General features: G+C 37.9%; 7 protein-coding genes and 1 long non-coding RNA gene across 9 annotated transcripts in view; 5 read left to right on the forward strand and 3 right to left on the reverse strand.

Annotated features, from left to right (window-relative positions):
* Positions 1 to 12,177: 12,177 nt before the first annotated feature.
* Positions 12,178 to 12,753, reverse strand: LOC115919995 (allatostatin-A receptor-like). Its single transcript, XM_030974801.1, has one exon. The coding sequence runs from the start codon at positions 12,751 to 12,753 to the stop codon at positions 12,178 to 12,180; it is 576 nt and encodes a 191-aa protein (XP_030830661.1).
* Positions 12,754 to 36,272: 23,519 nt separating this feature from the next.
* On the forward strand, positions 36,273 to 122,197 carry LOC585218 (dynein heavy chain 10, axonemal). The gene is made up of 71 exons (XM_030975036.1): positions 36,273 to 36,628; positions 37,501 to 37,626; positions 38,567 to 38,721; positions 39,444 to 39,668; positions 40,255 to 41,096; positions 41,595 to 41,793; positions 42,529 to 42,645; positions 43,438 to 43,686; positions 44,623 to 44,799; positions 45,678 to 45,882; positions 46,809 to 46,936; positions 47,408 to 47,494; positions 47,969 to 48,082; positions 49,247 to 49,390; positions 50,130 to 50,318; positions 51,745 to 51,905; positions 52,562 to 52,756; positions 53,803 to 53,929; positions 54,694 to 54,858; positions 55,579 to 55,854; positions 56,322 to 56,424; positions 57,207 to 57,385; positions 58,262 to 58,473; positions 59,130 to 59,286; positions 59,558 to 59,791; positions 61,200 to 61,556; positions 62,041 to 62,264; positions 62,890 to 63,058; positions 64,007 to 64,107; positions 64,562 to 64,745; positions 66,175 to 66,309; positions 67,275 to 67,427; positions 68,075 to 68,263; positions 69,445 to 69,591; positions 70,419 to 70,610; positions 71,308 to 71,426; positions 71,758 to 72,052; positions 72,964 to 73,221; positions 74,510 to 74,776; positions 85,736 to 85,951; positions 88,238 to 88,525; positions 89,417 to 89,608; positions 90,266 to 90,472; positions 91,385 to 91,549; positions 92,008 to 92,137; positions 93,601 to 93,792; positions 94,662 to 94,750; positions 95,825 to 96,067; positions 96,591 to 96,788; positions 97,873 to 98,106; positions 98,708 to 98,805; positions 99,306 to 99,471; positions 100,275 to 100,427; positions 101,495 to 101,712; positions 102,811 to 103,032; positions 104,422 to 104,569; positions 105,236 to 105,371; positions 106,466 to 106,620; positions 107,713 to 107,931; positions 108,160 to 108,433; positions 109,586 to 109,842; positions 110,444 to 110,782; positions 111,459 to 111,659; positions 113,749 to 114,054; positions 114,873 to 115,044; positions 116,235 to 116,366; positions 117,811 to 118,022; positions 119,390 to 119,557; positions 120,465 to 120,645; positions 121,066 to 121,211; positions 121,998 to 122,197. The coding sequence occupies exons 1-71, from the start codon at positions 36,412 to 36,414 to the stop codon at positions 122,142 to 122,144; spliced, it is 13,977 nt and encodes a 4,658-aa protein (XP_030830896.1). The 5' UTR covers positions 36,273 to 36,411; the 3' UTR covers positions 122,145 to 122,197.
* Positions 76,479 to 79,390, forward strand: LOC105438968. Its single transcript, XM_030975040.1, has 3 exons — positions 76,479 to 76,804; positions 77,552 to 77,761; positions 78,178 to 79,390. Exons 1-3 carry the CDS (start codon positions 76,481 to 76,483, stop codon positions 78,490 to 78,492), a joined length of 849 nt encoding a protein of 282 aa, XP_030830900.1. The 5' UTR covers positions 76,479 to 76,480; the 3' UTR covers positions 78,493 to 79,390.
* Positions 81,059 to 84,877, reverse strand: LOC115918359 (protein ANTAGONIST OF LIKE HETEROCHROMATIN PROTEIN 1-like). Its single transcript, XM_030975039.1, has 2 exons — positions 84,121 to 84,877; positions 81,059 to 83,113 (listed from the first exon to the last, which is right to left on the reverse strand). Exons 1-2 carry the CDS (start codon positions 84,628 to 84,630, stop codon positions 82,343 to 82,345), a joined length of 1,281 nt encoding a protein of 426 aa, XP_030830899.1. The 5' UTR covers positions 84,631 to 84,877; the 3' UTR covers positions 81,059 to 82,342.
* A 17,158-nt stretch (positions 122,198 to 139,355) lies between the features above and the next one.
* Positions 139,356 to 143,212, forward strand: LOC594741 (gastrin/cholecystokinin type B receptor-like). Its single transcript, XM_011667142.2, has 3 exons — positions 139,356 to 139,979; positions 142,028 to 142,154; positions 142,797 to 143,212. Exons 1-3 carry the CDS (start codon positions 139,356 to 139,358, stop codon positions 143,210 to 143,212), a joined length of 1,167 nt encoding a protein of 388 aa, XP_011665444.2.
* An 8,014-nt stretch (positions 143,213 to 151,226) lies between these two features.
* Positions 151,227 to 190,074, forward strand: LOC753271 (E3 ubiquitin-protein ligase DTX1). 2 transcript variants are annotated; one of them, XM_030975041.1, is made up of 10 exons: positions 151,227 to 151,560; positions 178,666 to 179,452; positions 180,120 to 180,296; positions 181,800 to 181,876; positions 184,490 to 184,636; positions 185,761 to 185,822; positions 186,606 to 186,752; positions 188,178 to 188,339; positions 188,840 to 188,929; positions 189,666 to 190,074. In XM_030975041.1, exons 1-10 carry the CDS (start codon positions 151,266 to 151,268, stop codon positions 189,891 to 189,893), a joined length of 2,172 nt encoding a protein of 723 aa, XP_030830901.1. In that variant the 5' UTR covers positions 151,227 to 151,265; the 3' UTR covers positions 189,894 to 190,074. The 2 variants fall into 2 exon arrangements, with proteins under 2 accessions (XP_030830901.1, XP_030830903.1); XM_030975043.1 differs by having other exon boundaries at positions 184,517 to 184,636.
* LOC115920125 lies at positions 158,492 to 160,996 on the reverse strand. The gene is made up of 3 exons (XR_004062183.1): positions 160,721 to 160,996; positions 159,173 to 159,266; positions 158,492 to 158,729 (listed from the first exon to the last, which is right to left on the reverse strand). It is a non-coding gene; the product is annotated as an uncharacterized LOC115920125 (long non-coding RNA).
* A 5,696-nt stretch (positions 190,075 to 195,770) lies between the features above and the next one.
* The window catches only part of LOC583276 (neuronal acetylcholine receptor subunit beta-3), a 34,810-nt gene continuing 25,580 nt past the window's right edge, over positions 195,771 to 205,000 (forward strand). Inside the window, exon 1 of the mRNA XM_030975046.1 lies at positions 195,771 to 196,438. Within this exon, the coding sequence (XP_030830906.1) occupies positions 196,375 to 196,438 (64 nt within the window). The 5' untranslated portion in view covers positions 195,771 to 196,374. The remainder of the gene's footprint in view (positions 196,439 to 205,000) is intronic.

The following is a 205,000-nucleotide window of genomic DNA, read 5'->3' on the forward strand; positions in this document are numbered from 1 at the left end:
TTCTGAAGTGCAAACACATACAAAAACAAATACATTGTATGAACAAATGTACATGGCATACAAACTTAATGTCACTCAATCATAGTCAAGCATCATGAACATAGCAAAAATTAGTACGAGAAATACTTTCGGAATAAACTTAGAAATGATAATGCAATTTCAAAGTGTAATACCTTGCTTGTGTTGAGCTGTCGGTGTGTTTATTCAGTTGATGTGATATATATAAACGTGTAATAAGGGATGTGCGGTCAAGTGTGGATTACTGACCTGTGACACGGATGTTACTGATCTATGACACAGCCGGTGTCATGACCTGTTTTTTAGGGAGGGGAGAGGGAGGAGGATAGAAGGCTTCATTCAAATGCATTATATATATAAAATAACGAACTTAATATTTCTATAATATATTATTATGAATTTAGAGTATTATACTAACTATCTGTAGAAATTATTACGTGTTGGTAAGTAATGAAAAAACATCATTTCAGCAAGGTAAGAAGAGATAGATTTTGTGATTAATTCGTGAACATTACAGCAGAGATTAAATTGATGAGAAAAAAGAAGCCAAATGGCGTGTTTTTGTTATCGAAGGAGATGCATGTACTCTACGCCCAGCAAAAAAACTATTAATAAAATAAGCGTGCTGCCCGATTGTGAATGCTCTCGATTTCCTTCCATGCCTTTAGCAGAGAGAACAGCAAATACGTCAACATGAAATATACGATTGAGACTAGCATTCTCGCATCTTTACAGCTTTCTCTTCAGAAATGAAAATCAATTTTTCAAGAATAACAATCGACGTTTAGACGATAAATGGTAACTATTGCTATCCCTCTGCCAGAACAGCAAATACGTCAACATGAAATATACGATTGAGACGAGAAGTCTCGCATCTTTACAGCTTTCTTTTCAGAAAAGAAAATCAATTTTACAAGAATAACAATCGAGGTTTAGACGATAAATGATAACCATTGATACCGCTCTGCCAGACCGCTTGGTTAGTCACAAATAAGCATGACAAGTAAATTTAATATTTGCCTTCAGTCCCTATTTCCCTGTAAGAAATATCAGATATCCACCACTATTAAAGATCTTCCCTGAACGCCTGTTTGTATTGATTTTTAAAATTAGTTTTCATGTTTTTCTCATGATATACAAGGATTTAATTGTCACTATGAATAGATTGGACTGTAAAGGGAGGAATGAATGCATGTGTAAATGAAATAGAAACAACGTACAAACTCAATCACACAAATAATAATAACTAAAATAAGTCAGAGATAAAGCGGGAGTATTTGCCGATAAAAAGGGAACGGGTTCGCCTCTACTCTGGGCACGTGTTTTGTCTTTCTGTTCTATTCTTTGCTTGCTTTTAGTTTTTACTGTAACTATCACCTCCATCATTCACTGAATCGATTTCAGTGGATTTATGAATCTTTGAATCTTTTTAATGGTTTATCCGCTGATTGTTATTCCAATTTCTTTCATGAATTAAAGATAAACTTGAGTTCTGGTAAAAAAAAAAGAAAATGAATTCTCACAGAATCTAAAGAAACTTACACTGAATGTTCAAGATTACAACTAAATGTCATGTGCCAAACAATTTTGGAAGAAAATGTATACTGGCTGAGTAGTGAGCATAGAAAGATAAGGAAATCAGAGTAGTACTAGCCCCGACACCATGTGTGTTGTCCCATACACATCTTTCTGTGTAAGTGATTGTTACTTTACCAAGACTCTGCCAAATTTATGATGATTCTGATGACTCCAGAACCTTACATTACACACCATTACTTACATGCTATATGATCAACTTTTCTGATCCATTCCACACCTTTTCTTTCACAATGCAAGCGCATTACCAGAACTCAAGTTTATCTTTATGTGAAGTCCGTAATTAGAATACAAGACAATCTCTTAGACGTGATCTTGTAATCCCCGAATGCCACACTAAGCATCAAAAGCATTCAGTACGCTACAACAGTCATTTATTATGGAATAATTTACCAGTTTTAGCATGAACTACCAAACCAAAAACACTTGACTCATTCTTACCTACCTTAAGAATGTATTTCTATGTTCATATTGCATAGACAACTGTAACTTAACCTTTAATTTCTATTGACATTTTAATTTCGATTTTATGTTGATGTGATTTTCAATTGACTTCAACTGACTGGCTATTTTTTTTTGGTAAAATTATTGCACACCGCTCCTTAATATTTGTCATCATATCATGCTTATAATTACACCTCTTTATAATTTGAAAATCTGTCTCCCATTTATCAAATTTAGCTACTGTAACAGCTAGTCCATGAAACCGACAATGTCGATCGGGAGGCCTGCTGATAAATTTCTCGATGGTTTATTACAGGGGCGGCGATTTCTTTTCATCACCGGGGGGGGGGGGAGAAATGAGAGGGACAGGGGAGCACTTCATTCTTTTTTTTACAATATTTAATTGTTAACCTTGAAGAATAGTTTGTGACGGAGCGTATAGCTACCGAGCGAGAAGATTTTTGCATTTTCAATCAATAAAAGGAACTCGATTAACTTACCTTATGAAGAAGAAGGGTCGGGAGAGGAATGTAAACACCTAGCCCATCAACGATGCCGCAGATGACGAAATACAACGATGCGGCTGAGAGGGTTATGATCCGGCAGACGACTACGACAGCGATGGGGACTTTCGTCGTAACTTCAAACTTGTAATGCAACGGCCGTAGGCCAGCAAAACACCTTTCGACTGTAATAGCTACAGGTTGCAGAGTGAAACATGTACATTGAAAGAACCAATTGACAGAAGAATCGCCTCGAGAAGCCGGAGCAATCAGAACGGAAAGAAGGGAATTGATGGACTGGTATATGGCGCGGACGGATGTCACATTTCGGCGTTAATACTGCAAATTGAATTCCGATGTGTGCGGATAAATCTTAATTTAAAAGAATTTGCCAAAGATTTCAAGTCAAAAAAGCAATCCACCAAAGATTGCTCGACTTGCAGTATACCGTTTTTCGCTTGTATGTAATTTCCAAATAAAAACACAATGAGCTGAATGGTATTAGCCTACCCAAGGGCCGTTATAACACTCTGAGAGCATTATTAAGTTCAGTTGTCATGGTTTTATCTAAGAAAAATAGTATAAGTTTAGGTATGCCCTTAAAACTGACTTATTCCATATGTGAAACAAATGCTAGCAACTCAGTAACATGTTTTTTTTTTCTTGCTTTCTTTTCTTTTTCTTCCCATGCGATTTGGAATGATGTATTATGAGCTATAGAAAAATGGCTTATCGTCATTATTATTAGAAGTACAAATAATAATAGTAGTAGTAGTAGTAGTAGTAGTAGTAGTAGTAGTAGAAGTAGTAGTAGTAGTAGTAGTATTAGTAGTAGTAGAAGTAGTAGTAGTAGTAGCAGTAGTAGTAGTAGAAGTAGTAGTAGTAGTTGTAGTAGTAGTAGTAACAGTATTTTCTCATTATTTTGATTGTTTCTATTATTATTTGTATTGTTATCATAATTGTTATCCTTATTAGTATTAGCCTACCCAAGGGCCGTTATAACACTCTGAGAGCATTATTAAGTTCAGTTGTCATGGTTTTATCTAAGAAAAATAGTATAAGTTTAGGTATGCCCTTAAAACTGACTTATTCCATATGTGAAACAAATGCTAGCAACTCAGTAACATGTTTTTTTTTTCTTGCTTTCTTTTCTTTTTCTTCCCATGCGATTTGGAATGATGTATTATGAGCTATAGAAAAATGGCTTATCGTCATTATTATTAGAAGTACAAATAATAATAGTAGTAGTAGTAGTAGTAGTAGTAGTAGAAGTAGTAGTAGTAGTAGTAGTATTAGTAGTAGTAGAAGTAGTAGTAGTAGTAGCAGTAGTAGTAGTAGAAGTAGTAGTAGTAGTTGTAGTAGTAGTAGTAACAGTATTTTCTCATTATTTTGATTGTTTCTATTATTATTTGTATTGTTATCATAATTGTTATCCTTATTATTATTATCATCACCGTCATCATTTTTATTATTATAAAAATAATGTAAGACCTAACTGCAGCACCACCTTCGAATATCAACGGTACAGGGACTTTTGAATATTAAGTCCCTAAACAGACCGTTTCTGAGTTTGTAAACATACTGGGTACGTGACTAATTGGGTGTATTATGTTATTAATATATTTATTTACTAGTTTCTGCACGGTTCATCGCATTACATGGTATGATCAACATGAGATTTAACAAACAATATCAGCAGACTTTAAAAAGGCAGTTAAAATCATAATACATTTACAGTAATACTGCAAGTATTTGACTTGATTTTTTATTTCTGAATTTTTCCAAATATAATAACTGAATACCAAAGAACATTAAAACGTAAGGTATAATACAAAATATACAAACAATAATAACTTCATGTCAAAATGATTTTTTTTTTTTACATATATACATATAATAACGAAACTTAATATTTCTATTACATATTATTATAGATTTAAAGTATTATCCGAAGTATCTGTGGAAAAAGTGCAAGAGACCGCAATCATAAGCGATGCTTGACTAGGAGGGCGGCCTTTAGAAAAAAATCTTAAGATAAATTTGAAAACATAATTTTATTTAAACGATCTTTGTGTATGAGTTTGTGAGTGTGTTGTGTGCGTGTATACTGTGTGTGCGTGGGTGTGTGTGGGTGCAAGTGCGCGCGAGCGTGGGTGTGTGTACGTGTGTGTGGCGAATAGTGGATGTGCACGTAGCTCTGTGTTGTATAGTGGAGTGGAAACTCTAAACGTTGGACGTTTGAAACGTTGTCGCACCTATATCATTCAATTTAATATATATTCTTCAAGTTATATAAAACAAACATTTTAAACATTCTAAAGGCTAATTTCTAAGGCCCCTAGAGCCTAAATATTGGGAGCCCCAATTCGCCAACAATTTGATGGCAAAACTTCACTTAAATTGTATCATAATGTGAAAGAGGATGTCATTTAAGACACACTTCTCCGAAGAGTTCCCTCGAAAAATGTGTCAGAAGACAAATATTGATAAAAGAACATAATTCGGATTTTCTGTTGTATGCAGAAAACCTAATTTGTTTATCCTTTCATTAATATTCGACTTCAAACACATTTGCTTTAAAAATCCTTGCAAAAATGTCTCTTAAATGACATCCTCTTACACATTGTGATATAATTTGAGTGAAATTTTGCCATCAAATTGTTGAGACTACCAAAACTTTAGAGGGGCTTTAATACTTAATACTAATGACAGTAGCTAAAAATCACGAATTAACTAGCTAGAACATGTGTAAGGACCAACATATTTAAAACAGTTTTGAAAAGGAGAATATAATTAAAGGAATAGAGTAGCCCTTAGCTGTTTAAAACTCATGTATAGCATACGATTCCATATTCGTACCCTCATTTTCCCTAGTGTATGTGTAAAATGAGAGCTATTCTCCGAAAGGATTATAAAAATATAAATTCAAGATAATGTTGAGTTCTGGTCACGCGATTGTATTGTGAAAGAAAAGGTGTTAGATGGATCAGAAAAGGTTGATCATCTAGCATACAATTATTGGTGTGTACTGCAAGGTTCTGGAGTCATCAAAATCATAATAAATTCGGCCCAGTCTTGGTAAAGTAACAAACACTGTACACAGAAAGATGCATATGGGACTACACAAATCGTGTCGGGGCTACCTACCTTTATTTCCTTATCTTTATATGCTCATTACTCAGCCAGTATACATTTTCTACCGAAATTGTTTGGCAAATGACATTTATTTATAATCTTGAACGTTCAGTATAAGTTATGTTTGATTCTGTGAGAATTAACTTTTTTTTTATAAAACCAGAACTCAAGTTTATCTTTAAAGGTAATACAAAGTTTTGGTAAATTTTGAAAATTGGGTGGATAGTGATTCTTTACAATTTTGATATATTTGGATGCCCCTGTGGATGTATTATAAGCACTAGAAAAAAAATTTCGAGAAAAATTTAATCTAAAAATTTACCGGTGTTCCCGGTAAATTTTGATAAATTTGAATAGCGTCTACGGCTGTACAATGGTAGCTGCGACCATGAAAATCTCAGAATATGTATTTGTGATATGTAATTTTCAAATGGGAATAGCTAATCGGTCGATTTTAGTAAAAAAAAAAAACATTGTTTAATAGCTTAATTAATATCTTGACCTTGAGAGGGAGCTATACAACATAAAGAGTTTAATATTTACAATTTCATAACATTAGACTCGATTTCGACCGCGACAAATATCACTTAATATTGTAGGATCGCATTTGCTTCCAATATGTTTATTTGAACCAAATCCATGACCCCATACCAACACTTTGTATTACCTTTCATAAAGGAAAAGAGAGTACATTATATTTCTATCCAAGGGAATCTGTATTCCACCTCCATTTTGTTTCACATACCTTAAGCATATACTTTCTCTGTATGTTTTCTTCTCTCTTACTCTCTCTCTCTCTCTCTCTCTTTAATATTATTTGATATATGTTACAATTTGTGGTACATTCGGGGATATGATGTACGATTCCATGATATGAATTACGACATGATATTAAATCAAAAACTGAAACTGTTGAATAGCTAGTCATTAAGACGCAGAGTTTTCGCGACGTAACAATGGAATAACAAACCTAATCATAATAATGACCAAGGTCTTATTAGTGGCCAAATAACTGCATTAGAATCTGTACTAATTGGTTTTCAGGGATCGAGTCGGCAATAATTATGTGACCGCCAGGCATTAACAAACATTATAATCCATCGCTCTAAGTTGTCTGCTTGTGACGTGTTATACGTGCCTGTACGCATTTTAATAGGTCTGACAAATACGTCAAACGCGATATGAAAACTGATCAGAAATGCCTGGTATGTCTGCAATTAGTAGCTCTATTCTTTCCCTGGTGATGTATGAAAAAACAAGTTTAACCGTATTATAGACCTCAAATGGTTCTTGGACCAGCACTACAAATGCGACTATGAAACCAAAACATTTTATGTTAGTTTTTTTTATTATTAATTTTTAATGAAATTGTGGACAATCAACTTTTTCTTAGTACACCTACAGTATACACACAAAAATTGAAACAGCAAGTAATTTCCTTCAAAAATGCCTCGCGAAGCGGCTCACATATTTATACAATTCGACTTCATTCCCAACATAGCCTGTGAATTTCATTACAAGTAACACTGACGAAAACATGTATGGCGGGCTTGTTCATTGAAATGAGAGAGCTTCGATTGTTATACAATGCTTTTAATTTAAAAAGGAAAGAAAAAAGTTTTATGATGATGATGATTCAAAGTACTGCTAAACTGAGTGGTGCTGCTACGTTAATCCATCTTGATGTAAACTCATGTATTGCCATGCCAGACGATCAATTGCAGAAATGTCAAAATATAAAACATCCAAAGATCGCATTCACTTCCCAAAGGATATTGTTTTTATTTCCAACATTCATTGAACGTACGAATGTCGCAAACTGATGATTATTCTCATACACCAAATCGTGTATTAAGATATTGAACAATGTGATCTTGTTTATTTGTCAGGTTTTGAACATCACGCACATCTGCAGCAGGGAGAAATTGAAGCAATAAATTGGTATTTTGTTCAGTATTGCATCCGACAGGCACAGACACACGTTATGTGATTCTACCACTGGACATGAATGTGCAACGTACTTTAAGAACCTTATTTTAACAAGACGTGCTTTTTATTGGGTTTGTTTTTTCCCCCACAAATTTGGGGTTGCCGTTGAATGTTATTTCAAGTTTTGCCGCCAAACTAAAATACTGCAGTTCTTTTGTGGCTTGCATCATACTTTTGATGTAAATCCTTAAAATTATTTTTCAAAAGCATAACATTTTACCTTTTTACAGCAAATTTTAGATTTTTTTTTTTTTTTTTTTTTTTTTTTGGGGGGGGGGGGGGAGATGATAAATAAGCTCATTCAATCTAAAAGTCTTTGAGGGGCGTTCACGATTGTCCGAATTTGTGTTTATCTCAGAATAATCGTGTACCACTATTTTAGTTTAAATTCATGTATTTTCATCGTTTAAAAAATTGCACACAAACAAAACGAAATTCAAAAAAAGATTAAAGAATGAAATCAAAGCTAGAAAAAAAAGTGTCTAAATCATGGTTTATTACCAGCTGATAAACCTAAATTACAATACCTGTTAATACGGCTACGGCATGAGATAGAACTTGTGTATTGTTGTTCAGATCACTTGGTAATACAATTGTTATTGGTCGAGGCTGAAAACAGCAACACACAAAGATTGATTCTAGGAAAAAACATGTTTCAAGAAATTGCTGTTTTTAAATTCAATTAATAAAATACGGTCCTGAAGACTTTCGAAAATACAACGTCAAGCCAATTTCAGTTAACTATTGTATTATAAATTATCATGTTCGGGTTCATGTCATTGAAATGTTCGGACATATGACAAAGTGGTCGACATAGCTAATGAAACTATCTGACTTTCATTTTCTGAAATAAAAGCCTTTGTTAGCGTATTCGTATTCGTATCTTCGCGAACTTATAATAAAATTTGGACACAGCTGAATGCCATTGAAATTTTGCATTTTTTTTCTAGCTTTTCATTAAGTGTTTCAGTCCGACATGAAATATAACATTCGACTTTGTGAAACAGATAGCAAGCCTTAAGAAAGGTGTCTCATCTAGTGCAATCAGAACATGATTCCTTCTACCCGTGGTCATTCCAACAACATCAACAACAACAACAGCAACTACAAGTCTACAACTACTAATAATTTATGTGAAAAGGTCCTTATTTTTCACTCTTCTACTTACAGATTTTTTTTAAATTGTACTTTTCACCTTTAAAATGTACAAGTGACAAGAAAATAAGAGTTTTAAACAGCTCCAAGTTATATAAACGTATAAAAACAATAATTCTTAAACTCATTAGTTTGTGCACATTCGATGGTTTTCTAATGGTGTTTACATACTTCTACGCCGTTGTATGTCTGACTGCCCTTGATAGAATGGACTTTTAGATTTACACGTCGACATAGTGGGCTGCTACGTGTGACGTCCTTTTAAGGCAATGGCAGTGCCTTAAAATGACATCACACGTAGCAGTCCACTATGACGACGTGCAAATATAAAAGTCCCTATTGGCGCAGCAGAGGTTTAAGCCTCGTGTGTAGTCTAGATCTATGTGACAATCCTACTTACACCTGACGCGTTGATCACTGACGCAGGAGCGCATCAGAGACTGGTCTTTGCTTCGCCATGTTGTGAAAAGGAAAGCGTACTAAAAGCCTTCCTGATGATAGAAGGAAAAATAAGGAATTAACATAAGGAAAGACAAAAAGAGAAGATAACCCCCCAAAATGTAAAGATAAAGAGTAAGGAAAAAAAGATAGTAGAGAAGTGGAAAGAACGAAAAATTCAAATAAAATGAGAAAGGTTGAAAGGGGATGTGACAGAAGTGTAGTAAAGAGTAACAAAAGAAAGATAGATGAGAAGATGATAAAATGATGAAATTAAAGAATAACAAATTAAAAGAGAAAGAAAATGACAGAAGGATAACAAAAAATGTCAATAACAGAAGATAAAAGGATGAAATAATAGGAAAATAAAAAAGATGACATAAGAAAAATAGAAAGAAAAGATTATGAGAGGATAAAGATATAGAAAAAAGATGAAAAAAAAGAGAAGGTGAAAGGTGAAAACAAGAAATATCAATAAAAAAATAGAAAGAAAAACACGTAGGATAAAAAGAATAAAAATGACAAGTGCTGTCATAGCAAAAGCTCCCTGTTGCTATGGCATCACGTGTCTCATCAGGGTAAAAATTGCGAATTTGGTGATAGTCTCAGTTTTGTAATTAAGTCAATGGAAATAACAACTCGTATGCACCAGGCTAAAAGGCACATTATCAGGTTACAGATACTGTTGTATGCTGATCAGATCTTTTCTGCTGCCTAACGGAAATGGACAGTGGCTGTACGCTGTTCTCCGACTGTCTGAATGACGCCTCGGTCGACTCACTATTACCGCAACGAAAAGCCTTAAAGATACCACGCCGGAACAACTTGTTCTTGAAGACGTATATAAAGGGATTGACGCAAGAGTTGCAAACCGCTAAGATGACGGAGAAGTGGTAGTAGGTCTTGGTGAAGTCGACAGGTGCGCCAAGAGAGTAGGAGAGAAAGAGGAATTGGTTAGGTGCCCAGCAGACCATGAAGACCATGATGACGACGAAGAAAGTCTTCTGCATGTCGTTGGCTACCTTGAGATGCCACCGGTTGTTGTTGTTGACGATATTGACCCCTACGGATGTACCGTTACTCTCATTCCGTCTGACAATGTTATTATTTCTCTGAGCTCGCTCTGAAATTGAGAACAACAACAAATTGCGCAAAGTGTAAATATATATCAAGGAGGTCCGAACTAAATTTTATTTAACACAATAATATTCATTACTTCCTTCGGCTGTGTCTTTGATGTCCATTTTTCATCTAAATCTTTTAAGAGTTAGGTGACATTATCAGAGCGTATAAGCGATTTCTTTCAATACCCTAAGGGGAGACAAAATGCGAGGGATGAGGGAGCATATTGAACGAGAGGGGCAAAGCTGACAGAAGTGGCCACCCCCTCAAGGTTTTTGAGGTTTTGTTGTATTAAAAAATTACATTCCTTAGCAAAACTATAGTATAAAAACAAGCAATATAATTTTGTTCACACTTCACTTTTCCTTTACCAGTAACGAGTGTGCAGTCCGAATGTTTGTTAATATTTAGTAGGTAAATTTTAGTAAGTAGGAAGCTAGGACATGGATGGGATTTCTATTACCCACTATTTATCTGTATATTTTGGAGGATATTATGCGAGGGAGCGTAGCAACCGAGCGAGAAGATTTTTGCATTGTTATTAGTCTAAACGCTTCGCTCATGGGCCCTCCAGAGCCTAAAAGAGTGTTGCAGTCTTTCGTCAGTATTTGCTATACATTTTCTTTTGGCACTTTTCAAGTTTTCCGGTGGGACGTGTCCCCCACCGCCCCCTCCCCTGGATCACCGCCTATGATTGATATAGTATATTGTGGTATCTCGCGCGTTGTGAATATAACACTCATTTAACGTGTCGGGATGGGGCGATATTACTGGGTAGACAAAACAAGGCCATCGAGTGGGAAGGGTTTAATAGTAACATTTATTCCACCCCAATCTCTTTTTATCTCAAGTTTGGGCTATCTAGCATGTTATTAGTGTCATGTCCCCCACAGTTTAGTGGGTGGCGAACACCGTATCCGGACAACTAACCCTTAGGGCAACCACCCTCTAGGACGACTACCCCCGAGACAACTACCCCCGGACAACCACCCCCAGACAACTACCCCCTAGGACAACAACCCCTTAGACCAACTACCCCCCGGATAACTGCACCCGGATAACCACCCCTAGGATGACATCGCCCTGGGTTAGTATCTTGAAAGTCTTCGGGATTGAAGGAATATTATCCTCACCAATTGGTCCATGTTCTGCGATGTTGGCGGCCAGGGTATTGGCTTGACGTCTCAGGGATCTGATGATCTTACCATGCCACACCAGAAGGATAACGATGGGTATGCCGTAGATTACAGTGAAAATGAACACCCCAACAACCTGTGCAATTCAAAGATAAGGTTGACTTGTGAAGTTGTGATAAAGGTCAAATAAAATTTGTGAGCTTTATCATTTTTTATTATTCTTAAAGACGCCCCTTGAACAGGAGTGCAATAGTCAGTATTCTGCGAATCAGAGTACACATACGAAAAAGCAGTGACTTACTAAAATCTTTTGCAATGTTTTATATAATTTATGTTTTGGGGCATATTCGATTCAGTTAAGGTACTCGCATCATCGTGAATCTGTAATAGACTTTTAAAGTGTTTATCCTCTTATGTGGATTCATTTTTGTTTTCTTAATTCACATAAGCATGAAGACTTTCATCAACAAAAGTAAAGAAACTCTGAAAGTGTCTAATAAAATAAACAAATTTGACCGTTGTGTTTTATGTAACAGAGACTGGCCATTAGTATATAAATCTTTGTAAAGTTCTTGAATATGCATCAAATTAGATTATTTTTGTTTTCTTTACTCTTGAGACCCCTATGAACTACCTTAAAATTACACTAATTGAAATACCATTTGGTGAGCCCGGCTTGGGTAGGGCAAGAAGACACAGACTCCATCGCGAACATCGTAGATGAAGAAGAAAAATATTGGCGACAGGATGCCGATCAACCAGCAACATGCGGAAACGAGCAAGGTGAACTTTGTTGTGAAAACCCGCTTATACTTCAATGGATGCACCACGGCAACGTAGCGTTCCAAAGTCACGGCCACCAAGAAATAAATGGACATGACAGCCGACACCCACAGGATGTATTTCGAGATGTAAAGGCGACACATTAATTCGCCTGACAGTCCCTTTGTTAAGGGCGGTGCACGTGGAAACATGTGAAAGGGTATTAGCCAAAATGAGGTGAGAAAATCGGCAATGGCGAGGTTGATGATGAACTGGCTCGTGCGTGTACGAAGCGAAGGAACGCGTATGAGAACGAAGCAGACGAGCGCGTTTCCAGCCATTCCGCTGAAACCGATTACTCCGTAGACCGTGCGGACCACGGCGCTGTTGTCGATCCCGCTTACAGACCAACCCTGATCGTCGGCGTCATCGACGGTTTCGACGTCTGTGGTCATTGATATTGTTGAGTTTGGCAACGAATGGCTTTCCAACAGATTCAGCCCCATTGGCCTAGCAATTCTGATCCCGTATGAAACTATCAGTCAGTGCACATTTAGAAGCACACTTATAATTTCAAGTTATGCGTATCCAGTCACTTCCCTCTCCTCGAAACACAATTCTGGAGACTATCCTGTTATAGTATTTCTTAAATCTTTGTTGTTATTTAAAGTGTTTCAACAAGCGTCATTATATGGTAATCCCTATTTAATACAGATGAAGTAGTTAACAAGAAGTAAAAATCAATATTTAAAAACGAACACCAGCTTGGAAAATGATGCTTACAAAGGGTCATCATCTGGAACTGAAGCGTTTAGCTTCTGATCTTGCATCACCTCGGAGCGTTACTTAATCAATGAAGTTTTGAAGACGCAAAACGGATTTCTAAATACAATATCACGAAAGGTTAGCTCATTCTTGTTTCAGATGCCATCTCGAAAAAATAGGAAATTATTGGGCAAACTTCATTCGTGTCATTTGCAGAGAGCTGTCCGTAGTTCAAGATAATGACGCACGTAAAGCTGAGGAATGTGATCCGCATCTCAATCAGACTGTTCTGTGCATTTGAATTTCCTATCTTCAAAAATCCCTCAGCTCCTCAAGGGTGATAAGTGATAACAAATCAAAGCTGTGATTTCATCTACCTCTGAACAATGGACTGGACGCGACTGTAATCAGTAGGGTCATTAAATATCACGTTAATTTGTCTGTGGAATTGTTTTTTACACAACGAATCCTTCGGAATGCCGGGAGATGATTGGTTGATTTGGGTTGTGCGTATATAAGAAAACGGACCACTCGGTTCTAACATCGCTATTGTCAGTGACTGATCCTTGAGGCACTCCGTAAGTAAGGCATCATACATTAATATAACATGAAAACTGAACAGAGCAACATGGCGTTAATTAAAGGAATGCATGTACGCAGTATTATCTAATGGTTATTGAATATTTGTTACCCCGTTGGCGAGTACCGTATTTCAAAAACTCATCTTGATATGATTTCCGTTTCATAAAATATTTACTTCTCAAAATCAAGCCAAATTCGTCGTATTGATAAATCAAATCAAGCTAGGGGGTGTTTCACGAGAGAAAGAGAGAGAGAGAGAGGGAGAGAGTGAGAAATAATTGAATGTTTCATGACTTTAGAAGGCTAAATTGTGTCGACGGATGTGAAATCAAGGAAATATTCGGACCACATTTTTTCTATCATGTATTCTCTTAAGAAAATAAATGACAACCTATCTTCCAATCCGCCGAATGCAATATCTATTGACGTGGTTCTATCGCCCCTTGATACCTGCTCTCAAACTGGTACAATACACAGATATTCAATGATACCTATTAACTAATATTTTCATCTGCTAGACATGTCTGAGGCTTTGAATACCTCCAAGGTAACCAGCGAATCAATGGAAAACCTTTCAATAATCAGACTTTGGCCACTCTGCTTTATACAAACAGCTTCCGCAAGGCTAAAATTTCGCCATTAATTTCACATAATGCGCGTTCTTATCAAAAGCGAATTCCACTTTTGACTTCTTTCGCTTCATTAAAAAGAAGAAGGTGGAGCATCTTCTCTCGTGTTAATCTGACCTCGAGTTGTTCTAAGTTTCAGTTCCATACATCCAAGCTCTTTATAGGCAGTGTTTCAGGTTACACGTCGACGTCTGACAGTGGCTGTTGCTAGGTAACGGACAAAGCACTGCGGCTTATCCACCGACAAGTCTAATAGGTATCTCGACGTCCAATTTACAAATTGAAAAGATGGTTCCACTCTTGGGTATTTTGCTCTGCGATGTCAAATCCGGTTCGCCTCCACGTTCCAGTGAATATACTCCTATTTGCTTAAAAATCGTGGACACTCTCTCACTTTCATCTGCAAAAGAAGGAGAAAAAAAAGGAAATAGAGTCGATACTCTGTGTCAATACTTCTGTTAAAGGAGATGTCCACCCTTATAATTAGCTGATATTAATTAAAGCAGATAAACGGAAGAAAGAAATTATTGAAAGTTTGAGCAATATCCGATTAAAAGTAGACAAATTATGATTTTTTGTTTTGTTTATTATGAATAAAGTTATCATCAGTGAAACACAAATTGGCAACATTGTGATGTATTTTGCGAGGCCCTCTCTAATTTGCTCTGTACATAAATGTTATAAACTTTAATTTTCTTAGTTATTGATAACGGGAAAAATATTTCATACAGGGGTTGTATATAAAAAGAAAACATATTTGCAATAATTATAATTAGGATTCATGCCAGAATGAACGTTTTGTTTAGGGGACATTTTTTTCTGATTTTGTTAAGTGCCAATCGAATGGGAGGGAACATCGCAAGATACGTCGCAGAGTTGCAATTTTTGTGTTTGATTAATCACAACTTTCTTATTTTTAATCAGATTTGCTCAAACTTTCTCGGACATGTTCCTCTCAATTTTCTGTTTCTATTAAAAGACATTTGATATCTTAGTAGACTTCTCCTTTAAACAATGCGACTATGGACGTTGCAAAGTCACATAACTGCTTTCTGCAAACGTGTATGAATTCATGCTTGAAGCAAACATGCACTAAAAGTGTCCACCTAGACGGTTTCTTGAGAGTATTTGCTGATCTTATCACAGTTAAAGCTTATAGTATGCAACGAAATTCGTATCCTGATGAGTGTAGACTTTACAGTGTGCTACGGCTTAACGGAAGAGGCACACAAGGGGACTCGAGGATGGGTGGGAGAATTTTGTCTCTTCTTTCCTTGTCTGCCAAAGTCATGCGGTAGAATCAAGAGGATTTGAAAGTGTGCTAGCTAGTATAAAAAAAATCTTAAAGTCAAGATATATGTATATTTTATACTGGTTGAATAAATGAAATGAAATGAAATGAAATGAAATGAATGAAAAGGCACTTCCCAGAAATTTTGAAAACTAATGGCTTTTTTTTTTTCTATATGTTTTTCTTGTAAGATTTTGTTTGGTCGTAATTTTCAGCAAATTTGGTCTGAAATTCCCCATTCGAGACTATCAAGTAAGGCCCCTATCCAGGCGCGTACGCAGGGGGGGGGGGGTATTTTTTTTGAAAAAAATTAGTACCCTCACTCCCTCCCCCCTCCCCCCAACACTGAGCGAAATTTTGGTGGGCGCGATTTTCAAATTTTCAAACACCCTCCTTGAAAAAATCCTGCGTACGCCACTGCCCCTATCGATACATATCTGATTGTGTGAAATGCATTGTACGAGAAAATATTATTATAAATTTGCTGTTATTTGAAGAGGCGAAAAAAGGGGGAAAAATGTTGCTCACTACCCCCCCCCCCCCCCCCCACCGACTGAAATTTTGGTGGGCGCGATTTCCAAATTTTCAAACACCCTTCTTAAAAAAATCCTGCGTACGCCACTACCCCTATCGATACATATCTGACTGTGTGAAATGCATTGTACGAGAAAATATTATGATAAATTTGCTGCTATTTAAAGAGGCGATGTGCTTTTTAATTTTTTCACGTTCGAAATCCATGCTTTTTAAATATGCATGCTACCTGGATCAGGTAAATACAATGGGCAATCACTCATTCTTTAGTCCTCATAATTTCACTGTTACTACTAACGATATTGTATTTTGTTGCACAATAACACTGAATTGTTTATAGTTACTGTACCAATACTCATATAAAAACTATCCAACGTAAATCAATACAATAATTATTATATCCTGCATCAAAAATGTATTGGTTTTTGATTGGTTAAGAGCTCTCAACGTGACCCCAAATATTTGAACCATTTAAAAGTTGCCCTGAAAAAGTACATTTCGGGAGTACCTTTTGGGAGGTGATTTTTTTAATATAAATATATCAAAAATATATTACGATTTTTTTTTTAATTATTCTAATTTTAATTTTTGTAATTTTTTTCTTTAAAATAAAATGCGGATACAGGATACCTCACAAATATACCCTGCCTTCTTTTCGAGTTCATTAGTTTGATTACTGGTTATAAATATCGGCCTCGGTAACTCCAATAGTCCTATTGGAGTCACTGTTGCCCATAGTTTTAACCAGAACCTCTAAAGACCGTGTATATTTGTATACTATTTTCTCATTACCTTATACATGCATAGTGTCACTTTCCTCATTTTGTTGCTTTTGTTAATATCATTGAATTACAAACTGTTTATGTCGATGAACATTTTTATAAACATAATTCTTATATTTTTTTGCGAATACGTGGGGAAATTAATACCTGATGTAGTTAGGTCTAGGCCCTTTGCACACGAGACGTCCTCGTGTACACATTATCACCTGCGCTAATAAAACCTATGAAGTCAAATACACATGAGGCGTCTCCGTGTTTACATTATCACCTGCGCTAATAAAACCTATGTAGTCAAGTACACATGAGGCGTCTCCGTGTTTACATTATCACCTGCGCTAATAAAACCTATGAAGTCAAATACACATGAGGCGTCTCCGTGTTTACATTATCACCTAAGCTAATAAAACCTATGAAGTCAAATACACATGAGGCGTCTCCGTGATTACATTATCACCTGCGCTAATAAAACCTATGAAGTCAAATACACTCCGTACATGCATTCCTGTAATTAACGCTATGTTGCTCTATTCATATGTCATGTTATACTTGTATGATGCCTTAATGCCTAATTTACATTTGCCCCCGGGTGCCGCACGATAAATTGGTTTACGATTTTTCGTGCGATTTTTTTTTTTTTTTTGGGGGGGGGGGGGGCATCGTAGGAGGCTACAGGCTACGACGTTTGTGTTTATATTATCTACGAGCATCGTGCCATTTCTTATATTGGCCTTCGGTTGCAGGCCGGGGCTAATCCGCACAGAGGCTGCTTGGAGATTGTACGGAAATCGTGCAATTGCAGGGCAGTAGCCGTGTTGCTACGTAGGCTCCGCACGGAAATCATACGGAGCCGGTGCAGCTTCCATGCAGAGGGCGCGCGAGAAGGCGCGGTGACCATGCAGCCGCCGTGCCGTTTTAGAGCGTTTTTTGGTCCAATGTTCACCGAAAAATCGTGCGTTTGCTGCACGATCCGCGCGATGCCCGTGCGGGTATCGTGCAATGCCACATACGACATGTCTCCGGGCTACGGGCTTACGATTTTCAAATTTGTATAACTTCCCGCGAAACAAAATCGTAGAGGCCGCGGAGCCCGTGAATCCGTACGAATATATCACGGCCGCCTCCTGCCTCCGCACGGAGGTCGTACGGAAAAGGGAATACGGGCAGGATTCGGGCTCCGTACACCAATCGCAGGCCAAATGTAATCAAGGCATTACGTAGTGCGTCAAAGATCAGTCACTGACGTCTTTTACGTCAGGAAAAGGTTACACAGCGTGCGAGGTAGGACAGTGCTGCCATAAAGGACGTGGTTAAGGTTGGAAACAGGGGATCGTGCTCCCCAATCTAATGGCTAAATGAAAGGAGAAGAAGGAAAAAAGAGAGTGAAGGGGAAAGGGAGAGGGGAAGGCATATATATTCCTATTCAGGTACCCGGTGCATTCCTTTTACTACGTTAAGGCCCGGTCACACAGAGGGGACGCATGGGGGACGTTGTCGTACGCTAGGCGTGCGTCATCATTCGTTACTCGTTCGTCGAGCGCGCTGGACCCACGCTATGCATGCGTCGTCATTCGCTGTGTGCGTCGGGATTTTTTGAGCATGCTCAAAAGTGTGCGCGGAGCTCGACGCATGAATGTACACGCCAGAGGCACGCCAGATATATGCGTGGAGCGCGCTAGACCAGCGCCAGACATACGCTGAGCACACGCCCTGTATACGCACAGCGTGCTAGCTACACGCTGTGCATTTTGTGTCAGCTCGCTAGCTTTTCCAAAATCATGACAAAAGTTAGGCACACGGCCTTTTCCGATTTCCAATGCGCGGGCCGTACTTCGTAGAACGCGGTGCATGCGTTGACCATTCGTCCAGCGCGCCAGCAACACGCTGTGCATTCGTGGAAGTTGTTATCATGTAAGCTCTGTGTACGGTCTGTATGCGCACTGTATGCGCCCTGTATGCGCTCAGCGCGCTAGCAACACGCTATGCATTTGGTGTCAGCTCGCTGTAGCTTCGACAAAAGTTGGGCGCACGACAACGCACTGGCCAAAATTGCAAATATCCAATGCGCTGGCCGTGCGTTTCCCCATGCATCCCCTCTGTGTGACCGGGCCTTTAAGGCTACACCATGGTAAACAGAAGCAAAGTCAGATGAAATATCTACAGACATTTATCACTGGCAGGTATATCTCCTAGCTGTCAACCTTATGGGTGACAATAGGTTAATTGTTGAAATACCAAAAAACGTACCATACCGTAAAATATTGCTCTCATTAATGTTCTTTAAGTGTCCAAATAATTAATCTTATTATATGAGCAAATTAGAATTCCGAATCAAGACTTTCGGAAGGTGCCCGTCTGAGCAGAAAACCATCAAGCCTGATGAGTGATGTGAATTAAACACCCGACCGTATGGGATGCGAGCTATATAGGCCATTTTCGTAACGTAATCAAATTTAATGCATATGTCTTTGTGAATTTCCTCAATATACACTATTTCATTCAACAGTAGGCTATCAATAGTCAGAATGCGGATTGCATGCATTAGTTGTTGCTACGTAGGACAAACATTATGGCTTGTCAGCCTTGTCCTACCCAACACACGTAATATATGCAATTTGTAGTCTGATTAACAGAAGTATATTTATTCGTGATGAGTGGAATCGTACGTATCGATTTGATTTGATTTATTAAATTTTCCACTCAAATATCCAAAATCAAAATAATATATACAAACCATATAGTATCGCAATATATAATGGAACTAGTGGATTATGCAAGCAGCGAATACTGATAAGTATCTACGAAAAAAAAAATTACAGTGTATATTGCTTGATTTATAAACTAAAAGGGAAAATAGGGAAATCTCAGAAAAGAAAGGTTCGTTGAGCGAGATTCCCAAGAGGCACTTCACAAAGACGTATGCATTACATTTGGCTGCAAATGGCTTATTCGGCTGATGTGCGCGTAAACAGCGGACAAGGGCTCTTGAACAATTCAGAATACCAATCACCCAAAATAGTTTTGTTTTGTTTGTTACGGGTTCCATTCGGTTATACTCTATCAAACATGTAAGCTTCTGATATTCCTTAAAGAGATACTACACGTTTAAAGATAAACTCCAGTACTGGTAAAAAAAAAAATTAATTCTCACAGAATCAAACGAAACTTACACTGAATGTTCAAGATTACAAATAAATGACATGTGCCAAACAATTTTGGAAGAAAATGTATACTGGCTGAGTAATGAGCATAGAAAGACAAGGAAATCAAGGTAGTACTAGCCCCGACACCATGTGTGTTGTCCCATATATAGCTTTCTATGTGAGTGCTTGTTACTTTACCAAGACTCTGTCAAATTTATTATGATTTTGATGACTCCAGAACCTTGCAGTGCACACCAATACTTACATGCTACATGATCAACTGTTTCTGATCCTTTCCACACCTTTTCTTTCATAATGCAATCGCATTACCAGTACTAAAGTTTATCTTTAAATACACTCTTGATTTTCGTAAATGAATAGACTACTCGACGTCTTTTGGATGGTTACGTTAAAGTAGACTTTCATTCAAAATTACAAGTGGGTCAATAAGTTAGCACTGGAAACCAGGGAGCTCACAGATAACAAGTTCTAGGTCAACGGATGTCGGACAATCAACATAGATATAAATAAAGCTCCACTCAGGACCTGGAATATACGACCAGAAAATCTAGCGATGTTTGATGACGTCACATCAGAGATCATACTGTGTAAGCGGTCGGCATCCTATAATGAACCTATTTATAGTGCGACTTTTTCTCAATTATAAGAGTGAAACTTATTATGCAGTATGTTTAGTTGTCATATATTCTACACTTTAGCCATATATGTCTAAATTGCAAATTTGTGTAAGAGTTACATGTTTAAGAAAAACTCAAACGAAAAGAACACTCAGCTGTGCTGGTGTTGTGTTACTTAAATTGATTTTAAAAAATGCAGTTCATGGATAAGCATGAGCAGGTTGAGACGGTACTCTGTTTTGGAAGTTTTTTCTTGTTGGTGTTTAGCATTATGTACATTGCATCTCTGTTTTGTGGGGAAAAGCTATCATTTGGGGTGCAAGTGACAGTGTATGCAGTGTTCGTTATTCTTACAGTATACATTTTTTTTAGTACTGATGGTATCTTGCGCAGGCAAGCGAACAGAATGTATAGATGTACCCTGGACTCAAAATAGAAACAGCCGATAGCGATCACAGCATATTAAGAGAACTGGTGGTCGTATGTGTTATCTGTACGCTTGACTGCAATATTGTTGCTTCACGTGTATGTTTCGTTCGAGATTTGGCTTGTGTTATAAGCAGTTTGGAAACGTTAAAATAATATAAAAAAACCACGGAGGGTATTTTTGGTGGGGGACAGTATAGGGACTGTTATCGTCAACCGATACCGATAAGATCGTGATCGGGAGTTGTAAAAATGCTGATAGTTGTTTCGGAGGCCGTTGTCGCCTGATTAAAGGTGTTTTAATCTCCAATTCCTGTCTGATCTCTGGTAATTCCTGTTTTTACTTTATAGTGAATCCCTACAAACTGATGCTGACGAATATAATATTTTGCTTTATATCATTCAGGGTAATAAAAAAAAAATTCGATTAAAAAACACAACACTGAAATATCAGCCACTTTCGAATAGGAAAGCCTGCCGAGCAATAGAATGGACGGTGTTCGATCGTTCCTGATTGAAACGCTGCATATACATCGGTGTATGCAGCTGGATGTACAATGGCGCCTTTATTAATACGAGCCATAGTGAAGCTACAATTACTGATTCCTTTATTTTGTATAACGCTGCATTTTTCTCCAAAATAAAACCATGGCCGAAATTTAGAGTAAGATAACGCGTCAGTTATACAATGACGCCGGTGAAGTTAGGGAAATTAGTCAAAAAGAGACGACGAAACATGCAGGCACTGACCGTGTATGCAACTTCAAATATCTTCAGGAATATCTCATGAAAATCATGTTCTGACTACGTATACGTCATTGTATGATGTATTCACATGTCTAACGGTGGAGGACAAGGCCATTGAAATTAGCATAAATTGATTTTTTTTTCTCAGAAAGTTTCAAAAGGCTTTGCTATACCACCAATGGGAAGTACAGCCCCCTACAATGTACCCCTAGGATAACCATCCGCCTAACTTGGTTCAAAATGTTGAGAGGGCAGCAGTGGCATCACGCCGGCGAAGGGGAAGGGGGTGTTCTTGTCTCATTGCCATTGGGTGTAAGACATCCGAATCACCAAAAGCCACCAAATAGGGGAGGAGTATGAGGGGTCCTTTAATTCCCTTCCCACGTCCGTCTTCCTCTTATAAAAATGATAACGATGATGACGATGGTAGTGATAAGGATATTAATCAATAATAATGATGATAATAATATCGATGATAATAATAATTTTAATAGCAATCATAACAATGATAATGATAATAGTAACCATATTCTGAATTAATGTAGCGCTGTGTTTATCAACAAAATCTCTGGCGCTGTACATACCCAGGTCACCAGATTCAGGCTTGCCTGTACACAAAATGTATGTGCATTCTCCACTCCCTGTAGCATTCCAGCCAGGCGTCATATATAGACGCTCACAATGCGGAGCAAACTACAACGAGTTTCGCATCCTATCTTTGTGGAGAGTGGCTTTAATATGCGGATTGAAGTGAATTAACATCTTACCCTCGACTCCTTCGATTTGATGTGAGAAATTGAAATGAATATACCTCTCCCCTATAAGTAGTGGATACCAGAATCTATATGTGGTTGCCTATCTTTATCAAAGAATACCTGATTATTCCCAGCGAGTCACTGTTTTTCTTTTGTTATCATCTTCCTAACGAAATCTCCATGAAGACGTCATAGGAATTCAAACTGCATGTGTTCATTGAACTAAAATTAAACGGACGTTATCAAGAATATCATGAATTGTAAATCGATTTTATGATATCTGAAAGAAAAACAGCTAGATAAAGATCGTTGAAAGACATGAATAGTTATTTGCTTATCCTATATCCCTTCAGTGCCATAAAAAGCATTTATCTCCAAACAAAAATGAGAGAGAGCGAGAGTGAGAAAGAGAGAGAGAGAGAGAGAGAGAGAGAAAGAGAGAAACGCAAAGGAACAGTGAGAGAGGGATGCATAATTATCCGCTCAGTACTATAAAAATGTTTATCTGTCAGCCAGTTAGCTGTCAAATACTACGTGCTTTATGGTACATCAATTTCCATTTCTAACATTGAAAAATCAGAATAGATTGATTATAACACTCGGCATTTAGCAAGCATGAAAGCTTTATGATGGGCAGAATTTGTTCGAGATTGGGAGTCACCGTGGGTGTGAAAATTAAATAGCAGATGCCACATGAAAAATTCTGAATTACGACTCAAAAGATGCGCGTGTGTGTTTCTTGTATAGGGATTATGTAAACAGAGACATCAATCACATAATATCTCAGTCACGCCGGCTAAAAAACTCCACATCGTAGAGGCGTAGTCAAGCATTATAAGCACTTGACTTGAAATGCAAAGGTCGTGGGTTCGATCTCCGACTCAGCACTTATGTCGTTTGGCAGAACATTAATCTACGGTAGCCACTTAATGCCGCAGAGAGCAATGGGGACCCGGTAGGATGACGAAAGCATTTGCGTTGGTAATTGCCTATGCCCTGACGGTTACTTATGGTAGTAATACTCCCCAGGGTATGGAGATGGTGCACATTGTGCGTGAATAAATCTGATGACCGGGGTAATAATATATGTAAAGTGCTTAGAGACGGTATTCCGTATTATTATAAGCGCTATATAAATCCTCATTATTTTCGACTCCAAACCGACCGATTAGCCATTTGAGGTAATTTAATCTTCGTTTCGGTCTGGTGTCCGTCTGGTGTCGATTTCGTCGGTGTGACCTGGGAAATCCACCGTTGTTTTCACTTCTCTCTCTCTCTCTCTCTCTCTCTCTCTCTCTTTTCCTATTCTATAGTTCTATGTATATGCTCATTATTTATAATGGGAAAAATAATTAAATTCTCTATAAATGATGTAAAGAAAAATCGCATTAGTATATAAAGATAATAAAGATTAATTTCCTTTAAAGAAAACGGGCTTTCTTTTACAACCCTCCGGGCATTTACTCAGGTCTGCTATCTCTAATGACGACTTCTCCGCGCTACTACCACCTCGACAATTAATCCCTACGAATATATTGATCGATGAGAAAGCCATCTTCTTTTTTGTTCTTTTAAAGCAGACGGGTTTTGATCTCATAATGTTATATAACCACGAAAACTCCGGTCAAATCCGTGAAAGGGCAACCTCCCCAGTACAACTACCACTCGGACAACTATACTTCCAATTATTCCCCCCAAAACAAGGACAATTGATTCACATTAATTCATGAAAAGAAAAAGAAATTCCATCTGACAATGCTACGAACCGAACCCCCCCCCCCCACCCCCACACCCTACACCCACACCCACTCCATCCACCGGACATCCAACGCGGACAAGTACTCCCAGGTTCAACTTTACCCTATAATTCCCCGCTCGGACAAACCACCCGAGAAAAGCAATTATTTTTGGAAAAAAATTATACCCCGACAGTACACCCAAAACCCAATAAAACAATTAGGACAGAACAGATATCCCTGGACAACTACACTATACAAAATTACCCCAATAACATCAGATAAAATAAGAACGTACATAGATGAATTAAATTAGGAGCTTGTTGTCATTGGTAGTGGTGAATTCTAGGGTAAATAACTTTCATAACCATACATTTTGTCATAAAATTAAGTCAGTTTGTTCATATCCTGGTTGCTTAAATCTTTCATTTGCTCTACTCTTTTTTTTCTCCATTTCATTTGTTGTTCAGAATAGTGGTGAAATCTAGGGTAAATAACTTTCATAACCATATGTTATTCTGTCATAAAATTAGGTCAATTTTTGTCATATCCTGATTGCTTAAATCTTTTATTTGCTCTCCTTTTTGTTCCCCTTTTCATTTCTCTTATTTCTCTTATAAAATGTCATAGTAGGGTAATTACATGACCCAACATTTTTCTTTCCCCAACTTGATGAATATTTTGCCCACTTTTAAATATTTATTCAATGTGTTGACCCTAATTGAACAATGATTACTTAAGTTGGGTAAAGACAAAGTTGGTTGAAAATATCATTCCCTCATGCTTGGCAGATTTTAACCTAATGATGCCATAGTTATGTGTGTTTTAAGGCAGACTACAGCCCCAAAAAATCATCAAACTATTGTCTTTTCCACTGCAGAAAAAGGGTTACAAAATAATATTCGGCATTTTTGTTATGCTTTTTTTTTAATGTGAGTATTTTTACAACTTCCGAGTGCATATATCTATAGCAATGAAGTTGTCAATGTTTTGATGATACTTTTTTTTCGTACGCAGCTGTTAATGTATTATTTTTAAATAAAATGTAAAGCGCATAGAGCATTCTGCGAAATATTATGCGGTTTATATAAGCACTTTCCATTATCATTATTATCAGACAACAAAATTGTATCGTGGTTTTAATTGATTCCTGGTGGATTAAGACCATTTCCGATGCAAGGCTCCTCTCCTCTTTACTATCTCAATTTGCCATCACTTCTCGTCTACTTTTGTCTCTCTCTTCCGCTTTGCCAATTCCCCAAAGGCGTGTAATTCGCCGAGTGGATTATAATTGGCTGGTTTTTATTGTAAAACAAATCAATCATGCAACTCCGAAGCTGAGACTGTTCAATTTACAAAGAAAATGTCATGAATGTAGAAATCGCCATAGTATTTATTTTATTTCATTTTTTAGTTAAACAGGGATGCCTCTTCAGTTAAAAAGGTGCCCTTCGGAGACCTAGATAAAATCAATAGAAACGATATATACACAATGAACGAAGGTATTATACAAAATAAGCCTATACATGATAGACAATCGTAATGTAGAACTTACAGCAGAATTAAGAATATTTACAATAAATTAAAGCCCACATTTTGTCAATATGCAAGAAAGTTAATTCGGAATTACGTATACTTATGAAGTGAAATCGCGAGAGAAGCTGGCAGAAATAGAAACATAATTTTTTTCTTTTTTTTAGAAGAAGACAAGAAAAAAAGGAGAAAAAAAAGGAAGAACTATAAAACACAAGGAAAAAGGTTAAGGCAGTCGAAAAATGGGTGCAACCTGAAAAGGGTAACAGTATTGATTAAAACATGCAATATATTTTAGATACAAATTGAAAAATCACATTTTTAATTGATAATATATATTTCGTTGAACTGACATTCTTAAAAGAAAATGGAGAATATTGTTTATAAGAGCAAATTATGTATTGCTCAAAATGAAAAATTCAAGTGAGCCACATGTTATGTGAAAGTTGCACATAATTATGGTATTTTAAATTTAACCGAATTATGTAGATATTACGAACATAAATATATTATCATTATTATTATCGTCATTATTGACATTTTATTAATGTTATCATTATTATTATTATACTCTATTATTCATTTACGAAATAATTGATATACATAATTAACTAATACTTAAAATCGCACAAAACACATAACATGCATTATTTGATTAAAGCCTTATGTTATGATATTTCTAATTTCTAGAAAGCATATTCGCTTGCTTTAGTAACTTTCTGCGGGTTTCTCAAGATGATCAAGTCGGTCTCCGAAAAATCGATTTCCTCGATCGCTTCAGTTGCATTTAGATAAGAGATGACAATGAATATGCCATTTTGTGATGGAAACAGGGGAAAACGCCCATGAAATATGATTTCAACGCCACCGCGAGACAATAATACCCGTAATTGAGTTTCTTAATGGTTCTATTCATCCAGATGCTTTTCCAGCTTTTCCTTGTATTTTCTTAGCTCACAAATAACAATATAAAATGCCTTGATCAAGGGCGTTAATTTGAAATAGTCCTATATCAATTCAATGCAATTCTTCTACGCCTACTCCCCATAGCGCTGCTCTTCGAGCGAGAGGGAGCGGTTACTCGAACCTGCACGACAAATTCGACTAAAATATATTGACTACTATGAAAGAAGGTCTCTTTGCCCGCCCCCCTCTCTCTCTCTCTCTCTTTTTTCTTTTCTTTCTCTTTATCTATTTCTCTTTCTATTTCTCTCTCTCCTTCTCTCTCTCTCCTCCTCTCTCTCTTTCTCCCTCTCTGTTTCTTTTTTGCTCTCCCTATTTTAGTCTTCCTCGCTCCCTCTCCCACACCTTCTTTCTTTTTCTAAAATGCTTTTAACATTAATGTGTGAGTACTTTCTACTTGTATGCTGGCGATGTCTAGCTAGCTCTACATGATGCGTATTCATGCATGCACGTCCTTGAACCATGTTTTTACATTAATTTTTATTTGAGGTTTCCAATGAGAGCCAGCAGGGCGTTAACTCATGTATTTTTTACACAGAGTTAACGCCGTTCTGACTCTCAACAGACACCAAGAAAGCTTCCATCATTCTTACACAAAAAACGTAAAGTTGTGTTATTTTCATCCCTGATTTTAGTCTTTTTAACAGAGAAAGAAAAAAAAGAGGATTTATATTTCCCAGAGTGCCTTTTTGTACGGTATGGGCGTAATATTTTGCGGATAAAGAATGGCGTTCGAAATATTAATGTTTAAAAAATGCACTGAAAATATGAACGTTGCATTTATTGTGGGAACAAAATGGAGTTCAAATTTCAGTTTTCGTCACTTTTCTATTATAAGAACTTCTAATTACTCCATATAGCTCGAGCTCACCCCCGATGTACATTTTTTGTATCAAAATAATGTACCCCACTCATACTTGTACCATGACAACGATAACATCGGCATGTAATTTCGACGTTCGTTTGGCAAGGTCATTATGTCAAGTTCAGAGGTGAGGTCGTTTAAGGTTACAAGTCAACAGGTGCAGTGCAATGCCAGTGTCAACTGTATGTGAGATATATGTGATGTGAGATAACAGTATCACATAACCTCCTGTACGAAACTCTAAAAGACAACTCAACGTTCTCCCTTCCACTACAAATAATATGGTTACACATAATGTGCGAAGATGGGGGGGGGGGGGGGGGGGGCTCCAAAGTCGTGTATATACACAAACTCATAACAATAATAATGATAATTAATTGTAATTTTAGAGCATGCCATTGCACAACTACTAAATTTAAAAAATTGACCCCTGTCACAAATGCCCGGCCTATGAAAAGGATTGCTCTCAAAAGTCCTCAAAGTTAAAATAGGAGTTATCGGTCGATGAGTAGCTGAAAGTTTGCCAGTTTCATGCCAAGTGTGTGTGTATGAATACCAATCTTTGTGGTGCAAGCGAAGTTCAGGAAGATTACGTTTTGGCCATTGAAAATCCTTACATGCAGCGTTCAACAAATTGTTAATTTGTTATGTACTACATAATCAGCCGTACATCATTTCAGTTCCTTTTACACAAGTGATCAGTACTCAACTGTATCTGTCATATGCAAGAAAATGCATATGAATTTTTGTTAAAAGTATTTATTTGTTCTTTGCCGCCAGCAAACGCGCCTAAAGGGCACGAAGTATGAATTTAATTGATGGAGATGCCATTCATTGCTATATAGGCTCAAACGAATCGCATGTCTACCTTGAAAATCTCGAAAGTGAATGAAATGTCAAAGTTATTTCAACGTTCACTAGCTTGCTAATATCCATGGCAATAGTTTATAATTGCGGCAAGAAAAAGAAAAGCACGGCTTCAGAGTTTTTGAATGCAGAGAGTTGATGTGCAATGCACTACACATTTCTAAGCTTATGGCGGGTAAAAGACGTGCCCGTTTGTCGAGATGTAAACAAAAAACGGCTAGGTTTTGTTAAAGCATCAAATCTTAGACTTTCGCTGCATAAGGTTCAAGGTGGGCTGTGCATAATAATTATGCTTACAGCATGATATTTGAAATTAACTGCATGGAATTTATGAAGGCAAGAAAGGTTGTCAACGTTCATAATTAAGATAATGAAGCGGATCCTAATGAAATGATTGGATACGAGCGTACACGTGACAGGGCATTTATTTGCCTAACACGTAATTTTACTAATGACCGGTCATTAGTAAATACTTATGACCGGTAATTAGTAAAATCATGTTATAAAACATCATTATATAACACAAATAAAACATCATTATATAACACAAAAATAAAACATCACTATATAACACAAAAAATAAAACATCTTATAAAACAAATAATACACATCATTTTGTTCGGGCATTAGTACAATTACCAACACTAACTAATGCCCTCATTGATGTGTACTATTAATGAGGTCACAAAATATTCTCTTCTTTACTGTATATACGAAGTCAGACATTGTAAAATCAAATTATAGAGAAAAAAATCAAATGGACGAAATACAACGCACGGTAGGCTACGCTTGTAAAGCAATCTGTACCAACTATGCATTCTAGATCAAACTGGAATAAAAAATAAATAATGTAATAAAATGATACTAGGTCAACAAGAATTAATCAATTCTTCAGAAAACAAAGAGTCATAAGATCACAGTGATTTTTTCGAACTATCAACTCAAGGGTAATTTCTATTCCACATGGAAATCACGTTCGGGTTACGTGATATCGTATTAATTGTCATGTTCCATATTTGAACAAGCGACAGGCAAAGCTATTGAAATCTCCTTAGGTTGATTTTTTTTTCGAAAACATAATTCTTATTCGCAAGTAGTTGTGATCGTGTTTAGAAAGCATTACAACTTGTTTTAAAGTCATAATAACATGACCATGCAATTTAAATGTCCGTTTGATATGAATAACTAATCGAATCATTTTGGAACGCCAGTATTTTCTTTTTAATGAGATCATGCACATAATTGATGTTTACTTAGCGATGCGAAGCTCTTGCCGCACTCGGCCTTTTACGCTTCATGGAAAAATAGAGATTGGCTATATATAGAGAGGACAGACAAATTGTGAAGAGATGCGTTCACTTTCGCAATGTTAACACGCCTACTAACCCGGCCCCCCCACTCAGTGTTATTTAGGGTACGCATATGCTCGTACCCTTTTTTTGAAAGCACCCCCTATCTGAGGACTGCCAACATTTCTGAACCCCCCTTTCGCGGGCTTTTAGCGTGCTTTTCCTGCCTTGGAGACCCCCCAAAATCAGGAAAAATGCTCAATGTACCCCCCTAAATTCAGAATAATTTCTCAGGAGTCCAAAGAGATGAGAGAAAAAAAGAAAAACACCCCCTTTTTAAAGAAATCTCCGGGTGAAAAGTCAAATACTCCCCTTTTTTTACAATTCTCGGGCCGGACTTTGTCGCACGAAAAGTACCCCTTTACCGGACATTTTGGCAACACGCATGCGGTCATTCCGACCTCTGAGTGGGGGGGCCGGGCCTACTAAGAACCACAAGGACGTTGTTATCATCTTGTAAAAGAGTTAATGACTTTCTGGCTCTCAAGAGACAACAGTACATGTTACGAGCTGAGAGATCTGACGCTCTGCTGAGGCATAAACCCCGGCATAAACCGGATGGACTTTATAAGAGGAAAAAACGGTCTCCTCTGCCCCTCTCCCCCTATAAAAAAAACTACATATACATCTTTAGTGTACCCTTCTACCCTATGATTTTTTGTGTTCAACACCCCCCCCCCCCCCCCCCCAGCATTGCTGAAACCCGCTTACTTGCTACAAGATGGAGTGTTTTCCTATTCTTTCCGCAATGATACTGTATTCTACTGACTGGGGCGGCGTCGATTTTAGGGGCGTCAGCAGGGGGAATTCCCCTATATTAGATAAAGATAATATATAAGTTACCACTATGGTGGTGGCGGTGGTGTTTATTTTACCTGACTGCTAAGAAAGCATAAATGCCTGTTTGTAAGCAACCAAACGGCCGACGGCTTTAGGTCCTCTCCGAGGGGCTTGGTAATGAGGATTAATGCCTTACCAAAGGGCACTAGCGCATCGACTTGATTTCGAACCCGGGTCAGACGGATTACGAGACCACTGCTCTACCGACTGAGCTATTGCGAGTACATAAATACAGGTACATCATAACAGGAAAATCAATGCTTGGTACTCTGCGCCTAATCCAAATCCACATTAAAACCAATTCAGCATTATAGTACAACTCCAAAAAAGAGGGAATTTAGGGGTGTAAGTTAAGGCACGTCGAATAACAACCACAACGGTGTGTAACGTCAACTTACATGTATAAGCAAAAATACGCTGTAGAAAACGAGATTATACAATCATGACGGATTATACTACAAACGTTTGACCCAATGACCTGAAAAAAGGGGGGTGCGTCCATTTTGCTTTCCTTGTGAATAAATAAACACTATTGTATATCTATTTAGTTTAACCCATTTTAGGGATGCTGGACAGTAATCCCGAAGGAGAAGAAGAAAAAGAAGCAGAAGAAGACGATCCGGCCCCCTCACCCCCATGTTTAAATACTGTTATATTTGTTTGACATCGAGAATCATAATTTATCGTTTTTTGGAACGTGTAGGCGATTTAAAGGTGGATTTTATCAAGATGCATTCCCAAAGACAAAAACAAAAACATTCTACTTCAGCGATATACAACTTCACCAAGCTAAACTGAAATGGAAGAAACATCCCCTAAGTCATTTGATAGTATACATTCTAAAAACTGAAATGTTAAATGTCAATTTAAAAGGGCCAAGGAGTGACCACTCTTTCAAAATGTCAGACTGTTTCTTTTAACCTGCTAGATTAAACCTTTATAGTGTTGGATCCAGCAAGAAGTTACTTGGATCCAGCATGTTCAAAGTGATAATCTACTATTTTGAAAGAGTGGTCACTCCTCGGCCCTTTTAAATGGTGATTTAACATTTCAGTCTTTAGAGTGTACCAAAATCGTCAAAATACGTTAAAATGTTGTCAAGTTTCTTACCCCTCTATGTTCATCCACATTCAATGCATTTTCTGTCGTACGTGTGGTAACCGTCTACGAAATATATTTGAAGAAAGAGTATCTTCGAGATTGAAAAACCACGGTTGTGTGAAGAAGAAATGAAGAGAAAAAAAATAGACTCACGTCGACTCACGTATACTGGTTCGGCGCATCGCTTAAAGGCAACCTGTCCGTTCTGATTTGAGCGGTCAATGAGACACTATATTGTCAGCACAACGTAGGTATACAGCTGTTGATCTTCTTTCCGGCGTATATACGTGTTAAAGACCCATTGATTTTATTCATTTATGTATTTCATTTATTCTATTTTCGCAGAGATCAGTTTGTAAACCCTCCGCCCAAGCAACTATGTCTAAATCGATGTATGCAAAGCTCTGATCATCAAGATTGATTCCCCAAATCAGTGGCGTATCTCGAGATAGATCAACAGGGGGAGGGGCAGCTTGAATCGTCTCTATAGAGTACGGAGCCTGAAAGTTGAAAGTAGCATTGATTTTGTTTATGCAGAGCTGGCTTTACTACGACTCATGCTATACATTGCATTATTATTTAATTTGTTCTCAATTGTATGGTACAAAATACATACTTCTTTATCTATAAATGTGTTTTTGGAAACAACTGACACATGAGCGAATGCAGTGAAGAGGCGCTATGTAATTAATAAATTTGTTATAGTTAAAAACTGGAATGGACGGGCCCATACCGGATATAACCCCTCTTGTCTGAATGTCACCACTCAACAACCAATTTGGAGGCGTGATGGCTCAGTAGTAGAGCAGTGGTCTGGTAACCGGGAGGTCGCGGGTTCGAAACCAAGTCGATGCGGCATTTGGTAAGACATTAATCCTCATTACCAAGTCCCTCGGAGAGGACTTGAAGCCGTCGGTCCCCCGTGTTGCTTACTAACAAGCACTCGCATGTCACTTTCTCGAATGCGCCCCCCCCCAAAAAAAAAAGTCGCCGCCCGACTCACAAGAATGACTGTGTATGCAATGGCGTTGAGCGATTCAACACGACTTTAACAACAACATATCAATTCAATTCAATTCAGAACTTTATTTCAGACTCAGCTGCACAAGGCAGGGGTCCATAAAACGTATCGATTGGTTAAAATGCTTATTTTCACCCGATTTGCAAACGTTTCTTGCCTCATAAATTTGCAGGGGCAGGGGGAGGGGGTACGAGTTCGAACGAATTTTTGGCAAGCATACAAAATAGCTGTATGCCCTATTCACATCCATTTTGATAACAAAATCTCTGTTTAACAAAACAAAATCGTTGGACGCATTTCAAGGCGCGCAGTCCCAATCGTGTATGCCCCATATCCCCCTCCCTCTACGTCATGTAACTATTCGTACAGATTAATGAGAGCAGAACTAGTGGCCATACTAATGGCACTAGAGTGGATTAATACATTTATTGAATCCTCTTCGGTGGTAATTTTTAGCGACGCTTTGTCAGCTTTACAAATGATCGATTCATACTTTATTAGATGTGCTATTGTAAATGAAATTTTATCCATAATTAATATTTTGCAGTTTAAGGATGTTTGTGTTGCTTTTGAATGGATTCCGTCACATTGCGATATTAGGGGCAATGAGATCGTAGATCGGGCTGCCAAAAAAGGAGCCATGAAAAGGTGTATAGACATAGTTATACCAAATACAAGAAGTGAATTGGCAGCCTCTCGTTTGATCCATTATAACAAATTATGGCAAGCAGAATGGGACAATGCAGAACACGGTAGATTTTTATATGCTTTGCATAGCGACGTGTCAAAGCCCATACATAGACAAGGCCTATCTCGCAGAGAAGAATGCTTGATACAACAACTAAGAGTAGGTAACTGTAGTTTAAATTATTACCTTTTTCAAATTAACCAACACGATACTGGTCTTTGTGAAGTTTGTCAAGAAGATGAAACAATTAAATAGTTGAAATAGTTGAAATATAGTTGAAATATTTATTGGTTACTGAATCATCATAGGTTATAACAATAATGTGACAATGTCTTTACATGAGTATAAAACATAAGTTAAATTACATTTCCACATTCAGTAAATCATAGATACATACGCTCGAAGAGGTGATGATACAGAAGGGCTACAGCCTAAGCGTGACAGCTTGATACGCTTGCAGCCCAGAAACATTTAAAATCATAACGATTGTAAAGTAAAGTAAATTACAGAACATAATTGGGGGAAAATAACAAAAAATAAACAGTGACTTGCAACCAAAAAAAAATGGGATAGAGGGTGCATGGGAGGGGGATTTTCCTGCTATATCAAGGAAATGCTGACAAACATATATGATATCATGTGTTAATTTAAGAGATTTGTCAATATTTGCTCAATAAAATTGATTTCACACTTTTCTTGAAAGTATATACTGACTTCAAGTTACGGATGTCAACGGACAGTGAGTTCCAAATATCCGGACCAGAATGTCTTATAGATTTCATAGCCATTGTTGTTTTAGGATTACATAAATGGTATTTATTTGATTGTCTGGTTGGGTATGTATGAATATTTCTATTCAAACAAAACATTGGTGGGAAGTGGGAAGGTAGGGAATCATTATGTAGACGGAACATGAACAGTGCTTTTTGTAAAAAGTTAATATCAGTTACTTTCAGAATTTTTAACCTCGCGAATAGGGGATCAGTGTGATCGCGATATCCAGCATTGGTACACACACGAATCGCTTTCTTTTGTAAAAGTAGCATTTTATCAGTATATACTTTTGAGTCTGCCCACAGTATATTGCAATAAGACATGTAAGGAAGAATCAAGGAATTGTATAGCATATATAGAATATTCAAAGGCACATAATGTTTTAACTTATACATTTTATTTTCGATTGTACAAAATACGACAAAGATAGACGTCTCTTAAAAGAAAGGATTAAATTGAACAACCCCAATCTGAAACAATTATTGATGTCTAACCCAATTTTTACTCGTGAATTATTGGGTTACATATACGATACTAATCGTTTTAGATAGCTTTTAAAGCTATCAGGGATCCCCTTAACTTATGTCGATCCTGTAATAATATATAAAATGAAGTATTTGCGGTTTTTCCATGAACAATTGCAACTTACTCCCATCTCGCCTTTTATGTGCATTTTATGCAATTTTAATATTGCAGCTTTTTTTTTTTTTTTTTTTTTTATAAAACCATATCACTATTAATTTCATTTCACCAAGGAAAGTCGCTCGTGGGCTTGATTTCCGAAGCCCACGCCAAAGCTATACACGAAATTGACTGGCGCAAATAATCTTTGAGATTGAAGAGCGCCATCTAAACGAAGAACCAACCAACATTAATATCTCTTGAATATCTTTTTCCGTGTTTCACCCTTCGCTGTCAAATCGATCTTCAGCATGAGTGCTACTTGCGAAGAGGAAAAGTACATGGCAGCACAAAGCCAAATTTGATGTTGTGTCCTTCCTCATTTTGCAATGATTAATTAAACTTTGCAATTCGTAACGACGTACTGAAAGACAACACCCCCCCCCCCCCCCTCATCAGTAAAATTAATGAATTGGAACATGTATCCTCGTCTGGATTAGGCCCACCTATATATCCCCGTTATTATTCGTTATCCACTCCCCCTCCCCATCGACATTGTGCCCCTTCCTCAATAATAATAATAATAATAATAATAGCTAGTTCTTATATAGCGCTTTTCAGGACCGAAGGCCCGCTCAAAGCGCTTTACAGATATATATATTATTACCCCGGTCAAAGGATTTAGGCTTACCCGCACACAATGTATGCATATTCTCCACTCCCTGGGGAGCATTCAAGCCAGGCGTCTTTTTTACAATCTAACCACATTAGTGCTGCTAGCGCGGTGTGACATGCATAACAACTTTTTTGTTTTGTTAATGCGCCTGTTTATGTAGACTATGCTGTCGACGTTACGATCTGTTACAGGTGTTTCGCATTGGTAGGCAAATCCTGAGCAAACCAATCTTGACTCTTGTTTTGTATCCTTTTTGTGGTGCAGGTAATGCAGAGACACACACAAACAGTACGAACAAATAATATTTTACACCATGTTTTCCCAAACCATGAATTTTAAAAGCCTCTATCTGTCTCAAATTAACCAAAATATTGCAACTTCGACTCCCTAGCAACCCTTTCCTGTCTGTAGTCATGAACGCTTGAGGTGGCTGTGTTGAACGCGGAATGATACATAGTAATGGAATAGGATATTACAATCCCGGTTTTATCTCAATTTCCTTCCGAATGCTAAAAAAATACTCAAATAATTGTATTAGAAATCTCCTCAATGTTATAGATAATTTGAATAATATACTATTTTCAGTACTTTAATGAGAATATATAGACCTCTTTTATCAATCAATCATTGCGCGAATGTGTACAACTGCTGAAATGCGTAAATAGGACACATTCGATAGTTGTGTGATTTGAATTGAGGTGAATTCGGGACCGAAACGTAAGTTAAAATATGTTGAAAACAACGACATAATAACATTTTTTTGAAGAATTACAGAAGGACAGCTGAAGCCATGGATGATATTCGTTTCGAATGGCTGAGAGACAAGGTCTATCATGCCTTGAACATTTCTGATCCCGAAGTTTTTGAGGAGTTGATGAATCGAGATGACGGCGAATATGAGATGGGCCTTGCCAAATTTCTAAATGAAACTCCAGAGGAAGGCAAATCAGCTGCCATATTTTACAAAAGAGTTCAACAAGAGGAAAGAGAGGTTGAAATTGAAATTGGTAAGTTAACAAGCTACATGGAAAATTAGCAAAAAATCCCAAAATCTGTTTGATAAAACAGAAAAAACACATCGAAGACGGTCGAGACGGTAGACACTACCGATTTAGCCGTCTTAGCTGCGTCGCCTGTAACTCCAGGGAGCTCCCCCGCGGTTTGGGGGAGGAGCTCCCTGGAGTTACGTCGCCTGCTGGCCTGACTCGCCTGACTTGGCGTGTGAGCGCACAATTCGGGCAGTCAACATGGTCAAGAAGGACAGGGATTCTGGCGACGAGAATTTTACAGCATACTATGTATGGTGAGGTGTCCAAAGTTCGTGGACATTTAACAAATAATTAGGAATGTGACATTTGATCCGCGATTTCTCATATCCTAGTTCCTCCACCGATTTATTTAGATCGGAAAGACATTCCTAATCCTATCCTATTTCTAATCCAGATTCCAGGTAGATCTAAATGTGCTTGTCAGAAGCGACTGTGGTCTGCTATGGCATCGCCAAGAGAGCAAAGTGGTAGTGTTATAATAAAGGTTGTATTAGCAGCCCCCAACGGCACATTAGTGCTAGAATTAATTTCATTTCTACTGCAAACATGCATTGCCAAGGCCCAAGCCCAGGGAACGACCAGGGTCGGTTATCAATTTGTCAATAAAAACTGACTCTTTGCAGTTTTGTTGACATGGGCTCAGTTTGCAGCTATGCAGCAGCCCCATTAGCTCTGACTCACATATTTAAATAAAGATTCTTTTTCCCAAGCTCAAAATTATCAGAACTCACTTCAAATTAGACTAGTCTATATGACAAGCCATCGAAACCTGCTATAGAATGTGAAAGAGGTCCAGGATTGTGTTTTGATTCTCTATCTTCCATTTCTAGAACCCTCCGAGACAGATGGCCTCCTTGAAATCATGGATGATAACTTGTTGGGTGCCACACCCGTCGAAGAGACTCCGCCTACTCCTGCTGAGCTGGCCGAAACACCCACGGAAGAGAAGGGAAAAAGTAAGTTCTCCTTGCGAAGGAATTGAACGTTATGTACAGGAATCTCAAAACTCTTTTTTGCATTTTTAGTCTTTGATTGAGATGATATCAATGTCGGCTTAATTGTGGAAAAGAAACGAGCCATTGTAAAATCAACAAACATCCAAATGCAAGAGAAGCAAGGGAATAATATATTTTCATTGAAAAGGGTGATTCTCTACTAGGCAAAACTGATAGTTGAGCTTAAATATATATCAGATAAATAGTGCAGAGGTGTCGTGGTCGAGTGGAATTGTCACTGGACTGTAGATCACAAGGTCCGCGGGTTGAGTCCCGCCGTGGCACTAATATCCTTAGGCAAGACATTTATCTACATTTGCCACACTCGACCCAGGTGAGGTCAATGGGTACCTGGTAGGATTATTCCTTGAAATGCACTGCACTGATAACGGCTGCCAGTGCCAGAGCTAAAGCTAGGGTAATAATTTCCAAAGCTCTTTGGAAGCGCATAGGGACGTATGTGATCTGCGTTATACAAGAACAAAATACAATAATTATTATTATATACATGTACATGTATTACTTAAAAATAATTTACACAGTTATATACCACTGTTCCTGTGCACTGTTTACTATCCATATAAAGGGTAAATATTTGTCCGTAACAAAAGCGTATATAATATAGCTTGAACAGGAGATGAAAGAGAATTTCAGGAGAATCTTTAATTGCATCTTTGTTGTAAATTTTGTAGGTTCATTCAATAAAGAGACCATTGAAAAATGGCTTTGATTGACTGGGCCAAATTTCTTATCATTTTGATGATTCCAGAACCTTGCAGTACACACCAATACTTATATGCTAGATGATCAACCTTTTCTGATCGATTCCACAACGTTTCTTTCACAATGCAATCGCGTGACCAGAACTCAACTTTATCTTTAATTCTACATAATTTTACAGAGAAAAAGAAGAAGAAGGGAAAGAGGAATCAATCGGCAAGGACAGACGCTCAGCCAGAGCCAGAGACACCCCGTGAAGAACCTAAACCACCTGAACCTGAACCTGTGGAAGATATAGATCTAGATGCTCCATCCCCAGATAAACAACCTACAACAGTATGTAGCCACCTCACTTACAGTACCCTTGACACAATAAAATCATTCATCATTAAACTAAAACAGTCCATGGTGGAATCTTTGAGTGAGAGACTCAGATACCCCAATTGGTGACCTGGGACCTGTTTCACAAAGCCTTTTTTCAATGACAAATGACAAAAATCAGTGACAAATCTTAGTAGCATATATCAAAAATGTCATTTGTCACTGATCATGATGACAAGTTTTGTGAAATGGGGCTCTGATGCTTGCTCTGTGATTTTCTGTTATGGTGTAGAAAATGTGGGATGTAGTTTGACGTTGCAGTTGGATATAAGGTTGGGTTAAGGGTGGAGCGTGTGTTGCAGTCTTGTAGAACCCCAGATTAGAGAGGAAAACTGTTTGTTTGAAATACTTGTTATAATTTACAAATGATCGAATGTTTGTCATCATTGGATAATATCCTTTCTTCTACTACAAATTATTTTAGCTTTGATCACATAACCTTGTCTGGAGAATCAGATGGGTATGAACATTTACATTTTTACAGAGAGTTGACGTTCTTCTGGCCCTTAATGGACAAAGTGATGCATTGTGCTCCTATGTTTACAACCATGGATAAATGAATTTTGCTTGTAAATGAGAAGTCTGTGTTGAAATACTTCCATGTCAGTCAAAAGTATGTTTACAACCAAGATTGAAAAGTAAATTATCTATATTACATTTCTACCTGTTATCTTCAGAAAATTGTGCGAGAGACCTTCATGCGCACGCTGCTGTACATGTGCCATGGACACGTACCGGAACAGGTTGCGGAGGAAGACTGCATCTACTTCATCCGCAATACACCGGGTATGGTGGACCTACCCAACACCATGGACGAGGCGCAAAACATGCTACCAAAGTTCTTTGAGTACGGTATCCTTAATGGTCACTCTTTGGTCATGCTGGAACAGATTATCACACAGGTAAGAATCAGAATTCAAAAGGTTGTTTAATATTCAGTGTATTATAGTCTGGAAAAATATATGAGAAAATTGATTGTGACAGAAAGAAACATTCAACTGGATCTTGATGTTCATATTTCGTGAATGAATTTGGTATTGTTTTGTTGAGACAGTACAGGGTGTAGATACAAAATGAAAGGCTTCAGTTGTTGGTCTTTTTCAGCGTTGCAGAATATATTTTCTTAGTTCATTCCACCGTGCTACAGGAGATTGTAATTTTAAGTGACCAAAATTTCTATTCCATCTGCAGAGCAATAGCAAGTTCTGGGCCCCGTCTTACAATGTCTTACGATTGATCTAAGTCAATCGCAAGTCCTCCAATCAATCGCAAGTCTGCAGTTTCCTATCTCTAATGTACATAGTCGGGATTGATATCAGTCGCAAATAAGTTGCGATTGATATCAACTCTTTGTAAGACGGGCCCTGAGATACATTGTATAGCCTTATTGTATACCCAGCCATATTGTATACCCACCATTCTGTTTGGATGGAAAAGTTATGTCCAACTATGAAATGACATTTTTTTTTGCATTTGATTCCCATCCAGGTGTACATTCCCCTGCTGTCTTTTAGCGCTCACAAGAACGGCGATGCTCCAACCGAAGCAGAGCAGAAAGCAGCTGCCCTCTCGTCGTCCTCCAAGGACAGCCTCGGCATCCACCCGGATGATTCCGACGAGGAACAAGAAGAGGTCAACGTGGCTGAACTCCAGAAGCACGCTCTCTTGAGGGACGATTTCCTCATCAACATGGAGAAGTTCGCCAAGCACATCGAGCGCACCATCCAGCAGATCGAAGGGGAGGTGCGGCTGGACATTCCGGAGCTCGGCACCGACGGAGACCCGAGCGAACTGGCCCAGAACGACGTCCTCATTCATGAGATCGAGAACGCAACATTGGAGTGGACCAAGCAGATTGCAAGTGCAGTGGAGGTTCAGTTGAAGAAGACTCCTCATGGTAACGGCCCGCTCGCTGAGATTGATTTCTGGCGAGAGCGGAATGCAGCGTTGAGTGCTCTCAGCGAGCAGATTAAGATGCCAAAGGTCAAGAAGATGCTGGACATCCTGGCCAAGAAGGACGCCATGGGTGACCATGCCATCCTGCAGAGCTTTGATCTCAACAGGGCGGAGCTGAACAAGTACTACGTGGAGGCAAAGGACAATGTCCGCTTCCTCAGTACCCTGGAGAGGCACTTCAAGAACTTGACGCATGGCGCAGGGTTCCAGATTGTCCTGGACACCATCCCGTCCATGATGAATGCCTTGCGTATGGTGTGGATCATCTCTAGGCATTACAATACAGATGAGCGTATGATTCCTCTGATGGAACGCATTGCGTGGGAACTGGCTGAGAGAGTTGAGAAGGTCATTAACATCAGGACCATATTCAAGTAAGACCCCAAACCATTTAGAACTGATAACTTAACACATTTCACGTATGGATCCGTCTTATAAAGATATATGTGATTGACTAAAAGAGATCACAACCGAACTAGAGTTAGATGTCAATCACAACTCTGTATCTGACAGATAGGCGATTGTAAACTTGCAATTGTTTGAAAGGCCTTGAGATCATTTTGGATCAATCATAACTCTTTATTAGACAGGGTCCTGACCTAAAGCTGTACATGTGCTCGATGAAAGAAATTTGATCTTAACATACTTCTTGAGTCAATTTCATGTAATGTTGCAAAGTAATCAAGACACAATTTGTGAGAACATTTGTAAAAAACACTTTCTGTTCACTTAACCACTCTTTCACCAATCTTTTACCACTCCCTTGTATACTATGCTCCTCTAGAAAAGAAATGGTGCTAAGAATTAAGTGATTATCAGTTTTGTGCAAGTATCATTTGAAAAAGATAACTCATTTATATGTATATTTTCAGGGATTCACCTGTGCAAGTGAAAGCCAAGACTGCAGAGGCCAAGAAGACCTTGGAGATGTGGAAGGAATGTTACCTTGAGGTCAGGGCCAAGATTGAAGCCTCCGGACGTGATGCCCGCTGGGAGTTTGACCGCAAGAAGCTCTTTGAACGGACAGACTACATGGCCACCATCTGCCAGAACATCTATGATGTTGCACAGGTACGATGATTCTCTCACTGATAATTATTTCGCTTGGACTTAGTACAGATCCTTGTGGTATGCCACAGTTTACGGCAACTCCCTCTGAGATGTGTCCCTCAAGCACTACCACGAACAAGGTGGATCAAGAAAATTCTTGATTCACCTTTTTTTTCTTTCCCCATGACTCCATGGTGGTCTAGCTTGTAGAAAAGGTGTCCATGTCTCTAGTGAGTCTTTATTGTGGCTGTGGTTTAGGGTAATTATTCAGCAGCTGCTACTAGCTGCAAGTCTACCTTGCAAGTTCAGGATTGGATGGGGAAATGAAACCAGATGAATCCTACAGATTGGGGATGAGTGATGGTGGGCAATACAACCCAGTACTTACATAAAAACCAACAACCATTTGTAATTTATGCAAATTAGAAATTGTTCCACAACCTTGATTTTGTTCTTACATAATGTGGACAATTATGTAATTTGTTTTGGGGTAATTATATAATTGGGTTATTAGTCTCAGATACAGAGATCAGACAAAGCAATGCTTGAATGACAGCCAGTTTTCTATTCTTTGCAAATTAGTACATTGTTCCACAGCTCCAATATTCCTTAATTACTAGTACGTTGTTATGGGAGATATTCTGAACAAATGCTGCTAATATAGACATTTATCTAATTTGTGTTAGGTAATTTTTGTATACTTAGGTTCAATTTTGATACATACATTTTGTGATTTTTGAAATTCTTTTCATGCAGGTCCTGGAGGAATTCTACAACATCTTTGGACCTGAGCTGAAGTCCGTAACGGGTGATCCACAGCGCATTGAAGATGTGCTCAAGAGAGTGGATGGTCTTGTAGAACCTATACAAGATGTAAGTTGTCATTTCAAAGTTAATCAAATGTCAACCATGTTGCATATCATGAGCAGTGCATTTCATATTGGGTATAGAGAACTGCCTTTCATACAAATAGTTCTTTTGTGTTTTTAAAGTATTTTCTATTTTATGAAAAGAGTCCTATCTTGAAGGGAAGTATTCCCCAGTTTTTAAGAGTTATTCTCTTAAACATAGCTGAAGAAAATGGCATAATATGATTTGGTAAGGTACCCATAATTGAAAATAAATGTAATGATAATAATAAAGTCATTTTTATATAGCGCATAATAATAAATTCTCTATGCGCTTTACAACAATCAATTATACAATAAATTACATGAATAATCTAAAGATTTAAATATGCATGAATTAACAGAAATACAATGTTGACAAAATCAGATATAATATAAATGATATAGACTTATGAACACAATTATGATAGTAAAATAATTACAATCTTTTATTGTAGTAAGGAAATAACATTACATGACATAAACTAGCATAAAATTACAGACTATTGGATGAACATAAATGTCTTCAGAAGTGATTTGAATGGATCGACCGTCGGGGCATTACAAATATAATAACATGTATCACAGAAAGAAAACATTTTAATTGCCTTTCTCTAATTTTGTCATTTATTATTTAGATATAATGAGGAATGAAAAAAAAAACACCTTTTAATGTGGTTAGTAGGGGTAGAGACAATGATTACTTCTTTTTTTTTGTACAGTCTTTATAGTATGCTTGATATGTGTTAAATGAATGTTGTGTTTTCTATACATTTAGGTGACCTTTGAACCCTTCAGCCTGAAGCACCAGCTCCAATGGCGTAAGGTTATGGAGTGGTTCAACAAGGAGGTCGCTGCCATAGAAGACGAGGCCAAGCATTTCATTGACGAGTCCTTCAAGACGCTACGCTCGGCAGAGGGCGCTTTTGACATGCTGCTCAAGTTCAGACACATCCGTTCCCGCGAGGCCATCAACTCACAGATGATGAAGAAGTTCAATGACATCCTCCTGCAGTATGGCAAAGAGGTCAGATCATAGCCCTACACGATTATGTTTTTTTAAAAGTATAAGGGGTAGATATTAATTTACTTTGATAGCGAAATACTTGTTGAACAAAGCTCATTGAGTTCTTGGCCATTAAGCTCAGCGAGTTGAAGGTGGCGAATTACTATATGGGGAGCAAAGGGTCTCTACACACAGACAAAATATTATAAACATGTTTGTGTGAGATGCATTTTATTCATATTATCAGTATGAGCAACAGAAAGAAGGAGGATGGTTTGTAATTGTTGATAATTTTATTATTTAATGTAGATTATTTAACAATCAATTACTTCCTCAATTTTCCTGTATGGCGTTTTTCCCATACATGGTTGGAGAGTTTTATTTCATTTCCAGTTCATTATTTTGACCACAAATTCAGATTAAAGCCAGAAGTATCTAAAGTCTTTTTGAAATTATATGAGTTAATGCCCTTACAGCATATGAAATAATAAAATTGGCAATAAAATTTGGTGTATTTTCCAAATAGGTCGACACAGTACACGCCCTGTTCAAGCAACACCAGCACAACCTTCCTGTCTCTAAAAACCACCCTCCAGAAGAATTATATATCTCTTTGTTGGATTACAAAGCATATTTTATTTATAACTCCAAATACCTGTACAGGTCGACACGGTACAAGCTCTGTACAAGCAGTACCAGCACAACCCTCCCGTGTCTAAGAACCAGCCTCCAGGAGAATTATATTTCTCTTTGTTGTATTACAAATCATATATTTTGTTTCTTCTTCCAAATACGTACACAGGTGGACACGGTACAAGCCCTGTTCAAGCAGTACCAGCACAACCCTCCCATCTCTAAGAATCAGCCTCCAAGAGTCTTTTTTTCTTTAGAAAATAATATTTCTCTTTGTTGGATTACAAATCATATTATATTTTTATTTCTGTATACCATACACAGGTCGACACGGTACAAGCTCTGTTCAAGCAGTACCAGCACAACCCTCCCGTCTCTAAGAACCAGCCTCCCGTAGCCGGAGCTATTGCTTGGGAGCGATCTCTCTTCCATCGTATCAAGCACACCATCATCAGGTTCCAGAGCATGGAGGACATGCTCACCAGTGAATACGGCAAAGCTGTAAGTGTTTGGTTATTCAATAATATTTCTGCTTATATAGCGCTTAATACATCAGCAATGTCCAAGTTTCTAAGCGCCTTATAGATCAGATTCTGGCTTGCCCGCACACAATGTATGCACTTTCTCTACTCCCTGGGGAGCATTCCAGCAAAAGCTATGAGGCTCAAATTGCTAAGCATACTACGTTGACTTATGTATCCTTCCGGGTACCCAGTTAACACCTGGGTGGAGAGTGGCAAATGTAGATTTATGTCTTGTCAAAGGACATTAGTGCTGCGGCGAGACGTTGTGATTGACAGTCCGGTCACCTATCCACTCGACCACGACATCCCTATTCAATGTTTGCCTCTTTTATTTATAGATTTAATTCATTATTCATCGTTTATTTATTTAAATGGATCGATGTGCACCTGTTTCATAATACCCAGAAGGCTTGTTAAAGTCTTCCTCTTTATTTTGAAGGAAAAAAAATGCCTTTGTATGCGCCTTGAGCATCTCTAGAGATGGATATGTTGCGCTTTATAAATATTGTTATTATTATTATTATTAAATACCATTTAAAGATAAGGAAAATACTTTTAAGGACACAAAGTCAGACACATCTCATATCATGAAATTTAAAAAATGGGAAATTAATTTGGTCGTTCTGAAAAGTTCTCATCTATCTATCTAGTGTAGCAAGAGTTATTATTTTACCTCTTAAATGATTTTCCTGGACATGGACACGGTAGAAATGCTTACTAGCAATCGTTTTTGCTTTCTCAGCAGTCAGGTAAAATAACCACCACTACTATCATGTTCTATTAGTCAAATTACAAACTTATTTAGTATAGTTTTCAATTGAGCTTTATCAATTTGTGTATACATGATTCTTGTAGGCAAGAAACAAGTACCTAGGTGTAGCCAGGCAGATGAAAGAATACGAGGACAGGAAATACAAGGTGTGGCGCGAACACGTTGAGTTGATTCTACCGGGCTTACTCAAGCGTAACCTCCTGACCCGACCCCAAGATCAGATGCCTTCAGGAAAGACCCATGAACACGCAGGGGGTGACGATGGTGATGATACACACAGGTCGATGGGTAAGTAAGGTCAAAGTTCGAATATCAACAGTATAAAGAAAAGTTTTACCATTTGGGCCAGAATATTGTACACAAACAGACAATGCGTAGATGGGAACTCCTCACCATTCTATTATTTTTTTCGTATCGTGTTAATAATTTAATATATATTGAATTATATTGATTTAGATGAAAAGAAGTTACATGCACACTGTACATTGTCATGTGACATGATTGATGGTAAAGAAATTGGATATGATACTTTATGTGCAGATGTAATAGCAAAAAATTGGTTTAAAAAGAAAATGCAATTATTTTGATAAAATTCAAGCAGTGTCATTATGTTAAATGTTGTAGGAATTGCCCACTTAGATGAGACATTATCTTCATGCATGTTTCTGTTCGTCCTGAGCAAATTCTCAATATTTATTTGACTTGAATAACATCATGCTTTCCCATTCTTTGTGTACCTGTATAACCTTTGTCCTTCGAATAGGACGTTAAATGAAGGCCCTGTGTACAGGAAAGTCACCACATTTGCACGTTAAGAACCCACTGCACTATTCATATAAGAGTAGGGGGAATGCTTGGTGTAGTGGTACAGCTGCACAATCCCACTCGGTTATTCTGTAAGGAGGGACCTGATGGTTACAGTGATTGCTTTTCCCCTCCCAGGCTCAGGCAACGCCAAATACATAATAGTAGAGGTGTTGTGGTCTAGTGGATAAGTCACCCAACTGCAGATCACAAGGTACACGGTTCAAGTCCTGCTGCGGCACTAATGTCCTTTGGCAAGACGTTAAGCTACATTTGCCACTCTCCACCCAGGGTTTAAACGGGTACCTGATATGCTTGAGCGTTAGTTACTTTGGCAGCTCGGCTATAACCAGGGTAATATGTGTAAAGCGCCATAACCTTACTGTTTCTTTTGTTTTGTATCATTTTAGGTCTTGGCACAGATACCAAGTATGTAGTAGACTTTGCTCCAGACCTGTCAGAGATCATCACTGAGACCAAGTACATGGAGCAGCTAGGATTCTCCATCCCTGAGCTTGCTCGTAATGTAGCCCTTCAGGTAAGTCATATACAGTGAAACCTGTCTATAAAGACCACCCAAGCCAAGGGAGACAAGAAAAGTGGTCTTTATAGGCAGGTGGTCTTTATGTACAGGTGCCTTTTATAGTACGTGTTTCAATGAAAAAAATGTTTAAAGGGAGACAAAAAAATTTGGTTTTTGTAGACAGGTGGTCACTAAAGCAGGTTTGGCTCTATATACTAAAACAATTAGAACCTTTTCAATTCAGTTATTAATAAACCTAGAAACTGTTTTATGAATCGTTGCACTCCTCCATTTGATTGCCAAGTTGTAATAGACTTTTAGGAGTTCCTGTGGAACAATGGACCTTGTACTCAATTACAACACACTGCACTAGGCAATTGAATAATGTAACTATGTAATCAATCTAAATAAGAGATAATCTGCGTTAAGTATGTGCAGCACCTGTTAACACTAACCATCTTTAATTTTGACCTTTGACCTCTACAGGAAGACAAGTATCTCAGATGGAAGGATGGTCTGAATCACATGTTACAGAGATACCATGGTGTGATTGCTTCCATCGACTCTGCCGAGGTAGTTATTCATTCAATTTAGCATTCTGTTTTAAAAAATTGAGACAGCTCCCCTGTTGGTGCCTCTTCCCCTCTCTCAACTAGTCGATGAATAAAATATTGAAAACGTGTAGGTCGGTTTTCACTTATGGGCCTTTACTATGGTACTACATGTATGTATTTTATCATATATTTTACCTGTTATCTGAGGTATAATGATTGTAATTTGTTTTCACTAAAAATCAATTGTATTGAACTAGAGTTTGTCTTGTGGTGCTACAGGATAAAACTCTTTTGTTTCCATCAAGAAGTTAATGAAGTATTTAGAACTAATGTTTGTAAATCGTCATTTGACTTTCAGGACAAAATTTTATTAAAAATACAACCTGCTTTTGTATATGTCTGAGTTATTTTGTGTTTGAATGTTTGAATATTACTATGATTTTTTTTATTTAGTTTTTTTATCTGATATTTTTTTTGGTTCTGTTTGCTGTAGACTCAACTCCTTGATGAGCACCTGAGAGAGCTGAGACGTACCCTCAAACCAGGACACAAACGTCTCAACTGGAACTCTCTCGGTATCGCTGATTATAACACCAGATGTGAACAGGTATGAAATCACTTCTATTCATTTATCCTCATCTATATTACTCACATTAAAAACTTTATTGTGATATGATTTGGTTAAATTTGAAATCTTGGTCCATGATTGGTCAAAGCGGTTCCATGAAACATGCTTTAGCGAGAAATGCTCGGCGGGCAATTTCTTACTCTAAACAAATTCCTTACTTCAACTGTAGATATAACACTAACAATAAGCTTGATCTCAAATCTGTATCATGACCTACATGTAGGCATCTTAAACTCTGATGGTCAGAACTGCAAGCAAAATTAATTTTGACTGCTACGTTGCAGTTATAGGGTAGTCGTTAAAAATGAGCCCATGGTTATTTTAAGACTGTACTGTGATCTGAAACTTTGCCTGAGAACAGCTGCACTGATTACCTTAGGGCTATAGTTTGACCTTTGACCCTCAAAGTAATCAATATTTATGTCAATAGTCACACCCATTTAAAGAGAGTTCAATCAGAGAAAATTAGGAATAGAAACACAATCAGTTTAGAGAAATAAATGCTAAACTTCCCTACAGAGACGGTCTGAATGTAGGAAAGTGTATCTTGTATCTTGGGGAGATCAGCTAGAGTCATGCTGGTGGTTTTTCTGCTTGTACCTGTTGTATGGTGTACTTAAAAATAATGATTGGATAGCTTCTTCTTTAATCCCGGGTCTCGCTAAACATTCCGACTGCGATCAGATTCTTGAAGAAATAACAATTATATTGTTTATGGAAATCTTAACAAAGAACGGTTTGATTTAGATTCTATAATATGATAAGGAAACTAATAATTTTAGTACTTTTAAGCCTTGTAGTCAGAATAAGTGCTAAATCAGTCTCAAATTCTAGCCATTCATACTACTGATCTGACATTACAACGATTCTGAGCCAATTTAGCTCTTTCCTCCTTCAGGAAGCTTTGAATCCCCTTAAAATTTCGATTTTATTGATCGAATGACTATGATTAGATCCTTGATCATTAAGGTTTTACATGTGTGAATGTTCATATAAATTACTGTTGTGTATTTTTCCAAAGTAAGATCACAGTTGGATCATGAGGTGTGCTTTGGGCCTTAGATTTCGGCTAAAATAAAGATACATGTACTAAACCAACTTTATTTAAATAACTATGCATGCTTTTTGTTTCTTTAATTGCAGGCAATCTCCAAATTTGAGTCCCTGGTGAACCAGATCCAGAAGAACGCCAAGGACATCGATGCTCGCCTGAGAGCCATGGAGCTAGCTGAACTCTTCAAGGGTCCCCCTCCTCAGGTCAAAGAAGATATCCTACCAAGCTGTAAGGTAAGGATCTGATTATGAGGATGATGATGATGATGATGATGATGATGAACAGTGATAACAATTTACTCTTACAACATTATACTGCATACGTTGTTGTTATAGAGGAAGTAGGAATGTTATATTTTGGTTGTTCAAGCTGATAACTGATTACTCCTACATGCAGACATTTTGTGATTATCCGGGAAGAAGCTCTAAACAGCATAACAAGACAATAGGAATGTCAAAGGGGTCATGCTTAATGCTTAGGTTTATCATTACGGTTTCTACAAACTTGTATCATTTGTTCTAATTCTTTCAACAAAACTGGAATGCTGTTACCCACGGCAGACATGAACACCAATAAAGAACCCAATATTATTACTTCTATTCAAAGAATTTCTTTCTACCAGGGGGGTGTTTCACAAAGAACCTGAGTTGAACTTATCTTTAAGTTGGACTTAAAAATTATGGAAAGCCGTTAGCATCAATGAAATTATTTTGTAAAAGTTTTTAACATGCATACAATGTTGATTCAAAATCATTCATATTTTCTATTATCAAGAAGTTTTCATGTTCTTGATGTGTAATTTATCAAACGTCTAAAATACTTGAATTTTCGCCTTCATATATGGTTTATTTTAAAGCTACAAATGGCTCTCAATGATGTTTAAGTCTAATTTAGAGTTAAGTTCGACTTAAGATCTTTGTGAAACACCCCCTGGAATTTTATTTCTCTGATATGCCATTCTACATGTACTAGGAATTCTATGACCACATTGAGAGGGAGAGGCTTCACATGTACGAGACTCTGTCCAGGAAGTACCGAGCCATAGGACCCCTCCTCACCAAGATGGAGGGTCTGGTGGTCCATACTAACACTGGAAAGTCTCCACGTCTCAATGCATACTATGCCTTCTGGGAGAGGAGAGTCTATGAGACTCTCAAAAGGGTAAGATACAGATTTGTATATATTTTTTTTTATTGCAATATATTTAATCGGGATAAGATGAATCAGTTTATACATTGTAGATACAAAATCTAATAAAAATGTAAAAATGTAATACACAGAAATATGTATAATTTAAATCACCAAAGCTCACGAGCATAGATAAAAACAGTATAAAACTAACATAAAACTAACATATAAGAATAATTCACATTAGAAGTAGTAAATAAGCACCAAAAAACTAAACAAACTACGATGTAATAATTCAAATTTACAGCGGAAAAACATAAAATCACTTAAAATATCACCAAAAAGATTAGAAGAGGAGAAAAGATATCAGGAAATTGGTAGAAAGTTGAGAAGGAAAAAGAGAAAGAAAGAAAGAGTAAGAGAGAGGGAGGGGAAAAGGGAGAATGAATAAGATTGCTATTTTGTAGAAATTGGTGGAGTGGAATCATTCTTATCACTGGTTATAACTGGTGGATGATGAGGGCGGGCAAAGACAGAGATTTTTAGATGGAGACAGCTATTTGTTTGTATTAGGAGTAGCTTGCAAGACTACATCTACTTTTTTAACAGTGGAAATTGCATTAGTCCATTGAACATCTGTTACTTCAGTTTTGAAGTATGAACCCATCGTGAAGTTGATATTTTTTTTCTGTATGGATGTTCACTGTTCAGTTTTTAGTCTTTTTAGTAATGATTTTAAAGCTGGTGGTTCAGTTAATGGAGAGAAATTCGGAAGGGTTGTAAACTGAGATAACTTTATTAGTGTTTTAAAATGTTATTTCAAACATAACAGTTATCATTGTAATAATTTATTTATATATAACATAAAATGATAGCTGTTTAACCCCTATTCATATTTACAATAACTTAATACACATCTGTTGATGTATTAACTGGCAATGATACTATTTATTTCCCATCTTATACCAGTACAATTTGGTACAGATATTTAAATGTTAATGACGTTAAAGGGATCCGGTAACTTTATCTCAGATTCTGAAACAAAATCCAGGATTTAGCTCATGTTGCAATGATAATTATAAATCTTTAGGTCAGTCAGGATGCCCGTCTGATTATCAAGATATTGATGATTGGAAATCAAAACCAAATTTTGCGTTTTCCTAACGGCTTTCATAACACTACAGTCTATTCAGGAAAACGAGTATGGTAAAACTGGTCACTCAAAGATTTTTACTTTTTTGAGGCCCTTTAAAACTCAAATTTGTTAGGGCTTCAATATTACACCATATCACAGACACTGATAACACGTAAGGCCGTGCATCTCAGATTTAACTTTGTTAAATGATGTCTTTAATATTATTCATTTTCCATCATGATATCCTATTACGTGAAGCTCTCGAAGCAAACTGGCCTCATCAATGTCATCTAAATCAGATTCTTTCCTTTCTTGCTTTATCAGATGGTGATCAGGAATCTGAGTGAGTTCAACCGAGACACGGTGACCAACAAGCCTCTATTCCAGATAGAAGCCATGCTATCTGCCCCAGAGATCATCCTAGCCCCAGCGGCTAATGAGATCTACAAGCTCACCATGCAGTGTGTGAGAGACCTGGTGGAAGGGTTAGTGATATGCTATTGAAAGTTATCTGGGATATTATTGTACTTTTGTAGCAAACCTCAGTGAACTTTGTATGTGTGGGTGCAAAGCAACGTGACAGTACTTCCAGACTACACATCAATCAGTTATACCAGAAGGGGGACCAAAGGTTTACAATGATTTAGTTCGCTTTTTGCCTCCCAGGCACAGGTGACGCCAAGTACTTAATACTAATAATAATGTTATTAAGTTGACATCAGCTAATAAATTGTACTAATAATTTAGATAAAACAAGCCTATTGCTACTTTCTGCAAATTTCTGAATGTGGGGAGCAATATGTAACACAAAATATTAAGATTCTACTTAAATTACAAAGATTGACAAGTTTGCATGAAATTTTTTGTAATTTCTTTCAGTTTTTCTTAAATTTAGGACTTGTGAATAAAGATACAGTGAACTGAAATACAGAAATGTTCATGCGCTTGAATACAACAATATGATACTCTTTGGGCAAAGAAGAAAAATGGCAAATTTTGATTTAGTGGAGGTTTAGTACAAACTCATCATTCATACGTCACTTGTCTCCTAACCAGAATTAAAAACTGTGTGCTCGATGCATAATATCTGCCTCTTTAATGCCAACTTATTTTTTACAATCTTTGTTTGTCTTGTTAACAGAACCAAGAACTTTGTGCGTTGGATGCACGGCACCTGCATCGAGACTCCGCCACAGAACGTGGATGGCGAGGATGAGCCGTACATCTTCAGTTTCTTCTCGGACATCTCAGCTGACCCTGCGGTCATTGAGCTGGTCCAGACCACCTCAACGTCCATGCAGAAGTCACTGACCAATCTCACCAAGTATCTCAACAGGTCAGTTTCTAAGTCAGTGACCGAGTTCTTGCTTGCCCTCCCTTTTCATGATCAATCTTTTGAAGAGGCCCAATACCCCAAACTGTTTTGCTGGAGTTCTGTGGTTACATCCTATATTCAGTATATATTTAGCCATAAACATAAATTCTCTAAAAATATGATTTAAAGATAAACTTTAGTACTGGTAATGCGATTGCATTGTGAAAGAAAAGGTGTGGAAAGGATCAGAAACAGTTGATCATGTAGCATGTATGTATTGGTGTGCACTGCAAGGTTCTGGAGTCATCAAAATCATAATAAATTTGACCGAGTCTTGGTAAAGTAACAAGCACTGTACACAGAAAGCTATATATGGGACGACACACATGGTCTCGGGGCTAGTACTACCTTGATTTCCTTGTCTTTCTATGCTCATTACTCAGCCAGTAAACATTTTCTTCCAAAATTGTTTGGCACATGTCATTTATTTGTAATCTTGAACATTCAGTGTAAGTTTCGTTTGATTCTGTGAGAATTAATTTTCTTTTTTTACCAGATCTGGAGTTTATCTTTAAGGTTAATACCAAAATCAAACTGTAGGAAGAGTGAGCAGTGATGTTTAAACAAACTAGTTGAAGCATTCGATTGTGTTTGCAAGTAAACTCATGTGTAAGCCTTGCTATGAATATACCTCTATATTAATTGTTAACCATCTGAATGTGTCATATACTGTTTTAGATTTGATGTCTTCAACTTTTTCTTGGTATATATTAAACAGGGTGCCGCACCAACTCTTTTGGAAGAGGGTCTAGATTTAAGTTTTTAGAGTCTCTATCCATGAGCCCTACTTATGGTGGGAAAAAAATGATATCTTGGGGTTCCAGACCTAGATTTTGGGCGCCCTTGTGTCCCCAGCGTCTGTTAGTGTCGAGCTCTGTTTTATAACTATGTACAGTGTATGTTTACATTCAAAATGATTATGACTTAGAAAGTGAAGCACCTTTAAAACATGGGATTGGTATGAATGATGTTTATATCAAGTGATTTGAATTTCTTTTTCGCCTCAGATGGAAGAGATACAGACCTCTGTGGAAGTTGGATAAGACCATCATGCTCGAGAAGTTTGCTAGCAAGAATCCAACCTGTGTGGCGTATGATGACAAACTACAGTTCTACTCCAAGCTAGCTACTGAGGTACTATTATATTCAGATACAGTCATTTAAAATGAGGGTTTCGAGTGTGCATTCGGCCAGGTTTTTATACAAGACTGCCTAGGAATTGTGTTGCCTTGGAATTCCATCAAAATTTGGACTTCACGCATTGATCTCTCAATCAAAAGCCATGACATATTAATTAAAAATAGTTCATAATTTATATTCATTGTGTTTATTCAGCTTTGAGTTTTCCAATTCATGACACAATTGCATTGCTTCAATCTTATTTGAATCTGAGTTTTGTTCTTTGCACGTTTTTAATTAATCATTGTAACATTTGAAGATTATTTTCATTAATTCAATGTTTTACGTAGATACTGGTGTTCAAACACGTTGCTTGAAATGTGTATGGGAAGCACTTTAGAAAAATTGAGCGGAAGATGCAGCCATACAAATAGTAACATTCAGTTCTTGTATAGTGCATATCACATTAAATAACATCTCTATGCGCTTCCAAAGAGCTTTGGAAATTATTACCCTAGCTTTAGCTTCGGCAGCCATGATCAGCGCACAGTGCATTTCAAGGAATAATCCTACCAGGTACCCATTTACTTCACCTGGGTCAAGTGAGGCAAATATAGATTAATATCTTGCCAAAGCACATACATGTAAGTGCCGCAGCGTGACTTGAACCTTGGACCTTGTGATCCGCGGACCACAACACCTCTACAATACAATACAAACACAGTTGTTTCTATTTTTTAAACCTGTTTCATCTTTGTTTCATATTTGATCGCATGTAGGTCGGGAACCAGCCCAAGATCAAGGATGAGGACTGTGTCCGTCTCCACATGAAGCTCCTTGCTGACACAGTCCGAGACCACGCCCGCAAGTGGGTGGAGTCCCTCGGCCAGCTCCTGCAGGATGCTGTCAAGGAAGATCTGATGGGACTCAAGACTGAACTCACGGTTAGTTCCTCTTCACTTCTTTGCTTAAATTTATATATTGTTAGCTGCTTGCAAGGCCTTAAAGCCTATCTGCACTAGTTTGGCATGGAGGAATTAGACCGCCCTGCAAGGTCACTGGCAGGTGGTTATATCATCAAATCAGCTCTCAAAGAAAAAGGGCATCATGGGGGATCAACGGGCAGTGCTTAGGCATTGATGGCTGGATAGAGGGCGCAAGTAGCTATAAGTAGTGCAGTCCTGCTTTAAGAGTTATGTTTTGTCAATGGCAGTAATATCCTTCTTTTGATCAGCCGAAGGTATACATATATTTTTCCATTCTTGTTGTGTTATCCTACTTCCCATGTGTGTGTTCTTTTGTGATGGTTGCTTATCAGAATGAGCATTCCTCTTCACGCTGCACAATCTCAATCAAACTTCTTTTTCATGGAAAATCAATAGCGAGACTTTTTGGACTAGTAATAAATAATATCTGCCTTGCATCATAGTACGATTTGTCCTGACCATTGAACAAAAATTGCCAATGCAATATGGTAAACTTGTTCTGAACTAGTTCATTTGTGTACTCTTTTAATATTTTGTCTTTTAAATAATATCACATGGAGAAATTACATTCACATACATATATCTCTTGTAACTATTCAATAACTTTTTACATCAGTGATCATGCAATCCCAAAACAGTACATCTAATGTTTTTTTCTCTCTTGTTTTCTATGTTCAGGGCTTAGCCTCTGATTTGAAGAGAGCTCCAGACACGCTGGAAGATCTCAAGTTCGTGCTGCGCGTCATCTCTGACATCCGCGACATGTCTCTGACCGTTGACATGCGCATTGCCGACATCCTGGAACGCTACCGCACCCTGGCCATGTACAACCTACCCGTGACGGCGGAAGAGACGGAGACCTGTCTCAATATCAAGCAGATGTGGGATGATCTCGCCATGGAGTCGAAGCACGTTGATGCGAGTCTGGTGGTGGTCAAGAAGAAGTTCACTGAGGTATGTATGCCATATCTATACTTGCACATGCTGTATCCCTTTAATAGGGGAGGCGCGATGGCTCAATGGTAGAGCAGTGGTCTCGTAACCGGGAGGTCCTGGGTTGTCAACCAAATCGATGCGCTTGTGCCCTTTGGTAAGGCATCGATCCTCAATACCAACTCCCTCAGAGAGGACATAGAACTGGTTGCTTACTTCCAAGTATACAAGCATACAGATGCCTTCTTAGCAGTCAGGTAAAACAAACAAACAATTATTTAATATTAATATGAAAAATGGTCGCCACCTTGTTAATTGCAGCAGTGGAGATGCTCTCTGACATAGGTATTCCATTATAGATAGAATAGATCATTTCTATGTCTTGATTTAAAAATTTCAAAGTACTTATTGAAATGACATTGATATGATTCTTTGCTGTGAGCCAGGGTGCTCTCATGTTGTGGTATTGTTTGACTTTGTTCTTGCAGATCACCCAAGTACAAATAGGTGGTTTCAGCAAGGAGCTGAACAGCTTCCAAGATCGCTTCAAGATGGGTGGTCCTGGAGCAGTAGGCAATGATCTAGACAAAGGTAGGCATTGATCCCTGTATCATCTGTTCAGAGACAGAAGGGCATTAATCATACATGATCATATACTTTTTACACAGAGTTTAGGCCCTTCATACTCTCAAGAGACAATAACCCTGTCCTCATCAGCCCGAGTTTGCCAAATATCCTGCTATTATCAGACTCGGGATACTTCCCAAAACTCGAAATTGCGTCTTCACCAGACCGATATGCTCATCACAAATTAGCTCACTATTTCCCAAATGCAGGATATTTTGGAAACAAGACCAAGAATTCTCTGGATATTTTCTCGACCAAATATCCCCCTAATTGCAACTGCGGGCTGATGAAGACGCCAATTATCTAGATCATTTGCGATCAGGATAGTTTCAGTAGCGGATTATTTGGCAAACTCGAGCTGATGAAGACAGGCCTAACAAGTACTTATAATTATATCAATTCCTGAATGCCGAAGGGTTCAGTCAGATGTCAAAGAAAATCTCAAGTTCTTGGAGGAAGGGAATTTCATTTTGGGAGGAACGTAAATGGAGCTAATCTGAATTATTTATTGTGCTGTAGATGTGCTGTTTGAACCAACAGAATATGAAGAAAAGCTTGATGGAAATTATATTCAGTGTATTTGCAACTGATATCAGACCATGTGTTATGCTTTCAGATGAGGAATTCCGGCAAAATATCAGCCACTCCTTTTGGTTATATTACATGTATATGGTTTTTTCAATTGTATCAACGTCAAACAGAGCATGCATGACAAATTTCTTTCCCCTCCTCTTGCTTAAATTTAGGTGTGGAACTGCTGGAGCAGTTCAAGAAGGAAATGGCCAACTACGAGAGAGACAGACAAGAGTTAGCCAACGCTGAGAAACTGTTTGATCTGCCTATCACAATGTATCCTGAACTGGTCCAGGTCCAGAAGGAAATGAACGGTCTGGATAAGACATATGAAATCTACAAATCTCAAAAGGTAAGTAAACAATTTCAAGAATTTTACTCTCTTTCAACAATTTCTTGAAATCCCCACTGTACTATTTGTAGCTACTTGCTCCCTCTATATAGAAAACTTCCCCAATCGGTGCCCGTTGGTCCCCCATGATCCTCTTTTTCTTATGTTAATTAAGAGCTGACTTGACGAGAAAGCCACTTGTCAGTGACCTCGCTGGGTGGTCTAATCCTCTCTGGCCGAACTAATACAGACGGCCTCTAAATGTTTTACAGTTTTGGAAAGCATCACTTGACTTTCGTGATTGAAATTTTTATTCCTCAAATAATACAGACTTCCTTATCTTCTCGTTTAGTTTTTCGACTGAGGAGGGTTGAATTGAATTGAATTGATATGGTTTATTTATTAGAAAGAATTGACATGCAGCTTATTTGTGATATTGTCAGTTTTACAAGGTTATTGACTGACATTAATTCCATCGTAATAACAGCATCAGAATACAAAATTAATATGACAATGATGACATCACTTATTCATAGAAGATTAAAATAATAATGATGAGATGTCAATAAATGTTCGAGAGTATATGCAATTCTTTTGAGCGTATACAGGAACAGAGATTTTTGTAATAAATCTGTATGACTATATAATATCCTATATTAAAACAAACTTAAAAACCATGCAAGTTCCAAAAGAATGAGTTTTAATCTATAGGAGGCGCAGTTGTCTATTGAATTAATGCATGTACGTGTACATAGAAAAAAACTGGGATCACAGTAAAAGGTGTTTGAAGAAAAGAATCAATATACAGAGATACCAACCAGTACGATAATAAGAGTGAAATACGATATCGCCTTGGCATCTCTGAATATAACAATGATATTTGTTATTTTGTTTTAGGCTGCTCGTGAAGAGTGGGCTCAGACTCTTTGGGCAAACCTAAACGTGAACCACCTGGTGGATGGTATCGAGGGCTTCATCAAGACCCTCAAGAAGCTCCCCCGGGACATCAAGGGCTCCCGCACCGCTCAGATGGTGGAAGGGCGCATGAAAGAGTTCAGGGATTCTATCCCACTCTTTGTGGACCTCAAGAACGAGGCTCTCAGAGAGCGGTGAGTCAAGCACAGATTAAGTAATCCGACATTTGCTCCAGGCTGTATTGTATCAAAGAATCTGCTGGGTTACATTGTAGTAAACTACTCTAATAGGTACACTGTATTTCAGAGATATTATGGTGATTGGGTTCATACAGGCATACATGTACTCTAGCTCTACTCTTTGAAGAATATTCCCACCAAACATTTTCATTCACAATGACTTTAGAACATTACCATGTTCTTATTTCTCTCCTGGGTATGGAATTTGCAAATTCCATTCCCAAGCTATTGTCCTTCGCATCAAAAACCACGGTTAAGATTTTAGTATATATCTGATGATTGGATTAAGTTAATAGCCATACCAACCAAATATATGAAATTTGATGTCAAGATATGTTTCAAACTCTACAATATTTTGCGACGTATGGGACAGCAAATCACCAATACACTTGCCCTGTAGTAGTAGTAGTAATAGTCGCTCTATACAGAGCGAATTTATTTTGATTTCTTTCCACATAATATAAACAATGACAGACAATAATAAACATAGTGATATAACAGAAATTTTGCATTGAAATATCTTTGACAATGTTTTTTAATCTTGTAATGCAAAATTATTAATATTATCATTATTATTATTTAATCTTTTACTGTCTTGTTTTCCCTCTCAGTCATTGGAAGGAGTTGATGGTCAAGACTGGGCAGTCCTTTGACATGAACCCCGATACCTTCACACTGGACAACCTCTTTGCCATGGAGCTTCATAACTTCAAGGAAGTGATTGCGGACATTGTTACCAGTGCTTCTAAAGAGTTGAGCATTGAAAAGGCAAGTACACCATTGTTTTTATAAAGAACAATCAACTACAATGTACATATATAGTTGCTGTAGAGAAGTACGATGTACTGCAGTTGTAACTTTAATGAATTGACGTTGTTACCAGTATTCTTGTTTGAGCAGAAAAATACAAATAAGTACATGTACCTTTCTCTGTACCTCCAGAAAGTAAAGTTATTTGATCAGTAGATTTTTTTTAATATAATGTGCTATATAAGAATCTAATTATGATTATTATCATCATCTTGCTTTGATGATACAGGGTATCAAGGAAGTGACTGAGGTATGGGAAGGCATGAAGTTCAACGTCATCAAGTACATGAAGGGCACCCAGGAGCGAGGTCACATCGTAGGAGCGGTGGATGAGGTCATGCAGATACTGGACGACAACTCCATGAATCTTCAGAGCATGTCCGCTTCACGCTTCATCGGTCCTTTCCTAAACCAGGTCCAGAGCTGGGAGAAGAGTCTGTCCCTGATCGGGGAGGTCCTAGAGGTAAGCTATCCTTGTTGAACAGACCAGGGGGGTGTTTCACAAAGATCCTAAGTTGAACTTATCTCTAAGTTGGACTTAACAATTATGGAAAGCCGTTAGCATCTTTAAAAGTATTTTGTAAAAGTTATTTTAAAAGGCATAAGATGTTGATTCAAATTAGTCCTATTTTACATTATCAAGGAGATTTCATGTTCTTGATGTGGAATTTATAAAAAGTCTAATATATTTTCACTATTGAATATATTTTATTTGAAGGCTACAAATGGCTCTCCATAATTTTTAAGTCCAACTTAGAGTTAAGTTCGACTTAGGATCTTTGTAAAACACCCCCAGTTCCTAGTTACCTCATATTAGTCCTACAAATGACCCCATATCTACAGATCTTCTACACATGGAGAAGTCCCACTTGGCACATTTTAGAATAATCACTGCCAATGTCATGGATGTGCTTCATGAATACTTTTTGTTTGCCCTCTTGAAAAGAACACCTCCACATGTATTTCATAATAATAATAATAATAATAATAGCTCGTTCTTATATAGCGCTTTTCAGGACCGGAGGCCCTCACAAAGCGCTTTACAGATAAGTATATTATTACCCCGGTCATTGGACTCAGGCTTACCCGCACACAATTGCACATTCTCCACTCCCTGGGGAGCATTCCAGCCAGGCGTCATTTTTACATGCGCACACTTGCTAATCTATCCACATTAGCTTTCGCATCCTACCGGGTACCCATTTAACACCTGGGTGGAGAGTGGCAAATGTAGATCAATGTCTTGCCAAAGGACATTAGTGTTGCGGCGGGACTTGAACCACGGACCTTGTGATCCACAGTCCGGTGACTTATCCACTCGTCCACAACACCTCTACCTCATCTATGTAGCATTGATGCGTAATTGAATGATAACTTTCATGAGCACTTATCAAGTATTTGTCTTGGTAGGTTTTACAATTTTGGTACAGATGACCTTCATCACCCCATGCGCATATTGTATCTACAAACTTGCTTATTAAAATTAACAGTATCTCCGTAGTGAGGTTAGGCAGAAAGTCTTACGCAAGGCAGAAGGGTCCAAACACCATATGGTCATCGTGAGGGCATAGGCAATTACTAACTCAAATGCTTTTGTCATCCTACCGGGTCCCCATTTATCTCTTGGGTATTGAGTGGAAAATGTAGATTGATGCCTTGCCAAAGGGCATTAGTGACGCCTAGGGATAGAACTGCGACCTTTGCTTAAACCACTAGACTATGACACATGTATTGAAGAAAGGAAAAACAAATTGTAAGAGTTGATACTAGTAACCATAGTGGAGTTTTTATTGAAAACTTTTAGCTGTATTGGTTCAAGTAGTATTGAGATTAACTTTTCACTGATTGTTTTTGTTCTGTGTCACCTCTAGGTTTGGTTGGTGGTGCAGCGGAAGTGGATGTACCTTGAGAGTATCTTCATCGGTGGTGACATCAGATCACAGCTTCCAGAGGAGGCCAAGAAGTTTGATGCCATCGACAAAACTTTCAAGAAGATCATGCATGATACAGTTGCAAACCCCAAGATCAAGGATGCCTGCCACGCCCCGAACCGTCTGCAAGATCTAGAGATGATCAGCACCGGTCTGGAGAAGTGCCAGAAGAGTCTCAACGACTACCTGGACTCCAAGAGAAACGCCTTCCCGCGCTTCTTCTTCATCTCTGACGATGAGCTGCTCTCCATCCTGGGAAGCAGCGAGGCTACCTGTGTCCAGGAACATATGATCAAGGTAAGAATCGGACAAAGCTAATCAAATGTAGATCCATTACTTTCTAAAGAGGGGGGGGGGGCAACATTTAGAAATCTGAAAAAAATCAAGGTAATGTTTTTTAATACGGATGTTGTGGCTGATCATTAAGAGAACAGTGTTCTTAAACCTCACCTCAGTTCGTACCCGAAAGTGGGGTGCATTTGGTGGTAAGCTCACCACAGAGCAAGAGAGTCCCTAATCTGCACAAACTTTGCCAGCACTTGGCCATGCAGCCCCATGGACCCTACTGGTAATTCCTTTATCAGTTGTCAGTGCTCCATCTGTCTCCCTTTCAGACCATGGTAGCACCAGGAAAAGTGGTGAACTGGTGAGCTGAGCTCAAATGAGATGTTTTCCTAATGTTCAAGCCCCCCTTCAGGTATTACATACTGTCTTCCCAAGGTTTTTGGGGGGCACAAATTGACAGGCACTGAATCAATTCTTTCTTGTTTTTTGCCATCAGATGTTCGACAACATCGCGTCGCTGAAATTCCAAGAGGGCAACAACAAGGAGACGACCGCCCTGGCGATGGTGTCTGCGGAGGGAGAGATGATGAACTACCGACAGGTGGTGACCGCTGAGGGCAGGGTAGAGGATTGGATGACCTGCGTCCTGGAGGAGATGAGAAGGACCAATCGACTCATCACCAAAGAAGCCATCTTTACCTACTGTGAAACCAAATCTAGGTGAGCATGCACTGGCAGGCATATGGTTTCATATGTAGATGTTGAGCTGCTCTGCGTTATATTCACGTATTTAATGCGATGCGTTAATTGTTGTGAATTAATAATAATAATAATAAACCATTCTTATATAGCGCATATCACAAACATAAATTTAAGTCCCTGTGCGCTCAGACAAAAGAAAAGAAAGGATAATAGCAGACATGAGGAAAGAGAAGAGAAAGAATAACTGCTTTGTCATAACATTGTACTAATTTAACAAACCAAGAAATGTGTCTTTAAGAGACATTTTCTACTTAATTAATTAATTTGGATTGACCGTGTGACATTGCAATACCTATCGGTTAGTATTTTGCTTTTAAGTTGGCTTGGTGAAGTAAAGTAATCAGGTGTGATCTGAATGCAAGTTAAGACATATTACTTTATAGCCAAGCAAACTGCTAAGTATAAATACTCTTAATTCCCATACTAAATTGAATACGGCCCTGGGCTTTTCTTTAATCTCTACTGCTGATTTTGTCAAAACGTGATTTTCCTTTTTTCTCTGCTCCTTTATTGTTGAGTTATCAATAATGTAATGTACCGGCAGTAATGTAATGTACCGGCAATCCCATCTTTATTTCTACAGGGTTGAGTGGATGTTCATCTACCAAGGTATGGTTGTCCTGGCAACCAATCAGATCTGGTGGACGTGGGAGGTGGAGGACGTCTTCCAGAAGGTCAGGCAAGGTGACAAGGTCGCCATGAAGACTTATGCCAAGAAGATGCACAAACAGATCGATGACCTTGTAGTCCAGGTAATTCGTCAAATCCAAAACATTTCTTGATATCCCGGTTCAGTCAGATCCAGGACAGATCGAGAACCTGATCTGTTCATTTTCTTCTCATGGAAATATATTACATTAAAAAACTTTTTTTACATTTCTCTATAATAAAAAAATTGCAAAAATAGGTTCGGAGGTCCATATCTGTCATTGAACATGAAAACAAAACAAACAAACAAAAATTCCCCAAATGTTCATGATTTAATGATAAATGTTTTGCAATTGATTGACAATTGATTTTGTTTCTATCATGATTTGATATTGATTAATTGTGGAGTGCCAGGAGTGTCCAGTTCAACAGACCTGAGCGCTATACAAGAACCCACTATTAGTACTATTTTCACAAGGGATATTTAATCTGTTTGATGCAATTAGATCTTTTATGTAACACATATTTTCCATAGACTCCAGCAAAAGTTAGAATTTATCAAGAGCTAAGTATTTAATCGGATAAGGTACAAGTACCTGTGATGTTTAAAGGTCATGACCAGTTCTGGTCATGCGTTTGCATTGTGAAAGAAACGTTGTAGAATCGATCAGAAAAGGTAGATTATCTATCATATAAGTATTTGGTATATACTGCAATGTTCTGGAATCATCAAAATGATAAGAAATTTGGCCCAGTCTTGGTAAAGTTACAAGCTCTGTACACAGAAAGATTTATATGGGACTATGGGATATCTATCCAGACCAGATTGATATGATAATTTACCAAATATATTGATCAGTAGGCGGTTTCCCGGCAAAATTAGTATCATCACGTATTAGTCAAAACATATTCTTTCACATGTTTGGTAATAAAACTTTCCATTTTATTTTTTGAGATGGGGGCGTTTTCAAAACTGGTCTATACCTTTAAAGAGATGCAACTCCAAATGAAATGCAATTGTTATATGTATGCCTGTCTTTGTATTCCACCAGGTTCGATCACCTCTGACAAAGAATGAAAGGTTGAAGTTCAACTCTGTTCTCATCATTGATGTACATGCCAGAGATATCATTGATGGATTCGTGAGAGACAGGTAATAAATTGATGATATAGTGGGGAGTGATTCAGGTCAAAGGTCACCCTATGATGAAGGAAAGACTCATTTTATGATAATTTGTAGAAGTTGCTTACATAATAGTTGGATCAAAGTTTAATTGTTGAAACAATGAAATATCTGTCGTTTAAATTAAGCGATGTGTGCAATGAGAATTAAACATATTTAGTATTGTTCATGTCTGACATCAGACTCATTGGTACAGTCAAACCTGCTTTAGCAACTACCTGTCTATAAAGAACACACATTCTATTTCCCTTGAAAATGGTGTCTCGTTGAAACATGTACTGAGGGAAACCTTTACATAAAGAACTTTTTTCTTGTCTCCCTTGAGCGGTCTTTATATACAGGCTTCACTGTATTACCGATTATAAGGCTCATGGAATTGATGGAAGAGATCAATTGACATGAAATTCTTCTGTTTCTTTTCTAGTATCCTAGATGCCAAGGAGTTTGAATGGGAGAGTCAGCTACGGTTCTACTGGGACCGTGATTCAGATGAGCTCAATGTACGTCAGTGTACAGGAACCTTCGGCTATGGTTACGAGTATATGGGACTGAACGGTAGACTGGTTATCACTCCTCTCACAGACAGAATCTATCTCACCCTCACACAGGTAGGTGCTCTAAACTTGCATAATTCTGTACCAGTCTGTAAAAAATCTGCCATGCATACCAGGGTCCTAATTAAGTGATCCTCTAGTTAACAGGTAGTTGAAAACAAATGGTGTTTCAGATTATATGACACTTTGCGCAATAATACTCCATTTTAATAATTAAAGCCTATCTCCACTAGTTTGGCCGGGAGGGATTAGACCTCCCTGCGTGGTCACTGGAAGGTGGTTATCTCATCAAAGTAGCTCTCAATTAACATAAGAAAAAGGGGAACATGGGGGATCAATGGGTACCGCTTAGGCATTGTTAGCTGTGTAGAGGGCGCTAGTAGCTGCAAGTGATGCAGTCCCGCTTTAAATCTTCAAAATTGCTTCTGGTCTGCCCTCTTGAGTGCTTTTGACCTTGACCTTCTTTCACTAACCATCTCTTTTTTATATGAAATAAACAGTCCTTCCTATGAAATCACTGTAGGGCAAAGCTATGATTTCAAACATTGATTTCATCGGCCAATAAAATGTAGACATAATGACCTGAATTCACGAAAGAGGTTTGAATTTAACCCATGGTGTAAAATTAGCGCAAAATAAGTGCGAAACAGTCAGATGTCCAATATTAGACCTACGCAAGGCAAGGTACGCTTATTTTGCGCTAATTTTAGACCATGGGTTATGTACATGTAAATGATGGGTTAAATTAAAACCTCCTTTGTAAAATTTGGGCCAATAAGTTCATTGAGACATTTCAGAGTAGTTTGAAATTGGATTAAAAACCTCAACATCAGTAATGCACACAAAATTGAATAAATAAATGCTAAAATGTTCAGAGCTGTTTGTTCTGTGTTACCAAAGGTAGAACGGATCTCTTTTCCATATTTCTTTGAAATTTTAGCTTTTTAGGAAGGGTTAGAAATTAAGTTTGAATACATGAACATGCATGGCTCATGTGTATTTTCTGAAAGCGTTGCTTGTCAAAGTAAACTTTAGTTTGTATTTATTTATATGTAAATTTGTTTCATCTTAAAGTGACTCGGTAACATTGCCTCAGATTCTGCTACAAAATTCTGGATTTAGCTCATGCTGCAATCATAATTATAAACCTTTAGGTCAGTCAGGTATCCCATGACTTTTTCAAGCCGATCGTTTGCCTGATTATCAAGATATTTATGATTGGAAATCAAAATTCAATTTTTCATTTTCCTAACGGTTTTTATAACACTACAGTCTATAGGGGAAAATGATTATGGTAAAACAGGTCACTCACAGATTTTTTCCTTTTTTGAGGCACTTTATGATCATTTTGAAGCACATTTTTTTTAGGGCTTCAATATTATACCATATCACAGACACTGATAACACGTAGAGCCATGGATCTCAGATTTAACATTGTTAAACGATGCCTTTAATATATGTTGATGTGTTTTCTTGTTGACAGGCATTGTCCATGCAGCTGGGAGGTGCTCCAGCCGGCCCAGCTGGTACAGGCAAGACCGAGACCACCAAGGATCTGGCCAAGGCTCTAGGTCTACTCTGTGTGGTTACCAACTGTGGTGAAGGCATGGATTACAAGGTCAGTCATCACATTAGGCCTGTCTTCATCATCTCGAGTTTGCCATATAACTATCCTGATCGCAACTGATCCAGCTAACTTGCGTTTTCATCAGCCCGCAGTTGCAATTAGCAGGATATTTGGTCGAGAAAATTTCCCAAGACATCTTGGTCTTGTTTCCAAAATATCCTGCTATTTGGGAAATAGTAAGCTAATTTGTGCCAGTCCGAGCTAGTTTGTGATGAGCGTAACGGTCTGGTGAAGACGCAATTTCGAGCTTCAAGATTATATCCCAGGTCTGAAAATAGTGGGTTATTTTGCAAACTTGAGCTGATGAAGACAGGCATATTTAGCATTTTAAACATGAAGAATATTCTTGTGTCCAGCCCCAACTGAAGCAAGCTGTAATCAAAGTCATAGATTTTTAAAGCTGACCCATAGAACTGAAGAACGGTTTAATATTAGTCACATTCTAAAGGTCTTGTTTAATGTGAATAAAATGGAACAGATAGAGGACCTTACATTAAAAGCCTCCCTTAAGTCTCTTTCCTGAATGTAAGTCTAGTTCTCTTTGGATATCATCACATGTGAAAACTTTAGTTTAGTGTTGTCTTTGAAAACTTCACAAATCTGTATTTTGTTGAAAGTGTGTTTTGCTGATTATCTGACATTTTCTATGACAAGGTTTGATCTTGGCTTTGTTTTAGGCCCGGAGATAGAAATTGTCCATAAAACAATAATGTCTCCAGAGTATATACTGAATTCATTAATTCATAAAACTATTAGATGTGCGCATAGCTTCTGTGTGCTGTGTACAAGTAATTTTATCATGTGTTAATATTTTGATAAAGATAATTATATCCTTGCTTATTTATTCTCATTTTCTATCCTATTTGTTTTCCTGTAGGAATTGAATCTTAGATCAGCAATTAGATACTGCTATATGAATGCCAGATTAACTGAAAATACATTTTATTTCTTTGCAGGCTGTTGGCAAGATTTTCTCGGGTCTGGCTCAGTGTGGTGCTTGGGGTTGCTTTGACGAGTTCAACCGAATCGACGTCTCCGTACTGTCTGTCATCTCATCTCAGATTCAGACCATTAGGAATGCTCTCATCCATAACCTCAAGAGATTCCAGGTAAGGAATATTCAGTTGAGATATTAATCAAACCAGTGCTGTAGATCAAATAAAGGCCATGGAGATTTGAGGGAGATTTTAGTGAGAGAGACAGAGACACAGAGAGAGGGGGGGGGGGTATTTAAAATAGTCTCTTAAAGCCTGTCTGTACTAGTTTGGCCAGGATGGATTAGACCGACCAGCAAGGTCACTGACAGGTAGCTATCACATCAACTCAGCTCTCAATTACCATAAGAAAAAGAGGATAATGGGGGAGCAAGTAGCTGCAATTAGTATAGTGGGGCTTTAAGTTAAGAATCATGATTTATATTCTTCTGTGATATGGTATCAAAAACATTGACAACCGCAAAACTGATATATTCTTTTTCCAATCATTAAGAATAAAGTTTTAGAAAGCAAAATAACATGTGAGATAACAATTTGATCCAGTAATGGGGACCAGGTAGTTTGGTTTGATAAAATACAGAGTATAAATAAAAATGGTAAATGTTTTAAACCAAAGTTAATCCGGTAAATTATTGTCAGTGGTACGATAAAAATAGACATTAGATTACAGCATTGTGGCTTATCTCCCCCCCCCCCCCCCCACCCCACCCCCTCATGTAAAGATAACCAAATTACAAGACACAACTGTTTTATTTGTACAGTTTGAGGGCATGGAGATTGCAATGGACAACCGTATGGGTATCTTCATCACCATGAACCCTGGGTACGCCGGTCGTACCGAGCTTCCTGAGAGTGTCAAGGCCCTCTTCAGACCGGTAGTGGTCATCGTGCCTGATCTACAGCAGATCTGTGAGATCATGTTGTTCTCTGAAGGTTTTCTCTTCGCAAAGGTAAGCTCACCATTCTCTTTAATACGTCAAGACCTGTTTCCTGAAACATAAAGGGAAAAAGAGGAAAAATATAAAGCATGGAAGAGATTGTCTGTTATAATAATAATATAGAGTATTTGTAATGCGCCAACTCCACATGACTAATGTGTTCGAGGCGCATGGAGAAGAAAAGTTAAAAGTACACAAAAATGAACAACAGCATTGTGAAAGTAAATCTAAATCTACTGGAAAGCCACTTTGAACAAATGAGTTTTGAGGGCATGTTTAAAGCAATCTACACTTGAAATATAACAAATATGTTGTGGCAATTGATTCCATAGGTGAGGTCCAGCGGGTGTAAATGACCGATCCCCCCATGATTTCTTAGTTTTCGGAACAACAAAAGCAATTGGGAATCAGATGATCTTAATCGTCTGGGAGGATTATAAGGCATCAACAACTTAATTAATTACCCACTTAGTGATAAAGAATCACAGATTGACGCAGATATAGTAGATATGGAAGATTTTAGTTGAGTCTACGTAATTTTGTTACACATTTGAAATAATCCAAAATTCTTTTCTTGTTACAGGGTAAATGCTTGTAGTCTTGCATGATTTTAGTTATGGGCCCCATTTCACAAAGCTTGTCATCAGTAAAAAATGACACTTTTTGTTATAAGCTAGTGAAATCCTTGTTTCTGATTGGTAATATCAGCAGATTTGTCACTGATTTTTGTCATTTGTCATTGAAAAAAGGCTTTGTGAAACAGGTCCCTGACCAGTAGCCTGTAGGCAAATCATTTATATATGCCATGTGATGATGGTGATGATGATGATGATGATGATGATGAAGATGATGATGATGATGATGATGATGATGATGATGATGATGATGATGATGATGATGATGATGATGATGATGATGATGATGAAGATGATGGTGATGATGATGATGAAGATGATGACGATGATGACGATGATGAAAATGATGGTGATGATGATGATAATATGATGATGATGATAATGATGGTGGTGTTGATACACCACATGTATTTGCCTTTATTCTTCTGTGAAAAGTACAAGCTCCTCCGATAAACCGTCAATATTTACACATCTGTTGAAGTATGAACATTTTGAGGCATAGTTAAAAGTGTTCTCGGCAGTTTAGACAATTCTTTTTCTTGTCCTTTCATCTCACAGGTGCTGGCAAAGAAGATGACTGTGCTCTACAAACTAGCCAAGGAGCAGCTGTCCAAGCAGTACCATTATGACTTTGGTTTGAGGGCTCTCAAATCTGTGCTTGTCATGGCTGGTGAACTCAAAAGAGGCTCTGCAGAATTGCCAGAGGTAAACCTGACTTTTAAAAAATTATTGTTCAGTCTTCCATTTATCGATTTATTGAATGAATGTGTCAGTGATGCTACTGCACAGCTTTTTATGCAGTGATCGTAACACTGATAATTTTTCTAAAACAATGTGTCTGTATGTCTGTACTAAAGATACAATTAACAATATTCAATACTCCAAATAAATCCTTCAAATTGAAGGAAATGCTGAGTTTAAATCTTGGATCATTCATCAGAAATACAATTGCCATTTTGAACTCTTATCAGCAGTGTTTCCATAAATTTATAAACACTGGGATAGTGTATGAAGCATACTTCTAGCAGCCCTGCATGCTGTAGACTCCTTGTAATATTGCAATATGTATCCAAAATTTTCCTGAATTTTTTTTCTGAAATAGGTAGTGAAGGCCAACTCCGCCTAATACGGGATGTGTCGTTGCTTACATTGATTCATGTTTACTAGTTGTATTGAAGAAAACAAGTTCAAGTAATTGTCAAATGAAGTATGTGGGGTGTTAAAGGGAGAGTTTAGCCTGACGAGACTATGTGTCTTTCCCCTGGCCTGACTCGGGGGCCAATCAGGTATAATACAACTACAGACGACGCGATCCCAGCAATCACGTGCCTGCAACATATGCGAAACCGAAGCATGAGGAAAACTTTGGTCTGTTTGGCAAACGCTGACCATGCAGAGATTAAGTCGCTGACTACTGTTAATCAAGTCCATTCGTTTATGTGCAGTTGTCCGAAAGAAAACGTAGATGGCGTAAACCAGTATTTGTCAAGCTACACTCCCTTTAACCCTGCTTTCATTCCTTCCTCTCTCAGGATGTTGTGCTGATGAGAGCTCTCCGTGACATGAACCTGCCCAAGTTTGTCTTTGAGGATGTGCCTCTCTTCTTGGGTCTCATCTCTGATCTCTTCCCTGGTCTGGACTGTCCTCGTGTCAGGTATCCCAACTTCAACGATGCCGTCGAGCAGGCCCTGGAGGAGAACAACTACGTTCTCCTAGAACACCAGGTATTTGATTTGATTTGATTTGATTTGATTTGATTTGATTTATTCTATATCATATTTTAAACATACATAATGTCCATCAGTGTGATATAATTTACGTTTCAAAGTACAATACATGATACTCATACTGTATAGAACATACATAGACAATACATAGGAGAATATTACTCGTTTTTACAATTAACATGATATAGGAGGGATACAGCGTAAGCATGAAGCTTCAAATGATTGCAGCCCTGGATTAAACTAAACTATCAAAGAAGGATGGTTAAAAGTTTACAATTAATTTGGAAACTGAAAGAGATTGATTATTTTTTTAGTCTGAAACAAGGATTTCAAAAAAGGTGATGAGATAAGAAGAGAATGAAAAAGAATGTGTAATACAATGTTTCTTCATTGCTATTTTGTCATTACATTTGCTATTCCTGTTTGGAAATTATCAGAACTGCATATTCTGAGATTTTCATGGTCGCAACTACCATGGAATGGCCTTAGGCGCTGTTTGAAATTTACCGGGAGTACAGGTAAATTTATTTATTAATCAATTTCTTGAAAGCAAAAGTGTTTAAGGGGCTTAATTTTCTAGTGTTTATATTACATCCACAGGGAAATCCAAATTACTATCCATCCAATTTTCAAAATTTTCAAAAACTTTGCATTACCTTTAAGTTCTTTCCTATTGATTGGATCCATCCCCTAGGTTGATAAAGTAGTCCAGATGTATGAGACCATGTTGACCCGTCACACCACCATGGTAGTAGGACCTACAGGAGGAGGCAAGACAGTGGTCATCAACACCCTATGTCAGTCTCAGACCAAGTAAGTAGCTTCTCATATTCAGTTGGATCATAAATATGAGGTGTTGTGGTCTTGTGGATAAGTCACCCGACTGCAGATCACAAGATACAGGGTTTAAGTCCTGCTGCGACACTGATGACCTTTGGCAAGACGTTAATCTATATTTGCCACTCTCCACCAAGGTGTAAATGGGTACCTGATATGGTCAAATAGCTATAGGCCATATAACATGTATGCACTAGGAATCTATACCAAGATGTACATGTATGTATGAAATGTAAACTCAAGAATGGAATGTATTTTTTTAAGCTGAAGACTAGATAACCAATAACTTTTTATCTTTCACTTTTAGGCTAGGAATCCATACCAAGCTCTTTGTGATGAACCCCAAGGCCATGAGCGTCATCGAACTCTATGGCATCCTGGACCCCATCACCCGTGACTGGACCGACGGTCTCCTCTCCAACATCTTCCGAGAGATCAACAGACCCACGGACAAGACCGATCGCAAGTACATCCTCTTCGATGGTGACGTCGACGCCCTGTGGGTGGAGAACATGAACTCAGTGATGGACGACAACAGGCTTCTTACCCTGGCTAATGGAGAGAGGATCCGTCTTCAGAAGCACTGCGCTCTGCTCTTTGAGGTTAGTCTTGTGTGTGTGTGTGATTGGGTTTTAACTGACGCATATCAATCAGATATGATGATTTACGTCTGGGGACCGACCTTTAACGTCACCATTCGAAAGACGTGACTCAGTTTCAAACTGGGGTCGGTTGAGTCAGTTTTTAGGCCAAGACAGAGAGCTGACCAAGTCGTGCCGCTAGACAAGCTCACATCTCCCTTAAAGCTGAAAGCCAGCATTTTCATATCATATCTATTTCTTTTTACAGTTTTAACATTCACTCTTCCTATGTAGGATTGAATGCAGACATTGATTGTTATGCTCGATAATCAAGATGCTTAGGAACATGTATGGTGGCCTAGAAACAAATGATAGTGTATGATGATCAAAATACTGATGATCATGGTACTTCAGATGTTGTATCAGATCTGGTATTTGGGGTAATGCTTTCGTATTATGCGCATAATGACAGATCTTTCTCGTGCTATGAGATATGGCCATAGGAGCTATGCAAAAGAAATGTTAGGATTCATAAGTTAAAGAAAGATGGAAAAGAATTAATACTGATATTTTTGAGTGGTGATGCAAATGAAGGAAACAGAGGCATTGGAAGACTGGAACTGAATTACGAGTGAACCAGTTGGTATTATCTATTCATTGATTAATCGAGAAACCACCCAGTTTTTGTAAACAAGGGATTAGAACGATCATATTACAGTGAAACCTGTCTAAAAACCACCCAAGGGAGACCAGAAAAGTGGTCTTTGTAGGCAGGTGGTCTTTATGTACAGGTTCCTTTAGTACATGTTTCAATGAAAAACCATTTTCAAGGGAAACCAAAAATGGGGTCTTTGTAGACAAATGGTCTTTCTATACAGGTGGTCACTAAAGCAGGTTTGACTGTATTTACCATATTGATACCCCTCCTTCAGGTGTCGGATCTCCAGTATGCTTCACCGGCCACCGTCTCCCGCTGTGGTATGGTGTACGTGGATCCCAAGAACCTTGGCTACCATCCGTACTGGCAGCGCTGGGTCGGTGGTCGCACCAACAAGGCTGAGCAGACAGACCTGACGAGGCTGTTTGACAAGTACGTCCCCGGCTGTCTGGAGATGATAATGGAAGGTGTCATCGATGGCAAGCAAGGCGATAAGCTGCAGATGATCGTTCCTCTCACTGCTCTCAATATGGTAAGTCAAGCATCTCCCGGTGGAGTGTTTCACATAGACTAAGATCAACTTTAAGTTGGACTTAACTATGGCAGGCCATTCATGCCACTGGTTGGTCTCTCAATTATGATCTTTAGATGATATTTTTCCTTAATGAACTCTCAAAAAATGTAGATTCTGTAGATTTGTGACCCTGATTTGTACGTCCCTTGAGAGACCAATACCAGTGAATGGTGAGAGCAAACAGTGGCATGAACAGCTTGCCATAGTTAAGTCCAACTTAAAGTCCATCTTAGTCTTTGTGAAACACTCTCCACCTGTACTAAGCAGTAGTGATAACAGTAATGGTATTTTTTGGGTATTGGGCATATCACATCATATAACATCCATTTAGGCTTCCAAAGTGCTTTGGATATATAACAAGCCTAGATAATTTATTGATTAACCTTGACCTACCTTGACCTACCTTGACCTAAGCCTTCCACACCATCTGGGAGATGTGTGACGGCTTCTGCTTCATGACCTCAAGCCAGATCTTCCTATCTTGTGACTATCTGGGGGGTGTTTCCCAAAGATCCTAAGTTGAACTTATCTCTAAGTAAGACTTAAAATTATGGAGAGCCATTTGTAGCCTTATAATGAAATACATTCAAAAGCAAAATTCAAGTATTTTAGACTTTTCATAAATTCCATATCAAGAACATGAAATTTCCTAAGATAATAGAAAACATAATTGATTAGAATCAACATTTTATGCCTTTTAAAATAATTTTTACAAAATATTTTCAATGATGCTTACAGCTTTCCATAAATGTTAAGTCCAATTTAGAGTTAAGTTTGACGTGGGATCTTTGTGGAACACCCCCCCCCCCCCCCCCCCCCCCCCCCCCGGTTGCTTCTGTGAGGGATCCTGGACATCTAGCATAATCAGCCTTTACACTTTTCTTGGCTGGTCTGTCCCGGTGTCTATCACCATAAATTGATAGATTATTGATTAACACGATAGCAAATATACATCTCAATCCATTACCCTTGGACAATATTGCCTGAGTGTAAAATCCTATTTCTCGAGTCAAGCAGAAGGTCATTATCAGTGGTATAAATCTGTTCAAGATATATTGTAAAACATTATCTTAGGAACTAACACTTCAACAAGCTCTGTTTCTAGTTAGTTCCTCTTTTTATTATATTTGTCAATCCATTGTATATTTTTTTGTAATATACTTATTCATTGTATTATGTTTTGCATGAGAAATAAAGTCATTTGAATAAATGAATCATTGGATCATTTGAATCGTTCTTTCTACAGGTGAACCAACTGAGCAGGATGCTTGATGCCCTCCTGATCAAGGAACTTGGTGAGTCGGACGTCCTGGAGTGTTACTTCCTGGAGGCCCTGTACTGGTCCCTTGGTGCCGCCCTGGTGGAGGACGGGCGCCTCAAGTTTGACAGCTACATCAAGAACATTGCTTCCATGCCAAGTATCTCTGATGAGAGCGTGGACGCAGGACCCGGAGAGTTGCCTGGTGTCTTGGAGACGGTCTATCAATACTTCTTTGACAAGCAGACGAATAAGGTTAGAAAATTGATATTTTTGGCATTTTTCTAACAAGTTGTTTGCCTGTAACGTTTTGACTACAGGATCCTGTTATTCCCCTAGGCTTTAATACAGGAACCGTCTTGCTCCTTCGCGCAATGGGTCAATACTTAGTTTCGATTTGGCTTTAATAAAAAATGTCACACCAAAGGTCATTGAACCTATTGAACATTGAACATGTATCATCCCGGAAACATTGTTATTCATATCAAAAGTGAAAAGGGTTGTGCACATGATGCACCACGCGTTACCCCGGGGTACCGTAGTACCCCGGGGTACCGCGTTGTGTAGCACCATCTCGCGTCCACTCAAGTACAATGTATGGAGTGCGTGTACATAGTTCCGTGGTTCTCTATGGTGTATACTATGCATGGTGTGCATGCATGCACTGCTCGCGCTATAGCGCTCGCTCACGATCACAAGCGCACTACGGTGGCTATCGCACACTATAGTGCTAGCTAGCTCCGGCGTCCGGTCCCTATTTTAGAACTTGATGTTATTGCACGTACGTACCTGTATACTCTTTCGAAAAAAAAACAACAAACAAACATCGCATCATCGACATAGTTAACGCACGCGTTACTGTCAAACTTTCAAACTTTGAAAATGCCATGGGTGGAAGGTGATGGTGGATACGGGGATTTACTGAAAGGGAAAGGACGTAAAAGACGGAAGATTACAAGGGCCGAGAAAGTTGAAAGAGCTCGATCACGTGCTGTAGAGAAGTTGGGGGTGGAGAAGGCCGCTGATGTGGTAGCGGTGTTTAGGAGGGCGAGTGACGGGGGAGACAAGGCGCAGGCTGATGGTGTTATTTTGACCCTGCTGGCCCAAGCCCTCTCGCAAATCGAAGTCGTAGCCCTACTTCATGTTGGGGGCTATAGAGTTGCTAGACTTGCAAGGTATTACTCATAACAACAATGAATTTTAGAAATACAGGACTGATACCCTTTTCACATCTACCAAATATTGCTTAACCCCGGGAAATAGGTGGGGCTAAGGGGCTCTTAGCCCCACCAATTACCCGGGGTAATTTTAGCCGGCTTTCTGTTCACATTACGTTTTGCCAAAGTGGGCTAACCCCACAAATAGTACGGGACTATCTGGCCCTGCAAAATAGCAGGGTTAGCCGGGCAATTGCGGGGTTAGCCGGGCAATTGTGGTGCTAAGCTGCGTAGTGTGAATCCGAACCGGGCTAAGGAGAAGCGGGGCTAAGCAACAGCCAATCACAGACAGCGTGGTCGTGTGGTCGTGAATTTGCATTTATCGCGCGCTATGCATGCAGTTCACGTTACGCATGCATGCTCTCTGTATTGACGTTTAGTCTTTTACGAGGCAGAGGTCATTATGAAAAAATCTTTATTATAAAATTGATTTAAAAAAATAGTGAAAGAACATGTAGCTCATAATTTTTTATTGCATTTATCATTATCAGTCATATTTACGTAGGTAAATTTATCAAGTGAATTGGATGAAAAATGGGTAATTGATTTGTATCGGTAAAATAATAAAGGGAAAACGCTTTGCGCAAGGCTGGATAACACAACACGAGCGAGCTAAAATTATTACGTACCGTACTGTATATTGTTGGTCTTTTTACCACAAGCAAAGAGTTCGTTGACCGATATTGATTAGGTCTATAGTTCAATTGTTGCATGCCATTGATTGTCTCCTGAATACACCGGAATGACGGCTTTACCCATCAGAAGGACCAATTGGGAAGATGTTGAAATCAGGTTTTTCCTGAGTCTGTGGGCAGAGGGGGAGGTCCAGCAGCAGCTGGATGGCACGGTCAGGAACAAGAAAGTTTTCGACGATATGGCAAGGAAGATGGCAGACGCGGGGTATAACCGGTCACCAAATCAGCTCCGAGACAAGTTAAAAAAACTGAAGAAGGACTATAAAGATGCCAGATCAAATAATGCTACAAGTGGGGCTGCAAGACAACAGTGCCCATTTTATGACTTACTGCATCCAATCATGGGTAATCGACCTGCCATAGAGCCCCAGGTAAAAAGATAATTTGGTAGATACAAGTTACGTAACTGCACTGTAGATCTAGATCTAGGCCCTACTAGATCTAACTTTTCTAGTCCAGATTAAGATTTATATTCAACTTTCAAAAAGAAGAAGGAGGGTCGACGGGAAGGAGGAGGAACTCTATACCATATTCATATACCATGTCTACCATTAGAAATCATGGCCTAATATTGCCTATTGGTTTTGGAGTTACTTTAATTGGCTCATTTCACAAATTATAAATATTGCCATTTAAATTCTAGATGATGGATCTAACGGGCGATCACGTCGAATAGGGGACCAGCCGGCAAACATACCCTACGGCTACACTCCACCCTACACCCTAACCCTAGTCGGCGGCCTAACGCTTAAACCCTATCCCTTCTCGTGTTATTTTTGCCAGTCCCCTATTCGACGTGATTGCCAGTATATACAAATTACAATGTAGATCCCTGTAGCTTTGTTGGATCTTTAGATCTTAAACGTTAGATCTAAGTTGGATCAACATGCGATGTGACAGACTATATTATTATATAGACTATGATAAATTTTTGGCTTGATCTATAGTCAAGGGGCTATTAAAATATTAATTTTAAAGGTTTGGGGGCAAGATGCCCTTTGCCCCATGTATTTTTGGCTGATGAGCGCTTTTTTTTATAATGCACTTTCATATCAAGCCCGCATGCCCAGTTATTGCAAACAAATTTTGTCATGAAACATTACATACTCCCTTTTCAGGTGCTGGTTGACACAGCAGATGATAGAGCTGAAGGTGCGGACGTTCCTGCTCATGCCGATGGTGCAGACTTAAGTGATGGTGATGACGACACGAGTGGCAGTGTCATCGAGGATGTTTTGGAACTGGAAGGTGGTGCGCGTGCTGAAGACAATACTGTGATTGCTCCAAAAGCAGAAGACCAACCATCAACGTCTACTCCCAAGACCAATGTAGGTTATCTTCTGTTTGACATGTTTTCTATTAATATTTTCCCATAAATTTCAATTTTGGGGTAATCCATGACATGTTCAGTTTTTAAATAAAATAAAATTACCATAATTTGTTAGTGTTCATTTGTGGAATAATGAGCCTAATTTTTTTTTTTTTTTGGGGGGGGGGGGGGGGGGGGGGAGTGGAAGGGGACTGTGCTTTGCAGATTATTTAAATGAGGCTTCAGCTGCTGACAACCACCAACAAACGGAAAGGTTATCGGAAACAGCCCGCCCCCCCCCCCCCCCAAAAAAAAAAAAAAAAAAATACGATTTAACTACATGTAGTACAACAGGTATTATTGTAGTGCATTAATTTTTATCAGGAGAGGTTTATTAATAGCTAGAGAATGTATCATTTTTTTCTTTCAATGCAGGTAAAAGTAAGGGGAAGGAAGCGACAGGCTGAGGAGCCAGCAGAGATGGAGAAGACCCTGAAAATACTGACAGATCACCAGGACAATGCCAGGAGAGAGTATAGAGAATGGGAAGAGCGACGGGAAGAAGCGCAAGAGAGGAGAGAGGAGAGGAGACGCGAAGCAGAACGCGAGCATGAAATGAAGATGATGGAGGTCATGGCACGGATGTTCAATCAGAACGACCGCCGAGAAAATGACAACCGCAAAGAAAATAACTACCGCCAAGAAAATGTGATGTTCACTCAAGATGGTAGATCTTTCATGAACATGTAGGTAAAACTGGTGTTCTCATATTAGTGTGTGAAGAAAAACATATCTTTCATTTTTATATGTAACTTAATACGCAACCACAAACATTTATTTTACATGTGTAAAGAAGTAATTATGTTCTTGCCACATAGCCATCTTATTTGTATCAGGTTTGTCTCAGGTTTTTTATGCCTCCGCCACTGAAGGTGGTGTCCCGGAGGCATCATGTTTTGGTGTTGTCCGTCCATCCGTCCCGCTTCCCCAAGAACCGCTGGAGATATGAACTACATTTTGTAACTTCAAACAGTAGGAAGATGGATCTGATTCGATTTTGGACCATGTATGCAAGGTCGAGTTCCGAAGTTCGAGGTATTTGCCAGGTTATCGGAAGATCACTGTATAGGAAGACAATATGATTAGATTTTTGGAGTAACGAGGTCAATGGTCATGGGTCACAAAAGCCAATCTGCTTTAATTAATGGTTCTAGGGGCAGTGGCAGATAGGAGACGCAGTTGCATTTTCCTTTCTTTATTTGTTATTAATTTATTTTTGTCTTGAGATTTGTGCAAATTGCAAACCCATTTTCTTTCTGTAGATAAGTTCAAAGTTAAGTATACATGGTTTATGTACAAATTAATATTTATTCTGTAGTATAACTGATCTAGTGTAGAGCATTGTTTGTGATGTCAAAGTTGTATTTTACATGTTTAGCATATGTACCTCGTGTAGTTTTGTTGTTAAAGTTCCTGATGCCAAAGTTGTGTTTGAACCTCATTTTTGCTGCTTGTAGTATTTATTTTAATAGCTGTTTTCAATGCCAAAGTTGGACATTAAAAAAGTTCAAATAAGATTACTACAAACTTGTGCTTTAAGTAATCATTACAGCTGGATTCCAGTGTCATTACAGGTACCGGGGGGGGGGGGGGGGGGGGGGGGGGGGGGGGGGGGGGGGGGGGGGGGGGGGCAATATGATGCAAATTTTATGGATAGATTTTCTGACACTGATGTTGTAGGTATTGATATTGGTGTAGTGTTGCCCTTGTGTTTTCATATCTTTACCTTTACTGGTGTAAACGAAATCATAACCTTTTATCTTGCTTATTTTATAGACAAATTAAAGTTTTCGGAAAGCAAACATCACCTTCCTTGTGAATAATGCATTTTTCCTTTTTTTTTTGGTTGTTGCTTATCCAGGACATTCATTTCAAGGGGACTGGAGGTAGAGATGGTACGAAGTTGAAATTAAATGCAAATGAAAGCACAGAAAAACAAATTCTGAGTGAGTAAAGTTGAGAGAAAGAGGAAGTTTTTGACAGAATCAAGAAGATAAAAACACACAGGATTTGTTGATTGGATGACAATGACAGGGCAGAGTTTTTTTTTTTTTGGGGGGGGGGGGGTGGGGTTAAAGATTGACAAGCAAGCGAAAATATAAAGGGTCGTATGCCTAAAAGTAAGTTATTGCTTTTTACTAGGATTTGACTTATAAATTTACTTATCATAACATTGTTTTTTGTTATAATACGTAAATGTATTATTACTCATCATGTACTTATTTATCATAACAGTGTTATAGTAAGTTAAAAGCAATTACTTACTTTCATGCATACGGCCCAATGTATCAATATTATTGGGTTAGCAAGGGGAACTTGTTCATAAGACAGTAGGTGCAGTGGAAACTCGATATAAAGAGTTCCGATATAACGAAATACCCGATTTGTTTGGTATTGTCTATTGACTACTGATATAACGAGCAAAATTTTGTGGTCCTACCTCGTTAAATAGAGTGAACACTGTATATGCTGCCTGAAAGGGAATTTGTCTTGCCAGTGGCACATACACACCATACAGAGTGCCTCTTGGCCTCTGAAAAACATTTTCAAAGTCTGGAGGACAACTCTCACCTGACAAATTAACTTTAGAGAGATTTGTGTTGGGGGCTCATCTTCAATTCTCTTTGCTTGCTTGCCAGACCATCTTCGAAATCTTACCCCCCCCCCCAACTATATCCTTGCCTATATTATGTCATCCAGGGGCTTCTTGGAGTTAGGGTCCTGATATGTTTTAAAGAGATAGAGAGAAAGCGAGTGAGAAAGAAAGTGAACAGTATTAACAGCCTTAGTAGGACAGAAACAAAACGACACACACTCTAAAAAAAAGCACTCATTCTCAAATGGCTTGTCCACCCCCCCCCCCCCCCCCCCCTCTTATGTTCTTCAAATCTGTTCATAAGGAATGCAAGGTACATGTACACATGAACTGTAAAGCAGGTACCCTCAAACATGAATTACCGGTAAGCCTGAAAATAAAGCTGTAAAAAGCACACATTTACATTGTAGTTTTGAGAGTATGAGACACAAAATAGCTCATATTCATTTTTTGGTTTTAATTCTCTCTGGATGGATAGTTCAATGAAAAAGTACCATGAGCAAAGATCTGTATACATGTACCTTGTTCACACCACTTTCAAACATAACTTTTCAGTGAATCCACAACTCAATTCAATCTGCTGATACATCTTTGCCTGCAACCGGCAATATCAAATCATCAATGCTTATGTCTGTAAACAAACAAGTTTCCACAAATGTCTGAAATTATATGTACATGTATTTTCAACTCTCATGAATTAATTATATTCTCAACAACATATTACATACAAAATGAAAACTCGTCCACAGTGCACAAAGTCATAGCATGCAAATTGATTGATGCAAGAAGAGTTTTAAATTAGCTTACCCATATCAAGTCCGCTGCTTTGTTAAAATCAGCACAATGTTTATAGATATGAAAGGGTATTCATGTTGAAGCATCAAACAAATATCAGGGCAATGATTCTTAATAGAAATTACCCATTCAACAGTTTTTTCTTATCCTAAGCAAAATAAACAAATAACAACCTGGAATCTTGCCAGACACACAGATTGGATATATCAGTTCATTTATTAATGTGATTCCATGTTAAGATTACCAGGATAAAAACATTGAAAATATTCAAAGGCTGGCATCACTTTATTTTTGGTAACTTCTTTACATAATATTGCCAGTACTATGGGATTACATGAACACAATACATATCTGGTAGTCCAATTTACTCTTTAAAAAAAAAATAGAAAAGAAAAAAATAATAATAAAAATAGCGATGATGATGCCAATAATAACTACCCACCATAGCAGTACTACTCACATTGTAACTCATGCCAGGCACTCTACCGTCCATAAAGAAAAAGTTAAGTTCAATTATTTATCAACAAATAAAATAAAATGAAAATGATATTAAAATAAACAAAAACATGTATGGTTATCCTTCACTTTTAATGTTATACACGATGTACATTATTTACACAAAAAAATACACACCAACAATTTCTGTACCGGTAATCAAAACAAGGTATTCTGATTGAACACATGTACACTGTCTATTTTTATATTTGGGTGTGGTACATCGATCCCATTTTCGTTCTCCATTTGAAGGATTAACTTACTCCCAGTAAACCTTGCCGTATGTATGCACATTGGTTTGAAGATGGTTTTGAATACAACAAGCTCATACAATGATAATCATCTATGAAATTCTTTAATCAAATTTTTAATAAAATGTAACTGAATGCGAGACATTGGTTGTTGGAAATGCCTCTGTAGACTGAAGAATACTAGTACTCGGTTAATATGGATTGCAAACAGATAATCCTAGTTTTGTTTTTCTTTCTTTTTTTTTGTGTGGGAGGGGAGGGGAACATTGTAGGTGGAGCTTTAAATTATTTGAAAAAGAAAAGAATACATGTGTAAAACTCCTGAATGTTTGGATTCAAAACATGAGATGTATGCAGTACTGTGCATCAACTAGGTCAACTTGCATTTGTTCGTCTTGAGAACTTAAGCATCTGTAAGATGTTGGAGTAAAGCATTACGTATCCTTGTTGCATCACGGTTTTGTTCGTCATTCATACCTGGGACATTTGGAGCCTGCCCATCCCCACCATTGGCACCAAGAAGATCAAGATCAAAGTTCTCACCTGCAGACTCGCATAAATTGTGTAAAACACAGCATGCTACCACAAGATCACCAAGATATTTTACATGAGTGTCTTGTCTTTTAAGAAGTATTCTCCACCTTCCTTTCAGTCTACCGAATCCATTTTCAACAACCATCCTAGCTCTGCTCAGGCGATAATTGAAGTGCCGTTTCTCTCTTGTTAGCTGGCCATTGTCATGGAAGGGTTTCATGAGCCATGGCAATAAAGGATAGGCACTGTCGCCAAGGATAGCAACAGGAACTTGCGTTTCACCAATTTCACGTAGGAGGGGAGGACATAGTTCTCCCTCATTGCCAAGCCTAAAAACCCTAGAATTAGTGAACACCCGGGCATCATGTACACTTCCAGGATATCCAAAATTTATGTTCATGAACCTGTATCTATGATCCACTAGACCTTGTAGCACCATGCTATAAAACCCTTTTCGATTATAATAATCCGCTCGAAATTCCTTAGGTGATAGCACGGGAATATGGCTGCCATCAATGGCGCCAAAACATTGAGGAAATCCCCACTTTACTTCAAATTCGCGTACGACATCTGCAGCAGCATCTCCTCGTGGAATCCTGATCATGTCGTTAGCGAGCGTCACCACTATAGCCCTGCAAACCTGAAATGAGATGTGATGGGAGAAGGAAAACAAGAAAGAAAAAAAGAGAGCAAGGTTAGTAACTACAAAAGTACAATATCATAATGTCTATCATTCATGATTTTTAAATATTCGATTCAAAGATAGGCCCCCTACTTAAAACAATAAATAAATAAAGCCTGGCGTGCCAACAGGGGTAAAATATGTGAACAGAAAACCAATTCATAAATGTCTATCATTCATGATTTTTAAATATTTGATTCAAAGATAGGCCCCCTGCTTAAAAAAATAAAAAATAAAGCCTGGCGTGGCAACAGGGGTACAATATCTGAACAGAAAACCAATTCATAAATAAATAAAGAAAGAAAGAAGTACAACCAAATCAGTAGATCTAATGAATAAATAAAAAAAAAAAGGAAAACCAATTCATCAATTAATAAATACATTTTTTTAAAGAAGGGGGTGTATTTTAATCAATAACTGAGGTATGCTTGCATACTAGTACTACACAGTCATTCGCCCTCGTATCTTCAATCATCACTGGCTTCGACATATTTAGAATTTAACCTTTTCAAAATGACCAATTTAATTATTTTCAATTTGAATATAGACCTAAACCATTTCAATAAATATAAACGTCTTTAAATAAAGCATTCAGTTGATAGAAGTGGTGTAGGGTCTAGGCCTAATGGGAACAGAAAAAAAAGAGCGGGCCAGCAGAATAATTAATAGGCCCTAGACCCTATATAAAAGCAAATGACAATGACAATGTTGGAATAAACAACAACAATCTATTAATTGCAAATATCTATTTATTTGGACTTAACAAGGCAGGGCTGTACTGTAGCCCCAACCAAGGCCATACCCTGAAACTTTCTGGCACTATACCCCCCCCCCCCCCCAATAAACAAAATCATTTTTAATTTCATAGCTAATTTAATAACCATCAATCTTTTTATTGGTTTATTTTTAAGTTTAATTTTCTAATTTTAAACAAGACTAGGTCTAGATCTATATCTAGAATCTACCTGATGAACTATGCAGCAAACAGTCGAAGTACCAACGCCAAACATCTGTGCTATGGTCCGATATTCTACATTGGTGGCGAGACGCCACAGGGTGATGGCAACCCGATGCTCGACTCGAATGGCTACCCGAAATTTCGTGTCCATCTTCTGGATGATTGGTCGTAGTTGGCCGCAAAGAAAGTTAAACGTTTGCCGTGACATACGGAAGTGGCTGAGCCAATCCTCCTGCTCAAATGTGTCGATGACGATGGTCTTCCACCAAAAGTCGCTTTTGGGTAACGACCAGGGCTTCAAAACGTTGTCGATCATCATGCACCGAGAGGATTCCATCATCGAAAGAATGCCAACGATCGACGTTAGTTCCTCAGTCAAAGCTCTTTCGAATTGCCTGTGACGCCAGGCTCTTCTCTTTGCTAGGGCATTCCTTCTAGAATTCTCCCGAACTCGCCTCTTCATAAAATAGATGTTCAAGAGCAGAACGATCGCACTCAACATTTCATTCGGAGCCATGATTACTAGTATGCGTCGAGATCGAGATCGTTTACTACGTAGGCCTAGAACTACTTCCAATTCCGATCGATCGGAATTGAATTTATATTTATATTGAATTTAGCGCGCGGGTTTTTCCCCTTCATTTAGTCGAAAGGCGCATGCGCGGTAGCAAAAGCATTAATATTCATGAGCTATCGAATAGTCCGGGGCTAAGGCGAACGTAGTGTGAATCGCGTGAAATTTCTTAACCCCGGCTAAGCACATAGTCCGGGGTTAAGAAAATAGATGTGAACAGCAAAAAAAATAGTATGGGGTTAAGGATAGTATGGGGTTAAGGATAGTCCGGGGTTAAGAAAAATAGATGTGAAAAGGGTATTAAAGGATTTTTTACAAGAACATTGGACACAATTGAAGGTTGAAAAAATCACACAAAAATAATTTCCCACTTTTTGGTAACCCAGGGTACAGCCTTAAAAAAAAAAAAAAAAATTCAACAAAATGGCCAAATTTTTTTGGTACCCCAGGGTACCATTTATGTCATCACATATCAACCGTTCTTATTCATTGAAGCTTAAGATAAAGGAATGTAAAAGTCTTACAAAGTGGAAACAGGAGTTTGACCTTGACAATACCATATGGAGTTCTTATTACCTACTTCCCTTTCATTCAACTGTCGATGTAAACACGAGTTTAATTATCACATGCACCTTGTTATGAGGATTGTAATGATTTCATGATTGTGTTTAAGATGATTAGGTTTGATCTTTGATTTGACTAAATCCAAGTTCTGAGATGTCCCTTTGAAATGGCATTTGATAGGACGAATGCCCCCTCAGAAGTTTCATTGGCCATAGCTCTCAATTTTACAGTTGACCTCTTAGGACTTTACACAGGGCTCCAAACTTATTTCACAGGGGTCTATATTGAAACTGTAAAGGTTATACTCATGGGCCCTCTTTTAGACTTCAATATTCTTGCTGTCCAGACTTTAAATTTGACTCTCGTGAGCACTGGACCCCTATTAATAGTGTTGAATCGTGCTTTACAAGAGAAAGATTTACCTGTCGATTGACTGTTGGTTTTGACAGTGTGTATATATTCTCTCCACGTTTCCCCCAAACAGTGGATTCCATGGGACAGAGTCGTTCCCAAGTACGTCCACGACCCTGAGAAGCGTTTCAACGAGATCCTTGTGCCCACTGTCGACACCGTGCGTAACACCTGGGTCTTGGAGCAGATGCTGTCTGTCAAGCAACCCGTCCTGTTTGTCGGTGACACTGGTACCTCTAAGACCGCTACCATCCAGGACTTCCTTCGTAACCTCGACCAGGACAGCCATGTAAGTCCCCAAGTCTCTCTTGGAGCAGCCAACCATTCCTATTTTCTAGCAAGGATTCTTTTTTTTGGTTTAAACCCTGAGCCCTGTTTCACAAAACTCGTCATCAGAGACAAATGACAGTCTTTGTTATAAGCTACTGAAATCCTTGCTTGTGATTTGTCATCAGCAGATTTGTCACTGATGTTTGTCATTTGTCATTGAAAAAAGGCTTTGTGAAACGGGTCCCTGGTCTTGACCTTATTCTACAATAATGTTTAATATTTCAAAATACTTCTCGTTTAAAGAGAGCTTAAAACTGTGTGTTCAGTTCACTAGGAGATCAACTAGTATAGCCAGAGATTACTATGTTCTAATGTTATTTTCAAAAATCATGCTTATACTATTTAGAAAGAAAAAAATAAGTCCTGCGATTATTAAAGGAATAACAACTTCTAACTTTTATTTTTTGTCTGTAACATTAAGATTCTTTTTATATTTCATGATATATCCTATTTCTCTTCCCACTGTACTTATTTGATGATGTTTTTTCTGTTCAAATAATGGAGATCCTAGAAATTATGTTTACAAATAAACCTAATAATTTCTTGTGTCGTCATATTCCTAACACTAAATCCTTCTTTTACTCTCGTTTATGAATAAATGGTTTGCTTCTACTTCTGAATTCCAAATTTCTTGACGAGGGACGCTTTCTATCATCTTTGTATTTCTACTAATCATCTCTGGCTTCCTTTCCTCTTTATTTCAAATGATGTTGGTTACTTTGTAGAAAGAGCCACAAACTGAGAGTTATGGTCGTCTTAAGTTGAAGACAGTGAGTAATTAGAAAATGCTGGCAATATAGTACCTGCACTGCTGAATTGAATGTCATTGCATTCATTACCATGTTCGATATATATCAATTGAACTATTTGTCATATTATATATTATATAGCTATGAATGTATATTGTATGTACAAATGTAGATAGCATAGTATTGTAATACGTGTACATGTACTTTTGATATGCAAGTCAGTTTTGTTGAGTGTTGAATATCAATGCTACATTATATTGATAACTTTATCACACATAAACTTGTTCAAATATTGGTATCTAGGCGGTACATTTTAATAGACTATTATATTTGTAGCTGCTAGTGTACATGGATGTATTGTGCATGTTGGAAACTGTTTCTTTTTTTGTTGAAACACAGATAGTTTGAGAGAACAATCATTTCATATTAGGATGGTACCATTTTGGGAACTAAAACAAGCAAAGGAAATGCAAGCATGTACATGTATGCAAATTATACATAATTAGAACATAATTTTATTTTATGTTAGCTTCACATTGTTTATACCTGCTTACATATATGTTGCTCTATCAGATTATTCTTTACAATTTCTTTGAAACACTAGATGTGGCTTACATATAGCCTTTTTAGCCTAGTAGTATCTCACCGTTCTAGTAGTTCCTTTGTAGTAGATTTCTCTGTTTATTTAAATGTTTATACATATATATACTTGCACGAATCTGTTATTTCATGTACCTATTCAAACTGACAACTACTCTACTCAAATCAATGACAACAACTGCTGTTCTAGTCAAAGATATATCCATTTTCATTGATTCTTTTCCCATTTTTAACTTCAACATAAACAAATCTAAACCACACCTATATTTCTAATTTTACAGTAATTCTGTCATATTCATGTAGAAGAAAATGAATGAATAAATGAATTGATATTAAATACAAAAAGAAAAAATACTCCACTTTGTTCGTTTTAAAGTAAAGCAAACTTGACATTAAAAGACTATTATAAGAGACTTAAAAAATGCATTATTACAGTTTTACATATGTATAAACATAACCATTACTGTGCAGATATCTCTACATCCATTAACTCAAGGAGAGTGATTTATTATATTTTGCAGTTGCATATGGCATTATGTATTTCAAAAAGACAGTTACACGTATGTAGTTATGATGATTTAGTGAATGATGGAAATAATGTAAAATTTGGTATCATATGCGATTGATATATTACTGTGATAGAGCTGAGTAATACGGAAGACATTTTATATTATCATTTTTTATTGTTGACAGAAATAGGTTCCTACATATTTAAGAATGTTAGCCATTTTTACATGCATGGATGTTGCTAGATTTGATTACATTGAAAAAGAAACAACAACAGACAAACAACTATCACGAAGTGACAAGGACACTTGAGTAGGTATTTCTTCATCTACAGAGACTCTCTGAAAGTAACACTTCTTTACCAATCTCCACACCCCTCTCCTCCGCAGTTGATCCTGTCCATCAACTTCTCGTCCCGGACCACCTCCATGGACGTCCAGCGTAACCTGGAAGCCAACGTTGAGAAGCGCACCAAGGACACGTACGGGCCGCCGCCCGGCCGACGCCTCCTCGTCTTCATGGACGATATGAACATGCCGCAGGTGGACGAGTACGGCACGCAGCAGCCCATCGCTCTGCTGAAGCTGCTGCTGGAGAAGGGTGGAATGTACGACAGAGGGAAGGACTTGATCCTGAAGTACATCAGGGACATTGGCTTCTTGGCTTCTATGGGCAAGGTGAGAAGGATTAATATAGAATATTTAGGAGCGCTAAAAACAATAAGTACCATAGTGCTTACAAATACAAATATATAAAGAGAGGACAAAAAATGTACAGTCTCATATGAAGTAGGTTACATAGATCACTGGGGTAAAGGTAAGTTTTGAGGGATCTTCTGAAGGTGGCAAGACAGGTAGTTTTCCTTATGGAAAGAGGTATGCTGTTCCAAGTCTTTGATGCAGCTACTGCAAAAACATTTTTCAGCTGTTGAGAGTCTACCTTTGGGAATGATAAGTCAGTTAACGCTAACAAATCTTTCTTGGAGCTGGAAAGCTGTTACCCAGACTTTCCACAGAAAGCATTCAAGGCTTTTTTTTTCTCTGTTGAGTATCCCTCTTCTACACCTCTACACCTGGGTGAAGAGAGACAATAGAAGATAACATGCTTAGAGGACCAAAAAACTTATTTCCTCATTTTGTTCTTGCTCATTATAAACAATTGAGCCTGTACACTTTGGTTTCTTCTTTTTAATGTAAATCTCTAACAGCTATTTATGATGAATCATCACATAAAATAGTGTTTCTACTAAAAAAAAACATAAATTATTCATATATGGTTAATAAGTTAATGATTAGTAGATGTTATTATGTTGGTATTACATACTCAATGCAAAAAGAATGTCCTTTCTCCAGTCCTTGAACAAATATATCTTACATGTATTCCAATTACTGCCCCCCCCCCCAGGTTCTACAGCCCACATTTCTTTTGCAAGGGAGACAAAATACATGACCACTATAGACAGGTGGCCTTTATAGAGAGGAGGCCACTAAGACAGGTTTGACGGTTTGTCTGTCTGAAATATGACTCCACTGTCTATCATCTTTCTTTTTATCTTTCCCATCTACCAGGCTGGAGGAGGTAGGAATGAGGTGGATCCTCGTTTCATCTCTCTCTTCTGCTCCTTCAACATCACTTTCCCCTCGGAGGAGACCCTCAATCACATCTATTCCTCCATCTTGGCCGGCCATTTTCTACCCTTCGAAGATAGCATCCAGAAACTAACCCCCAAGATCACCCAAGCCACACTTGACCTCTACAAGGTAAGATAAATTTGTTATTCTATGGGGCTGCAATCTACAAGCCTAGCTTTTCAGCAGTCCCCTCCATGACCAACCTGTTTTATATGCCTGCTGTACACTGTGGACCAATAACAATTATATTGTTAAGTTTCATTGTTTTACTATGTACAATGCAATCCCATGTTTGTTATGTTATTTTGTTGGAAATGGAAATAAACGGAAATTAAAAATTCTCCTTAAATTTTTTTGAAGTCAAATCGCGTGTATTAATCTAAGTAAAAAAAGAAAGAAAATCAGTAAGTTTTAATACTTTATTATTATTTTTTTTTTAATCAAATACAAAACATCAGAGTTTAGATTTAGTTCTTATTTATTGATACAGTAACATATTCATCGACAACTTGACTTTACTTAGTGCTCACTCAAAGTTTTGTAACAAGGATTCAGAAAAGTCACGTTGGTTTGTTTTCCCATGAACAGATTTTTTTTAAAATCAAATAACAGAAATCTGACTTTAGATTGAGTTGTTATCTTTTGATACAGTAATTTATTCATCGACACCTTGACTTTTCTTCATGTTTAATCAAAAGTCTTTGTAACAAAGTTTCAGAAGAATCATGTTGGTTTGTTTTCCCATGAATAGATTAATCTTGAATCTGTTTCTCTCTTCCACATCAGGTTATTGTAATGGACCTACCCCCTACCCCGTCCAAGTTCCACTACATCTTCAACCTTCGTGACCTGTCAAGGGTCAGTCAAGGCATGCTGCTGACGACCCCCGATCGTTTCTCGGACCCCAAGAGTTGCATCCGAGTGTGGCGCAACGAATGCCTCAGGGTGTTCCACGATCGCCTCATCAACCAGCACGATAAAGATCTTGTGCAGGTATGTCTTGACATTTTTGTGTCTGTCATTGTCAGTTTCTGAGATGCATGATGCGATTTCTCGCCAACATTACAAATGTGTTTCAGTAGTAAAGTCTACTGGCAGTCAAACCTTATCTTGAGCTCTGGTAATGAAATATTTTGAGCAAAACCAGCTCACAGTAAATCCAGGGGATGTTTCACAAAGACTAAGATCGACTTTAAGTTCGACTTAACTATGGCAGGCCGTTCATGCCACTGTTTGCTCCCACCATTTACTGGCATTGGTCTCTCAAAGGACGTACAAATCATCGTTACATATCTACAGAATTTATATTTTTGATACTTCATTATTGAAGGAAATATAGTATCTAAAGATCATAATGGTTTGAGCAAACAGTGGCATGAACGGCCTGTCATAGTTAAGTCCAACTTAAAGTCGATCTTAGTCTTTGTGAAACACTCCCCTGGCCTGTTTATCATGTAATAGGTGAGTTGCTGAGCCTGGCAAAACATCATCAAACTAAACAAGAATGTATGTTTAAACTTTTATGATTAATTTTTCAAGTTTTTCTCTGAAGTCATTATTAATTCCTCCAAGAGGCACATGTTTTTCCATTTAAAGTAATTTCGTCTGAAATATTAGTACTCTAAACTGATCATCATATCTATAATTTTTCCACCAGGGAATGATTACAAATATTCTAGACTAGTTTTTCTGTGAGCATACAGAAAATGTTTAGCATGAGCCTCCTACTTATACAATTTTCACACAACTGTGCCAGGAGTGTCAATTTTGACAGACATGGTGCATTGTAAATGTTCACTATTATTATTGTTATTACTACATCACAGGTGCAAAGTCTTTTCTATATGAAATATTACCATTTGAAGAACAAAATTATCTTCTAAAAATTTCTAAAATCTCCATCAGGCTATGATCAAGAATATTATAGATGAGCATTTCCGTGAGCATAATGAGAACGCCATGCGAGAGCCTCTCCTGTATGGCGACTATCGTACAGCTCTAGATGGAGGAGAAGCCAGACTCTATGAAGACATACAGGATTACGATGCAGCTAAGGCACTCTTTCAAGAGGTAAACTTCTGTCTTACTTATTTATCTATGTATTCATTTTTTTTTTTTTTTTAAATTCATAATTGATTTATTCATTCATTTAATTATTTATACATTTATTTATTTATTTTCTTGTTTGTTTGTGTATTTTGTTGAGGTCTTTTTCATTTTATTTTGTTTATTTCTTTCAATTATGGTCCGTCACACTATATAGTATGGTCAAGAGCAGAACAAACAAACAATAGCAGTAAACTTAAAAATACCTTTCCGGTTCTAAGCTGACGATTTGCATTCTTCTTGGCTGTATTATGAAAGATAATTGGAATTTTGTCACTTTTGCAGTGTAGTTTCTAAATTTCCATCAACGTGTTTCAGTTGGAAAAAGTATGGAAATTTGACATCATCCATACTGAACCGTATGGTATCTACATGTAAGAATTAATCACACTTTCTTCTATCTCTTTGCTCATTGAATGTAGATTCTTGAAGAGTACAATGACAATAATACCCCAATGAACCTGGTTCTCTTTGACGATGCCCTTGATCATTTGACCCGGGTTCACAGGGTCATCAGGATGGATCAAGGTCATGCCCTTCTTGTGGGAGTCGGTAAGTTAGACTTTCCTCCTCTCTCTCTCTCTCTCTCTCTCTCTCTTTCTTTATCCCCATCGTTCTCCCTCTCACTATCTTTCTCACTCTCTCTTTCTCTCTGCCTCTCTCTATCTCTCTTTCTTCCCTCTCTCTCTCTCCCTCTCACTATCTTTCTCACTCTCTTTCTCGCTGTCTCTCTGTATCTCTCTCTCTCACTCTCTTTCTTCCCCCTCTCTCTCTCTTTCCCTCACTATCTCTCTCTCTCTCTCTCTCTGTCATTTGCTCTTGAATAGCATCCGGGAACCTTCATAAATCCTGAAGTCCTATCTTAGCAATTGAGCCATATTTGCAAGAATGAAATCATAACGATACTGTCTGATTGGCTGGAAGTTAGATTGAGCCTTTGATTTGACATGTTGAACCCTCAGAACTAACCTTCGCTTTGTCTCTGACTGGTTTGCCACTCACAAGCTGACTGAAGCTGTGACATCTTATCTCCTCTAACTCATTCGAAGACCAGTCGGATCGTAAGATGTACAGTGGCCTTAACCCTACGTTAACTGGGGGGGGGGGGTCAAATTGACCCCCCCCCCCCCCTGTAGAAATTTCGCAACTTCTCCGAAACCGCGGCAGATATAAAATTTTCCTTTCATGACTTTTTTTCTTTTGAGTCTTACGCATCTTTTAAAAGGATTTTTTTTGAAAATCGGACGTATAGTTACAAAGTCACGTGACCTTTCGTCTTCGCATTTTTGTGATTTGTGTACAAAACATATTGAAATGTCATTTTTCCTAAAAAGAGATAAAACATTCGTTATTTAGCCTTGTTTAAAGTTTAGGTGTTTGTTTTGGGGTCAAAATAGTTGAATTGTAGTTATAAATGAAATAAAACAACAAAAACAATAAAATACATAAGTTAAAAAACAATGAAATACATAAGAAATTATCAAAACAGGAGATAACATAAGGAATAACCTGGCTCTTCCAATTTTTTGTGTTGTATTATTATTCCAAATGGTCTAACAAATATATGTTGTGAAAAAGAATGCTTAAATATGAATAATGTATGATTTTTATGGGCAAAAATTTTATGACCTTATTTGCATAAATTACCATAAATATGCAAATGAGTGAATTTTTCGAAAAATTGAAATTACCATAGTATTCTATACACTTCACTTGACATGTATGCAAATTTTCGCCGCGATCGGCAATGAAACGGCCGAGATCTTAGTAAAAACCTGGTCTGAAATAGCCCAGTTAAAATAGGGTTAAGAGCATTGCTCCATCCACTCCCCCATACTACCTGCAAAAAAAAGATGTACACATTCATTTCCTCCTTATCACCAAAACATGATTTAGAAAACAGATATAAATTCAGTAAAAAGCTGTCCAAACTCTGGGGGCTAGTTCAATTCAATAATCCAATGATAACTTATGGTAGATTATTTTCATCCTTGACCTTTGTTGTTTGTCTACAGGTGGGAGTGGTAAGCAGAGTTTGACCAGGCTGGCCTCCTTCACGGCCGGCTGCGAGGTCTTTGAGATCACCCTGAGCAGGGGCTACGACGAGACCAACTTCAGGGAAGATCTGAAGATCCTTTACAACAAACTGGGCATTGAGAACAAGAAGGTCTCTTTCCTCTTCACCGACGCTCATGTAGCACAAGAAGGTAGGTTTGCGATGGTCATCCTCCTTCACCATTTCATGTTTTTGTAGAAATACAACCAGTGAACGGAGTGAAGAAAGGTTGAACAGGGTGGATTTACCATTAATACAGCACCCCCACGGGCAAGCCCTTGACAGGCCAATTTTTTAGCTCCCGGGTCACCACTTTCAACCAATCCAGCGCAGCAAATTAACAATGATAAAAATGACTATAAAAGTGTTATGAGTATGGCAAATTTGGAATCGGTGCCAAATTTTACCCCGGATAGGCTTTGCAAACCTTCAACACCAAAAAGTCTGATTGAATCCCCTTATCTGCTAGGGTATATAATAATGCCACACCTGACTTTTTTGATGACTTTTTCCCATAATGCAATACATGAAATGGACTCGGCACTGTTGTCGCTGTGGATTGTGAATTCACTGCATTATGAGTAATGATTGAGATGTGTGTGATGTATAAATGTGAACAAAACATCAGACCTAACCTTCTCCTGAGTCTACTGTCATGACTATTTAACTATAATGACTTGCATAATATTCCAGCATGAACAGCAGAGTTTGTTGCCATGCTCATGCACTGCCATTTCTCCAAAAAGAATATTTATTTCAATCTACCTACGATGAACCAAACATGCTATGCAATTCCTTATCCCTAGAGGCACAGCTAGAGAGACATTAATATAAGGCCTAAAAAAAAAAAGGTGTGGTATTGCCCTTTGCGACTGACCCAAAAAATCTTGAAGAATTTTTTTTTACCGTTTTTTTTACCGTTTTTTTAGAGAAGACAAGTATTAAAACATTCATAAAGAGGGAGATTTTTCTTTTTTTAGGCCTAATATCTAATAAAAAAGAATTACTTTTGTCCACTAGGTTTCCTTGAGCTAATCAACAACATGTTGACCTCAGGAATGGTGCCAGCTCTCTATGCCGATGATGAGAAGGAAGCGATAGTGGGACAGGTAAGTCAAGATGCAGAACTGATTTATCTCTTTCATTTATCTCTTCGGGAAACATGAAACATTCTTTCGGTAAAGTGATAATGTAGCGTTTTTTTGTTAGACTTACATCGGAATGCAGCCTTGCAAATTTAGCCTAGAATGGTATTTGTGAGTGACCTTTATGGTAACTTGATATTGTGTCATTCATAATTTGCAACAAAATGTTTTGTGACAAATTTAGCTGAATATGATGGCAATGTTTTGTAAGCCTTATGATGAAGTGATACCAATGTGTTTTCGACTTCAGGCTAATTGCTTCATTTAATATTAGTCACAGGATGATAGTCGTTAAAATGATATTGCAGTGACTTTGTGTCTGTAGTCTTTGTCGACTGTGTTTCCCTTTAATACTCACTGTCCACTGTTTTCCTCTTTCTATCTCATCTTCATTCTTTGTATTAAAGCCTTATGAAAGTGCAAGTGTTTCAACCATATAGATTGTATAGTATTTTGACAGAGCATTTGACATGGATATGAATTGGTCTAGTGGTCAGTGCCCATAGAGTTACCCAAAATTCAATCCACAAATGCACTTATTGACCGGTGATGTGAAATGTCAGTCCCCAAGCACAAATAATGAGATCTGGGACTGGTATTTTAAGTCTGATTCAATCACGTCCTCCAATCAATCGCAAGATTGCAGTCTCCTATCTCTTATGCACATAGTTTTTTTTTTTTTTTTTTTTTTTTTTTTAGCAGATGTTTCTGCATTTATTGATAAATCAAATATAAAACATTCAAATAACAATGATAGTACATGTATATAATATAATTGATTTACATAAAGAGTGACAACTTAATACACACAAATAAAAATGCATAATTGAAAGCTTGAAAGTATGGGGGTAAGTAAAAAATAATCAAGATAAATGCAGAGGCCAACTGTAATAAGCAACCAACTATCATAAGCATAGTTGCAATCGATATCAATCGAAAACGAGTTGTGTTTAATCGCAACTGTTTATAAGACGGGGCCCTGATAACTTGCCTGAAAAGTCTCACCATGCACTTGTTCTTGCATTTTTATTTGGTCAGATGCGAGACGAAGCCACCAAACAGGGCTACCCACCCATCCGAGAAGCCATCTGGCAGTACTTCATCACCAAGAGCATTAACAACCTCCACGTGGTCCTAGCCATGTCTCCCGTTGGCGACACCCTCCGCACCCGCTGCAGGAACTTCCCCGGCCTGGTCAATAACTGCAGCATAGATTGGTTCATGGCCTGGCCCAAGCAAGCCTTGGAAGCGGTGGCCTCCGTGTTCCTCGGACATGAAGATGTAAGTCGTAAGAAAGAGTCGCTACAATCTTTTACGACGTATCACCTATAGAACATTAAGTGTATACTTCATTCATGTCCTTGATAACATTTGAATTTGGCAAAATCCACATTATCTCCATATGAAGCCATGAAGATGTAAGTCATAACAAAGAGTCGCTATGATTGTTTACGTCGTATCATTTATAAAATGCTACATGTATATCATGGAAAAAAATTAATATTTATTTTTCGGGGGCTACTTTTCAAGCTTGCCTGCATAAAAACAACACTCTACAATTTGTTTTGCATTGATTTACTTTATTGATGCAAATTTACGGAGGCTCTTTTCTGATTTTCGGGGGCTCTTTTGGGCATTTCGGGGGCAAATTCGCCCTGAGCCCCCGTGTATTTTTTTCACTGATGTATATTAATTTCATTCATGTTTTTGATAACATTTATAATATATATATAATATATAATTTATAACTTGATAACTTCTTTGTAGCAGACCCCTTACCAATCTTCTCTCATCTCATGTACAGGTGAAGAGCATTCCGGATGACAAGCGTACCAGCGTGGTAGACCATGTTGTGTTTGTGCACCAGTCTGTGAGTGACTACAGCAAGCAGTTTGCTCTCAAGCTGCGTAGGAATAACTATGTGACACCCAAGAACTACCTGGACTTCATCAATACGTACCTCAAGCTGCTGGATGAGAAGGATGAATACATTCTCTCTCAGGTAACACTCTTTTTCTTAGTATTGTCTGCTGAGAGCCAGAAGGATGTTAAAAAGTAAAGGAATTAAAGTCCTTCTGGCTTTCAGCTGATTCTTATGATATATTGTGTAACCCATCTTCTAAATACATTTCAAAATTGAGGAGGCGCGATAGCTCAGTGGGTAGAGCAGTGGTCTTGTAATCCGGTGACCTGGGATCTAAAGCAAGGCGATGCGCTAGTGCCCTTTGGTAAGGCATTAACCCTCATTCCCAAGTCCCTCAGAGAGGACTCAAAGCTGTTGGTCCCCTGGTTGCTTACTTACTTGCATACACATGCCTTCTTAGCAGTTGGGTATTAAAAGCAAACTAACATTCAGGCTCTCGGCTGACAATTTAATGTACATTGCATCATGTTTCTTGTCTTCGAAATATCTTTTAAAATTCATATGTGAATATGTATCTAATAAATATATCATGTTTTAAACAAAGTCTGTGGCTATACCATGTAGAAATTGCCATATTGATGTGTTATAATACATATGAAGCAATTAAGCTAGTTTATCAACATTTTATCACCTAGATGGATGCCAATGTGGGACGGGATGTTTTTTTCAGGGATCGGAGAGTGTGTGCTATTTTGACAAATTGCGAACTGCAATAGCCTCCAATGATCATGATAATATACTTTAAAGCATTCTTATAAACAATTGGTTATCAGTATGTTATCGTGCATCAATGACACGAACCTTGACCCTTCACCTCCTTTAGTGCACACCTCTTGAGGGTGGTACTGCCTAGGGCCCTGTTTCATAAAACTTGATATCAATAACAAGTTACAAGCTACTGTTATAAGCTACTGAAATCATGGCATCTGATCGGCTGAGACCAAATTCGTCATAGAAATTTAGCAGTTGTTATAGATAACGAGTTTTATGAAACAGGCCCCTGATGGTCAGGCCAGGGTCCAGCTCAATGAACTCAATGAGAAGCGCAGCAGAAACTAAAGAAGCTTGTCCCAACTCTAAACCCACCAATTGATGGTGCATGTCAAGCGTATCATGTCTCCATGAATCATATACATGACGTTTAACCTTTCTCCTTCCACAGTGCAAGCGTCTAGAGGGCGGTATGGCCAAGCTCGTCGAGGCCAGCGTCCAGCTGAACGAGCTCAACGAGAAGCTGGCCGTGCAGAAGGTCGTCCTGAAGGAGAAAAACGAGGCCTGTGAGGTTCTTCTGGAGGAGATCACGACCCGTACCGCTCAGGCCACCGAGAAGAAGTCATTTGCCGTGTCCAAGGGAAAAGAAATTGAGGTTCAGAGCGTAGTCATCAAAGTAGAAAAGGTACGACATGTACAGTTAACAATTAAACTATTGATGCCCCTTGTAAGTTGGATGGTGTACTAGTTGAGTTGGAACCTTTGTTGAATACTTTTAGATGTAAGCTTTAATATGTACCATTTTCTAGAAGGGTAAATTGGAACAAATCAGTTTTACACATACCAAGATAATTACTAAACTTGGTAAGGGTATGAATAATTTAGATATCAACTGTATTTTTTCAGATTCTGGCTGGTACTCGTAAAACCATACCATTATTTCTCCAGATTGAAGTGTGAAAACTTTGACCATTGTTTTTATTGAGTGCCAAGTACCAAACTTCTTCATTCCATTAAAATTACCATAAATCTGTACTACATGTATCTGAACAAGCCATGTTAAAAATAACCATGGCGGGTACTCAATTGGATACTTTGTTTAAGTAAAACTTTTACTTAGCATTTGGCCTAGTTAAGTATATGTTTTACATTTAAGCAATCACTTTCACGAGCCGACTTTACGGCAAAATACTTACTGATAAGCATTGTAACATCACACGGTCAATCAAAAGTAATGAGCAATGTATGCATCGCATTATTATGTTATTGTTATTATACATCTACAGCAAGATGCTGAGGAATCATTGGCAGAAGCCATGCCTGCTCTAGCAGCGGCTAGAGAAGCTCTGTCAGATCTGGATAAATCATCCGTTACAGAAATCAGGTAAGAGAATGGTTACACAAACAACTTTTCAATTTCTTTATTGAATTTTTATTTGTAAGGCACTTTGTAGGGCTGTTTTGCCAGAGCCAGAGCCCCGTCTGATATAAAGTTGCGATTGATCCAAATCAATCGTAAGTCCTGTAATGAATCGCAAGTTTGCACTCCCCTATACCTAGTTGTGAGTGATATCGATCGCAAATAAGTTGCGATTAATATCAACTCCTTGTAAGACGGGGCACTGTTCAGACGTTGCCACGATTCTGAACCGATTTAGCTTTCTCCTACAAGTTTGCTTCCAATACCTAAATTACTTTGTTTCATTGTTTATATGATTATTAATCATGAGATTATATGTTTAAATATTATTATCTAATGCTATTATAATATCAAAGTATCCACAAATCAGAATGTAGTTGGATTGTACCATGTGTGGTGGGATTTATACGTTCAAAGGTATTTTTCGAAATGATCCATGCTCTCCACCCTTTCTCGATCAACAGGGCTTTTGCCAAGCCTCCCAAGGCTGTACAGATGGTGTGTGAGTGCATCGTGGTGCTGCGTGGTATCCGAGAGGTCTCCTGGAAATCAGCCAAGGGGATGATGGCCGAGGGCAACTTCCTCAAGTCACTCCAAGAGCTGGATGTAGATGGTATCTCGCAGACACAGGTACGTTTAGCTCTCATCCTTTACTGCCAACAGAAGTCATGACCCTCAGTAGTGACCTGTCAGTTTATGACAGGTTCAGTGACCCAATCAGAATTCTATATCAAGTGTCTCTCCAAGTACCTTATCCTTGAGCCATCTGTTTCAGCATTTCATATCATGTTGTTCCACATTCTGTGATTAAATCATCTAAAAGTCGTGATGCCTTTTGTAAATTATGATACTAATAATAATAATACGTCTTGTTTTCCCAGGGTAGAGTAGGCTCGTCAATATTGATACTGTTCTCCCCGAGGGCCCTCCAAATTAGTTTACTTATCTTTACATTTATTATGTCCACCTCATATATTATTTGAGGGTCATGATGATGTTGTGGAGGAGGAGGCGGAGGAAGAGGAAGAAGATGATGAGGACATTGACCACCAGTACTTATGAGCCCCTCCATTTCCTTATTTAAATAGATGATGATAATGATGATGATGATGGTGATGATGATTTTTGATTTGATTTGATTGATCTATTCTCTGAATTCACAATAAAAATATGATATAAATACAGAACATTTACAACATAATATAAATAAACATTAAAAAAACATAAGAAACAATGTAAAAAAGAAAAGAAGAAGACAATAATGAAGTCAGAAGGATACCCTGATGATGATGATGATGATGACAATGACGACAATGATGATGATGATGGTGGTATTTATAACCCCTCAGTTTCCTTATTTAAATATATTGCCCCAGGTGCAACCTTGATGTTATATCATGTATTCAACTTGTTACTTGATTGCTGTTCAACAGGTGAAGACTGTGAGGAACTTCTTAAAGGACTTGGACACCACCTACGAAGACATGAAGAGCGTCTCCTTTGCTGGGGCAGGTCTCTTCAAGTTTGTCACTGCTGTACTTGGTTATTGCTCCGTAGCAAGAGAAATCAAACCCAAGAGAGAAAAGGTAAAGAGCTAACATATTGGGTTAATCAGGGACCTGTTTCACAAAGCTATTTTTCAATGACAAACGACCAAAATCAGTGACAAATCAGCTGATAACCAATCAGAAGCAAGGATTTCACTAGCCTATAACAAAAACTGTCATTTGTCTTTGCATGACAAGTTTTGTGAAATGGGGCCTGTATGTTATTCAATCAAGCACTTTGTGCACGATAAGCTCTCATAAAGTCTTGATGTTAGTCAACAAAAAATACAATTAGTTATTAACAAAAGATCAAGTCAATGTACTTTATTTTAGTGTGATGTTGCACATGCATTGTCAAATGTTTTATGACAATTTTGTAAGTATGCTCATCTTGATCAGCTGTAACAATTTTCTGGCAAGCTTAAAACAAGAATGCAAATATATCATTCTTACCTTTCTAATGTGACACATGGTGTACATTTAGCAGTATTTTACCCCCCCCCCCTTCCCTCGCTGGGCTGTGAGGTTTTTGAACAATCATCATAAATTTTAAAAAAAGTTAGAGTTAGATTCCGACATAAAACACTTTAAAATAGGGTATAAAATATCTTCTACTAGAATTGATTGCTCAGTGACTCTGTGTCTGTTTTTTGTTCCAGGACGATAAAGCTAGCCATTGTTAATCCAAACACATTGTTCATGTCATAATTGGGTCGCATTTGCTACCGGTACTCAAAAACAGAAGGGGTTGAAGAGGATGAACTCTGAACCATTTGACCTGTTTCATTGAAAAGTAATAATAATAATCTGGAGTTATATAGCGCTTAATACGGAATACTGTCTCTAAGCGCTTTACAGATATTATTACCCCTGTCATCGGATTCATTCACGCACAATGTGCACCATCTTCACTCCCTGGGGAGTATTCCTACCATATGGTCACTGTGAGGACATAGGCAATTACTAACACAAACACTTTTGTCATCCTACCAGGTCCCCATTTCTCTCGCGGGTGTGGAGTGGCAAATGTAGGTTAATGCCTTGCCAAAGGACATTAGTAAACAAAAGTAAACCGTGTATGAAATTTTTCTTTCCCCCCTTCTTAGGTGGCCAAACTGGAGAAGACATTCTTCCAGGCCAAGAGGGACCTGGACCGCATCAATGCCGAGGTGAACTCCTTGGAACAGGAACTCAAGGACCTGGGCCAGAAGTACGAGAACGCCATGTCGGAGAAGAAGACCCTCCAAGAAGAAGCTGAGATCATGGAGAGACGTCTTATCGCTGCTGATAAACTTATCTCTGGTCTCGGCTCCGAGAATGTCAGGTGGGTATTTTAGAATTTGTTCACCTCTGGCGGGTGTTTCACAAAGACTAAGATCAACTTTAAGTTGGACTTAACTATGGCAGGTCGTTCATGCCACTGTTTGCTCTCACCATTTACTGGCATTGGTCTCTCAAGGGATGTACAAATCATGGTCACAAATTTACAGAATTTATATTTTTTTGATAATTCACTATTGACGAAAAATATTATCTAACGATCATCATGGTGAGAGCTAATAGTGGCATGAAAGGCCTGCCATAGTTAAGTCCAACTTTAACTTGATCTTAGTCTTTGTGAAACACTCCCCTGGTTTTGAAGTAGCACTATAATCTCTTGATGTAGGCTCTTTGAACCGCCCACTTTACGATATTGCATTACATTTTTGACGATGAAGTTCTGTACCTTATCAAGGATCGAAATGGGTCCAGGTAATGTTGATTTGAAATGTCACGGAACAATATTGGATCAAGATGAACAGTGGGAAAAAAAAACATTCATGGCATGTATGGTGGCACAATAAGAGTTGATCAGAAAATAAACAAGAAAGTCTGTCAGCCTCTTGTGACTATTTTGATGAATGTCAGTTAAATTATATACCCCTCTCTCTTTAAGAACTGAATCTCTCTCTCTCTATGTGCCATGTCCTGAGATGTTGACCATGGAATGCCACAACTCTCTGTCCCATATTCTATGAAGTAATTCACTCTCCCTGAGATCAATTCCACTTTGAGAAATCCCACTTCTTAAGCTACTCATCAACATAATCCTCTTTCTACCTCTACTCGTCCTCCCCTCGATTTTTCAAGTCAATGCAAGATTTTCCAAACCATTCTTTCGTATAACATTACCCAAAAAGCTCAGCTGTCGACCTCTTGTATTATTCAGAAGCTTTCGTCTTGTTCCTGCCATGGCAAATACCTCATTATTAGAAACTCTTTCTGTCCATGAAGTTCTTAGCATCTTCTTCAGGAACCAAACTTCACAAACTTCAAGAACAGAATACAGAATATTAATGATATTTAGTTTTTAAATTTGAAAGTTTAAAATAAGTTTTTAAGTGTTCTCAGTAAGGTATCATTCCATTCCTGATTACTCTAGATGGACCAAGGATCTGGAGGACTTGCGTCAGCGCCGCATCCGTCTCCTCGGTGACTGCCTGGTGTCCTCTGCCTTCCTGAGTTACGTGGGTGCCTTCACCTGGGACTTCCGTGATCAGATGGTTTACCATGATTGGCAGGACGACATAAGCGACAGGGAGATCCCCATCAGTGACCCCTTCAAAATAGAGAACCTTCTGACCGATGATGTCGAGATCAGCAAGTAAGGGTTACACTATTAAAGCTATACTTTTGAATCCATTTCATTGACTGGATATTCGTGGTTGCACCAGTGTGATGATGATCAAGAAATTATGAAATCAATGTATGTTTTTTCCTATTTTTGTTTCTTGTCCGTTAGCATTAATTTTTCATGGCAGGCGGATTGAGCAATATTGGATTTTGTGCTATATAAACAAGTTGAATGTATGATGTTGATGATTATGATGATATTGAATGGTGTGATTGGTAGTCAAAATAATCATGAGGAAGATGATGGTAATGGGGATGATGATGATGATGATGTTGATGATGATGATGATGATGATGATGATGATGATGATGATGATGATGATGATGATGATGATGATGATGATAGTGATGAAGAAGACGGTAGTGGTGATGGTGGTGGTGATGATGATGATGATGATGATAGTGATGATGATGATGATGATGATGATGATAATGATGATGATCATGGTAATGGGGATGATGATGATGATGATGATGATGGTGATGATGATGATGATGGTGATGATGATCGAAGATGATGGTGGTGATGATGAATAAAGATGATGATGATGATAATGATGATGATGATGATGATGATGATGATAATGATGATGATAATGATGATGATCATGGTGGTGGTGATGATGATGATGATGACGATGACGACGATGATGATAATGATGATGATCATGGTGGTGGTGATGATGATGATGATGACGATGACGACGACGATGATGATGATGATAAAGTTATAAGGATGATTATGACAGTGATGACGATAGCCCTAGTGATGACTATGATAATGATGCTTATTATAACAAGGTTCTTGTGATGGGGATCTGAAGGATGAGGAGGAAGGGTGAGGAAAAGTAGGAGGAGGAGGAGGATAATGCATTATTCTATTGTTGATGGTAATGTTAAAAATCCAACAAAGAGGCATGCTCTGGAAAAACAAAACTTGGTTGTTGTGGTAATAATAATAATAATAATAATAATAATAATAATAATAATAATAATAATAGCCTAATAGTCCACTCAAAATTTTATTAAACCGAAACGGAAATTCTTTTTGCCCAATTGATCGTGAGCCCGGCAGCCACTGAGCAGCGCCAGATCGACGTTGCTCTATCCCTTATTGTTGAACGCCAAACAAGGTAGCAACAACTCCCATCTTTTAACGTCTTTTGGTATGACGCGGCCAGGGTTCGAAACCCACGACCTCCTGGTTGTGAAGCGGACGCTCTACTGACTGAGCCAACACTCCGGTGATTTCAGTTATGGTGCTCACAATAATTTAAGACTTGAATTAGTCTCTATGATCCTCTTTGAGGTCCTTAATAAAGTCATTAACATATTACTCTGTATGTTCGTTCTATTCTAGATGGGGATCCGAAGGCTTGCCTCCAGACGAGCTGTCTATTCAGAATGGTATCCTGACCACCAGAGCGAGTCGTTTCCCTCTCTGTATCGACCCTCAGCAGCAAGCTCTTAACTGGATCAAGAAGAAAGAGGAACCTAACAACCTCAAGGTACGACCCAGAGACCAACTACGATCTCTTTCTAAAATCACACGCTTAAAGCACCAGAGATGCTAACCCTCTCTGATTTTCAGGGAGGCTCCCAGAAGAAGAAAAAAATTGATACATGTACGTCATCCCACACAAATGTTAATACCTCCCTGATTTTTTGAAAGATTATTCCTATTATGCTGTATGCAATTAATAGAAACCTTCCCGATTTCTGAATGAATCCTCCCTGGAAGCTGAATGTAAAGGTGGGCATATCTGGAGCACCTACAGCAGAGAAATTTGATCACCTAACTTTACAAGATATACATGTACTGGCTTATTGATGATACATCAATATCGGTGAGTCGGGAAACGGGCGTTCCGACGGTTCGTCTGATTTCTGGTGCTAAGCGGCCACCCTCACGGGGGGTCGCTACCCGCTCCGAAGACAGCGTCAGGGGGGGAGTTTGACTGGGGCGGTACATCTGTCAAATGGTAACGCAGGTGTCCTAAGGCGAGCTCAGCGAGGACGGAAACCTCGCGTAGAGCAAAAGGGCAAAAATTATGCACATTCAGCTTGAAATTTAGTGTTAAATCATTTAGACCTAGAAAGTTGTGCATGTTAAGAGGTGGTCCTTCAGAGTGACATCAACTGTAATGGCAGTATTTGCTTTGTGTTTTTTTTAGGTGTGCACTTTCAATGATCCGGACTTCTTGAAGCAGCTCGAGCTGGCCATCAAGTACGGCTTCCCTTTCCTCTTCCAAGACGTGGACGAGTACATCGATCCTGTCATCGACAACGTTCTCGAGAAGAACATCAAAGGTGAGTGCTTTGCCTTACTTAGTGTGTTAGTCATTGTAGCCTTTATATTCTCTTAGTTTGTTGAATAAATCTAGTCATCTGATTCGTCGAAATTGGAGTCATGATTTTAACCATGCCCGTAAAGAAACACAATTGCCCGGGGCGCCTCAGGGTCATAGCAGGATGTAACCTCCCCTTGAGCTTACAGAAACAGCAATGCCTCGCATAGCAGTCAATATATCTACATGTATATTACTGCTCTGCCTACTACAACCCTTACACACATATGTAGAAGCATTACTGCAGAGAGATTGTCTTAGTTTTGGGAATAGTTTTCTCTTTGGACATGATAACTCTTTTAACCTTTAAAGGCATTATATTAATAAGACGTCCTTTTATAAAGCACACCTACTATATGAATATACTCTACTGCGCTTCAGATAAAGTATTGTATTAACACCCCGGTTGTAGCTGAGCCACCATAATAAGGTGCTAAAGCATTCAAGGAATTTCTTCCTACAGGGTACCCATTTACATCACCTGGGTTGAGAGTGACAAATGATGATTAATGTCTTGCCAAAGGACATTATTTCACTTATGAAATTACATGTTGATTAAGATTTTATGGATGACAACAACTTTTTGGGATGATTTTGAAATTAATTATCATAAGTTATTCATTAGAATTCAATTTTCTCATATAGACAATAAACATTGATATTCACCTCACTGAACATTTAGCATCTGTTTTGAAATTTTCAGGAATGCACTTTGCCAATATTGTATTACAAATTTATTGCTTTCATTCATGTGTTTTACATGTTACATTTTAATAAATAATAATAACAATATCACAACATCAACTTGAAATCAAATGCTCAAAGATGAAATCACATAAATTCATCTTCATTATACACTATAATACAATATAAGTATAAGAAAGAACATACAAAAATGATAAAGAACAATTAATTATAAGCCAAATGAAACAAGAACGTTTAAGATTATTGTTTAACTCTTTAGCTAGTCTGCTATTTTGCATCTCTTGAATTATTACAAATCAGATTTCTAATCTAATCCCAATCCTAATTTAATCCCTCTCCTATTTTTCCTAGGTGCTGCTGGCAGGGAGTTCATCATGCTTGGAGACAAGGAGGTAGACTACGATCCAAACTTCCGTCTCTACCTGGACACCAAGCTGGCAAACCCCAAGTACACACCATCTGTCTTTGGCAAGGCTATGGTTATCAACTACACTGTCACACTCAAAGTAAGAACAATGGATATTTTTACTTTTTTGGTGTATTTTTAAAGGCCTGATAATTGCTGGATTTAAATCACTTTCCCGATTATTCTTTTTTTTTCCCTGATTTTTTCTTTTCTTTTTTTTCTCCTAATGTTATCCCTATTTTCCTGAAATTTCCCTTATTTTCTCTATTCTTCCCTAGTTTTCCCAAATTTTCTTATCCAAAGGGGGGGGGGGGGGGGGGGAATGTTATTAGATACCATTCCCCCCCCCCCCCCCCCCCCCCCCCCCCCCCCCCCCCGAATCCTCTTTTTTTGTTTTTAGTGCTCACTATCACCCCTGATTTTAACTTCCAAAGGAGGGTTTGATTTAAGGGGAACAAGTTGGAATCATCACTTCATATGTTATTAGCACTTCATCTGACTTATGCTCTGGAAACATTTTATTAGGGATTTATTTTGTTAAAAGAGAAAGGGTCAGGTTTAGGGTTTCAATGGGTTTTAGATTAGGTTTTAGGCTTTGTGTTCAGGATGGGTATATTGTTTATCACTATTGGTAGTTGGGTATAGTATTCATCAAACAAAAAACCATCAAGATTGGAGACGTAAATTTGGTTAGTGTTGTGTCTTGACCATGAAGTAATTGCCATCGGAGCTAATGTCGTACAATCTGAGTATATACTAAGTGCCAAGAAGACCATCTACTCAGTTTTATTTATCGCTCCGAGCACACCCACTCAACAGTTTAATATGTCATTAGCTCACTGATAAAAGGACATTATAGCCATAGCCAATACATGGTGGTTGTGTCCATTCTGCAGAAAGCCTACAATACACTTGTTTAATAATAATAATAATAATAAAAGTGGTTACTTGTACAGCGCACTGGTCCACCTTTTGGTGCTCATGGCATGAGAGAAAAATACATGTAACAAACATAATAAGGAGAAGAAGGGGAAAAAAAAAATCGAAATTCCCCTAGACATAGTAAATTAGAATATTGCAATAATTACAACTAAAAAACAAATAAGTTTCCAGTTGTGATTTGAATGTTTCTGTTTAAGCAGTATGTGCAATGGTTTACTCATACACAATCTAATCCTCTTGACTTTGCCAGGGTCTTGAAGACCAGCTGCTGAGTGTCATCGTAGGCTTTGAGCGCAAGGAGCTGGAGGAGCAGAGAGAACGTCTGATCCAGGAGACCAGCGATAACAAACGTCTCCTGAAGGATCTTGAAGACTCCCTGCTCAGAGAACTGGCTACCTCCACTGGTAACATGCTGGACAACGTGGAGCTGGTATCTACTCTGGAGGAGACAAAGTCTAAAGCTTCTGAGGTAAGCATTACTTTGTCTTGCTGGACATCGTTTCACACAAATTGTCATGAGTATAAGTCCACTGATATCACTAAAATTACAACTCAAATTTTTACCAATCAAATGACTAGATTTATTCAACATACTAAAGAGAGGTATATAATTGAAAATAAATCCTCAAGTTTCATTGTATATTTGTATATCATAAGATGTGATGTGGAAAGTTGATTCGACAATTTCATCTTACAGGTGACAGAAAAGCTGAAACTGGCTGCGGCCACGGCCATAGACATTGACAAGCTTCGCGATGGCTACCGTCCGGCCGCCAAACGTGGAGCAATCCTGTTCTTTGTCCTCTCTGAGATGGCTTTGATCAACAGCATGTACCAGTACTCGCTGGCTGCCTTCCTGGAAGTCTTCCAGTTGTCACTCAAGAAGAGTCTACCCGATTCCATCCTGATGAAACGACTCCGCAACATCATGGACACCCTCACGCATAACATCTACAACTATGCTTGCACAGGTAAGGAAAGGAGGGGGGAAGAGGTTTGCTATGATGGAAGATAATGATGGTAGTGGTAGTACAGTCAAACCTGCTTTAGTGACCACCTGTCTACAAAGACCACCTACCTACAAAGACCCCATTTTATATTTCCCTTGAAAATGGTTTCTAATTGAAACATGTACATGTACTAAAGGAACCTGTCTACAAAGACCAATTTTTGTGTTTGCCTTGGGCGGTCGCTATAGACAGGTTTGAGTGTAATACACTGTAGAGTAAGTATGCAATAGATATAAGTACTGAAGTGAGAAATAGTAAGAGCAATTATCTGTACATTTGAAAGGAAAAGGTCAGGATTGAATTCACTGCTAGGAGATTTCTCAAGTGAAGATAATACTCATTGTACAAGGAGATCATACTGTTTTTAGTATTGGTGAATTAGTAGTTGGAATAAAGATGGAGGAGGCAGTCATCATAATTCTGCATTGAAACACAGAAGTACTACAATGCCAGATGCGTTTGCTGGCACACATTATTCTCAGTTGCCGTACATGATGAGTAGAGGGCATGCTAAAATGAGAGTCTCTCTCTATGTACCAAGTTCAACCCACACTAACGCCCAAAATAATTCTGCACTAAAAAAACACTTGTATCATGTATGTTAAAGGGATCCGGTAACTTTGTCTGAGATCCTTTGAAAAAAAATCCTTGATTTAGCTCATGCTGCAATGATATTCATAAACCTTTAGGTCAGTCAGGAACCCCATGACTTTTACAAGCCAATCGCTTGTCTGATTTTCAAGGTATTTATGATTCATAATCGAAATCAAATTTTGCGTTTGCCAAACGGTTTTCATAACACTGCAGTCTATTGGGGAAAATGAGTATGGTAAAACCGGTCACTCAAAGGTTTTTACTTTTTGAGGCACTTCTTGATCATTTTGAAGCACAAATTTTTTTAGGGCTTCAATATAACACTATATCACAGACACTGATAACACGTAAGGCCGTGCATCTCAGATTTAATGTTGTTAAACGATCCTGTTAACCAAAATTGAATAGTCTCAAATGATTAGATGTCATATTAGAGAGTGCTAGCTAGCAGACAGATGCCTGATTATGTGTTTTCATTTGCATAACCGTACTCAATTATGTTGCTGCTTCTTCCCTCAGGTTTGTTTGAGAAGCACAAGCTGCTCTTCTCCTTCCAGATGACCATAAAACTGGAGCAGTCTGAGGACAAGCTGCCCCAGGAGGAGCTGGACTTCTTCATCAAGGGCAACTTGTCCCTTGAGAAGAACCGTCGGGGGCGCCCTCACAAGTGGATCCCCGAGCAGGGCTGGGAGGACGTCATGAAGCTCATGGAGATCGCGGATGTCTTCCACACTCTCCCTGATGACCTGGAGAAAAATGAGAAATTCTGGAAGGAGGTTAGTGCTATTGGAATGATTTTTTTTTGTAGACAGCCTGTCTGGAATCTCCTTAAAATGTGAAAAATTGAACAGTGTAGATTTGTTTTCCCTTCTCTTTTCTGCTTCCATTTAGTTTTGTTTCGGCGTAAATATTCATAAATGAATGACACACGTCAGTAAGAACTAAACCAACAACACCAACGTAGCGTAAATGTTCATAATTGAATGGTACATGCCAATAAAACTAAAACAACAACAACAACGTAGAGAAATTATATTTTAAAAATTACAATCAACTCTGAAATACTGTCAAACTGTTTCTTTGTGACTTTTTCTCATTGTTGACAACTGCCATTGCAAGAAACCGATATGAATGGACTTCATTCAATCTTTTTCTTACCCGAGTCTGTACCACTTCAAAATATGTGTGCACAAGGATTTAGCAAAGTTTGTTTTATTGTTCATTTAAATATTAATTTCGGGTTGTACAAGTATACATTTCTTGTTGTAATGACAGTTACACGTGCTCATTTCTTACTTTGAGAATAACTTAAGTGCTTTTATTTTAGGTTAGGTAAAATGATTACAAACAACTGGTATGTGTTCTTTTCACCTACAGTGGTACGACCAAGACGCACCAGAGCAGGTAGCCTTCCCTATGAAATACAAGGACGGTCTCACCATGTTCCAACGCCTCCTTCTCCTGCGTTGCTTCCGCGTGGACCGCGTCTACCGTGCCATCACAGACTTCGTCACGTCCTGCATGGGCGAGAAGTATGTCACGCCTCCCGTTATCAGTTTTGAGGCCATCTTTGAGCAGAGTTCACCGCTGTCTCCGATCGTCTTTATCCTGAGTCCTGGCTCTGATCCTGCCAGTGATCTCACCAAGCTGGCCGAGAGGTCTGGCTTCGGTGGTAACAAGCTCAAGTTCCTCTCTATGGGTCAAGGCCAAGAGAAGGTGAGATATTTAAAAAAATGTTTTGTATGCCTCCGCTACAAAGTAGCTGGAGGAATTATGTTTTCTGGTTGTCCGTACGTACGTTCTCGTGATAGCATTATCTCAAGAACCAATTGATGGATTACTGCCACACTTGGGTCATGTATGTATCTTGCAGAGCTAATGAACTGATTAGATTTTGGGGTCACGAGGTCGAAGGTAAACATTGAGAGCCTAGCTATCTATTGGCACAATCATTTTTAGGACTTTGATGGACTAGTCTGATATGATTACTAGTCTACAACTACAATCCAGCATTTTTTCATTGTAATAACCATAGGCCAAAAAACATGTCCTTTGTCTTCAAGAGGCATCCTGACCTCATAGGAACAATAGGCCTGTCGTCATCAGCTCAAGTTTGCCAAATAACCCGCTATTTTAACTATCCTGATCGCAAATTAGCCAGTTCATTTGCATCTTCATCAGCCCGCAGTTGCAATTATTTTTTGGTTGAGAAAATATCCTGAGAAATCTTGGTCTTGTTTCCAAAATATCCCGCTATTTGGAAAATAGCGGGCTAATTTGCGCCTGTCAGAGCTAGTTTGTGATGAGCATATCGGTCTGGTGAAGACGCATTTTTGAGCTTTGGGATAATATCCTGAGTCTGTTAATAATACTACTTCCTTCCTTCTCACAGGTTGCTCTTCAACTGCTGGAGACAGCCATAGCCAGAGGACAGTGGCTCATGCTGCAGAACTGTCACTTGTTGGCCAAGTGGCTGCGTGATCTGGAGAAGGCCCTGGAGAGGATCGTCAAGCCTCATCCGGACTTCAGACTCTGGCTGACCACCGACCCCACCCCAGCTTTCCCCATTGGCATCCTCCAGAGATCCTTCAAGGCAAGTCTCAATCAAACGTCTCTACTAAACCGCTTTACTAAAGAATGCTCATGGTTTCTTAAGCTTTATACTTCAACCATCTGGGCCCCGTTGCACAAAACTTACCATTGATGGTAACTTCGCCATCAATGGTGAGTACCATGAAAACCTTGATTTGATTGGCTGTTGAGCCCTGTTACCATGGTAGTTGCCATTGATGGCAAAGTTACCCAGGGTTAGTACGGGTCAGGGAATTTCTGGAAAGTCAGGGAAATTAAAAATGTTTTTTCCCGAAGCAAAAAGTCAGGGAATTCATCAATTTCTTCTGGAAAGTCAGGGAAAATCTTTTTTTTCAAGATGTTTGTTAAAATGGCATTTAATTTGTCTTATGAACAAAGAAAAAAACATTTTGTAAAATCTGTGGTTCACAGGACCTTTTTCGTAATAAATTACACGCAATATCTTTAGGACCTATATACTAGTATCGTGTCTATTGTGTCTTTCATACATGTATCCAAGATGTTTGTGACAGGTGCGGTGCGTGGTGCCGGTGTGTGTACATACACGAAAGCTGCATGCACGCTGTACGATTACTTTTTGATCGAGCTTGTGCTTTGATTTTGATTAAAAGTTTGAATGAAGGTGTTTTACCCCGGGGTTTTACCACAGAATATTCATAAAACAATAATTTAAATGTAAATAACTATGCATCATGAGCCACTCGTGTTTTCTTAAGAACCCCTTTACAAATCGTGTTGCTCTTTACTTGAATATCGCAACCCTGAATCGCATTTGATTCCACATTTGGCGTCCATTGTGCAAGTGCGAGCATACAGCCAGTTAGCTAGCCTAGCCTCGTGGTTGCTGCTTTCCCCAACGTCCGCAATTTAGGCACACTTTTTTCCGTCATCAAAATATTGAAAGTCGGGGGTGCGCCTTTTATAGTCAGGTACAGGATATTTGAGTCCTCAAACGCTACTTTTTAGTGGTTTTCAAAAATCTCTGTGTCTCAACATGAATTACATAATGCAAATAAAGAATAGGATCTACTATTTGAAGTTAAACTACATTCCTAATTTGAAAGGAAGAGAGTTTTTTTCAGTTTTTTTTCTCAGTCTCAATAAATTATGCCCTGTCACAATTAAGGCACTTTGCCGGCCGAAGCTCTCCCGTGTCTTCAGCTCACTCACCTGTATGATGCAGCTCACTTACACAGGGGATAACGAATCACCACGCAAAAACTAGCCTGTCCACATTTCTGTTTGGACTCGGAGGAAAAAAATTCTGTCATCTTTAGTTTTAAAAACAACATTGTTACTGGGTCTAACTTAGTTCACAAGCACTTCAACTGTGCCTTGTAATAAAATGAAATTATTTTTCGAACACTGTCACTGAAATAAGAGCCGATCTGATGTTAACAAAAAGACCAATGTTGGCTTTTTTTTAGTGGCTTTTTGTTAACTAGATATCAGATCGCATCTTAGTTCAGTGTTCGAAAAATACTTTCACTTTCATTATACGAGGCACAGTTGAAGTGCTTGTGAACTAAGTTAGACCTATGTCTAGTAATAATGTTGTTTTTAAACTAAAGATGGCAGATTTTTTTTTTCCAGATTTTTTTTTCAGATTTTTTTTTTTTTTTTTTTTTTTGGGGGGGGGGGGGGGGGGGGGGGGGGATCTTCGAAATAGGGGTGCGTCTTATAGTTTTGTGATTTGCTTCCTAGTATTGCGATGATGTATAGTTGTACACTTTAAATTAAGACATGTACATCATTGAAAATGGTCATGGAAATTTACATTATCCTGCTCTGGAAAGTCATGGAAAGTCATGGAATTTTAAAAATGTGTAAGTGTACGAACCCTAGTTACCATCAATGGTAAGTTTTATGCAACGGGCCCAGGTTCCTGTTGGCATTTGGTAAGCAGCCTGATACTTGGGCTGAAACTCTCAAATGAGTGGTTGGTTTGTCTGATTATGATGAGAAACTAAAGTTAGAATAAAGTATCACAAGTCCATTCCCTTTGCCACTGCAAAACATATCCTCATAATGCTAATACACTTTCTTCCAAGATTTGAAATAAACCTTGCTTGATTTCACTCTTTATACAGGTAGTAACTGAACCTCCCAACGGTCTCAAGCTCAACCTACGTAGCACCTTCCACAAGATCTCAGCCCAGGTCCTAGAGGACTGCCCTCACGAATCCTTCAAACCTCTGGTCTTTGTCCTAGCCTTCTTCCACGCCGTGGTCCAGGAGAGACGCAAGTATGGCAAGGTCGGTTGGAACGTCCCGTACGACTTCAACGAGTCGGACTTCCGGGTGTGCCAGGAGATCCTCAATACGTACTTGACTAAAGCGTTTGAGCAAGGTGACACCAAGATCCCATGGAACAGTTTGAAGTATCTGATTGGAGAGGTGAGCTATTTGCTGGAAATCAACTACTATGTCTTTCTGGCTGTCTGTTGAAAGGCAGCCAGAAGGAGGGCAGTTCAACTGTTTTTAGCAGACATCAAGGCCCGTCTTATAAAGAGTTGCGATTGATCCAAAACAATCTCAAGTCCTCCAATCAATCACAAGTTTGTAATCTCCCTGTATCTTTTGTACATAATTGCGATTGATCTTAACCGCAAATAAGTTGCATTTAATATCAACTCTTTATAGGACAGGCCCCTGATCTACTGAAGAAAAAGAATCTTTGGGTACATCGTTATCTAACCCATTTGCAATAATTGCAATGTAAAGCATTTACAAACTTAGTATTAAGTGCTTCACAAATGTAACTATTATTAGTAGTATTGATATTTGCCAGCATGACATGTTACGAAAGAAAATGTAATACTGAACTTTGTTGTAAGTAAAGCAGACTTTATTTTGTGTTTGCTATTTGATTTTCTATATATCCCATAATTCTTTAATACATTAGATTCATGTTGTTTCTTGAAGGAATTCTGGATTATGAAGTGACTAGCAAGTACGCAAATAAGCAAATGCATAGTAGGTATTGATTCAGCTGCTGGGAATAGCTGACAAACATTTGTAGCAGTTTCACATACATTTTCCACATCCATAGGATACTGATAGGGAAAATGGAGGTGGGATTAGAAGCCAGCCTTGGCCTGAAGTCAGAATGGGTTTGACCAGTACAATATCACCTGCTCATAAAAACATAACAACAAATTCTGTTTATACTCCAAGAGTAAATATAAGAACCAATCGTCAATCTCTCCCTGTAGGTTATGTACGGCGGCCGAGCCATTGATAACTTTGACAGGCGTATCCTGAACACCTACATGGATGAATACATGGGAGACTTCATCTTCGATACCTTCCAACCATTCCACTTCTACAACAACGAGACGGTAGACTACTGCATTCCAGAGTATGGACCGAAGGATAATTATACACGTAAGTCTTTGAGAAGGTGTAAATTGAATTGAATTCAATTGATTGATTATTGTCATGCACAAGTAAAAGGAAGACAGAAAAATCGTCTTACGACTAACATTTGTATAACATATAACAATACAAAACATATCATAAACAAATAACTACAAAGAACATAAATAACATAACAGTGTAATATAATTTAATCTCTCTGTTGAGAGCCAGAGGAATTATTATTTGTATTATTTGTACTCCCCTGGCTTCCAACAGACAATACTAACTGACCTATATATTCTAGAAAATGTTCATGACAACAGTCAATGACATATAAATTGAACAAATTTACAGCCGTAAATGCTGTTCCTGTTTGGTGTTGACTTGTTCGTTGACATAGAGCGAAAATTGTATTTTTAGAAGTGAATCTAGAAGCATTTTATATTCTGCTGCATTCTTTTGACTTCTAAAATGTTTTTCACATTATAACTTGCCCGAAAGTAGTGAGATTTTTTGTCATTCAGGCACCGAGCGGCAGATGACAAAATATCCATATCCAAGGTATAGCTTTATGCTTTCCAATGTACAAGTAGGCAAATACAACAGAAGAATCTGTTATGTGTTTTTATCAGAAAGCTATGGGTTGTAGGAACCAAGTTTGACATATATGAAAGCTAGCGCATTAAACTTTGCCAAGGTATTAAAGGCAATAGATCTTAAGCAGAAATTGCAAATGCTTTCATTTACCTAGTTTATCTTTGCCTTTCTTCGAGTTAAGAGTGGCATATATTTTATCACAAAGCTAAGGGTTGTAGGAACCAAGTTTGACATATATGGAAGCTAGTGCATTAAACTTTGCCAAGGTATTAAAGGCAATAGATCTTAAGCAGAAATTGCAAACGCTTTCATTTACGTAGTTGATCTTTGCCTTTCTTCGAGTTAAAAATTTCATATATTTCTAACTCATATTTTACCAATGATGATAAGAACCAATTCTTGAGTCAGTGATATGTTAATAATATTTATGTGATTGACTTGTACGTGCTTTTGCTATTGCTGCCCCCAAACTATGGAATAGCTTGCCAAGAGAAATATTTGTTCAATTGAGAGATTCTTTTTTGTAGAATTCAGTAAAAAAAGGAGCTCTGTACCAGCGCTGCTGAATATACTTTGTATAAAAGCTGCGCTATATAAATTTATTATTATTATTATTACAGAACTGATTGAAGGACTACCCCTAGCCAACACACCTGAGGTGTTTGGTCTGCATCCCAATGCTGAGATCAACTATTACACACAGGCAGCCAGAGATATGTGGGCACAACTGGTTGAACTTCAGCCTCAGACAGGTCAGTATACACTTGATTTGCATGTAAAGTCAAACCTGTCCTAGTGACCACCTCTCCATAAAGACCACCTGTCTATAGTGGCCATGCATTTTGTCTCCCTCAAGATAGAAGTGTGTGTTGTAGAACCTGTCTAGAAAGGCCACCTGTCTACAGTGGCCACTTTTTCTGTTTCCCTTCAGTGGCCTTAATAGACAGGTTTGACTGTACCTGTATATAATAGCCACTGAAGGACAAAAAAAATCTTAAAGCTTATCTATACAGGGGGGTGTTTCATAAAGCTGTTCATAAAGTTACACATGACTTTACGAACGACTTATATATGAAAAGCCAAATGGGATGCTCAATCATTTTTTTAACTGCATCACCTAAAGTTGAACTGCAGATGTAGATTAACATTCTTATTATAACAAACATTTTTAATGCAAGGTATTTTTTTGCCATAATTTAATTGAGGTTATAGGAAATAAAGTCACACTTTGTGAAAACATCAGGAAAAACTTGGGCATCCTATCTGGCACTTCATATTCAAGTCGTTCGTAAAGTCATGCGTAACTCTACGAACGGCTTTATGAAACACCCCCTGGTTTATAGGAGGGATTAGACCACACTGCAAGGTCACTGGACAGGTGGTTATCTCATCAACTCAGCTCTCAATTAACATAAGAAAAAGAGGATCATGGAGGACCAATGGTCACTGACTAGGCATTTTTTTTCTATATAGAGGGAGCAAGTAGGACAGTGTGGCTTTAAACAAGTCTTTCCTGACAATGGATGTTTGATTGTTCCTGAATGCAAATGCTGGTGATGTATAGATGTGCAAAATAGGTGTGTTAAAATTATACTTTCCAAATGCTCTGAGTTATTTTAGTGCTGAGGGACCATGCTTATTTAGGTTGTAACAAATCAAATATGAAGTACTGCTGCCAATGACCATGGCCCCATTTCACAAAACTTGTCATCAGTGACAAATGACAGTTTTTGTTCGACCGTCAATACTACTGGGCCAGAAGGGATTAGACCACACAGCGAGGTCACTGACAGGTTGCTATCTCATTAACTCAGCTCTCAATTAACATAAGAAAAAGAGGATCATGGGGGACCAACAGGCACCGATTGGGGAAGTTTTCTATATAGAGGGAGCAAGTAGCTACAAATTGGACAGTGGGGCTTTAAAAGGTAGTGAAATCCTTGCTTCTGATTGATTATCAGCACATGTGTCAAAGATTTTTGTCATTTATCATTAAAAGAAAGGCTTTGTGAAAGGGGTCCCAGAACTATACAGTAATGGTGATGATCATCATCTCATCATCATTAATTGTTAAGTTGTTTCGTTATTCATTATCTTGCTATATCCTATAGTGGTAATGAGGATCATCATCTCATAATCATTGATTGTTAGTTGATGTTGTTGCTATTTATTATCTTGCTATATTGTCCTGAACAGGTGACTCTGGCCAAGGCATCAGTCGTGATGACTTCATCGCTGGCATCGCATCGGACATCCAGGCCAAGCTACCCCAGCAGTTTGACCTGGACAAGATCCGCAAGAAGTACGGTCTTGAGATCTCGCCTACAACCGTTGTACTGCTGCAGGAGCTGGAGAGATTCAATCGATTGATAGCCAGGATGGCTCGCTCGCTGGCAGAGTTACAGAGGGTAAGTGTCCTTGTGACCCCGTAATTAGTTCAAGTTCAAGTTCAAGTTTAATTTATCTTTGTTTCATAACATACATTACAAATATGACATAAATATAAAATGTTGACAGAATATGGCTTTACAATAGAAAGATGAGGTGGCCTTGGTTAAAAGCAATTAGGCTTGTGGAATTAAGGTCCCTCATGAGTAGCTTATGAGTATGTCCTAAATGAACAAACTTGTCAGATAAGAATACTGCATACATTAAAATGCTTACAAAACTTATGGTAGATAACCATTGCCACATTTCTATAATATTTTTGCTCACAGACAGTCACATGCACTTATTTCAGATGCTTATTTCAATAAGAAGCGTGTAAACTCAGGCCCAGATCCTAATTGTAGTAGTAGTGGTAGTTATTTTATTTTACCTGACTGCTAAGATGTTAGTAAGCAGCCAAAGGACCTACGGCTTTAGGTCCTCTCCGAAAGACCTGGTAATGAGGATTAAAATGCCTTACCAAAGGGCACTAGCTCATCGTCTTGGTTTCAAACCCGGGTCGCCGGATTAGGAGACCACTGCTCTACCAACTGAGCCATAGCGTCTCCTAAATTATCTTGCTATTAAGTCAGGACTATATTAAAACTGAGTAAATAATAAAGACATTACTTTTCAGTTGGTCTTACCCCATGTTTTTGAGGTTCTACTATCCTTAGAATATATCTGGCAACTTTCGTCTACTCCTTTGCACTTTGCTCAAGCCAAATAGTAAGGTCTCAAGTTTATTTTTGAATTTTGTTTGGTGTAGAAGATCCTGAAAAGAAACCTTGGTGTTTGTATTCAGTGTGAACTTTTGTATTCTAGTTTAACCATCAGTATTAGGCCACTGATAAACCCTTTGCTTTTAAAATTAACAGGGATGATGATATCAGTTGTTGACCAATTATTGTAAACTTCACTTCAATGGATGCGTTAAGAGGATGGCCGAGTACATTTAGGAATAACGTAAATAATTGTGTGTTTTGATTAGAATGCAGAGTGTATCTGAATCATCTCGTGCCAATAATAATAATAATAATCATAGGCATTTATATAGCGCCATCTATCTAGACAATTCTATTGCGAGGCGCACAAATTAATTATTACCTGGCTTTTGCCTAGCTGCCGTTACGGCGCTCTAGCATTTCAAGGAATTAATTCCTGCCAGGTACCCATTTACCTCACCTGGGTCAAGTGTGGCAAATGTAGAGTAATGCCTTGCCATAGGACATTAGTGCCGTGTCGGGATCAAACCATGACCTTTGAATTTCAAGTCAAGTGCTTAAACCACTTGGCTACGACACTTTACGCCAACATAAAACCATTCTTTTTTTAACTTCCACCTCAGGCCTTGAAGGGAGAAGTTGGTATGAGTAACGAGCTTGACAACGTGGCCAGAGCACTCTTCAACGGTCAGATCCCACAGATCTGGATCAAACTGGCTCCAGACACTCTCAAGTCGCTCGGAAACTGGATGCTGCACTTCCAACGACGATTCAACCAGTACACAACATGGGTAAATATGACACTTTCAGGCTTTTTGATCTTGTGATAAGCGCTACATGTATATAAAAGCTAAATATTATTATTATTATTATTATTACACTATACATCAGTTGTTGATTACTTTAGGAACTTTCATTTCATTGTAAAAGGAATGTGTGCATACAAATTGTCATTAATTTTTCTAAACTTTTTTGTTGTGATGACGGACATCATGAGCTTTCACTTTCATTGGATTTCACAAAGTGTGGACTGAATTTTATTGGGTACTAGACACTATGAACATGACGGACAAAGAAAGAGGACAAAATATACAGTTCCTCAGGTAGACAAAGGAACATCCCTTCACTGCTATTATGTAAAAATGTGTAGAACAGGTGAATATGCATGTGACACCTGTTCTACACATTTTTACATAATAGCAGTGAAGGGAAGTTCCTTTGTTTGCCTGAGGATCTGTATATTTTGTCCTCTTTCTTTGTCCGTCATGTTCATAGTGAGATGTAGTCAAAGGATAGTAACAAATTTGGGAATTTTTTTTCCACTCAAAATGAGCATCCATTGGCGCCCTTTGGCTGGTCATATGATTTGTTGCTCTTCTGGTTTTGTTAACTTTATACCATTATTCGTTGTATTTTATCAAACAGTTAGCAGAATGATGGATAACATTTTGATATGATGAAGTTTACAATCCTTTATACATCATTTTCGCCATTGCGAAGATAGTGTTTGTATGAATGAACCAATATTGGGACAACATTTACAACTGCTATGCAGGTTATTTCTACTCTGTCTCAGCGGATTTGCAGTGTGACCAAATCATGCTATATTTAAGGAAAGTATAATGCTATATGTAGTCCTTTACTCTATTATAAGACTTTGTTTCTCATGTTTAAATCTTATCCCTCTAAACTTCTCAGGTGAATGAAGCTGAACCACCGGTCATGTGGCTCAGTGGTCTTCACATCCCGGAATCGTACCTGACCGCGCTGGTTCAAGCCACGTGCCGTAAGAACGGCTGGCCGCTGGACAAGTCGACCCTCTACACGTCCGTGACTCACTATGTCACCCCTGATGAGGTCACGGAGAGGGCACATTCAGGTTAGCACAATGGAAAGTCCCTTTTTTTTGGGGGGGGGGCCCAGGAAACATCAATATCATTATCCCCTGGACCCGTGGCTTAACTCCTATTCAGTGGATTTGATAATAGAGAATGTACATGTAAGGAAAAGTTCAATAAAAGATACCAGTAGCCAATTTTAAGAGGAAAGTGTGGTTTATTCAGCCTTTTTTTGTAAACCCTTGTATTACTACACAATGAGATCAATACAAATCTGAACCCATGCACGTACATGTATTCCCATAAATCTGGAAACAATTTACAGCATCAGATACAAACATTCTAGACCAATGTAAAGAGGAATCATAAAAATTGTATGAGTAGTTATGTAGGAGTTTTGGCAATGCATACAAATCTAGACATTTTTCATTCCATCCATCTGTATTGTTTCTGTACCACAGGTTGCTTTGTGACTGGACTCTACTTGGAGGGTGCGGCCTGGGACGTTGATGAGGCGTGTCTGATGAGACCACGCCCTAAGGTTCTCATTCAGGAGCTACCCATCCTCAAAGTGATCCCTATCGAGGCACACAGACTCAAACTACAGGTGAGTAACCCATCCCCTACCCGGCCCAGTTCACACTAAGCAAATCCATCATATAGATATACAAACAGGGGGGTGTTTCACAAAGACTGAGATTAACTTTAAGTTGGACTTAACTATGACAGGCCATTCATGCCACTGGTTGCTCTCACTATTTGGTCACTCAATTATGATCTTTAGATAATGTCTTTTCCTTCCATAATGAACTATCAAAAAATTGTAGATTTGTGACCACGATTTATACGTCCCTTCGGAGACCAATGCCAGTAAATGGTAAAAGCAAACAGTGGCATGAATGGCCTGTCATAGTTAAGTTCAACTTAAAGTCGATCTTAGTCTTTGTGAAACACCCCCCTGTATAGATATGTGATAATTATATTTTTCTTGTGCGAACATCGTGTAGCTATGCAGTGGATTGAGCCTCGTTTTGAATGAAAACTTGATAAAGTATCCTCTTCTAATACGAACATTGTATTGTAAGAAAACTGTATATTAACTGGGCAAGGCCTTATTGTGAAAGAGCTGATGATTGACATGCTGTCATGTCAGCTTGGCTCATCAAGACTGCTTTTTTAAAATACATTATTTCTTCATACGATTATCTTTCCATATGTGTAGGCCCTCCCGTTATATGATGATTGTTTATAAGACTTTTCTGTTTACGTGTTTTGTATAAATTTCCTTTTGTGTGAACAGGCTGTCATTGTTAAAAAGAGAATAAAGGCGCAGAACAATTTTTTACTTCTGACTACCGTAACTTCAACCATTGTGTTTGTTCATTTCCCACAGAATACATTCCGTACGCCGGTATACACCACGTCTCAGCGTCGTAACGCCATGGGTGTAGGTTTGGTGTTTGAGGCAGATCTGGCTACGTCTGAACACACTTCACATTGGGTCTTACAAGGAGTGTGTCTGGTGCTTAACGCTGATTAGGATTAACACCACTGCCTAAACACCAATGAAAGATTACCTACAAATAGTATGGGTCGTACTCAACACTAATAAGACAGTGTTTTGTGCTTAATGCTGATTAGGATTAACACCACTGTCTAAACACCAATTTAAGATTACCTACAAGGAGTATGTGTGGTACACCAATTATAATTAAAATTCTACTGTCTAAACACCAAGGAATGCGTGCCTGCAAGGGGTGTGTCTCATGCTCGACATAGATTAGAAATAAAACCACTGTCTGAACACCAATGACTGATTGAATAGTACAGCATGAAAATTTATATCATATGTTTAGATGATATCCAAGTACATGATATTTTACCAATATGATTGACTATTAGTAAATGTAGTGATTCCTAGCTACTACTTTGGGGTCTAAATTATATATTTGCCATGTCTTGTGATGTTCAGAAATTCTGTTCTCACATAGCTAAGTTCTCTTTTGAGTGCTATGATGTCTTTATGCAACCTTCTCTGAAGTATACTAAACGTGATTAGCAGTTCATCTGCACTGCATTATATGGTGTGCAAAACTTACTTGTTCCAATGAAACTTATTTGCATGTTTAATTTCTTTTATAAAATATATATATATGCTTGTATACCAATGACATGTGAAATACACTACTGCATAGATTTATGTATATATTCCGTCCATGATGATTATTATATCCATCCAACAATAACCTTGAATTTGACTTAATATCAAAAGTTTTAAAAGTGCTTGTTTCACAATAAATTCATGTTGATTGCGATACTTATAAAATACGTTCATATGCATGTATATTCCATCCATACGAATGAGAATGTGAAAGCCATTCACCTTGAATACTTAAACGGTTTTTAAAAAAAATTTACCAATGCTTTTTCTTGACGGTTGCTTATTGACAATTTTGCTATGCACGTTTATTTTTCTCATGTACATATGTAATGTATACACTTCTATTCCATCCAATCAAATAAGTGTTCCTATTCTGATTGCCTTGAATACTTAATTATTTGTTATTTTTCAAATGCTTGATCATTATAAATGCCCCTTGACTGTGAATTTAAAAAAACTACTTCAATAGTATATGCATTGAAAATATTCCATCCATTCAAATAAGTGTTTCTATTCTGATCACCTTGAATACTAAATTATTTGTTATTTTTCAATTTCTTAATCATTATAAATGCCCCTTGACTGTGAATTTAAAAAAACTACTTCAATAGTATATGCATTGATGATATTCCATCCATTTTTATGACTTTTTTGATCACCTTGAATATTTCCTTGAATCTATAAATATGTATCACTTCAAAGTTCTCTGAACTATGTATGTATTGTCTCTTGATTGCCAGAGAAGCATTTCGTCGGTGGGGTGACAAAACCTTGAATCTCAATTTTTTGAGATTTTGATTTTTTTGCATAATTTTGTACCTAATGGCCTACGACACCACCTGATAAATCCATGAAACGCCTCCTGTCTTGGTTTTTTCACAAATTCCAAACAAAGGACGGTGTCACAGCACTAAATCTGTTGAGACAGGAAAGGTTTTTGCGCTCTCCTGAAAATTCATGATTTTTGAGATACAAGGTTTTGTCACCCCACCGACGATTTACTGTGTGTTGAAAGATTATGAGATAATACTCTCGCGGCTCTCGGCAGGCATGCCAAACAATCCCACTGAATATTTCATGATTAGATATATGAATAATACTAATGAGTTTGCTTTGCTCTTCACTGTTTTATATATTAATAATAATATAGTAATATTGTTCTTTTATAGTGCATTGCATGTCTATTGACGTTTCATTGCACTTAACAATATACATATTTATGAAATATAACAAGATCATAAAAGGAAGATGAGTAAACAGAAGCATATGTAGAAAACAATGAGGTTCTTACAAAGAAAAAACTTACAACATTACTTGTCCTTTAGTGCTATTGATATATGCTAATTTGAAAATATGAGTTTTGAGTTTAGATATGAATGTTTCAGTACTGGATATACAACATATATATTGAGTGTTAAAAGGACATTAATTGTGTGTTGAAAGACAGGGGTCAGTGCCCTTCTGGCTCTCTGCAGGCAATGTATAGAATAAGGATAAAAATGCATACATGCACCATCCATTTAATGACTGCATCCATCTTGCGTACCCATCAATTATTCATGGTGACATAATGGTTTGGACGGTTCTGCATTAGCTGTCTTTGTGAAAGGAGAAATACACCGACTACTTAAACTAAAGAAGAAAAGATATACCGGGTATGAGTTTTTCTAAGATGTTATAAGTAGGCGGAAAAACAGCCATAAAAATGGCGGTAGTAAGGTCATTCACTGGTAATTATCAGTTGGTAATAACATACTCCTTGAGGAGTAAGAGTACATTTCCATGTAATTCTTAAGGAATCACTGACATTAAAATATTGCAGAATCATCCAAATCATTATTTCATAAGCAATGACGTGCTAGACTCCTACACGTGTCTGTAGTGGGTAAATGAGGTCCTTTTTAATGACCAGTATTCTTTGGTCGTTGCATGACATTTGATACTGCATTTGCACATTTATCACACCGGAAATCATACAAGCATCATGATGCCATACTATAGAATGATTTAGCATTGAATTTGCTCATCACTGAGGTGGCACTTTGATACTCATTTTATTTGTTGCTTGTTATGTATAATTACAATAATTAAAGCAGACATTACCTCTTTTTTTCAATCAGACTAATTTGGTTTTGCCATGGTCATTATGGCTAAAACAGACATAAAGACTGAAATTTTTTAAGGACAAATGTTTGATGTGTGTTATGAGAATGTTATATGTAACAAGCATGATTAAGTTATGCATAACAGAGTATTGAAGTAAAGTTAAGGTCTTTTGCTTTGGAAAGGTTTTGACAATATTCTCAAGGGAAAATAACAATTTTTTTAAAAAAAATATTTAAAGTACAGAGCAAATGGAAGGGGAACTCGCAAAAGTCGTCACTGAGTTGCCAATTTGTGTTTGAATAATCACAACTTCAAATATTTCTCATTTTTAATCAGAATTTGCTCAAACTTTCACTGCCTATTCCTCTGATCTTTCTGCTTTTATTAAAAGCAAGTTAATATCAGGATGGACTTCCCCTTTAATGATTTCAGTAGTATTGATGTGCTTTATATCATGAGAATGTTGTGCCTATACTCCAGAGCTGATACATTTATCTTCCTTCACAGTTCTTTCAGAATTTCTATGTATTCAAAATAACATGAATACTGTATATTTATCAAATATTTTATAAAATGTATAAATGTTCCTATTTTACACCAAAGTGCTTGTTATTGGAGAGACATTTCCAAATGAATTATACTCCTTGATCTCGATTTAACGTTAATCTTTGAAATATGTTTTAATGTTGAAGTGAATTGCAATAAATTGTGAACTAATTTGAAATACCCTCTTTTGATTAGATATGTTTTTGTGTGAGCATTAATTATCAGATTATGTTGATGGAGAAAGGTTGTTTGTTTATTTGTTTGATTATGAGTTTTGTTTTGGGGGTTTGGAGGCTAGTTTTTCCTATGGTTTATTTCCATTTGTTCACCCATGAAAAGTGCGTTAAGGTAGCGATGCATTGCTGCCAACTATTACTATTGTGTTGTTAGTAGTAGAGGTCGCTCTATACAGAGCGAATTTATTTTTCATTTCTTTTCAAATAATATAAACGATGACAGACAATAATAAACGTAATGATATAACACGAATGAGCCGCTATATCTTTGACATTGTTTTGTAGTCATTGTAATGCAAAATGATTTGGTGACAGGAAATGAAAAAAACGAATGTACTTGAAATCAATGCTTGTTAGGTGTAGGTCCGCACAATAATAATTAAACTTTATACATTTATATTTTAAAAAACATGACAGACAATACAAACAAACGAGTAACGAGACAGTAGCAGAATGACAAGATGAGGACGATACGTAAAGAAAATAAGAACGAGAAAGTGACAAACAGAAAAAGGGAAAACAGCAGATAGAGAAGAAGAAGACAGATAGAGGGGAGAGAGACAGAGAAAGAGACAGAGAGGGAGAGAGAAAGAAATGGTGGCCATGGATAGAGGAATAAATTTGAATTAGTATTATACAGATACAAATACAGGTCTACAAGTCACAGTTTCGATGTGAAAAAAATGGCCAGTTTGGCCAAATACGGGGAAAAACGGGGACTACGGTACTTATTTTGATACGTTTGCAACAAAAAGTGCTTGAGGGCATTTTTGAAACCACTTACATTGATGTTAGTACCCCACTGAATAGCACCATTTTGTGTCGTCTTCTATCTTGTAAATATCACCTTAATAAAATGCTGGCGCCAATTACATATTAAAAAAGGGCGATTTGACAGGTGCGCGCGTCCGTTTTACCGAACGACAAAGTAGCGACGCGCAAATACCAGGTATATGGGTGTCAGTTTTTAAGCATTCTACCAAAGACTGTCTTCCTCTACCCCCAATCACTCTCTTACACTCGCATAGTTGCATTCACTCCGTCGGGAAAGCGTCTGCGTCAGTAGTTGTCCTTTTCGCGTTCTGTATGATCTGATTGTTGATATCCTTTTTATTCATCTCATTAGTTCTCAGTCGGAGTAGTTGGAAGGTAGGGTGAGGACATGTTTCTTTGTTTTTTCGTTTTGACTTTTGTTGATATTTTATTTTTGTTATAGATGGTTGGTGTTTTTTCTGTCTGTTCTGTTTCGTTGGTTGTTCTTGATGATGTTGTTGTTGCTTTGATTTTTTTTATTTCCAGCGTACAATCTTTGAATACAGCCTGTATTGTACACTATAACCAAGAACATGATAACATTTGATAAGCCTACTCAAAATTTATAACCAGACATATTCTCTTCGATTTCCTTATATATCAGTTGTTTAAAGATGTTCTTTTGATATTTTCCCCCTTTTTCGAATTTCCCTTTTCGGATGTTTTCATGAGTTCTTCTTTCCCAAAATGAGATTTTCAAATCAATTTTCTTTGTCCGAATGTTATGCTTTCGTTTCAATTTTCATCCGACCTAATTCAATTTCGTTCTGAATTCAGATGCAGATGAACTTGATTCAAATATTGGGTCAAAGGATTTTCTTTTGTTATACAAGTGTGCTAATGAGTGATGTTGATCCAATTGTAAGAGTATGTTAATGCCGGTTTTGATTAGGAAATAACTGGAACTTTTGGCTATTACTGCTTGCATCGTCAGGTAGCTAGCAACCAGAATATCAACTAAGATAGTTACCCTCATTCTGGTACATTGTAAAGCACGATCTCCATGGCTATGGCAGTGATTGCTCTAAACAAATGCAGAAGTAGGAATTATCCATATTAAGGAGCGGCGATTTGCATGACTGGGGGCGTAGACGAAATGCAAGGGACGAGGTGCATATTAAGAGTGGCGAAGGGGGCGGAAGTGACTACCCCCTCACATGTTTTTGAAGTCTTTATGTTGCATTAAAGAAATACACTCCTTAGCTATATAGTATAAAAAACAAGCAATATACTTTTTCACACTTCACTTCAGCCGATAATTAATGTGCAGTCCAAGGGTTGTAAATATTTAGTAGATACATTTTAGTAAATTTGAATTAGTCATGTAATGAAGAACCTTGACTTAATGTTGTTAGAAAGATGTACACCATTTCTTCTTAGGCGACAATATGTTTATAATCAGGCATGAAGAGACTCCCTAAAAGAGCAAGCGGAATATTCATTTTTGTAGCACTGATTTATTTTTATAACTCTTAATCTTGTAAACAACGGATACAGATTTTCTACAATATTGACCTGTACAATTTGGAGGATATTATGCGAGGGAGCGTAGCGAACAAGCGATAACATTTGTGCATTTGCATTGGTCTAAAACGCTGCACTCTCGGGCCCTCCAGAGCCTAAAAGTGTTCTGCACTCTTTAGTCAGTATATATGCTATAAATTTGTTTGCACCTTTTCACATTTTCCGGGTTTTTTTTTTTTTTTTGGGGGGACCGGGGTTCGGGGGTCATTTTGTATCCCCGAAGTGGCTTATTACGCCAAACAAATCTGAACAGATGCCTATACTTTCCGCGCTAAACGGAATGAAAGTTTACTGCGTGTTTATAATGCCCTTAATACAGGACGCGTCATTTTGTCTGGCGTAGAAGTGCATCAGTGACAGTGGTCTTTGACGCACCTCATTAGAATGACATCGTATACAAAAAGTGAATGCAAATGAACAATGCAAAGCATTGCGTTGGATCAGGGGGTTGGATTAAGGCTTGTTCATTTGACGCAGTAAACCGCCGGGAAAAAAGCCGCCTTCTTTTTTTCTTTTTTTCTTTTTTTTTTTTTTTTTTTTGGGGGGGGGGGTAAATTAATGGCAACTGCGCGCAGCAAAGATGTAATTTTGTAAGAGCTGTGCCCCTTTGTCCAAAGATCTATTTGTCATGATACGGTGAGAACTTGATTGATTCGTCTGCTTTTTTTAGATAGTAAAGGAAAAAGAAATGCACTGTTCTCAAAAACGTATTAAAATGCAAATAGTGAACATCCCTTTTGCCATGAATTATTAGTTTTTGATATTCCGCAAAACAAAATAGAGATAACATCTCTTCCTGCAGTAACGAATAATTTATGTCAGAGAGCGGAGAGAATCATGGCTATGCATGTGAGACTGCTGCAAGCCAAATTGTGATTGTCGTTGCTATATTGCCCTGCATGCATACACGCATGCATATAAATGGTGCAAATTATGCAAATTGTGGTGCATGCACTCCTGGGAGAGTGGAGATGGTGCACACATGCAGGGGCGTCTCCAAGGGGGGTTGGGGGTTCGACACCCCCCCCCCCCCACCTGTCAGGATATTGTCGGTAAAATTGCGCTGCTGTCGGGAAAAGAGAGAAAGGGGGAGGGAAAAAGAGAGGGAAAGGGAAAGAAAAGAAAAAAAGAAAAGGAAAAGAAAAGAAAGAAAGGAAAGAAAGGAAAAGAAAGGAAAGAAAAGAGAAGAAAGAAAGAAAAAAAAAAGAAAAGAGGGAGGAGAGGAAAGAAAGAAAAAGAAAGAAAAGAAAGAAAAGGAAAAATGAGAAACAAAGAAACGGGGGATGAAAGCAAGGAGAGAGAGGGGAGGTAAGAGCCTGAGAGAGAAGGAGTGGGAGTAAAAGAGAGAGGGGAGTTGTTGGGTGGGGTCGTCTCGTCGAGGGAGCATGAAAGACACGCGGGTAAACATGTTGCTGTGTCGGGTCAGCTGTGTCGGTATTCTTGCTCGATATATCAATGCAGAAGTTTGAAGTCGGTGAGATGTATATTGTCGGTCGGCCGACAAGTTTTTTACCTATACAAACTGTGACTTTTTATCCGCTGTGACGACTTCGAGAGTGACTACAACTACAATACTTGTATTTTCTCGAAGTTTCACTTTTCTATAATATCAGCTAAACAAATCAGAGGTTTAACATTTTCGGGGAAACTATATTCAAACAAGGATTGAGAGTCAACAACGGTACAACGAATCATCCTCCTTTCTCTATATTTTGATGAAACGCCAAAATTTCCGCGCTTTGCGCCGGAGGGAAAAACTTCATTTAGACGAATCGAGAACGGTACAACGAATCGTCTTCTTTCTCTAATAATTTAAGGAAACGTCAAAGCTTCCGCGATTCGCCCGAAAGGGGGAACTGAATTCAGACAAATAGGGCATATTAAGAGTCGAAAACGGTACAACGAATCGTCTTCTTTCTCTAATAATTTAAGGAAACGTCAAAGCTTCCGCGATTCGCCCGAGAGGGGGAACTGAATTCAGATAAATAGGGCATAAGAGTCGAAAACGGTAGCACGAATCGTCTGCTTTCTCTAATAATTTATTTAAGGAAACGTCAAAGCTTCCGCGATTCGCCCGAGAGGGGGAAACTGAATTCAGATAAATAGGGCATAGTAAGAGTCGAAAACGGTACAACGAATCGTCTTCTTTCTTGATGAAACGCCAAAAATTCCGCGCTTTGCGCGGGAAGGGGAAAACTTCATTTAGATGAGTCGAGAACGGTACAACGAATCGTCTTCTTTCTTGATGAAACGCCAAAAATTCCGCGCTTTGCGCGGGAAGGGGAAAACTTCATTTAGATGAGTCGAGAACGGTACAACGAATCGCCTTCTTTCTCTAATAATTTAGGGAAACGTCAAAGCTTTCGCGCGAGAGTGGGAGACTGAATTCAGATAAATAGGGCTTAATAAGAGTTGAAAACGGTACAACGAATCGTCTTTATTCTCTATGTTTTGATGCAACACCAAAAAATTCCGCGCCTCGCGCGGGAGGGGAATGCTTTATTTAGACGAGTCGAGAACGGTACAATGGATCGTCCTCTTTCTATAATACATAAATCAAACGTCTAAGCTTTTCGCGCGTCGCGCGGGAAGGGGGAAACTGAATTCAGACAAGGATTAAGAGTCGAAAACGTCTGCATTCTCTAATAATTGAAGGAAACGTCAAAGCTTCCGCGCTTCGCGCTAAAGGGAGAAACTAAATTCAGACAATTAGGGCTTATTAATTAGAGTCGAAAACGGTACAACGAATCGTCTTCTTTCTCTAATAATGTAATGAAACCTCAAAACTTCCGCATTTGCGCGGGAAGGGGAAAACTTCATTCAGACAAGGATTAAGAGTCGAGCACGGTTCAACGAATCGTCTACTTTCTCTAATAATTTAATGAAACGTCAAAGCTTCCGCGCTTTGCGTGGGAGGGGGAGAACTGAATTCAGATAAGGATTAAGAGTCAAGAACAGTACAGCAAATCGTCTTCTTTTTATTATAATTAAATTAAACGTCAAAGCTAAGTGATTCGCTTGCTCACTACCGCCCGCCCTAAGATAAGATCCTAGCTCCGCGCCTGCATTAAAGCTATGATGCTGACTAAGTTGAAAAATAATTCGTACATTATTTTATGTCGTCGAGGAAAATGACCATTTGCGCATACGCAAGTACTAGTCCATCATAGGAAAAACAATTTAGCCTTCGGCCCCGGGTATATAGGGTTAAATTTGTAGATATTGGGACATTTAATTTTTTCGGTAATTGGTGGCTAGTTTTGTCGGAAATCGTTGGCCTCTACACCACCCCCCCCCCCCCTGAAAAAGGTCTAGCGACGCCCCTGCACACAGGTCTGAGATACACCGACTACTAGTATAGTATTAATGACTGCTTTGAGAGAAATAGTTGTTTTTATACGCCCAAGGGAAGGTTAGAATTGTGCTATTTCCCGATAGCCCAATTGTAACCTTCCCGAGAGCGTATAAAAACAACCATTTCTCGAATATTAAAGCAGTCGTTAATACTTTTATATGCCGAAAACAAAAGAGTCAACTTATGACACCACCTTGGCCTTTTCTCTAGTTTATCTGCACGGTTGTTTTTTATGAGTGTATCTTTGAGAGTAGACTAGATCTAGATTCTAGTCTAAGCAAGATATTTTTTACAATTTTGGGGGTGGGCCGGCCCTATGGGGAATATGGAGAAGAACCTGCGCTTTCATATGACACCTCACTTATTAAGTATCACCTTCAGAATCACGAGCAATATCAGTTTGCAATGCCAATGTATATTGCAATGCAATGCCAGTGCGCAATGCCAATGCATAGGAATGTGTGCAATCTGAATTCCGTGCAATCTCTACGCGGGAAGGATTTTAGCACTACTAGTACTAGACCTACTTACTAGAATCTAGGCCTAGACTTTTGAGAAAAAAAATTATGGACAATTTAACGTACCCTTTTTGGTGCTCTGTCTAGCATGTCCCTGCTGTCAGCAAGTCTTGCATTTGATCATCATCAACAAGTTGAAATCTTGGGAGAGTTTTTTCAGCCATTTTTGCCTTCGGTTTTAAATTACCGACCAATTCTTCGCACACGTACGGTATCCTCGATCGCTCAAACCAGTTTTTAACATGTGAACCTATGGGTATTTCAGCAAGACTCAACTATTTTCCCGGTAACCATGGTAACTGGGATTTTAGAACTATTATTTTAGAACTATTACATGGGTTTGGAATTTTACCGGGAATTTTACAGGAATAGTTAAAGTTTATGAATGCAATTTCGACCAATCAGATGGCTGGATTTCTTAAATGAGGTATATAATATATGCTATATGCGCTTGCAAACTGACAAGCACTGCCGCTAGTAGTAGTAGTACTAAAATAGTCATTATCAGTGCCTAGGATTATAGTCATTGTTAGAATACACTAATGATGACGACGATGATGATGATTTATACTATACAAGTATAATCATCATCATCATCATCATAGCATTATTATTAAAAGTATTGTAAGTATTATTATCATTATTATTAGTATGAGTAGTAGTAGTAGTAGTAGTAGTAGAAGTAGTAGCAGTAGTGGTAGTAGTAGTAGTAGTAGTAGTAGTAGTAGAAGTAGTAGAAGTGTTGGTTTCATATTATTATCATTATTATCATCATTACCAACATCATCAACATTACCATTACGTAAGTCACTTCCATTCCATTACCACCATTGCTCAAACAAAGCTGGCAACACGACACATATTTCCAAAAGTGAATTATTTCGTTAACATTATAATATCTTGCCTGCAGGGCTTATCAAGCAAAGCGTTTGCACTTAAACCATGGAAATGACAGCGGCTTTTCAACAAAATAATGTAAATTAATGGAGCACCAGTCCCTTGAAATTTATCTTTATTGCTTTTCTGTCCATCAGATTCCAAGATTATTGGTTTATCAGGATGGTGTCCAATTAAAATCATGAACTCATTTTTGTTTTGCTGCGAGGGTAACTTTTGGAGATTAATGTGTTTTAAATGCGCATAAATAATTTTTATGTTTTTGTTTCTCAGCAAGCTCAACCGTGATAATGATGTTTTGTGGTGTTTTTGTTTTTGTCAAAACCAGATCTTTCGCGAGGTGTTTCGCAATTGTTACGTTTCTTTTCTCAGTGGTCTGATGCTAAAAAGTCTTTGCAAAGCCAAAGGGAATAATCCGTCTTGGAATATTCATAATATATTATGTAAAGCGATTAGAGAGGGTATTCCGTATTAAACGCTATATAAATCCAGATTGTTATAATCATTATTATCATTCTGAAGCAAATTAAAAAAGTGATTTGAGAAAATTATCAGATCAAAAGACCCCAACTCATATGCACTACATCATAATTTACATCCCCCATCCTTTATCGCCCTTTGCCTCGGGACAGTAATAAGAAAGAAATATTGTCCTTATGGATAACATGCTGTAATAGATCCTCCTAATACAAAAAGACCACGACTAAACACAATTATCATCTGAGTGATTAGTGTGTGTCAGAATATGAAAATGGAAGAGCTGTCCGCTACTTAATTTGCATTATCGATCCGGCCAATTTGAAATCCCCCCCCCCAAAAAAAAATGAATAGAATTCTATTACAGCTTTCAAAAGTGTCTAAATATCTTATACTTTGTAGTTCGTTCAACTTTACCCAATGTGCTTCTCCGATCTTTTTATTTTCTTCAAAAAAAATTGTCATTAGGGTTGGAAACTTCCTTTAGATGCACGTCATTATACCAAATATTATGTTATCAAACTTTAATATTCATGTAATACCTTGATTTGGCGTTACATATCTAACGAAAGAGATCGTTAAATGTCATTGTCTTGAAGTTACTGCATCTTGCTTGAATTATTTCCGAGGGTTGGATCATATCAAAAAAGGAATATCTCATGTTCATAAACGTGACAAAATGCCTTTTCTTATCTCATGAGAAAATATTACTACATGAATAAAATATAACGTCAGTATAATCTTAACATAACAAGCTTTCGTTAATCCCGTGTACATAGAGACATTGATGCATGGGCGGATGTGGGTGTGTACACAGCCCCTTCCCCTATAAAATGCCCACGAATAAAGTCCATTAACTTAGTTTGAAATGAACTTGCGGCATTTAGCGAGGATCTTCAAAACAATCGACCAATTCAAATGTTATACCAAAATTGTATGAGCACAAAAGCATGTTCTTATGATACCGGACACTGTCTTATTTGACAACGAAATTCAATCGAACACTGAGAAATAAATAACATATTTTTTTACACATCAATTAAAACAAAAAAACATCGACAAGATTATGATTAAACAAACTTTACTAGTTTTGGAATAACAATTTTTTTTTGAAAATTTCGTTTTCAACGTATATTTTCCGGTACGTATTTGAGATCTTCTGTTTTCCAAAGACTGCGCAATAACTCGTCTACGGTGTTTGCTTAGTTAAAGCCCCACTGTCCTACTTGTAGCTACTTGCGCCCTCTTTATAACAAACAATGCCTAATCGGTGACCATGATCCTCTTTTTCTTATGTTAACTGAGAGCTGAGTTGATGAGATAACCACCGGTCAAGTGACATTGCAGGGCAGTCTAATCCCTCCTGTAAACTAGTACAGATAAGCTTTAAGACATTTTGCAGATCTGCAATTCGACTAAAAAAACATAATTCTGAAAATGGGGAGGGGGCATGTTGAGGGCTCGATAGGGCCAATGTCCCCTTGCCGCCCCCTTGGTGCTGCCACTTCAATTTTGTTCATTTAGGGAAGCTTTCGTAATTGAGTGTGTAAGGCTAAACAATTATCATAACCATCAAGACCTAAAATTACGTGGCAGAGAGATAACAAAAATGAAAGAATGGATATTTCAATATAGTAACATAGCATGTCAGAAAATACACAATGAAATGTGTGATCTTTCCATGTTGTCACGCTGTCAAAACTCGCAAAACTTTTTCTAATATGGAACCATTTCTCTTTAAGTTTTGTTTGATATTATGCAAGTTTCCATTTCATATTAACATTATTTTAAGAGCTGATAAAACGTTGTCAAATGAAGGTAGGCCTAATCGATTTTGTGATTTAGCAGAGAATATTTCTCGTCTTATGAAATTTGATACCCGCGTATCCAAAGAATTTGTATAGAATACTGAAATGAAGCGTGAATCTAAAATAATACCACAGTCTTCGTTTTGAATATTGGTAATATGACTTTCAGATTTTAAAAAACCCTGCCCCCCCCCCCTCCCGTTACCTCGGCGCCACCACAATAGAAAGCCTATATTTTTTTGCGCTGTTTTCTCATTCCACTTGAAATCAAATCCACGCCATTTGTATTAAAGAATACTGACATGAACACAATGCATGTAACCAGAGGCGTACGCAGGATTTTTTCAAGGGGGGGGGGGGGGGTTAAAATCGGGCCCAAAATATATTGCTCCCAAAAATTTGAAAATCGCGCCGGCCGAAAAGTCGCTCAGTGGGGGGGGGGGTATTAAAAAAAAACCAAAGGGGGGGGGGGTTAGGTTTTTTTTAGGGGGGTTTACACACATAAAAATACCAAAAGGGGGGTTTAACCCCCAACCCCCCAACCCCCCCCCCCCCCCTGCGTACGCCCCTGCATGTAGCGCATCTTCTGAGTAATATGAAAGTCTTTGTTAATACACTCAAACTTTCATAACAGTCTGATCGATATCAGATATGCCGCTCTGTAGCGAAACCTCATCGATGAAGAAAGTATATATATCCTATTCAGTCTCCCAATGTGTTATCAAAATAAGTACACATGACTCCGAATAACGACTTTTCTTCATCACCATCATCATCTTTTTCATCTTTTTTATTTTCTTCTTCTTCATCTTCACCTTCTTTTTTTTTTCCTCCTCCTTCTTTTTCCTTGCTCTCCTTCTTCTTCTTCCTCCTCTTCTTTTCTTCTTCTTCTTCCCGGTTTTAAATGGAATGAACGTATTTCACCATCGTTCAAACACCTCCTTAAAAGGCCTAAATAAGTCTACTTTGGAAGTGGTTTCTTGAAATTGCTTAAATGAGGAGAATTTACTATATTCCCTTTCCTTGTATTTTGCTCTTTGTTTGTCTGTTTTGATTCGTTTTGCTTTGTTTTGTTTGTTTCTATATTTTATACATAGAGGTTCATAATTGTTTCCTTTTTGGGGTTGCATTATAGGGGTAATGTTGAATGTAACTCTATATATATAGAAAGGTGGATATTCAGCAAGTTCCTGTTTATCTAAAAAAAAGAGGAGGGGATATTAACTCGTGAGTAATTAGGTAGGCCTAATTATGTTAAAAAATATTTTTAAAAAGGTGGGGGGGATTACGTGCATCTTTCTAAGAAGCAAACCTTCGAACGAGGTCGTTTCTTGTAAATTAAAAGCTTCCCATGTGTGTGCACTGTGCAGCAATAATATTGAATTAATTGAAAATTTTGAGGACATATGCCATTCTGTAAAAATAATTACTTTTCATAAACACCATTCATTTTATTTTAAATTGTTTGCATTTCATGAGGTACAAGTGATTACCATAGCAACGGAGAATGCAATCATTATCTAGACCACCGGAGCGTTTTCTAGAATGAAAAATGAAGCTCGCTATGGCACATTAATGTTTACAAGTCCTAGTTTATTTCGGGGAAATAGGCTTATGTTATTTTGTATGTTAATGATGTGTTTTGTAATATTTCGAATGAATCATTAAGTAAATCACCGGTGGCAGATACCCATTGCTATAGTTGTCATTATTATACTTCTATCTCATCTGACACACTTTCTTTAGTCTTTACTAATCTACTGATTAATTAATTTATTCATTTATTTATCAACTTAATGAGGTCACTCATAATTTAGTTTCAATCATATTATTTCTGTTCCATATCAGAAATATCTGAACATTTTCTCGTCCATATTCGTGTTGTCTTTTATGTGTAAGATGTAATAAGATTGCGGTCTAAATTTAGCAGATGTTCAATTTCAAATGTTCGTGCGACTGGTTACCTTTTTATTTATGTTGGTAATTTTTGCGAAATCAGATCATTTGAATTGCTTCGAACAATATTATTAACAATTGTGTATGCCTGTAATCAGTGACGTAAGGTGGTTCTACAAAACAACTAGATTGAAAGCATAGACCGACCGGTAACCACCCCCCCCCCCTTCCCCCTCCTCCCATGGTTGAGGGAAATTTATCTTCCTCTCCTATTCCGTTTCCCTCTCCCATTCTTCCTCAGGCCCTGGGAGATCTCTCTCTCTCTCTCTCTTTCCCCCTCTCATTCTGTTTTTTTCCTTTCTATGTATCTCTCTCTCTCTCTCTCTCTCTCTTTCTCTCTCAGACTTTCGCTGTATCTCTCTCTCTCTCTCTCTCTCTCTCCTTCTCGCGCTCTCTCTCTATCTCTCTCTCAAACTTTCGCTCTCTCTCTCTCGCACTCCCTCCCTATCTTTCCTTCCCCTCTCACCCTTCTCATCTAATCTTCTTTCTCCCCTCTCTCCCTCTTTTAACACCTCTCTCTCTCTCTCTCTTTCTCTTTCTGATTCACTGTATCATCATTCTTCAAAGTACATTGACTTTCCATCATTGGCCTTCTCTGTTTTAGAATCCTCCCCTGGATCCTGTTTATTGCAATGGAAGGCCAAATCCTGACTAATATATATATCTGTGCATTATTTGCCCCCAAAGAAAACCTGCATGCCCAGATAACATCACAATAACATCACTGATTACATCAATCCCACGAGAAAGTCAAGAACACCTACTGATCCATCTGTACACGCTCTATCCCTTCGTTCAGACTACAAGATTTCATGTTATAGCTATATACTAGTCTCGTACAGCTATACGATATATTTTTTAAAAAATGTTTCCTAGTCTGAACGCCGTATAAAGAAGCGTCGTGTAAAGAAACGTCGTATTAACGGAACGTCGTATAGGAAACGTCTGCTGTTTGAGCATCGTTTCGAACAAAAACTCGATAAAGAAACAAGTTCCCGCTATATAGTCTGAACCTATTATGTGGAGGTGTCGTGGTCTAGTAGATCGCACGGTTCGCGGCTCGAGTCCCGCCGCGGTACCGATTTCCTTTGGCAATACATTAATCTACAGTTGCCACGCTCCACCCAAGTGAGGTAAATGGGTACCTGGCAATAAGTAATTCCTTGAAATGCCATAATGGCATAATGGCAGCCATGCATGCTAAAGCCAGGGTGATCATGATGAGTGTCAAAGCTGACAGACATGAGCGCTCTATACAAGAACCCACTTGGTACGAAAATCGTATAACTGGGCGGGGCTTATTGTGCGCGCATACTGGTGATTGGCCAGCTGTCATCTCAATTGACCTCTCCAAAATCAGTTCTTTATACGACGTTTCTCCATTCCTTTTACGATGTCTTGTAATGTACTATGATTATTTATACGACGTTTCTCCATTCCTTTTACGATGTCTTGTAATTCTTTATACGACGTTTCTCCATTCCTTTTACGATGTCTTGTAATGTACTATGATTCTTTATACGACGTTTCTCCATTCCTTTTACGATGTCTTGTAATGTACTATGATTCTTTATACGACGTTTCTCTGTACAGTATGAACATGTTGCTAATCTTTCGTTCTCTTTCTTATATTTTATTAAAGTTCTGCAGGTCAACCAGTAAATGTTAGCCACTTTCGATCCATATCGCATCTCCAAGGTATTGTCTTCAGAAGAAAGATAGTCATCATACTCTACCGTTTCCGTGAACGGAGTCTCATTAGAGAACCACTGTCAAGGCTAGACGTCACAAAAACTGATTCGTGCACCGTTTTTGTTGTTGTCTTGCCTGTTCAATTTCGTGCAGACATAATTATAACTGGAAGGAGCTTTGTCGTACATAGCGGGTTGGGTAATTGCTCTCAAACGAATCACATTTTATTTTCAACAAGTAGGAGAAAGTGGACTCAACATCTAAAAATATAGCTCATTTAAGTGGTGCGACGGTATTGCAGACTGAATCAAATTGGTTCGACAATGCACTTCGGTGTCTCGCATTCGAGAATTTGAACGAACATTTTGACATTATGCGTGTGCAATTAGGCTATCACTGGTGATTTCCTGTTTTCTCATATTCCATTAAAATCGAGGAGCAGCATTCGACAGTTTGGTGCAGTAACATAGTTTTCGGTGGTTTATTTTTTAGATAGAAAAGAATGCATTAATGATATTTCACGCCCAATGAAAACTGACATGGGAATACTTGCGGAGAAGTAGAAACCAAACACTATAAATAAAACATTTCCTACGATACAATTTCATTAAAATTATCGTCAGACTCTGCTTTAATCGAATGTGGACGCGCATGTTAGAAAAATGGCCGCGTCGCACTTCATGGAGTCACATCTTCAAAATGAGACTATCGACATGACTACAACGCTGTCTCCTGATGGAGAAAGCACTGCCGCGAATGTGGATGGCCTAGGGTGGTCGGTGAGTCGCATTGAGAACAGCTCGCTGGCACGAACCATCTACGGCCTTATCGCCCTGATAGGAATGAGCGGCAACGCGCTTGTCTGCTTCGTCCTCTTGCGCGTCCCGTCGTTGCGCACGCGCACAAGCCAATTCATCATCCATCTTGCAGTGACCGATTTCATTACGTCATTTTGGGTGATACCGTTCCACCTGTTCCCGTTCACGCCGCCTATCCCTCGGGGGTTCGCTGGCGAGCTCATGTGCCGGTTCTACGTCTCCAAGTACTTAATGTGGGTCTCCATTTTCGCCTCCGTCTACAGTCTCGTTTCCATCACTCTCGAGCGCTACTTCGCCATTGTGCACCCCATCAAGTACAAGACGACGTTCTCTCTCAAGTACTCCATCGTCATCATGATCGGATGCTGGCTGGTGGGGGCGATCTCGAACTCGTTCTTCTTCTACGTCTACGACTACGAGGATGGGACATGCCTGTTCCTGCCTTACCCAACATTGTATCTTCAAAAGGTTTGTTAGATATTACCATTATTGTCAATGCTCTCTCTCTCTCTCTCTCTCTCTCTCTCTTTCTCTCTCTCTCACACACACACACACACACACACACATAATATGTGTGTATACATATATATATATATATATATATATATATATATATATACACACACACACACGCTAACATACACACACCCGCCCACTCAACAGGCACACAAACTGTCACCTTCTCACATTATATTACACTTTCTAATTTTTTCACTCCATTATTCTTTATTTATATATCTCTCACACGCACACTATCACCTCTCTCCTGTCCCCCCCCCCCCCCTCCTCAACTCTTCTTTTCTCTCAAATGACATTGTTTGCAATTCGATTTCTATTAATTATGGAATGGTTCCAAGTCCGCTTCAATATTCGGTCACGAAACACTGAAACACTGGACCGACTACTTAATTGAATTTATGTAATAATTACATTCCACTATTTTTGTTTTACTCTTCATCCACTAATGGCATTCTCAATGCTCTTTCTACATTCGGAAGAAATATATCAATCGTACTGTAACAGGTATGCAGCTAATTATACCAGAGGTGTACAGGGTAACAATTCTCGGTAAGAAACATTATTCGCCAAGTGCATTATTTAATTATAACTCCATATGACCACATTATGGTTATGAAACCATGGACGGTTCAAGGGAATAACGGTGTAGGGAGGTTGCCTTTAAAAAAAAATGTGTTTTGCGGTTTAAATTTACCCCTTCTCTCTCTCTCTCTCTCTCTTTCTCTCTTTCCTGTTTTCCCCTCTCTCTCGGCCATTTTCTCTTTCTATTACTCTTATTCTTTCAACACCCCCCCCCCCTCTTTATTTGGGACCCATGAAATTTCTCCTATTCCTTATATTCGTCCGTGATATGAATAATGGAAGTAATTTAATTATATTTCTGAACTAATTTCGAGCGACCGAATACCTCGATATTTGTTTCGCAGAATTCAATTTTGTCTGCATTCCACTGAAGAATTTTTTTTTTATTCTGAAAATCAATTTCTATCTAAGGCTCTGAGGTATTATTATTAACTTGAAATAATCGTATCAGAAATGCTTGCAAAACAATTTTATTGCTTGTTATTACTCCCTGTCAAGTACACTCAGTATCTTCACACGAGTTTGAAATAATTAGACTTATTTCCAATGCGATCTAGTTACTCTTTCTCCTATTAACTCTCATTTATTAGTCATTATATAGATAACGAAATCAATCTATTCTTTGATTAGTAATAATATACAACTATATACATATTAAGCTGAGTCACTGAGAATAATTGTACTTGTCTTCATCGATTATCAATTGCACTAATGTTTAAACAAAAGTGTGGGGTTTGTGTATTTATGATTTCTTCCCGTTTTTTTTTGGGGGGGGGGGGGGGTGGGAAGAAAAGAAAGAATCTTAAAAAAATTATTCTCCGCCTCATGAATATAATTTCGGGAATCACATAAAAATGGATTAATTCGAAATATAAAATTTCAAACTTATTCTTTCAATTTTGAGAGGCGACGCAATACCCAAATATTTTAAATAAATCGTCTGAGAATACGAAGTTATTGACGAGATTGTTTATTAATCATTTAAACTCCAATCAGAAATCGGTTATTCCGATAATTTTACTTATTAATCAATGCAATATATGCGATTCAAAATACGCCATGTTACATCAAATTAAGATTGAGAAAGAAAGATATTTTAGAGATCTATTCAATAACTATAACATGTAATTAATAATGTATTTGTTTGTATCCATCTTCTTCTCTCTCTCTCTCTCTCTCTCTCTCTTTGTCCCTATCTCTCTCTCTCTCTCCTCCCCTAATATAACTATTTTTCTCTCTCCTTCCAATCTCTCCTTTACATTCCATCTCTCTCTCTACCTACCTCTCTCCCATCTTTCTCTCTCTCCTCCCCTCTCTCAAACCCACACCCTTCGATCCCTCTCCCCCTCTCTGTCTCTCTTTACCTCTACCCATCTCTCTCTCTCTCTCTTTCTTTTCTCTTTTCTCTATCGCAGGTGATAGGGGTGTATATCTTCTCGTTGATCTACTTCATTCCCATCACATTGAACCTCGTATGCCACGCCCGGATGGTGCAAACCCTGAAAAAGCAAGCAAAGCTCCTCGAGGGAAATAGGTTTCAAGGTATTTGAAATAAAGATTCCCAAAAACACGATCGCAGAGACTTCCAAGAAATTCACTCAAGGACAATTTCAATTTCAATGTCGGGCGTTCCCCAAGGCACAGTGTTTGGACCTTTTCTCTTTCTAATCTATGTAAACGACCTATAATCATGTAAACCCCATAGTGGTCATGACTTGTGTGAATTGCTTTTTGCATGTATTATCATGTTGGTGTTCTCAGATTTCAAAAGAGAAACGACGAGGCTTTGTTGAAACTGCCTTCAGTTGATTTGTTAAAAGTCTCTGCAATCGTGTTCAAATGATTTTGATTCTGTTTTTCTTCACACACTAAAGTAATGAAATATTGACAAATTGGTTTATAAGTTAGAAGATGATTGTAAAAGTAGAAGATTTCGTCAAAAGATAAAAATTCTGGGTGATAATTTCAACTACTCACTGCCTTTTTTATCCATATGCATTGCCGACAACTCTCTCTAACACAAAAATCAATCACCACCACTACTATCATCGTCATCATTTTTATCATAGTAATCATTATCATCATCATTATCGTCACCATCATCATTATCACCATCACCATTACGTCTACCATCTTCATCATCATCATCATCATCATCATTATTTCTTATATTATATAATATAGGTAACGAAGGCAATCGCAAAAAGCAGAAGGAAGCTTGGCAGCTCAAGATCGTTCAGGACGTCCAGCGGATGCTTCTCGTCGTCGTCATCACTTTCATGATCTGCTGGGCTCCAAATCAGTTCATCTTCTTGGCCTTCAACCTCGGTGCCAACGTCGACTTCACCTCCTGGTACTACCACTTCTCCGTGATCCTCGCCGTCTGCAACTCGTGCGTCAATCCATTCATCTACGTGTTTAGGAACCGGGAGTTCAGGCACGGCGTCGCGAAGGCAATTGGTTGTGACAGAGCGGTGCGACGATTTGCCAACCGGGTCCGACCGGTGGATCCAGGAGTGGAGTCCGGTACAGCTGCAGGAGGCACGGACAATCCTACAACGGGGACTATGGGGAGCACTCGAGTAGCATTTGACAATTGAACAGAAACATCAAATTGAATTTCCTTTAATTACAAGACATTAATATTAATTTATAAAGTAACAACTTGAAGGTCCATAACCGTATGGATAAGAAATTATTATCACAAAGGACAGGGCTATGCAATTATGCCTAAGAGACATTGTCTTTTTATTCAAAATTCCCTGTAGAAGCTTTTCAAACAACAATGTATATTGTTAAAATGTACTGTATAATTTAGACTAAACATTTTAACTGAGTAATAGTAGTACGGGTTCAAACCCGTCTCCCGGCATTGTGAAACGGCCATCAGTTTTGCCAGAATATGCTAGAATAAATTTCCTTGATAATAAACATGTGCTCAGCTGAATCTAGGTAAAAACAACCTTTATCATTTAAAGGACAAGTCCACTCCAAAAATAATTTACTTTCAAAAGAAGCGGAAAAATCAAACAAACCAATCTATAAAAAAGTTTGAGTAAAATCGGATAACTAATAAGAAAAACCTTGAAAATTACTGTGACGTCATTGCCCCATTATCAAGCCAGTTCACGGTTGCAGTCTGAGCATTAGGAGATAAAGGTCATTGCAGAACAAATTGTGAAATACATGGAGACGAAATACTGGATACGTGCTCATGAAAGTTATGTTATCATTATTCATTCATGCACAAGCAGTGCACTCCATCATACACAGGTGGAAGTATTCTTTGGGGGAAACAAAGACTATTAATGTAGCACCTCCATCACTGTAGGAGTGATTACTTCAAAATGTACAAAGTGGGACCTCTTTATGTTTTGAAGATCTGTGGATATTCGGGGTCATTGCAGCCATGTGCTAACCGTGAACTGGTCTATTTTTAATAATATATATTGATAATATAAATGTCCAATTTCCCCCAAGAAATTTTATTTCCTTCCTCACACCAGCATCAAAATTATATTGAAAGTTATGTATATGATTGTTTTTTTCAGCTAAATCTTGGAAAATATACAATATTTAGAAGAAAAAGTATCAATATTCTTCAAAGTTCATACAGGATTTTGTGAAATGCCATGCACTCAATATGATACAATTCATATGACAGCTAAGGCTAGGGGAAACCAAGTTTTTGAGGATAGAAAGGGAAATTAATGGGATAAAATATACAAAGCAATTGATAAATAGTGAGGCAATGACGTCACAAACTGATAACCAAATTGGCAATTTTGTGTAGTGATTTCCATTGTTCCATAGTTTTACATACTTTTTCAAAAAGTCATAACTTTCTTATCAGTTATCCGACTTTGCTCAAACCTTCTTTGCTTGGTTTGTCTGATTTTTCTGCTTCTATTGAAAATAAGTTATTTTGGGAGTGGACTTACCCTTTAACTGAGTAATAGTAATACTGGTTCAAACCCATCTCCCGGCAATGTAAAACGGCAATCAGCAGGACATTTAGCTACTTTTGCCAGAATTTGCTTGAATAAAATGTTCTTCATATTAAACATGTGCTCAGCTGAATCCAGGTTAAAACAACTTTTATCATTTTAAACTTCACGAACGTGAAGACAACCCTCCAGAAATCAAATCTGATCTTGGCAACACAAAATGACAGTCAAACCACCGCCAACAAAAGTAATTTTATTTTTTAAAGATGTGTTTTCTTGTCTTCGTTAATGGCCTTCATGATAAAGATTCATTGCATAAAATGAACTTTGAAAAGGAAATGGTCAAGCAACAACAAATATGAAATAAGAGTGTGCGTGACTATACGTATATCATAATCAATAAAAAGCCACAATCCTGACACGTTATATTTGTATTGATTCTTTTCTCTCGATTGCTTAGAAACTTTACGTGTCTCATTTTCTCTTTGTCGTTATATTCTTTCATTATTTGTTGCAAATCAAAAGACCTGGTGAAATATTTTTGTATTCCGCCGCTTGTTCCCGTGTACCACTTATGTGAATGATGCACAATATCTCTCTCTCTCTCTCTCTCTCTCTCTCTCTCTTTTTCTCTCCCTCTCTCTCTCTCTCTCTCTCTCTTTCTATCTATTTCTCTCTCTCACCCACACACACATACACCCCTCTCTCTCTCTCTCTCTCTCTCATTGATCATGCTGATGCGGGGTTTCAAGAAAGCGCGGTGGAGTGAAGATGATGATAATGGATGAACAGTGTCTTCTTTGATCTCCAGGCTCGAGCTCCGTCGTCGATTTATCGATTGGATCTTTTCTTGAAGGACTTCTCGTATCATCTGATAATGATTCTAGAAAAATTTGAAGGATGTAGAAACGTAGGTCGTGGTTCACTCCATCATCAAATCTATCACCCTAGGGTTATAGACGAAGGGGACGCGCAGGATCGAGGATGGGGCTGAGGGGTTCAGATTATCAACAATCGGGCAACCGCCACCTCATAATCGGGCAGCTACCACCCTCTTCTTCGGGTAGGGTGGGGATCTTGTTTTATTACATTGTGATGACAACAAAATCATTGTCACTCTTATAAGTTGTCAAAATTGTCGCTCGCTAAGTCGAGAAACTGACAAATTCATATTCGGGGCAGGAGACATCAGAGGTAGAATTGGCGCTGGCAGGGGGTGGGGTGCACTCTTGGCCAGAGCTTCTTTCTTAAACAGAAGAAAACGTGCCGTTAAAACCGTTGAAATATGTGATTGTATCCCCTTCTCATTTGAGGCTCCTAATTTAAGTAATTAAAATTCAGTAAATTAACACCCCAAGACATGATTTACTATTGTTTTGTTCTAGTCATAAATTTGTCGGAATTGTAACCCCTTCCCTTTTACAAAACCCTTAATTCGCCCCTGAAAAGTGTAGGTCGCATTATTAAACTCTACCTTGCATGCCATGTCTATTTTTTTTTCTTCTTTTATAATAAGAGACTGTTTTTATTTCATTTTCTCTAAAGAAAACAAAGGTTATTTCAAGTCATGATTTAATGACGTCTCCGTCATGCAATGATGCAAGGAATTTTTCTTTTAATTTTACATTGTGCTGAGTCTAACATAGTGTCAGGTGACGTGCGTTATGAGCAAACTATGAGAAAATTACTGTAACAACTGGAGCAGGAGCAAGTCAATTATATGAATAATTAAATACTTTCTCAAGCAATTATCACGATTTTTAAGGCAGCAAACATTAACGATTGATAATGTAAACGGAAGTGGCTGTAACTATAATGCATGAAGATTGTTACTTTGTATATTTTAAGGGGAGTAGCAAGTCAACGGCAGAAAAGGAAAGTTACGAGAAATTTAGAACTCTTTTTATTCCAGTGTTTCTTTCTTCCCACTGGCTGATACCATACAGTATAAAACGAAAATAATGCTCCCGAGTTCAGAGAAATGTTTTGTTTACTGTGTGAGAAGGGGAGAAAAGGGAAGAGAGGGCGAGAGAGGAGGGGGGAGGAGGGGAGAGATTGCATTGGGAGGAAAGAGAAGGGGGTGAGGGAAGGGGAAACAAGAAGGGGAGAGGGACCTCAGAGAGACTGACATACATACACATAGAGAGGGGCCGACAGACAGACATTGCAGACGGAGACAGAAAAGGACGGGGAGAAAATGGGGATACAGGGAGAGAGAAAACAAAGTAGAGGCCATTACAAATATCTCATCATGATGATACTGAGTATCTATTACCAAATTAAAAGTATAATACCCTAGAGCGCTTTAACAAAATATATATATATATATATATATATATATATATATCGTTCAATCCATTTGCTAAATGAATAACATGCAGTCATTCGAAAACTTAACACTCGGGGTTTTCCAAAAGTTACAAACTGATTACAACATAATCATGATAATGAACAAATTATTATACATGTATATTACTGACATACAGTGCGTATCAACAAAAGTTTACGAAACTTTGGTTGCTTCTAATTAAAAAATTATAATCTGTGTGACCTTGAATCCTTATTAAATTGTAATGAAGAAATAAAAATACCCTGTCTAATTATACCATTTTTATAATTGTGCTGCCAAGGATGACTGAACAGCAGGCTTCTCAAAATAGTATTGTCAAAATCTTCTTGTACCAAGTTTGGGCTGAAGCAATGAATGTAGGTGAACAGCCATGATTATGTCTGTGTTATCTCGTTCCAAAACAATTGCTCCTTTATTTACATTGATTATTTGGCAGTAGAAAACTCAAACTCAAACTTAAAGGGTCGGTTCCCCGTATTCCAGAGGGCGCTCAAAATACGTACGCGCTGGCGGACGGCGCTATAGCTGCCTATTGACACCAACAGAATACGGCTCTTACGTAGATGGCATGTTCCGATAATTACACTGGCGGGAACGTGCCCCTTTAAAGAAATGCTTGTTACAAGCAAAATTTATGATGTTCTCTTCGTTACGATGATTACAATAATCATTCTGCCTTCATTAGACAGAAAATAAATTACTCTTCATCATGAAAGCAATTTCAAAGTCATTTTAGTTATGAGTTTTAAATTAGGATCTACCAAAGTTTGGTAATCTTGTTATTGATACGCCCTGTATATATTTATTGCAGAAGGAGATTGTCTGTGCATAAGCAAGGAGAATAGGAGGTATTGCCCGCTGTAAGATACGTTTAGAAGTACATAGATAAAGATGAAATGACGATAGAAAGTAAATAAGTGAAATTCAAAAGGGATTTAATATTCCTTTTTCCTGGAGCTCAACATAAGTATACGTTGGTTTCCCCTTAGGTGGCAAAACAATAGAATATGAATATAAAGGTAATACACGATATAAGGAATACACGAAATATGAGATGGCGAGTGGTGTTTCCTGATGTAAAAGTCGGCATAATTGGAAGAAGAATCAGCATAATTATGAATCAAAACGAGAAACGAGTAGGAAAATAATTTGATTAGTCGAGTTCACATCTTATTCACCACTCACAATTTCACAGTGACGAGTGCGTTTAATTCAGAAATGGCGAAATCGATTACAAGCGAGTTTCAATCGAGAGCGCCGTGTAATGCACTAATCAAGAACTCATAAAATCAGTCCATGCGTTGTACGTCCTGTTTTAATTCGATTACATTCCTTGACAACGCACAATACAATACAAGAGCAGGGGCGGCGGAGCGTCTTGCAAAGTGGGGGTGTACCAACAAAAAAGGGCACTTGCTGGAGGGAAGGGGGCACCTAACAAAGGATAATCTCAAAGCGAGAATCATAGGTAAATACCCCTACATTATTGATGAGGTGATGACCCGGGATGAGGGTGATGATCTTGGACGAGGCTTTTGAAATTGCCTTTCATTGATTTGTATAAAGTTTTTGCGATCGTGTTATCAATTTTTTTTAAAGAGCTATATACGATAAAAACGTACTGATGATATTTCGCCATGATTTATAGGCAAATTAAACTGCCAAGTTGTTGACTGTTGTCTACATCATTAAGAAAGCACCGTTTTGTTTGGGTTTTTTTTTCTGAGACCAAAAACATAGTTTTTTTAAATGTGATAATAAACTTCAAATACAAATATGGTAAATACTTCATTTTAGCTACAAAATAATCCGTTCTTCAAAGTCGACGGTATTAGTCTTACTTGAAGGTAGTTATTGACCTGATAATCAATGAACTATTGACCTGCATATGCCTTTGGGCATACTGTGGATACATTAAGTATACTCGAAATTATATCATAGGATATCACAGCCAGGGATATGTCAAAATCTTACGTACAAGCGTGCAGCAGAGTGACAAAAAGAAGAACCTTTTTTCCATCTGAATAATAATAATAATATCGACGTATAGGTCACTAACAGTCACTCGTACCACAACTCCATGCTCGTACACACAATAGACATTCAAAAGAAAAGCTTTTAGAAGCCCTCACACCGTTCGCGTCAACATCATTTTCGAAGTGCAGATGTAAATGTAGGTCCATCCGCTTTCTGCCCAACCTTCAAATACAAAGAGATGCATGTTTAAATGGTCAGTCGATCAAACACGGTAATTTCTTATCAATGAAATAAAAATGCAATCAAGATTGACCCAGTTCATTGTATAGCATTATGAGAGTTTTTTTATATTCTTCTTCTTCTTCTTCTTTTCATAGCAAGCCAAGATTTTTTTCAAGAATTATCTTTGAGCGAAAACCTTGAATTTTAGTTCCTATACTATCAAACCGTTGTTCCCTCAGATAGGGGAGCGGATATAATTCATCTTGTGAATTATTAGACTCAGTTCAGTCGCCATCAAAGTCGCACCTAAAATGAACCTATCAGAACTGATCTATATTAATTCATGCTTGTTATGCTTCTTGTGCTTGAGCTATAACCAGGGACGTGGTAAAGAAGGACTGGAATCAAGTCACTCTCCTTTGACCCCATGCTCCAGGCCGCCGAAAAGTTATGCGCTTATCTGCAACTGTTGACCAGGTGGTGAGATAAAAGAGCGTATGAAAACTCAGGATTTAGAATTCCTACATCAGAAAATGGTATCACAGCAACTGTTCGCTGTCCCTTTCAATGATTTCTCATCCATTGTTGATTGTGTAAAGAATAGAACAAGCGAACACAAACTTGTGTAATTTCATCCCTTTTTTACCTTGAAAATACAGAAAACTTGAACACGCAAAAAGACGCATTAGCAAACTTAATGTTATTGAAGATTGTAAACCATGGATCAAAATATAACAGAACATTAAAGCATGCACAAATTAGCGCATTATCCTAAAATATTGAGTTTTTGTCAGCATGTAATTTTTCTTTTACCAACTCTGGCACACAAATTTGTGTGAACTATAGTTCTAAATTTGAAAAATTGTTTGGTGCACTATTCTTAATACAATCCCCATATAAAGTTTTTGATTTACACTGAAATTTTGCCGGTAATTTAATATTTTGTCATAAATGTAAAACTGGTGCCTGGCTTCCGAAAGTCCCCGCAGTGGAAGCGTGGAATGTTACACATCCCGTTGTTACGCTTTATAACTCACGAATGCGTTTGAATAAATTTCAAGAGTTTCGCCTCCTTTCTTTCACCTCCCTGCTATAACCTTACAATCCCGTGGCAAATTGCGTCCAAAGTTCGACTTGTTTTACATGTGTTATATAGGCAATGGCGAGCTAGCGACCTATTTTGACCAAATTACGGTGGGTGAACTTTCAAAAGTCAATGGGACATGAAGATTCCAATGAAAGAGCTAGTGTCAACGTACGTCGGGGTGGATGTGCTTTTCGTTTAGCGCCCCAAGCCCCGGACCGCTACTGCTAGGATGTGAATGCATTTTTTGTTAGGTCAACATTATGTAAGATGGGTGTTTAAACGGATAAGGGCAAACAAAAGAAAGAGTTAATAAGTCATAGTGAGGGCTAACATAATTTATTGCGATTTATATTTTTGAAAAGTGATAGTACAAGTTGTCCCTCCCGGCAAAGATCCCTAGTCCCACAATATAATAAGGCAGTCGACAAGCGTTTTTTAAGAATTAAGTTGTCGCATTGATGCCAGAAAAAAATGAAATGATGACAACTCGTCGTATTAATGGCCTTTAATCTTTGAAATGCATTATAACGTATACTTAATTGAAAGCAATGCCATATAATTAAGGTTCGTTTATTTTGCCAACCTTATGTTTCCTATTTGAGAAGGTTATCCTGTTTTTAGGCCTATAGGATTGTATTATGTGTATACACCCAAGTCAATTTGCATATATTTTGGAGGCCTAAAAATAGGTAGAAATTAAAAAGTCTGATGTTGCTTGTTTAAAAAAATACATTTTGACAACTTTAAAATTGTAACTAAATAAAAACAAAGAACAACAATGTAAATATGCAGTTAAAAGCTTAGAAAAAGAACAGGTGGATCATGGTTGTGATAGAATCATAACCCCCCCCCCCCCTCCCCCATCTAAAAAATGAAGAAATACACGTCAATGTAGATATGGTCGCTATCTTGCTCCTCATCCGAGATATTTCATCAACACCCACCATGATCAGTTTTGTGAAGTCGCCATCTACGTTTTATTTTGTTTACGCGATGATTCATTTCGCTGAACCTATTTTTCAAAGCCCGTCTCGACTTGCTCCCAGCTGTTCAAACAAACCAGCCAGGCAATGACGGCTTGCGCGCAGAGCAGCGGGAGCCCCTCGCTCACAGACTGCTCAGCCAGCGGAACGGCGAATTGCTCCCCAATGAATGAGGATCAAAACAAGATGGATGAGGACGATGTCGTCGTGTGGGAATGGTTCTCCGACCACGGGCGATGGCGGGCTTATGATCCTTCCGTGGTGGTCGAATTAGAAGCAGCACACGGCAGACAGGCAACACTAGCACTAGGGAACGTTGACCCGGCGTTGTCGTCGTATGAAATAGATTTTACAGCCATGCAACAGTACCGGACGACTTCGGGTTAGTGAACCATTTCTTTCTTTTGTTTTCTTTGAGTTTGTTGTTCTTGTTCAGGTTAGTGTTTATTTTAGGTCATATGAAAATATGAGTGCGTACCTGGGTTTTGTGCTGTCTTTGTTCAATTTTCTACAACCTCGAAGTGTGTTTATGACAGACAAACCTTTATTATGTTAGTCAATTGATTGTCAATTGTTACGTGTTACTGTTACTGTTGACTGTTGTAAACTTTAGTGTTACTGTTCGATGATACAATACAACCGTTAAAACAATACTCAATTAGACTATAGAGTAAAGTAGCCCGTTTTCGGCCACTTAAGACAAAATCCTATTTTTAGGACTCTTTACTTCCTATTTATTATCATTTCTTGTTCAAATCATGAAGCAAATATTATTATTATTTACACAAAAAAAGAATCCCAGAAAAAAATCACGAATTGCCATGACAATATCCATTTCAATTTTCACTGTTTTGGAGCCCGTTATCGGCCGAGCGTTTCAGTTTACGGCCGCATGTACAAAGTCAATAGGAAGCGCTCGCGCGCGCCGTGCGTTTCCGCGCTGATGTACAGCACAAGCGGGCGGAGCAGGTATCCCACGCCGGAGCTCCCTGGTGCTCGCCTGGCCGAAGACGGGCACAGCGGTGATCGGAAGTTGGAATCTGAATTAGATAGAGATATCGTGTGTGCGTCGCGGTGTGCGGCTGCATTGATTTAATACATGCGATGACATACTTTTGAGCTTGCGACTAGCACAAAATCGGGCTTTAAATCTGAAAAATACTTGAAATAAAGCTCATTTTATGGTACCCATATTTCTTACAGACACGCGTAAGATACTCGATTTTTCAGATTTGGGTAGCGGGACCGGCGATTACATCGCTAAAATGTGATATTTTAGGATATATTTTCCATTGCAAATGTGGTTCTTCAGTGACACTGGCATGGTATGGTATGTGTGGGATATGTGTTATGCTATTATGCGATGTATTTTAGAGTGATTTTACCTTGTATCCAACCAATCGGCCGAAAACGGGAGCTGGCCGATTACGGGCTCCTTTACTCTAGGCCCTAATAAAAGTAAAAGTAAAACTGAAGTGAAGGGATTGGTGATAGATTCTAATTAATAATGTGAAAATTTGTGCTACCATAATGATTGAGCTTTGCTTACCGTTGATTAGACCGAAAGCTTCAGTCTCTATAATCGTTGGTTGTTCCACTGAGACTACGTCTGGCTCCACTAGACCTCCGGTTATAGAGACTGAATGACCGCCTATGCCATCGTATGTTGAAGATATCACGGCTAGGCCCTAGGCTATAATACATCGGTTCCACTTACTTACTTGATCGAAATAATCCGTTTAATGGTCCCTTTTAAGGAAATAATGGGTCAAAATCGACATCCATGTTGAAAATCTTGCAAGCCGTGTTAAACTCTCGCTGCCGTCAATCTCATCCCTTCTAGTCTACGCCGAAGGCAAAATGATTATGAAGGAAAAACTGTGATAATGCCATTACGAACGTGTAGATGGCGCACAGTTTTTTCCTTCATAATCATTTTGCCTTCGGCGTAGACTAGAAGGGATGAGATTGACGGCAGCGAGAGTTTAACACGGCTTGCAAGATTTTCAACATGGATGTCGATTTTGACCCATAATTTCCTTAAAAGGGACCATTAAACGGATTATTTCAATCAAGTTAGTAAGTGGAATCGATGTATTATAGCCTAGGCCTAATTTAAAATTGGATATGCACAAGGTAAAATGACATTTTGGGGGATTTTGGGGGCATAACAATACGGCCGTGGCAAGTTTGTCATGTTTGTGGGAGGGGCCTAACGGCTAAAATCTAGCCGTGATATCTTCAACATACGATGGCATAGGCGGTCATTCAGTCTCTATAACCGGAGGTCTAGTGGAGCCAGACGTAGTCTCAGTGGAACAACCGAAGATTATAGAGACTAAAGCTTTCGGTCTAACCGTTGATGTGTTCTTGATAATAATTCATTACATTAGCAGATTAGCAAACATGCAATTTACTTCACAAAAACAAAAAACACTGACCTTAGTTTCACCAGGTTCATGCTGAAGTTAGCAATTTTAATTCCGCCGGAAAAGCAAATAGGTCTAGTCAAAATTTGCTGATTTTGCGTCGGCAATTGGTTAATAACGAAAGTAATAAGTTTAGTGTACTCGGTGTACTAAAGGTAGTTTACTGAGTTAATACTAATAGCGACACTCCAAGTGCGTGCAATATTATACTAATCGCTATGCTTGAGGCATGAGGTCAGACCACTGCTATTCATTAATTTCATACATGTATATAGAGAATTTCTCCACTTCAAATTTCAAATTTACCTCTTTCATACATTCTTTAAATATTCCCATCAGTCAGATAAACTTGAATTTGGTAGATCTTAAAGAGGCACTTGATTTGAATAACTAAGCCACGGTTTTTGCCGAGTCTGAGACCGAGATGGCCCTAAACTGAGCCTGGATCCAGTCATTGCTTGTAGTTGTACTGTAGATCTCTTTTATTCCTATTTATAGCAACTTCCCATTCTCTATTCATTGCAGCACGTACAATGACCAACAAGTGGGGATTAGAAGTTTTGAACAAATAATTTATGCATAACATACAAAACTTTTTACCTCTTCGGTGTCATTTCTGAAGGAGTCAAGGTCAGTGGCCTATTAGAGGAACAAAAGACAATGAACTCTGCAAAATTTGTTATAATACAAGGGCTGCTAATGGCTAAATTAAGGGCAATGTACTTCCTGTGCATAATAAATGATATCCTTGGTTTGACAAATCATAACAATCTATAGTTAATTTCATTCATCCTCTTCAACATTAGATTGAAACTTAACTGTCCATAAAAAGGTCTTACCTGTATGCAAATATTTCAAAATAAAATATAATTACTCAAAAAGGAATACCGTATTATTGTAGGCCTTAAATTTCAATATTTTTAGGGCAAGGCCACTTTTCTGTAGGGCACATTCCTATATTACAGCACAAATAGGAAGAATTGGAAAGGGCACAAAAAATCTGCAAGGCCAATGAAAGGGGCATTGAGGCCAATCAAGAGGGCATCCATGGCCTTGGTGGCCTTGGATTAATTTAAGCCCTGTTATTGTATAATGAACTATTAGTCCTGAAGGAAGTTTTGAAGTTTGGAAATAAATATTTTGTATTACATTTACAACATCTATAGATCTATGTTTTTGATAAATAAAGATGACTTGGACTACTAAGGTACTTACAATATCCATCAAAATAAACTACCGGTATACAATAGTAACGCAATAGTGCACCTTGAGTGCACTACAAAAGTTAGTGCAGTATAGGTGCACTAGGTGCACTTTATCTCAGCCCATCAAGGGCACTCGAGGTGCACTATTGCGTTACTATCGTATACCGGTAGTTTATTTTGATGGATACTGTACAGTACACTGTACATGATATGTACATGTAGCTCTTTAGGCAGGTATAAAAGTTAATATTTCATGATCCATCATATAGTGTATACTATACAGTGTACATTAGTTTCATTGCCAACATATGAATAATGATAGTCATTGAATAGGTTGTTATTGTTACCAAACACATTTTAAAAGTAAATAACACAACAATCAAAGCGTGCAGATTCCAAAACTGGTCCATTCACTGTCATAGAAATTCTTTTCTTCGAAAAACATTGTTCCTAAATTTGGACTTTGGAAGTGAGTTGGAGCTGGCCAATTCCTAACCAACTGCTTGAGCATAAAGTTCTAGATCCCTAGATGCATGGTCATTGTGTACAACCATCACTCAGGGCCAGTTGCTTAGGGCAATGAATAGTTGTGATGGCATAGTGCATACTGTGGCAGCTTAGAAGAACTTTGTGCCACCTAAACTGGCTCGAATTGAGTTGTACAGTGTAACTCAACCAAAGGGTGATTTGTTTACTTCACTGCAGAAAACTGTGCTGATCTCAGCACTCGAGGCCTATGAGATAACACTGATCTATTAATTATAAAAGCTTCCCATTTACAAAAACTGTAGTTAATAATAATAATAATAATATAACGCGCCGCAGCTTTTATACAAAATATATTCAGCTGCGCTGGTTAAGAGCTCCTTTTTACTAAATTCTACAAAATAAGATCTCTTAATTGAACAAATAAGTTTTTAAATTGGATTTGAAACATTGAGAGATGGAGTGCTTCGTACTTCTATTAGCAAGCTATTCCATAGTTTGGGGGCAGCCAGGCCCCCCAAGCTCCGCCATTTTGTCCGGATCCATTAGAAGCCAAAATAAGCTACCTTGCATAATTCATGAGCCTTATGAATTATGCATTCTGTAGGATGCTCCCCGCGAAAAGTGTACTGGAATGATGTTCACTACATGGTAAAAGACAATGCGCGTATCAGCGTAATAAGAGAGGTCAAATAATCTACTGTACGGATTTATGGGTAATTTATTCATCACGCTGCGCGCTAGCAACGCAAGTGATTCAGCGAATCAGCGTGGATTGTTCTGATACGATCACCGTTAGGTGAAATACGCGCTCGAACTTGTATTATCGATCACCAGTATAACAGCTGGTGTACCCAGGATGCATCGGGAAGTGGACCTTAAAGTTCCACTCGTTGTTGTGTTTTTTTTTGTTTTTTTAAGGTTTTAATGGCGTGTATAATTCATTTCTGAATATTTACGCCAACTAAGTAGCCTTTGAAAACATCATTACACCTCTACTTATTATTATTCCAGCATAAATTTTTCTGAAAATCTCTTTATTGTCCAAAAAATAATAATAACCATCCAGTTTCACAGATCTCAGGCTTGCTAAGCTCCACCCCTCATACCCAGGATGCATCGCGATATGGGGGAGTGGCCTTAACTTCATTGAATAAGAAATACTGTGTCGATCTATTCCCTTTTTAGTCTATCAATAACTGGGTCTGTTTTTGTTTATTAAATCAAACATGCTATAAGCCATATAACAACACATTCTCTGGCTATGATTTTACATTTTTAATATGCTGATGTATAAAGTTTCCTTATTTTAGACAAACAAATTATGTGGCACAGTGGATCTTTTTTCCCCACCCACTCTCATCGTAGTACCTTAATGATTCCCTTTCTCTCTCTTTCTCTATCTTTCGTAAATTATCTTCTGCAACTGAAGGTTTGTTGTCTTGACTAAATAACCTGTTGCAGTTCTTTTCCGTCTCACTTTTAGTCGTACTTGTTATTACCACTCATTTACATGCACTCGTTATCAACTATGATCAACCATTCCATATTCACTCCATTACTGTCCACATTTCAATTGGATTCTCTTCACTTTTCCTTTTTGCAACCTTTGCAGGAGCTTTGAACATTTTTAATTTAGAGACCAGAGAGACCGGAAAGTATGTTAATTATTTTATTCAATTTTGTTAACTTGGAAAGTGAAACATTGTTTGATTTCAACATCTTGACATAATTTTTTTGTAAGACAATGGAATTTAACACTGGAAATTTCGAATTTGAAAAAAAAAAAAAGACCCAGAAGTGTTTCCAGGGTTTTAGTTAGGAGGCCCATGTCCTTTCTAATTTTATTTTTAAGAATAGTTTTCTCTTTTGTATTAATTTTACATTGGTATACCGTTAATTTCTCTGGGAAAACTACCCCCTTCCCTTCAAAATCAATACTGCCATTACTTCTAGCAACAGTAATTCTATAATTCAAAAGTTTTCATTTTCTAAATCCTTCTAATATAAACATATAACAAACATAATATTGTTTACACTTTTGCAACCTGTTTCATGGTCCATGTAGAAACAACAAGAGGATAGCAAGCCCCCCCCCCCATGTTTTCTTTAGCTAGGAAGTATAAAAACATGATTCTATTAAAATTAGCAGTTTGGATACGAAAGGCATGGATGATTAGCAGTTTTCATATTTAGTGCATTTAGAGGGTTGTCTTTCAAACCTTCTTACATACAATACTTGAAGCAGCAATAATATAATAATCTAAAAAACTTCTAATACAGAAGTCCATAGAGGTAAATGAATTTAAACATGTATAATTACAATTAAAATATCATTGATTAATTCAATCTTTGATTTAGACTGATCTTTATCACTCAATTTTCAAGGAAATTTCTTTCTGCCCAGTCCTCAGTTTCATCCTATAAGATGGTAGTTGACATTGTTAAAATGTTAATGTTTATTCACTGATGATAAGTTTATCTTTAATTATTTGAATGTTGACAAGGTGATAAATTCATTAGTTTTGTATGTGGTATTCTACAAACATATAATACAAGTAACAAATAAATAGTATGTAAATGTTCAAGTTTAAACCCAAGTTTAAATCTACTGTCCTCTTTCATTATATAAGGGTGGCATCTTTAAGAGGTAGTCCCATGTAGATGTCTTCTGCATTCATCAATAAAGTTGTAGCCTAGTTTTCAGAAGAAAGGGCTGTAATGATAACCCAAGTCTGTTGAATGGAAAAATAAAATAAGATACAGTGTATAAGAAAATCAACAACGATTAATAAATAATAACATACACCCTGATACCTGCCCTGACAAAAAAGAGGAAGGACTAAAATTCACTTGGAGTTCTAGTGGGCAAACCTAAACTATTTTTCCTACAAGACTAGTTACTGCTCATGTTAGATTATTTCTGATGATTCCATTAAGACGATAGGCCTGCTAGAGCTTGGATCAGACAAGGTATGAAATAAGTAATACATGTACAATGTACTTGTAATGTAAACTTGTGCTCATAATTGAATAATACTCAGTTAAGTATGGGACATAAAATGACCAAACAACTTGGAACAGAGAATGTACTGGAAATAATGCAACTGCAACATACATTATGTAGACTTTTATTTCATCTATATTGACATTTTATTTTTAATCTAAATCACAATTGTGATATTCAGTCAAGTATTCTTTTACAAGTCAACGGACAATGAAAAATATATTTGTCAGATCTATAACTTTCTGCATGATATGTGTTCCAAAATAGTTTATTTGGGGTACCTACATGTATATTAGCACACTTGCTTGTATGAAGTGTAGAAGGCCCGCATTTCTAGATATGATCCGTCAATATCTGTTCTTTGTTCCTCTCCTGAGTTTGTAAACCAGCATGCCTTCATCGTCCACTGTAGAGAAGCATCATCCTACATGAGAGAAAACAATGTAGGTACTTCAATTTAAAAGCGATAATAATGGATATACATCAACCATAATACATCCTATTAACAGACTTTCTTTAATTTTATTTTGTGGTCTTCGTCATCTTAATTGCTCAAGAAGTGAAAGGACCACTTACAAAAAAAAGTGATGAGGGGTTCTGTGTATACCCTACATGTATGATCATGTAGTGCTTTGAATGTGCATTAGATATGGTTCGTTTACACACAGGACCTCCTGTAAATAAGGACAAATTTCCTTTGTAAACAAAGAAAGGAAAGATATCAATATTTGTGTGCTAAGTGCAGAACCAGAATAAAATATACCTCCACAATATACGCTATTAACAAAAACTTAGTTCCATTTCCTTTTTAGTGAATTAATAGGTGGTCATTTAATATTTGTGTGTTAAATAGCCTGAACATTTTACCTGCATGGGACTTTCTGCTTCATCTTGCAAATATAAGAAATGTTTTAATGTCCACTCATCAGTTAACTCCTTCCAGATCTTCATCAGTTTCATTCTGTTGGAACAAAAAATTTTAAAAAAATCGATATGACAATCAAGGCGTCCCTTTCTCCATAACAAAATAAAATAGATCTAGCATATTAACTATTTTTCATGTCATGGTTGGCTCTTAATTTTAATATGGTGTGGAAATCAACATTCCAATTTAATGGACCACAGTACAAATTAAAATTAAATGGAAGATTAAACTTGTGCTTCAAAAAGTGCTTTATATGGCCTATACATATAAAGTAGTCTTAAGTAAAATTGGTTTATTAAGACAAGAAGAATTGGACTACATAAGTAAACATAATTGTGGACTAGTAGGGGTCTTCTCTTACACAAATAGATTTATCAACATGAACTGCACAATTTGGAGAAGAAAAAAAATCTCTAATATATTAAAAGAATTAATAGGGGTCAGGCGCGTATGCAGGGGGGGGGGGGGTTGGGGTTAACCCCCCCTTGAGCTTTTTTCATATGTATGTTTTTTCTGGAACCCCCCCCCCCTTTTTTTTAGTGTCGATTTTTTTTTTTAAATAAAAAAAAAAAAAAAAAATCCTAATGGATGACCTAAATAAGATGACTCCCCCCCACCCCCCGCTTATTCAGCGGCTGGCTGAGTTGTTGCAAAGTTTTTGGCCCGATTTCAAAATGTTAACCCCCCCCCCCTTGAAAAATCCTGCGTACGCCACTGATAGCTAGGGTCTAGATCTAGGCTCTAGACAACTTGACAAGCACGCTGGACCCACACAAAATCTAAATATTAAATAAACAAATCCTAGTGTTGATGTTTTTTAAATAGGTCTAGGTCTAGATCTATATTTTATTAATAAGTTTCAGGTTTACATCTAAATGAATAGGATTTGGAGTTGTTTGATTATCAATGGTCACAGATAATTTTGGTCTAAATAAAGTTGACACGCACCGCGTATGCAATTGAGCGAACGGATGGCACCGATATTGATAAGTAAAGCCACAAGTCCACATCTAACTTTGTTAGACCTACTAAAGATTTTAACAAGAATTAATCCACTTGGATTATATCAAAAAAATCATGCTTCGTAGATTACTTTAAGGTATAACGTTAAATCTAGATTTAAATTAAATCGGTGATTGGTGAATTATAGATTCATGATGACGATCAAATCTCAAATAAAACTTGATTAGAAAGTTTGATCTTGATGCAAATGAGCACCGAAATTCCCCGGAGTGGGCCTGCCGGAACCCCTCGGGGCCCTAACTGGAGTACTAGGGTGAAATGACAGCAAGCCGCAGTCAAACTACCATGACGATGAAAATCAAAGTGCAATTTCAAGAGCAATAGTTTACTAGTCTTTTCCCCAAAAATCTGTTGAGAACTGTCTCCAAATGTAACGAAATTACCGTACATCACGAAGACTATTGCAGCTTTTTCAAAATTGATGACTAAATTCACTTAATCTACTCATATTTCAATCAATTACTCACCCATTCTCAATGAACTAACTCTTCTCAGCTTGTGCGAGTGTAGTCGCGTCGTGCATAAATCTGCATAATTAAAGTGACGCAATGAGGTCAAATATATTATCCGGTTTCTTAAACGATACTATCGATAAAATACATATTCATGAGGCTCATATCCAATCAAAAAGCCGCCTCGGTAGCTTATTTTGTCTTCAAATGATCCAAAAGAGGCGGAGCCTAATCCCATTCGTCTGCATGGTTTCCGCGCGTGCTGCTTTCCGTCTAGTAATTATATTTAAACGTCTTTGGGGGCAGCAATAGCAAAAGCACGGTCCCCGAGAGTTACTTTAGTTTTGCCATGGGGAATCTGAAACAATAATTTATCTGTGGAACTGCGCAGGCTACGACTGTGTGACTGGACTTTTACTGTTTTCACACTGGCAATATTTTGCTTAACCCCGTACTATAGGTGGGGTTAAGGGGGGGGGGGGGTCTTCGCCCCACCTATAGTACGGGGTTAAGCCTATTCCACTTTCTGTTCAGACTGGTTTTTACCAAAGTGGGCTAAAGTTGGCTAACCCCACCTATAATACGGGGTTAACTAACCCTGCAAAATAGCAGGGCTAACTCCGCAATTGTGGTGCTAACTCCTACTAACCCCGCAATTGCGGTGCTAAGCAAATGAATGAGAACAGAAACAAAAAATAGTCCGGTACTACGCAATGGAGCGTATCGCAATTGGCCAGATGCGAAGTATGTCCAATCATAACATACACGATATCCGGGGTTAACGAAATGCAGTGAGAACAGCGGGGATTTTCTTATTCCGGAATAGGTGCTAATACGGGACTAAAAAGAGCGTGTGTGAAAAGCCAAAAAAAAAAGTCTGGGGTTAAGGATAGTACGGGGCTAAGCAAAGTACCGGGTTAAGCAAAACCAGTGTGAAAAGAGTATTTGAGTTGAAGTAATTCTGTTATGTAACTTATGTAAGCTTGACCACTCAACGATTTATAATTAACAATTAACAATATTTTGAATGAGATTCTTTGACGGGCCGGCAACCAGTTATGGCCATACTAATCATGGTCATGTGGACGGCCATGGACTATATGGATAGTGAACACTGTACATGATCTTAAATACAACCTACAAGTACAAAATGTAAATGTATGTGTATAACCAATTCCTATAGTGTGAAAGTCCCCATATATTAGTAAGGTTTGGAGCCGACTCACAAAGAGGTGATAAACACCGTTGATACTTCTCCTGCAGGCAAGGTAGCGTAAGGTGTCCCAAGAGTTGAAAAGATGTTTGTCTCAGTCCCAGACTGTCGGGCTCAACATCTTAAAAGGTGTACCCTCACAATTATACACATGTAGGATGCAGGGCCTGACAGGCACAGACTCTGATTGAAAATCTTATGTACCCTCAAACCTGTCTATAAAGGCCACTCAAGGGGAACTGAAAATAGTGGCCACTGTAGACAGGTGGCCTTTATTAGAGAGGTGGCCACTAAGATGGTATGAAGCGTTTAGCATACATGTAGCCTAACTGTGTCAGTCTCTTGATTGTAGGAGGAGTCAGCTAAACAGCACATTGCCTATTTACAGGGAGTAGTCTACTGTCATACAGTTCAGGTCCTGTTTAATGTTAACAGATGAGGGTTTAAGCTTGCTAATAATAGGTAATGATGCCTCAACAGTTGGCATGGTTATTACTGTTTTCAGAATCAAATAAATATGTGATAGCTTTGTTTTTAATTCATTTAAATTTGTTACTTAGTCATTGGGACTCATGATAATATGCAGACAAATACTTAACAGAACAAGATCTAAGAAGATATCTTGCCATTACCTTTTACAATTTCCCTTGTACCTCAAAGGGCTCAAGTCCATGTACACTGTATTGAGCTACGGTACATGTATCGTATATTCTACATTTGAAATTTGGTTTAATAAACATTGGGGTATGGAGAGCATCATGAGAGCAAGAGATTCACAGTAAAATGAAAAAGAATGTTTGTTTTTCTAGAGTCTGTCAAAAGCATCTCCAGACTGATGCCATAGCCCGAGCGCCGTCGTCGCCGGCGGATGCTAGCAGCGTGGTTAGAATCTTGAGTGGATGTTGAGATCAAACAGGAACTCAACATGTCTGTATGTTCTGTATGTTGAGAGCCAGAAGGGCGTCGACTCCTATCATGTTATTTGAGGCCTGTCTTTATCAGCTCGATTTTGCCAAATAACCCGCTATTTTAACTAGCTCCCAATCGCAAATTATCAGTTAATTTCCGTTTTCATCAGCCCACAGTTGCAATTAGTGGGATGTTTGGTTGAGAAAATATCCCGAGAAATGTTGGTCTTGTTTCCATAATATCCGCTATTTGGGAAATAGCGGTTAATTTGTGCCCGTCCGAGCTAGTTTGTGATGAGCGTATCGGTTCGGTGAAGACGCAACTTCCAGCTTCAGGATAATATTCTGAGTCTGGAAATAGCGGGTTATTTGGCAAACTTGAGCTGATGAAGACAGGCCTATGGAGTTTACTGTAATGCCCTTTTGGCTCTAGAGAGAGGATACATGCACATGAGAGATGAAATGAAAACATGAAAACGAAAGTTGCATATAGCCTGTGCGTATCCAAACATTGACACGCTGATGGCCAGGAGCTCTTGTCGTCATTGGTGATGGGGGAGGTTCTGGGTACGGCCTGGTTAGCGAAGCGGTGACGTAAGTCAGGGAATTGAGCAGAAACGGAGGAGAATCGTACCGCTCTCCAGAGGAAAGAAAGAGGGACAGAGAGGAGGCAGGCATCAACAGTTACATTTAAAGTATTATGTTAGAGAGAGAGAGAGAGAGAGTTCTTTTGTATGGGAATATCATTACAAGGAAAATTGTTCTGAAGAGAGGGAAATTGTGCTGGAGAGAGACAAAGGGAGAGAGGTACATGTAGAGATAACTTTATCTGTATTGAAAATATTACCAAAAAAGAAAAAATAAGATGGAGGATCTTTTACCATCTATCAGTAATAAAATCTTTAGGTTTATAGTGTTTTTGTATTTTTATATTCGAATAGCAGTGTTTATGTTATCATTACTTTTTTTCACAGTTCTCATTTTGGATTTGGAGTGCAAAAGTGATATCTTGGTTCAGAAATTTATTAAAGCATTTCTTTCAAATTATGTTTTTTAAAATTTTTTTTTTATCAGAGCTCTTTTAGGGTTTTTCTGAGGCTCCTGTGTTATTTTTTCACAGTTTAAGAGAAAAGACTTATAATAAAAATCCTCTACTGTTTGTGTCGCATTTGTATGCAGGCCGCTATTACTTGTGTGACAGTTTTACTTTCGTATCATCTCCCAGGTTAGAAATGCAAATTTCCACATTTTCCAGGTCTGCGGCATCTCCAATACATGTTCATAGTAAGATATACATTTTATAAAAATATTTTTCCCCTTGATATGAGGTGCTTATAATTGCGGCACATATCCATGGATCAGTAAAATTTGCATGAAGAGGCCCAATCAAGATGTAGTACAACCGTCAGGGTATTTGTTGTTGTTTTTCAAGAAGTGCTTGTCAGCTTGGCCTATACATGGCTTTGTGGTACATGCATAATGAACTAGATGTGTTTTTACCGTAAATCTCCGTGTATAAGTTTTGTCCAACACATGACTAGAATGGTATAATGTCGTCATTTATCTAAATTATGCTGCAACCATAAGCATGTACAGTGCATGTAGTTTCCGTGTAGCTTGTAGCATCAAGGAAAATCCCACCGATGAAGTTCTCACAGGAAATTTATAATGTGTGATAAGCAATTGAGAGAGGGAGAGAAAAAGAGGTGGAAGGAGGGGGGAGAGAGAGAGAGAGAGAGAGAGAGAGAGAGAGAGAGAAAGTGAAGAGGAAGAGAAGTGGGAGAAATAAAATGAAAATAGCATTCTTCAAATTTCTGTTACATTGTATGATAATCTAGATAGGGGAGGGGGGATTGAGGGGTTGGAGCAGAAGAAAAAATGTCCAGCTCATATTGATTGTAGAGAATGAAGGGTGGAAAGAAAAGAAGGGGGAGAGCATACATTGACCTTTAATGCAAAAGCCTACATAGAAAGAGAGAGTTGGAGAAGAGAGGAAAAAAGGAAGAGGAAAGAATGGAGAGGGAGTGAAGAGAGGAGAGAAAAATTCTCCTGTAAAGTTCATGCCATACAAAGAGTTTGAAGGAGAAGCGAAGAAAAAGATATTGGTCAAGATGAGATTGAGAGGTCTTGAGAAAGGAGAGGTAATTAACGTAAAAAATAAAATCATTGGATAAAAACTCATAACTGAAGAGGACAAAGAATAAAAGTAGATCTGAACGAGTTAGAAAATAAAAGAATGATATGAAATTATTTTTAACCTTCAAATGTGACAATGAATAGCATCATTAGGATGCATTTATTTTCTTTTGTTCTGTATAAAATGTAGTCTACAGTATGTTGTAAATCTACCACTACGTGAGTGATGTACTAGTAAAGGAGCTTTGTGGGGCAGAGGAAATGCAGATGCATGCCTAACCCAGTTGTGGTGCATTAAAAAAAAAAATCTACCAGTCTTGTACTTTTTGTTCATCCTTCCCTTTCGACCAGTCAACTTTAAAATCAACTTTAAATGGTTTTTATGGCCATACAGTGTGTATGGCATTCGAATTTGATAGTATACATCTCTGTTCCGTGCTTCATATTGCTTACGAAAAAAAGCCTGTCTTTCTTTAAGATTCTTCTTGTTATTTGAAATATGTTATAGAATATGGTTAGGTGAATATCATACTTTATCATACTGTATGCAATCTATCATACAAAAAATAATAATGATAAAAATCAATAAAAGGACTACCGGTAGTGTTCTTCAATGAGTGTGCATAATATAGTCCATGTAAATGTATTTTCAATAACATCTTTGCCACGTTCATAGATCTGCAAGTACATGTAGGGGTATTCCACTGTACACTTTTAGGCCTGTCCTCATCAGCTCGAGATTGCCAAATATCCCGCTATTTTCAGACTCGGGATATTATCCTGATGCTCAAAATCGCGTCTTCACCAGACCGATACGCTCATCACAAACTACATGTAGCTCGAAAAATAATCTCGAGACATGCGCACTTCAGAGACCAACTGTACGACCAGCGTGCGGATTTAAGATTTTACCAGCGCTGTAAAACGTAAACAAGTAGTACCGGCTGTTCATGCATGCAGTGCAGGTTAGAGAATGTGCTACAAAAGCTTGTTTATTTACAAACACAGAAAAACGGACTCCGTACTTCGGTCTGATGAAAACTGGCGCAAACTAGGCCGAGATTTCTTATGATATTATCCCGACCAAATATCCCGCTAATTGCTAGTTCGGGCTGATGAAGACGCAAATTAGCTGGATAATTTGCGATCGGGATAGTTCAAATAGCGGGATATTTGGTAATCTCGAGCTGATGAATACAGGCCTACTGTGTACATCGTAAACAAATATATAAGATCTGTTTCTCTGAAGCCTGAACTTATTTTCTGTTTTGATTGAAAACAAGTGGATCTGAAGTGTTTGTTCTCTACTTCTCACTCCCACCCACATACCCTTATACATGAACATGTAGTACTAGTAAATAGTGCTCAGCTGCCTTGCTACTGTGTTTTCGGCTGCCATATGTATTTACCATTGTTACCTTTTTGGTGCATGTACAGTCTGTCATGATACATGATACATTGTACGTCTTCTTTTCTTTCTTTCCTGTCGAGTTGATGGGTTTACATGTAGATTTTTTATGAGACATATTTAATGACTGAATGCTTTATATTATCTAAATTTGTTAACATAAGGAAATCATTTTGATAATCTACAATATTTATATAAAAAAAAGTTTTTCTTGCCTCCTTTCATCTTTTAAACATTAATCGCCAAGTGCGTTATTTAATTATTTATAACTCCATATGACCATACAGGTGTATATGGTTATAGCACAATAGACGGATAAAGGGAATTACGGTGAAGCCTGTAGGAAGGTTGATTTTTTTCAAAAATATATTTTGTTGCTTAAATTCACCCCTCCCTCCCTCCCTCTCTCTCTCTCTCTCTCTCTCTCTCTCTCTCTCCCTCTCTTGGTTATATTTATCTTCCACATCTTATAATTTGTGTATTCTGTGGCATTCTCCTCAACTCGTTGAGAGGGCACACACAGGGTTGGCATCATGACAGAAATACCAATTGAAGTTTTTTGAGCATGCTTATGAAAGGGCCTGGAGAAAAGATGGTCTGGAATATATAATTCAGACGGAAGACTTCCCTTATGTACTTGATACAGAGGACCCTTTCCTTGCTTGTTTACTCTGCTATAGGGGATCCTTCCTGTGCTCCAGTGACGTTTTGCTCTGGTCTGTATTGTGTCACGGATATAGGGTTAAGGTGAGGGTTATAATGGATGGTACATTGTAGTTTAGGGTTAGGGTTGGGTTTTGGGTTAGGGTTAGGATTAGGCATTTGATTTAGGATTTAGGATTGAAGTTAGGCTTTTGGTATAGTCTGGGAAATTGACTTAATACAGAGGAATTGTCACTGAAGTGTATGTTGAACAACCCTACCGTATCCAGATACACTAGGGGAGGGGGGTGTTTCACAAAGACTCAGATCAACTGAACAGGCTAATATGCATATATGCCACTGGTTGCTCTCACCATTGGTATGTCAAGGGACGTCACAGATCTACAGAATTTACTTTTTTTGTAGTTCATTGGGGGGGGGGGGGGGGGAGTAACATACATTGTAAACTTAAGTCATATTGAAGGCTTGGACTTATCAGTAGACGATTTTTGCCCTTAAAAAGACTTGAACCAGCTGTAAGAAGTAAGAAGGAAAAAACTTTAGAAATTTTGATCTTTAGATATTATTTATTCCTTCAATAACAAAAAAAAAAAGAGTGAATTCTATGGATGTGTGACCATGATTTGTACATGAGAGACCAATGCCAGAAATGGCGAGAGCACCCATTGGCATGAACGGCCTGCCATAGTTCAGGAAAATGGAAAGGAAAACAGGAAAATGAAGGAAAATAGTGAATAATTGTTGTACGAAGAGTCCATCAATCTACTGTGACAGGTGAATCATGTACATTTTAGTTCTTATTCAGAATAGGAACTTAATGGGGGGTGAAATGAAAATGAAAATGAATTTAAATTTCATGGTATGATTATCCACACAAAAGCATTGAATACATACTTTTTATTCAAAATATACATGCAAGTACTAGTGGTTATAACTATACATGACATGTACATGTACTTTGATATCATGCCCTTTCTAGACACTTCCTTATTAAACTATTCTAAATTTCCGAAATTGGCTTTATGCTTTTTATATTTATGTCAGTAGTAGATTTTGTTTCCCGATCAGGTTGTACTGAAGGTAATATTTTGTCCTGATAATATTACCAGTAAGTCACAGATTTGAAAGAAAACAAGTTTTGTTTGAAAGAATGCATGTATTTGTGAAGGAGGATACTAAATGTTCCAGAAGTGGTTTTGTCAATATTAGTTGTAGTGAAATGTAGTACGAAGGGAAAAGTGCACCTTGCCAAGCTATAGTGTAGTATATAAATTTGTGCAGGACTCTTGAAATATTGTCATTTGTATAGAAATCTTGAGACTGAGAGGATATTTCCATGGCAACACTATGGCGTCCTAAATAGAGTCAGAGATAGGATTGATGGAGGGAGGAAGGAAGAGATAAAGAGGAGGAAAGTGAAAGAGACAGAGAGAGAAAGAGAGAGAGAGACGAGGGATGAAGGAAGAGAAACAGGGAGAAAGGGAAGAAGTGAGAGAGAGAGGTAGTGAGGGTGAGATGGAGAGAGAGAAAGGCAATTGGGAAGGAGAGAGGGATAAATGGAAATAGAGGAAGGAGTCAAAGGGAGATGGTGAGAAAAGTGGAAAAATGGAGGAAGAGAGATTGATGGAGGGAGGGAGGGAGTGAGAGAAAGGAAGAGCAGAACTTGCCAGAATTACTCCGTTTTTTCCTCCAAATTACGGTATTACGTTTTTTCTTCATAAAATATGTTTTTTATAATTTTTTTTTTTTTACCACACGTCAAACAACTGCCCTAAAATGATGATTTGATCACAAATTCAATAGGAAACTAATTTTAAGACATACTTGAAGAGAAAAATATTCTCAAAAAGAATGAAATGCCGATTATACCAAAAAACCCAAACAAAAAAAACCTGCTTATATGGAAAAAACAGCATGAGGAATGAACATTTCTGCATCCGAAGTGTGTCACGCGTGTTTGTAAGTTTCGTTTTTATGAATTCCTTTTTTTTGCTTGAAATTCCTTTTTTTTTTGCCATCATGATTCCTTTTTTTGGTCGCACAAGGTTAGCAGCTCTGAAAGAGGGATAGAAGAAGAGAGAGAGAGAGAGAGGAGGAAATAAAGAGAAATTGTGGGAAGGAAATTATGGAAGGATGAGGTACCAGTCATGTAACGATCCTTTGACATTCAAGTTCCAGACGCTCGTCTTATTTCCATGACGCCACACAATAAGATTGCCCGGAGGGGTCATCCTGATTTTTTCCCCCTCTCGACGTGTTTTGGGTTCTCATGCCACTGCACATGTGCAGATGTCTTCTTTTGAATCAATATTGGTGGAGAGTCCGACACGGAGGTTTTGCATATTCCCTGTGTATCTGGAGAGGGACGGCTGGGTGGAGGTTTGCGTCATGGTATTGTATTCGAATTTGCTCTCGAGAAGGGGTGCCATTGGGGTTTGTTTTGGGGCCGTCAATGTTTCAAAGATTGTGGTTCCATAAAGGAATTTAACTGGGGATTCATTAATGTAAAAACTACTTGCATGAAGCTTTAACAACTACATGTGTGCATACCACAGGCATACTCAGAGATGCCAACCAGTACGATTAAATCGTATTTAGTACGATAATAAGAGTGAAATACGATCTTAAAATCTTAAAATACGATTTTTCATTTTTCATTTTTTTTTTTTTAAACCCATAAAAACAGCGGAATCGCATAGAAACATGTACAAGTAAACCCTGCAACCCCAAATAAAACTTTGCTTTACAATTTTCTCATTCAATTTTAATGAAAGAGCAAACATTTTTCGGAAATTTTACTGGCCCGAGGCCAATGGGCCAGTGGTAGTGTCGAGTTTTTGTGAAAATCTGATTTTTCTCTCCAAAATCTGATTATTTTTTTTTAGGATACTCAGTCTGTTTTTTTGTGTCAAGAGGTTGGCATCTCTGCATACTTACATGTACATATATACCAACATACATGTGTAGCTGAAAAAAAAAATATTTTAGGCCTGATAATTACCTGGTTTTTTTTTTATTTATCCTGATTTTTTTCCTCCTGATTTTACCCCTATTTTCCCAATATTTCCTATTCTTTTTCCAATGTTCTTACTCAAAATCAAAATGGGGGGAATAATGTTAGATGTCATTTTTTTCTTCTCCGAATCCTTTTTTGTTGTTACTATATACAATGTATGAAATTTTGGCATCACACAGCAATTCATTTCAAGAGTTGAAGTGCACGTTACGCGTCGGACCTTTAAATATCCTTACATTTTACGTTTTGTAGCATAATTTCCCCTCTTAAAATTGTCAACATTGCTCTAATTCTTCTACCGGTATTCATTTCTTTATGTATAAAATACTCTTGAAAATGTACAATGTATAATATTGTAAGTACTCCAGGCAAAATTTGTCAATCTTCTCCTGGATAACTCAGCCACCAATTTGCACTGAGTCTGAGTTTTCCCTAGTGCCAAGTCATCCCGTATTTCGTAAATCCTCCCTATACTATAGAGAGTATACTTCTTGCCATGAACAAAAAAATCATACAGGTAATAATACACAACATAATATATCATGCAAATATTGACTGCATTAAGGAGTGCCCAGAGACGAAATTGGAGAGCGTACTGTAGGACATTTTCTTTTAAAGAGTGGCAGTAGATTCAATGGCAATTCAGAAAATAAGCAGACAATTTTGTCTCAGATACAAATATTTTCAAAGCTCTCTGTAGTGATATGCTCTTTGAAATTTATAGCATCCAACAAAGAATTGAAATAAATTGTGGTACCATGCAGTTATGAATCTAATCCTGTGCTGAGTATGAGTAGTGTACATATATTCTGTATGTAATTTCCAGTCATAAGTGAATACATTGTTGGTGGTTTGGTGCAGGTTACAATGGGCTACAGTATGACTGGGATAGCAAGGAAATAGAATGATCACATTGATCAGCTGTTCACCTGTTTGATAAGAATGATTGTATTGCTGAAAGAAAACTCCCATCGTTTGTTTGATGAAAGCCTACAGTTGTACATGCACGGTCTGTGGAGAGCCTGAATAGCGTTAACAGAGATGCCAACTGTTCCGTTTTTGCCGTATTTGTCCCGTTTTTTCACTATGAATAATGGCAGTACGTTTTTTGTATGTTTTGTTACGTTTTTTTATTTTTTTAAATTTTTTTAATTTTTTTTTTTTTAGTGACGTTTTTCTTAATTTCTGATCATGGGCCTTGTGTCGTAAGTGTATTATGCACCTACGTCTTCAAACGATGCTCGCAGAATGGTGATACGATCATACGACCCAAAACTGCACACATTGCGAACAACCCACATGTAACGTATGCACGTCGTGCTCCGATCCGGGTATGTATACATGGTACTGCCGTTTTTTTAAGCTGCTCGATTGGGCGATATGTTAAGGTGAGAGATTTTTTCAAAAATACTGTTTTTTGTCCCAAAATACTGTTTTTTGCTCTTAAGAATATTTTTTTTTGTCGAAGAAGGTTGGCATCTCTGTGTTAACTCTTTGTTTATGGACATGAATCAACCATTTTGCGACAATTATTCCACATTTTGTAAATGTAGTTTATCTCAATAACCTTTGTATTAGAGCCCTACAAAACATACGCCTAAAAAAATAGAAAATTCTTGACATAAATCACTTATTACTGATGAATCGTCTTTAATGTTCAGGCATAAGAGAAGATATCACAAATGATAAATGAAACCAGTCAATGAGAGATCTGATGTGTTGTAAACAACACGATGAAAGATGGATTTTATACCTGGCTTGAGCGGAAGAACGTTAGAGGTACTTAGGAAGCCGAGTTTACAGCGATGGCGATCAGCCATGGCTCGAGCCAAAAGAAGAAGAGGCGAGGCGAGTGGAATGGGGCTATGTGTGCATCGCTAACAAATCTAAATGTCAGCGTCCTGAAAATGGAGGAAATATGAGACTGTTTAAATACCCTAGAAGAGGATTAGGGGCCGTGTTAGGCCTGTCTCTGAAATGCTCTCAGGTAATAGGCCTCATTCACACTCAAATAATAAGTGAGATTTCGGTTGCGATTTATTAGATCTCAACTTTTTACCCTTTTACACATACTTTGAATGTATAAAAGTAATTATCTTGAATAAAATATAAAAAACAGAGGGAGAATATGAGATTTCAATTGTGATTTAAATTCTGTTTTCCCCCTCATTTGTATTTAAAAATATTGAAATGATTTTGGTATTTTACTTCCCCCTGACATTAGTGTACATGTACATGTATATTTTTTCTTTTTTTTTTTCTTTTTTTGTTGTCTATTTTTGTTTGGAGCTTGGAGCTTAACAGTGCTCTTTGTTTCAACATAGAGGGCTTGATATTAAATTCTTGCATTTGCAAAATTCACCATTGGTAAATTTGGTATGAATCTCACTTATAAGTTTTTTGTTTTGGAGGGGGGGGGGGGTATCATGCACATACTTACGAAAGAGATTCTGATCAAGGTTCAAAATTGTTTGTTGTTTTCTTCTTCAAATCTCAATTTTTCCAAATTAAAAAAAAATTGACACCTACATGTACAGTATGTAATGCCACTATCCAAGGTTACCCAAATAATGAAGCCTAGACAATAACTACATTGCATTTCTACCACTTTCAAATTTGTGGACATTTGACCGAGCCCTTCTTGAGATGGGAGGAAAATGAATAGATAAAGGAGGCGTGATAGCTCAGTTGGTAGAGCAGTGGTCTCGTAATCCAGTGACCCGGGTTCGAAACCAAGTCGATGCGCTAGTGCGCTTTGATAAGGCATTTTCCTCACTACCAGGTCCCTCGGAGAGGACCTAAAGCCGTCCGCCGTCTGGTCGCTTACTTACAGTACAAGCATTTATGCTTTCTTCGCAGTCAGGTAAAATAACCACCATCACCATCACCATAAAGAAAAGTCATACAACAAAATTATGAGTTGGATTGTACTTCATCATACTAGTACCTACTTAATCATCCTGTGTGAATGACCCTAATGGCTTGGCAAGGAATGAGTTGACTGACTAGAAGTGAATGCTCAAATTCCTCCTTGACTTGGAGCTCCCAAGAGCCCTGTGTACTCTTGTAGTTTGTAAGCGACAAAGTACATCTTCATGGACATGTCATGTAAATTCTAACTGTACAATAAACACATTAAATATTCCTGATATGTAATAACGTTTACTTTACACTGTAAAGAAATGAATTTACTGGTCAATTCCAAACATTACAGAAAGACATTTCTAGAAAAATTGAATGAAGAATATTATGGACATATTATTCATATGTTTTATTGTTTGAGGTACATGTACTACTATTTTCTCAACATTTGAAATTTATGAAATATTGAATTTGTTACAGGTTTGTTAGGAAAGACATTGGAGAAGGAAATTTTGGGGTCATTCGGTGAGAAAGCTATTGAAAACTCATTATTTTATAATTTGATGAATGTTTGATATGAAACTCAATTGTGAAGAGATTACATCTACAATCTACATGTACATGTACATGTACCTCATACAAGTTTTTACATGTATTGATATAATTAATTTGTAAAAAATGTGTATGACATTCTTTTTTCAAAATTCTCTGGTAATTTTGTCCGTAAATCATGGCATTGACCCGCTGTCTATTGTTTTCTACAGGGAGGAAGGGGGGGGGGGATTATGAAACTGGCTTTAGTTTACATGCAAAGTAGCATGTTGGTCCACTGGTTAATTTAGATTTCTGAATACATATTATACATTCTTTAAAAAGTTTTAAAAAACACACTCCAGAGGTGAGTTTTTTTGTTGTGTTAAGTAATTTCTGATGAAAGTCACAAAACACCGGAATGCGAGAAAAACCTACAGAATGGTTTTTGCTTGAAGTATAAATGCACCTTACGTGTATATTCTACTATTTTGCCAATATCTCTTGGCAGTTTTATTGCAGGAAAATCACTTTTGAGTGTCAGATTCAGTTTCTGTTTACTTGTTATGTGCATATACAGGGTGTATACAGTACTAATGTTTTGTTATCATATTTGAGAATTTATGAGGATTATTGCTTACAGAAATGGAATGACAAAAATGATTAATTACATTCCTGACTTGTAGGTCAGTATCGGTTTATTTCACACTTAAGGCTTGTTGAGATACGAGTCATATGACGCAGTAAACTGCCGCTAAATAATTGCCCCATTTAAAAAAAATGTGTAAACGAATAGCAACTTCGCACAACAAAGGATTTTTGCCACATTCCCTGAGCTCTGTGTTATATGATACAGGAATGTGAAGTGTATTACACTTTATGCCATAAATCGTTTAAAAATTACCGGTAAGGGGTTTTGCTACGTCATAGCTGAAGGAACCTTTGAAGGGATTGGGTATCTTTGCCTCAGATTCTAAACAATATCCTTGATTTAGCTCATGCTGCAATCATAATTATAAACCATTTGGTAAGAAATGAATCCCATGACTTTTACAAGCCGCTTGCCTGTCTCAGACCTGCCAACGAGTACGACATAGTCGTATTTAGTATGATTTTTAGAAGCAAATGCGACAGTACGATTTTCCGTAATAAAATACGATTTAAAAAAAAAAAAAAAAAAAAAAAAAAAAAAAAAAAAAATTAAATTTTAATTCAATTTCTTTTTTATTTATTAATATTTTGTGTGTGCGTCTGCCATTTTCAATGGCAAAATGTCCATTCTGTCCTGTAAAGTATCCTACAAGCATCTCACGTCGGCAATTTGGGGATGTTTATATTCACCAAACACACCAGTCGTGACGAAATAATGCATATTCAACCAATGATCAATAAAAAAAATTCTTCCTGTAGGTAGAAACTGTAAGAGGCATTGATTCGCGTAACAATCTGTGTTTATTTTCAAGAATACAACTTTTGTCAGTAAAATACAACTTTTGACACTAAAAAATACAGTTTTTGAACTCCAGAGGTTGGCAGGTCTGCTGTCTGATTATCAAAATATTTATGATTGGAAATCAAAACTTCAAAAACCGTTTTCCTAATGGTTTTTATAACATTACAGTCTCTTGAGGAAAATGAGTATGGTAATACTGGTCACTCAATTTTTTTTTCTTTTTTGAGGCACTTTGTGATGATTTTGAAGTGCAATTTTTTAGGGCTTCAATATTGCACCATATCACAGACACTGATAACATGTAGGGCCATGCATATCAGATTTGTAATACTGTAACACATTGTTAAACGATGCCTTTAATGATTATTACTAGTATTTAACCTCTGATGTTCCACATCCACCTATTTCTTCTAGCAACAGGTAGTTAGGATTGCTTCTACATGCTTGATGTCATTATCGATGGACACTCTCTCTCAACTTTTATCTATTTTCCCAAAGATTGTTTACATCTGAAGTGAGTCCCTTCCGTCCCTTCCGTCCCTTCGTCACGTATTCCAGTGTATTTGTGCGCTCCCCCCAAGGTAGAAACTCACACCTACCCCGGAATCACATGTCGTTGACGAGAGAAAACATTATTACATTCCCCTCGCGAACTCTCCTCTGAAACCCACTCGCGTTTCACTATCAGCCAGAGCACAACGTAATTATTTGCCGCAGTCTATCGACGTTTCCCTCTCTGTGTGCATTGTCAGTATGACATCCGGCATGCTGATCTTGTGTATAGACGGAGGTTTAAAGGCCACGCTGTTCTTCTGCTCAGACAAGGCCCGCAGCATTTGCTTCTGCCCGACTGTACCTGCATGGAGATACTGTAGGTTTAGAGGGCACGTTGAACTTGGTTATCAATATACTTGAGTCGCCCCTGTGATTAAAAAAAAGAAAGAAAGAAATACACTTGTTTTATTATTGCAAGTATATACATGTACATGTAAATCACAGAGCAAAACAAATTACACAAACTGGTTCACAAAAGTTTGGATGTGCAATAAGACATGCATGTGTTACATTGTATGTATCTTCATCAAGTGCTAAAATTGTAGAATGTATCATACACCTGTAGGTCTTGCTACATCCCATGTGGCTTGTGGTATAAAACCAGCCCCTCATTATGAAGAGTACGAATTTACAAATATTAAAAAAAAAAAAAAAAGGGACCGGTGTAAATAAAACGCCGATAAAACCAAAATAACAACATCAACTCCAATTCATTTTTGTCTGTTTGTAAGATGACCTTCAGATGAAGTAAGCATTTACAATGTGTACCTTACCAATGGCAAGTTAAAGTTACCATTGATTAAAACAGCTTTAAGGGTTTCAAATGAAACAGTTTAAAAGGTAATTTCTTGTTCAGGGGAGCTCTTTATGAACAAGATTTCCTAGGGTCATATTGAACTTTCATGAATATCTATTCTTCTCTTTTGGAGATGTTGAGAGGTCTTTCAGAGTTTTCAAGACTTTCCCTTTTCGCTTCCATGTTCTTCCACTAAAACAAATTCACCTGTGCTCACAACCTACCTTGATATAATGACAGGTGCTATGTCAGGCATTTTATGATGTTACCCAGTTAGGGATTGTTTCCACAATCCACATTCCCTATTTTTTTAAAGTTAATCATAATTATTCACAATTTTAAGTGTGCAAAGCAGGGGCAGTCCCAGATTTTGTAAAGGGGGGAGGCACGATGTAACATGTACAGGTACAATACACTGTTGGAGGGGCAAATGTTTTTGTTGGTTATTCAAGGTTCATAAAAAGGGGGGGGGGGGTGCATTAGCCACTGTTGGAAGGTCACTGCCTCTCTTGACTTCTCACATAATTAATAAATCAATGTTGTGTTACTGAGAACCCAAACCTCCTTACGATTTCGATACATCCTGCCTCGAATGCTGTAATGGATCAGAGCTTGGAGTCGTAATTTTCTTTCTAGGAAATGCTTTTAACATCGGAGCGAGCGGGAGCCCCTTCATCATTATTCAATGCCTTCTGGGGGAAGCTGACATTGCTTATGTACAAGCCCTGTGGTGTGCATGTGTACACAAACGTGATATAATAATAACTAAAATGGTCGCTTCTTTAATATAAAGCGCACCAGGTCCATCAGGCATGATGCCCACCCATATACATATTGTCATAGAAAGCATATATTTTCTCAGTTTTATTCTACCTTTTTAAATATTTTATGGCAGGTAGGGTGCTATTTTTCCTTTGTTTATTGCAATGTGGACTTTCATACTGTACATAAACAAGGTGGAGGGAAAATGGATGAATAACAAATAGGACTTCAGAAGGTGGTATACTGTACATGCACTTGTATGGTAAATTGTCACTTCACTTTGTTAGACTGGTGAACAGGCTTACATTTTGTACATGTACATGTATATCTTTATCATTTTATATTTGATTGTGCTACATGTATATTGGTGAATATTATGAAGGAAATAACAGGAAATCTTAAACCTTGTCTTTTACAGTGTGTGAACAAAATGCCATTATAATTTATTCTCTGGAGTCTTTTGCAAGCTCTCCTTCAGGTCCTCTCTCCTTCAGGTCCTCTCAAACATGCAAAGTCCTTTCCGGGGCTTGACATTACTTAGAAAACATACATACATGTACTTATACATGTATAATTATAATACTGTGTGCTTGTTTAGCACTCATTTCTGTCATACATGTACTTGACACTCCATTTGATCCATTATTATCATACTGGCATTAAAAGTAGCATGGCTGATATTACGGCGCTGTAACATTTCGAGGGATTAGTTCCTCCAAGGTACCCATTTACCCGACCTGGGTCGCGTGTCGCAAGCATGTACATGTTAGTGATGTGATAGTAACTAGCATCATGTGTATTATGGTCCACACTCCACAATCTCATAAATTACTGGAACATGAATCTACACACCATGCATTTACCATTTTACAACCTCTTTCAGGCAACCCAAAGTCCTGCCTTTGTGTTCTACTGTACTTGTAGGTTTCACAATAACAAAATTGATACTGTTTGTCATTTGCAAAATTTTTGCATTTCACTATAAATGAACAGCAAAACTTTAACTCATCCTCTGGAAGGGTCTGAGCTGCCCACCTGGGATTGTCAATCAAAGAGCATTGTATCAGTTTTGTTTTCATTGCTAAATGCACTTCATATGTATGCTGAGCCTACAGTACATGCATTAATTTACAAAACCCCAAAATGCACCTGTAGGTTAAAAAGTAAACTTGCAAGCTGAAGGTGGCAAAACTGCCTTGAGTAAGCCTTCATGTACCTAAGATGATACACTTGAATTCAGGATTTTGATGTGTAAAGTACCCAATGTGCCTCCTGCACAGTGAGTCAGTGAATGTTTTTTTTTGGTTATTTATATGAATTCAAGATGAAAGTCCATAAATCACGCCAGCTCTAGAGAAAAAACTGGAATATACAATAACCTACTTGAATCAGCAAAAAACAAGGATTATTACTGGTTATGATTTTACTCAGCAGTACTTTCTGTGGAAATTAATATTCTTACCCTTTTCTCTCTTTTGCCCTTGGAAGCACTTTTGCAGAGGTAAGAGCTGAGTGGTTTGAATCATGAGATGACAATCACCAGGGAGTTCACCTGCAGGACAAGGTGTAGGATGTCAATGGGCAGATAAGGTCTAGAATAAAGTGAAAGACATCGTCAAGGATGATACAGAAACTCTTTACTTTGCTCTTGTTACAGGTAACGCTAGACCTATCAGGAGGAGACAGCTACCAGGCAGTTCCCCTGCAGGACAAGGTGTGGAATGGCAATGGGAGGACAACAGCGGCTGGATCCAATACGATTTGGACACCAGTACTATCGTAGAGGATGCCTACAAGCAGAACCTACCCTCTATAGACCTATCCAAGACCAAGTGTCATTTACCCTACATCATAGACTACACGCAGATGATGCAGGTACGTAGGACTTCTGGGTTTAAGCGGAAGCTACGGAGAGTCGTGCTTGTCGAGACGTACCCAAAGGTGACTAATGTTCCGTCATTAAGCGAGGTGTCTAGCGCCAGCGGAAGTCCGGAATTGAGCGCCGTTTTAGAGGTGGATCCCGGAGCCGATGCTAGTATAAAGGAAAACGATAACGCGAATGTGACGTTGGAATCGTGTCAAATTGAAATGACGGGCGACGTAGCCGGGGAGCTGCTGTCAGAGGCCGTGGAACTGTCCCGGCCGACGTCGCTCTCGATATCGGAACCTATCAAAGAAACGGACGATGAAATTTCGCCGAGCCCTGCCACCACAACAACTACACCAAATGTGCCTCAGGTAGTGGAGCCCCCGTCTACGGGAACAGCAACGCAAAGAGCAGGGAAGAGGTCTCACGGGAAGAGATCATCGTCTCGTAAGGCTGTCGCAGCGACGCGGGATGTGCAAGCCACTGTGGCATGGACAAGCCCTGGAGATCCGGATGTTGCCAGTACGAGTTCTGCGGGATCCTCTACGGGGAGTACTGGAAGGAGCAGTTTACCAAGGTTTGAACATTTTTCTTTCTTTTTAGGGTTTCTTTTTTTCGGGTAACCTTGACACTTACGTGTAATTGTGTGAATGTAAACAGGATCTATTTGGTTACTCAATCTATATTAGCAAAGAAATTGTAACTTCTGTTCATTTTACAGTATATGACTGCACAGATTACATTAAAAGCTACTGTACTATTAGATGATGTGATGAATTTTTAATGTCTCACTTTGCTTGTAAACCTGTACTTCTAACCATTTATTTCCAGAACTGTTCGGAATCTCTGTGATTTTTTTCCATTTAACATGATGTTGTCAACTTGATTAGTTATGCATTATTACAACAGATATGTACTTCAAGAAGGCTTTGGTTTGATGTCAGTCTTTATGGAAGATGAATAATTTGTGAAAGATGTCATTCTAGTCTCAATAAAACAGGAATAACTTGTGTGCAAGTATAATACCTCAATACTAAATATTATTATAATATGAAGGCAACTGTATTGTCAACAACAACAACAACACTTTTTTTAATTTATTTTTTTAAATACCGACATGGTCATGAATGAGAAACACCTAACAACATCATGGTCCATGCAAATTTTTGTTCTCTAAGCGACAAACCATGGAATTCATATTAGATGACAAGTCTCTTTAAATCTTGCCACTTTACCATATTCAGGTCGGTGAGTGTGCCGGCATCCATGGCTGCTGGTCAGTCAAGTGAGGGCAGCAAACATCATGCCACAGCGAGTCCTGTCCAAAGCTCTTCTGGTCTCGGGATGCCACCTCTCACCCAGAGTGCGACCATGTCACACCTAGCTGCCGCTGCTGCTGCTACAACCTCAAGAATGAGAAAGTAAGACGGTTAAAAGTTTTAAAGCCCCACTGCACTACTTATACATGTAGCTTCTTGCGCCCTCTATATAGCAAAAAATACATGATCGGTGCCCGTTGGTCCCCCTTGGTCCCCTTTTTCTTATGTTAATCAAGATCTGATTTGATGAAATAACCACCTGTCAGTGACCACGGCAGGGAGGTCTAATCCCTCCTGGCCAAACTAGTGCAGATGGACTTTTAAGAAAGCAAGACGTTTTACAGTGGCTGTCTCGAAAACATGGATCAATACCCCACTTTCCATCGGAGAATAAACCTGTCTCGCCTCTTTCAAAGATCCCTTAAAGGTAAAGACCAGTATTGGAAATGCCCCAATTTCAAAAAATGAAATGGAAGCTCTTATTACCAATCATGTGAAAGAATATGTTTTGACTAATACATGATGATAAAAATTTTGCCGGTAAACCGCCTACTAATTGATATATTTGGTAAATTAGTTTATCTACATGGTCTGTGAGAGATAAGCGCATGTGTCGCGCATGTGTGCATATAGTCCCATATACATGTACATCTTTCTGTGTACAGTGCTTGTAACTTTACGAAGACTGGGCCATATTTCTTATCATTTTGATGATTCCAGAACCTTGCAGTATACACCAATACTTATATACTAGATGATCAACCTTTTCTGATCGATTCCACAGCGTTTCTTTTACAATGCAATCGCATGACCATAACTGGTCTTTACCTTTAAGACATATTTCTTCCCTCAGTATCATAATATGATTTAAATTTTAAATACTCAATATTATTATTATTATTATAATATGAAGGTATTGTCAACAACACAAAATCAGTTTGTTAATACTATCATGTGCTTGGCAGATGCTCCACATATTTTTTCCTGTACTTGTTAATAGTGATACCACAGGAACACAACATAAGAAGTTTACTTTGAAAAAAAATGAATTAGAAAAAGAAGAAAAGTTAAATTCTGCTTGATGCACAATTAAACATTAAAGCTGATGTACCAATAGCACCATATTTGTATTATCTTGTTTTATAACATTCATTTAAAGCTTATCTGCCATAGTTTACAGGAGGGATTAGACTGCCCTGCAAGGTCACTGGACAGGTGGTTATCTCATCAACTCAGCTCTCAGTTAACATAAGAAAAAGAGGATCATGGGGGACCAATGGTCACCGATTAGGCATTGTTTGTTATATAGAGGGCGCAAGTAGCTACAAGTAGTGCAGTGGGCCTTTAAAGAAGGATAAATTAGTTATACGTTTACTCATGTGTACCACCTCAGATGACAGATAGATGAATATTGTAATGATGTTTACCAAAGCAAGTCCAGGGGGCCGTTTCATAAAACTTGTTATCTAATTTGCTCTCAGCCAATCTGATGCCATGATTTCAGTAGCTTGTAACTTGTTATTGATAACAAGTTTTCTGAAACAGGCCCCAGAGCCAGGCATCTACATTGAGGACTCTTTCTTTGATCTCTCTATCTACCTTCAGGTCTCACTCGACACCATGTACCATCCAGACCAGGACAGCCAACGCAGCAGGTGCAAGGCTCAGCCCTGTTATGACAGGTATACTAGGGAGGGGGTACAGGGCATCTATTCAATCTCAATAATTAATCACAACATCAGACCATCTAGGCATTTGAGTAGTTTCCATTTGTTGAGGGAAAATCCCTAACATTAGGGGAAATCCCCATCCAAAGTAGGGCAGAGTCAACCATTGACTGAATCCTCTAATTCCCATAAGCTTCATACAGGGACCTCCCCGTTTCAGTAGGCAGTGGGTTCACAAGTCGTTATCACAGCTGCGTTGAAGGGCAAAAGCAGACTGCATCACTATAACCCCTGGGGTCTCTCCTCCGGCATATCTGTTTGGGATGTGCAGGTGGATGAACCAGAGTTTCAGGCCTAGTCTTATACAAATAGTGCAGTAGGTTCCTGACATTGCAAAGGTGGTGAGTCTCCTCTACGCAGGGCCTCTATTTAACATCCTATCCGAGGGACAGAGTGTTTCCACTGTCATGGGCCTGGGTTGGAATTGAACCTACGATCTGTGGTTCAACAGGCAAGTGCTTTACCAACTGAGCCAACTCACCTCGTTGTAAAGTCTGATCTTTTTAAAATCACATTTTCAAGGATTCTCCTCCTTTGTATCAAACTGTAATTATTTTACCAATGTACTGGGAGACATCACAAAGTTAACTAATGGCTGCTGTAATGTTTGGAAACATGGTGAACTGTAGATTGTAACCATAACCATGTAATTTAGATCAAGAAAAGTCAACTCCCGATACTTATATTATATCCTCATTCTGTCTTTGCTCGCTTTGCGTGAAAAGATATATATATTTTTTTAGATCCATTCTATGTAAAGAAGCATGATTGCTTGATATTAATGGTTGTTGTGATTAACATTCTCCTACTATTTGGTTTCTGATTTGTGTGTTAAACATCTAATATCAATCTCAAACCAATATCTGCAGTGCCTGTTTCTGATAGATTGAGCAGGGAGATTCCTCCCATCTCCCAGGATTGAGCATGCTCAGCAGAATGGGCACTATCCCAATCGATTTATTGACGTTCTTTTTTTAACCAATATTGATATTACTGATAGTTAAGAAGAAAATCAAAGGGAATGCGGGTGCTTGTTGCAGTTTTCAGGATTTGTAATATACTAAATGACATATATATAATTTTTAGTAAAATTGCCAATGATGGAAATGGTTAGAAACTTATCACTGACTTGCTGGGCACTGGGCACATTAAGTCTGTTTCATTCATGGCTTCCATGGTGAATGCAAATGCATAAACATTCTATACTACTTTAGGTCTACAGCAGCGGCAAGTCCATTTAAACTGAAAATCAATTATTAAAAATTTACCCATTCCTATATTTTATCATTGATATATATTGTATAATTCTACATATTCTTCAAATTTCACACATTGTATTTACATTTAGCTGCTGTACATGTACATGCCCATGTACAAGCTTTTGGACTAGAATGTCTGTAGCTGCTATTCCTTCTATACTAAATCTGAAATCTTAAAATTCATTAATATATACATTTTCTTTCTTCCAAAGACATCGGAATATATAAGTAGCGTTGGCATGCACTCGTGTGCAAACAGCTGCTGCGCATGAACAAGCTTTTGGACTTGGATATCTGTAGCTGCAAGTTCATGAGAACTAAAATCAAATCATCAAATTCTTTCATTTATGCATTCTTTTTTTCTTCTATTCATATTGGAACATAAAGTTAGGGATGGCATTCTACTTACTTTTAAAATCTAATTTAATTCATACCCATACATGTACATAGAGTCAACACAATTCTTGCCTTACTTTAATACAGCAGACAATATTACTCTTGACAGTTGAGTGAGAAAAGCTCCTTTTTGGCAGTGCATTAAAAGACCATTCTTTTGTCCCTTGATGTTTTGACTATAAATCAGGAAACTAACCGTTAACAACTAAATTATTCAAACCCCTTGTAAATTTGATATATCTCAAGTTTTTTATAACTCAAGAATCAAAGGTGGACTGGTTGAATTAGGACCTTTGTTGAATACTTTTAGATATATAAGCTTTAATATGTGACATTCTCAAGAAAAACAGAAAAGGGAACAAGAGAATTGTTTACATACTTAAACAATTACAAAACTTGGTAAGGGTATGAATAATCTGGTTGTTAAAGAGAAGGTTGAGTTCTGGGAAGAGGTGAAAAATAATCCGCAAACATTATCATTGTATTATGCAAGTGTGGAAGAACATCAGGGAAAAGTTGTTCCCTGAAAAGCATGGCTCTTCAAATGCCTTAATATTCTAAGTACGGCATGTAACATCATTAAAAATTATGCCACATGTTCGTGTAGTTCCATATACATCTTTCTGTGTACAGTGCTTGTAACTTTACCAAGACTGGGCCAAATTTCTTATCATATGATTCCAGAACCATGCAGTATGCACCATTACTTATATATGATAGATGATCAACCTTTTCTGATCGATTCCACAACGTTTCTTCCACAATTCAATCGCATGACCAGAACTCGACTTTATCTTTAACTATGTGTCACTTACTCATCTCATCTAACCGCTTCATGACTGACACCATAATCTACCATCCATCATCAAGTCTGTGCTTTATCTGTCCGCCCTCCTCCCTCCCTTCCCCCCAGCTATGACGAGCATTTTGCTCTCCACAGCCCTGCCTATCAAGCTCGTACCCGTCAGGACGCCCATCTATTCCCCGCCCAACTCTGGGGGCATCCGTCCGGTGGAGGGGGTCAAGCCGCGCAAGAAGAAGAGGAAGATATCGCTCAGGGGTAGGTGGCCATTTTCAATCTCATTGTCTCTCTTCGTCCACCTCTTTCTCTTTCTGTCTGTCTCTCTCTCTCTCTCTCTCTGTCTCTCTCTCTCTCTTTCTATCTTTCTCTCTCACTTTCTCTCTTGTTTTCTCTCTCTTGCTTTCATTCTCTCTCACTCTTTCTCTCTCATACTGTACTCTTTCTCCCTGTCCCTGTCTCTCTCTCTCTTACTTTCTTTCTCTCTCACTCTTTCTCTCTCACTCTTTCTCTCTCATACTCTTTCTGCCTCCCCCCTCCCTCTCTCTCTCTCTCTCTCTCCCTCAAGTGTATCTGCCTCTTATCATTTTTCCTTATCTATCTTTGCCCTCTCTTTTCTTTTTTATCCTTACATCTTCCTTTTCTCGTAATGCTAAGGTAACTTTGAGAAAATATGATGTTCTTGAGTTCACAAGCATGGTTTTTCAAATTTGTGGCAGTAATACACAATATTTTGTATATTACAATTTGGAATTGAAGTGCGAAAAAAATGCTTAGTCATACTACATATGAAAAAAAGTTCAACAGTTAGTGTTAATTCATCTTATTGCAGTGTAAATTTTCATGCAGAGTGGTGTATGCATTGTATTAAAACTTGTGTGTACTGTGTCAGCAAAACCAATGCTTTGCAAATATTCCTGGTTCAAAACTCACAAACTAATATGCATTCTATAATGAAAAATTTTACAATGAAAGTTCAACATTTTATATTGATCTTACAGTGATTTTAAAGGGACAAATTTTTTCTTCATTTGAAAAACTATTGACATCCAATGAGGTATAAGAGTGTGGATTTGAAAACTGCACAACATCTTTGGTTATTCTTTTGCAAATTAAACAAATATTGATGTGCTCGGTATCTTGTCAGTGGTGTTTGATAATGGATTTGATACATTATGAATAGCATGATAATGTATTACATCACATGTAGAAACCTTTCAGAAACATGTTAAAAAGATTTTATTTACTTACTGATGATATTATGGTGTTAAAATTCTGAAGAGAAATTTGTGTTTTTTGTTTTGTATAGCGCCTTGAGTAAGTAATTAGATAAGTGCGCTTTATAAGTATTTATTATTATTATTACTTGTGTCTATATCTTTCAGGTCAAACTGCTGAGGAGGTCATCAGCAAATACGTAGAGAAAGAAGAAAGTCCGCCTGATGAGGTAGGCATTTGCCATCGCTCTTTTGGAAGTTATAGTCAGTTAGAATAATATTCCAGAAATGCACCCGATTGTATTTATTTCTTTCCCTTGTTTTGAAAAGTCATGGCTGTACATGTACATCTTATTACCAGGTGACACAGTTCTACATCCGAATCCTGTATGTGGTACAAAATTATCCCTTTACATTGTAACGAGTACAGATATAAATTATCACAATTATACATGTGCATTCCTTTCCCTTATGTTTTCCTGGAATGCCCTGTATGATTTGCGAAACTGTGCAAGGTACTCTCTCTCTCTCGAAAAGATCTCAAATGTACTCCTTATATGCAGGAGTGTTGAGTGGTTAAAGGCGCTTGACTGGAGATGCGAAGGTCGAGGGTTTGAATCCCGACACGGCACTAATATCCTTTGGCAAGATATTAACCTGCATTTGCCACTCTCTACCCAGGTGTTAAATGGGTACCCGGTAGGATGCGACCATCATTGTTGATCAAACAGTTTTTGAGCATCAAGTAATGCCTGGCTGGAATGCTCACCAGAGAGTGGAGATTGTGCACACAGTGTGTGCGATCCAGTATTAAATTCAATGACCGGGGTAATAGTATATCTGTAAAGGGCTGAGAGACATCGTAGATGTATTAAGCGCTATATAAAGCGGAACATTATTATTATTATTATAATCCTATGTCTACAGAAGTGTCCTCTTTGCCTATTTTAAGGAGAATTTATTCAAACATAGGGGCAAAGTAACACAGTTCATTCTTTAATACTATCTTGCAGGAATGTCCTATATGTTTTGAGAAGCTGTGCAATGTATCCCACTATAACGAGGATGAGGAGGAGGGAGATAGCGTTCTTAAGCTAGAGCGATGCCGTCACTTCTTTCACCAGAGCTGTCTATATGCCATGTACAACAGCGGACCAAAGGTAAGAGAAAGAAACTTCTCTGAAAAGTGAAATACTGGAAAACAATCAGTAGTGTATACATTTATTTGATTGTTTTGCATTGGGTAAAAAAAAGTGCTCATCTCAATGTCAAAGTCGCATTATGAATGTCTTGTAAAAAGTTCTCAAGCAATTTGAGTATTAAAACAACAATTGTTACTACTAATCATACTCTCAAATATATTTCTGAAAATACACAAACAGTTATTTGTTCATCAGGTGTATCAGAAATTTGGTCCGTGTACAAAAATAATAGGGTTAACCCTATTTAGCCCGGGGGGGGGGGGGGGCTTCAGAAGCCCCCCCCCTCAACATTTTTCGCGATAATTTTTTAACGCAAGAAAATCTTGCACTGAAATTTTGTGACTTTTTTCTTTCGAGTCTTGCGCAACTTTTGAAAGAAATTTTTCGAAAATCGGACCTACCATTACAAAGGCACGTGTCCTTTTGTCTTCGCATGTCAGCCCGAAAATCGCTCATTTTTGTGATTTGTGTACAAAACATATGGAAATCTCATTTTTCAAATAAAGAGGTAAAACATTGGTTATTTGGTCTTGTTTAGATTTTAGGTGTTTATTTTGGGGTCAAAATAGTTGAATTATAGTTGGAAATGAAATAAAACAACAAAAACAATAAAATACATAAGTTAAAAAAACAAAGAAATACATAAGAAATTATCAAAACAATAGATAACATAAGGAATAACCCTGGTTTTTCAAATTTTTGTGTTGTATTATTATTCCAAATGGTCTAACAAATATATGTAGTGAGAAAGAATGCTTAAATATGAATAATGTCTGATTTATGGGCAAAAATGTGAATTTAATGACCTTATTTGCATAAATTACCATAAATATGCAAATGAGTGAATTTTTCAAAAAAATTGAAATTACCATAGTATTCTATACACTTCACTTGACATGTATGCAAATTTTCGCGGCGATCGGGCGTTTCACGGCCGAGATCATAGGGGGGGGGGCCTTAGAAGCCCCCCCCCCGGGCTATGCAGTTTCAAAATAGCCCGGGCTAAATAGGGTTAAACTATTCATCACTCTAGTGACTAGACAAAGTAAAGTGTGGTGTGTTCTAAAGACCTTTTCACTGCAAATGCTGAAGTATATCCATGAAGCATGAAGTTTTAAGATACGTTGGCAGCAACAGCAGTTTAAATTTGACAGCTTTAACATAGCCACACATATGCATGTAACTACATTGTATATATACTTACATTGGATGTCTCTTAAGTTTCCGTTTATTATAAATGGAAAAGAGCCATTTTTGTAGATTTTAGCACCATCGTATCATCCCAAATCACACATAATGACCTTCTCAGGCTCAGAAATGGAAATGAAATTATGTAAATTTTCTCTTTTCTTTTCTTCCTCTTCTTCTCTTACTATGACTCAGGATGGCAGTATACAGTGTCCTACCTGTAAAGCCATCTACGGTGTGAAATGCGGCAATCAGCCTCCCGGGTCGATGGACTATCACGTCATACCACATTCCCTGCCCGGTTTCCCATCATGCGGGACTATACGTATCATCTATAATATTCCTCCAGGAACACAGGTCAGTCTAATGCACAGTTAACAAGCTGAGATGAATCAAACTGGCCAAACCACCTTTGTCATAAAGCTGTATGTTATAACACTCAGAGTAGGTGTATAGTGTAGATTATTTGTTTTGCACTCATCTACTTCAAACCCCCCCCCCCCCCCCCCCCTCCTTGCCATTCAGATTCATTTGTAATGTTTAATCGTGCCGCAACAGTATCTTTGCGGTGACTTTACTCTGCATATCGTTTCTAAACAGGGTGTAATATTTCAGAATTATACTGAAAATATTGCATTTTTTTCACCCGGTATATCAGTACCTTCAAAATCCTCATGCACTTAACAATATCAGTCAATCTATTATAGTAATATAAAACTATATAGAACATTTATTGCATGTGAGCTTTTCAAGCTTTTTGTCTTATGCATTTGTGTTTTGTATGGCAAGGTCCAACATGTCAGCTGGAAGCATTTCTTTAAAATTATTTCATCTTCTTTTTATCCTTCTCTATTCAGGGTCCAGAGCATCCTAGTCCAGGCAGGAGATATTCATCAAGGGGATTCCCCAGAATGTGTTATCTACCTGACAATGAAATAAGCAGAAAGGTAATGAGAATATGGAGACATTTTAGAACTACTATATACAGATATAGACTTCAATGCTTCATTGAGAACTTAAATAGAAATTGCTTGTACTGCTTGAACATCCCGCACTCGAGCATTTTAACTTAAGACTTCTTAAAGGTTTTTCTGTGAGGATTTGAAAATGACAGTAAATTGTGCTTTTAATGATGATAAAGTGAAGGTCTATTGGATTGTTGGCTTTGCTACATTTGTCAGTACAAGCGAATTGGAAAGATGTAAAAGTTGTGAATGAACCTGTGTTCCTTGATGCATCCACATCAAAGAATTGTTGTTAGAGATAAAGTTGAGTTCTGGTCATGCGATTGCATTGTGAAGGAAACGTTGTGGAATCGATTTAAAAAAAGGTTGATCATCTAGCATATAAGTACTGGTGTGTACTCCAAGGTTCTGGAATCATCAAACTGATAAGAAATTTGGCCCTGTCTTGGTAAAGTTACAAGCACTGTACACTGAGAGATGTATATGCGACTACACAAACATGTGGCATAAACATCTGTCTCTAATTGTTATGATGTTACATGCCATAGCTAAAATATTAAGGCATTTGAAGAGCCATGCTTTTCAGGAAACGTTTTTTTATCTGATGTTCTTCCACACTTGCATAATACAATGATAACGCTCCCAAATTATTGTTCACCTCCTCCCAGAACTCAACCTTCTCTTTAAATGGTTGTGCATTGTTTGTTCACTTTAATAGATTCTCCGCCTCCTCATCATCGCCTGGGAGCGGCGGCTCATCTTCACCATCGGTACGTCGGTCACGACGGGAGAACCCAACACCGTGGTCTGGAACGAGATCCATCACAAGACAGAGTTTGGTTCCAACGTGACGGGCCACGGCTTCCCGGACCCCAACTACTTCACCAACATCCTGGGAGAGCTGGCGTCGCAAGGGGTGACGGAAGACTGCCTGGATGATTACTGAGACGGGAGATGGGAGCGGAGGGAGGTGGTTGATTCAGTCAAGGATGTTTGCAGAAAGTTGCCTTGGGGGTGTGGAATGATGGTTGTGTATAGAGTGGTGAAGTGTGACATCATCAAAGACCTATTTTTGGAATTTCTCAATTTGTTTTCTTCATTTTCCAAAAGATCAAGTATTGGCTGAAATATGACCATCTGAATAAACAGATTTCCTATGGGAGCTCAGTGTTATATATTGCTCTGGTTCATAACATTACGAGCCAGAGCAATATAACACTGAGTTTCTAAAGGAAATCTATTTATTCAGATGGTCATATCTCTGCCATTACTTAACATATTCAATTGGTTTTCGACATTTGGACATTACTTTTGATGCTCTTTCAGAAAATAAAGAAAAAATTGAGAAATTCCGAAAAATTGATTTTATGATGTCACATTTTCCTAACATTTAAATATTTCAGACGTTCTTAACTGTCCTATTGTCTGATATCTTTTAAACTTATACATACCTGTTTTCTTCTGTCACACAGCAAGAAAAATCAGATAACTATTTGTGAAAGTTTGAGCAAAACTGGATAAAACATTGTGAAAACCATGAATTTTCCTAACATTTAGATATTTCAAGGGTTCATAATTTTCTCACTGTCTGATTTCTTTCAAACCTACACCCACCTGTTTTCTCCTGTTGCACAGCTCACCTTTTGACAAAGGTTGGATTGTTTCGATCTGTAGATTATCTAGTCACCATCAAATTCTTCTTCAGGTGAAGTTGGAGAATTCAATCCAACTTTTGTTCAAGTTTCATTTTCATACTTCCCTGTAGTGCCTAGTAATGAGTAATGTACATACCTTGTGGCTCCTTCAAGAATTTCATATCTTGGTTATTCAGCTTGCTTACGGTTGCGATTTGAATTTGGGAATGATTTTGTGTTGCAAGAAATAACTTATGAAGATATAGGCTTTTGATTTCTGGACAACATTGAAGTCCTCGGAGCCAATCTTGCTTGGTTTAATGGATCAGGAGGAATAATTCCTGGGCCTGCTTGTCTATAAAGGCCACCCAAGGAAAACAGGTGGCCTTTCTAGACAGGTACTACAACGCACATTTCTTTCTCAAGGGAGACAAAATACATGGTCTTTATAGACAGGTGGCCACTAATGCAGGTTTGACTCTCTTTGTTTTTTTGTTTTTGTTTTTTGGGGTTTTTTTTTTGGGGGGGGGGGGGCTTTGATGCTTTACAGGGCCTTCAAGAACAACTGATTGTAATCCTATGCGACCATTCATCTCTTTATTGCACTCCTTGTGTTCTGTGTGAGAGTTGAAGACATCATTTCTGTGCCCTTTTTGAAATAGCAAATATTTATGCGTCTTCTTTTATTCACCGGTATCTGCTTATTTTCAATTTGTATACAGTTTATGTCTAGCTTCAAGCAAGGTTTCTGGTTGTTGATATGAATGGGCTTTAATTCACAGAAAGACTTGCAACAAAGAATGCTTTTGTGCACTGCAACATGAAAATGTATTTTAGTATTAAAGTTTTCATTGAGAGTACTACACATAGTCTTTGTACCTCTGCTATCAAAGAGGTGTTATGACTATATATCCTGGTATATCAATAAAGTGACATTGTACAATTACATGTACATTCCATCTCTATGATGTGTTCAATATAATCATGAGTTGGACACCAAATTGAACAAATGGGTGTCATAAAACAAGTGTGTGTGTGTGTGTCAGTTAGCACAGGTATATCTTGTATATAAAACAAGTATTGTCAATATATCATGCAACATTAAGTATGTGTGAACCAAAATCATTTATGGAGAGGTATGGAAAGTTTAATGTCTACACACATACGTATTGCTTTTCATCTTGCGAAGCAGACACTACAAAATGAGCTGTATAAAATCTCTTTAAGTCTATTTTTGTATCTTAGATGTGCAGCATTTTTCTAAAGAATATACTGAAAAGTTTGGAAAGTAAAGAAATTTAGTGATTGCTTTCATTGATTTGCAAGTATTTGGCAAGAAATTTTGTTTCTTTCATTGCCAATGTTCAGAATTGGATTTTACTAGTATTAGCTATCTCGAGAACTGCGTAATGTCAAGGAAAAGAATAAATCCTTACTACTTTTTAGTGTAATGAGTATTTATTACAAGTATTGAACATACATCTTGGAGTAAAAACCTATATCCTTGCTGAACCCAAAAGATACCAGTAGATGAATGAAGAAGGATTCGTATCAGGGTCTAAAATACCGGTCGTTGATTATCGTGTTTATCTCCTTCATAGCTACACCATCAATTTTTCACATGCATTTATTGGAATTGTTGCCTTTGTATAGTCATGTTGTTTATTTGCTCATTATTATATGACAGTCATGCATATTGATATATTTGTGGTATTTGAGACAACTTTTGACACTTCATGATGAATTCATTGCAATTTGTTTCACAAAGTTCATACGCATCCTTGCATATGTGGCGAAACTGAGAAATGTCCATGTAGTTACAAGTATTTCCAAATTCCTTTTGGAATTACATGTATACCTTTCCCCTCCCCCCCCTCAAAAAAAAATATTTTAAAAACAAATAAATAAATAAATAAAGCTAGCAATTTAGCAATATTTTACTTGTCCACATTTCATTTACTTTCATATTGTGTAAGATCTAGTAAGGTATTCTATTTATTATTTTGCAGGCCATAGATACATGTATATTTGATACACTCATTCGATATGGAATGGGTGAAAGTTGCAGAACATCCAGAATACACTTTATAATTGTTATCACAATGCAACGGCACCACATCTGTTTGCGTATGTAGTGCACAGATGAACACTTGTTTAATACTGGAGGTGGAGAAGGGGCTGAAATGCAGCTAATGTTCCCCTCGCCCCTTATTTTGAATCACTGGCTTTTTTAGATTGAGAATGCTTGTTTTTTATCATTCTTTCCGCACCCCTCACAGGGAGTTCAAAATAATCATGAAGAGACGTTTTTCCGTGTATATGATATTTTAGGTGAAGAACATGATGTTTGTAGATCTAAGTTGTTGATCAGTCTTAAGCAGTTCGCATCATTTCAAACTTTAGTTTACAAGGTAAAAACAAAGTATGGATTGTAACCCGTCTGTAAAACATCATTCAATTTAATTAAATTCTAGTGTGCATAACAAATCTGGTAAATGAATCAACATTAATGATATCATGTATTTATGGGTGTATCAGATATCAAGTTTGAATGAAACATTGAACAGACATATGAAATGGACTGCAAAACAAACAAAAACTTTTTATTGGCATTTCAGAATTGACTTCACATTTTAGTATAGTTTAAAGCCCCACTGCACTAGTTTGGCCAGGAGGGATTAGACCTCCCTTCATGGTCACTGGCAGGTGGTTATCTCATCAAATCAGCTCTCAATTAACATAAGAAAAAGGGGACCGTTGGAGATCAACCGGTACCACTTAGGCATTGTTGGCTGTAAAGAGGGCTCAAATAGCTACAAGTAGGGCAGTCCTGCTTTAAGACAAGTACATTACTTGAAATTTTATTAAACTATAGTTTGATACATAATTACCAAGTCAACCATGATGAATATGATACATAGGATTGGTTATCCTATAATCATTTTTTTGTAAATAATACTTTTTCCTTTTCTTTGTAATCACCTTTCCTGTTGAAGATATTATCTTATTTATATTCAATTATCTTTTATATAATTGCGTTCAATATTTCTTCTTAGCATTTTCCTGATAAATGTTATTACTTTCATTTAACGCATCTTCAGCAGGGTAATTGCTTGCCATGGTTTGTAAAATAATGAAACACGTTATATTTTGTTAAATTGCTTAGATGTTAGGCTATTTGAGTGAAAGATAGTTTTGCAATATGATGAGGGGTTTTTTTTCTATGAAAGAGATTTCTATCACTAAAGGTGGCATAGTTGTTTGTGTTTGCATTGCATAATACAATAAATATATGTACCACAACACCAATTTAATATATGAATTGACTTGTGTATTCAATATATTATTTCCATGTATGATGCCCGCATTTTAAATGACAAGTGACGGGTTTAGGGGAGGGGTATCTGTGAAAGAGAGAGAGAGATACAGAGAGATACATAGAGAGAGAGAGAGAGATATATATATATATATATATATACAGAGAGAGAGAGAGAGAGAAAGAAAGAGAAAATGGGAGAGACGGGAGAACGACAAGGAAAGAGGAAGATAGACACAGAAAGAGAGACGTAGATAGAGATACAGATGGAGGGAAGAGGTAATTGAAACTTTCATTTTGTCAATGAAGAAAGCATCATCTTACAACAAAAACTTAAAGGCCCACTGCACTACTGGTAGCTACTTGCGCCCTCTATATAACAAACAATGCCTAATCGGTGACCATTGATCCCCCATGATCCTCTTTTTCTTATGTTAACTGAGAGCTGAGTTAATGAGATAACCACCTGTCCAGCGACCTTGTAGAGCGGTTTAATCCCTCCTGTAAACTATGGCAGATAAGCTTTAAAGTTACCTTGGTTATCATCTTCCAAGAACTTTATCCCTCAAAAAAAACTTCGCAAATCTACAGGTGTACTAATCCATGATTATTGATGTATGTTTAGATCATCTTTTTAAAGAATTTAAGTAAAAGGTGGTTCATGAGATTAATTTCCGTGAAAATAGAATGTGCTTGGGTCTGTCTGGAAAATCTGATAGTGATGATCACTTTAAAGTATGCACACCGAAGATTCATTGCCCTCTGTAGTTCGGTTTGGGAAACGACCTCCAACCGTATCTTTGTCAATAAATTGCTCATGAGAGGAATCAAACACATCAAAAGAAACGCCTTTTTTAATATCTCCCACCCTCCCCTTTTCTCGTCATCAGGGGTGGATCTATGGGGGGATTCGGGGGTTTAACCCGCTCCCCCACCCCCCCCCCCCACCCCCCACCCCCCTGGCATAAAGCTAGATCCGCCCCTGGTCATCATTCTCCCTGTACAATTTACATCTTGCTTTTCTACTTCTCTTCCTCACTTTGTTTTCTCTTCTCAATCCCACTTTCTTTGATATACTCTGCCCCCCCCCACACACACACACACACGCTCACACACCACTCTGTTTCCCTTTTCGATCGTTTATAAATTATGAAACCCGCTCTTGCCTCGACTTTGTGGTAAACACTATTTCACAACACTCTTCACCAACGTTGAGAAATAAAGTTGGCCCATTATTAAACGAGAACAGAAAGAGGCTTCTTCCATTGTTTGCCGTCGGCCTACTCTCATTTTAGTTCTATTAAACGAGCGCAACTCTATTTAATACATCGGTGTCTTTTGAAGGGGATCTTTTTAAATGACGCCAGGGGAGAGCGAGTGAACAAAACACTCACTACGAACTCGGGTTTGAAAAACCTCTCCGTTATTAAAAGCATTGTCCTGTGTTTACTCAAGTGAGCCGCTACACGGGGGCATAGCACCTACAAAGGTGTCTTCTTTTAATCTTGCCCTTAGTTCTTACAACGTAGTCGCAAGTAGAGACCTTAGACTAAAATTGGTTAACATCTAGACAAATGAAAAGTTAATCGGGTGAGGTTTAAATTCGCTTGCCTGATGGTACTGTTTTTTTTCAGTGTAATTACTATCATCTGTATACCTAGCGTTCAAAGTTAATTGGCATGTTGTCTTCTTCTTAATTATAAGATGTTGCTTACGGTCTTGGACATCTGAGACAAGCGAGTAAGCCTGATGTCCTCCAAAATAAGAGTATCGATATGATTAACAATAGGGATCGGTGGGATGACAAAACGCCTCATGCATTATTCATGAACCATCCCATCTTAATGCACTATACGAGATAGTGCCTGATAAACCCCTCATACACGCAAACAACCCCCTCCTCATACCAACGGTGTCTTAAGAATCGAATACATCTTGGGTTATTGTATACCTTTGCGACGATACGCAAATGACAAGCGGGGGTTATCTTTGACGGCAGCGGCGAATCGCCATAACTGAAACAATTCTGATTAATATCGCGACCACGTTTATCGCCCCCTCACGGTTATCGAGATCGTCTGCCAGTCGAAGCGATATTGACATTGACTTTGAGTTTACTTTCTGGAAGAGAAGTCACTTTCGCGCCAATCGCGATCGTCTGCTTGTGGGGAGAATACTTTTGGCGTCGTCTTAATTTTGGAAGACTTGTTTTGAAAAAGGAACTCTTTAAGATGTAACAAAACACACACAGGACGACCGTCGTCGATGTGTATTCACGTATAATTAATACACTACGGTGTTGTTTGTTTAAAGCGACCAACAAGCACCGGTTAATTAAACGATCCATGTTCCTGAATATACTCTAATTGGAATATAATCAAACGACAGTTGCATATACTTTGTATTGGATGATAATTTATGGCTTCATCGTCTTTAAACCTTTAGCTCAGGATTCGTCAAGGTAAACATTTATAAATATGGAATCAAAACTTGGATATATACCACTGGTGGTTCTAGTCATCTGCTCTTCCTTCATCATAGGTAAGCATATTTCGTATAACCGATGACCTATATTTTAAATCGTTCTTTGCTAATAACATTCATGATAATATTCTATATGTACACATAACGCATTATGTTACGACTTGTTAAAATCTCTTTTCTCGAACATTATACTTGTAAATTGTGCTAAGAGAACTAAAGACAGAGATTGGTGTTAACAAGTAAATCATTGACTGCTTAGTTACATTGCTATTTGTTTGTTTTCATTTCGATAACAATATCAACAAAAACAAATTCATGGTAAATCATAAATGTAAATAGTGCACATTCCAGGGAATGTGTTTTATGATGTCACAGCCTTACCACGGTCTCCTCTCGAATTCCATGTGGTACTAATATAAACTGGTTTACTAACGTATTTAAATTTGTTGATGTTTTATTCCTGGGGACCTAGTGATGAATTATTCAATTAACGTGTTTAGAATGAATAATAATAATAATAATAATAATAATAACGGTGCTTATAAAGCGCTTAACACCGAAATCTCTAAGCGCTATAATAGTTAAATGAACGAACTACATTACTCGGAATCCAGTCTGCATATAATACTTGTTGCAATGTCAGGCAAGCTTTAAGGTTGTCAAGAACAACCTTTGTTTAAAAATTATGCATAATATTTGAATATGTTAATAAACCGGTCTATTGGAGACACAGGCTGAGTATTAGAGAATCATGGACATCGAAATTTAACCAAAATATAGTTTAAAAATTTAATCTCAGTTGAAATCATCGTGCGTAATATGTTAGTTGGTCAGGCTTTCTGTTATAAGATTGATAATTATATTCATTGACAAACGACGTATATACATCATGGAAGTATTTTCCCCACATGTTTTATATATAATGCACAGTAAAACAAGTAAAATACAGAGAATTTGTCTAATCTAAGTTTTCTAAATTTATGTAGGCGTACTGAACCAGGTTTCTCAGCAAAACAAAAAGAGTATATTTGATCTCAATTGGAAAAGGGATATAAAGATAAGGAACAAGACAATACATATGATTAATATCGTTTTTTTCTTTATGATCAGATAATTTTTTTCCTTATCGCACCTTTCTATCTACTCCCCTCAGAGAATATGAAGTATATACACAGGGGAACAAGAAATAGGATAACATCGCAAATACCGATGATTGTTTTAGGATTGAGTTTTGGTAAAAGCGAGAAATTCATATTTTTTCACACTGCTGTGTGAATTGTAAATTTCTCTCGCAAGTAAGAGACTCAGTGATATAATGCTAACAAGCACTGTAAAATAGAGATTATAAGTACTCTCAAAAGTCAAAACCGATTTGTAAGTACGTTCGTTTTTTTTTTAAATTTTATCCGGATAGTATTTTCGGGCCTTTTGCATCATTTATCTTTTCATGAGTAGAATTAGTGTTTTTTTCCTGATGCAAATTATCTCAGAAGGCTATAGCAAAAACTTACGTTCTCTTAAATTCCATGACCTGTAGTAAGCAGATTGATTTACATTGTTCGTACAGACTCAAAAATGCATTTCAAAATGTTTTTACTACATGCAAATAAAGAATATGTTTTCGCTCTATCAAGCGGTTGAATCTGCAGGAAGCTTTTTTTCGTTTGGATCACGCATTTATTCATAAAACAGAAGAGCATGAATTTCTCTTTTTCATTAAAATAATGGTTTTTGTGTAACAAAATCATACATTATGGACAAGTGGAAATGGAATAGTTGTCTTCAAAAGGGTGGACGGACGGGGCGGAAGAATGATGGAAATGGGGCTAAGAGATTGAAAGGGGACCCGGATTAGCTAGGGCCGAAGAAGGAAAGGAAATGGCCGAAGAAGGAAAGGAAATGGCCGAAGAAGGAAAGGAAATGAAAACGATGACTTGAGATTAAAGAGGGAAAGAAAATCACGGTGATCGAAGGGTATTCGTTCTCTTGCTCTGGCAAGACATTTAAGAAAGGTTGAGCTTTGGTATTAAAGCCCCACTTTACTACTTGTAGCTACTTGCTCCCTCTATAAAGAAAACAATGCCTAATCGGTGACCATTGGTCCCCCACGATCCTCTTTTTCTTATCTTAATTGAGAGCTGAGTTGATGAGATAGCCACCTGTCAGTGACCACCCTGGGTAGTCTAATCCCTCCTAGCCAAACTACTACAGACGGCCTTTAAAAGGTGACCAATAATTGTAAGACCTTTTTCAATGTTCTTAGGCTGGTAATAGTGTGGAAGAATATCATAGAAAGAGAAAGTGTTCCCTGAATAGGATTGCGCTTCAAATTGCTTTATGATCACTCCCACAAAAAAAGAAAAATAACAATAACAGAAGGGTGCCACATCTTCGTGTAATGCCATATACCCATTCCGGTGTATACAGTGCGTATAACTTTGAGCAAGACTGGGTAAATTTCTTTGTCATTTTGATGACTTCAAAACCTCACAGTGTACACCGATTACTGTGTGCTACATGATTACCATTCCCTGTTGCTTCCATAGACTTTCTTTCACAGCCTTAAATTGACCAGAACTCCACTCTGTCTTTAAATATAGAAATAAAAATGCAATCGAAGGGATATTCTCTTGATAGCAATGCAGACGTGTTTAGAAGACTATTAGTGTTGTCCCAGCTGCAATAAATGGGTCATGATTCGAAAACAAAATACATCATTATTATATCCATTTCCTGTCCTCGGGTTAATACATTTCAAACGGTCTCGATTAAATGGATCCCTTGGGCCAATGCAATTAATCGTAGTTTAAAGATAAAGTTTGGTTCTTGTCATACACATGTACGATAACAATTTGAAAGAAGCTATTAACATCAAGAAGTTACCTCGACAGGCTGATTGTGTAGCACATGATTGGGAATTATTGGGTATTAGAATCATCAAAAATGGTGACGAATTGGCTCAAACTGGCTGAATTAGCATGTAGTCAAAACAACTCCCACATAAAATACGATCATAATATTATTATGGAGGGGCTTATTTACCACGACAAATCCGCACACGTGGAGGTATCGTGTTACATGACTAGTAGTTCATTCCATTGACCCTCGCTCTACGTTGATGATTCGAATCCCAACACGGAATTTACGTCATTTTGCAAGACAACAATCCACATTTAACGCTCTCCACCCTGGTGTATAATAGTCGAAAAGCCCCCAGGAAGAGCAGTATTGATGACTTGATGTTGCTACCCTCAGTACATATAAGACCCAACTATTGTAATTATTTATTGTGTGGGGCTACACACAATGTCATGTGACATCAAACTTGATGCAAAGTTTGAAATTAATTCCAGTTATATATACATGGATACTTGATACTTGATGCATGAGGTAATCCCTGAAGCAGCTTTTCCAAGCTATACTGGGATGGATATGGATTATGTGAACATTTCAAGAAAACAGATCCCTTTTTATGTGCCATTGTTGTCACGATATTCTTCCACATCGAAGTGAAAGAGCGAAACGGTTCAACAATTATTTCCACCGTTTAATAGTTAGAGCTCAACTTCTCTTTAATTCAGAGAGAGAGAGAGAGTGGAACAAGTGGCCTACTTCGCGCTGTCTAGAGTCTCATTCCCCAAAACAGAAGAACAAAAAGAGGATTGAAATGGAGTGAGGGATTGCGAGGATTAATCTTAAATGGTCTAATCGCCTTTATAAGCGTCGCGTCAGCAACGAGCAGACTGTCCAGTTAATGATCGGTGTGCAAAGAAACTATAAGATGGCGGAGAGATACTTCAAGTGCATGCGGAGAAATTGTCATTAACCTATCACTCAAATTACATTGCAGGAATTAGGAATTGAATCAGGGAGAAATCGATGGTTGTAGTATTTTTGTATTTGTTTGTAGAGTTTGGTAGGATGAAGGATGGAATAATCGAGAGCTACGTGTCCATGTATCTGAACTGCCATTATATTCACTCTCGTCTTGAATCGAAAACGCCACAGTCTCTGTACTATGATATAATCAGATTGTGCAGAGAGATGGTGGAAGATTGTGCTTATTGAAGGTGTCACATACTTATCACGCCTCTCACGTCATTTGTTCTCTCTCTCTATTATTTTATAAAGTTATATTTTGTCATGGGCTATCTTATAATATGTGAGGAGAACCGCGCTGGTCTCTGTACTAACTTATCAGATTGTCCTTTTTGAAGGTGTAACATACATTAACATGCTGACCGTGTCATGTCTTTTCTATCCTAATTTTTAACTTTCTTTCATGCGCTACATGTCCTTATACCAGTCAATTTTACTCATCTCTCTCTCTCTCTCTCTCCAAACTACATGCAATGCTCACTTTATTTTTCATTCCTTCGCCTACCTTTTTTTAGTCTGGAGATATAAATGATCGCTTTAACACATCTTTCTTTGTCTGTTCCCCCTTTTCCGCCCTCGCTTTTTCTCACCATCCTTTAGTCTTTCCTACTCTTTCTCTCTCTCTCTCTCTCTCTCTCTCTCTCTCTCTCTCTCTCTCTCTCTTTCTCCATCATCTAAATATATTACCTTCGCTCTGTTATTCCCATGCCTGTACATCGTCGTCTCACTTACATGTACACATGTCATTGAATTCAAGAGGGATTAAAAGAGCAGCTAACAACATCATTTCGGAGCTTCATTATCATTTCATGAATTTCTTATCCATCCATCTCAACTGCCCACAACAACAAAAAACTCACCTTTGCAATTTTCATGACTAATGATAGCCTATGCTCCAATCCAGATACCCCCAATATACTCTTGGATGCTATCTTGATCATCCCCTCGGACATGACTGTGTCGGAGAACATCATCACTTCTCAAGGTCATACTATCATCCTCTTATAAAAATGATAACGACAGAAGGAGATGGAATGATAGACGACGACTTGAAGAGAAGAGTCAGACTCCATATAACTCGATCGCAAAGGCTTTTGAAAAACCAACCTACGTGAATTTTTTTTCCTTCAAAATCACAATGTATTGCCTATTACCATGTTTGGGTAATGTGACATGTCTTCTTATTGTTCGCACATTTCATAATTATGGTGATGCATGCATGCTTATTAAAATGCCTCAGGGAGACGACCGTATTACATGTAGGACTATATAACTTGTCATATCATAGCAACTCAACTTGTATAGACAGAACAAAGATTCACACATTATTCATTATATTCAGGTATTAATCGGGAGCGCCAGGAGGGTCAAATCTGACTGACATGAGCGCTATACAAGAACCCACTATTATTATTATTATTCATTTGTTGATCTTATCTTTAAACTAGTTTTTACCCTTTTCGCTATACATTTGAAGACAGAGGACCATTCTATTTTGCTTTGAACACAAGAAGACCAATTTTGGTCCGAGACGCCTCGATCTTCCCCATTTGCCATTCAAAATGGTCTATTGCGATACCCCTTATAAGACGTGAGAAGTGCGGTGACATTACGTTGTCTCTCCTAGTCCTCCGCCTCCTTCATATTGCTCTAAAATTAAACGATTTTAGTCCAAAATGTCGCGGACATGACTTTGTAGGCTATATTGAGGAGTACAGTGGATAGGCCGAGTTGAATGTTCGTGACAGCTAGCAGTGCAGCTCTTCGCCCCTTCCACGTTTCTTATTCCTTCTCATTTGCAAGCGTTTGTGCCCTTGAACTCCCTTTTTCTTTTCATCTTGTGCACTTTTGTAAGTCTTCTATAATTATATGAATAGTTCTCCTGCCCGTAGATTTCAATATAATGCTGTGCTAAAATAATCTCTGTCTTAGATGCTGCTTATAAGTATCGGCTTGCATGGTGATGTATACAGTATAGGCTTGCGTATATACACTCAAGAAAAAAAGATTACCGAGAGTCCTTTTCAGGACACCCCAATCCTCCCCCTCTCTCACATGGTTCAACCACAAGCCTACTGTGTAAATTGTCTTTCTCTCTTATATTTCCTTTCTCACTGTTTTTGCTTCACGTGTGCCATTTTCTATTCATTATATTCCCCCTCTTTTCTTATGGCCGTTATATACAGTATTAAAATATCTTATCAAAATATTCGTTTGTTCTGATAATGTTGTACACAATAATCCATTGCAGGACCTCTCCCATTTCTTTCTTTCTTTCTTTTATTTTTTTTTCTATCTGACTTTCTTTCGTTCTCATTTTCCTTCCCAACCCTTGACTGTCTCTGTCTGTCTTCTCTCTCTCTCTCTCTCTCTCTCTCTCTCTCTCTCCCTCTCTGTCTCTCTCTGTCTCTCTCTCCCTCTCTCTCCCTCCCTCTCCCTCTCCCTCTCCCGCTCCCTCTCCCTCTCCCTCTCCCTACCCCCTCCCCCCACTTTCCCTCCCCATCCATTCACATGACCGGGAACATTCGCGTGAGATTCCAAACCCAAGGAGAATAACCCTAATCTAATAATTCATGTTCATCAATGCATGGTATAGATGCACGAAAGTACCTTGTCTCTGAAAGCATGTTCTATGAATGACTTCCACATAATATTGAAATCACAGCTGATAAACAAACTAATGGACATACCATTTACAAAGTTAAAGACAGAGTTCAGTTCTGGATCCTGTTTATAGAACTTGTTATCAATAACAAATGCTAAATTTCTCTGACAAATTTGCTCTCAGCCAATCAAAATTAATGCCACGATTTTCAGTAGCTTATAACAGTTATTGTAACTTTTTATTGATAATAAGTTTTATAAAACAGTGCCCTGGAAAGCCTTTAGCCTTTAGGAAAGATTAATTATGTAGTGCTTGTTGATGTATTGATGTTATGGAATCACCGAAATTTAAGAAATAGGCTCAATCTTGTTGGAAGCCACTTGCACTGCACACAGAAATGGGTATATGGGTCTACACATTTTATGTTTGGGTCAAAATTGAATTTTCAGCCATATCTGGTCATATTTTAAATTATGAGGAAATCGAAGAGCAGTGTTCACGGAGAACATTTCATAAAGGAAATTCTTCCCGACTGACGTAAACAGAACGCGAAAGCTTACAAATTATTGTATTACGAGAAGTCGACTTTCATTTTGACCATTTTTAAGAGAGAAGAAAACATGTCGACCTTTCAAAAATATGCGCGCCGACTTCCGAAAGAAGCATTGGTAATTTTTCACTCATAGCTTAAAGTAACATATCCAGTCATAATGATTCTGCGTGTTGATTATCAAATAACTTGGCATCTTAATCCTTTTAAAACTAAGCGGAAGGAGTGGCCTTTCTGGGCTCGGTCTTATCAAATATTACTTGAAGCTGTCGTCAATATATAGCAGCATTGGCCTGCGTATATTTTCCGCTACAATTTTTGTTTAATTCACTTTCATTTCGTACATGTACCGGGAACTGGAAAAATTATAGATATTCCTTAACGTATATAATGAGAGTAATAGAAGAATATGTCCATCATCCAGCTATTATAGTTCATACATCTTTCATGCTCTTAATTGGAGACAGCCTTCATGTGCACTAAACCAAAACACGGAGCTCAAACAGTTGCAATTTATCGGCACCAAGAGACAAAAAAAATTGTTTGCTCTAGTATTTTACTTCTTCATGAAACTAAATGCAAATATTGGGCACTTTAAACTCACAAGCAATCTTTATCAATATGAATGACATGTCTACGATCTTACAGCAATGCCTATTAACCAATAAAGAGCATTAAACATGCCATGTTGCACTGATTTAAGATACTTCAAATGCAAACAATGGCGACGGTCGCTCTTATACCCCAATATTTAATATCAATATCACAGACTTAAGAGATTCTTAATGCTTTGACCTTAAAGAAATGGTCATGACAAGACATCAAAAGTCACAAAATGGCATTTTGATGAGACCGCATTAACTTGACGGGAATGTTAATGTATAAGCTTTCCTATTTGCAGCTGTTTTCAGAACAGCCCTTTATAGACAAACTGCTCCGATAAAGGTTAAAGCAAGAATCACTTTAATTCTTTGTTTGTTGTTGTTCCATTTATGCTTGCTTGTTTTGCATGTTTGCGTGTTGCTTTCACACAGCACTGTATTATTTTGTTGCAACTACCGCGCCTTTCTGATCTCTAGTTTCAATTTCAACATTGATGCCCTCTTCCACCCCTGTTGGCATGCACGGATAGCAGCAAGTGTTCGCTCAGTCAGTAGAGCGTCCGCCTCACAACCGGGAGGTCGTGGGTTCGAACACCGGCCGCGTCATACTAAAAGACGTTACAAGATGGGAGTTGTTGCTACCTTGTTTGGCGTTCCACAATAAGGGATAGAGCAACGTCGATCTGGCGCTGCTCAGTGGCTGCCGGGCTCACGATCAATTGGGCAAAAAGAATTTCCGTTCCGGTTTAATAAAATTTGGAGTGGACTATTAGGCTATTATTATTATTATTATTATTATTATAAGTTGATTATGGAGCAAATTCATCTTTTGTTTATTCCTTGAAGCCCCACTGTACTTGCTCCCTCTATATAGCAAACAATGCCAAAGCGGTGCCTGTTGATCCCCATGATCCTCTTTTTCTTATGTTAATTAAGAGCTGATTTGATGAGATAACCCCCTGTCAGTAACCTCGCTGGGTGGC

Source organism: Strongylocentrotus purpuratus, unplaced genomic scaffold (genome assembly GCF_000002235.5).
Source record: "Strongylocentrotus purpuratus isolate Spur 01 unplaced genomic scaffold, Spur_5.0 spur5_contig_867, whole genome shotgun sequence".
Taxonomy (NCBI): Eukaryota; Metazoa; Echinodermata; class Echinoidea; order Camarodonta; family Strongylocentrotidae; genus Strongylocentrotus; species Strongylocentrotus purpuratus.

What these genes read in the sequence shown, in the direction of transcription:
- LOC594741 (XM_011667142.2), top strand. Translation starts at nt 139,356, where the DNA reads ATGGCCGCGTCGCACTTCATGGAGTCACATCTTCAAAATGAGACTATC. An exon ending in CAACATTGTATCTTCAAAAG is followed by an intron (nt 139,980 to 142,027) that starts GTTTGTTAGATA and finishes TCTCTATCGCAG; the next exon opens with GTGATAGGGGTGTATATCTT. An exon ending in CGAGGGAAATAGGTTTCAAG is followed by an intron (nt 142,155 to 142,796) that starts GTATTTGAAATA and finishes TATATAATATAG; the next exon opens with GTAACGAAGGCAATCGCAAA.
- LOC753271 (XM_030975041.1), top strand. Translation starts at nt 151,266, where the DNA reads ATGACGGCTTGCGCGCAGAGCAGCGGGAGCCCCTCGCTCACAGACTGC. An exon ending in GCTCAGCCCTGTTATGACAG is followed by an intron (nt 181,877 to 184,489) that starts GTATACTAGGGA and finishes CCTTCCCCCCAG; the next exon opens with CTATGACGAGCATTTTGCTC. An exon ending in TGTACAACAGCGGACCAAAG is followed by an intron (nt 186,753 to 188,177) that starts GTAAGAGAAAGA and finishes ACTATGACTCAG; the next exon opens with GATGGCAGTATACAGTGTCC.
- LOC105438968 (XM_030975040.1), top strand. Translation starts at nt 76,481, where the DNA reads ATGACGGCTTTACCCATCAGAAGGACCAATTGGGAAGATGTTGAAATC. An exon ending in GACCTGCCATAGAGCCCCAG is followed by an intron (nt 76,805 to 77,551) that starts GTAAAAAGATAA and finishes CTCCCTTTTCAG; the next exon opens with GTGCTGGTTGACACAGCAGA. An exon ending in CGTCTACTCCCAAGACCAAT is followed by an intron (nt 77,762 to 78,177) that starts GTAGGTTATCTT and finishes CTTTCAATGCAG; the next exon opens with GTAAAAGTAAGGGGAAGGAA.
- LOC115919995 (XM_030974801.1), bottom strand. Translation starts at nt 12,753, where the DNA reads ATGACCACAGACGTCGAAACCGTCGATGACGCCGACGATCAGGGTTGG.
- LOC585218 (XM_030975036.1), top strand. Translation starts at nt 36,412, where the DNA reads ATGGATGATATTCGTTTCGAATGGCTGAGAGACAAGGTCTATCATGCC. An exon ending in CTCGTAATGTAGCCCTTCAG is followed by an intron (nt 46,937 to 47,407) that starts GTAAGTCATATA and finishes TGACCTCTACAG; the next exon opens with GAAGACAAGTATCTCAGATG. An exon ending in TTGACAAGCAGACGAATAAG is followed by an intron (nt 74,777 to 85,735) that starts GTTAGAAAATTG and finishes TCCCCCAAACAG; the next exon opens with TGGATTCCATGGGACAGAGT.
- LOC115918359 (XM_030975039.1), bottom strand. Translation starts at nt 84,630, where the DNA reads ATGGCTCCGAATGAAATGTTGAGTGCGATCGTTCTGCTCTTGAACATC. An exon ending in TTTGCTGCATAGTTCATCAG is followed by an intron (nt 83,114 to 84,120) that starts GTAGATTCTAGA and finishes ATCTCATTTCAG; the next exon opens with GTTTGCAGGGCTATAGTGGT.